Source organism: Pomacea canaliculata, linkage group LG1 (assembly GCF_003073045.1).
Source record: "Pomacea canaliculata isolate SZHN2017 linkage group LG1, ASM307304v1, whole genome shotgun sequence".
NCBI classification, from domain to species: domain Eukaryota; kingdom Metazoa; phylum Mollusca; class Gastropoda; order Architaenioglossa; family Ampullariidae; genus Pomacea; species Pomacea canaliculata.
This window is the reverse complement of record NC_037590.1, coordinates 32,985,500-33,273,857: the sequence shown is the minus strand read 5'-3', so window position 1 is coordinate 33,273,857 and position 288,358 is coordinate 32,985,500. Positions and strand designations below refer to the sequence as shown.

The following is a 288,358-nucleotide window of genomic DNA, read 5'->3' as shown; positions in this document are numbered from 1 at the left end:
TATACAAGAGCGGGATGGACATGCTCCCAACTGCAACACTATCAAACGTCAAAGCGACAGCGACGCTACTCGTGAGGGCAGCCAGCGTGAGTGTATATGCAGAACCATCGTATAATAACAATTCAGACATAACCCAGTCATCTCGGGTGCTAGCAAGCGCCCCCATATACCTAATAAAAACCAATTAGAAGTTCACCGAAAAAAACAATGCGAGATGCCCCCGAATAGAACCGGACGATAAACTTTTGGCGCGTGGTTAAAAAAGCGTTATTTCTGATCACTAGAAAAACGGGGAATCGCCAACATGATGCTCAGAGGAGAGAAATGACTGGAGGGTATTTTCGCGAGGTGTGTCTCAGCGTTTTTCTCATGATGCTTATTTCTTTTTTTTTGTTGTTTGTTTCAAAAACCCAGACACGGTGCAGTGTCTGCGTCTTGTGAGAAAGACAGCCGTAGGCGATTGTTGCCCCTGCTGTCTGCAAGGTTATTTAATCGACGGAGACCTTACGCGAGAGGGATTCGATGGTGATAGTGTAGGTGGAGGATGGTGGTGGTGGGTGATACAAAATGGGTACGGGGTGGCTGGATTAGAGAGAGAAATGATACGACTCAAGAGTATGTGGCAGCGCTGAGCGCACGTCCGTCGGTAAGTTTATGACAAGTCCAGCTCCGATGCCACAATATTGGTCGACAGGTGAATAAGGTGAACGGCTCAGTTGCGAAGTTTAGCGAAAGCAATTGCTGCTTGTCTGTCATGATGTATATATAATAAGTCAAGCAAAAGAGAGTCAAAGGAGGCCAATTGAAGCAGAGAGCAAACCCATGTTCTACAGTGATGGGAGACAGCGGTCTACCTCACCGACGAAGATAGTAACAGCAGCAGCATGAAGGGTCTTGCAGACAGCAATATTGCTATGACACATGTTAGCCCAGCCAGGGCGTCGTCAGTCAGACAATCATTGCTTGATTGAGGACACAGTAATGACAACCTCGCATATGACCAATTAATTATGAAATGAGCAGGAAGTTAGCGGGCGAAGTGATTGCACATATTCCATGGAAGGAACATAGCTTCATATAGATAAAACATTGAGATCTTAAACTAGACAGTGTAGCCCTCAATCCATTGTTGGGGAGAAAAGAGATCGAGTGACCGTGAAGGAGAATTTATTAATTATAATTTTTGCAGTCCCAGATAACGTTTGTCTGTCTGCTGTTAGGCGCAGTTAATGAAGAGAATTCAAGGCTGAGTGACAAGGGGAGACAGAAGCGATGAATGTCAGCCACGGTTATCAACCCGTTGAACGGGAAGAAATTGAAAATCCTTCTTCGCGGCCTTGTCTGTTATTTGCGTGTTGCTTTGTGTCCTGGGTTTATTCTTCGTTGCGTCCAGAGTGATGGTGTTGTGTGTGAGGGTGGGTTGGTGCTCCTGGGGATGGGCAAGCATTGTGTGATACGATATAAATCTCTTTGTGTGCGTAGTGGTCTGTTGTGGTGTGAGAGTGCGCGAGTGCGAATCTTCCTCTATTATATTTTCTTCGTGCCACTGAAGCTTTCGAATCAACAATATTAGTCTCTGATTTCTCGTGTAAGATGGATGACTTCAAAGCTAGGGTCTGTATTGCAAGTGTTGCCAGCTGGAAAGACGATTCCCAATCACTCTCATTTACTCTCCTGCCCTTACCGGCACTTCAACATTCCCCGAGGTTCTGCTTTTCCATCTCTGCTCTTTCAAGCAGGTTTCTCTGCCCTGCCGAAATCTGTCTCGACGAACTTTAACACATCCAACGAATCGAATATTTCCTTAAATCTCATCGTCTCTGTCACACAGTTTCTCGTCTATATTAGAAATATGGTTATTTCGTTTGACTCAGTCTTCCTCACATCCACAACAACAAGCTCAGAGCTTTTCTAGTTTTATGGAGAGGTTCTCTCTTGTTTTGTTTGCTGGATTTTTTGTAGTTGTTGGCAGCCCCCTTACTACCGTTTTATTCATAATTGTTTGGAATCATCGGCAATAAGAGGTAAAAAGATTTTGAATGTTTTTAAAGGCAATGGATATCAAACGATAAATTTGTCGTGTTACTTGTGTAATTTATATCACGCTCGAGGTCTGCATTTCCTTTCGTTTTTGCATAAAGTAAACAAAAAGCAAAAATCTAAGGCTGTAAAGTAACTATATATATTGATTTTAAAAAAAAATTATTTATTCAGTTATCATATCTGTTTTTTGACTGTTGCTTTGGTGATTCGCTCCTTCACTAAATACCTTCCCATTGCTTTACAGCATTATACGTTAATTAATAGGAACACATATATTTCCCTCGTTTTGTTAACCGATTCTTTCTATAAAAAAAGGGGTCTCGGGGACTCTTATACAATTGATTCTTGAGGTATCATCTGCGTTACAAGCCTGAAATAATTTTTTCTGTAAAGTAAAGGTAAACCCTAAAAGGGATTGGTGACTCGTTTTAAATATGAATATTCCCTTAAAGGTGATATCATTCTGGCGTGTTAACAGCTGAAATATTTTTTAAAGAGAGACAAAGGAATCATCTCCTCCTGACCTATTGTTTTTTTTTATTATCCTCCCATAACCCCTCTTGTGGAGAACTTTTAGGCCATTCCCAAGGCGAAAGTGAGATTGTTAGAGACCACACGGCCAAGTAGTTCCCCTCGCCTGCTTACCTGCTTCCTTTTCAAACCGTCTTGTCAGGGACTGATACCCATTCCCAGCAGACTAGGTCGACTGGAGGAAGTTCCCCTCCTATGGTCGTTTTACTAACGGGTATCGAACGAGGCACGTAGTCGGACCCCACGCAGCGCTGTAATCACGGATTTGCGCTTTCCCCCCTAAAATAACTACAATGGTGTTTTAAAAAAAAAAAAACTAACAAGGAAAACAAAATTCATCGAAAGAAGTGGACTACGGAGAAAATTTAAGAGAGAAAGGAAATGCAGCTCACAAGACTACTCCATCCAGCAAATGGCTGACGAGGCCTTCGAGTGCTCAAACTACGTACAAATCTGTCATCACGCATTGCCGCCTGACTGAACTGTTTTGGCTAAGGCAAATATCAGGCTGAAAACTATCCAGAACCAGGCAGACGCACCCCAACAACTGCTCAGAAGAAGAACACTCCCAGGTCTAAAAAAAACATCTTTTGCTCAGGACAAAGGAACGAAAGCTCCCCCGTGGCTCACCTAATCTCCCCACAAACAAAATGAAAAGGAAAAAGGTGGTGCTGAAACGGCACATCTCCAGTTCTTGGCCGGTGAGGTCTCAGATGTGACTACAAGGCAAAAGGCGAAAGGCTGGGATGGTACAAGCATCGACCAAGGGAGAGGGTCTCTCAGCCAAAGATATTGTTTTCATCTGCACGCAGGTTTGCCAGGCCTTGCTCGCGGAAACTCACCCTCCAGGCTTCGTCTTGAAAACTGTTTTACTTTCAGGGCAGGTGCCAGTTGCAAACAAACAGCAAACGTTTTGGTCTGAATCGAACAAAGCTAAGGCAATTGAGGCTGAAGACATTTATGGTGCCGAACGTTGTCGGGATATTTAGGTAAAAAAAAAAAAAAAACGCGACCTTTTTCTCATTGAGCCCTCCAACCCCTCCTCTCCCCCATCGTCCGTCTCCTTGTGGCTTATGCGGGGAAAAAATAAGCAAAATAGGTAACAAAAAATTGCTATGGTTTGACTTCTGGTGTAATGCCTCATCAAAAGCTCATCAGAGTGTGCGATCCTCGCAGATTTCTCCATCATACGCACCCGGTTGAACCGCGCATCTCTTGGCAGAGCTCGTTCTGAGGAACGAACACTGACGAGGGAGCTGACTGGCGTATTGTTCTTGACTCGCGTCCCATGGATGGGATCCTCTGAGATCCCGGCTCTCAGAGTGGCGATAATTAACGAGCGTATGCGGGGCCCATTTATCCAACCGTTTTACCCTCCCAAACCCCCCTTTTTTTCTTTTTTGGCGCGTGTGTGTGCGCGCGCGACGCTGATAGATGCTGTCAGCTGCTGGGGGACGTAACGAGGTAGATTGGCCACCAAAAGACACCGCTGTCAGTCAGCCAGCCACAGGCGTGAGCAGTGCGCACTGACTTGTCAGTTGAGGCAATGGCGTCAGGGTCGTGCGGGTCTGGGGCCTTCACCATGCACAGGTTTTGACTCTGTGTGTGTGTGTTGCGATCGCTGTTCGTACCTGTGGAATTCCGGAAATAATAGGGATATACCAAAACCCAAGCATCTGATGGAGGAGAGACGCCATTTTGCTCTTTGATGCCAAAGTGAACAGCTAAAGATTCTAGAACCGAACAGTCAGTCGTCCCTTGACCGGCACCTGTCATTGTGGGAAGCACTAACAGGACCCACCACTCTTGCCTATTATGGACGTCCATTACCTTCCAAGGTGCCTCGAAGGATAGTCTACGATACTGTGTCGTGTCGGGTCACATGACCAAAGAAGACCATCTTACGTCGCTTGACTGTTGAAAGTAGAAGTTCTTGGTGTCCTACGAGTGTGGCAATCTTGTTTCGTAAAAAAGTCATTGGTTCTATGTTCTCTGTAAGAGCATCTCCCAGGTATTTGTTCTCACACACACGCACACACAGAGAACGCGCTAGAATGCGTCTGTCGTTGCCTGTGCATGTGTGTGTGTACGTGTACACGGAGCGGCCAAAGGGGGACACGGCTTGGGAGCATACTCGCCATTCTGACGAGGGCAGACCGCATGCCACACCGCTCCCTGCGTTTACTTTCCTTTGCCCGAGCCTGCACCACAGGAACACCGCCACGCTTCAGGACTGAGGATGAGAGGGAGGGGGACGGGTTGGTGTGGGGGAGAGAGTTGGGAGGTGGAAAAGACGGTTGTAAGGGAAGCGGCTGGCTGCCTTTGGAGTCCTTTTCATGCACGTGCGTGCCTTTACGAGAGCGCTAGACTCACCCTGTTTGTTGGCCTGCTTTTCTTCTCCTCAAAAGCCCGTGCGTTTCAACGACGTCGGTGTAGAAGCCCCCTTAAAACCCCGAAAAAACCAATACCCAAAAGGTAGTACTTGAGACACACATGACTCGATCATCTCCTCTATCACCAGAGCACCAAACGAGATAGCCCTCAAAACACCCGAGACCCCAACAGCAGCTCTCGATATGCACCTGATACATTCAGACCATAACATTAACCCCCGGAGATACATGGGACACATCTGGACCCTAACATCAGCCCCTAATACATTCAGACCACAAAATCAGCCTCCGAGACATTCAAATCCCAGCATCAGCCCCAGAGATACACCTAATACGTTCAGACTCTAACATCAACCCCAATGCTACATCTGAGCCAAAAATTGCTTCTGGTTGAAGAATTTCTAGACTGTTCTTCGCTACATAAACTATGACCAGTCATAGAAATGCACACTGGCTGGCTGGTTGTCTGGCTGACTGGTCTGTCAACCACCAAATCGCTCACGTCAGGACATTGCTTTCCTTGCGATCGTGGCATCCACACAGACAGTCCCTACGGGTAGGGGGTCCTGGTGGTCACCCCCCAGCGCCAGCAGGTCGTGTCAAAGATAAAGGCCGGGTCGACTAAAGGCCGTCCAATCAGAGGGCGACTTTTAACAGTCCGTCAAATCTCTTTGTCTAAGGATGAAACACGAGCGGTTCCAAACATCCTGCTGCAAGACAAACGCGATGCGAAGAGTCGAGTCCGGACAGGACGCCATCTGGAGGCAATCATGCGCAAGTTGCAAGGTACACAGCCGGCCAGACGGCCATGTTATCTAGGGACTAGCCAAAGCCAGGCCTTGGAGAAGACCAGTAGAAGAATTGCTCCTGGCCGGACCAGCACTGCCGCGAAGTTCATTACAGAGGCACTAGCACTCAGAGTAGGTGGCTAGCACCTCGAGGGTATGGCGGAAGTGGCGGTGTAACTATTCACAAGTAATCGACTTCTCTGGTCAATACCAATGTAATTTACTGCGGTATGAGCTTCGTTCACCAAGTTCCAGCAGCCAGGACTCGAAACAATATACGTCTCGTTCTTACTCAGTTTAAACGTTATCACAAATCGTTTCTAACTATTCTGCATTTTTTGTAAAAAAAAAAAAAAAAGTTTCAACATAAATCCTCCCATTTGTAATTCTGATTGAAAGCTAGAAAATTATAGCGACATTTTGGAAGGCAGTTCCTTACAATTTTATTTATTTATTTTTTATTTTTGCGGAAACCACTAGTACAACACAGCCAAGTTCTTTTTCTGGAGTGGTTCAGTGGGTGATCATAGCTCCTTGTCCTTTGAACCTGTTCAAAATCTGGGCTACAATCGTCTTACTTCCGTTGTCCTCGATCCTGCTTACTGAAACTATCGTCCTCAGTGTCGTATCTCCATAACTTATTAGACTAATGCCAGTCTGCCTGTTAGAAGAGTCTGTAAGTGCCGATTAGTGTTGTATTTGGTTGGAGGGAGAAATCGCTCCTCGGTAAACTTTAGTGCCAGTGACACGATGCATTCTGTCTACACCAGCTCGGCTTTTCTGTCTACATTGATTTTGGGAAAAGAGATTATAAAGGTTCTCCAATTGTTCACGCCTACCACAGTCTCATTTGTAGCGGCCAGACTAAGTCTAACAGAATCCGTCATATGTCGTCTGGCGGCCAACGTCTCTATCAGCATCGATCCCATCGCCAAGAACGATCAGTCAGATCCCGCACCACCAGTGGTGCAGCTGGGTAGCTTCCCTTCGTGTCTCCTCCCATCCTCCCTCCCTCCCTCCCCACGGTTTTCCTCCCGAGTTGTGTGACGTTGACGTGTCAAGGTCGCGTCGCTGGAGAGAAGGGGAGAGAACTGCGTTGGCTGGAAGTCGGTCATGGCCCCTTGTGGGCGACAACGGCAGGATATGAAGTTTGTTCATTCCTAGACAAGACATCAATAATTTCTGAGACAATTTATGCACACATCAGTTTATCTTATCTACATGGTGTCAAGTTATCAACGATTTCCGCCTGAGAGAATTAAAAAAAAGACCAAGACAAGTTAAATCAACTCTTCTGACGAATAGATTAACTGACCTCCACACCATCAGTCACATCATACGACATACATTCACGCGACATCCGATGTGCGTTGGTTGATGATGCTGACCCGGAATGTTATCTCCTGATTATTTGTTACTTTGCAAACTTTTTTTTTCTTTTCTTCGACGATATCCAGTTAGTGTTGGACGACTACATTGTCGATGGCAGCTGTTTGTATTATCCGCCTGCTTCCCTTTATCCTCTTAATACCTCAGCTCTGCCCTGGTCAGACGGCTTGTGAAAGCCCGGCCCTGGACATGATGCCGATGCCCATCACGGCCTGCTAACGGCGTCCTGGCACGCACCTCGCTGTCCCAGACAATCTACAGCATCGCCTGCTGGACACACGTTATCTCCCTTTCACAGGGTGTAGCGCCTAATGGCTCTGTACAGCCTCGTGTCTGACTTCGTGTCGAGGGGCACACAACGCACTCTCAGACCTTTGGATACATTAGGTCCAAAGCTTGTGAAACGTGTAGTCTTTCTGTTGACTTTCCTTAATTTAGGTGATTTTTTATTTTTGGAAAGGGAAGGGTTTAGGTGTGATGATGATGATCCGGTGAGGTATGACTTTGGAAAGTTGAAAGGTCGTGAGGTGCATATATTACAAATGTGATCATGTACGAATGAGCGAGACAATACGAGAGGGAGATCGACAGACGGCAGCAGACAAGAAGAAAAATAAAACCCCAGAAGGTACACAGTGATGCAGCGGTATAAACGAGGCGACACGCTACACCAGAATAGCGGGCGCTAACGAAAGAAAGATCTCGAAACTAGCGTGAAGTAGTCACAAGCAAGAGAGAGAGAGAAAAAAAAACTCGCACTAAATGCGTTCCCCAAACTAGCAACAATGTTGCGCGAACAAGCTTGCTAATGTTGACACCGACGACAGCCCCCAGGCTCCTGTGAGCGCATGCGCGTTTGTCATGACACCTGGCGAGCGGATGCTGCAGTCCAGTTAGTGCCGACAGGGAGCCTGATTGTAATGTGGACTCTCTGGCGCCGGGTAACCTCCAGTACCGAGTAATCCCCGAGTCAGATGCTAGCCCTATAGTCACAGACTGGCAGTGTCGCGAATTTTCTTACGGACGCGAATATGAGAATATTTTTTGTGTTGCCATGTCTAAAACATTGCAGCACTGTGTAATTTGGGGAATTCTCATTTCCTCTGTCAGCTTGTGTTTGTTAAGGAGATATTTTTGTCCTGCTCGTTGCTGAGCTCCTGTCACCAATACAGTGAAGATTGGCTTTCCTGCGTTCAGATCTCGTCTCAGGCACGCTGCTCTTTTTTGCATGTCGCACTTGTTTACAGGGCTAGCTGCTATGCCGTGGTATAAGCCTTAGTTCCTGGCTCGGAATAAGACACCAGTATCTCCGCCTCCCAATTTTCACTTGTTCGTTGTTGCCTGGTGAATGCAAGTATATGGTGTATGAAGAGCCAGGAGACAAGTCAGTCGTCAAGACCAACGACGAGGACCCCGACCACTGACGTATCAGATGTAGTAGTATGCCCAATATTCCTAGACTCTGCAGACTACCAACCTCTTCGTCCATCTTGCTAATTAATGCTACCTCTCGCGACATACACAAATAACAAAAAAATCACGACAAAAAATGAAATGTTATGGACATTCCCTGGGCTACTCCATTTCGTCATTCCTTTAATTAGAAGCACAAACAAGTTTGTTTTAGCGGCGAGTTAATGATGAAAGCTGCGCCGTTTCTTTCTGTTTTCGGGATTTTTTTTTCAAATTTATTTGTGTAAGCTTTTTTCATCGCATCATCAACATGACGCACAGACATAGCTGCACGCTGGGACCTGGACCGAGGGCCTTGATGTGACGCATGTCTGCGAGTTACATGCCCCTGGCACCACCCAGCGGCCCGTTGGCGCGAGCTTCGTCATCCCTGTGGATGACATAGAGAAATGTCGCCTGTCCTAATCCCAGCTATTTGACGCTTTTAATTTTGACAGCAGCCGCAGTAGGGCGTCCAGACAACAGGACGCGCGTAATTGGCGACGCAAACAGGGGCATTGATTCGATGTAATTGGCGAGAGGAAGAGAGAGGAGGAAAAACTAATAACGAAATAGAAAATATTAAGAAAACAAGGGAAGGGGAGCAGAACACCACCATCACAAGAAGCCGAGTGCTCGGCATAACACCTGCCTGCTTACTCGTGCGTGGAATGCAGGTCACGGTTTGAATATAGCTCGAGAGGCGGGAGAAGGGGGGTAGGCAGAGCGGCGGAAGGGAGGCAATAAAAGCGGTGATGGTGATGTCGTTGGGAGGCGTCCTGTCTTGGCGCAGTCTGCCTGAGCCACTTGTGTTTGCTGCGACGGAGGGTTATTATGATAGTGGGGCGGAGGGATGTGACTGGAGGCAATTTTGCGGCCGATACAATCGGAGGTAATAGGTTACTGTACATAACCGTGTCCTGAGTAGTGTTTGTGTGTTTGTTTAGTCGCGGAATATGAGCATCTTTCGTACAAGCGTACTTAGTTCAAAATGAGAAAGTCATTCAGTAGCCAATTTTAGGAACATTTTTTTTTTAAATTATAATTATTCATTGTTTCAAGGTTCCTACTGGGGTAGGGGGAGCTCTCGACAAGCCTGGGAGAAGACTATGTTGCAGGCTTCGCCTCCACACCCAACATGTCAGTCATGTATCTCAGCCACCAGCTCGCTCTGGCGTACGTGTGTGTGTGTGCGCGCGCGTGTACACCTGACGGTCGTGCCGTACGCTTTACATCACAAATAAGGCGGTCCAGCACGCAGCAGGTAGTCGTGAGCTCGTGCGGCCCCTAGTCTAGCCCCAGATACTAATGCGATCTGCGTGTGGGCTCTGCACGCTACAGAGGTCAGAGGTCGAGGGATGGGTGGAGGGGGCGAGAGCGAAAGACGTGTGTGCTGGTGGGGTGGGACGTAGTAGGGACACGGAGGGACCTGGCAAGGGCGTGGGAGGGGGGAAGGGTGAAAGCCTTTGATCTTGAGTACCGCTTGCAGCCTCTTCGTCCTGCGAGGGGAGCCTGCCTTTGTCTCGCTGTCCGTGCCCTCCACGCGCGCAGTCCCAGGGAGCATCGGGGTCTGGAGTCTGGGGCGTTTGCTTTAAAGGTCCTCATTATCTCGCTCCTCAATCGCACAGCATCCCCCTCTCCCCCCTGTACACGTCTTAGACTAACGTTGAAGGAAGAAGCCGCCATCCATCCTCTGAAGAGGCTGCCATGACGTCACGAGGGTGACGAAGACGGGGACATGGTCCGCTTTCTTTCTCGTGAAACCAGAACGAGGACTATTGGTTACCATAGCATATTGGTATATCAAAATGTCCGTAATAATAAATTTGAAATTCGCTTATTTACGATTAAAATAATTCACGACTGAGTCTGGATTTTTGCTTGAGTTCTGTTCTTGATTGTATATTTTGTAATCGGCAACATTGCCAATGGAGCTTGTTTGCAATGTTTCAGACTATTTTTGATTAGCAGTGTGGATGGGTAAAACAACAGGTTATGAGAGAGACATAAGGGTTATTTTTATTTTCTATACACACATCGAGAACTTTGATTCTCATGCTGACTTGAATAATTCGCTTTGCCCGATATATTTTTCTTGTATTTGATGCATGCATTCCTATTTCTAGCATTTCATTGCCACCAACCTATCTTATTTGCTTTGCCTCATGAATAATTTGCAATCTGTCAACATACCTCTGGCATTTGTGTATCAGCAACCCATATAACATGTTTCGTCCAAACATAAATATTGCACAGTAGTATGTATCTCTTGCATTTGTGTCACTATGCTGTATAATTTGTCACAGCATCTACAATTTGCTTTGCCTCATATGAATATATTACATGGTGTTAACATTCATTCTTGTATGTTTATTGTTTTGAATGATCTTAAACATAATTTTTCTTTGTACTGAAATTAAGAAATTTCTGTTATGTCTGACTTCACAATTGCAATTTGTTGTCTACAGACATTTAACCAGAACACAGCCGTTGAAAAAAATTGACGTTTTATGTATGTACATTCGTTTAAAAAAAAAGGAAAAAAAATAATTTAATAATACAAAACGACAATTTGACTTTTTTTAGGAGCACTCTTTCTCAACCATAAAATCCATGAGGCCTCGCTTTGGAGAGCTGAAAGAGTCCCGCGTGAATAAGATCGTTTGACCTCTTGCAAAAACAAGGGACCTCAATCACCGAGCACGTTTTGTCCTCTCTCCCGCCCTCCCTAATCTATTCAAAGAAAAAAAAAATTCTTTAATCTAAGCTGTACACAAGGAAGTATAAGTCTCGTTGCCTGAAAAGCTGTAAACAACCTGCACTCTGTCTCGGTAGATAATTCACGCTTAATTCCCCTCCCCTTACAAAAGAACAACTCTCAACTTTACAAACCTCGGTTTGGACATGTTGCATTGACGTGGTCAGAGAGTGTGTGGAAAGATGCATGTATGATGTCTACTGCTCATTCATGCAGCTTGTGTGTGAAATTATTGCCCAAGAGTCAAGAGTGTGTGAGCATGTGCGTGAGAGAGAGAGAGAAAAGGGGAAGGTTTGTGGGGAAAATGTCAGACATTGTACTTATATTCCACGATTATCCTTTCGATGACAGTGTGGTCAGCAGTATGATCAGGTACAAAAGGGTTTATCATCACGTACTGAAACTAACCCATCTGCAAAGAACCCCAATGGTGCAATCAAGTTTATTTGCCCTTTGATTATCACCCTCTGTCGAGCAGGTTTCAAATTCTCCGATGAATGAAAATTTAGTTCGCTCATCGCACTGTGTGAAGCAGGATTTATATTCATTCATCATACTGTGTGAAACAGGCTTTACGCTCATTCATCATACTGTGTGAAGCAGGCTTTACGCTCATTCATCATACTGTGTGAAGCAGGCTTTACGTTCGTTCATCATACTGTGTGAAGCCGGCTTTACGTTTGCACGTCGAAAGCTCGACGCCGGTTTCGCCAGTCGTTCGCTACCTGCCGTGGTCCTTTGCACAGCAACGCCTGAAGAGGAGCCTTGCCAGACGAGATGAGGGCCCGGTGGCTGTTGCCAAGCGATCGCGTGCAGCGAGAAGTAAATTAGATTTGAAATTTAATCCGACTTCTGTCAGGCGCTTTGGCGAGGGCTCCGTGTGAAGTCTCGGGCCTGGGCGCGCAGCTTTGTGGCTCGGCGTCCATGTGTGTGCTTACGCGCTGAGCACAATTTCCGAGGACTGAGTTAAGAATCGAAAAACATTTTCACGCAAAACGATGGCATCGCTTTTCAACTGGTTATCTTTGGGATTCAGAGGCAGGAGCGGTGGGGATGCCCCGGGGGTGAGGGGAGGATGCCGGGGGGTTGATGGACGGGAGGAACACTGCGCACGTGGAGAGTGTTTAAATAATTTTTTGAGTGACTAGTGAACTGATGCAAATATGACCGGTCAGACAAGAGAGTGTGAACACTGAGTCTTCTTTCATCTCTTCTCATCAGACTTTATAACTGTTGCTGATCTTAATGTTTTTATGAGTTGTATATGAGTTATTTTCAGTTTAAATGATCTACAACCTGGGTGTTTAAATGATCAAAAGTAAACATATTTGAATGATATGGGGTAGCAGACATCAAAAGTCACAAATGAAAAAAGAACAGAAGTATTAAGTTGACAAGTTAGTTTTTACTCTCGCCTGTATGTGTCAGTTGAGTCGATTAGCTGCTGTAACTTTAAAAAACAAGAAAGATTCTTAAAGTCTGTTAAATAAGTAAACAGAGAGGCAGATGGATAACCGAGAGGACAACACACAAACACAAGGGGGGAAAATGAGCAAATGACCAAGCTTAGCCAAACATCCGCTCTCTCCCTCTTTCTCTCACTCACACATTTGATGAATATCGAGTAGCAAGCGACTATCTAGATTCTAGAACACTATGCTGACTATCCACTGCTGGTTATCCTCCATATTAAATACAAAATACCCTTTAGGACAGCGCGCTGTCGTCTATTACTATAGTCGTACAGAAGTAGCAGCAGCAGCCATATTTAACCCCTCGTATTTAACCCCGAGGCTGCGCGAAACACCGAACATGCATACCAGGAACACTAACGAGCTGTGATGTTGCAAGACTTCAGTCGATTCTCTACCTGTTGTAGTTGTAGTAGTAGAAGTGATAATAATAGTAATACAATAATCACCGGGATGAATTTTAAAGGCCAAATAAAATATGTAGAAGGTATTGCCGAAGGTACCTTCGGTTAAGTCTGTGGTGTGCTGTGTGACGTCAGCGAGGGAGAGGAAGTGTCGGCCATTGTTCGGATTTGAACTCAAGTTATCGGTGGTGTGTCGTTAGTCGGATCAGTGATATATATTAGTGATAACATTCAAGGTGGCTGTGAGCAATGTCCAACCATATTGCCTGGGGTCGAGTTGACGTCATCAGAGGGCGAGACTTCATTGAAGCAACCGAAAGAGTCCCGTGTAATTTCTCTTATTAAACACAACATCCCATAAAACATTCAACCTTTTCCACTTGAACAGACACGAAAATAGACGAGACTCAACCTGATCCTACTCTTTACGAGATTCTAAGCAGTTTTATTTTACCTTTACAATCCCTTTAAGCCCGTATTCAGATTTCAATGTACACACTGTTTATTGTAACATAATCGGCTAAAGCAAGTGTGTGTTGGGGTGCGCATGCGTATTACTCTGTAACATGTCATGACAAACTCACGCACGCATGCACGCACGCAAGGGGGCAAGTTCACCATGTGTTATGCATGGTAACAAGTACCCCCGTGTCATGTGTCTGACAAGCGTAATAACACAAGCATGGAATCGATCCCCCGCACTTATAAATTTAGCCGCCGGGACAAAAGTTCACACATTGGCACGTTCACATTTGCACTCATGCACGACGCCGCTAGTCACCGCAGTAAAGGCAAAGGTAAGCCCGTAACCTTTTCGGTCGTTGGGGAGTGAGGTGTTGTGACAGCATTTGTCTCGAGACTTTCTTTTTTTTTTTTACCCCATGGTTGAATGGTACCCATCTCCTCCGCCTTTTTCTACTGGGGCACAGTACTGCTAACCTCGAAGGTAACGACCGGTTGGGTGTATACGGGTGGGGATGGGGTTGGGAAATACCACACTACAATATTAGTCAGCCAGGAAAGCAGCTTACCTGTCCCTCCCTCCCAGGGGAGGAGGTCGTGGAGGGAATCGTAATACGAGTCACACAGTGCGAATCTCTCGATCTGACTGACTGCATACAGTTGCATGACCTCGACTACCTGGCGGACAATGGGAAAACTGTACACACGGAGGTTTACAATACTGTCTCTCGTGAAGTCTCGCGTAGTACGCGACCTCGTCTTTGTTTCCTTGCTGCGTGGACTCAAAGCTGTTCACACGGAAGAGTGGTTAGATGGGACGACAGTGAGAAGGATGGAAACAAATCTGTGTTTCTCGCTTCACAGCACCGACAATGCCACGGGAAAAGGAAGCCATCGAGAAATTCCACTTCTATGTCCATAAAATCACTGAACTGTACACAAATTAGAAAAACTGCATAACAACAAAGCGGTGTCATTAACAAAATGACTTTTGCTTAATTAAACACGTGTAGGTAAGGGATTAATATACACAATAATACACAATAATATACACAGGCAGTAAGGGATTAATATACACAATAAGTAAATTTTTTAAAATCCGGTTGCAGAAGTTGTCACTCAGTGTTCTCGAAACAAGTTTTGCAGTGATTCGTCAAGATTTACTCACCTGCAGCTTAAACTAAAGCGAGAAATTTGTATTTACTCGCATGAAGAGAAAAGGGTCTACGGAAACTTATGTGACAATACATATCGCGAAATATATAATAATGATGATAATTGCACACACCTTATTTCACACCATCATAATATGCTTACACTAGAAGCAAAACCTTATCCCTTAAACTCTTCTGCAGTGTCATCGTCACAACATGTCCTTGAGTCATCGTCGACACTTCATGTCCTTGAGTGAGGGTTGCCTTGTGCAAGGACAGGAACGTGCGAAGTCAAAACCTTCCTTGTATTGTCTTTCGGTGCAGCCGGTGCAGCCAGAAAACACTTGTAAGATGAAGCGACGGTTGCACCCTTGAAAAAACGTTTGTCATCGTCTCATTTGTCGATTCCGTACAGCTGTTCATTCCCACCTGACCTCACCAGAGTATCTTGAGCGTATTGCTCGTGCTTAAGACGAAATATTACACCACTGTAGCGAATTATATACGATTAATGGGAATGGACTCGTTGACACAAACCTTAGGACGAGAGAGAGAGAGGAACAATCTCTTGCACCTTGCTGTTCATCAAAATTCGACAAGTTGGTTTGAGAGTTTCATATACAAGCAAGTGTACACAGAGATGAAACGAGATAAACAACTTGGGGGCGAAGGGGAGGGACCAAGTTATCATATGAGGACCGAAGGGTGCAAATGTAAGAAGCAGCAAAGTCTGTAGGTTTGTGAATGACTATAAACGGCAATATCTGCAGAGATGTTGATGTGTTAGCAGAGACAGAGATGAACGCACACATATGGATGTTCAAAATCCTATTTATGAAAACACACACATATGACAAACATGCACGCGTGCAGAGAGAGAAAAATGTACCAAAAAAAAAAAAAAAAAAAAATCCTGCTGCAAACGTTGAATCTCTCTATTCCAAAGTGAGAGCAACCTCGCCTCGACTAGTCGAGGAGCCGAAAAAGTTCACTGGGGTTAGCCTACACAGATTAGATTAGTGAGCAGCTGTTATCTACTCGCAGTACGGGGAAGTTGGGTGTGATGATAAATAAAACGCACGTGACAATATGCATCGACATACACACCACACACAAAAAGGGATGAGAGCGCGCGTAAACAAACAGATTTCTTTATGCTTTCAGTCTGTCGCACCAAGATATCTTGACACTAGAAGCAGCTACTCTCCCATGAAATTACTGTTTCGGCGCCACTACCTGTCCTTCAATCATCTTAGCCAACTCATCTCCTTGAACTTTATCTGCTTTGTGCAAGGACAAGAACGTGCCATCTAAAATCCTTCCTCGTGCAGCCACCCCCAATAAAAAAAAGAGAGAAAACGCATGGGGAAGATGGTGCCCCGTGATACTCAAGTTGCACACCCGAAAAACGCTCGTCATGGTCTCGTCTGTCGATCAAGGGCATCTATTCGTTTTGCGCCCGACCTTAACTGAGTATCTCGGTGCAGTTTGCTTGTACCTGCGACGAAACGTTACACCTGTCTTTAATTAATGTGGACTCGCTGACAGAAACCTTAGTCTTCGAATTTATAGGGCGCGCGGAGCGTCATGAAAGGGAGACGGGTAGAGTGAAATAAAAATCACGTTGAAAAAAAAAAAAATTGCATCACTACTACCAAAAAAGAAAACAGTTTGCGATGACTTGCAAATGTGTTTTACTGAGCTGCAGTTTTGACGAGAAACTGTTACTTTTTCGAAGTTTGGAGAAATTGTATAAGAGTTTACACAGATAAAAAGTACAATACGTATCGACAGGCATATATATATATACCTTTATTTACAATGTGTGTCGACATACATGTGCACATACACTCGTCACACAGAAGGTCGGAGAAGGGGGGATATCTTCCAGATCTGCCCTCCACAAGTGACACAACACACCTTTACATGTAAAACCGTCGTTGGCGTTGTCTACACAGGTAAAACCATCAGTACACAGGTACAACCCGACAAGATGTCGCCCCTCGTGAGCGACTATTGCTGACCTCAAATGTGCCTGTCATCGGCTCGACTTCGGGTCGCCGACAGCTTTTTCATTCGCACCTGCCCTGACCTAAATATCTCGTGCATTTTATTAGCATCTTGTAAAGAAACGATACACCGCTGTCTTAATGGGAATGGACTCGTTGACAGAAACCTAAGTTCTCGGGTTTGTAGGGTGAGAAGAGGCAGACAGACTTCTTAGGCAAAACTTTGTATCGAAAGCCAAATAATTTAAAAAAAAAAATTAAGTACAAAAGTTCTTAACCGTACATAGATGAAACCAGGTCATTCAACCATGATGAGGTAAGTTATCATCTTTAGAGAATAAGCAAACAATGAATCTTTGGGAAAAGATTACAATCAGGACCACTCTAGCATCCTCCTATTCAATTAGTTGTCATTGGGAAGAAGATGAGCAATAAAACAAACATTACTAGAACATTTACTATCTATCGCACGTTCTCTCTCTCACACACACACGCACCGCCAAGCCAGAGGAGGAATTCACCGGGACAAGTGTTTTCTTTTCGTTAATAAAACTACGCAGGACGGGCCGAGCAAGGGACATCAAATATCAAGTATGTTGATTCGGCAAGGTGAAGAGTTTGAACGAGGCTAGCCGGCTGTTGTCGACGGCGATGTTTACACACGACACACTTTCTCCTCTGACATTTGTAGTGCAGGACCGAGCCTTCAACACAGTCCACATGGCTCCTCCACCCTCCGTCCTTCACCACACTCCCACCCCAAGTTGAAAGAGGACCCGGCCGGTCGTCTTTGATCTCGCCTAATTAATCATCGGTCTGATAAATCAAAGGTGTAGAGAGGGCGACGAGACGAGAGCATCTTAAGTGTCCTAGTGTGGTCTCTCATGTACATGACTGGAAGAGGAGAGGGGTACACAACGGACAAGTTCAGTACTCAAGCCCGCAAAAGAAAGCATATGGGTGTATGTGTGTGAGCACAAGAGAGAAGGGAATAAAATGAATTCAGACACACCATACTCATACCGCTGTTGCCAGGTACAAGGTGATGTAGTCTTCTAAAACATGTATCTATTTTAGTACAGGTTATCAAATGAGTTCACTCCTTTTTGTCAGGAACACACCAACATGGCTTCTCTTATCAGTGTTGTGAAAGTGTGCCCTCAAGTGAAAAGAAATCAACTGTGGCAGAATCACATGTGAAAGTCAAGCAAACACTGACCTCGGGTTTTGCTTCATGTTAAGTGATCCCTAACAACAATGTAGGTCAGCTATAGCAGTTTGAAATCAACTATTCTTTTATCCAGTGTAATTTTGTTTTTCATGTTCTACAAATCTGAATTCCACCTGTTATAAGCAAATGAATTCTAAAAGTAGACAACGAAAACAAAACATGCCTGTTTACACTCATGTATATGAACACAGCACCATTTTGTACTTTCCAACAGACAGAATTACAACCTACTTTTTTTTTTTAAAGCAAATGCTAGAGGTTCACCCATTTATACTTTACAGTGCTTGCAGAATACATTTTAACTTTTACCAAATGAATCGGTTATCAAATTCTGGAGTCAAGGACATCAAATGTACCATCAATAAACTGTTAGCGCAGAAAACAGAACTGCCTTGGCTTTACAATACTCTCATGAAATATGTATAAGGGACTTAAACAAAGCCCAAGGACATCCATTTCAACAGCTGTTTTTAATGAATAGAGGGGGGTGGGGATCAGATATCAAGATTTTTCCTATTTAAATCTGATAGGGGAAATTCATGGCAAAAGACTTTACATTTCTTTGTTGTGCTGTGATTACACTAGCTATAGAAACAGTGATTTAATTGCAAACAGACAATTACAACCTGTTTTTATGGGTGGCCACTAAAATCAACCTGTCAGTTTTCTCTTTGTCTAAGTTCCTTTATCTGCTAATCAATGTCTAGACTGGCAACTGACTAAATCGTAATATTATCTAGAGTTTGTAGTTTAGTAATCACCATACCAAACATTTGAAATGAGAATCAAGGCAACAGGAGGACAGCTTGGATGTCACTTAGCAATAGACCAATCTCCAGAGATAAAGGCCTTTGTTTATGCCTATTGATGTGCCAATGACACAATATGATGTATACACAGAAGTTGCAGTAGCCAATCTTCATTGTACCGAGGATGATGCAACCAAAGGCTGTTATGTGTCCTGTCATGTAACTGCAAAGATGACCTGGGCAAGAGTTCAAAGTAAAGGGATTCATGGAGACATTCTTAGTGGCCAATATCCAAACACCTGCCTGCTGTGTCATAAATTTAACAAACGGGAGTGTTGACCTGAATATGACAACAAGTCCATGGCACAAAGTAGGCCACACGCAGCGATCAAAGAATGTCCAAAGTTATGAAGCTTTGAAAAGCAGTGCAGGTTTGCATGAAGTAAAAAAATACACTTTCCAAAACAACTTTTTGTGCTGTTCATGTCAAGAATTCCTGCTGCTGTTTCATGATGCAGATGTTAACATTGTTTACTGACCCATGGAATATTTCCAGTGGTTAACAATCTAAAATCTGGTTTTTTTTAAACCAAGAAACTGAATTTCTGTTCTCATGTATAAAAGTTTAAAGGAAAGTTCTTTATGAAATCTATATGGTCAAACTATTACACTGCACCTACTACGTTATGTGATTTACACACTCTTTCGAAAACAGTTAAAAGGAGACGGATATTTGTGCCAAACCTCATTCAATTAGCATCTACAATCTTGAAGCAATGCTTGCAAAAGAAAAGGAGATCTTGTGTCAGAATGTACAAGACATTTTAATGAAGCCAATGTTACCAACTAAAAGAACATCATCATCTAGAATGCACATAATCACTTACAAGTAAATAGAACATGGACAAAAAGAATAATCAAATATTTCACAACACAAAAACAAAGCATAAAAACAGAATTTCTGCTTGTTCAACATACTGATGAGTCACGCAGTTCTACAGTCACAGAATTCGCTCTCGCAGTCGATGTTTTCTTATGACTGACACAATCTCACCTTTAAATTTACTTTTTGCTCTCTTAATTCTAAACACAGGCACTTTTGACATTCATCTGACAATCTTCCTGACAAACTTCTAGCATTCATTCCACAATCCTCTATCACAATCCTCACTGCCCAGATGAAAACCATATACTCTCACAAATCTAGGCATTCTGTCACCAACATACACCCCTCACAATGAACTGGTGGACTGTAATAACAAGCTCTTGTATTTTACATGAAACAAGAGCAGTTGCACAATTTAGTGTTAACTAGGCTCATGGGAAAAACTCCTACACCAACAGCAGGAAGTTATCAAGTTTTAAGAACATTCTTTTCCGTTTGGGAAAAGAAGAAAAAGAAACTCAGAATTACAGTCACATTAGTAATAAAGCAGTTTTTGGTCTTCCTTAGCTCATTAAAAAATGGCTGAAAATTATGTTGTAACAGAAAAAGCACAATTAAGCCTTAAAACAAACAAAAACTGTCAACCCTACTAAAATTTTACCACAGATGATGTCTTTGCTATGTCACTGAATTCAAGAAATTTAAAAATCAGATTGGGTATATGTGACTGTCTGTCCTAAGATTTCTTAAAAATATTTTTCATTATAAAACATTAGAAAACACATCTGCTTTAGTTTGGACCAAATCAGAAATTCTCATTTATCTAAAAACAGGACAATATGCAAAATATATTTACCAATTTGTTCCTTTGCACCAATTTGTACATCCTTATGATATAAATCTTGTACATGCATTACAATTTTATTTATTAATCACTTAGAGTTAAACTGTAAATGAATTATCCAAATCTGGCAAGAACAGTTGCTTTGTTTTATGATTTGTAAAATAGCTGAAATGCCAGGAATAACTTAAGTTTCAATGAACATTTAAACTCAACACTTATCAATCAGCCTTTACATCCGTGGCACACAAAATGAACACTCTTTTCACCCACTAAAGCTTTTTTAACAAATGGATTGTATTATTTCACAAATTTCTTTAGTTTCTTTTTTCCCAAGATACGGACAGCTGAACCAAACCTTCCCCTCTTCAAGTCTCTCTAGTTTGCCATTGTTGTCCTAAGTAGACATCGAGCCTTCTCCAAGGTTTGTGCTTTTGAATGTCACCCCCTCCCCTTAAAAAAAAATTCAAAGAAATCCAAGGGCCATTCTGCAGAAATGACTACCATCTTATTCAAGAGCACACATTTTCTTTTCTCCTCACTCTTCATGCTGGCCCTTTGTGACCTGTGTTCCAAAAGTCATGGAAATAAATACTGATGGTTTTGGAGAAATAAAATGACATTCCTGTAGCTGAAGACAGTTAAAGAATAATGCAATAAAATGAAGAACACATCATCATGGTGTTCAGGAGTGACGATTTAAATCTTAATCCACACAGTCTGTTGTCAGTTTGGTGGACAAATAAATGCGGTGGTAGTTTGTATAAAAAAAAAAAGTGGTCCAGAACTAAATGTTAATAGAATATATGCACAACTCAATGTCTGTAATTATTAAGAAGAGTGACACACAAGACTAAAACCAAAATCTGATTTTTTTCCCTAACCGGCCTATTTCATGCCGCTTTTTGCTGATTCTGCTCCAACTTGAAACAAGCTTGCAATTTGTGGTGCCACAAAAGTATCACACAAGCGAATTCCAAAGCATGTTCATTGCTCTCAGATAACCAAATCCCAGATCTTGTCGGCAAGAAGCATTGTCAGAATGCACTGACACTGGCAGCCCCCTTTCTATTATTAGCACACAAGTGATGACTGCAATGTTCATGCTACCCCACCACCCCCAATCAACTTGTCATCACAATGGCACAACCCAGCACTACACAGCACTGTGAAACAGCTCCTCATTCTTTGCTCAGATACTACACCATCACAGGCATATGCTCCCTGTCTGAAAACTTCCGTAGCTCTGACCCTGTGCGTGGGCACTGTGGATTAAAACATCTCTATCCTGCCTGGCCTTTCTGAGTCAGCCTGGACATGATCCTTCTCCCATAAAGCCAATATCTCTTTCCACGAGATAAAATGCCTTTCACCTTAGCCTTCCATCTGAATGTGAACACAAAACTGAACGGAGTGCTGGACAAAACTCGATCCACATCATGGTAGGCAAAAGCTTGATGATCATGATTAGATAGATGATGGTCAATTTTTACACGTTAAACAGTGACCACTTTTAGTTGCCCCACAGTGACCAACCAAGCCTGTAGACATGTGGTTTAAATTTTTTTTTTTGGTATGCAGGATAATAAAGAATGGCTCTGACTGGTCTTCATTTTTCATAATAGCTGACCATTCTTTGTCAATGAAGAAACTAGTCTGTCTTCTTGGATGGGATGTTCAACAGCCTTCACACAACAGACTCGTTATTCCTACGAGAGAAGATTCTGCGAGAGAAGGTCTTCCATGACAAGAAGGTCTTGCCAGTCCAGATCCATACCCCTGATGTGATCCCCACGATGACAGTCATGAGGTACTTGATCATGAACACGTTAAAGGCGGGCCAAGGTTTGGACTCCAACTTTTCTGAGGTTGGACAGGGCATGCCAAAGTTGTTGCAGTTTGTGTTCAGCCAAGTGACAGTCCACTTGGATCTGAAGGCCTGCTCATAGAAGTAGCAGGCTATGACAATGGTTGCTGGTACTGTGTACAGCACTGAAAAAATTCCAATGCGAACCATCAGCTTCTCTAGCTTGTCAGTCTTAGTGCCATCACTCTTCATGATGGTACGAATGCGGAACAAGGAGACAAATCCAGCCAGGAGGAAGGATGTGCCAATAATGAGGTAGACGACCAATGGTGCAAGGACAAATCCGCGCAGTGCATCCTCATCAAAGATGCCGGTGTAGCATACCCCTGAGAGGACATCACCATCAACCTGTCCCATGGCCAGGATGGCGATGGTCTTAATGGCCGGCACAGCCCAGGCGGCCAGGTGAAAGTACTGGGAGTTGGCTTCAATAGCCTCGTGGCCCCATTTCATGCCAGCTGCCAAGAACCAAGTGAGCGTGAGGATGACCCACCAGATGGATGAGGCCATGCTGAAGAAATACAACATCATGAACAAGATGGTGCAACCTTCCTTCTTGGTGCCTTGGGTCACGACTTGCAGCATCTGGTCCTTGGTCACTCCAGGAGTCTGTGGCTCGAAAGGGTCGTTACACGAAATCTTTTCCCGAAGAGCAAAGCCGACGACATAGGCCAAGGCTACCATGAAATAGCAGCCAGAGAGGAAGATGATAGGGCGCTCCGGGTATCGAAAACGTTGCATGTCGATCATAAAGGTGAGAACAGTGAACAAAGTCGATGCCAGGCAGATGCAGGACCAAATGCCTATCCACCAGCGAGCAAATTTTCGCTCCTTGTCATTGAAGAACATGTTGAAACACGGAGCGCCGCAATCACGCTCCACGTGATTACCGATCTTGAGGCGGTAGTCGAAACCTTTGGGCACCTCCAACCCCACGGGGCACTGGATGCTGAGGTCGTTGGTCACAGCTACGTCCGTGCTGCCAGAGTTCGAATCCGGTAAGATCACAGTGTTTCCTACCTCGCCACTGTCGCCGGTACTTCCTGTACCACCGCTTGATGTCGGCGGTTTCTTTGTCGGCTCCGTGTCTGTTGTGTTTTCCCCAACACACAGACCATTGACTGGGAAACGCTCGCAACGTAAACTCTCCGGCCACTGGAAACCAAACTTGTTCATCAACGACTCGCAACCTTCGCGAGCCTGGTTGCACAGCGAACGACAGGGTGGAATGGCCTCCTCCAAAACAGTACAAACTGGCACGTACATTGTACACAAAAAGAAACGCAGATGTGGGCTGCACTGTACTTTAACCAAGGGAAAAAACTGGTGTACCTCCAAGCCTGCGTCGTCCTGCTTTTGGTGGTTCAGCAAGTTCGGCATGATAGTTTCGTTGTACTGAATGTCTTTACACAAAGGAATGGTGATAGGTTCACACATACCATGGTGTTGATTGGGATTGATACTGCTCCGGACACTCTGCGTGTTGGCGTCGGCGTAGAAAGAAGAACCTCCCTTGGTGGTGAACAGTGCAGGTCCCAGCACAGCAACACACACCGTTAGCGCAACAAAGCGAGCGCTTGGTCCGCCGCCAGTCAACGCCGCCATTTCTCTCTCTCATTCAAGCCTCGACACAACCAAGTGATCAGCGCGTGCAGCTCATCTAACCGGCTCTAGTCCACAACCATAATATCAGTATAAACGTCACCTCTTCAACATGGTACTCCGACAACGAGGTAAAAGCACAGAATATTTTTTTTCTTTTTTTTTCCGCTTCACAATCGTCTGGTTTGTCTCTCTCTCCTGTGTCTCGTGGCACTCCAAACACGAAATGCGCGATCACCGCGCTGCCTTCCGCGCTACCCGAACGTGCGAGGGCGCTAAGCTTGTGACGTATCTGCCTAAACCAATCAGCAGCGAGGAAGCCGAAAAAGCTGGCTGTCAGTCACGGCAACTTTGCATAAAAGCTGTTCCCTTGTGCCTCCCGCGTTAGGGTCTGAGCGAGGTGTTCCAATGTATTTTCATGCCGGGTGTGCATGACGGGTAGCTAGCTAACTGTTCCTTTTGTGAGTGATGTTTATTATTGAAAACACTTCACAATTGTGTTTGTTTGTAAGGGGTGGCGGAGTGAAAGATGGCCGTTGAGAAGAAAGTAGAATTTGTCTTTCATTTGGTGAGGTGGTGTGGAATAAAGTTGATGAAGCAATCATACCTATATACAGGTGTAATGGAGGATCGTTGAGAACCTGTTTGAGGAATGCGCAGCAGTTTGTTGGTATGTCAGGATCTCCAAAGTGAATCAGTAATGCTGGGTAGAATGGCTGGGTAGTGGCAGGTTTCGCAGTCCTGAGTAGCTTGCGCAGACAGCCACACAACACAACCGACTGTTTCAAGTTGTCTGGGGATGGCTAAAAAGGAAAAAAAAAAAGGACAAAATCGAACAATCAATAATAATCACAGCCAACTCAAAAGGCACGGGCTATTAACTTCCTAGACACTGAAGTATCCAAGCACGTAAACACAGCACAAACACGACACTCCAGTATTTTAGCTCGGGTACTGTATAGCCTGTTGTTACAAAACATTTTTAAATGATGCTTGTTGTGAACATATAAGGCTTTCTCTTCCGCTCTCTGTGTGTGCTTTTCTTTCTCTCACAAAATGAAAGTTTGGTTAGAGACTGCAAGTTACACATATTTCAGGTAGCTAGCTCTCCTTCACCGCTCGGCACCGGCTCTAGTGTAGGTCGGACCAAGGCGAGCAGCCAGGTGAGGGGCAGGAAGCGGACGTGGGATGAGCCGGAAACCTTTCTCACCTGAAGACTTCAGACCCTCGCTGCAGTCTCGCTCACGCCGCTGGTTTTCAGCTGTTCTGGCGCAGTTTGTAAAAATATTCCCCCACCCCCTACTTCTCCTTCCACACACACACACCTGAAAAGACGACTTGCTTTTCTTTGTGTATGAATATAGCCGCATTATGAGCACTGAGCAGTTTTCAGGCGAAGGGTTCACCGGGTACGAGCATGCGGCGAACCCTTTATGTGGCCCCCAGCCCATCAATCTTTACCCTGACAGGGTTAAGGTTTGATAATAGTCTCCTCTGCGTTTGGTGCCCGCGCCGTCTTTTGATTTCGTATGCATGAGCTTGAGAGGAAAGGTGCCAGTGTGACGTAGCATGGTTGTCGGCAAACACGTCGAGGCTCAGAACAACCAACCGCCGAGTCGTCTGCTAAAACTCTGATACGTGCTGTGCACAGGCTGGTATGCGGACGCGCTTTTTCTGTTTCTCTATGTTTTGTGGGGGTTTAGGGAGGGGGTGTCTATTTTTTATTTTTCCTGTGTACGGCTTCTCTTTATTTCTCCTCCCTTCTCTCTCTCATTGTTCATTCAATATTTGTGTGTTGCTTCTACGTCTTTTGATGTCTGTGTATTTGCTTCTGTATATCGACAGTGACCCGAGGGGTGACCTACCCCACAAAGGTATCTACCTGAATTAAAACTGGGTGTGGTGGAAACAAGTCATTGCAGCGTGTGGGAGAGAGAGAGAAATAAAAATAAAAAAAAAACCCGACCTTGAACAGGCCTGACACAGCAAGACACGAGCTCTAGTCCCCCTTATCGTCCTGGTATGGAGGAGGACACTTGAGTCCTAGATAGTCCTCCTCCTGTTGTGGACACGTTGAAAATTTTGAGATTATTTCAATACCTCCGTGCGCGCGCTCGCGCGTGCAGGCTGTTGACAGTGTCTCGGCCTCTGGGTGGGAAAGTTGGGGAAGAAAGTGGGGGGATGGATGGAGGAAACCTGAAGGTGACTTGCGTTACAACGTTGAGACACGCGTATTCTCGTGAGTCGCGCGCGAATTAATGCGGAGTTAATGACGTAATTACTCCAGGGAACATGGCGCACTTGGTGACACAAGCGCGGGCGGCTAGCGCGAGATAACAAAGTGTCAGCTAAGGAAGTATTGATTTCTTAATAATTGAATCGACTTTCGTCGTCAGCGTGAAATCTTTCTGACCGCGGGTCCCTCCTGAAAACACGTCAAAACGCTAAGTGCTGGCTTATTTCAAGATGTGTCAAACTCGGCCTCGAATGAACATCGCAGCAAACAATTACCAAACTCCGGTCAAGGCAAACAAACTTGTCAAAAGATTCGACTAACACCCTCCTTCTCCCTTCGTCCCCTTTTTTGGGTTTTTCTTTTAACTTCCCAGCGAGAATCATATTGTATACAATAATGGTAAATACCTTTACAAACATTTTTTTTTAAGAACCTGATATTGAGAAGGCGTTTGACCAGAGGTTTTTTTTTTCGCATTTCCCGAAGAAGATTCAAAGAGATGAAGGGTAGTAAGAAAAGGAAGACAGAGTAGAAGAAATAAGAAAATGTGACAATGTAAAATAAAGTAGTGAAGTTTTGGCACAGGAATAGGCGCAGCATCCCTCAGGTCAAATCAAATCACAGTCATGTCCAGGCAATTAGTGCTTGTCTGCTGGTCGTCTCCCTTTTAATTCCCTTAGCGCGCGTGGAAGCAAATTTGATCTGGTTTCTCGAGCCCCAAAGTTCTTTTAAAAGTTTAATTGTTAATTTTTGCCATTTTTTAAGGGGGGGGGGGGCGATATAATCGAAACGTAGCACACGCGTAGCAAAGACGTGACGTAATTGACGTAGGGGAGACAATGAACCTCGCACGACCCGCCAATTAAAGAGGCCCAGTCAATTAAAACTGGTGAGAATGACGTGTCATGGAGGCACGGAGGCATGTCCAGGATGTGACACATCATTCACCTGCACCAGTGACCTATAACGCCATGGGGAAGCTGCTATCAACGAAGACGAGCCTTGCTGAGTTGTTCATGAAGTCCCCCCTCAAAAAAAGTCTCCTCATCCTCCATTGCCAGCCACTTACTGCTGCCTTCCCCACATATCTACAATCTTTTTCTAACATTGATTTCAAGGTCTTCTAGGGTGTGTGTGTTAGGGTGTGTGTGTGAGTGTTATTACTTAAGGGGAAATAACAGTTCTGTCTTGACCAAGATGACTGTACTGGGGTGGGACTATGCTAATTATCATTAAGATGCCTTTATGGGGAAAGGAACACTTACCAAGCAGTCCTATTCAAGTCACGGTTACTTCTTGTGAGGATGCTTGGCGTGATGTAGCCTAAGTTGTTGCCTAAAACACAATTTCTTCTTTTCTTTGCGGAAAAGTATCACCGCCTTTCTCTACAGCTCGTTCAGAGTAAACTGAAGATAAGACTGTAGCTCAAATCAGAACAGTGTCCCAAACTAAATTGTAAACAAGTTTGCTAGCAACGAATGAACGTCCAGGCATCTGCTAAGAAAGGTTTTAATTTATGTTCCTTCGGGCATGACACAACCGTGAATGAATGCACTCTGATTCCTTATTCGAGTGGAATGATTCGCCGGTAATACAAGTATCATGTTGCACACATTACAGTGTATGTAAGGTCCATTCAATGAGATTTTTTTTGTCTCGGAAATGTGAGAGCTGTGTTATGCATTGAAAGGTGGTGGTGGTGGTGGAGGTGGTGGCGCCTCATGCACCTTAAACATCCCGTAGAGTAGGCAAGACAGGATATGAAGACACGTTCTCAATTTTTTTTTTAAAATTGCTATCAGCAATGTGAGTTTGATGATCTCACCTTATTACCCCTACGAAAAGGTTTTAAGCGAAAGAAAAAAAAGACTGAAAAGACAATTCATGGCAAGGGAGAGATTCGAACTCTACATACCCATCATCTCTAGAGTTGAATGCAAAGCGACCTCGCGACAGGTCAGGGAAAGTAACCGAATACTCTCGAAGACTTATAACTTAGTCGCAGGTGTAATGGGTTTCCTGATATACTGAGTCCTCACATCAGTGGAGTTCAGAGCTCACAATCTCTCTCTCTGCCCCGTGTCAACTAAATACTTGCTACCGTCTGCTCACAAACAAAGTCACGACTGCCAAGTGCGCGCGGTCTTGAACGAGGCTGACGATGGGCGGAGTCTCGGCATTTTTTTTTTTTTTTCGCGCTCTTCCAGTCCGCGTTCCTCCGCCCTCCGGTTCGCCGTTTCCCGCGCGCAGTCACTAACGTCGGCAAGCTTCAACACTGACAACGATACAAATCGCTGCCAAGGTCTCATCACCCACGAAAATAATAGTCTCTCTATCTCACACACACATATATCAACCTCTCTGTGTCGATATTGTCCTATTTTTGTCTACGTCTCACCTGTATTGTCACCTGGGGGAAAGACAACTCAGCAGCATAATTAACAGCAGAGGATGGTGAAATTAGGAAGGAATAAACAGCGAGTGTAAATGAACAGTGAGACTGAAGTTCGAATTTCACAAGACGGACATTCCAGCTTTTTCACCGCCGAGGACTACAAAGGTATATGATTAGTTACCTTTCGCAGACAGCTTCGAGCTTCGCTGAGAGTAGAGACGGTCTTATCCTCCTCCGCCTCGGCCGGCAACGATGAAAGGGACTCATCTGAGAGGCGGCACCTGGGACGACAGCAACATTGACACCCGTACCCGACGGTTCTGGTTGGGAGAGCGGGGTGGATGGGATAGGTTCCCATTGTCAATTGTTTGGGCAGGAGGATTCGGTGGTGGTTTGTGGGGTGTACGGTTATCGCATCGTACTGACTGAATGGAAACTGATGCGTGGATCAGACTCTACACAAAAAGAGAGAGAGAAAAAAAAAAGGTATATGACATTTCCTTTGTGTCTATGTTTAGAAGGGAGGGAAGAAGATTTCCCCCAGTTGATGGCACAATGGCGGTGTTGATTGAAGGTGAGGGGGAATAGCTTAACCCCCTACTCTGTTCCTTTACATTATTCTCTCACCTAACTGGGTGGTTTTGTTAGATGATCAACCAGTGAACAGTTTGAAATGATAATTATACACATTAGGTACTAATCGGCGTGTTTGTGAGTGTGTGTGCGCGCGCGTGCATGCGTGTACTACTGAAGATTTTATCAACTATCTACACAAAGGACATGTATGGTCCTTCAGTTTTTCTTACTAGAAATGTGCACAACGGAAATGCCCTCAGTTTGAGCGAGCACAGCTAGGTTGCCTGGCAACCACTGTCTCTTCGCATGTCTCATTGTCCCTCGCGTCCAAAGCTTTGTCAACATGGGACCAGTGTATACCTTTCGGGCTCCGCTAGTCTCGAAGCGTTTTTTTTTTTTTAAATTTATTTCAATCTCTCCTTCCTTCCTGTTCCCGCTCCTCCTTGAAGGATGTCTAATTCTCTTTACTCACTAGAGGTCATGGACACACATCCATTGTCATTCATGCCTGTCTCGACAGTAAGAGAAATACTCGAGGAACTACGAGGTGTATTGTTCGAACACTGTTACATAACAATCTGATTCCTTCCTTAACCCTCGTGTTGGGAACTTTCCAGGGTGAGCATGGCAATGCCAGCGACTATGCTCAGTGAACGAAGAAAGCTAAAACAAAAACACAGAGGATGAAATTGAGTGACATCATCTGACGATAACAGAGTGAGGGGCTGTTTGTGACAGCGGGTGCGCCGACAAGGATTTGAACCTAAAACCAACGGAAGCACTGCCAGAAGGTTTGTTACTCTCTCTCCCGGTGCTAGGGTCCTGTCTCTCACTCCATCGTGCTTGCTTTCCTCTCTCTTCATGGCTGTCAGCGACGACTGTGGTCGTTCAGAGGGGGTTGGTAATGGAGTGTGTCGTTGTGGACCATTGTTGTCGACGCCGTAGGTAACCTGAGAAAGACAAGGGAACGTGAACGTAGCCGCCGGCATGAGCCGCGCTGCAGTGGAAGGGAGGACAGTGAGCGCCGTAGTGGAGGTGACAGGAGAACACAACGCATATGGGAGCTGGAAATGGCAGCCATTCTGTTGTTCGTACCTCCGGTGTATAACTACACCCCTCTGAGGGTGAACAGGGTTGACTTTCCAAATATCCCTTCCGATAAGTTGTGTGACGTAAACAAACTTTCTGATGCTACATAGGTTGTCACGAGCAAGCTTTGCCGAGACAAGTTTTGTCTGACGTAAGATAAAGGTCGTCCCCTAACCTTTTCAGGTCGTTAGGGTGTGAGGTGTTAAAACCTCACTTTTCTCGGGGACATTTAAAACGAGGCACGATACTACAAAGCTTCCGGTTTAGTCACATTCTTTGTTCAGGCTCGCCGAGACTGACAGCAGAGAACCTCGCAAGAGGCTAAGCGTTGGTCTTGGCAGACAGACAGCAGTCCACCGTGCTCTAACCACTCGGCTATCCTCCTCCCTCAGTGTTACACAGTAATGTGAACTACATTGATGATGTCACCTTGGCCTGAACCAGGATTGCGTGACGTTTACCTGTGTCGTGGGCAAGATGGGTGACGTTAACTGGGTTGTGTCCTGTACCACCTGCGGCATGTGACCTGGTGTGTCGTTGATGTGCGTTTCAGCATCACCTGACCAGTGGTGTGTCGCGATTATAACGAATCGTGCCTGACCATGCGATGGTGTGTTTGCTGGTCCTTACGAGTCTCAGATCTTGCCGCAAGCGTCTTTTATGCTGGATTTGAAAACAGTCCTGTCTGTTTAAAAAACACTGTTAATTGTTCACTCGACAGTTGTGGAGGAAAAGGCCAGAAGCTCAGTAAACGTAAATTTCTGTGCCGTAGTCTTCATTTCTGACAGGTATAGCGAGTTCGCAATCTGTGCAAGACAATTTTATGGGTTGGACAGGGATGTACATTTTTGTGTTTCCCCGAGACTGTCAAGAGGATGTAGCGCCCTTGACTTATAATGACATTTGATGACACTTAACTGACTGTTAATGACGTATAAGTGACCTATGTTGACGTGCAACCAATGAGATTTTTGCAGGTGACACCGACGTCCTCGAGAAGTAGACAGTTAGCTCATCGTCCTTCTGTGGGGCAGATACAAGACTAATAAAAACTTAACAAGACAGCGCACTCAGGGACCGAGTGTTTATAAAGTTTATTTTTCGCGCTCTTGCTCTCGCTAAAGTTTGTTTCTCATGACAAGACATGCTGATAAAAGGCATTCTAAACTGTGGGGGTCAAAGGTGCGATTCATACATGGTCTTTATGAGTCATGTGAAGTACGACTTACTGCAGGACGGATCCACTGTAATATTCACCTACATTGTCTTATAAATAAAATGTAGAAACTGAAGATGATGACTTAAAGCTAAAAATGAACTCAGGCTGTGCGAACACAACTAAAAAAAAAAGTGATAAGCACTGAAATCTGTTGGAGGCTGCAGGGTGAGGGTGCAGGTTGAGAAGCTCGACCCTCGTTTTGTTCCACCCGACAGTCAGCTCGGCTTGCTTGGCAGGCAGACGGATAGTAAACGACATTTCCCTCTGGGCACACGCGGAGAGACAGATAGAAGCACCGTCTGTACCTGCCCAGGGAAGAGAGCGGAAGCAGATGCACACTGACGACGCACGGAGCAGCCAATCGTTTGGCTCTTAGTCACGCGCTAGAGAAGCACACTCCCTGGTCCGCCGCATGGCTGTGGCTGTGGCAGGCTGCACGGAGGTATCGCACGTCAACATCACTGATGCTTCTGGGCCCTTTATGTGTCCTAGTTGTCAATTTGAGCATGGGAAGGTGCTCTAGTTACATAGTAAAAGTTAGAAACAAAAGTAAGAATAAAGTTCGTTGCAAGGTGCAGCGTTAAAAGATGTTACATTTTGTGTTCGTGTGTCCAAAATACAAAGATCTACGACAGCTGTACATTCATAAAAAATTCTATAAGTATCCCCAGTTTTATTTATTTATTTTATTTGCAAGTAAGTGTCTAAAATTAATATAAAATTTGCCTACTTTCTCTATAAAGCACTACAGTTCAGAGAGAACAAATTATTTGCAAATTACTGGTATAGTTAATAGCAAATTAATGTATTTGTAACTATATTTATGTATTATTTATGTGCACTTTATTTATGTATTTTGTACTTGATTCTCCCACACTCTCCCAACATCGGTCACGGGCCTACTGAATAAAAAAAAAAAAATTTCTCATTGTCATTGTCATAACTGTTAAAGAATTTCAAAATTTTCTGGAAGTTGGGTTAGGACCAAGAAGATATGGCCACAAAGCTACACAAAAGATCTAATCGCTCGAAGCGTTCATGTTGAGCTCGAAACATCAGATATAAAATGATTTCCCATCACTTTCCTCATCTGCATTTTGTCGTTTTAAAATAACGGAACATGAAATCATCTTCAACGAGTCACGTGCAAGATTTTCAGGGAAAACAAGATCGTTTTATAATGATCATAGCTTTTTTTTTTCCTTCGTATGGCAGCTATCATTTAACTTTTTTTCTTCAGTCGGAATCGCCACGGAGTGAAAAGATAAACGCTCACGCCTTGCGTCCGAGCCAATGGAACAAAAACGAACATGGCTGCGTGTTATGTTTTTGTGATGTTGGCTTTTATCGTTGCAGTAGCGAGAATCATGAATTGCAGACTTTACCCTTTTTTTTTCTTTCTTTCTTTCTTTCTTTCTTTCTTTCTTTTTCTTTCTTTTTTTTTCTTTTACAACGATAGCAGTTTTCTCACATCAGCCTCCTGAGTCTTTTCTTCCGGTAATGCGCGCGCATAGCAGCTTGGAAAGAGGTCCATCAGTGATGACGGATTAGAGCGTTAAGCCCACCGAGCCGAAGCGCAGTGGCCATCTTGTGACATCACATGTAATTACCTACCTTTGCTTAGCGGCAGTACACGTCACAATAGTTACCCGCGGCCTTTCTCTTCTGGCGGTCTCAGGGGTCGTGACCTGTTAGCACGAGAACCACGTCATCGGACAAAGCTATTAATACTGCAGAACTTGATAATGGACGGTTTAGAAAGAGATGGAGATGTTTCGTGTGACGATGTGGGTTTGCTGCACACCCTTGCCAACCTATCCAGCCTTCGTCTCTCTAATTTTCAGTGTAAAACAGAATGTGAAGAATGGTGACGAGCAGAAAGGTGAACCCGAACAGTGACCCCGGTATTATCAGACGGTCTCCGGAGAGTCGTAACATGTGGTAAGGGTCTTTGGTGGCTGACAACAAATGTCTTCCTACAGGGACTAGAAGTGTCCTGGAATTGTCTTGTCTGCCTCCTACCGTCTGCAGCATTGCAAATTGTTTGTCCTGGAGTTTGAGAAAGCAAGGACCACTCACCAGACTGGGACCAGCGGCTTAGTGGGACAAAGAAATAAAAAAAAAAATGCTCTCAGACTGGCGAACAACGAGCAGCTGAAAGAAGTTCATTACGTTGCTACGTCGGTCACCAAGTTGGCAAGGTTTCGCTCAGTACAGGGTAACCTTCTGTAACGGAATTGAATAGTCTAGTAGCCGGAGCAACAACATCCGAACCCGAAGATACACACACACCGGGCGGTTCGATTTCTGCGTCCCGCAACGAACTTTCTACACTTCCTGTTGACAAGATAAGGTAGCGAAGGAAAGGAGACGAGCACCACCCTCACAAAAACGAAATAGCCCCGAGGTACGCGAGGGCTCTAACACAGTACTCTCTTACAAGGGAATGGTCATGAGAACTATTCTTGACCTTTTACCTTTGCGGTGTTTAGTGAGATTGCATGTAATTCCAGACAATCATCTAATGCCTACAAACATGAAATCATTGTTACTTAAATATCCGTTCATCTATCAATCATTTCATCCAGCCATCCTATTCTGATTCATTTTTTGATTACCTTTGTCCACACATAGCACAGCAGCTTGAAGCAATTTTACCAAAATAAAAAAAAGTAACTGTCTTCCTTTCTTGTTTTTATTTATGCACACGAATTCATTTCTTTCTTTCATTCTTTGATTCATACTTTCTTTCCTTCTTTCTTTTTGCATCTCTTCCTTTTTAACCATTCCGCTCAGGTGACGATGGCCGAACTCCGCGATGAAGCAAGCGCCATCCAAGTGAAGGGCCCGATGGCAGGGAGAGACAAGCCACGTTGCCGGCGGGTACATCGATCATATTTATCAGCTATGCACATGATTAATCGCCGAACTGGCACATCCTGTCTGGGATGATTCTTATCGAGGTGTGAACACAGTCCCCCACCCGCTCTCCGGGCCGTTTCATAATAAATCGTCTCGCGTTTCCTGCTGTTTCTATTCAGCCTGTCTCTCTCCACGCGCCTGTGTTGATGACAGGTAATGAAAACTCATTTTGTAATGCTACAGCCGTCTGAATGTACGGTGAACTCCAACGACTGCACCCTCAACACATAATAGGGGCAATTTCCTGATATAAAATGTGTAGTTAATGAAGATGCTGAATGATTTCAGTTCCAGCAGCCATACTCTTCCTGCACTCATGCATAAACACACTCACACGTTCGCGCTCGCGCATACACGCACACCCGGAGTGAGAGACAGATGAGAACGTGTGAGCATCTCAACTAGAAACCAGCAGACTACTGCTTTGTCTCAACTACAGTGACCACCATTGCCATCCATCCATCAACTCAGTCATCCATCTACATGAACTTCCCTCGTCATATATAACATATCACTAACTAAATGCAACATGAGAAGCACGAACTTGTATTACTGGACTGCCGGCAGACGATTTTTTTTCCAGTTAATTACTGAAACAAAGCTTCCGGTTTATTCACATGTCAGATTAACTACTAAAACGAGGAATAATACCACAAAGCTTCCGGTTTAGTCCATTCTTTGTTAAAGCTTACCGAGACTAACAGTCGAGAACTTCGCAAGAGGCTTAGTGTTGGTTTTGGCAGACAGACAGCAATCCACCGATGCACATCCATGATGAGAAGTGCAATGGGTGGGTGGAGAGAAGACATAAACAACGGACGAAGGAAAGAAACGCTGCAGTGGCGTGCCCCTCTTATCTCCTCCTCATGCAACTCACCACCATTGAGGGATACTGTAAAGGCCTTTGTCTAACCCTAGGGCTGTAGCTGTGTAGTAGAAGTAAGGTTAGGTGAGGGTCAGCTATAGGCCGGAAGTGATGTCATGCCCTATAAGTGGAAATAATTATTTGAAGAGCGAAGAGATCCGCTGACGAGAGTTTCCCCGTCTTGAGTACGATCTGACTGAAGACAGCTCACCACAGCTCTCAGTACTGAGTGTTGCAATCAAACCCAAAGGTACGGATGTGTATTCTACTGCATAACTATAGTCTCTGACGATTTTCCTCCCCTTCCCCGGAGGGAGATGCTTAATCCCTGTCTGAGCCTGATGGCAGACAAAGGATTTCCTCACAATACGCTTGAGCATTTTTTTTGTTTATTTTACACTAAACCTCGATCCTGACGCCTACAAAGCTACATGACATCTTATGTTTGGTGTTTGTATTTGTTTGTCTTGCTTGCAACCGTCTGTCGGAGTTCTACAATCTCCAGGTGTTGTGAACAGATATCCCGCACACGGGATCGAAATATAATTGATTGTTTTCCTCGCCTCGTGGGGGACTTGGCATGGGGTCGTTGTCTTGCTGTCCCACCTGTAAGCCGAGCTTGCATCTGTCACAATTTCCAACCACACATACACAAACACGCAAGCACACATGCACACACATGTGAATGAGTACGATATATCTATTTATACTAAGCTCATAACATCATGAATGTTATTTGTTATGATTCACTTAATGTTCGTCATTTGTCATAGCGAACTGATTTTGTCACATTTGCATAGTCGCAAGAAATAGTTGGAGGATGGAGGAAGTGCAAGAGGATGCGATTCCAATCAACAGCTAGCTAATGGAAGGAACCTGAAGGTTTTTGTTTTCATTCTGACAAGATAAAAGCAGATCAAGTGTCGCTGCACTATAGATTTTACAAGTCAGCCATACCCAAAGATTGTCTTCCCGCCATGTTTTGTTGTCGAGTGACGTCATCGAATCCAAACCGGAAGTGCGGTAGACGAAAAGCGGGTATCATGGGTCTGAGATCGTGCCACACACGAAGAGTTGCGTGACATGTGCTTTTTTTTTTTTTTTTTTTTTTTTGTTTTTGTTTGTTTTTTGGTCAGATAATTCCTCGAACAACACTGAAAAGTCTGTTTCCTTTCTAGAGTTCGATTGATTATGAAAGATATTTCATGAAGAGGTTGGTCTTGAGGCTTCGAACGTAGACACGTCTCCACGAGCAAGGGACAGAGAACTCCAAACGGTGGTTCCAAAGAAGTAGAAGATCATCTGCCGAATTTCTCTCGTCTGATGTGAGAGATTCAGGAAGAAAGATGCCAGAAGCTGAGATAAGGTAGACTGGGGGTAATGACAACAGTAGCACAGTGTGTTCATCTTCTAATCAATGCGAGCACGTGCAGAAGGGGTTCATGGTCTGGTCAGCTCAAGCAACATTATTCCAAGTCCTCTGAGGTTTGTAGAGTTGGCGATTAGGAAGATGGACGAATAGAGAGCTGCAGTAATCCCACTGGGACAACACAAAAGCAGACATGAGCTTTTCGGGGCGCAAACTGACAGGAAGGGACAAACGCGACTGATCTTGTCAAGCTGAAGGAAGATGGACTTGCAGATTGCATTGGTGTGAGATTCATGAGACATGATGCATCGATGATAACACCGAGATTCCTGGGAAAGAAAGACGTTCACCTCCCTCCCTCTCTCCTCCCCATCCATTTCAGTTTACTTGAGGAGACTATAGGAATGACCTCAGTGTTGTCGTCATTCATGTTCAGATTGTTGACAGACGTACAGACTTACACAGAACATGTTTGTTGTGTGGTGGTGCCGACCTGCTGGAGCGGAACAGCGAGGTCAGAGGCCAGCAGTTCGTGTTATCACCATCCCGGTCCAGTGATTCTTGCGACAGGCGGACTGAAACGGTTCACGAGTTGCAGCCAGCACAGTCTTTTTGAGTATTTTGGACAGAAAAGGGAGAATGGAAACAGGAGGATAGTTTGTAGGGTCATAGGGCCATAGGCTGGGTTTTTCTTTCTGACGACAGTCATTTTCTTTTGGGTCAAGAGGTCAGGATTTTTTTCAGTGATGTTGTGATGATTTCCTTGACAGGGAACTTGGTGACATGTACCAACTTCAGAGACAATATCAGAAATAGAAGTCTGAGGTGGTTGCTCTAACACCGCTCTGATGTTATTGTTTGTTTGTTTGTTTGTTTTTGCCACAGAAAGTATTCTCTTCGTGTCTTCCTTTACTCAAAGTTCGGACGCTCGCAATGTCAGTGAACTCGGCTGTCGGTGTTCTTCGGGGACAAGAATTGGTCGGGACACTACTGACCCATGACATTATTGTTTTGGAGGTCTGATGAACACATCTGACCACAGTTTATAAATAACGTCTGGTGTCGTGACGTCAACGTTTATTCGCGTGGGACGTGTTGCCTCCCCTTCACTACCTGGCTTCTCGTTGTGGGGGTGGCCGCTGGTTTATTTGGCACCCGTGTCTTTAAAAATGACAAGGAAATGATATCGTCTGCGTTTAATGGGAGACCATCGCAAAGGCTATATCCGGGGTTGCTGCTGCTACTGATGGTCTTTGTCCTGGAGTGAAAAATAAGACGAGTTCATGGAAACTACTTAATACGTGCCAGGCGGTTGCGCAGTAATTGAACTAATTACGTGGACGCAGTCTTCCACGTGCTTGACACGATGAACCCGCCTTTCTCTCTGTAAGTTATGAGCACGGGCCCTAGTTTTGTGTTTTCGCGCTTAATTTATTAACAGGGTCACGCTGAGAGTCCAGAAAGACTGAATGTGTGTCTGTGTGTGTGTGCGCGCGCACGCAGGCTTGTGTTTGTGTGCGAGACTGGATGATGATCGTGGGGGCGGGCAAAAAAAAAAATGGATGGAATGAACGAAAGAAAAAATGTTAATTTGACTGACGCATGCGCGGACACACATAACATGGGATCACGTGCACGGACATGTGAGAGAGAGAGATGATAAGTAGCCCTGGAGGACTACCCATTCAATCCATCAGCGGAAGTGCTTTTGTACCCAACAAAAGACCTCATTCAAATTCCCCTTCCCATGGCCAATCTCCCATGAAGTGACGGCTGCGGCGTCTAATGTACGGTCTCAATTCCAATCCATCTTTCTGGCGTAGTGTCCTCGTCCCATTCTCTGTCAAAGCTCACATCGCCAAACGTCCAGCGCTGGGTTTTCTTTCTAAGTCACCATAGTCTACAAGGCTACAATAGTATATACTATATAGATGTTTGGTAGTATACAACTACGACAGGGACATAGCTCAGTTTTATTATCATAGGCTTCTGGCATCATAAGCTTGTTTAAACACAAAAAAGGACATCCCCCAACTCCACGAAGAAATACAGGTAGTCAGACAAACACAAAGATATAAGGAAAAATGGAAAGTACAAAATGCAATAAAGAAAAAATAAATAAATAAAATGATGACAAAAAAAAAAAAAAGTGAATTACGACTACCGCTATTCAATAACGCTCTTTCTGTGCACGGATAAAGAAAGTTATCTTCAAATTTTTTTATAAAGAAATCATTTGTGGGCAGAGTGTGTGATTCTGTTGTCTTGCAGTTTTCGTGTCACTCTGTTCCAGTCATTAAGATTAACGACTGTGACATGAATGCATGATTCCCAGTAAATGTAAAATATATTCAAACGAATGGCGTAAAATATATAATTGCAAGATCGTATCTTGCTGTGTACAAAGAAAATGCATCATAAAGTTTTTGGTAATGTCTGGTAAATTCGTCAGTAGAGTTTTGTTTTCTTTATATTGATAGACCACTTCTCTCAGAATATATCTTTATAGGACGTTTGTGAGAAACTACTTATGCCCGTGATTTCCAGGTTCTTACCAGCTTCCAAGATTGTTACTTTGTGTGTGTTTATGGCTTATGAAGTATAATTTAAAGAAAAATTGATTATCACGAAACGCAGGGCGTATCAATTGTCATGTAGGATACATTTGAATTGAAAATGGATCCGAGAACAATAGTTTTGACATTTGCTGTCACAATCTTGTCTCGGCCGAATGTTTCTGATGCATCTTTGCGATAAAGAATTAAAAAATTCATGTGCAGTTGAAAACGTTCAGGATTTAAAAAAAAATATGAATTCATTTCTCCAAAATTAAAAAAACAAACAAATAAATAAAAATTATGAATATTTAAAACGTAAAAGAATATAATTTTAAAACAACTTTGACTTCAGCAGAAGTCAGCACAAACAGGTTACGTCCTTGGCAATATTCTTTATTCATGCAGGTGGTTCTTTGAAAAGCCAAGGAGGTAGCCATCAAGGACCCATTGTATTTATTAGGTGTTTATTGAGTATGTCTGTAAGTCATGCTGACACCCTTAGATGTGCATGCTTGTATGTTAGTGTGTATTGCGTGGTGTGTATTGTGTACAGCATGTATACACGAAATCCTCGCATGTCACTAGAATGCTCGCGAAAGCTCGCCGCGCACCTTCAGAGGCTGAGCATCGCTGAGCATTCCTGGGTAGATCGTCAGAGAGGTAACACAGACCATCCCCTGCCAAGCCAGGGTAACCTGCGAACCATTATTTGAGAATTTCCATGTCTGTAATTTATGGTTTATGTCACTTGTATTCTGTGCATTTAGTCTATTTTTACCTGAAATTTTGGAAAAGTAACTTTGAAATAAATTGCATACGGCGAAACCGGCACAACGTTTATTAGTGTGAAAAAATGAAGAAAAAAAAAAAAAACCTCCACTTGTGCTACTCTTCACAAGTATATTATTTAAACGTTAACGAGTTTTACAGGAATTGCATTGGGAGGACTTGGCTTTTCTCAGTCCCATGCAAGATATTGTGAGCGCCGTGGGGAGGTAGCAAGTGCACTCTGTGTGAATGAGCAGAGTGCCTTCCTCATTGATGAGTGCACTCAGTGAGCTCTCTACCGTCGCCACAGGAGTACTTGCTGTGGGACTACTTGCAGCAGTCAAGCGACATCAACTGGTGTGGTTTGGTCATGTGACCTATCATTCAACATACCTTGGAGGGCTGTCGACACCGCGGTGACCATAGAGTAAAAAAAAAAAAAGGGGGGGGGTTGGTTTCGAATGTGAAGGAGTGGACTGGTCATCCATAGGCCTGAGTGGCTCCATTCTTCCCCAACAACTGGTACTAAGAGACGAATGAATGAATGCTTGTATGACTGGCTTTCTCCCATGGTATCCTGCTGGTAAATCTGTATCTGTGCGAGGACCATAGGTCTCCCTCCGTAGTATATTGTGTGGAGCTCTATACCAATCACCTTAACTCTATTCGTGGACACTGTAATGGTTGTTGTTAAACTCACTTTGTAAACCACCACATGGAGAGCCTGTATGTCGAGACTTGATATAATGCTATCAAGAACTGTTGATTCGTGAAAGTAGATGTTCCAAGGGAGATCACTTGCGTGCTGCGTAAGTTAAGAGTTGCCTATAGCCTATTAACGATCGTGTTTTGCATGCGTGTGTGTGTGTAAAAGGTATATATTTGTGCTAGGCGTGTCCCTGACAACACAGCAGCCCTCACACAGAGCACAAATGTATAAAGTAACATTTGGAAACAAAATCAGGGCCGGCTATCGGGGTGCAGGCAGTCCTGTCAGTGTTTTTCTCATTTTGTGGTGGAACGTTCCCCGGTTACTCATTCCTTCGCATGAGGTCATCTGTTTAGGGTGCAAGAATACCGTCTGGCCGAGGGTTACACATGACGTCATATCCTCCTCCTCCCCCCCCCACCTCGTGGCTCAGGTTGTCTCCCCTTGGCCACTAGTTTCCTTCGCTTCTATCAGAAAAATGACAATTCCCCGTTCCATAGTGAGCCCACACATACAGTTGTGGTCCCATGGCAATATTTATTTATAAATCCTAGGTAGTTCTTCAAAAAGCCAACAAAATCAAATACATATTACATTTATTACCTGTTTAGTTCAGGTTGTAATGGATGCAGACATCTCATAAGCTATAGGGATTTTTTTTTTTTCAATTTTAAAGTCAAATAGCAACCACTCCCCCCACACACCTACAGGACACCCAAACATTTAAAATACAAAAAGCAAACTGAAGTTTTTTCTTTTCGTCTTCAATAACTAACGTTGATTACCCAGCAGCTCTTCTCTAGTTTCAATCACATGACTCACAAAGTTTCTTACCTCTCCAGCACATTAGGCGTTGACCGGTTGTCACGCACTACGCACGGGCAGAAAATAATACGAAACTCGTCCATTAATGTGATTGGCAGACCTCCACTCAGTGCACTCAAGAAAGAACATGGTGGCGAGCGACAGAGAGTGCCAGCGCCGACGATCATCTTTGAAATCGGGTTTCTGTGTCGACAACAATGGCTGGCGTAAATTTTCTCGACAGTTTCATTGTCGTCGAGAAAGGGAGATGTCAACGTCTTTCCCTCCCCCCGCCACCTACGCTTCATCGCCTCTTTGACGTGGCATCGATGAAGCCGGCGATAAAAAAAACAAACAAAAACCACGCGAAAAACGACTCGAAAATGAAGAATACAGAAGAGGCGGAGATGATGGGCGGGGATGGCGAGGGAGGGTTCGAGTGAGGGGTCATGTGAGTGGAACAGAATAAAAGAACTCCCAGTGGAGACAAGCTGTAGGGGGACAACAAGAAAAAAAAAGTTAAATGAAATAAATTACTAAATATCTCCAAAGTGTCAGTGACCGAAGTTCATTAAGGACAAGATGTTGTCGCAGCCGTCGGTGTTATGCATTTAGGTCTCGAAGGTTTGATCACATGATGTCAGTAGTTAGCTTCTACAACAATTATTTTTTATGCCGGTGAGGACAACTTTTTATAGACATACGTTAAGAGTACACTTAATTATCGAGAAGTAATTAAGTGTGATAAATGACATTTAACAATTTTCATGCTTTTACTAATACTAATGCTAAATATTAATACTAGAAAATACTAATACTCAATATTCCGGTTTGGAGAATGGAAGAGAAAGCTGGTAAGGGGACGAGGGAAAGAAGGTAGAAAAATGGATAAAGTGAAGTACAACGAAAACGTTGACTAGTAACCAGAATGAACGAAAAAATAACAATTCAGATAAATTAGTATTTGTGATCACGTGTAAGAGTTGGCCAGATTTTCTAACAGAAGTCTGAATAAATTTTTTAAATCGTTTCATTTTATCATGTTGCCTGTAAATCACACAAGACCACACAGTTTCCCTGTAAATATTATTTTAGAGGAAACAGATGTATTTTACTGCCAACCTCCATCCCTTCGCCAAGACAAAATTATATGATTTTTGCAGAAAATCCCTCAATTTTAGGTCGGAGAGGTCTTCGCATGTGACTATTCTTTTAAAAGTTCCTGTGCAGTCAAAAACTTTCTTAACTCTGAAAGAAAGAGATAAAAGGCTTTATGGATTGCTGCATTAGCACGGTGACAAGAAGGCAGGAATGTTCCAGAAGAACTAAAGTCTGACATCGATCAGTATTGTCGGTGGAATACTTGTGGCCAAGGGAATGTTGGCGAGGAACTGCATCTCTCGTTGTGGTCCTCAAGTCTGATTTCTTCACTACAACAAAAGGGGAACTAAATCATAAATCCCTCCACTCCAACCTGTGCTCTTTGATGTTTGGTTGGGGCACCTCGAGGGGCACACGCGCCCGTCAGACTGTAGGTGGTGCTGTCTCCTTCTTCATGCCACAGTCGTCCTTCATGTGGGACAGGGGCTTTGGTGGGATTTAAACTACATCAATCATGACCTCCTGAAAGGCCACATCAAAACTCTGAACGGTCACCAGCTTATGTCCGATTGGTCAATTGGTTCTCAATTTATCGGTGTGTTATCCTATCCTATCCACTTCCACCCCCTTCGCTCTTTGCTCTTTTTTTTTTTTTTAGAGAAAGCTTGGCTTTCGGCTTCGTCCACTCACTGTCGGCGAGATCAAAGTGTTGCGAGCGCCAGGTGAGATTCAAGGCACAAGCGGCTTTTGCCGTGAGGTCAAGGTGGACGAAGGGACTCTGATGGCATCGCACCTGTAGCTTTCAATCTGGCAATTAAAATACGTAAATATACAATATGTATTTAAATATACAATATGTATTTTTAAAAATTGTCTGTTTGTCCTTTGAATGTATTATTTGTACCATGATTTGAGATTTTATTGATACCAACTCAAAATAAATGTCTCTCACTTTTCTAGACAGGGCGACGGCTGTCTCGTTCTGCATCTGTGCATAAGTGAGTGTTTGTTGTCGAACTTCCATACTACATGCTACTACTATGACCACAACTTGCAAACTCAGCACATCATGACTGACGGCGACGACACAGCCACGCCTGACCTACGGGGTCAGCGACAGGTCATGTCGCCGCCTAAACCGTTAAACAGGAAGCTCGACAGATGATGGCCATCAACGTCGCACAGCCGCCGGCTAATGTCCGGCCTATCTCTCGGCTATCTGGGGGCTATCTATCGGCTATCTCCGAGATGTCGCGGGTAGGGCACCTGATTGCTGTTGGCCACGACCCGTGACCGCGTGGCTGAGGGTGGCTGGGCACTTGCCTGCACTTTAATTGGTGTTTATGGTCTTTCCGGGCCTAAACTCTCCCAGCCAACCATTAAGCCGAGCGTAAACTACGTCATCATGTCTGCCTGGAGGAACGATTGAATGCACAATGTATAGAGAACTTGTAGAATGAAGACCACCATGTAGGAGTGAGAGAGAGAGTAAATACTGAAGAAATAACATGTTTTAACCACTTCCTCCTTTTCTGAAAACCCTTGACGAACTATGACCTTCTAACGGGCAACGAGTCACTTCTACATCACATGTCAATTGTTCTTTTCAGTTGTGCTGTCGTCTCTCCTGCATGTCCTTGTTAGATGAGCAGCAATGTCAGCCCCGCTTTCTGTAAGAATGTTTGAAATTTCTTTGTTTAGTAGTTCATGTAACCCTTTCACAATGTCACATGCATAGACGAGCCTAAAAGGTGTGTGCGCTGGACGACCTGAAATCTCTAAATAATGCAGAATCCTAGCACTACTCAATCAAATGGATACTGTATTTTTTTCCCACAACTCACTAAAGATTCCGAGTAGATAGTGAGCGATATGCTTTGTCTGTTCCTTCAGTTTCAGCAATGCGTTTATTGGCTATATAATTATTATGTAATTGCTAAACGATTTTTCCTCCAATCAAGACTTCGTAATGAACAAGTAATAGCCAGGGTCATCTCCTGCTTGACCGTCATGACCATTATCCTGCCCTTATCCTGAGAAAATTCTGCTTCTTTCCCCCTTCCCGTTCCCTTTCCAGCTCAAACCTCTCCTAACCATCAGGCAGGTCAAGGGTCGGAACTGAGCTGCTGCTGCTACTATATTTACAATAAATCAGAGAATGTGCCTTTACTAATCTAATAAGTACCAGCCCTTAAACTTTTTAGAATCGCATCAATACCACCAGGGAAAAACTGCTCGCTCGCAGAAGAAGCTGGTTTCAGACCAGGCAGGAGTACAGTTAAACAAATTTTCAAATGTTGCATCCCGATAGAAAGACATCTCCAGCACCAACGACATCTCTTCCGCGTCTTCATCGACTTAAAAAAAAAAAAGTCACATGACAGAGTCTGGCAGGAAGGAACTGTGGCACATGGGCGTTCGTCAAGGATGCCACCCACACCTCCCCATCACCTGTAATGTTCAACATCCTTTCAGAGCGCATCATGCGAGAAATCTTTCACGACCTTCACGCTCATTCATCTTCATCTGTAGGGAGACCCATGCACACCCGACACTTGGCAAACCTGACGGGTAGACTGATAGACAATGTCAATGCTCATAGTGGAGACCAGCACTGACAAGTGGTTGCTGAGAGGGTGGAGAGAGAGGAACAGGTAAGGAATGAATAAACCAATAAGATTTTGCCTGATCACGAATACATTTATTACTGAAATATCCTTTTATTTGAATTTTTTAAAATATAAATTAATGATTGTGGGTGGTTGAGTGCTTGCATGAATGTGTGTGAGAGAGAGAGAAATTGCAGCTTCTACTTGTAAATCAACAGAAGGATGAACTAAACTAAAAGTCGGGTCTTCAAAGTATGTCACGTGACCACGCCCAAATTAAAAAAAAAAATCAGTATGTTGACATCACCCACCCCAGTTCCCCGCCTACTAAGGTAGGGTGCGTGCGAGTCAGGTGTAGACTACAGAAACCACTGCACGCGCCGCCCCTCCTACTGCCACTCCTTCCTGGGGAGATAATTGGCCAATTCATTTTTCTCGCGCTAAAATTACGTCCCTCATTAGCTCGGCGTGAAGTAATTAGCAACTGCTCGTGCGCGGTTTGAAGGCTGTACTTTCGTCGGTCAGCCTGCCATGTTGGGGTGTCAGGCCTCCTTTATCGCCTGACCGCCTTTTAATCAAGTCGGAAACGCCTGGCAACTCTTGGCCAGCGCCGGGTGCTGCTGGGAAGACAGGCGCTGTCACATTTCTCTCCAGAAAGCCCCCAGTCACCGGAACCCAACACGTCTGCGCCTCCCCCGGCCCTTGCCGCGCGTCTCCCATCCTTCGAAAGACGAAAACACATGCACGCATGCACAGGGGCACGCACGCAGGTGCTGTGTGCGGCTGGGAGGGCGAGCAAAACCAATCACGATCACTTTGATCCCCCGGAAGTGACGTACAGAGAGATGCCGTGCACAGAGTGAACTCCCTTCATCCTTACAAAATTTGGCTTATTAGGAATTTACTTCGCTGAACGTTTCTTATATTACCAACGGAAGTTTACTTACAGTGTCTGGGGTTGTAATTTAGACTCCCATCACGAGGCTGAACCTGAAAGAAATTCCGGGATGCCAGGTTGGCAGTCGCTGGCGTGAAGAGCGCGAGCGAGATTAGTCGGAGATGGGTGGAAGGAAAGGTGGGGAGAATTGGGTGGTAGACTGAACGCAGTTCAGAAGACACAACGTTAATAAACAAGTTCATATTAAAAATTCTTATAGGCCAGTGTACATTTGATATCTTGAAAACAAATTTTAAATCGCCAGCCTCAAGTGCGTCGACTTTGCTAAGACATTGTCTGAATACCGTACTTACTGGCAGCTTTTCAAGACTTCTCGTGTATACCAGTTGAAGGCGGTTTTAAAATAGTTCTTCTTCTGTTATTATTTTTGTTATTATTATTGAAGCCAATAAACGAGGGCTTAACGTCAAGATCTGACATGCACACCAGCCGCTAACTCGCAACGAGAATAGTTCAGTTCCATGGCAACTAAAAGGTCGACACGAACATGAGGAAAGAATGAACACCATGGTTGTAAACAGAACATGACACGTGCACCACAACAACAACATCCTGCGTACGCAACAGCCCGACGTATTTCACCAGGACTACGACGTAAATGCGTGTACCCGTCACATCCACAAGAATGTATCGCGGTGTCGCCTTGGAAAGTCATGCGCGCGCAGGAACATGACGTCACCTAGCACCCGTTTATCCTCTACCATCCAGTCCTCGCTGCCTCCAGCGAAGAGTTCTTCCCACCAAGAACACGAATTTCCTCTTTGGGCGAAAGGAAATACGACGAAGTATTTGAAAGAATAAAAAAAAGGTTGGGGTGGAGGTGTCGTTATCGAGCAGATGGAATCAGAAATGACAGCCACATCCGCCTGCAGGATCCCCACCCTCTACCTCTCTTTCCTTCCCCGTCCTCAGAATGGCCCAGACGGCGATCGGTCACGTTCTGATGGAGGTCGTACCGGCCGGTGGTGGGGAGGATAGGTCACGCATCGCTGACGCCTATCCTGTCTGGTTAGCGCACCCTCCCGCCTCTCCTGAGAAATGGCGCCAGAGGTCAACGGTGACAGGTCATTTCAGTTTTCTTTTCTTGTCGCACCAAGTCGATGACCAGACGGTGGCAAAATTGAGTTTCTCAGCACCCTCGTTGGTCGACGATGATTAACCGTTTCTGATGCTAACCGTTTCTGATAAAGTCACGGTAGAACAGCTTTACGCTAATATTTACACAAAATACCTCAAATATTCAAGAAAAAGGTTTACATAAACTTACGATAGTCTGAAAGCCTGAACTCATCCTAGACTGTACAGGTGCCTTGGTACGACTGATAGGCAGGACGATTGCACTTTGGGTAGCGGAGGAATACTGTATCCAATCGAAATGACCTGAAATAGAAATCGGGAATTCCACTTCTTACTAACAGGACAAGTGGCAAACAGGAAAGACGATAGTCAGCTGCTGCTCAGCCACGCAAAAGAATTTTTTAGTGCGACTTTTTTGTTGAATGCTTTGTTGTTCGCTTTCCGAGAAAATCTATTTGTTTACACACGTTTGTTTAGATATCTTGATGCACTTCGGGGACTATAAGGAGTCGTCATCTTTTGACCTCATGCATTTGCAGTTCTTGTTACTTGATTCCTCTTTGCGTTTTATTTTAATCATCGTTAGTACTGTTGTTTATTCTTTTATAATTCATGTGTTATTTTGTTTGTTTTCCTGTCCCTGGTATGCTGTACATGCTTCGTTCTGCAATTGACTGCCAGTTTAATCTCAAAAGCTGACCTCTAATTGTAATAAAAATATGCAAACAACAACAACAACAACAACAGCAAAAACCAACAACAAAATGAAGGCTATGTCACGAAAAAAAGCAAACAAGCAGAAAAAACTTACAGTGTCCTCTCGAAAACTGAGAGTTAAACCGAGAAGTTGAAAATACCGGTGGCATGCAAGAGCTGACCAGAAAAGAAAGGAAAAGAATTTGGTTAGACCAGGGACGTATATAGGTTCATGCTGATACCGTTCTAAGCAAATAAAACTTTGTACAGTGATAGCAGTAAATGTATCCTGAGAGTAAGTAGCAAAGTAAAACATCGCTCCTGGTCCAGAATAAGATCAAATGAGTATTTTATATGCTTTTGTTATAATTAGCCTGCCATTTCATAAATTTAGTAGCGAGTTGCTTCCCATATACTAACACTACTGAAAATCTAGAGTTGTTTCCCTTTTACACTTCTCGCTATCGCAAGGCAAAATATCCTTGCAAAAAGTAATTCTCACATAAAGGTATAAAGAATAATGTAAATAAAACTACGAAAACAATATAAAGTAATAACAGCCGTAGTTAGGAAATAATTTGCTGTTAAAGATATGCAGAAATTTAAAAGTAGAAATTATTTAAATATTATGTTGTGTTACTAAACCTGAATATTATGTAAAGCTAAATGCAAGTCTTTCCGTGTTTCAATTGTTTTTTTGAAAGAGCGTCCGTGCATAAATGGACACCTATCGTGCACACTACAGTGTTACAATGAAACACTTGTATTCGACAATAAGCAGATCATCAGGACGGGGACAGAGGCGTCTTTGGATAACAACTCTCCAGGCGGTAAATGCGTTCAAGGAGATTTTCTCTGAACGCGGAATTTCGATTGCCACATTCTACTATCACATGACAAAGGGCGGTGTCAACAACTACTGCTTCCATCACATCCAATAGGCGCTGCACCGCCAGAGGTCAACGGTGACAGGTCATTTCAGTTTTTTTCTCTTTGCACCAAGTCGATGACCAGACGGTGGCAAAATTGAGTTTCTCAACACCCTCGTTGGTCGACGATGATTCCATCGCACTCTCTCCACCCAGTCCTTCCGCTCACTTCCCTCCCACACCTCCACCCCGTTAGACAAGCAGGCATTCAAGGTAAGCGGGGGGTCTGCTGCTGTGACACGTCAGCCGTTGTTACCCAGAGTGCATTCATATTACTCGTAATGTGTGTGCAATCGTGTAGTGAGATGCGTTCAAATGCATGTGGTTCATGTGGTTGAATCATGAGTGGCTTGTAACTCGAGCGGTTGGGTTGGATCCCCCTTTCCTGCAATAAGGTATCCGTAGCGGCCAGTGTAATATTTATGGACATTTTAATGTATGGAATGAAGACGTATGCGTTCATGCAGCTGGGTTCAGGAGGTCCAGACTCGTTTTGACTCTTTAGAATGGAAAAGAAGCGTCGAGGGTGGGATTTTCACAGGTAGAAACAGATCCACCAGTCTACACGACAACATAGAGGTCACAATTTCTCAATGTTTAAAAATAGCAGTGACACATTGTCTCATTAATAGTTCACAGGTTATGTTTCATCATGTCCATGTCGAGAGGCAGTAATCCATGGCGACACAATGCCCCATTATTTTTCTATTATGTCTTAGCACAAAGTACAACACTCCTCCGTTCTTGTCAGACGAGTGGGGCGTCTAAAAATAGCAGTTAGGGGGTAGAACCACTCGGTTTGCGCGCACCGTCTGCAAAACTGAATCCAATTTGTGAAGCGACATTGAAAATTAGTCAGCTAGGGGTTGCGGCAAGCACGAATGGGATTCATTTGTGTCTTGTTTCCACACCAGGCTCGCTTGTGGAGCTTCATCGGCGAGGCTGCCAGCGGAACACAAACTATCGAAATGGGGGAACGATGAGTTTTCTTCTCCACCGGCTCCGTCTGTGGCCATCTGGTCATGTGACATAACGTCAGGTGACATCATCATGTAACATCACGGGGTCTTTCTTCCCACGCGTTTGTCTCTCTCCCTCCTCTCACTCGTCCACCCATTCCTCCTCTGCGACGACAAGTTGCTGTCCACTCCATCACTCTGTCTCGAAGTGATCGGGCGGCCCTCGGGGTAGGTTTCCTGTTTGCCGCTGGGCTTGGCCAGCCGTGGGATCAAAACCGACACACACGTGACTGGGACTGAATGACGTCACGCGCCTGTCACGCGGTGGGGGAGGCTGGGTTCTGACCGAGTGAGAATTTTCATGACGAACTGTTTGCCGCAGAATCACGGGACACGCATTGGAGACGACCATCTTGTACCCAGGGAGTGCCACCCGCTGACAGCCTCAGCAACTTACTAGTAATGCTTTCTCCTCCTGTACCTCACTCACTCCCTTTCTTATTTTCTCTTTCTCATTAATGATAATACATTCTACAAATGTTGCCCTCCTGACAGACATGTCGAGAACCATCACTTGCCCAAGTGATCTGTACTTGAAGTATGTACTCCATTTGTTGAGAAACATTCGGTGTTTAGAATTAATACAGAGAAGCAACGGACTTTCATTGAAATCTGAGGGAGGAGGAAGGGAGGGAGAGTAAAACGTGGCCTGGGCCTTAATTGAGACGATTATTGGATTTAATGTCATGGCGTACTTAACAGCAGAATTATAAAGATGTGATTGGCAGCTCCGGACAGAAACAATGAGACTTTTTGCTCAATAATGCGATGTATTAATGACTCATGATAATGGAAAATAGAGGTTTTTCTTTAGAAGATGGTGAGTCATCGTTTTCTTTCTTTGTTTCTTTCTTTGTATGTGTGTGAGAGAGAGAGAGAGGGGAAAGAGGGGAATCTTGTAGCGCATTTCTCTAATAACGTGAGGATCCGGTGTCCTGGGTTCAGATCTCGTTTCGGGCACGCAATTCTTTCTCTAGATATGTACATGTGGTTTCTGTGTACATATTCGACTGTTTTACAACAGTAAAGCTTTAGTCCCTAGATCGACGAAGAACACTTACTCGTCATCCCTGTCTGTCTGTCTATTTCTCTCTCTTTCTCAGAGCTCTGTACTTTTCACAACTTCCATGCACGTTAGGTAAGATAAATTAACTCAGCAGGTCGTATCTCTGTACACCAACTCCCGCCAGCTTCCACCCCAAACCACACAACAGCTGGTACCCGCCATGTCTGACCGTCTGAGCTCGCCATCAGTTACAACTCGGAGGAATTGCGAGGCTTCGGGGTGAAAGGTGATCTCGGCTAAATGTTGGCACCACGCGCAGGAAGCCAGCGTAAAGCGACTTGCCATGTTTTCAAGTGGTGGGGGAGCAGGCCGCCACATCTCACCCCGAGCTATTGTGCTTCCAGCACTTCGGCCAAACGTCTGGCACTCAACGGCAGCCAAGGAAAGTTGGAAAGTGAGGTGAGAAGAAGTCGAGGAGAAGGAAGGAGAGAGGAAATTGAACAGGAAAGGTCTGCTTTGATGAAGACTACAACATGCTTACTATCATCTGAAGCTGCGACAGGGAGGGACCGTCTATAAGTCAGTTTGGTTAGCCTTGTAACAGCGCTAGGTTCTTTCAATATGCACAGATAAAAAAAAAAAAGCCAGAAATCAAAGTCATATTTTTAATTTATTATTATTGTTGTTGTTGGAGGAGGATGGACAATAATTTTGGTCCAGATTATCATATGACAATGGTAGTCAATACGAAGAACAGCCCAAAATATTGAAACAAACCAAGTTGCATTGGCTGTAATTTTATTTTAAATCGATGATCTAATTTCCTTGCTTATCTTTTACACCCGAGTTGAACATACCCCGCGGCTTTGTATCACACACACAGCCATCTACCGAAACAAATCCACCGCCGCGAGGTTTCATCGACTATCCTGTTACTGAAGATCGTCGGCTGAATTATCAAGAAGGACCGACGTCTGTCTGACCAGCGTGACGAAAGCATTTCTTGATGATGGATGCAGTCAGTGACTGATGAGAAGTCACTCAACCCTCGGTGACCTTTCACTTCGCATGGGCTTGAGCGGAGACTTCAAGATCAAAGTGCACGCTCGTTGTCATCCTCAATGGTGATGGGTGGGAGGGAGGGCATGTGCTACGCTAGTTTGCACCCAAGGCAAAGAACAAGTACAAATATAAGATATTCAACAATCAATTGATATGTTCTGGTCATCAAACAGAGTGTGAAGAACCTCACTTTCTTTTGCTTTTTGCTGTGCAAACGAAGTTGTTATTTCCGATCTAGTGAATTGGTGGTTAGCACTCGTCTTGCTCTACCCCGGCTTCCATTGGACCGCCGAGTGTATACAATTACTGCAGATGCGTTGAATACTCGACCAAACAGGCCCATGATAGTGCGCAGGTCGGCCCTGCAGGATTATGGGAATCAAGTTAGTGTCTAAACACTGGTCTCTGTGGTGGTCACTGTGTGTCTGAGCTGTTCATCAAGCTCCAACCATGCGACAGACTGTGTCGGCTGTTGCCAGACCAATGGCATTCGTGTCGGCTTGATTTTGTCTGTCCGGATATGCATATATGACATTGAATATCGGGAGGGCAGGCTGTTGAAGCATATTCCTGCCGACTGGATAACTGGGCAGTGCAGATGTGTCTCCCCCCGCCCACGAAGTTCTACTACACATGCGCAGAGTGTATTTTAGTCTATCTTTTTTATGGAAAGTAATCAAACTGCAGTACTTCAAATAGATTAAGTGTGGAGTGGTGTTGAAGGTGCTACAGTGGGTGAAATGAGTAGTTTTAAATGGAAAGGTTAAAGGTTCGACCTCCAATGAGCATCTTTTTCTGATCTTTGGTATACACGTTTTGATTTTTACTTTCTTCTTGTTATGGAGAGTCCCCGCTTCTCCAAAAACTCTCTCTCTCTAGTTGGGACTAGTTGCACAACATGTTTCTAAAACTTAACACTTGTTAAGAACAACACTTGTTCAGAAGCAAATTTAGAAACGTTTCAGATGAGTTGTACTCACAAAAAAATTGTCCCATCTGGCTTAAACAGTTTTATCTTATTTAAATTTTTTTAGTTTTTTTTTTTTAAAGTTATAAAATTGTGTTGTGCACTGTGTTTGATTATCTAATTAAATTTAGAACCTAAGAATGTTCAAAATTAGAAATGTGTTGTGCAGTTGGCCTCCAAGCATTGATTTCTTCGCGCATGCGCAGAGCTGGTCAAAGTCAGAGAGGGACAAGATAGTCGCGTGCAGGATACCGGAACTGGTCATCCCAGAATAGCTTTCACTTCCACCATTGCGTGCTTCTCTCGTGCTCGGAGAAAGCTGATCTGGCCGAAACTTACTGTTACTCTAAAGCACTCTCTCCACAGGAAACGTCGGTCGAAATAGCAGTGCAGACATTTGTTATTTTAGCCAAACTATTTTCTTGTCTTCCCCTCCTTGCCCCATCCCCCCTCAAGCAACACTTATTTTGGGAACTGGCAACTTTTGGGGAATGTACATACAACCCAAATTAAAGCCGCTATTTGGTGAAGAGCAACAAGTATTTATAGTTGCGACAATTGGTCTGAATGGCGGCATCTGTTTCAGGCCCTGACGTGTGGGCTTCATGGACGGACATGCAAACACTATCGTCGTGCACACACACACACCTTGACGGTACCGGGTGACGAGTGGCGATGATGGTCCTCTGGGACTGGTCATCACGAGGAAGAACTTGACAGACAAGGTTGGCCACTCAGGTCTGTCTTGAGCAAGGGTGACGCACACTCTCTCCATCTCACTGCAACTCTCTCAGGGTCAGAGGCATTTGGACCCCCGGGACGAGCTAAGTGGCCCCTCCCACTGCCGGTCACTAATACACATTGACTTCTATTCAATTACTAAAAAGTCAATGCTAATCCGATGCTCAAAGTAGCTAGGATAGCAGAACAACCCACCCGAATCAGTGAACTGAATTTGTGACCTCACGATGTCCTGACCTCTTTCTAAAGCACAGGTGGTTAATAACGGCTGTTTATTTCAGAAGATGTCAAGACCACACATAGTTACCTTAAATATGCGAGTAATCAATCACTAAAGAATAAATTTTGTTTTCATCAGCATGTAAAACAATAAAAACACGCCTATCATTGTTTCTTATTTCTTATTACAACAAAATGAAGAAAAAAAAAAATAATAATAAACAATCGCGCGCGCAAACACACACACACATGCTCGCATTCATGCATCCTGTTTCCATAGACACTTTCAAGATTGTCATGGACTCTGAGACAAAATAAGCAGCTATATCGAAGATTGTCACTGAACTTACAAAGCAATCTGTCCAGTAACTTGACAAGTTGAATGTTTCATCATAAAAAAAGATAATTCAGAATTTCCTTTTCTCCTTCGCATGTTCCTTTGCTGTTGGGGTTTTGCAGGACGAAGCACGAGGAGAATGAGTGTTTCCTTTACACTGTACACAAGCGACTGAAGCTAATAGCGATGCCAGCCGTCAGGGGGTCGGGGTTGGGGTGGTGGTGGTAGTGGTGGTGGTGGTAGTGGTGGTGGTGGTGGTGATGGTGGTGCTGTAATAGAAGAGGATGGAAGGGGAAGTTTCCAAAAGAAGACTGGCATGGCAGACGGCTACCAGGGCACCAGGGTGCAGAGCCTGGCGGATCATGACGGGAGGCGAGCGACACCAGGGGGCTAATGCACGGCGAAGGTTCCACCACGCTTTTACGTCATATCGCTGGCATGCGCAGTGAAGTAGCTAGGTGAAACGAGGGCCGACAGCCAGATAAACCGCTCGCTGATTGGCCAGCGTGAAGAGCTCATACTGCGCATGACACTAATTGGAAATTTGACACATTCCGCTTTTGAAACGAGTGATTTTGTGATTTTTCGGAGGAATTTTTTTGAAATGAGCGGTTTGTTTAACTGCCAGTAGCATGTTACGCTAGAATAGGCATATTGTAAACTACTTCTTAGTGCAAATATTTAACGAGTAGTATAAACTTAGTTACCTTAAGCTGTCTTGGAATTTTTCATGGAGGAAATATTTCTCTCACACAGAGCGGTAGAAAAAAAAGTCAGGAAAGAAAGAAAAATAATGAACGAAGAAAACTTTACAAAAGGTGAGAAACTACCCAGGAAAGATGAGACCTAATGCCAGATGAGAGTGAAACGATTACTGTCAGACACCACGTGTAGAGGGCAAACCAACTTGAAAATACAATAAACACGAGAAGAAAAACTTGTGTCTGTGTACATGCCGGCAGGGAGGATACGACCAGGGTGCAGAGACCCATCCCCGAGTAAAGGCGGAGCATCACACGGAGAAGATGTGCAGCGGCCTGCAGGACCAGGGAATGCCGAGAGCGCACTTTTTTGTTCTGAGCCTGTTTGCTTTAACTCGTCCGCTGCAGTTAATGGCAAATCAGCTCGGCACATGCTGGCAGTACGCTGGGATTGAGTGGGCAGGCGAGGCACCGTGCGATAACGATAGCCATCGGTGAGCTCCCCCCCTTCTCCCAGTCACCCACCATTAGAACTGTTCACATTAATTTCTGGCCAAAAAGGATGTTAAAACTTTAAGTAGCTGGACAGAGAAAGAAAGAGAGAAGGAGCGAACGAGAAAAAGAGGGAGAGAGAGAGAGGGACTTGGTCGGCCCTGATATCTCAATAAAAAGTAATGGATCCCCAAAAAGTGCGAGATCCCATTTGGGGGTTAGCCGTGATGCTCTTATCCAGTGCTGGTCTCCGGGGCAGGATGTGAGTTTTTTAATTGTCCAGATGAGATTTGTCTCTGATTCATTATGAGCTCAGCTCTTCAACGCCGGCTCTAAAATTCTGCTCTTGGCTTTAAAGGGGTTAAGCGAACCAGCCTAGTGTGAGTGAGAACAGTTTAGAAGAAAAGGTGGCGAGAGAAAGAGAGACAGAAAGGAGTTTCTTTGTGCAATCCTTGTCGAAATCCACGACGAAAGAATAAAGCCTGGTTGGGATCTCCGTGTTATCTTAGCCGTGTCTACAGTACCCGCGACAGGCTCTGGATGGAAAACTCATTAGCAGTCTTTTTTCCATTTCCCCCAACCTAACCTCTCCCTCGGTTCACAATGCTTTGTGTGCTTGGTCTGTTCAATTTTTTTTTATTTAATTTGTTTTTTTTTTTTTTTTACTTTTCTATGCTGTGTGTGGTTCTTTGTTCTTCTTTCACTGCTCGTGGGATTTCCTGTGCCCTTCAAATCATCACCATCATCGTTTTTATGGTCGTGAGGAGTGGTGACAATAATAACAGCAGTTAGTGGTAGAAGTGATTTTTCACGTTATTGTTATTGACTGTCCCTCAGTATTGTTATTGAACTATGGGATCAGATCAAAGTGACCTTCAGCTGTTGCACATCATAAAATGTATAAACCGTCCTTCAGAGTACCTGAAAATGCCGACGCCGAGGTGGACAAAAGAAGAAGAAAACTCGCCCACAAAGGTCTGTGTGTGTGAGGGAAATTGTTGTTTGAGGCCGAACCAGAAACTTAGGGTACATCACGGCAAGGCAGCCAGTACTGTAAACATGAAGAAAAAGAACAGCTTGCCCAACACGAGAGCCGAACCCGGGAGTCCCGGACAGCCAACCCTCGATGTATTGGTGACAGGCGCTAACCGTTACTCGCTGTGTTCCGGCAGTAAATTGTGACTTAAAAAAGGGGGAATAACGAAATGAATGAATAAATTATACATCATAATAGAAGGAATGAGTGAAGAAATAAGGGAGGGAACAATGTTAAGAAAAGGAAACAGAATCTTGTTCATTTACCTCCCTTGAATGTTAGTCCGCCACGCTTCGGCCTTTAATATACACATGTATTTTTTTTTTTACATCCCAGTTATGAGTAGGTTACTGTACAAGATACCCCCAAAACAGCATCACACATATAGAGAGTTAAAGATAGAATTATGATGGTATGACGATGACGACGATGAAAATGATGTAGATGTTGACGACAACAACTGTGGTAATAATAATTGCGGACTCCACTTTACATTCCTCTTAGCAAAGTCAGTGTGCAGAAATGTTTTTATTGCTATCCCATATTGATAAACACCATGGTCACATTGATCATACACTATGAATTATCTATGTTTATAATGGATAAAGTCTGGATATCTTTTTTTCTTTTTTTGCACAATAGCACCTATGATACTTCTCTTGAGACGATTCGCAGAATTGAAATCATAACAAAAATCATGTACATGTACCACAAAGAAATCTTCTGTATAGAACCACCAGCAGAAAGTTTGTAAATTTAAAGGCGAAATTACAAAACTGCACCTATAGACCAGAATTATGATACAACATATAGAGTGAAACTCATAAAATACACTTGTCAATAAAGCACAATTATATATATATATTCTCAATACACACATATTTACCACTTCAATACATATTAAAATTTACTTGATCCAGTTGCCCATTAAATTTAAGTATATAGTCGGTACATCACAAGAAAAATGTAATAATATACAGATGCAAAAAGAAAGCATAACTGCAACACTACTTCATGTATATCAGTATAATGTATTAAGATACTAGTATAGAACAACTCACAGTATAAGGCAGACCTGGGCAAACGCCGGCCCGCGGGCCGGATCCGGCCCGCCTCCTGTCTCTGACCGGCCCGCCCGCTGGCCCGGCCGCAAGTATATATACTACATAACATGTACATGTCACAAAGTCCTGAAAGCTGCATTCTCCAGCAGCATAAAGAATGAAAGTATTCAGGGTTATTCTGTCATTCCCCATTTCTCCTTCACACACACACACAGATAAAGCATCATCATCATGGAATTATATCCTGACACCAGGGACGTATATAGGTTCATGCTGATACCGTTCTAAGCAAATAAAACTTTGTACAGTGATAGCAGTAAATGTATCCTGAGAGTAAGTAGCAAAGTAAAACATCGCTCCTGGTCCAGAATAAGATCAAATGAGTATTTTTATATGCTTTTGTTATAATTAGCCTGCCATTTCATAAATTTAGTAGCGAGTTGCTTCCCATATACTACTACTGAAAATCTAGAGTTGTTTCCCTTTTACACTTTACGCTATCGCAAGGCAAAATATCCTTGCAAAAAGTAATTCTCACATAAAGGTATAAAAAAGAATAATGTAAATAAAACTAAGAAAAATAAAAAGAATAACAGCCGCAGTTATGAACTGAATTGCTGTTACAGATATGCAGAAATTTTAAAGTATAATGTATTTAAATATTATGTTGTGTTACTAAACCTGAATATTATGTAAAGCTAAATGCAACTGTTTCCGTGATTCACCAACTTTCTCTATAGCTCGTCCATGGACGCTATCATCTGCTGATCTTGTTGATGGGTTACCTGAGACTGTCATTTGACGGTCGAACGCGTCGGAACACTGTCAAGGTGCTCATGGATTAATTTAAAAGTTGTTCTTATCAGCTTAATATCTGATACGTCCCCCAATCGGGGACTTCGATATTACACTGATTTTGAGAACATGACGGAGGGTTATGGACTTGCTCCACCTCTGCCAAGGGTCGGCCTGGTGATGTCGTACCTCCAGGACTGACCCACTCCCCTGCAGGGGAGAAAAACTAATGAATGTCAGAGTTTAGAGTTAATTACGTTACTTCTGATTACCTAAGAAAATCATACGTTACTAGTCAATGGACGTCACCCAATCGAAAGCATTTAATTAGAGGTTTATGTTGGCGACCTGACATCCTCCAACTCATTCCATCGACTTTGCCTTAAATTAAGCATCAATAAAACACAGGTGAGGGCATATTTGGGCGTGCACATCAATAGTGACCACAGTTTGGTTATATCGGTTGACTTGGCATCCCACCAAAGAGTCCTGGGGTATGTGGAGGGAGGGCGTCAGCTGGGTAAGTAAAAGATATGGCGTGATAACATTAAAGAGGGGACAGGCTGTCAGAAGGGAGGATTTACTTTCAAACCAGTCTTAAACTACCAAGAAACACTTCTGTCTATATTTTTTACTTTCCTGGTGTTTTATATATTTGTTCACTTTATTTTTTCTTCTTTTGTTTTTTTCTGCGCAATGAGCATTCTTCGGAATGGATACCTGTGCATTACAAATCGACTTATTATTATTATTAAAGCAGACATAGGTCTCCCTATGCAGGCATGCTAGATGTTATCATGTTTAGCAGCTGTTAAATCTAGAAGCACATTTATTTCTGCATTTCAGCACTTATTTTTGTAGTCTTAAAACACTCATCCATGATGTTGAGCTGAAAAATCTGTGCCCAAGTGTAGAAAATATGTTTTCTACTTTTGTGGCATTTTGTGTAGTTAGGGGATTTAGTGTGTTAGTCGGGTGGGGGTAAGGTTGTTACAATGATGAAAGCAGTGAACTGGTCAAGCTGGCGGCATATCGGCCCGACTGGCGCGCCAAATGTCTGGCCGCCCTATTCAACACCAGTGGCCAGTCGAAGCTAACGACAACACCTGACGTAAGCGGCCGCGAGTCAACCATGGCCAGGGGGAGACCACCGGGTAACAGCCCGACCCCTCTTGTCCAGCTGAAGGTCGGGGACCGCCTGAGGCGAGCAACGCCCTTTACACCTGCGTCCAGACCCTTGCTACACCTCCAAGGCCAACGGGAGGAAGTTACGCCACCGGAAGAAGGAACCAAGTCTGGCGAGGGGCAGAGAACGTCACTTCTCCGGGTAGCGAGCTGGGATCCTAGAAGACGTTAAAGTCCACGTGGGGACCGAAACTGTGTAGTGTGAATTTTTGGTATTGATGAACTGTGAACCGTATCTAGTGACTTGTGAACAGTGAGCAGTGGAATTATTATCGTGAGAAAACTAACAAGAAGAAGCACCAGAGAGATAAGTTTGAAGATATACTTGTAGCCACTCTGCTATGTAGATATCTGTATATATGTACATCTTTTCTTTGATTATATTTTTATTCATGTTGAAATCTGTATTTTGAGGAGTGTTTTGGAGTGAGCGTGTGGACGCATGCGGGACGGGTGCATGCGAGTGGAAATTAATCCTTGCGCGCAGGACCCACACGTGGCAGTCCATTACACCAAGACATTTTTCAACATGGCAGCAATTGAGGAAAGAGAGATATGTAATGAGATACAATCACATCACAATTATGAAGAAACTTTACCACATTCCAGCATTTGACAGTCTTTATTGCTATGAAAAAGTAAAAAAAAAAGTGGACTTGAATAGACTAGATACAGGCCATGCATATTTGTATGTTATAATTGTAAAAAAAAGAAAAGGAGAAATATTCATTAAAAAAAGACAGACTACAAGTCTCAAAAACAATCATCAATCAAAATTTCCTTTTTTTAACCTCTCTTTCAGTAAATGCTTATGAAACAATTTATCAGTGTTAAAAAAAGGTTGTTTTAAAAAAATAACATCTCATGGACACTGAAATTTTGCAGCTTTAAACAGTATAAAATCCATGCACACTGAAATGGATGCCATAAGACTTGTCACCAGTCTTTTCTATCCTTCTAAAGTTAATGCCAAAAACAAATAAAATAAAATATGGACTACCACCAGGCTCAAATCAACTGAAAAATTTCACTTTCATTTTTTTTGTTTAAACAAAAACCCAAACAACAATCAACTCTATGATCAGAGGGGTGGGGTGAAATTGGTGTTTTATGCTGAGCCAGCAACTAAGGCGGTATAATGGCAAGGCAAGCCATGGCAATGGCAAGTCCTCTAAACAGATGCCACATACAGAGAAAGAACAGCATGCCCAAAATGAGAGCAAGGACAGCCAACCTAAGACAGCCAACCTTCTATCAATGTATTGGTAACAAGTGCTAACTGTTGTGCCACCATACTGCCCCCATGATCAGAGGGAGTTGTCCAATTTCAAACGCAAATTACCTTAATGTCAGCTACTTTTTTTCTGTAGCAAAATCTGCAATGGTCATCTGGGAAAGGAAAAATATTTCATAATAGGGTCAAAAGCGGGACTGTCCTGCCTAAAGCGGGATGTCTGGTCACCTTAACATATACAGTATTGGGTAACACTGAGTTAACTATGATAGTCCGGCCCTCTAGAACCATCCCAGTTTCTCATGCGGCCCCTTGGGAAAATTAATTGCCCACCCCTGGTATAAGGTGTCCAAATTGAAATAAGATCTTCATAATATGGTGTACTTAATATCTCAGTAAAATACAAGATCCAGCCATTGTAGCATTGGGTAGAACCACCGACGTGTACAAGTTTGTGAGTAGACAACACAAAGCATACCAAAGGGAGATAAGTAAAGTACTTAAAAGTATAAATTAGTAGGAAAAACAACACAGAAATGATGTTTTCTAAACACTCTAATTTGCAGCCACTGTAAAGTAGACAGTCTGGATAGTCTTACATTGCCTCTGCTTCTTCAAAACAATCAAGTTTGAAAGACATAAGCTATGCACAGAATACAATAAATAAAATCCAGGCTTACACATCATTTAATGTGAGGGTTTGTAGCTTATACATGAAATCATGCACAGCAGTTACTGAGTATTGTATAATCACAAATTCAAGATAATTAGCACGGTGTATAACATAACTTAAACGTGAAAAAAAGATAACAATACTGTTTATCTGTCTAAAGATAGCACTACAAATAAAAAAGTAGCACATTAACAGAGCAAATAGGCAATGGCCGTAAAAATGTTGATATTCTTGTAAAAACAAATTTTGTTTGCAATGTCTTTCAATTTAATTTGAAAATAGAAAGGCATAGTGAGTGTCAAGAGAGACTACTTTGACTGATGCCTTCTATGATTCTCGGACTTGAGAGCCCAGCACCGCTTCTCTCCTCCCTCCCACAAACCCCCATCGCCAGGTGTCAGACGCTATCTCTCACCTCCCCCCTTGCTCCGGTCAGCAGCAAGTATAACTTCAGCTCGGGTTTCTCAACATGAGCTCTGATGTAACATTGCCGATAATGACCGAGAGGATGCCTTCTGTCACTAGTGATTTCGTGGTGTGTGCTTCAATCATGTGACTCTTAGTTTGGGTGGTTGGGGGTATGCTGCTGTTCACTGTGTTGTTAGTAAAGATGATGTATGCTGCGGTATCTTTACTCTTAAGGTAGCTTAATGGATGTAGATGGTACAGCACGGTGAACCAGGGAAAATGTAAGCAAAAATGTAAAATAGAAAAGCAAATACAATTTAAGCAGATCGAAGCATTTCTCCATGAATAGCGAGTCACAGCTTTTTTTTTTTTTTTAAACAATGATTCTGTTTGTTTTTGGAGCTTATTAAATGATTGACATGCTCGCTAACTTTTTTTCCAGTCAGCAAAGCAACATTTAAAAGAAAGTTGCTTGAGGCAAGATTTACACAGAAAACTCTAGTTGAGTAGAGAAAGTATCTTGGAACATTTTTACGAGACGATAGTCTTGACGTCAGCAAGAATGGTGGTGGCGCAAGCTGGACACGAGGACAGCGTTGACCCGCAAGTCGCGCACAGCAGGAAGTGACCGCAGGGCAGCAGGGTCAACTCCACTGGCCGCTCCTTGCACACGCGGCATATTTGCCGCGCCTTCAGCCGCTCGTTTTCGCGTCGCGCCGCTTCCATTCTCTTCCTCAGCAACAGTGCCTCCGCCTTGCGGTCGCCGTGGTCAGTGAAATCCCTATTCTTGGTGTTCTGGCCCACCGGGTTCGTGCCCCTCGGTCCTATCTCCTCGCCGTCGACGCAAATGTCTGCGTTACCGCATTTACTTGCAACAGTCGACGATGAGGACGATGACACGGTGCTTGCGCTGTCCTCTGACACCACATCAGCCTGGGGATCTTTTCTTGCCGCAGAGGTTGATCCAGGACCAGAGAAAGTGTCTCCTGAGTCCCTTTTTGTTCCAGCATCGACAAAAGCAAAGCCTACAGTTTCGCTGTCTTCCTCTCCTAAAACCTCCAGCTCTTCCAGGATCGCCTTAGCACGAAGATTCTGAGCTGCCCAAGCGTTGACACCAGAAGTGATGAAGCATTCAGCTGCTGCTGCTGCTGGTGGAGCTGGTGGTCTGGAGTCCTGGTGGGTGGGTTGGGCCAGACTCTTAAGAACTTTAGCCACCGCGTTCAGTACGCGAGATTCTTGAAGAGTGGACTCCAGCTGTAGGACGGCCTGCACGGCTGGAAGGTTCAGGACGAACGAACGGTCGAGGGTTTCCATCAGGAGGCAAGCAGCGAGGGTTTGGGTCTCTGCCTAGATGCTGAGATAATTGCTGTGAAGAAAACAAATGCGATAGACAAAATGTGTAAAGCTCATACTCACACTCCTAAGGAGCATGCTCTTAGCGCTTAAGAACAAGAACAAGAACGAAACATAGACATCATACTAGGGACAGAAAAACAAACAAATAGCATATGAACTATAAAAAGAAAAAAAAATCAGCACTAAACGAAGAATAAAATCAAGTACAGAAAATACAAAGAGGAATTAAATAACAAGATCAAGAGCTGAGAGTAATATGATATTGCAAAGGGATAGATACACATGGTACAGGAGTTTTTACACTACAAACGAGACGGCAGACGCTTACACACGAGCGAGAGAGTGGATTTGACACAAGTGACATTCCAAGGTGATGTTAAAAGACTATACATCACTGTCACACCAACAGCCCAAACGAAAGAAAAGTGCAGCTGAGGAATTCGGAGCATTACCTGAATTGTTCCACAGTGCGCCAAGTCATGCATGCTCAGTCTTTGTACGTCTCCAGGGCACATGCTCCTTGATATAATGAAAAATACATTTGGACCTAATGACAGATTTGTGTTGCTTCAATAGAAGACACATCTTGTTAAAATGGAAGACACTATCACAGGTGAACATCGGCCAACAAGGGTGCAGCTGGACCTAGCATACTGGTGAAATACTGTGACCAACATGGCACAAACCCTCAATTAACTATCAAGCTTACAGGCGGCATTAAATCTCGCATAAACAGGAACTGTACTACTTCGCATTTGCACTAAACTGCAAGTTCAATTTGTAAAGAAATGTTTTAAATAACATGAATATATGTAAGTAAAGTGGCCGAAGAAATAAGCTATCCTCACCACAGCCAAAAGAACAGCGCATCTGGATCCATTACGTATGTTACTATTTTTAGACCTATGACCTCAAGCTCACGTGACTCTTATTTCGTTTTCTCTTTTGTGAGAGCCTTTAGCACTTGGCTTGGCGATGTGTGTATAATCAGCCAGCATGACAAACACTGCATGCGGTCCCAACATGCTTTATTAACAACAGATGTGTGTTCTGGAGTTTTCTGTGCACCGCAAGTTTGCGTATCGTTAATGGGAGACAAACAGAATGTTTTCTGATAGTCTTTTACAAGCGAAACTGGATTGTGGTTTAGTGTTAACGATAATTGCCATGTTATTACTAAACACCTTCTACACATCCCACTGGAACATATATCGATTGTTATTTTAAAATGTATTTTTATTCGCAATTTAACTTTGTTGCTATAAGATTAATAGGAGGTCTCATATAGAGAAATAATAAACTGGTAGATATCCGATACTGAGGAATAATCAGTCTCCAGATGTTGCAGGTACAGAAACGGAAAATCAAGAGATGACTCGTATGGAGACTAGGAAACCAGTCTCATACAAATGTCTTGCAGAGACATGAAAACCCTGACGTATGAAAGAAGAAGGGGATAGTTTATTACTTTCAATCTAATATTCAATTATTTTATTTTAAATAAGCATTTATGTAATATCAATGAATATGCCACGACACTGCTTGTATAATAGTATTTTTCTTATTTTATCGTTCTTTTAAATATTTACATTTAGAACGTCGATAAATATGGCATGACACTAGTTTAAAGTATTTTGCCTTATTTTCGGTGTTCTTTTAAATATTTACACTTCTATCATGCAATATTCTTTGGCACGACAGCTAAGTAATGCCCGTTAATAGGACATTATGTTTATGTAATGCCAGTGAATAGACGTGACTCAGATCCGTAAAGACAAGCTGTCAGAGGAGATGACCGAAAGGTAAGAAGTTCATGACTGCTGTAATGTCAGAACTACTCCCACCATCTCTCTTTCCAACGGGCGACGTTGAAGAACCGGAAGAATGACACATGACTGAATGACCGATCGTTAGTTTTTCCCTTAGAGTGAATCACTGACACCGATTCATAATCCCACACCAGCGGACTAATACATCAACTTCCCTTCTGAAACTGTTCTACGCACGTTTTGCTTCTCAATGTCGTCTGACAAACCGAAAAATACACAAATATCTGAGGTCACCGTGGTTGGAGCCAGCGCAAAGTTATTTTCAGATTACAACGAACAACAGACTGAAAGAAATTTCGTCAGGATTGCTAGAGCGTGTTACAGGATGAAGAAAATCGTAACTTTGAAATGCCTGAGTTTGGCTTAACTCACTTAAAACACACAAAAATAGCAAATGTTTGGAAGAAATGTTTAAACTGCGAAGTGAAAAGTAATGAATTCTTCGATTGGTATCTTAAATAGCGGAGATCTTTCTCTCTCTCACACACACACACAGATATTTCACTAAATATAAAAACACGTGTGTCAGATGATAGACGAGAAATTTATTTTTCTTGTCTTTCGTGTGTGTGTGCGCGCGCAAGTACATGTGTTTGTGTGTGTGTGAGAGAGAGGGAGAGATATAGTGAGATGAAACTTTTAAAGTCAAATGTGGACTTACTGTGAATTTGAAGCCTGTAACCTCGGTGACTGAAAATTGATAAAAGACAGGTGAGGTATTTTCGTTTCGTTTCTCGTTGTCTGTCGGTGTCCTAGACATCTTCTTCACGAAAAACGAGACAAAATAGTCTCATGTACAGCTTTCAAGTTGCCTACACCATTTCCAGCGCAGTAGTAGTGACCGTCATTATATAGATGCTTCAAAAGGTGCTGACACTATGACTCACGTGACCATTGCGAAATCTCCGTTATTAGCTTTTGAGATTTTCCCGATTTTACTCTCAATGAACTCATTCGTGGCTTAACAAAGTTATTTTGGTGAAAAGTTTGGATAAATGTGACTCAAAACTTTGATGGCGGTGAAAAAACTTTGTGAAAATTGCCTTAATTACGGTTGCAATTCACGAGAACACAACAGCAGTGAAAGAGATTTGACTCACAATGTCTATAAATATCGAAATATCAAATGGCATTGACCCGTGGTTCCTTTCTGCCATCATATCTAGATACCCGCGAGACCTACCCGGTATCCAATATCAGACGAACTCGTGACTGAACCTGTGTGACTCGGTCATTACTAACATTTCAAAAAAAGTATTTTGACAGTTGCGAAATAAAATACTAAAACGATATTTTTTAATGTTTCCTGGTGTAAGAGAGACAACCAATAGTTGTCTTATCAGACGAATGCACATTTCTCTCCCCTGTTAGTGAAGAAACCATCAGCTATGCTGTGAACATTGAATTGCCTCGAGAAAGTTTTGTTGAGTGCTTAAATTTTTTCTAATGCTGAGAAATTTCTGAAGTAAAACCATTTACTAGAGCTAAGAAGCTGTTAGAAGCAAAACATAACAGAAATAAGCGCAAAAATGTTGAGTTTTACACTTAGATAAAATAGATCATAGTGTCCCCATGAGTTCAATATCGACACATAAAAATACCAGTATACTGGAGGCTTGCTTTTTTTGGTGGGAAAGAGTTTCGACCCTGGGTTGACTTTTTTCCCATGTCTAAGGGTAGGGATAATAAAAGGGAGGAAATGGGTGCACCCGGAGAAGCTCCCGACTATCAACCATATGGATAGGAATCACGTTCAGGAACATACTATATTTCAATGTATCGTAGTGGGTTTATAAAATCCATCCATCTTTTTCTCATTCACCAAAAGGTCACTAGTCTAAAATTATCTTTTATACAGGTTTTATGACAAACTAATTATGTGTGGACTAACTTTTCCGAAGAGTATATGTATCAGCAGTGGTGTAACGAATGATGTGGATCGGGAATGTGGCAAAATGATAGTCGCCCCCATACATCCTAGACCACAATTCCAGTTTGTACCCTCTCAGTATTTTATTTATATGCTCATTGCATCTAGCGTTGTATGAAATCTCCACACCAGTTAGTGCTAACACCGTTTCATTGTGAGCTGTAAAGGAAGCATGCAGTGCTAAAATATTCTAGGTAATAAAAAATGACCGACATGGCAGAGCACTTGTTTTGCTGAGCAGAATCCATGCCGCCGTAATCTCTGTCTACTAAAAACAAAACAGGGTAAACAGAATTCAAGTGCTTCAATATGTCACGTCCAATTCAAGTCTGGAGATACCAAAGATACAGAACATTCTGAAAAGCCTACTCTACCCCCTCCTCCCCACACACTCACGCGCAAAAGCCCAGGGCACACCCTCACATATTCAGTCTGTACAAAATTCACAATCATCCCCACCCTGCTCCTAGGAAAAATTGAGGATATGTATGGTGCAATAGTACAGCCTATGAGCAGTAGCAAAAGTACAATAATTTATTCATGAGCGTGAAGATATTTGCTCATTTCGTTCTCGCCGGTTGAACTGAAAAAAAAAATTTCGTATAATCAGTAGTAAGGTCAACCGTAACACTACTAATCGCCCTTCGTTAGTGCGAGTTCTAACGATTGAGGGGCTCATAAACCATTAACAACTTACAAGTTTGGCAGTTGGAGATCCATAACAAAACTTTTTCATCAGGTTTAGATGGTTCCCCACGATGCAATAGGGTGGTGTTACTAGTTTTAATTTCAGACTCTTCGTCTATTACATGTTTACTGCAATAATGTATTGCAAAATACTTTTTACCCGATGATCAATGAAGTTCTTTTATCTTCTGTCACAGCATGGACGATTTTATCGCGATGTTGAACACCAAGGGGGATAAGCGTCATGCGAAAAGTGATTAGCCAGTCACGGTTCTTTCTCTTTGATCAGCATGTCGATGACCTACTAACCATTACTACTTGTACCCAAAGTTTAAGTACTTCATAATGACTTTTTAAAATAGAAATACATACCCTCGTATATTCTTTACCAATTTAGGATGATTAAAAGAAAAAATTCTTAGAATTAAGAAAAATTTACAGAATTACAATATCTTTCTTTTGCGTTCCAGAGATCATGCATTAGACTTTCTCTGATTATGAATATTGGTTGTTTATTTTAATTTTCCAGTTTCTCTTCAGTGTGGCTACCTGAGGCTACAGCTCTATCAGTATAGTGGGCAGACCTGCAGAACATGCTGAGGGGTCCGTGGACCCGTCTCGCATGCGCTTACACTGTGTGACAGTCCAAGGCAGTACATGTTTGTTAGAGTCCACGGTTTCACACCAAAACCTGCACATTTCTCCGTTACTTCCACCAAGCACCTTATGTTGCCATTTGTATTCTCCAGGCTCGACTATTGCATTTGTATTCGTTGATCTCCCTCACCGCTTGCTCAACAAGCTCCAGAGAACTCAAAATCGTGTGGTTTGCACTGTATTCCGCAAGCAGAGGGCTTTTCTGGCTTGGGTTCATCCTGGGACACATCAGGCCTGGCCGTGGGATTCATCAGAGAAGACTTTTGCCAAGTGATGCTGTGTCAGCATCACACCCTCACTGCGTTAATTCTGTCAGCTAAGACAGAGTTCCAGGCTATGGCGGTGGAGCAAGCAGGAGAGCTGAGTTTTGGCTGTAGGCCAGTTTGCCCGGCCATCCCATAGAGATGAAGCATAATTAGCCATCCAACTCAATGCCTACAAAGAATACTGAATTTCGCATAACTTCCTCTAAAATCTAACACAGTAAGCACACAGACAATTGTTAATAATGTTTTAAAGTTTTATTTAGCTTACCAAGATCTTTTAAAAGTAAATATTAAAAAAAAAACAATTTCAGTCAGCTTTCTTAGAACGCCATATTTTAGGAAATCTTATTTGACAACTACTCAAAGAAAGAAACAAGACTAACTTTCATAATACTGACCAAAAAAAAAATCATGGTGGTGACAATGATAATAATAATATTCAAATAGTCATACATATATTAAATGCTGTCTGCACTACATCCTCAGCACAAATGAGCAGAAGCTGCAGGAATATAGACCGTTAGAACTGATGATGGCCAAGAAGAATTACTGCACCTAAAATACACATTTTTAGTTTTATAATTCGGTAAATGACATGACAAGCAAAAGTACTTAAAGAGCAGTTTCTCAAAATATATTTATTTGCTTGTGTAAGTTAAAACATCTTAAACAAAAATATATGATACAGCTTTGCAACAGAACTGGAGAGAGGCATGACAGGAATCAATGAGAAGAAATATTAGTCGTGCATCTGTCTTACACTGTCAACTCCATATCCACACCTATGGGTAGTGAAGAAAATGACACTGGCTGGCAAAGGAAATAACAGCTGACAGAGCAGCCGCCTGTCACAGCAAAACTAGAATCTCTACAGTAGTAGAACAAAACAGATATCTCATATAGTTTTGTGATGTCTTTAGCTGCTACATAGACCTTTAATAAAAGTAGTAAATGTCTATTTCTGTTCTTTTTTTAATAACAGTTGTCTGACTTTGCAATCAATAAAAGAACCATTATCTCATCACTGAGTAACAGGACTAACATGACCACAATTTACATCTGACCATGTCTGGTTGCAGTTTTAGTCTCACGAGTAATAATAATAATCCAAGTGATTATTTCACAAAGCTGACTAAATTAAAAAATGCAGTCTTATGAACTAGTACTAGATCGCTAGAAATGGCACCAGTACAGGAACTGCACTTTATCACTAGCAGACCAAAGCAACTGCATTCTTATTATATTTCAAAACGTTTCTTGATATTATTGCTGATTCTCATTGTAAAACCTCAACCTCAATGAAAATAGAACATTTACTGGGCTATATTCTAAGAGGGAGTTTCCTGACTAGGGCTGAATATTTCCACTAGCGTTATTGTCATGCTATGCAGATCATGTATTCTCTTTCCATTACCTATAATTTGACAGAATTAGTAATGCAACTGATAAGGATACAGAAAAATAACATCATCTAAGCAAACTGTTTGTACATAAAATATATCAAGCAGCATATGTCTGTTTCTATGACGAAATTGAAGAGCAAAGCCATTTTAGTTAAATTCTTCTGTGATTTTATAATCGTAGAACAAGGAAGTGGTGATATCTGATAAAATCATATGCCCCTGGCTTCTATTTTTTCAGAAAAATACCCCCATTTGAATGCCATTTTTGTATGCTTCCCGTGTAAAGGCGTCTCCGCAAGAAAGCAAACATAAGCACCAAATGGTGAACTTCTCTCAAATAGCATTGGCTGCTCTCACCGAAAATGATGCGATTAAAGTTGCCAGACTGGCTGAATGAGTCAAGCAGCAAGCTCTTTCGAAACAAAGGCTTATTAGCAGTGCTAATGCAAGTATAAGTAACTGAGTACATTTTAAAGTATCGCAATAAACCAAACATAATTTTCTCATATATTTTAAGTAAAACGGTCAAATGATGCAAATCCTATGCTCTGATCAACCCAGCCAGACAGCAATAGATTTGTAAAAATTGCTGCACAAATGGCAGAAAAGTCTTGCAGACAACAGCATGTCCATCGCCAGATAATCATGTTGAAAATAACTATTTCCTAAACATGTTTCATAAGTGATAAACAATTTTAAACAACAACAAAAAATTTAGTGACAATTTATAAAACCCACCAAACATTAACATCAACGAAAACACACAATCCAAACTGAACAAACAAATCAAGGGCAAAAAACATTAACGTAACACTGTTTTTCAGCTTGATATGCTAGTTAAGCTTGCATAGAAAGTAAAAAAATTCACAGCAAACACTTATAAACACTTATAAAGCAATATTGGCATCTCTTTTCGTGTCATAATGTAAAGAGACGAAAACCAAAAAAAGATGTATCCTCTCCAGATTTACACATCAAGAAATAATAATGAGCTTAACTTTTCATTTGAATTAGTGTTTCACCCACCGAGTAAGAAATCTGCCTTGCAATGTACTAACCAACCTACTGTAAGTTATGCAACTTGCAAGCATTACGGAACCAACTGCAAGTGATATATTCACTGCAACACACACAAACTTAAGGGCTTGTGATACCTGGATGCTTTCTTTAAAACATAAAGAACAATGTGCATCTCTGCTCAAGTTAAAATATATTTTACAGAAAGCTCTCAGGATCCACAGAACCTATGCAATTATTTAATGCAATGAGTGTGTAGGAGAAGTCAGTGTGGTAATTGTGTTTCTTTTTTTCTGTTAATCAACTTTATGTTGTGTTGAAACAGATATTGGAAGGCTTACACTAAATGAGAAGTAAATATGGGCAGATAATCAGGCAATTAAAGTTCAGGCTAAGTAGGTCTTGACATCAGCAAGGATGGTCTTCTTGCAAACTGGGCACGCAGAAAATGTCTGGCCACAATCATAGCAGTGTGAGTAGTGGCCACAGGGCAAAAATGTGACAGAGACTGGCCGCATCTGACATTTTCTGCATGTGTTCTTCTCTTTCAGGTATTTATTTTCATTTTTCAAGGCCCTGTATTTCAGCTTAAGGTCCCCAACAGTCTTTTTGTCTGTATTTCCAACACTATACTCCTTTACCTTTTGTTCGTCTAGCTGTCTTACAGACGAGGACGGTGCAGATTGAATTTCTCCGTCAGTCTCTAAATCACTGTCACCTCTACAACCGTCACCTGAAAACTCTGCTTCTAATGAATGGTACTCAGAATCAGATTCTCCATCACTCCCATAGTTTTTTGAAACAGAAAGGAAAGTTGGTGTTTGCTTTGGTAAATTCTGCAACGGAAATTGTTTCTGCTCAAGAATTTCCAAAATTTCTGATGCAGTAACAGGGTGATTTGCAGCTTTTGATCTTGCTACCTTGTATGCTTCAAACAAGATAGCCTCTGGATAATCGCCAAAATTACGAACTGCTTCCACCCATGGTTGATTCAACCAGTTTTTGTCACTGTTCCCTGGAGTCTGAAAAAGATGAGATGTATACTGCATGATATGTATACTAGGTTTACTCCTGCATGTTGCTGTATCACTGTGTTATTTTAAATGACAAGAAGTAATGATTTGCAACCTTCCTATAGCAAAACTCTTCAACTGGTACACACTCAGCTTGGTGATTTTGCATGCACAATCAACATCTATCGAACTGTATCCCCGGGAATAACGTACTCTCGAAAGAGGTCTCGTTTTATTATTAACTTCGACAGATGGTTTTTTTGAGGGTGGTGGTGGTGGATGGGGAGGGGGGAGTTTTTCCGTCACAGGCTTCGGAGAACAAGGAACTGACTTGTGACATTCTGCTCCGAATTTGAGCGTGGTAACCAACATCCTTTGGTATCTTCATAAAAAATTACACTCTAGCAAAACTATGCGCCGTATGTTTCAATAAAGTGCGAATTTTTTTTTTTTATTTTTGGCGCTGATGTAGGCACAGGTAGCATGCACTGACTGAATCGCTATAGATTTAACCAAGAGCCCTGCAGAGATTCAGAAATGAAAAAAAAAATGTTACAAAAGTGTTGTTCTATCAAATACTACAGGCTGTATGATATTCGTAAGATAACCGTTTGAGTCTGATAAAGAAGTATCTTGTTAACATATTCTCGCTTTCTGTAATTCAAAATGGCGTTGGTCGACTTCTGCTAACCGTTTCTGATAAAGTCACGGTAGAACAGCTTTACGCTAATATTTACACAAAATACCTCAAATTAGTCAAGAAAAAGGTTTACATAAACTTACGATAGTCTGAAAACCTGAACTCATCCTAGACTGTACAGCTGCCTTGGTACGACTGATAGGCAGGACGAGTGCACTTTGGGTAGCGGAGGAATACTTTGAACTGTCGACACGACTTGTCCACATATAGAATCGGGGATTCCGCTTGTTACTAACAGGACAAGAGGTCAAGATAAGATAAGACTTTTTTTGTCCCAGAGGGCAATTCTGATGCAGGTCGATTACAATTAAAATTTATACACAATCAGTCATCAGGAAAGACGATAGTCAGCTGCTGCGTTTTCTATATTTTAATCATCGTTAGTACTGTTGTTTATTCTTTTATAATTCATGTGTTATTTGTTTGTTTTCCTGTCCCTAGTATGATGTATACATGCTTCGTTCTGCAATTGATTGCCAGTTTAATCTCAAAAGCTGACCTCTAATTGTAATAAAAATATGCGAACAACAACAACAAAAAGAAAAAGACAAAACACAACAACCAAAACAAAATGAAGGCCATGTCACGAAAAAAAGCAAACAAGCAGAAAAAACTTACAGTGTCCTCTCGAAAACTGAGAGTTAAACCGAGAAGTCGAAAATACCGGTGGCATGCAAGAGCTGACCAGAAAAGAAAGGAGAAAGTTGACTTTGGTTAGACGATGGTAAGAAATTATCTCACATTGCTTATTTGTCTCATTTATCTGATCACCAATCGATTCCTTTAGCTGACGAAAAGGAAAGAATGCTATTTTTGAGAGCAGCAGAATACTAGAGCTGGACTAATTTTTCAACAGCGATGTGAACCTACGTCTTCTGTTGCTGTCATTCGACGAAATTAACCGCGTGATCTTTAAAAAAAAAAAGTGTCTCACTGGAACATTAGCGAATTTTCTAAATTATCTTCTAACTAGAATCATACGTAATAATGGTCAACAGATATTGTACATGTGGATCTTTTTTTATTTGAAGATCGACCTCTGCTGGTGTTTGTCATATATTTTGCTGCCATCACATTCTAACAAACAGCGATTCAAAGTCCATTCAAAATATCAAAAAAAAAAAAAAAAAAGAAAAAAAAAAAAAAAGAAATATCCAAGGAGAGAAACTTCCAGTTTTCCATTTACGTGTCATTTTAAATAAAAAGAGGTAATTCCACGGAAACTGTGTAACTGCACATATGAAGGAAGTAAAGTCTCCGTGTTACAGAATGGTGAAACTGATAGTTGTTGCCGGTGTTTTTCGTCCTGCGTCATAATTAGATAATAGGAAGGCCCTTTTCTTTTTTGGAACTGTTCTTTATTTATAGAGGAAATAATTTTAAATGTACCCGCTTCATATTTATACAAATTAAAGTGTCACAAATTCTCTGCAGACCGTTCTCAAATTTACACTTTTGACCAGAAAAACATAATTTCGACTTTCAGAGGATACATTCATTTTAATAAAGAAATATTGGTTAATAGGCTGGTTGACTTAGAAAAGTGCTGTCACTTAGCGATGATAAATTGTGGGAGTGCCGTTTGGAATGTGGATGTTAGAGGTGCGGGAATGTTACAGGTCATTAACGATGAAAGCAAAATGCGTATCGCTTTTATCACACGACAGCGTCACTACCTTCTCTACCGCTCTAAAATAAAGTGCGTCCAATTTAGCTCTTCCTGGCTCCTGCACGCACAAGTGTTTACTTCTCTGCTATGTCAACACTTACGTTACGGATAATTTAGTTTTGGCTGTTATCTAGGTGTTGACGACCTCCTGAGAAATACAAAGAGTGGTAGCAATAATACTGGGTGCCCCGTTGAGACTACACGTCAAGATGGACGAGAAATGTTGAGCAGCATGAGATGTTTCTAAATAAAGCTGAATGGACCAGCCTAAGCCTTCCCTGTTCCCATGAGAAGGCGTGTATTGGTTTACGACAGCCTGTCTAGTGCAGTGTGAGATCAGAGTTAAAAATACAAGCTGTTAACCGACAAAATCGAACAGAAGTATGTCGCCATGACGCTGCTGTCCAATCATCGGATATTTTTTTGTTTTTTGGGGGTTGGGGGGTTGGATTGGAGGTGGAGGAGTCATGGATCGGTGAGCAGGACTGGGGTAGCTTAGAAACCAGTGTCGTGATTTGTTTTGGTTGTTTTTAATAGAGATTGAAGGATGTACCAAAGCTTCCTGTAGCCGATCTAAACATCACTCGGCACTACCCGTTTTTCGTCGGGTATCGGCTCCCATTTCTACATTCTATAACCAGGAAAAAAAAAACTGTTCGATATTCCATACGATCACAGATAACCCCGCTGCTAATTTTAAGGGAATATAAAATGTAAAAGAATCAGCAGTATGGGGTGATTTTTGTTCTGTTCTATTTCTTATAAAGTATTTTGATACCATAGACTGTTTAGTCACAGAATTTATAACACTTAATTTTATTTTAAGTGATACCTTACAATTTCCTATGATGACGATTCCGGACAACGCCAACGCAAGTACTACTACTACTGATGATGAATTTTGTAAAGCGCATTTCTATTTGTGTACACGAGCTGAGTGCGCTGCACACAAAAGACAATAAGCACAATAAACCATACAACAAATATTAGAGTAAGCACACAGATGACAACATGACACACACACACAAAAAAAAACCATAGATGAGAATTGAGGCGCAGGCGGAACAGCACACTTGATTATGCAAGATATATCTAAATAAATTTCTTATGGAGATGTATTGAGGCTATATTTGAAGGAACATTTGAAGAAACATGGGAAGAGAATTGCAAATAGTGAGGCCTGAGAAGGAAAAGGAGCGACTGCCGAATTTCTCTCGTCTGGTGTGTGACACAGAAAGGAGACACAAGCAGACGGAAGAGACCCACTCAAGTGGTAAAAGGCGGTAGCTCAACAAGCATCCTGGGTGAAGGCCGTGAAAAAAGTGATGGCACTGTAAGGCAATCTCTGTCATCAATTCAAGCTTGGACTGGCAGTCGCGGAGGAGGTGGACCTCAATTTTTTCATTCACCCAGGCTTTCCAGAGTGTACCACATGATTTCTCCTGCTGCTGACATTTGGAGAAGGGAAGCCCGAGGCCAGAAAATATGTATCAACAGGACACACCTGATAGTACAGGCCCAAGTGGTGGATGGTAAAACCGAGTGGTTGGATGTACACAGTGAATAAAAGAGACCCAAGAACATAAAACATAAGCACAATGTTTTCAAGAACATTGGATAAAAAGCTTGTTTGGGGGTTTCAGGTTCGAGGCTGGGTTGCTTTAGAAGTGGAGTGACGACAGCATGCTTAAACAACGAGTGTACAGCACCACTTGACAAAAACTGCAATGAGTGATAATGAGAATGCGAATGAGCAGGCAAAGATGTGCCTAAAACTACCAGACTAGGTGTGATCAGTCAGGTAGGATCAGTTCAAATCTGGGCCAGAGAGACAGAAAGTAACAATAATGCGCTGGAGAAGGATGTCATGGTCGAGTGCATCAAACGCATCCGCCACACCCAGCATTGACAGCAAGGAGATGTATCACGGACCAGCCAATGACAGTGATTTTCCTGGTCACATGACCCCCTTTCTACACAAGAGTTAAATGAATGGGGTAAATGAATGTGAGAATGTACCAGGAAGTCAGAGATTGAAAGGGTTAACGGATACACCCCAAAAATATGTAGAGCAGTTAGTTTAGTCAACTTTGTTTAGCCCTTGTTACTCCTAGAGGAGCATAGGGCCGCAACAACATCCGGGCATGATGATTTGTCACTTTTCATGCTTTGATGATTTCTGTCTTAGTGGGAGGGCTGTTCTTGACGTGAAGTTGTTCAGTTGCTGGTGGTATGCCAAGTATAGATGGTTGAAGAGGTCAATTCAGGATCACTTCGAAGTGTTCCATCCAGTGGATGAAACGGTGGAATATTCATAGACTGATAGAAAGTGAATGGGAGCGCTATCCTTTTACTTATAGTGTGACGTGTATATCTAGACTGATTTTTGAGAAAGCAGCATATTAAGAGGTTATAGAGCATTTTAAGTATATGTCATAGGTATAAAACAGCTTTTGACATGTTTGATCTACTAGTTATTCGTGCGGTCTTGACTGTGCAATCACGGACCCACACAAAAGAAAAAATATGATTTGAGCGGGTCGCGCCATACGGGGATGGCCGGCTGATCTGTGTTTAATTAAGTTTGGTGTTGATAGGTTGTTTTGTTGGAAGAACAAAGGAAAGAGTGTAGTATTGTTTTGGATGTGTGTTTGTGTGACTGGTTTTTTTTTTTTCTTGACGGGAGAGGACGGACGGGTTTTCTATTGCAAACAAGTCTTGAACGACTTGTGGTGTAGTCCTGAATTTGCTACTTATCTAAAGATTGGTTTTGCTTTTCTCTCCAGGTTTTCTTTGTGTTTTTATTTCACTTTTGGTTAATTGTTCTTCGTCTACTTGCCTTATCCGCCTGGGTTCCTGACCAGCGCTGAGTTGAAAATAATTTCAAGAAGATTCCTCGTCTGAAAGGCACTGTAGAGTGCAGGTGACATACTAGAGGCCCGAAAGGTGTTGAGGGTCAATTTTGTGCAGTTTGACTTTTCTTTAAAAATGGATTCCTTGGTTATTGAACTAACAGGAAAATACACTGCTATGTTAAACTAAAAGTTAGAAATTGTCTTAAAATACATTTTAATCGAGGTACCCTAAGGCGATCCGTCCTGATTTCCACAGGAAAATGACGAAATTCAAACGCTGTTTTGGTATTGTTTCCCTGTAAGAACCCCACTGTTTTATACCTTGCTAGAAAGCCCGGAGTCTGTATTTTCAATCTGTTTAACGACTGATTCAAATATTAACCAATCAAAAGACCACTAATCCCCTGTGGAATGCGGCGTCCCTCGTTCTCAAACACTGGTTTCCTCCAAAGACGAAAATCAAGAATGAAATCTATCAAAAGATTGAGAGACGCCACTACGTAGGGATAAATACTTCTTCTTCCCTTTTTTTCGTTTTTTTTGGGTTTTTTTTTTTTTTTCTCATTATTATTACTAACATGCCGATTTCCTGTACTGTGGGCAGAAGCTTCGCGGGCCGGACGGCACTGCTTCGCGGGCCGTATGTTGTGCATCCCTGATGTATATCAATACCAAGATTCTCATTTGACATTGAGTTGCTAATTCCCCCATGTGGGGGATGGGATCGAACCTGGAGCTGCTTTCTGCCAGGCCGACCCGTGAGAGACTTGGGGTCTTGCCACGAATACTACAGGAGGTCTACCTTCAGTTTAAGTCCAAAGTCCTCCGGAGTAGGAAGTATCAGACTTAACCTGAGGACGACTACAACCAGAATGGAATCAAGATTACTTGCAGCGATCAGGCAACCCCAACGACCCTAACGTCCACAACATTTTAGTCTGGCTTTCCGTGATATTCGGGTTGAGCAGTTTTTGGTTTTGTTCTTTTCTGGGATTTTGTTGTTTTTTTTTTTTTTGTTTTGTTTTTTTGTTTTTTTGTTTTTGTTTTTTTTCATATTCTTGCAGGAGACCTTAACTGCATCACTAACTCTAAACTAGACAAAATTGGATGAAACCCACACAAAGGAAAAGCCGGTCAGGCCGAACTATCGAACTATCCTATGCGGGGCCGAGAGCCGTAAGAACACTTACTTTTTAATCGTCAGGCTGTTTGCCTCAGAGTGGTCCGAAGTGGTGATGTGCTATTCTTGTCATAGAAAGGGCTTATCAAACAAGCAAAATTGATATCAAATCACTAAAAAGTGTCATGATCATGATTTTTTGGAGTTGTTTGTATAAAAACAAAAAAATGAAGCAAATGGCAATCAAAAGAAGAGAAGCACTAACGATATCTTTCTTGGGACTGGTTTTTTGTTTTATAAAAGCACTGTCAGAAGCATCTGCTTCTCATTTCAATGTATCTTCTGTATGTATCTGAGGATGCAGACACTTCTCCGGCATGAGATGCTGCCACAAAAAAAAAATAAAAAAAAATAGAGACATGTCATTACACCATACATAGGCAGCCTTGGCAGTACGCGGGTCCCTGCGGGGCAGAGAGCCACAAGTGTAGACTATATACTGTACAGGGACATGTGTTTCAAAATAATAATAGATGTTCATGTATAAAGTAATAATGTATATAATAATGTTCATGCATACAGTGAAACCGTACTAGTGTGCTAGCAGTTCAGAGATAAAAGAGAGCGATCGAGCAGACGACACTGCAATGACGAAATGGTCATCAAGAGTAACATCATGTTTATTATTACCAAGTTTTATTACTTGACATTGAATTGTTATTTCCCCTTCTGGGGAGTGAGTCGAAGGTCCACCCGTGAGAAAGGTGCACTGCCACAACGAGACGGTCAGTTTAATTCCAATGTCCTCTGAGGGTGAGGACATATCGGATCTCAAACTGATATCCTCAAGCCGGACCATTAGTTGCTACAGATTGTTGGAAACAATCCTATGAACCTTATGTCACTAACGTTGACAACAGTATAGTCTGACTTTCCGTGATATTCGGGTTGAGCAGAATAGCATGCAAATTAAATAGCTTTTAATGTAGACAACAACAAGTTTTGTAAGACTTTTTGTAAAAATATTACACATATTTTTTAGAAAATGTTTTACCATATTTTTTACATTTATTTGTCACTAAGAAAACAGAAGAAACATCGTAATTAAAACGGTAGTTATCTTTTCTAAGCATAAACAAGGGAAACAACCCTGCCCTCAGTAGCTTTAGTACTTCTTAACTAGACACAAACGAGAACTTTTAGGAAAGCTAGGCTGTCACCTAGGGCGCAGTCTATAGCTGTACTAAGCTGGTTGTCTTTGGCATGGCGCTCCTTGATCGTGGGTCGTGCAGATGGTGGGACTTGAGGGTTCAGAGGAGCTCGGGTTGTCTCCATGGAACGTATGTGGTCATGTGGGTCAGGGTGGCGCGGTCGTTGTCTGCATTGGACTTACCGGTCACCTGATTTGTTTCTTTGCTCTAGGCCAGTCTAGGGCAGTGATGCCCAACCTTTTTCGGCCTGCGGGCCATATCCATTTCGGACAGCCGTGTCGCGGGCCATATCCATTTCGGACAGCCGTGTCGCTGGCCACTTAACCGCAAAAATACAAAAAGGAAAAAAAAAATAGAGCAGATACCATTTTTTATTAGAAACAAGTTGTACTTACCATTAATTATATATTAATTAGTGGGATATTTGAAGTTGTTTTCCCGAAACCAACTTCTGAATGTCCGGCCTCATCGTAGAGACACCAAGTCGGAGCACTGAATCGAAATATTCGTCCATCGCCAAAAAAAACAAAAAAAAAAAAAAAAAAAGATTGGGAAACGCCCCTACGTGAGGATAAATACTTCTTCCTTTTTTTTTTTTTTTTTTAGGTCTTCTTTTATTACTAACATGCCGATTTCCTGCACTGTGGGCAGAAGTTTCGCGGGCCGGATATGGCCCGCGGGCCGTGGGATGTGCATCCCTGGTACACACCATTCGAATGAGGACAAACTCTCTGAGCATAGCATGTAAACCAAGTAATGCCAAACATTTTTTATTACCTTTTGAAACAGAAAATGGTATAAAAAAACTTCCTTACTCAGCCTGTTGACTAACACAGATCAACTGAAATTGTATAAGTATTAGTGTTTTACAATAAAAAATAAAATTTTAACCTTTTTTTAAACTGTCTTCGTCAAAAAACTAGCATTTGAGTGAGTTTCTGTTCTTCTGTTCATTTCTTTTTATGCTCTAAAAGTTTTCACATCAGCAAGAATAGTTTTATGGCAAATCGGGCAGGTGCTAAAAGTTTTCCCACAATCGTAGCAGTAGGAATAGTGGCCGCAGGGTAGAAATGTTATTGAAACTGGTTGAGAACGGCATTGCCTGCAGGTCTGCCTCTCCTTCAACAACTCATTTGCACGCTTAAGTGCCTTATATTTTATCATCAAGCATTGCTGGTCGTCCTGTTGTTTATGTTTACTGGCAGCCTCTTTCTCAGGAGCCTTTGGTGCATCAGGAGGTTGTTGGATCTGGTTGAATTCAGAGGACAGACAGTCACCGTCAGTTTCCAATGACATCGACTCCTCGTTGAGAAAGTATTTTTCGTTATGTCCTTTCGTTTGAGCATCATGGCTGCGTTTAGTGTCAGGTGCCTGGGAGGGGTCGATCTTTTCTTCTTTATGTCTTTCTAGTTCAGAGTTTGTGGTGGAAGTACATGAGGAGGGTGAGCTAAGGGCAGATGTGGGGCTGCTTTCACTGACCTGGGACTGCAGTTCATCCAAAGCATTTAAAAGTGTGGAGGCTTGTGGCTGCAGGCCTTTTTCGAGAACTTTCTTCACAGCTTCGATCAAAATACTGATTTCGTAAGGTCCAAAGGTTTGTACTGCTTGAATGGCAGGTTGTTGCAGGAAAGTCTCATTGTTGTTGATATCAAGGCCATGACAGACGGTGGACTGAAAAAAAAAAGAAACACAATCTTTGCACACTGTCACTGAATAAGAGTTTTTTGGTCGTCTCCAAGATTATCAATCCCTCGATCTGATGATACCTGCTTCTCAAGCACACTGTGGATCTTTTCGTAATTAGGTTCTCCAAAGATATGTATAGAAATTTATCCTGTTTGGCACTTGTGGTTCAGACATTGCTAGTATGATTGAGTTACGAACGTCTCCTCCGCTGACTGATAGAAGTCCACAGTCTGTCCTGAATATTTCGTTAGGGGAGCCATCTTGTTCTCAAATTGCGGCAAACGCAAATGTGAATCCTTGTATAAGTATTTAAATACAATTTAAAAATAAAATTAAAACAGACACCATTTTTGTGTGTTTTATATATAGAGGTGTGTGCTGTGAAGGATTCGAAACACTAAGTGAGGACTTAGGTTTAACCCCCAACATCTCCGAATCGTGAACAGACTTCTCTGTTCCATTTTACCCGATTCTCTTTAACCTACTTTTGACTACCTGGCTGAGATTATTTCTGACAACAATCCTTTCCAGAGAAAACTATTATTTTCATGACATGAAGGTTTAGGAACGTGTAACATTTTCTGACATTGTTGAATAACTCACCTGCAGCAATCCACTGCCCGCCATTGGACAGCGAGCCTCCACACAGACAGACAGACCGGCCGTCAGACAGCAGTTAGCGGGACCCGGGTATGTGCAGACTTAATATTGCAGACACAGATCATTCGGGAAAACCCAGCCTCACGTCATCTTACACAAGCCGCTTGTGACTTGTTATCAGTTCTTACAATTAAAGGAGTGTTATCGAGCAATGCTGAGGGGAGCAAAGTGCGTAAATCAGTGTTATCTATGTAGTCAGGGTTAACGAGGGCATTAAACTACAAGTCACCATTGAAACCTCACTTGATAGCCAGTCTTGTAAATTTTGAGTTACCTCGTGCTGTGTAAGTGGCCTCGATTGTGGAGAAGTCTTCCCAAGGAAGAGCTCTCCTGTACCCTGTGTATGTGTGTCTATTCCTTTCTTTCATTGTGGACATGTGGGGTTGGTGAGAGAGAGAGAGTGGGTGGGTGCATGGATCATTTATATTTTGTAAAATTATAGGTAGGTTTTGAAAATCGCCATCATTCATACAAGTTCTTCCCCTCCTTCTCCTCCTCCTCCTCCTCCTCCTCCTCATCATCATCATCATCATCATCATATACTTTCAATGGATTGATGTAAAGGCAGAATAAAACTGCTTAGAGCAGGATCAAGTTGAATCTCGTATATTTTCGTTTCTGTTCATGTGGGAAAAGAATGTTTTATATGATGTGTTTTAATAAGAGAAATGTCACGGGTCTCTTTCGTTTGCTTTAACGAAGTCGCGACCTCAGATGATGTCAACTCAATCGCAGGGTGAGCTGATGCAAGGTTGGACATTGCTCATAGTCATCTTGATTGTTATCACTAATATATATCACTAATCCAAACTAACAACACACCAACGATCACTTGCTTGGCGACGTCACACACATAAAGGGAGGAAAGAATAATGTATCTCTCCTATATTGCTCTCATTAGCTGAAATAGTAACTAAATATAATTTTCAAACGTTTCGGACCGTCGCCAAAGCCTTATCACCGTCTTCACAACCTTATCACCGTCGTCACAACCTTTACTATACCTTTAAGAAAAAAATACTTCGAAGGTTCAAAAAGGTGGCACACAAATACCCGACACTGGCCGACTTTTCATTTCCCATCAGGGAATATGAAAATGTGAGGAGCACTCTTGGAACCTAACAGTTCTATTACAGAAAATCCCGAGACTTAAGAAAACAATTATTTTACCCTTTTTAGTCCATTTCAAACAAAAGTGTTTTAACTATTTTGAATTTTTACTTATTTTATTTGTTGTTTGCAAGTCAGCAAATAGGGTCAGCAAATATTTTTTCCCTTCCAGAATCTGTGTTGTGTGTCTATAGATATTAAAGTAGACAGAAAATTTACAGGGCCTACAGGAGGCAGTTGTATCTTGTTTTTGAAACATGAGAACGTGCAATGGTCTCGGTGAGTGTCTGGCGCGCACGTGAGCATCCTTGACAAATATCAAGCCTCTCATCTTTCGAATACGAAACCCTTATTATAATATATTACTTCAACAAACTTTTATGTGAATTTCATTCCATTATTATTTGCCCTCGAAAGCCTCATAATTTGCGTTTCTAAATTTTTATTTGTGTACTGCTTCTGTTTCTGTCCAAGAACCACTTATTTATCCACACATCGTGACACAGCATGCTGAACAGTTGCGTATGAATGTTTGCAAATGTCAACGAGTAACTGTCAGTCATGTTTTCAGTATGCTTCTCCTGCCTTTTGTAGAAAGATAATGTGAAGAGTAAATAGCCCAGTAAGAGAATGTACGAAACGATAGTTTCCGATTTCTTTATTTCCTGTGACATGAAAAAAACAAACGAGTAGGATAAAGAACTAAGAAAAAGTAAGAAGAAGGAAGGAAGCAAGGAAGAAAAAATGAAAAATCATAAAAGGGATTAAAAGAAAGAAGAAGGTAAGTAATAAATAAAGTGAAAAGCAGATAAGTATTTTAAACTACAGAAGGCATTCAGGACTTAGTCGCAGGTTTGAATCATGTTCTTACTTATCTTCCTGAACGAAACCATAAACTAAAAGGAGAAATAAATAGCTAAAATAACTGGTTCACAAACATTGAAATTTGAGCAAAATGGGTACAAATGAACAAGAGAGGGGTTACAGCAACATTCTCGCGCTAATTTTCTCAACCAGTTGAAAATACGTCAATCACGTGATCGAAGCACACGAATCACTGACGAGCAGGACAAAATCAGCCTTCTAATTTAACTATTTAACTAGACTTTGTACTAGGACAAAATATTTGCATCTTTGAAAAATGCACGTCGTATTAAAAAACACACAAACACAAACAAGTAAACAAAACCACCAACAACAAAGGCTTTGACAGGTAGAGGCCCCGCAAGAAACAAATGTCGAAAGAAAATATTAAAGGAATGTTAAGTGAACTAACAAGTCAATCCTACTTATTAATTACTGATTTTCTGATACATTTCTACTCACAATTTTGCGGTGAAAAGAATCGCTTATTTTTTACAATTGTTTCCGACAAAAATTTCTAAAACACAGCCTCGGGATGTTTTGTGAAGGCCATCATTTTGGAGCACTTTTTGGGAAACAAAACAAACTGAACCTAATTCATGAAACAGCAGCAGCCATTTATTTAACAAAAATAAAGGAACTGTTCGCATTATACCCTTATTTATATTTTGTAATAAAAGAGAAGGTATGCGTTCTGAACTCCGCACTTAAACGACCGACAGTGGACACAGGCATCGGAATTATGTACATGTCGTCACTCAGCAACGAAACTCGTCTGACCAGTAAACAACACATTGCATATACAATCCCTCTACCAACATGTCTTGTCTATCCCGCCACGTCTCACAAACAATGGGAACTTCAAGAGATATTTGGGTGAACAAGTCTGACAATCAAAAACACACCACTCCAGCACTTCTACCATTTCACACACGATCTCTACTAACATCCATGCCTCTCCTCCTCAAAAACAGTACGAAACGAATATTACAAATGAAAGTCATTGATTTACATTCACAACATTGTACCTGGCATAGCTGCTGATGTTGACTTTCTTTGAAAAAATATCAAAGTGGAGTTATAAAAACAAACAATCCACACTTAAGAAAAAAAATGGTTAGTAGTGTATAAAATAATGATGTTTCGTTTTGAAAGTCAACCGTGCAATAACATAACAGCTGTCTGTCGAAAACACTTGATGAAGGATGGACAGTTTTATGTCATTGTGATGCAGATCTTCTTGTGGCCTCTCTTCCACGCTTTCTTCTGGCAAGGCGGAGGAACAGTACCAAGCATGCTTGCAGCGGCCACACTGAGGGAAACGGTTTGTCGGGGGACTTCTTGCCACACTCACAACATTCTCCAGGCCCGTCCCCCTCAAACTGACAGCGGGGACAGCAACACCAGAAGTTGTAGGCCCAGTACAGCATCAACCGTCTCTCCTTGCGGCCTAGAGTTGTGTCAATATATTGGTTACATACCTGTTGATGATGAATAACAAAAGTTACTGTTTGTGTGTATGTAAGAAAGAAAGTTCGGAGGACAGAGCTAAAAGGGATGCAAATGAAATATAGAAGCAAGAAACGCGTAAACCGAAAAAAAGATATGAAAGAAAGGAAAAAAAAATCCCTAAATTAAGAAATAACCATGAAGAGATCAAAAGAAAGATATATACTCACAAAGAATGAACTCCTTCCTCAATCACATAAAATATATACACACAAGCACATACTAGTCCTTTCTGTTTCCAGCACTCGTCAGCTTACTTCGTCGTCGACAAGGATGTCTCTGACAGCTTTGACGACACAGCCGATTCTTCCATCCGGGGTCTTGCCGTCGCTGACAACGACGTTGTTAGAGCACGAGTGGTTCATGGAGGCATGGAGAGGAAAGAGACCTGCAAAATCGCCCTCGTGTTCCTTCCGGCGTGCCAGGCTCAGAAGATGGGCAAACTGGGGGTCCTTGTTGATCCCCTTGGTGAAGTGTGCCATCGGGTTGTCGGAGTCAGAGAACGATTGGACATTGCAGGACAACTATATAAATAAATAAATAAATAAAAGCTACATTGATGGCACCACCATCACCATTATGGACACCACTATGATGCAAAGTGCTGCTAAAAGAGTTGTTTTCACTTACGTTTAAGGGTGTGACGTAGTCATGTAAAAGAAAATTATTCGGAGATTTTACCTGAAAATACCTGTAATCAAATTCTTCTTTGGTAATATCGAAGCCGAGCCCATCTTCCAGATTCTTGAAGATTTCCTTCATCAGCTGATACATCTTAGAAATGGCGTCGGCGTTGCTGCCTGGTCCACTTGATACAAATCTGAGATGAAGCATAAACTTTCTTGTGAAGCACATCGTGAACTCACTGATGGGTCACTTACCTGCACGCCACACACACACGCACCCGTACTCAAAAGGAATAACCACAATCACAAATAGGTTCAAGGTGGAGACAAGGTTCTCACAACGATGGCCACGCGCTAGTCGATCCTTGATTGACTGAGCTCTCTCCCCAAGAAGAAAAGTTATTCAAAGAACTAGTGGAGGTGCAGTTTTTTTATGACTGGGTAAGGCTCAATACATAACACTATTTTCACAAATCTGGGTGAATACCCCATTTCCATTTCTATTTTTGAGATACACTCATGCCAAAATCACCATGCACAGGTTAAGGTCAACAAAACAGACGTCATAATTGTACATGGATACGGTCACGTTGGGAAGACATCCACCAATGGGAGAGCTGGAGGTGTATGTTAATTAAGCGTGTATGTACAAACATTACACGATCTAGACCTCTTACTCCAAGCATGGCGATGTTCTGGGCATGCATCTCAAGAACGGAAGGCAAGGGTGATATTCATCGAGATGTGTGAAAATAGTACATGTATCTCCTCTCTGATTTTACTCAGTCATTAGAAAGAAAATTTGCCCACCACTAGAGTTACAGCAATAGTAGTACCATTGTACGGTTGATGTACGGAGCATGCACGAGTATGCACGAAAATGCAAAAATGATAAGCATTTGGGTTAAAATATGTCAATCTGAAGTAATATAAATGTTACAAAAAAATCTACATAATTTGTGAATAATAATTAATAATGCAAAACAAGTGACATGTAGGAGATTTGCGATACAGTGCAAAGCCTCGAATGAGCCCTTGACCATGTCTACACAAAATCGCTAAAATTAAAGGTAAAGGTCGCCAATTTTTTTTTTTTTTTTTTTTTTTTTTAGGTCTTTGGGAAATGAGAATGTTATTATTTTTCCCAACCTCATGCAACTTCAGGTACCTACTTCCAACAGCTGGGTCGAATTGGGGATGGTTGGAAGTTTGCTGAGCCACACGGGTATTGAACCAGGCTTCTCGGTTCTAACTCTAGTGCTCCAACCATTCGGCTATCCGCTTATTAAATGTGCACTAATGCTTTGGGCTGCAGTTTCTTTTTCGCTTGCAAGTAAATAAGATGAAATGCTAGTAATTCACGCACGTGAGTGTGTAACCACGTGACAACACAACATCTTCATTGCGTCAGTTTTAAGTTTGGGCAACTTAAGAAACGGACAAGTGAAAATGAAAATCGTTTGTGACAATACCATTACTTATGTTCACTTCCGGCTGCTCGAGACCTAAATTGTTCTCGTGTTGCTGTCACTTGGTCAAATGAGATTGTATCAGCAGGAAGTGCTGTTGTACCGAAGTGATTAAGGTCATGGTATAAAAGTCATTTCAAAACTTTACTAAAAACAGCATTGAGCCAGTTAGGTTTCTAAAACGAAAATTAAATAAATGTCAGATAGCAACGGAGACAAACACAAAACGTTTTTTTTTTCTGGTTAGTGCATCACTGTGGTAAACCAGCCAACCAAAGAAAAATTAAAAAGAAACGGTTACACGATTAGATAACCATTGAATGAAGTTTGGTAAAGATCTGCAAGGCACTAATGTATTTCTTCTTTTCATCATTTTTTTGGTTTGTTTCTATGTCTAGTGACCACTGTAAGCTCAGTTAATAAGACTACAACAATAGGCAACTGCCACTTACGCATGCAGCTGTGGACAAATGGCAGTAAAACGAGGTCAGGTGTAGGCGGAGGCAAGAAAGAGGCGCAAGAAGAAAACAGACGGGGGGAATTCACCGGCTGAAAGGTGCTCCAGCCAGGGCCCGGTCTTCTTCTGAAGGCACGGCACGGCCGGCCTCGTGGGCCATGCTCTGGGCCCGACAGGTGATGAGGGCCCACACCTTGGCCAGGAGCACCGGGCTGAAGGAGGCGTTCCACCACCCGTGGAAGAGTCTGACGTCATCACGGGTGAGGTGGTGGTAGGTGTCGCACACATCGTACAGGCGCGCCACATCCGCATTTTTGTGCGGACACAGCAGGCGGTGGTAGGCGTCCCACGACTCGTCACGGCATTTCTCGCTGCAGTACACCTCGCGAGAGCAGCCTGCTTTGCAGGCGACCTTTGACCTGACAGGCCAGTGCTTCTTCACGGCCTTCTGCAGGAGGTCCTGCTGCAGCTCTGGGCGCCGAAGACGTCCGCCGGCCCGATCAGGCTGGTGACGCAAGCGGCGCAGCACGGGAACTGCAGGGAAGACAGCGTCTGGGCGTGAAGGACCGGTGCATCCGTGAAAACGACCTCGCCCTTTGAGATGGCCTTTACGGCCTTGACGCCTCGACCTATAGGGGTAAAGGTCACCTCTACCGCCGTGTCTTTCGTCAGGGGTTCGTACAGACGCCTGGCACGAACGTTCTGGAAAAGGATGTTGGTGCTGTTGTCGTCGTGTGCGGAACGCCAGACAGCCTGGCGTAGCCAGTCTTCTGAGCAGACAGGTAGCCCTAATTTGTCGAGGATTGAACCTGGAAATAATTGCACGTGTACATGGATCCATCAGTCCAATGAGATCGTTTTCTGTTCGTCACAGAGCTATCTAATGATCTTAATTATTTTAAAAAAGAGGAGTATTGATCATTTTTCATTGTCTGCAAAAGACAATGACAATTCTTTACTTACGAGGGTGTAAGTAAAAATATGTTTATTTATCTTATCCCCTCTTTACATGTAGCCCTCATCGCTCTCATCAGAGGAGGGAGTATCCTAAAGTGCTAGACGATATGAAAGGAAGAAAGAGAGAAAAGGGTGTTCCTTTCAGGTACACAGCAACAGCTCGACCGTGAGGCAGGTGAGTAATGTTTTCTTTGTACGTTTTTTTTATTTATCTCATTATTTATTCTAAGTCCAGACATTTAAGTAAGGTGATATGGAAAGAACGTTGTTTATTTAGGTCCTGACAGCATGTAGGCGTCTTAGTCAATAAAAACACTGTGTTATGAACGTTTAAGTCAATAACAGGCAATACCTGACTCATCGTCTGCTTTATGAAAACACTGATCAACTGTGTTGACAATCGATCGATTGCACACACATATGTTTATATGCACATAAATAAAATGACATCAGGACAATTTTAGGCCACTAGAAAGCCAGAAGCATTTTTATTATGTTCGAGCAAGTCCAGGCGATAACAGGCTATAAATAGAGCTGTCGAGAGATGACGTAATGAATTGACTTCCTTGACCTGCTGTGAACCTGACACGTCTCGTGACGCACTGTCATACCCTACATTGAAGTCTCAAGGTACAAAGTCTACAGGAAGCCGTCAAGTCAGAAGGTAAGACGGGAACGATTTTTATGAACAAAGGTTACAATGTGTTTGGCGATTGACAAATAGATGCCTAGTGTCATTCTTAGTCAGCCACACCACGTGCAGTCTGTGACAAGTTTTCAACAATATGTCTGGTTAAGAAGACTCTTAAATGACTAAAGGGTGCAAAGTTTCCTTGTAATGACTGGGCAAAATTCAGTGCAAGATATTTCTTTCACAAATTTTCGTTCTCTTTATTCAGACCTACGAGATATCACTACTCCAGCGCAGGGTTAGAAGTATATGTAGGCAGACCCTGGCAAGGGAAGTAACTACTCCACAAGCCTAGACTAAAATCTGAAAGGTTATGTCCCTTGTTTTCGTTGGTAAACTGCAGATAATTGTCAATTAATTCCAATGCAGCGAATGAATCTTTCTTCCTCCAGCTATCAGGTTACGACGATGTGTTGACGACGATGTCAATGATGAAGACACTAAAGGTGAAGACTAGGTTTATGGATTACATGTATGCCGCATGTTCATGCACGTGAAGCCTCAACGGCACAGAAAGTTGACACTCACCTCCCATTTTCCAAATGTCCAATGTGCGATCCGCTTCATCGACAGCCACGCAGCATCTGAACGCATCTCGCAGGTCACCCTTGGCGGAGAGGACAGCAGCCCTCTGCATCCACCCCTCCACCTTTCCTCCACCCGCGTGTATTTTGCTACGATCCTGTGACACTCCCTCAGCCGCGTCTTGGTCACAACCGACACGCTTTGTGATGTCTGGCTGGTCCAGCTCCCAACTGGTCATCAGCTCCTGTTCTGCAAGCTTCAGGGACCGGTCTCCAGGCAAGGGAGTTATGGGATGGAGGCTGGTGACATCAGTCAATCCGGAGGTGTTGTCTTCCCGCTGGGAAGAATGATTCTCGACTTCTATCTCCTTCCTCATCTGTTGTAATCCTTTGGCGATGAGCTGGTTGTTAGGTTCCAGGTCCAGGGCCTGCCTGAAGACGCCGTAAGCTTCATGAAAGCGCTTGCAGGCCACCAGACCCTGGGCCTTCAGAACCAAAGTGGGGACGCTGCTTTTTTCCCGAGCGAGAGAGAGGGCAGTGTCTCGTAGTGAGGCCTTGTAGTCGTGTAGTTGATAGTAGCACTGAGCTCGCTTTCTGTAAGTGTCTGCGAGCCCGTCAGCTTTATTGCCATTGCTCCAGTCCGCCAGCTCTTGGGTGTACAGAGCGATGGCAGTGTGAGGATCTCCAGCAGCGAAGGCTGCGTCCCCGGCTGACATTCCAGCTAAATAAGCCATGGTGACACCTGCAAGATACGACCGTAGGACATGAATAGTATGTAACAAGCAAAATCCCCTTTCCTTCCCACACACACTCACATATCTACAGATAAATACACACAGATGGAAAAAATATTTTACATTCACATTTGCATTATTGCATGCATCTTTGTATGCGTGTATTTGCAAAAAACAAACAAAGAAAAAACAAAGCAAAAAAAGCAAACCCAAAATAAATGAAGTTGTAGATTAATAATGCACTATTGAAATAAAAAAATGGCTATAAATAATCCAGTATCTTATGAGAATAATTCAGGCAACTGAAAAGTTAATGTATTGGCACTACTTGTACTTTTCATAAATCACGTGCTGTTAGAAACATAGGTAACAGATAGGAATAACATGATTTATTTGGCTTATACCTCGAAATATGTGAGATTGCCTTTTATCATTTCCTCAGACGAATGTTTACGTGTACTAACCGTTTCTACATCTTGCCTAACACTCTCACCTAGTGTTCCCAATAGAATCTCAGTCAACATAATCGCAAACAGTATAATTTCCCAATAAATTTTTCAGTATATTCTCAATCAAAATAATCACTAATCCACAAATTCCCCATGTAATCTCCCAATCGATGTTCGCACGTATGTTCAGTATATCGCGCTAGTTGTTCTGACCTGATTCAGACGCAGCTGATCTTTCAGACCAACTTTTCTAACGCCGAGCCTTTCATCGGAATATTTTATTCGAATTTGCTTCTTCTTCCAGCTGAACTAAACATCAAAAGAAGACGAAGTACTAACAGCAAAAAGAAGAGGACAAAAATAAGTTCAGTGATTTTACAGACCAGGACGGGCGGTGATGTGTACTTCTTACTATTCCACTGCACGCATTCTGTTCCAGACATTAATCACAACTTTCTTCTACTGCATCTTCAAATGCCATTGTCATTTCTCCATCCCTCCTCCCTTTCTTCGACAATTTTCTCTAACCCCCACTACAATCTACACATCACGTACTCACGCCCCTTGTGCTGAATTTAAGTTTGTTTTTGGTTAAAGAAAAACCAGTACAAACTTAACTGGTTTGTCGATGTCTTCCAGTAGACTCACGGGGGAAGACAGTCCCGCTGCTGACGCTCCAGGTGTTGCGCCTTACACAGGCCAGGGACGGTGTACTGACTGTACACGTGTACAGCGCGTGGCAGAGCGTCTGGAAACAACCGGCGAGAAACCCTCGCAATAACGAGATGATGAAGGAAAAAAAAAAATAAAAAAAACTTTTATCCCTTCCCCCTGCCAGAGCTCAGCGGGATGAGGAAGGCGAAGAAACGACCCAGAATGTCTGGGGTGAGGCACAGCAGGAAAAGAGAACAAAAAATAAGACTTACTCTCGAGGGCTACCTAACTAAAAACAAAACAAAACAAAAAAAAACAAAAACAAAACAACAACAACAACAACAACAAAATTTAGAAACTTATAAGTTAAATCCCAACGAAAAATAAAATTTATAAGTATGTTTGTGAGTGAGAGAGTGTGTGTGCGCGCTCTTGCTTTCAAATATGATTCACCTGCTATACGCTGCTTGTGCGCGGAGAGGATGAATTTGCCACTGAACGCACCCTGTTCTCTACCGTGGTGTGAGATTTAGTAGGATATCGAAGAAAGATACCCGGTCTGACACACACCCACGTGTGCACACACACACATATCAGTTTCCCCATTTTCTCCTCCTCCGCCGTCGTGCGAGCAGCAGACGTGCAAGTTTTTACCGTTTAACGAGATAGTGCTTTCCCCCAGCGCACGCGCTACCCAATACGGCAAAACATTTTTTTTTCTGGTATCCATGACGACAAGCTCAAATGCAGATTGAGAATTCGTTGGCTTTTACTGGCGATTCAAGGAGACTGGCTTGATTCAAATGTGAGGATATGACGTCATGTGATAGCAGTTGGAACTTCATCTTCTGTTGCTAGCATTTGAAATGCTTGAGAGGAGATAAGCACGCACGCGCACGCACACAAGTACAATCGTTGCTTCTTTTCTTTAATCTCTCCTGTCATCTACTGACATTTTTTTTTTCACTACACACGCAAAGTTTCAGAAAACGCAAAGGTTGGCGTTGGTTTGTGAATGTTCAGTAGTGGATTTCTTTCTTTGCTCGTCCATCCCTTCCTCCTTCCTTTCCTTTCCCCTTTTCTCCATTCTTCTTTTCTCTCTGCTGTCTTCTAGAGACATTTTGTATAAGCTTAAAAAAAGAGGGCGAAGTTTTGGAGTAGGATGCCAACAATGTCTGCAATCAGTTTCCTTCTCTCTGGCGAGGGGAACGCCCGACTTCCATTGTACGTGGCAGACGTGCTTTTAGATGAAGCATTTTCATTATTCTAGTTGAGCGTAGGAAGAAATTGTACGGAGAAAAGCATGTTTTTTTTTTTCTCCGACAGGACAGTGAGGGAAATGTGGGGAAAGAAGCTTTTTCTGTAAAATGTTTGTATTAGTTGCACGACAGTAATGCTATAAACATCTCAGCGCTCAGTGTTGATTTTATTTATGTTGGGGCGCGGGGAGGAGGAGTGTGGAAGTATTGTGTATAAACATGTCCATGTACATCTTTCTAGCCTTCAACGTCGTTTGTATGTGTTAACATATTGTTTATTTGAGTTTACTGATGTCACAGTGAAGTGTCAGTCACACCAAACATGTTGCTAGAGTTGTGTGTTTTTGCTCAGCTGCAGCAAGTTTGGAGACTTGGGTCTCCATTTTAATGATAGTATCGAATCCCCACAACCCAGATCTTTAACTAGTATGCTTAGTTGTAAACTTGTGAAATCATACAAGAAAAAAAGCTTTAAATTTTTATAAATTCACATAAAAGGTATAAGATTGTATGAAATATCATCTGAAATGATTCGAATAATGGAAACAAAGTTTTTTCTTGTTTGGAACTTTGAACAAATTTTCTGAAAACGAATCGTCATTTAAATGTTAAAATAAATACGCATTACAACTTTTCAGTAAGAAATAAAAGAAAAATTGGGGAAAGAAAAAGAAGGAAAAAAAGATAAAGAAAGAAAGAAGGTAAAAGGAAAGATATAAAAAAAAAAAAGGAGATAATGGTATAAATACTTTCTCGCATACTTCTCCCCTTTCCCATCCTCACCCCTCAAATTCTGCTGCTGTTGGGTTCTCGTGCACCTGCTGAACATGGCAGACATCCTCGACAGCCGGATGAAGGACTAAAAATAGATTTGTATTCTGGTGCCAGCAAGCGGTCGAGCTCGCAAGGAGACAAAATTCCACATTTCAAAAGTGAAGCCAACTGACTTAAGTGGTTTAATTCATGGCTTGTCTTCAGTGCAGCCTCACTTAGATTGGAAATGCGTATGAAAAGGTCAGAGCCTCGTTCTGGTTTGGCAGAAGGTGCAAGATTCTCTGGCGAATCAGATGATGAACCCTGAAGACGATGACAGCGAAGGATGGTCTAGAGGAATGTGCTGTGTAGCTTTTGACACTCTTGTTCCTCTCTCTTTCTTTCTTCCTTTCCTGTAGCTATTATGCTCTAAGCAGTAAATAATCAAATAAAATCTCTTTCATTCTGGCCATCATTTCGTCACTTTCATGTTCATTTTTCATGCTTTCAATCTTTTATTTCCTCCGCTATAATTTTATCTTGCTCACTATTTTGATGTTGAATGTGTTTACCGCAGTAACGAGAAATCTTATTTTTATATTTCGATTTACTGTCATTTAGTTCAGCAGCTTTTTCTTTCTCTTGTCTGTATAACTCTGTGTGTGTGTGTGTCCAATGTCTTTTAGACTAAGGTTCAGTACAATTTTCTTATATGCTGTTGATCAAGTAAACTTCAAGAATATCCGCACGCAGGCAGAATGTCAGCTTAAAGGACAACACGAGCGCTCACCTAACATCGTTAGAAAGAGATCATAAACATATTCTGGTTGTATTTCATGACGAAGAGGCACGACAAATATATTACTGGAGGTTATTTTTTTTTCCTTCATCAAAATTGGATTTGTCGAAAAAAAGGAAGGGACGCAGGGTAGTATTTCTAAAAATAATTTCGTTCGCGTGAGCTGAATTCGAATACACAAAAGGCGATCCTCGGTAAACGAAAAATTACCAGGACTCAGTATGCTGTTGCTGAGTATTCTCTTCAACACTCTTATAGAATTAATTTGTACTCATTTAGGAAATCTTAAAGATAATGGCAACAAACGCCAGTGGATTGACTTTGTTTAGAGATCAGTATATAGAGATGCCGTGTGGACTTAGTCCTCACTCCGTATTCAATAATTTGCTCAACACATTTCAAATCGAATGCTATCCAGTCACTAATATAGTGCAAGCAAGTCTTAAACTTTTAGTAAAACAAAGCTGTGCCAACTATACAAAAGCACGAGCTGTTAAAACCAACTACGATAGCTGGTGAAAAGCTTAAACATCACGTGACAGTCACAAACATCACCAGTCATCTCCTTATCCAGCTCAATGCTAAAAAACAACTGACAGTGTGAGGACCCTATTGATGTACGTGCTAGAAACAGACGAAACAAGAATTGAGGGTGACAAAAGTATGATGAGCTTAAACGGGAGCACGTGCGAGTAAGTAAACAGCAAATTTGCATGCAGCTGAATGAGGAAGAAATAAGTTTTTATATCGATATATACATATACATCAAATTTTTATAATGTTGTATTGTTAATGGTAAAAAGTCCCTGTCAGCAGTCAGTTGTAATTATAAAATAAAACGAAATGCTGGAAATTAACCATCTATCAAATAAAAAATATTATAAGAGTTTATCTTAAACAAACTCACATGTTAAATGTGTTGATATTTTATTAACTTTGCTGAACTAAGTCACACTCACTGTTACAAATACTACTTGCGGGGCAAAAGAACTCTTCAGTATCGGAGAGTATTTTTCTTCTGCTTTCCTAGTGGTAGGTGAGAATGCCAATGTTTGAAAACATATTTTGAAAATTAAACAATTATGTACTCATATTTTAGGAATTATTATTTTAAAATGAACTTAATCCGATCATAAAGGAAAAAAAATGTTGCACTCGTGTTGTCCTTTAAAGCTTTTCTGGAATTGTTCATTCCTTGGAGGTTGACATTCGGTGATAAAAGGTAAGAGGTATGGTACGTATGTATGAAGTTGTTTTGCGTCGCTTGTAAGCAGGTAGACCAAACTTAAAGCTAGCAAACATAAAGTAAACAAACAGTTAATGATAGATTATAGAAAGTTCCAAGAAATTCACTCAAATTTTACAGTTTTCAGAGGAATCACAGAGGGGGACACGCAAGCACACATGAATACCTTCACAAATTACACGCGATAAATAACCAACCATTCGCAGAGTCAAGCTTCCATTAACCAGGACCAGGAATCTGGCAACTGGCAGCCAAACAAATCTGAACATCGAGGGAATAATTCTTTTTGTGTACTTTCTGACAATACATCGTTGAATGAATAGTTCCAAAAGTACTTTAAACAAAACATATGCAAACCAGGAGTTTAAATGGTGCGGTGGGAAACCCCCATTTTCAGTGGACTGAAGTTTTGTTCAAGCTATCCATTCATGTGCATACCTGTTATGTTTATATATACCTGTTTATATAGGTTTATATCTTTAAAAAGATTTCTTTACTGGTGATTGACGTGCTGATCAAAAATTGCTTTTGTTTCTCGATTGTGCACAGAATGGTTGAGAAATGCTTTAAGTAGATACCTGTCAGTGTAGATATTTTCCCCTGTACCCTCCACCGCCCCATTTCTCATTTCAAAACCTATAATGTAAATATAATACACAGCTCAAGTTGCACAAAACATTTGATAGTTACAATTTGAACTTCTTTCTTGTTCGGCAGTAGCCAAACACTGCATAATGTCCATAGAGAAAACATGAGTAAAATAGATTTTAGAAAGTAATCAGTTATCACAATGATATGCAGTTCTTTCAATCGACAAAATTAGGAAAAAAGAAAGAAAAATTTAAATACAACAAATGCACTAATTACATCAAATACACGAAGGGTTTAACAAGTGAAATCTACCATTTTTCATTGATTGCATGAAAACACAGTAAAGAAGTCTTAAAAAGTGGCTTAGGATGAATTAAACACGAGAATTAAACAAAATGAACCAAGACAATCCGAAATAAAATCAATCGATAAAACAAATAAACAACAACAAAAAGAAAAAAAAAAACCTTCAAGCTTTGATATGTAAAAATAAACAAACGAACACATTTTTCATGAGAAATGAAATTTTGGGTAATAAGGCAGTCTGGGAATGAATAATATTGCATTCATAGCTTCTGCAGTATTAATCAAACTGTACACATGAAACGCATCATAACAAAGTTGTTAGTCATTATTTGCTTATTTGAATGAATGAGAAAAGTGTTCGCCTGTTGAAGACTTTGTAGACTTTGATGTGCTTTCACACCGTGCTTCTCTTCCAGAAATGGTCCTGTGATCAAGGCTTCTTGTTGCCAAGGTTTTAGGTCAGTGCACACAGTGAAGAAAGTGTCGAGCAGTGGCGATAATTATTTTATTTCAGTCGAGTCTACAAAGGGAGACAATCCCAAAAAACAGGATGCGGAGTTGCGTCCCCTGGTAAAATTTTCTTCCACGGTCTGTCGCTCGTAGCTCTTGACGAGAGTAGTCACGGGGAGATATCCTCACCAAGTTTCACACGCCGACTGTGAAAATAAAAGTTATTAATAAGAGAAGTGACTGAATGCGTTCCGAGCACGATGGTCTTCAGTTTCTTCGGAGACGAGTCTGTGCATCAAGAAGCTCACCTCCCTCATCATCATCGAGTTCTTCGTGCCGCCGAAATTAAAAAGAAAAAAAGTCAACAAAGAACCGCATTTTTGGGGGCAGGGAACTGAACGACAGTTAGTACATCTTCTGCTTATCAGCATCATTATCGTTTCCACTGCAGTACATTTGAGTCACCAGGTTTTTTTCTAAGAGTATACACTCTTACACCGGTTTCACACAAGTTTGTTATCACGAAGTGCGGAAGAAATAGTCAAATTTCTGACGGCATCAGCCTACTGTTCAGACCGAGAAACATCAGGAAGTCCCTTGACAGGGATCGCAACTTGTCAAAATATTTTAACGCTTTTTTTCTCAGCTGGCACAGATCACAGTCCGTAAGCATTACTGCACCATTATTCATCCATGTTTCATCCATCCATTTTCCAAACATCGCACAAGCGGCACATTTTTCTTTGGAAAAACTGACTGTTCCTCTTACTTCTCTTGGTTGTTTTTCATCACAGGCAAGATTCACTGTTATTTGCAACAAAAGTGTGTGTGTTATGTTTGCATCCTCGTGCTAATGCCACTCAATTTCCCAGGAGTTTAGAAAATGTGACAATTGTAAGTAAAGTATGCTCCAAGTCCATTTCTGCTGTACTCCACATTTGGACATTTCTTTACAGGTCTATATTGAGAGAAAGGACATTATTTCGTCTGTTAACCTAAATGTTCTTTCGAAACAGAAAAACATGTTTGTCTTGTGATTGAAAATCCTGTAAGTGTGAAAAATAACTGGTTATTTAGATAAATAATTATGCAAATCCAGTAAGCTTTCTTTGGGACATATAATATATACGACCTGACGAGATATCTTTAAAATGGGAAACTTCAAGAAGGACTTTCTTGCATTGGGCGTCCAAAGGCCACGATCTGAAAGTCAGTGACATTGAAGCTCGTTTACACAAGAACCCCCTGTTTCCACTCAATCACACTGATTTTTAAAAGACCTTTAAGTTGTAGGAACATACTTTATCCCTTTTGTGATGCTAGAGAATGAAGTTGTCACTGTATAGCTAATACAGAAAGCTGATCTGTCACAGTTGCCTTCATCAGATGCTCCTTCCTCTTATTCAGTTTGGAAACATGACTTTGAGCTGTTGGCGTAGAATAAGCATTCTATTGTAATGTATTTCTGAGAATTCAGTTTGAATATAATACCAAATATTCTACAGACAGCAGAGCGTTCGTTCATATTTTTTTTATAGAATTAATTGGTTACGCTTAGTCAGACTAACACAGTGACAGAAAGTTGAGGTCCACGACTGATGGTTGATGATACATACTGACTACATACTGACTAAAACACGACCACATTCGCAAAACTGCAGCTCGAGACACAGTTCTTGAGATCGACACCTGACATCAAGGTAAGCTCAGCAAAATAAACCTTCGGGATAACTTTACTCCTAGTAAGTGAACTTTGTGGCTAGTCGAACCTTAAACATGTCGCTTGCTTTGACTTCAAAACGAATGTTTATTTACTTCATCATGTTTTGCAACAAATTCTCTAGATAAACATCGGTCTTATGAAGCTGTCCTTCCAGGTTTATTCTGAGAAAAAAACGTAGAGTTTCTTTGTTTGTGTTGGTGTGTAGAGGACGCAATTGGTGATCGTGGGGTGGCTTGGCTCTTAGAAGAGGCGGGACCTTCTGGAGACAGCATCGGACGATCAGATGTAGTCATCAGAAGAAAAGAAAGAGACTGTTTATGCGTTTAGTTTCTTCAGTACTTGGATTTCGCGACACTTTTTGACTTCCCGATTTTTGAAGGCGATTCCAGGAGCTTTCTGGCTTGTTCCTGAAATAGAAATATATATTTCTTAAGTCTCAATAGCGAACATGAAAAAATAAATCATACCCTCTTAGTGGTTAAGTAAAATAGTCTTTAATAATTGGGAATTAGTAGTAATATTTACTTATACAGCAAATTTCAAGTAATATTGCGGCAAACAAAGGACTAACTAGAGGGATATTATGGTGTGTGTGTGTGATTGTGTGTGTGGTAATCTTGGGTAAACTTGTGCTACTTTTATTTTAACTTAGTGTAACTAGAGCACCTTCCCATGTCTAAATTGTCCACTGGGACAAATAAAGTAGATCATTGTCATTGCCATTAAACTATTAAATGATCACAGATAATATATTAGGAACAACATAAATTACTCTACCTTGTGTTCTCTATCTCTCACGGCCATCGTCCTTCTTTTCTTGCATGGCTAGAAACAGATGAGTTTTAGAGGTTATTAAAGCTTTTCAATAAAATCTCACCTAATTAAAAACGCACGATCAGTTTAAAGAATTTGTTTCACAGATTTAGTTGGTAGGTAAAAATAGGATTTTGAATAGGCTAGACAAGACGACAATCATTTTTGTACTGACATTGACTCAAATTACTGAATCAGAAAGAAGAAAGGAGGAAAATGGGTAAAAAGAAAGAAAGAAATTATACAAGGAAAAAAAAAAGAAACAAGAAACAACGGAACCGAAGAAGGAAACAAAGTAGGAGAAAAAAAAGATGACGAGAAATAAGGTAGAATGAAAGAAGGCCAAAGAAAAAAAGAAGGATAAAGAAAAAATAAAAGAAAGAGAGACAAGAGAAGAAAACAAAAAAAGCAAGAGAGAGCGAAAAAAAATAAAGAAAAATGAACACGCATTTTCATCATAAAAAAAAGAGAGATGTCTCACAAAAAGGTAGATGATTATGATGAAGCCCACGTTGAACAGGACATAGACAATGCCGAGGACGATAAGGACAATGCTCTCCACGTGGTCGGCGAAACCGCGGTCGTTGAGGATGGTTATGACGACGGCGTGCCACGCGCACACTCCTGACATCATAATCATGGAGGCCAGCAAGTACTTGTCCTGCAACAACAGCAACACTACATGGAATCTGCTAGAAACGTTTTGCTAGCAGAAAGGAAAGGTCATCACCTAGATCTTCGTAAACAGCATTAATATTAATTTTATTATCTATTATTTTACAGCTATTAATATTTTATATATTAGCAGTTTATGCTAGTTAGCTATAATGTCGTTGTGTATGTGTAATAATTGTTGTATGACAGAGAGAGGTTGTAATATAATCTCTGTGTGACACCTACATGCGCAAGATGATATCAGGTTTGTTGTACGTTTATGTACAGATGTCAAAACAAGCAGGTCGATAACTCTTCCCAAGGTTGTGGAAATTTTGTCTCCCTTGATCCTTTCGATTCGAATGCAAGGAGAAAGTGCCTAATGCATTAAGAGGGCGACTGGTGATCGAGTTGTTAAAACACTCGCTTCTTACCACTGCAGTCAGAAACTTTGGGGTCAGATCTCGTCTCGGGACACTCTCTGTATGTGACACCTGTCTGCACTGATGGGCGTCGGAGGTTTTCTCTGAGTACTCCGGTTTCCTCCCCATCCCCTCACACTATAGTGCGAAATCGCCTCAAGATGGAAGCACTTTCCCACTAACTAAACCAACAAATAAACCAACCTAATGCCTCAAGCTCAACAATCACTAACGTCTGGAACTATGCCTTGTTGATGAACTGATGAAAAACACTATCGGGTTTTATGTTACATTTTGCGTCGATGACACGGCACTATTTTGTCTAGTCATAGACCTCTGCTTTTGTCCTGTTTCATATGTTACTGTCACGTGACAAGGTACGAGATACTGACCATGTAGGTGAGGTAGGAGATGCGAGGCAAACTCTGGTTGACCACCGACTTAAAGGCCACTGAGGTCAGCATCAAGGTGAAGGCCAGCTGCAGGCGATTCTGGGGCAGACTTTTGTCCACGGAGAAGGTCGCGAACGATAGGCTGCATATGAGAAACTGCGACAGATGGACACCATACAGGTGTGTTAGTAGCTGACTAGTTAGTCAGGTAGTGCAAGTAGTGGCTAGTAGCAACAACGACAATAATAACTGATTATGATGGGGATGATAATGGCTTGCGTAGCGCGGTATTACACTTATTATACAATGTTCACACGTCTTGTAATAATACCTGAATATACCTGACAATAGTCAAATAATACACGCCAACAGTAAAATCAATGCTTAAGTAACAGACTCTTAATTTATGAACACATACTGTGACAATAAATATGTTCCACACAAAGTAGCCTGGTCGCCTCGCTGCCCGACACTTCACGGAAATTGCCGAACGCTTGGCAGCGTCGTCGACGGGGTCTATTTTTAGCTCCCACTTCGTACATTGTGTATGGCAGTACAAATACCATTCTTGCTCGTCAACAAAGCTTTGCTTATTGACCATGTGTCTGTTGTCCGAGTCCTCAATCAGCTCCACTTCTGTGGACGGAAACTCGCTGGCCACGGTCACTGTGAGGTCCTGCAGGTCAAGAAAAATGCATTTCAACTGAAAAGTTTCACCAGAACCAAAATATCACGTATGACCAAGAGCTCATGAAACTGCTGGCCAAAGAACTGTAGAGGAATTCAATTACAATTTACCCCCAAAAGTCAAGTTGCCGTATCAAGAAAGTAATATACTCACCTGGACATCGAAGGGGAAATCATCCAGCTCCAGGTTCTCCATAAAAGTCCCTTTGATGGTTCGCTTCTCGGAGATGAAAGCTTCGCCCTTCTCGTTGAACATGACCCGGTACCGGAAGTTCTCTTTGGGGTCTCCGTACGCATTTTCTATGTATAGCTTCGGATTCCAGTATTTCCCAGGTTCCAGCATATCTCCTTGCTGTATTTGAAAGCAGAATGCTTAACAGAAACCTTCCTAATTCTCCTTCTGCCAACACTGCTTCTCTTTGCAACTTTCAAGGACCCATTAGGGTTAACCACTTTGCTTATAACTTTTGACTAATCATTTTAGTGTCTTAGGCCAGATAATCACATTCAAATCGACAAAACAAAATAAGGAGGACTAAAAGGTATACCTCTCAATTCATATAGGTACCCGACCAGTCATATGCATAATTATTAAAGAAAGCGATTATTTCATCAAGAAATACAACAAAGCAAAGTGCTTGGTGCTTTAAGAGACTAGTAAATAGAAAGTAATTATTGAAAGCATGCATGAGTTTTGAACGACTGTGTGAAAGAGGTGCAGGCGCCAAGACCATGGCCATCTCAACCACATTCATCATGCAAGCAATGACTAGAGGCATGGCGAAAGGAATCGAAAAAGCCACAAATGAACGAAGGTACTAGTTATTACTGAAACATTTATGGGAAGAAATCGAGACTCTGTTAATTGAATTGTTCTTTACCAGTATTCTATATTTACTCAGTAGTAAAATTGTAAATAAATCTTTAAACAGTTTTTAATATACCTATGAACAGTTTTTGGTTTATGTGCCTTTGAGCTCTAGATACTGGACATAATCTTCTTTTCATTTGACAAGTTCTTTCTGCATATAAATATTTCTACTCAGTGTTAGACGTTCTATTTAAATACTAACCAGCTGTTATGTTTTAAATATTAACCACATGCTGCTTTGAATATTATCCAGACGTTTTATTTTTCACATCAGCTAGATGCTATGATATTTTTTAAAATTTTGAGAAACATGAAGAAATTGGTAGTCTTATTTCATTATATAACTCATTCTTACAAAAGGCACTGGAAGTGTTTAGAAAGATGTATTCGCTATACAAAGTATGTTTCACCATATTATTTTTGCTAGGTAAACGCTTTCCGTTGATGTATAATTTTAAATATAAATGAAATTAAAATACTTGCTTTGATGCTCCTGCTCTAAATATTTTGGCATCTTATCACATTTATTATTAGATTTTTAAAAAGGAATCTTTCTATTTATTTGTCTTTTTTTCGTCAATCGCTGTTTTAGTTGCTTGGTCTGTTTAAATCCCTCTATCCATATATCGATGAATGTGAATCGTTTTATATTATTTTAATACTGAAACATTATTATTATTATTATTATTATTATTATTATTGAGATTCCGGGCTGAAGATGGCACGTTGCTCATCTAAAATAAGTGATTAAAACAAAATGTTGAAAATTTCGTGATTCACTTTTAGACTGTCAAACATCTCTCCATTTACTAAATATTCCCTAGAAGCCTACATACAGCCCAGAACCTCTCGCCATTGTGTAGTGCAAGGAACTAACTACCTTTATGCTGCCCATGGATTCAGCTAATTTCGGATTTCTGTATAATTCCGCTTCTCCTTTGTCCAAAGTCTGGGAAGGAACCGGAAATACAGAAGACAGAATGACATGTGCATTCTCATGCGGTCAGTGTGTCTGCAAGAGAACTTGTTTGTCCACAGGACATGTGCAGATGATGCATGTACGTGTGTCACACCCAACGACCGCTTGAAAAAAAAACTAGTGAACTTCTTCAGAAATAGTTCGATTTTGCTTCGAATTTAAGTCCAAAGCAAGTCATTTCGTGATGCTAAAAGAAATTGTTTTTAAGACCTCAAACACTCGATAATAATAATAGTAACAATAATATTTTTTTTTCTTTCAAACGGTCGTGTGGGCACATTTTCTTCAAGAATTGCTGTATATGCTAAGCTCACAGGATGCTCACTGCCAGCTGAAAGTTTGATATGAACGAGTTAAAGATCTCAACTTTGTTAAAGAAACTAAGAAAATCTGGTGGATTGTGCACTTTCTTTGCAGAGAAGAACAGAATACTACACCAAAACCTACTAACGAGAGGAGGATAACAATCGTTGTATGACAATGAGAAAAGCTTCGCAACCTGGTGGTGAGCATGCTGTATATGTGAACAAGAAAAGTCTGCTTTATCACATTCTATGGAAACTACTATTAGTAAGAATAGAAATCCCATACATCGTTATCAGAGAGATGCACATTCCAGCTCAATAGTTTTCTTCGTCTAAAGCCAGACATTAGTGAGCCTGATCCCAGAGTCTGACGACCCAAGGTCTAAATGCAGAAATATTAACAGCTTGGGTAACTTGAAAACACATCAAAGCCATAATCAGAATACAGTTCGAGATTAACCTACGCTTGCAAGTATTTTTTCAACTATAGAATACTTGCAAACGAAGGATTATGCATGGACTGTACTAAGAGAAGGTAATTCTAGTAGCAACATGAACACTTGAAACACCATACAGGAGAGAATTTGATAGGAAAGTCAGTGCAGTGCAGGTGAGATGTGACAGCTAGTGTCAGAAATAATTGTTAATAGTTATTTATGCATCTTTAAAACGGGTAGAATAAAAGGCAAATAAACTACCAGAAAATGACACTTTTATTTAAAGTTTGGGTATAGCTACACACATATCTACATACTAGATAAAACAGATTCTTTTGGTTTAAGCAAAATCTCTCACCATGTGGAGCTCAAAGTTTATAATTTTTTATTATTTTCTACTAACCTCCGACAGCTGTCCGTCGAGAGAAGGTTCCCGCCATCTTGCCCGAACTATGACGTCAGCTGTGTACTGCTCCTTGAGTGTGTCGATTTCACCAACCTTGAAGAACTGAACGCACACGAGCACCTTAATCTGCAACACATCACAAGACATGATGTAAGTGAAAACACAATCAATAAACACATACTGGGTCTGAACATTCCACTGAGCTCGATTTTGTTTTAAATCGCGATGCTACACGTGTTTTCTAGAACACGATCGTGTCTAAACACAAAGAAGAGGAAGAAAGATGTGCTTTACATACATCTGTTACTACTGATGTTGACCGTCGCCTATACATCAAGACCCTGAAGTCATTGAATCTAATCCCCTTCTCCACCTCTTCTTCCTCCTGTCTTCTTTGCTTTTCTCTTTTTGCAAAGGAGTAACTGACATGAAGTTTCAGCATCCTGTCATCTATTATCGCTCGGAGGAGTGATGGGCATCGACGTGCGGTGTCGCCAAGATGCAATACAATAATATTGGTCGCCCTTCGCGACTGATACCTGATCCCACCCCACGCCTAGTTTACGTCAGATCCCAGCTGAGTAGGTTCTCTCAGGCTTTGTCTACTGCGCGCCAACAAACCCTCCACCCAACAAAAAAGGGCAATGTTGCCACTTTGCCTGAGCGCCGTTTGCCTGACAAAGGCGCCTAGAGTCAGTCGTCGCAGGAACTCGGCACACGACTGGGCGCGGACCCACCTGTCAGTCGCATTAGTGGCGGTTAACGCCTAAGACACTGTTACCATGGTGACAGTCAGGCCTGTCTACTTATATTAGGCGGAATTGGTCAGCTGCCAATCCGTTTACCTGTTGGACAAGCAGGTGAGGACTTTGTCCTACCGTTTAAACTTGACCACGTGATCTATTTATTATGATAGAATATTAAACACTGTCAACACACCACTATCATCAACAATAACAATAAAGACCACAATGATAATAATAATCACGCACGTTCACAAGCTTAATATTATTTATTTTATACATTTTTATATTTCTCTCTCCTATTTTCGGTCTCGAATTAAGAAATTGCGGATGGATGGAAATAGCGAGACCAGATGCGTGATGGAGACATACGATTGGCAAGGTTCAAAGGCCATATCGAAGACAGATAAAAAAGTGAGGGAGATTGCTTTTCTGGAAAAATGTTCGGTCTGCTCGCGTGCTTCTGTCCGCAAAGATGCAGTCGGGCAGATCACGTGGTCGTGCATGCATGGTTAAGCTTGTGCGCAAGCGCGATTGGAAGCGTTCCGGTGCAATCCGGTTCCACGCAGCCCCGGGTTCCAATATCGTCTTGGACCTTGACGTGTGGGGTTGACACCCAGCGCAACATGAAACGTGCGAGTAATTATGTGAGGGGCGAGCTAGAGAGAGAGTACAGAATAAACGGATGTGGTTAATGTTCGTACATTAAATCACACGCGAAGCTTTGAGAAATTGGGTGCAAAAACTGTACGCTGGGTGCCGATGATCATTGGCAAGAGAAAAAGCTCCAATCTTTTTTTAAAAAAACATTTTCTTTTAGAAAAGAGACTCAGAGGTATTAGCCAGGAGATTGTTCAGGGACGTCAGCCACAAGCTGTGAAACGAAGCAAGAAGACATATTGTTTTAACTTCAAAGAAACGCAGATACAGCGAGGTTTCTTTGCTGTTGTTGTCATGACAGCAGAAGGAAGAGAAGCAGCAGAGAGGTCAAGAGGTAGGACAAGAGGAGATAACTCTTCGCGCTTTGTTATGGATCTTTTTTCAATAAGTAAACCAATGCAGCGTGTTGTGCCGTAAAACACTCGACTGGCACTGCACTAATTAACTTGCTCAGAGTATTATCTCCGCCAGATAATAGGTAGAAAAATGCTCTAGACGGGGATCCGAGGGTGCACACCACACGCAAGTACCCCTTCACCCACTCAGCCCCCTACCCCGTGCCTTGAAAGCATCACAACTGTTTTGTTTGTACACTTATAATTACATTTTAGCAATCTGCTTTTCTCCATTATGCAGATGTGAATCCCTGACTGTACTGATTACAGAAGGACGAGACCTACTATCTCCCACATTTAACAAGGTTCCCAAGGCAAATTTAAAAAAATTTCGCCTTCCTACGCTGACTTATTGTATGCTTTACCAAGAAAGATTAATTTTTCTATTAATTCTTGCGAGACTAAAATTTCTTGTTTTTGTCAAACTGCGAGTCATTACTAAGAACACTGACTATCGGGGCCACAAGAGATTTAAAATTTATGTTTCGAATGCTACGAGTGAAGTCAGAAAAGCATGGTTTGATGAGTAAATGATTAACAGCTGGTGGTCTGAATGATTGAAAAATGGGTTTGATAGACAGGAGAAAGATAGAGAGAACACCGTGTGCTAAGCTTTTCGTGTGATAAGTGATTTCAGAACTCACATACTGCACGCGCGATGATGGGACACTTACAAATGCCGTGCATCATTCAAGCCTTTATTGAAGACTGACAACCGGAAGTTACCTTTACATAAGATAAAAAATAGGAAGTTTTGTAGCATTGTGAAATATTTTAATTTTACAGATGTCCAACAATTTGTCAACATACCCGGAGTGTTCAACACAGAACACCAAAAAATAAGAGTTAACTGTGGGAATGAAATGAAGCTATACCAACATCCGGGGCTCTACATCATCATAACAACTAAGACAAGATACATGGCCTTGATGCTCCCATGTTGCCCTGCGGCCAAGATCTTCCTTCGTTTCATTAACTACTGAACCAGGTAAAAGAAAACGAAGAAAGAAGTATTAGAAGAAGAAATTGGAGAAAAATAATTCTCTTTAATAAAAAGCAAGTCAAAATCCTTCCATTTTTCTGAAGAATTTCAGGGTTAGGTGTGCAAAGCAGCCTGTGGCTTTTCCCGCCAGTGTCTCTTCAGCACACATCATTACACTTTGCCCACAAAGGCGGGGAAGGGGCTGTTGATCTTTGTACTCAAACTCACCCTCCGACATTCCAGAGCAAAGAGAAGCTTGGGCTCAAAAGCCAAACACATGCTCGGCGATGTTTTGACTTGTCTAATCGTCTTTCGCTTCGGTGTGTCGACAACAACGGTGCAATGTTCGAGGTTAAAAGAAAAAAAGAGGGGTGAACCTCCGAGGAGTTTTCTGAAGTTAGTATGTGACCCGTGATTTCTGTTTCCTTTGTCCTTAAACAGCTTGATGTATGGTATGGGAAGGGGGATAAATGGGAAGAAGTGCTTGGCCGGAACATCCATCCACATCGTCACGCACAGAATCCATTCCTCCAGGCTTTGTAAATTACTAGCTACACACGTGATCTGTCTGCGGTAAACTTTTCTAATCGTCCCTACTTTCTATCTTTCATTTAATTATGTTGTTGATTATATATCATTTAATTATAGATATACGAGCTTTGTATTTCAACAATCTGTGCTAGCAGTCAGAAAACTTGTATTAGAACTTTTTGTATAAACCCTGGAGGCACGCGAGATGCTGGAATGGACAATACCGTCAAGAAAGGTTTGGCCCGCACACACACACACAAAGCATACATGTGCAGTAAACAAACGCCTTCTTTTGGAGTTTTCTAGAAATAAACCAGACAACCGCAAAAAGAACCCCCAGGTGAGTGTATCAGCGATAACTAGAAGCACACGGCATTGAGATGCTGGGAGAAATTGATGCACGCGCTCTGCCCAGCCTCCGAGGCTCTGACACTGTGTTCCTTCTGATTTAGGAAGGAGGTAGTCCACGACATACGCGCCCACGGAGGATGCTTCCCATTCCTCATATACCCCTCGCCTCAGATTATCGCCTTCTCACATTCATCCCCACCCCTACCTTTGTGACATTCCCACATCTTATTGCTATCATTAAACTTCCCACTTCTAATCCCTGAACAATCCACTTCAAACAACCTCACACATCTCCGATCCCCACTTGCCACAGACGCAACCCACTCTCACATCAAACCCACTTCTCAACCCTTTCTCACCATATACATATGGTCTGATTTTCCCCCAACGAAAACCCTGCTTCTCCCCTCATATATACGAGTCTCTTCACAACCCTGAAGCACACTGGCCACTGTTCAAACACCTTTAAGTACATTTGCTCCTCATCCTTCCCACATAGTTCTCAAGTGCTGTCCACCCCACTCGGTTGTGTTACTTTACCTCAGGACACATCGGAAGCTACTGAAAAAGTTGCAGGACTTGGTGTTAGGTGACGTGCACTTTAAGTTGGGGATGTGCACCTGTCAGGTATTTTTTGTTGTTTTGCTTATCACCAGAGGAAGAGAAGAAGGAAAGGGGGAATAGTAAAAGATGATAACGATTAATATCACACACACACACACAAAAACACACACACATATACTCAACTTCACACAAACCAACAAACACGCGCATACTCCAGGTTTATTGACCACAAGACACCTGTAGTGCACCAGGGGCCAGGTGTAGGAGCACAGTAACCCTGTTATCACTCAATGTTTAATGCATCGTTAAACTTTCAACCACATCAAACTCGCTTTTACCTGTCTTGGCTTACTTTCTACGACCAGCTGTCGTGCTTAATATCCGACGGATATCTATATTTTCTTATATTGCCCGATTAAAGGGTGCATTATTCGCTTAAAAGTCAGAAAATCTTTTGAAGGTGTATCTCACTTTAGAGATTTGTTGCAATTTTTCTTATGCGAATGTACTTGTTAATGGCGGGCACTGAACCTTTGCTATTAATGAAACTGCAAGAGTACAGGAAATACAATTGTTCTCTGCATATGTTTTCTGCATCTGTCTTCTACAGTCTCTCTCTCTCACAAACACGCGCTCTCTCTTTCTCGCTTATTCAGACACACCTCTGAAACTCTTCTCTCACACTCACTTAACACACACATACACACACAAAAAAGCATATAAGTATACATAAAACAAACAATTCTTTAGAAATTCTAAACAGGACAGACCAGGCTGTGCACCCATAATTTCTGGTTCGTCAAGCAGGAGTTGTCGGTCCGATGCTCCGTCTGTACACACGTGACCGTTAACTCTCGTCTGCACGAGCAGACCACCAACAAGTCACATAAACATTGGCTGAGTAACATTTCTGAAATAGCACCGGCAAAGCCAAAATTAATTTCTAGGTGGAGTGCGAAACCACCTCCGCGTGACGTCAGACCCTCGACAGCCAATCCAAAGTCAGCAGCAGTTGGATGCGCCAGTGGAAGAGAAAACTGGGTGGACCATTTTTGAGATAGCATCATATATGTGTGTGTGTTTGAGAGAGAGAGAGACTGAGAGAAAGAATAGGTGGGTTGAGAGAAGAATAAGTGGGTGCATACTCCGCTCTCTTCTGTTGTCAAACCATCCTACACTCCCACCCCCTTCACTCGCTCCTAACACCATTGCATTTTTAACGATACACGCACGTGTGCACGCATAAATGTTTCCGTTACGCAAAAATTCTCTCTCCTTCTGTTTTCTCACGGATATCCAAAAATAGAATGAAAGAATAAAGACCGCACTGCTAATTAACTGTGATGCGATAACCTATCTGCATGGCATCCTACTTTGGGGTTTACTCACAAATTCTTTGCAGATGCTTTTTGAGAGGTTTAGCGCCGTCCGCCACTCAAATTGATCCAACAGCCCTTCATAATGTTGCACAATTTGCTCACACTTCCTCCTCCACAGTTAACCACAGCCAACAGCTATTTCGGTTCTACAGGAATACGACTTCCAAAAATAAATGGCAGAAGATAGTGCTGGTTTAGACATCTTAATCACACGATAAGCGAAAAAAAAAGAGAGAACAGTACACGAGAATAAAATGAATGACTAAAGTGTTGATGGAGGTAAGAAACAATTGCTCTATAGTTATATATGGAAAAGAACGCGTGCAAGAGTGAAATCCTAATACACCCGAGATATAAGAAGCCTGCTCACGCACGGACATATATGTATATGACACAAACGGAAGAATCACTGGCGCTCGCACGCATGCGTAAACGGAAATGCACAGCCAGTCTGGCGTCGTCTCGCAAATGATGGAATGCCTGATGTTTTTCAGACGATAGTCTGCATAATAACCTTTTTACTAATCTCTCAGGACCCAGTCTCGTCGTGGCCAGCTTAGAAAAGAAGTCTTGATTGCAGGAGAAGGATTGTAGATTGCCCAGCGGAATAAGGAGTTATCACCCATCAGTGATCAAAGAATCTCAGAACTCTGAGGTGCCGGGGTCCATAGAGACAAACGTCTGGCCTGACTGCCGTGCCAAAAGGGACAAGATCCACTGACATATTTACTTCAGGTCTTTTTCCATCATCATGATCAGAAGCCACTATTCATCCACCACAGAACCGTTTTTTTTAAAGACACTGATTGACCATATCTTTACGATATACGCCGTGGCACAACAGCACTTATCGCAATACCAAAAAAAAAATACCTAGCTTTTATAGATTTTCAGAAGGCCAACACCTACTTTTTCCAATGCACTCAACTCAAAGACTTAAGACGTAGATTCCTGCCTTCAAAATATTCAACTCACCAATCTGTCTTTACCTTCTCAGCTTCGATCAATGCACACCCTATATTACTTGCCTACCCGGGTATCTTTACCTACTTACGACGGAAAATCATATCAGAAGCTAGACCAAGAAATTCAACATAAAATGCATGTACCATGAGCCTGGCAAGATGCCATTTTGTGTGAGGCGTTGTCTGTCTGAGTGTATACTGTATTAGTGTATACTGAGTGTAGACTCATATACTCCTCATATACTCCATGTATACTCCTCACTGGTTTGCACAGAATATTTAGAAAGACCGCTTCACCATCAATCCACTGTCTTTGCTTTGCTCTTTAAATCTCTTTTACAAAAATTCGCAGTCCGCTGAAAGCAAAGGTGTATGGTCTGTTACTACGAAGTGCAAATAATGGAAGTAGTGGATCGTGAGGACACAATCAATAGAGTCGTCTGTTCTTGCATTGTCATCACGTGAACCCTGCGTGCACCTGCACTCGTGATGTGGCCACTCCCTTAATCAGCATAAGCACCTGACGCTGTAGCAGTTGATGTCGCAAGCAGCCATTTTATACACGGTTTTTCGTGGAATTGTTTAAAAAAATTATTATTCTTATATGTGGTTTCTGTTGTCGTCTACCTCAAAGAAGGTGGGACGGGGAGAAGAGAACTGTTACCTAAATAATAAAAGATATAAGTTTAGATATCTGCAAGAACCCGTGTTATGTTTCCTGTTTTTTTGAAGACTCAACAAGAGCTGCTTATGAGTCAGCAAGGGTACAGAAATAAAGAAAGAAACAATGGTCGGCCTGAAACTTGCATGAAGATTATTAAAAGTTGTTATGGCGTAAGTCTTGTTTACCATCTCGATTGACTTAGGCTTCTCTCTTCTTTGTCATTCATCCCGTCTCTCTCTCACACACACACTCACTCACGCACGCAAGCACACGCACACACATACAACAAACTCTTTCTTTCTGGCTTTTCCCATCACGGCCACATTTCCATCAAACACTATACCTTCCCCTGCTGGAAAAACCTTGCCGTAAGGCCTTGTCAATTAATATTGCACCTGTGGTGAATAATAAAATGTGTACCTGAGTTATGGCACCTGAGTTATGGCATCTGTGTTATTTCGATATCTGCTAAAATAATATGGAGACAAATTTCCTCGAGGGCAATAATAGATATTAACGCTTTCACAAAGCAGAACTCGTGTAGCTGGCGCCATGTGTGAGCCGCGCTTGTGGTCACGCGCCAGTGATTTCCCAGATGAACACGTCTGTTTGTTCCCAGGATGCCCTTCGCAATCCCCGAAATTATGAAATATAAACGAAGCTTTGCAAATGACTTTTTGTGCAGTTCCTGTTACAGTTAGGCACCGTACTATAATGGTAGTTCTTGATTGCAGAGTTGAAGGTAACCGATTCAACGCTAGCTAGAGCAGGGAGACCAATAATAATAATAATAATAAAAATGTGTGATTAATAAAGCGCATAATCACGCTTACGAAGGAGCATGCACTTAGCGCTTTAGTAGGAAACGTGGACAGAATAGGAAGGACGGAAGAAAAAACATATATACAGACAATTAACAAAAGACAAACATAGAAAACACAAAAGGGAGCCAGGGATCAAACAGTAAGGATGAAGAGTATTATACATCTGCAGAGTGAGCAGGCGGAGTAGTCAACCGACTCCAATCACAAATATTGACAATTATGTTGATTGGTGTAAGAAGTAAAGCTCGTGGAAATGATGTGTTTTTAGTGCTCGTTTAGAGGATTGTATGGTGGATATGGAAGGGAGGAGAGTTCCACTGTTTTGCAGCACGTGAACTAAAACTCCAGTAATATGTTGTACTGGTGACAAGAATAGGGTCATCAGACAGAAAAGTCTGGCATGGATGTAGGTGAAAAGAAGTTCAGAGGTAGACAGAGCAGGAGCCTGCAAAAAAAATAAAACACGGCATGATTTGTGTGTGGGATAGGTACCTATCTTCTCTCACTTAATGTCCTACCTTCCCCAAAATCTTTGGAATCATGTAACTAATCCGTACTAATTAACCTACGGGAAGTTCACTGCACGACACCGGTAACGAACCACTGCGTCGTTGCTTTGATGTCAGTGCTATAACCGCTCGGCTATCCCAAAGGCTACAAAATATTTTATGGGTAGGGACTGAGTGGAGGTAAAGCAAACACCAGGGCACTCACATACCTCTGGTTCATAATTACGGTCATTAATTTTCCTGTTGTTTTCGAAAAGAACAAACTTCTAAAGCAGATTTCTTTCCAAACAATCTGAAATGTTCTGTTAAAAACTGCAAAATACCCGTTGCGCACTTTCTCCATCCCCACCCCTCATCCCACTTCATCAGTTCGCCCACCCCTTGACAGTCGCACAGGAAGCAGCTCCGACCACGGATAACGAGTGTTTCGTGGCAATTTCTCCCTCCTCATCACCACCACCACCCGAGTCAGACTCACACGTACATTGATTTTGTTCATCAGACAAATGAGCTTCATCTTCCCCGCCTTCTGAAGTTCGCAAGCGGCTCAGACAATCAGGAAAAATGTTCATGTACGTGTGATTGATTCAAACGCCTTCCAAGCTTGTGCAACAGTTGCGGCATGCATGATGGCGGTTCTCTTCATGGCCGCTCGATCCTTGCTGAATACCCGAGCTAAATTGCACCTTTTATACAGGGAAGAGAGTGGAAGAGAACAATGTGAGAAGAAGGAACATTGAAGTCTCAAGTACGTATTTTCTCGTATGTCTGGAACCGAGCCTTGTGTGCAAAAGAACCGTTCACAACCAAGTCCAGAAAGGTCAAGCAGACTGGGAGGGACGCCGTTCTCCAAAATTAGTAAAATTCATTTACAAGTCATTTTGTATGGTCAAGTGCCAGACGACTAGACGACGGGCGAAAAATGAGAATTTCATAAACTTGTTTGCAACAGAATGACGATTTAATTAGAGGAGAAGAAGAAGAAGGAAAAGAAAAAATACTTTAATCCTGTAGCTGCACAATAACACAAACCTTTGAACGCTACTGTAAAGTCTGATGGTGCAGAAGGAACAGATCTTGTCCCCGTATAATGATAAAGTATTTGACAGACTCTTGGTCACAAGATGTCTTCTTTACCCACTGGCGTTAATAGTGTCGCATACTAAGATATATACAGCGGATTGGTAGGACAACATGAAGAACTGGTCTAGGCTCTGACCTGGATGGTTAACACCAAGCAGTCTGCTAAGAGGACCATCAAGTATCATCAGCTGACTGCTTGGCATCACCATCCCAGCTAGCGCTTGGGGGAATATCTGTACCTTGAGCTGTGGAGGCTCCCGGAGTTACACACTTAAAAAAACAACAGGCTGAGGGAAGATGTTTTTAAGAACTACTTTTTTCGAAGGAGTGAGAATTAACCTCGTCATTGTGACCCTGATGTCACTTTAGCCTGCCGCAGTTTGTCTTTCCTCGCACTGGTGGTGCAAATGTTCTTCTCTCAGGAAAAAAGCAGCACAGACATTTGGATCCTGATGTTCGGCCGTGAAAAATGACAGAGCTTTTTTATTTCTAGGAAAAAAAAAAAGAAAATGGGTTACAGCCTGAGAGTTACAACAGGCGAGATTGACATTTCTGCTTTTAACCCCGACACACTCTCCACCCCCATTGCAGAAAGCCGAACACAGAGAAAGGCGTACATGACTCTCATGATGACTTGCAAGGAGGAGGTTTTATACGAAACGGGGAATGGAAGAAAAAGATATACAGACTTGAAAGCCACGAGTGTAACGATGTAACAGCATTGGCTTCCGCTCCCGTTGTTAATGGATTCTGGTGCAGAGATTTTATTTCTGGAATGCACGACAGACATTTTCCTTTTATTGTGGATTCATTGGCCAGCTCCATCATTTCTTTTGGTGGGGAACATAGCACGACTGTGTGTAGCTTATTTCTGTCATGTGCTTTCATTACACGAGACCGTTGGATGATGATGAAGAAGAAGAGGATAATGTTGATTAAGTAATCTCATCAATAATAATAATAATAATAATAATAATAATAATAATAATAATAATAATAATAATAATAATAATAACAATAATAACTTAGTGCTTGTATGGGACAGTATCACACAAATATAGAAACATAACAGCGTTTTTGTTCCACTTACAATGAGAGTTCGGTTTGATTAAAAAGAACCGTAAGATTAGAAGACAGCGACTTCCTGCAAGTACATTGTTCACCATCTTAATGGAGGATCAGGGTTAGAGGAAGATGGGGACAAAGGTCATCTTTGGACATAGCCACTATCCAAACAAATCTTGCAGATATGAGAGAATGAAAAACTTCGGCTGCACAAACAATTGTGGGATTGAGGGCCTCTCCTAGCTCTGAACAGTAGGGTATTTGTGTTTTCATTTTACGGAAGCCTAGAGATCAGAAAGTTAAGAGAATTTCAAGTACATGTGGTAGGGAAATCACACAAACTCCATTTTTGTGTGCGTGCCTTGTATTCTTCGTGAATCCATGATGTGAAGTTGAAAATGACAGTTAGCCAGGAAGAAAACGGCAGAACAGACAGAAGGTCTGTGGGGAGATGTGGAATGGAATAAGACATGCAGGCAAAATGTTGGAGGGGGAAGGAATGGAGGAGGGTAACAGAAGTGCATGGAAAAGGCTAAGACAGAAGAAAAAGAGAGATAGCACGAACAACAAAGAGTTAGGAAGAGTGTGAAAGGACAGAAAGCCATGAGTAAAATCAGGACAGTTCATGAGGGAACAGGAAGCTTGGAGAAGAAGTCAAAGATGAGAGTCAAGAGAACACTGAAATAAAGAGTAGGCCAGGGTGGCAAGTGGGCAAACATGCGCGCGCACACACACACTCTCACACACACACATCCTCACCCAGTGTCTTGAAATGGCAGAGGGTATGTAAACCTTACTAGCAGACTGCACACAACAAATCTGAGGTGTTCAGGGTCAGCCAGTGAGACAGGCTTAACATCTGGATAGGCAACAGCCCGCAAGATGTTCCCCAGTGGATGCCAGGGTACACGTCAGTACAACTGCCGATCGGAGGATTAAAAGCTTCAGTTGAAGTCACTTGGTTGAGTCTTGAGACAGAAGTAGAAAGGGTAGGGAAGGGAAGTTGAGTACAGACGGCAACCCAGAAATACAGTGTCAGTGAGTACAGACGATAGGTGACAGTATGTCAGTGCAGATGACATGTCACAAGACATGAGCATCAGTACGTGTATGTTTGGAACTGCAGCCTCAGAACAAAGAGTGCAAAAAGTAATTTTCCAGATTCAAGGGGGAAGTTCAAAAGCAGTCGCCGGTGGATAGCGCCGAGTAGTGCCGAGCGAAACCGAGAGAGACCGAACGATCCCGAGGGATGCCGAGATAAACCGAGAGAGGCTAGAGAAGCCAAAAAGAGTGAACTATAATCCGAAGAGGGGCTGAGAGAAGACCCCCGAAAAGATGAGAGAAGTCGAGACAGGCCAGGAGATAAGGTCTTTGATTAAATCAGTTCTCCTTCGAGGAAAGGGTGGAAAAGAAACCAAAGCCGCAAGCTCTGAGCCAGCATGTCGGACCCAGCGAACACCGCGGTATAAGAATAAAAAATGTTTTTATTGCAATCTTCTGCTTTGGCCACTAACATTTCAAATTTTAAGATAAAACAACACACTAATTTATTTTCATAAATGTAACAGATGTTCATGTAAAGAAAATTTTCATTAACATTAACATTTCACTCTCCAATATTGGAGTGAATATTGAATCGAACATACGACTAAACGGGATTAAAAAAAAGGTACACCAAATGTCTACATCACACATCATATAAGCTTTAAGAATCAACACATTAACAGCCCATATTATCAAAAACATTTCAAGTTCCAACCATAACAAAAGACATACCACAAACCCCAACCCACCCACTGACACACACACACACATACATACACACAAGTTATTAAGACAATAAGGTTTTCAGAGACAATTAATTCTGATCAAAGACTTGCTGAAAGAAGCAAAGTTGTCAGGGCATAACAAGAGAGTTCGATTGTCGAAATATTTTTAAGACTTACTATAGAGAATGAACGCTCCCCAAGAATTTGCAGAAGATTGAACTGTTCTTATTTATCTTTTCTTCGTTCTTACTGTTCGTGTTTGTTTGCTTCCTGTGCTATCATGCGCTTGATTCTGTGTGTATATATATACTTGCGTGCATGTGTGAAAGAAAACTTGCGAAAGGTCTCAAGGACTCTAAGGACAAGATGTCAACTAAACAACATCTCCGGAAGTCACTGTGCAGCTCAGGCTGTTGGCATCAACGTACCAAAGTTTGTAGTCAGACCTCGAGTGTGTATGTGTGTGTGTTCGGTATTCGTTATCTTATGGTTGTAAATTACACATACACTCAAGGGTCACACATATACAAACCCGCGCACGAACACACAAACACATAAACAAACACGCACATACGCATAATTACTTGCATAAGTGCAAACGCGTGCGCAGACATACGGACACACACACACACACGTAGACACGCTCTCACGCAAAAATAGTGAGCAAAGTTTATGCGTGCGCGAGCGTGTCATAATTTTCTGAGGTGGAGAGAACTCATTGCACGCAGGTGTGAAACACATCAGTTGTATCAACAGCAACTCGTGACGTCAGAGCGAGGGGAGGAAAAAAAACACCTCATGAACTCGGGCAGCGAGTAACGCTCTCTGCCGAGCCTCTGCGTCACGAGGGTGCAGCTGTATCAGAGCCAGAAAATATATCCTTAATATACCCTTAATAATTTCGGGAAGCTGGTACAGCTGTACCACAACACCCGAACAGGGGCTGGCTTGGCAGCTCACAGGTAAAGCAGACCGGTGAGAATCTCAAAACTCGACTCAAAGCAAAAACGTTTTGTTTCCCAATGAAATATGCATTTACACGGTTAGCAGTAGTTTTTTTTTCCCCTTTCAGGTTCTCTGGTTTCTTTTCGCATCACACTCCCAGCCTACTGGAGTTGTGGTTTCATCACTAGGTCTAGCAAAACTTAACTGTAGAAGCAGCAAACAACTTTTAGTTTAGGTACCCGTTGTTGAACGGTTACTTCAGCACCCGGTTAATGTCTGTTCCAGTTCCACAGAGGTTTATCAGCAGTGGACGTCAGCTCTCTAGCAAATGCCCGTCTACCCACACATCTCCACTCAGGCGGACCGGTGCGCTTCAGTTCCTCTCATCCTCGTGCATTCTGGGAATTCGGAGAGCAGGCGGCGAGCTGCAGGTATACCCGACTGGAGGTCACGCTCCGAGTTGCGTCATACCTGGAATCTTAACCCGATCATCCGAGGAATCCATCCTCACGTGCTTGAACTGATGTTGCAGGTCAGCCGAGGTTACGAGTGCCGTACGTTAAATGTGTCTTAAAATTAGTTCACGTCGTTTCTTGGTTTTTTAATTTTTACTTTTTTAATTCTCCACAAAGTTTATCCTTAAAGTGAACATCGTTTTGCTGTTACCTTAATTTATTTGTTTGTTTCTTTTTAACGTTCATCAGGCAACTTTTCACATAAATGGATTTTTAATGTACTATTAGGTGAAGAAAGAAGGGAAGAAAGAAAAAAGAAAAATTGCACTAGCGTTTGAGCCAAGATCATTGAAACGTTCATGTTGTACGGAAGTGATTCCATATTACAGAAACTCATTACCAGAGGACACAGCTAAGGGCAGGCATATATGATGCGAGTGGTTGGAATAGTCAGACCACGCGACTTTTTATGAATGATTTTTCTTTCATGCAAATGTTTAAGAAAAAGAAATTAAAAAATTCAGGTTGTATTGTGCTTATTAAACCCCGAAAACCCGACTATTGTTTGTTTTGCAAAGTGGTCAGTGCCAGAAAGGACTAAAAGTGACAGCCTCCACAGATTGTTTGTTTCACCTGTATGTTTAGGATGCCGTATGTACACATCACGATGCAAGATCAATGCCGGGTAGGTGAGAGCCGAGGGCATCGATTGTACACTGGGATGTTTTCTTAACTAAAACGTTTGAATTTAGAAATGGTGGCGGAGGTTTCGCACAGGACAAAACTCTACACAGTGCCATTAGTCGATTAAAGAGGTACTTCAGTTTTTGATGACTTGGTGTCTTGATACCACCTTCCATGTTACTGGCACTGCGTGAAACAAACAACCATTGATGATCACAAGTCACTGTGTCGAGATGGAAACTGTGCATCAGATACATGATAACTGCTCACACGATGATGGATGCCGATCAGTGTAATAATATTAAAAACAAAAGCCTACAGCCTTTTTCCATGCCGGATGGTTCAAGTGCATTCCAGATATGCAACATGACAACAATTCTGAAGAATTCTTTGTCTGAATAATTGCGATAATTATTGCAAACACCTTCCTCTTAGATTCTAGAAGCGATGGTTCGTGCAATCTTTCAATCGTCACTTGCCAAAAATTTGTCAGAGTAAACCTTACTGACCACCTTCTCCACTCCGTCCCCCCTTTTTTCATTTTCTCTCTGGCACCATCCCCCTTTTGTAGCCTCTATCTTTGGCATCCTACACCATCCTAAAAATAAGCCGCAGTGAAATAAAAGGTAAACCAAAACATCTGCTCAGTAGATGAGTTGGACAAAAGCAGGAGCACAAAGACTGCCGCACGCTGATGAGATCGGCGGAGGAGAGCTGCGTGGAGCATCACCATCAGCAACTCGCGGCCGCCTTCCCACGACATTCGGGACGCGGTAGTCGTGGCTGCGCACAGGAGATGCGCGCTGGACACCGCTCCAGGGAATGTTTTTCTTGGCGGAGCTCTGCTGTTACCATCGGCAAGAAAAGAAACCGGCGTTATTCTGGCGCCAAAACGAAAGCTTCAGGGGATATTGTGTGTGTGTGCGTGCGTGAGTGCACGTGTGTGTTTGTGTGTGTGTACGTGGGAGTGTTTCTGTTATCATTTGTCACCGCCCGTTCGTGAGCTAAATTGCAGGCAGGTACTTTGCAACTGGCAGGTTCTGATGAGTATGATATTTCTCTGCACCGTTTCCATGTTAGCGATTTATCCGATAACAAGAGATGAGTAGTTGCTGTTACTGGCAAGACCAGTCTACTTCGATTAGAAACATCAACAAACTGTTTATGGAATTAAAAACATTGGCAACTATGGAAAACCGAGGAATTAGGAGTTCGGACAAGCTCATGTCGCGGCGATACTGCAGGCGTTTGAGAAAAACTCGATGGACGGAGGAATAATGTATTCGAGGTGTATTCCATTCTGTCTGTACTAGTCGCCCCACCAACCCAAATCATAGGCTGCATGACCAGCCCCCCTCTCCTCTCTCCCTCCAGTCCTCAGTCACCCCATGTTAAATGTATCTGGGCCAACAAGACGATCACGCATGCGCAGAGTTGCGACATCGTTCCGTCATCGAGAAGAAACGACTAATTCCGTGGTTTCTTATGAATCGGGACGCTGTCTTTTAACGGCTGTATCCCGCAGGCTTTCTGTTTCCCGGAAAATGCTCTCCCCTGCTAGCTGTCTCTCTCATTTTCGTCTCCGCCTTCTCTCCCCTTTGTGGCCTCTACATTTTTCTCAGCCAGCACCGAGGAGAAGATAGACAGATAAATCATTTTGACGATGCCAAGATACAAGATACTTTATTCTTTTACCCTCTCAAGGGCCAAAACGCATTCTGTGAAACAATAACAGACTGAAAATTTCTGGGCACTCCGCATGAAATGAAAAAAAAACCGCACTAATTATGGAAGGAGTGAATGACGATATATTCACAAAACAAAAAGAGGAACCCCCAAAAAAGAAAGGAATGTAAGAAGAAATAAAGGAAGGGATGAATAAAACTAAGAAAAGAACAGAACAAAATGGCAAACTAACAGACAGATAATTAGGCATCCATACGGGAATTATTGGGTGGATATGATAACGAAGGAACGTAAAGGTATGTACTAAATACGTCGATTGGACAGATTTTACTCTGGGTAGCATTCATCGAAGGACCGTGTGCAAATAGGAATAGTCCTCGAGAGATCACGTCCAGACGCGAGCGCTCGTAGTGGGGCCGTGCGCAGATGTAACTTCTGCTTTTCAGTGGTGATGACTATACATTGGCCAAGATGAAATAGTTCCCGCGTAAATTGTTCGTTATGGTAGTGTGCACTTTCTGACAAGACTGCTGGCTCCAGCTTCGAGAGTGTCATCGTGTGGACATAAACATCTCCTGTCTTTCCAACTTCCCTTCCTCCGCTTTATCTACGCTCTTTATCTTCAGCAACATCCTTTCTCATGACAACTTCAATCGAAGTCAAGACAGAAAAGAATCTGCTTTTTTGTTTTGTTAAATTTTTCCTCCAATAAAGCATTCTTTCTAGTAACCCATGACCATGACGGATGCCAAACGACCGCCACGACCGTCAGCAACATTCCGAGCTCAGCCCCCCTGTCTACAAATGATGGTCGTGTTGGAACCTTAGGTGAGTAGTAAGTGAGTTAATTGGAGTTAAATCCCTCGTTTACAAATAGTCCCATTGCACTCCCATTGGAAGCCATGCAAATAATGGGAACACAAGTAGAAAATGATTGGAGGTCACATTTTACATCATCCTTAACACAGCCCACATTACACATCATCCTGCAACCCTGTCTCTTGGACGCCAGACAGACTCACACATCCCGATGGTATTATTAACGGGAAAGGGAACGACATACTCAGACAAAAACCTTTCCTCGGTACCCGGCAAGTAAATCAGGTTCTTGCCATCAGACAAGTGGAGCCATTCGCACGAAGAAGGCTGCCGATGACCATCTTGCCGATTGTCAGCGTCCTATGGTAATTGCAGTCTGAACAAGGCTCATCCTCAAGGCTTTCGATCGTGGTCGTGGGTGAGATGGAAAACAAAGCCTTCTTTAAATGACAGAACAAGAGCACGCCTGCGACAGAGTGGTGGCGGTCGTCGTGGAGAGGTTTTAATGAGAAATCCGACGATGCCCAACTGTCAATAAAAAATATTTTTGACGCGATCGGTAAAACCGTGGCAGACTGCTAAAATCTTCAGGTTTGCAGAAACAAAATCACAACAGCACGAAAAAAAAACTACAGGCAAATAAGAGGGAAGCAGAAAATCTAGTTGAGCAGCTGTTGTCATTCACTTTCAAAAGATAAATACAAACCCGAAGATTTATTATTATTATTATTATTATTTATTATTATTATTAATAAACATTTTGTGTTGACGTTTTGTCTTTTAGTAATGGCTAAGTCAGATGCTCTACTAATTTATTAAAAATTATTTAGAAACCATTTCCGCAGCTATGATCATTCCCTAAGACAGTGATGCACAACCTTTTTCGGCCTGCGGGCCATATTCCCTTCCGACACGCGTGTCGCGGGCCTCTTCACCGCAAAAATTACAAAAATAAAAAATAAAAAAAAATAGAACATACCATTTTTATTAGAAAAAAGTTGTACTTAGTAGGATATTTGAAGCTGCTTTTCCGAAACCAGCTTCTGAATGTCTGGCTGCATCGAAGAAACACCAAGTCTGAGCACTGAATCGAAATGTTCGTCCGCGAGGCGATTACGTAAGATGGGTTTCGCCCGTTTCATCACTGAAAACGTTTGTTCACACACATAAGTACTTGTAAACATCGTGATCATCTTTAACGCTTGTTTTCGGAGATTTGGAAAAGTTTTGCGTAGAAAGCAATTGTCTGCATCGCTCGAAATTTGTCAAGTAGGGATGTCTGGCTTTGCAAGTCAATCAGTTCCAGTTGCAGGTCTGTCGGGGCACTTGACACATCTGCCGCAAATGGATTTTCGAAGAGACGTATTTCATCCTTCAAATCATGAAAATCCTTAAATCTTTCACTGAAATTATCCTTCAAGAGCCCCAAAAGTTCTATCATTCTTTCTTTGGGGAAAGACATTTGTTGCTGCTGATCCTGACGTAGAGATGTACACGTTGGAAAGTGGACAAGCTCCATCCTTCCCGCCTGCTGAATGAAGAGTAGTAATTTCGCTTGGAATGTTGTTATGTCGGCATACACATGCGAAATCAACTTGTCTTTCCCTTGTAGTTTGGTGTTGAGTTCATTCAGATGTGACGTGATGTCGCATAAAATCGCCAAATCCCACAGCCACGAGGGGTCGTTCAGCTGAGGCACTTGCTTTGATTTCTCCGTCATCAAAATTTCAACCTCATGTCTCAAATCAAAAAACCGTTTAAGTACCTTTCCTCGGCTTAACCAGCGGACTTCACTGTGAAAGAGAACGTCTTCATATTCGCATTCTATTTCTGTCAAAAATTCCTTGAAAGTTCTGTGGTTCAACGCCTGTGATGCGATGAAGTTTACAGTGCTGACCACAATCTTCATCACATGGTCCAGATTCAACACCTTGCCACAGAGATTTTGTTGGTGAATAAGCCGGTCAGGCCGAACTATCGAACTATCCTATGCGGGGCCGACAGCCGTAAGAACACTTACTTTTTAATCGTGAGGCTGTTTGCCTCAGAGTGGTCCGAACCGGTGATGTGCTATTCTTGTCATAGAAAGGGCTTATCAAACAAGCAAAATTGATATCAAATCACAAAAAAGTGTCATGATCATGACTTTTTGGAGTTGTTTGTATAAAAACAAAAAAATAAAGCAAATGGCAATCAAAAGAAGAGAAGCACTAACGATATCTTTCTTGGGACTGGTTTTCGTTTTATAAAAGCTCTGTCAGAAGCATCTGCTTCTCATTTCAATGTATCTTCTGTATGTATCTGAGGATGCAGACACTTCTCCGGTATGAGATGCTGTCACAAATAAAAAAAAAAAAATAAAAAAAAAAAAAAAAAAAAATAGAGAGACATGTCATTACACCATACAGAGGCAGCCTTGGCAGACGCGGGTCCCTGCGGGGCAGAGAGCCACAAGTGTAGACTATATACTGTACAGGGACATGTGTTTCAAAATAATAATAGATGTTCATGTATAAAGTAATAATGTATATAATAATGTTCATGCATACAGTGAAACCGTACTAGTGTGCTAGCAGTTCAGAGATAAAAGAGAGCGATCGAGCAGACGACACTGCAATGACCAAATGGTCATCAAGAGTAACATCATGTTGATTATTACCAAGTTTTCTTGCTTGACATTGAATTGTTATTTCCCCTTCTGGGGAGTGGGTGGCAGGTCCACCGTGAGAGAAGTGGGACATACACCTGCCACGACGAGACGGTCGACAGTCAGTTTAATTCCGAAATCCTCTGGGGGAGGACGTATCGGATCTCTAACTGTCAGCGTTACAACGAGGAGTTGCCAGATTGTTGACAGCAAACCTGTAATCCTAATGTCACTGACGTTGACAACAGTATAGTCTGGTTTTCCGTGATATTCCGGTTGAGCAGAATAGCATGCAAATTAAATAGCTGTTAATCTAGATAACTGCAAGTTTTGTAAGACTTTTTGTAAAAATATTACACATATTTTTTAAAAAATGTTTTACCATATTTTTTACATTTATTTGTCACTAAGAAAACAGAAGAAACATCGTCATTAAAACGGTACTTATCTTTTCTAAGCATAAACAAGGGAGACAACCCTGCCCTCAGTAGCTTTAGTACTTCTTAACTAGACACAAACGAGAACTTTTAGGAAAGCTAGGCTGTCACCTAGGGCGCAGTCTATAGCTGTACTAAGCTGGTTGTCTTTGGCATGGCGCTCCTTGATCGTCGTGCAGATGGTGGGACTTGAGGGTTCAGAGGAGCTCGGGTTGTCTCCATGGAACGTATGGGGTCATGTGGGTCAGGGTGGCGCGGTTGTTGTCTGCATTGGACTTACCGGTCACCTGATTTGTTTCTTTGCTCTAGGCCAGTCTAGGGCAGTGATGCCCAACCTTTTTCGGCCTGCGGGCCATATCCATTTCGGACAGCCGTGTCGCGGGCCACTTCACCGCAAAAATACAAAAAGGAAAAAAAAATAGAGCAGATACCATTTTTTATTAGAAACAAGTTGTACTTATTAATTATATATTAATTAGTGGGATATTTGAAGTTGTTTTCCCGAAACCAACTTCTGAATGTCCGGCCTCATCGTAGAGACACCAAGTCGGAGCACTGAATCGAAATATTCGTCCATCGCAAAATAAAAAAAAAAAAAAGATTGGGAAACGCCCCTACGTGGGGATAAATACTTCTTCCTTTTTTTTCGTTTTTTTTAAGGTCTTCTTTTATTACTAACATGCCGATTTCCTGCACTGTGGGCAGAAGTTTCGCGGGCCGGATGGCAACGCGTCGCGGGCCGGATATGGCCCGCGGGCCGTAGGTTGTGCATCCCTGCCCTAAGAGAACCAGTCAGTGTTCAAAGCACACATACTTTTACAAATACCAGAAAAAGCTGAGCAAAAGAATACAGCCTTCAGACAACGAAGGTGTGAAAGACAGACGTGCATGGGTGTGGCAATGAAAGCGAAGTTTGGAAAAAAACTGTGGAATGTCTGCCAATAGATAAGGTGTCCTTTCCCCTGGATTTCTGTCGCTTCCTCTTTCTTGAATAGGTGTGTTTCAGCACCACTTGCGAGCACACAGTGGGGGCATTATGCATTTATCAAAAAAACATTACCTATTCCAGACTCTGACGTGTCAGAATTGCTAACCTAATCAGATGTTTTCGTGATATGTCGGACAATATTTTTCCAGGATGAGATGAAAGAGGGTTTCTTTTTTTTATTATTTATTTTTTTATTTATTTTTTTTTTTTTTTGCTTGCCTCAGGATGTCTCAAAAGAATGCTTCTTTTATGATATTTTATGAAAGAGCTCTTTCTGGATTGTTTTCTCGAATTTTCTATGTGTGTGTGTGTCCGCGGGCGCGCTTGCTCGCTGGTTTGTGCGTGTTTCACGCTGGTCAACAAAGGAGAAAATAATGCACGCGCGCGCATACACACAAAGAGGACAAATGAGAAGTGGGAGAGATGGAACAAGAGTGAAAGCGCAACACAATAAAAGTAGTGAATGCTTTACAGGTTCGAGAACTCGATCTACAGGTCTTGCAGGTGTGCACATGGATGTGTGTCAAGCAGCAGAACTACCTGACTATGGTTAACGAGCGCGTAAGGGACATTGACCTTCGTAATTCTATTTTTAATCTACGCTCAGGTAGGCAAGGAGCTAAGTATTCTGAGGAAAACGAATAAAAGAAAAAGAAAAAGAAAACAAAAACAAAAACAAAAACAAAAACAAAAAGAAAAAGAAAATAAACATCAAATAAAACTTTAATCGCGAAGATTGTTCGTGTTTACCAGAAGAGAGTTCCCTCCCATCCCCAGAAAGAAACTTTGAAAAGTTGTTTTAAGTTTAGGAATTCTTTTGTAGATGTTTGCTGCGCAGCGAACTCTTTGATGAAGTGTAGAAGGCAGCGAGAACGAAGTGCCAAGTAATGAAAGTGACTAACGAAGCATAACATTGTCAGATCTTCATCATTTCCCTATGTTTTCCTTTTCCTTTTTCTATCTTATTTTCCTTCTTTCTATTTTCTCTGAGTTCAGGAACGGTTCAGTGTGTTATTCTGTGTGCTCACAGTTTATTCCTATGTGAGCGGGGTACCGTGAGAAACTCATTAGTGCAAATTTTCTCTTTTGCTTTACTAAAAATGCTGTTTTGGGGCTACTCACAAGAAATCTCTCCTGCTTCGTAAATGACAGCTGTTAACATCAGTTTCTGCTCTTATTTCCATAAAGATCACGAGGTAAGTACACGGCGAAGGAAGCTCATCGTGGCAGGTTTGAAAGATCTTCCAGAAACGAATCATGGATTTTTCGCTCACAGGTATATTGTTATTTTTTTTTTTTTTTTTTTTTTACCTCTCCTTATGTCTTATCCAAAACAAAAACTCCCGATGAAGAAATACTCGGGCCAATACTCGTAGCTAGGAGACAAACTTTCCTAAGATAACTTCCGAGAAACTAAATGATTTTTAAGCTCCGCTGACATAATAGGACGTAAAATGGGAGATAAAAACACATTGATATAAAAATTATCAATACAGACTTTGAAACAACTTTGTCATGTTGTATATCTTGTACTCTTTCGCTCTAACTCACTTTCGTACATTGCCTTCTAGTTTTAAGTTAGCTATGTTGCTAAACTTCTCTTCAACCTATTGCTATTTGTTTTTAAAGCATTTCAAATTCGTATGGATGTTTCTTGAATGTCAGTACTGCTTCACTGCAATGTAAGACAGAGCAATTAATGTAATTGTGTGTATATAATATAAAACTTCTTAGCTATGACTTAAGAATTAATCTCTGATAATAATTATAAGCCATTCACCTCATGAAATGGTCCGAAAGCCGACTCAATAAAGTCTGCTCTGTTCCCACTTACGCACTCAATGTAATCAAGGCAATCAATGCAATCAATCAATAAATCAATCGATCTGTGGAGTTAGAACACTTATTATTGTCTGAGGTTTTTAAACACCGCGGTCGGCGCTATCTGTGACTGTAATTACTGCTTTGTAATCACCACCCTACCTCCCGGGAGGTATTACGACGCCACAGTAGTAGCAGCATCCGCCCCACGAGATGGTCAGTGGAGGGCGGCTAATTAGACTTCGCGCTCCGCAACAGCGGCTTCCCTTGCACAATTACGTCATCATATTTCGTCCGTTATTCCGCCTCCAGCCGCCGGTGACGTCACACGCGTCCCCTCGATGATCGATCTGGAAAGCGGCCATGTTCGTCGTAAGGACTATTTCTGTCATCTGGAACCCGCCAGATTGGAGACGCAAGTCGCAGACGTCCGCCTCAGGTATCGAGTGAACCTGTTGATTATTTCTCCCAGAGGTGTACGCTGACCTGCCTTGACACAGATTACCGCACGACAGGTGTTGCACAACATTTCACATTTAGAGAGAGTCTGAAAATGGAGGGGGGATGATCTGCGCAACTTTCCAAGATCTGGAAGACTGGGTAAACTTGAGTTCACGATGGATTATAAGTTTCAGAAAGAAACCAGACGCGTTAACGTCGTCTACGTTGGGCGTAGATTCACGTTTAATGACGCGCGTGCGAGCCGTGTGTCGCTGGCTCTGCTTCTTCTCTTCCTCCCGCGGTTCAGAGCCTGGAACACCTCCTCCCGGTCCAGCCCTCCATAATTCCTATAACTATCACAGTTTGGAAGGAAGGAGTGAGTGAATGAATTTAATCGTAGGTACGACTCGCTCCGGAACTGCCAGAGAGTGTAACGATTTGTCTCGAGGAAAACTTCTTTCACGAGGGCGAAATATAGGTATGGGTGGAAAAGTGCGGGGTGGAAGGAGCTTATTAGTTCTTCCTCGCGCTCCATGTCACGCTCTTCACTCACGCACCGAATTCCAGTCCAGAGAAAGAGATAGAGAGCTGCTCCATGATTCCTCGCACGTGCTACTAAGAAGAAATTCCAGCATGTGCGTGCGGCGTGGATGTACACCATCCTGTATGTGCGTTTGTGTGCGTGTATGTGTTATGTGTGCGTGTATGCTTTGTGTGAGTGCGTGTGCGAGCATGATTGACTTGCATCTAAAGTATACCCGTGGGCATTGGAAAGAGAAGGGGAGGAACTAGTCAGCAGCACGAACAAGAGTAAGACTCATATTCACTCAAAGGATCATTGCGTTAATAATGTATTTAGCTTTTTTTTTCCACAAAGTTTTCTTTCACGGTTTCCTAGGAAACCAAACCCCGTTTGCAATCACGCGTTCATGCACATGCATAAAAGAAGATGGAAAACATTGGGAGAATCCCTCAACATTTAAATTAACCGTTAGTCAATCCAACTGATCCCATGTTTATCTGTCGGCATGTCTGTCTATTTAACCGACTGTATATCTATCATTTTACTTTCTATGCCCATCGCTTTGTGGCTCTCTTAGATAACAGATTAGATGATATGACACTGAAAGGGACTTGAAAAACCAGTTAATGTTTACGTTAATAAGACAAACAGCTTGTGTGTGTGTATATATATATGCATTTCTTCTGTCAAACACGAAGAAACGGATAAAGACCGGAGGATGCTTGACACAAGTGACAGCCTCCAATCTACCTATAAAATTCTCACTCAACGAAATACGAAAAGAAGCAAAATGAAGAACCCACAAAGCGAGGTGTAGCTGATGCACAACCTCTGAATCTGAAAGTAACAGATGCCATGGCTGCCTCTGCGATCTTGTCATTCGTAAATCCATATTGTCTTAATGTTAAAGATGCACTGCCCCTGTATTTTCGTATTTTTCATAGTCACCCTAACATGTTTTTTTCTGTCCTTGAACTTCTTTAGTCCTTTCATTTCAAAACAAGCAATAGGTGACAGTCTTTTCGTGTTCCACGAGTGATAAGATGGCGGCGCCGTGGCTTCAACAACCTCGACTTCCGCGTGAGAGTGGTTTCAGTCTTCACGACCTCGGCAACCACAATGCGACCTGTATAATGGAATCATGCTTACCCAAAATCTTATTAAAATGTTAACTATTATTAACTTCAGAGAAAGCTTTGCCAACTTTCGTTCATTTGCACCATACAGGATTATCGCCGATCACGTATTGTAAAAAAGGAAAAACAAAATTCAACAAGCGGACAAGACTGGAATTTAAGACCACACCTTTTGCACATGACAATCATGGCGACTTTTTAAAATGGTAAATCGTCTTGGGTACTGCAGAAATACAAGTCACAGCCTATTTTGGGTCGAGCTTCGACCAGCGCCACGCAGCTTGGAGGCAGCGGTGTGTAAATGTCTGTGTGGCCTGCAGCAAGGGCGAGGCCCGTTACAGCGACACGCACGGCACGCACCGACTCTACATACTGACTTTACATACATTATCTCCACACCTCGCTGCCGTACGCACGCTCTCCATCCTTCCTTGCTTTCTGCGCACGCAACTTCTTCCACAGACATCCACCATCTGAGGAGCATGACGCATCACATTCGTCGTTCAGGGGGCAGGGCCACCTTTCGAAAACGAGGGGAGATAATAAGCATTCGCAGGGTCAAGGAGGTCATGTCGGGGGAGTGGGGACGTGGAGAGGAGTTAAGAGAAGATTTTTGGTCATTTTTTTTTTTTTTTTACAAAGTCATAAGCACAGGTGTTGCGGAGGTAGGAATGTTTTAGTTTGTGCCGAGAGCTGCACAAGACCACAACCATCATTTTTTCAACCTATTGTTTATGTTCTCCTTTCTCTATTTTTTTTAAAGATAATCTTTTATTTATATTTTAGCTGGAAATGTAAAGCGTGTTCAGATACATTTATCTGTGAAATGCATGGATTTCATGTGTGGGTGTACTCGTGTTGTTACTGTATACTTTAGCTATGACAGTGTTGTTATGATTGTGGCTGTTGGTGTTTTCTCAACAGTTTTACTGTTCTTTATAAGATGGGTGAGCACGCGGCATGCATCTCTCTCTCTCTTACACACACACACAGCCTTAACTTCTACCTCTCGTGTGAATCCTATGGTCCGAGCACTAACCGTCGATTAATAGGAGACACATGGAATAACAAGAAAACAACAATGAGTGTGTCTGTGTGCTTTAAGGCGTGTACAAAGGTCACGTGGTTTGTCTTTCAGATTACCGTGAATGCTTTGTTTACATGTATGCATACAAAAAAACTTACGGTATGAAGGTGGATGTGTATGAGTGTAAGCAGGTGCGTGTACCTGTCATTGTTAATATCATTGGAACAAATAAGATTGTTTTGTTTTCGGGGTGAGGACAGCGTCGAGGCGCCATGCATCCAATGTGTGGAAACAAACTAGACGGAACCTGAAATTTAACTTCTCAATTTTACAAGACCTGCGTCTAAATTTAAACAAGGCAAAAATAAATATACCCGTAAAATATCCCTATCACCCAGCTCATTAACGGCTTCTTCACACCTATTCACACTCAACTTTCCTCTGTTCATTATGTTCATCTCCACTACCTTCTTTTTAATAGGATCCTACCAGAGACCTCTGGTCAAACCCCTAATTTATGTAACTCAATATTTCTTCAATGCCATCTTTCTATCACACAAATCGCACACATGACTGCTCATTAAAACCAGTAGCAAAGGAGATAGAAAAATACTCCACAACGCTCGATAACGGCAAAACTAAACTGTTTCTTCTCATTTTCACCTAAAAGGAATCAGTCAGGAGGTAACACACCAATCAAGGAACCTCCTTTTCCTAGCAGTGTACTGCAACAGCTTCATCTCCGATGCTAGAAGACGACTTTGTAGAAATATCTGCACCCCAAATAAATGAAATAAAATAAATGTAAGTACTAAAATGTCATCGCTGGACATGTAAGATGATGACAATTGTTTAGTACGAACATCATCGCAGTTATCTTCTTAACCACGCCCGTCGTTGCTCCCGCGGTGTAGGCCAACCGCACCTTCCGTGGCTCCCCACCCAACATTCCATCCACCCCGATATCAAATGTAAGCTGTACAGTTATTTGATACCTCGATAAATAAAACAGCAAAGTCATTACACGAGCACACACAGCTATTAATTGTGGGAGGAGGCGACTATAACGTTTTGAACTCCTCTGAGAAGAAAAAGCTCGATAGGCCGGCCATCATGGTGACCTCCCATGACATAGCAACCCTTTAGCGACACGTAATCATGTGTCTCTGTCACACCCTAGCAACGGTAGACATAATCTCGCTTGTATCAGTCATGACATTCGCAAATCACATTCGTTTCCACTCGAATCCGATCTTACAAAACAAGCTGGATAAAGCAGAAACTCTATACTTTGAAGATATTTTTCTTATCATATGTGTGTGTATGTGTGTGTGCATGCGTCCCATACTTACAATGGATGCTTTTTAGATTTTACGGGATCAAATAACTGCATTGTTCACATTTGAACAGTCACCTATGGTTTCTAAACAGTAGATTTTACTGTAATCGTGATTGAATGACTCGACATTAACTGTAAACGGTAAACCGTTCAACCAGATTTCTGAGGAAGAGTCAGAGTTTATCCGCTAAGTGTTTTCATTTTCAAACATGCTGTGGACGATTAGCGATGGCTAATATCAAACTGATAGGCAAATTTTGTTTAAATGACTATATAAAAGTAATTGTCCAAATGTGGGCGAACAATTTTTTTTTACAGAAAATGCATCATTTTAATTTGTTTTTATTTGTTTGAGGAATCATACTTTTCAAGAAGAGAGATCACTCTACCTTTTCTGAAACGAAATTAATGAATGAAAGTAGGAATAAATATTTCAAAAGGTCAGGCTAGATGTTAAGCTTACATACGGAATTCATTTACAAAAATGATGTTTATTTGCAAGTGTCTAAGTGAAAGTTTTTTTGCCCGTCGTGTCTGTCTACTCACTGGCTTAGCCGTGGGGAAGTCCAAGATGGCAATGATGGACGGTCTCGGCCAGCCAGAGTAGGTGGTCGCCATGCTGACCCGACGCCAGGAAAACATGCGTCTTGCTCCTGGAGATGCCGTTGGCTACAAGAAGAGAAACCCAAGTGCTCTTTGCATGTCCCTCCCTCGCCAAACAGCTTTTTTTCTTCTCTCTAGCGCCTAGTGCCTGGATGCGTCTCACCTTCTGCTTCTGAACCACTAGCGACGGCGACCATCCATTGCCTGCTTGCTGGAGGTGGTTGTTGCTGCTGCTGCTGCTGCGGACAGCCGTGTGGACAGTGTTCTGGCCACGCGCGTGCGGCCTGCAACGGCTGCAGCCAAACGTCGGCCCGTCACACAATTGTCGCGTGCTGCTCTTCCGGCACACACCGTCCCACGACTGTAAATTTTCACAGCCCTTTGAAGTTATCTTCTCATTGCTTCGTCTTCTCAGTAATCGTTACCAATGTTGTCACTTCTTATTTATTTATTTGTCTTCTTTGCTCCTTTTCTTCTTTCTTTCGTACATTTGTCTGTTTATACAACAAAGATTCCGGTTTGTCATTAAGTCTTGAAAGAAGGCACTTTACTTGTGTGCTCTTTGTCTCTCTCTCTCTCTCCTGTAGCTTTATCCAATCATAAGAAAAAGATGTACCCACCAGACCTTGAAAACTAAATCGAATAATGCAATGAATCCAGAATTTACTGAAAACTAAGTAAAACACAGTGGCGCTTTTAGACAAATCTGAAATGAATAATGAAATTTGAACTCTGACCACGAAGACTGGCGTTACAGAAGGCCGCAGCAAATGACATTACAGAAGCATTACAGGAATCAGCAAACCTGCATTTGTGACTCCGTGGGAAATCCTGTCTCGACCTCTGTCTCAACACCATCTTGCAACAAAGCTTTTCTGCAACGAGCCACGAACCAGCATTTTCTGATTATTGAAACCTACTTATTTGACAATAATTTTGTCCTAGGGTTCTGCTCTAACAGAAGTTTAGTATATACGTGTGATTGTTATTATTTGAGATGAATGAAAGAACATATTTTGGTCTGTATTTTGAAAAACCTTTGCCTGTTTATATATATATAACGGTTTATTTTCATATAACACAGCTGGGTCGCTTGTTACTCCTGATGAAAGATGTCTTCAGACTGGAAAATCAGATGCAACAAGTTTGCATATCCCCGTCGTGGAACCGAACAGGGTTTCCATCCTGCATGTCCACAGATGTTTGTACAACTATTTGATGGCAAGTCACTGAGACCTGCAATGTCATGAAGCACCCCACAGTGTCAATGCATCTGCGACATGACAATCGATGATGTAAACACGGTCAGGTCAATTGGGGCAGATTGTGCGATGCTCCGAAAACATCTCCGGGCTGACTCTTGTTGTTATCGAACGGCAGTCGAGATCGATGTTCAGAAAGTTACATGACAGACAGCCTCATTGTCAACATTGTCATCACAAGCATCGTTAGTCAGTCAATACCATTTAAATTGTTTGTTATTACAAGTTTTGTTACATTTAGGTTTTGTACCCCGTTTTGACATTACTTTTGTTATTATGTTTCCTGATACTTTGTACAACATTGGAATTAAATATTTTGCGATATGTTGACACTGTCTCTTGACCTGTTCTGTAATTTGTGGCCACTCAATACTCTGTTTCTCATTACACGCTCTGTAGTTTGTGGACAGTCAACACTCCGTTTGTAATTAAATGTTTTGTGATGCTGTTTGTCTGTTCGATACTTTCTCTGTCGTGACAGGTTTTGTTTGGACATTCTGTGATTCCGTTTGGAGAGTAAGTCTTGCTCTTATCACAAGTCAGATGTAAGCAACTCTTGTTAATGATGTCATAATGGTAGATAAAGGTAAGTGTAGAGGGACGTGGACAAGGGATAAAGATTTCCTGGGGGACAGACAGGGACAGACAGAAGAGCTGCGGCTGCTGGATGAAATCAGGTGCAGCTTGTAACACACCAACCCATGTCTTATTTTTTGGTGCAGTGCCACAAGTACGGAGTATTCCCTGTGCTGTTGCAAAACAGCATCCTTCAGGGTGGCCAGACACACCTGGTTCACAGGTGCAGCTCCTGCTGAGTAGTTAAAGTGAACACGCAAAACGAGAAAAAAAACCTACTAACGTCAAAGATAGACTTTACTTGCAGGTAAGGGTAGAGATACTTGTTGAAAAGTGCAGTAGATGAAAAGGCATAGATGAAAATAAAAAAGAAAACCCCAAAAGATGAAAATGCCAGCAGGTGCAACGAATTAGTTCTTCTATGAGCAACATAGTTAAAGATCAAGGGCAAAAAGTGTGAGGAAAAGCTAGTTTTGTGTTTCATTACTGTTCTATATTTTTCACTTATGCTCTGCACTGTAGCACTATGAGCATATTTTTCGGGTTACTGATTCACTCTCTAGACCAGACCTGGGCAAGGGGCGGCCCGCGGGCCGAATCCGGCCCGCATCCTGTCTCTGACCGGCCCGCCCGCTGGTATATATATATACGATATATATATATAGTATTGGGTAAAACTGAGTTAACTATTCCTCTAAAACCATCCCAATTTTTCATACGCCCCTTAGGAAAATTAATTGCCCGCCCCTGCTCTAGACGATGTACTAGAGACCTGATTGACAGAGGAAGATCCAGTTGTTATTTGTTATATTTTCCGAAGTCTATATACTTATTCTACAGTAATAACGGTTATATCCTCTATTGCAGCAGGAACCGACTAACGGCTGTACGATGATATGCAATAAAGTTTCTCTGACGTCACCCAAACGATCTTCCGAAAACACGCGCAGCAACAGTAATCAATGGGCAGGTAAATCATTCCTCTTTATCGCTTCTTCGTTTGCCCTCTGAGCTTGACCCAGCTTTCTGACAGCTTCTGCTGGATGCAGGCGGCGCTGTCGCATGGCGCCCTTGTCACGTGGTGATGTGACGTCACTCACCCAGGACCGCGCTCTGCACAACTGCGTTAATGTCAGATGTGTATGGAGGTCCGAAGTCCAGCAACGGTCCTGGTCTTTCATATCATTCAAACAGGTTACTGCAGGTAAAAGTGGGAGAGGTCACGATGAGAAACGGACCTTTTGCCTGCGAGGAAGGATTCAACCCTTGGCTGCTGTTCACGTTTTTATTGAATCACGTGTTTCGTGCGACAAACAGTATTTCGCAATGCTACCTGCTTGTGCCAGAAAAAATTCTCGGTATCACGGATCTGTATGCACATACATTAATCACTCTTTATTTTGTTTGTCTGGGTTTTTTTTTCTTTTCTCTTTTGTCGATGTTTACAAGTTTCCGGTAGATACTGAACGTCATCAAGTTTTATCATCGTTCCTTCATTTTCCTTTTAAAATATAACGTATGCGGGACTACCTAAAATATCAACAACAACAACAACAACAACGGTTTCTGGGTTTTTTGATTGACATTGATGATGATGTCGCAGATGATGGTGACTAAAAAGTGTTCACTGTCTACTAATCCTGTCATTGTCACCCTCCTTTTTCGACGTTTAGTGAAATACATTACGTCACCACTGTCACCACCGTCACCTGCCTCATTTCCGAACCGAAGAGTCGCGAGGGGGTCGCATGGGGCTTTGTGTAGTTGGACGGTTTCTGCATTAGGTCATTGCAAAACCATCTACCAAGGTGAAGGGTTACAGTAATAAATTTTACCATAAGAATCTCTCTCTCCCTATCTCTCTTATTCTCTTTTTTTCGTTGACAACTACACGAAGGATGAGGAGACTATAAACAAACAAAAGATTCTGACAAAATGTCCCTAAAGTCTGTCCAATATTTTCAGGCGTGGACAGCACGATAAGGCAAACTATAATAAACGCTTCCTGATTTATGTCACGAGAGTCACGCGGAGGAATAATAAAACGCTGCTGCCGGCAGTCGTCGGTTGTTTAATGAGAGAAAAAAGTACGGCAAAGGTCATATCCCCAGGCTCATCAGCTTCAGCCCACCATTAGCTTCAACTCCATCGCAGTTTGTGCAGGCCGCCCAATGAGAACAGCAAACATCCGATATTGGTTTGATGACCACCTTGATGTTTTTAAACATTTTCACAGCGTTTGTTCTGATAACACCAAAAAAAATCAAGCCGGCTCCCGGTCTCACGAATTAAGCCGTCACTTCGATGAAAGGAGAATGTGCTGATTTATTTGTTATTCATGACTTTGTTCACCTTCTGTGACACACGCACACTCTCTAGGGATTTTTGAGGGACAGAGGGAATAGTAGCGAATCATTAAGTTTGTTTCGAACATGTTTGAATTTATATTTTCATTTAACCCATTTATTTTCCCTTTATATTCTTCATGAGATGTAACAAAGGTAAAAAGTTATTAAAATGGATGTAGTATTGTGAAATGATTTTACTTGATTTAAATAGATAATTTATTATCTTATTTCCTTGTATTTTCTCCCATCTTATTCATTAACCACCAATGCAGTACAATGTATTGACAATGTGATCTGTCAAAGTTACAAGGCACATCAAGGGATTAATTAAAAAAAATTATTCAAACTCAATGGTCAACACTTTACTTTCAAGTAGCAGACATGTCAGGACGCAGCAATGCACCTACAAACAACCGACATTTTAACACAAAACATGATAAAACATAATATACTAACTAGCAGTTATACTCATAAATTGACAATTAGTTTGTTTGTCGACGGATTAGCTGTCGGTTGGTGATTGCAGATTATTGTAGAGTGCATTTTATCTCAGTGTATAGCTTGTCATAACCGTTGCCTACCCGCCACCCACTTCTCAGGAGCTTGTGGAGGACAATCCCCTATTTGGCAGGCCCCCAACAACACCTGGCAGAAGTAAAACGGTGCAAGCCTCTAGTCTCACCACGTGACCTGGCACAGCACTCTTAGACCACTCTACAGGGTAGGCTTGAGGCAGAGGTCGACAAGAAAAGAATATTCTGGTGAGTATACGCGAGTGGAAGGCAAAGATGTCTTCATTATTTACAGTCTTATGATGCGTTTACTAAGTCCAGTTTACTAATTTCCTGCTAAGCAGATTATATTCAACAAGATAAAAATCAACCACTACCTACCGAATTTTACGGTTTTTTCTTTCCTTGTTTTCTTTTTTTTTTTTTAAAGAGCGATGAAAGACAATCAATGATGAGGATGATGATGAGGAGGAGGAGAAGGAGGAGGAGATACAAAGCACATTTCTCTGCTTGGAAGCGAACTGTGCACCTACAAACAACCATTATTTTAACATAAAACATAAAATATGATAAAACATAGTATACTAACTAACATTCGATGTAAAAAGTTCAATATGCAATAACAGGAATTATCCAGCGACAAAAATAAACAGCAGATCATAAATTGACATTTAGTTTGTTTGTGGACGGATTAGCTGTCGGTCGGTGATCGCAGATTATTATCTTACATTGTAAGAGGAGGCCGTGATGAAAGTGGTGTCCAACTGTGTTTAACACTCGAGTTTCATTAGAGGGAAATAACATTGATTGCAACTCTACACCCATCAGCAGAGGAAGGAAACAAAAATTTATTTGCTCGATTATGCAGTGGGATTAATACCTGCGGGTGTGACACTAAATATTCACACCGACAGAGAGCTCTGGGGATAAAAAGAAGCGGACATTGGTTTTGTGACTGGTTTTACGACTCCCAGCTACACCATCAACAATGAAAGACTTTTAGACAGGTTTGTTAATTAGTGTAGCGACAAGGTCTGTTTCGGTGGACTACAATAACAGAAAAAATATAAAAAGGGGGGCTGATAGATTCAAGGACTCTCACTCACCATGATGGTGCAAAAATGAAGGTTTTTTTTTTAAATTTTCCTTTCCTTTATGTCCAGATGCCTTGTCTCAGAGAGGAAGAAGGGCAGGCAGCGTGGGCCCCTCGTCGTCCCAGGAGATGGCGGACATCTTTCCACTTCATGCAAACCCAGCTCCGTCGGCTGTCCCCTTGTATCCGTTTTCAGCGAAGGAGAACACTCAAGTGACAACCGCAACACCACCCCAGTCTTATCTGATGCATGCATATGTATTTATGGAAATGGGAGGTAGCTACCCCCACCCCACACACACACTTTCTCTCTCCCCCCTCTTACACGGAGGTGGCAGGAATGCCAGTCTCTGGCTAGGGACTGCTCCAGTCAGTCTTTCTTTCTGTCTTTGGCTTCGTCTCCCTGGTGCCGAGAAATAATGAGTACAGGTCGTCGGTTTGCATCAGAATCAGACAGACAGACAGACAGGCAGACGAGTGGGCGAACAGATAATGATAGCCTGATAGGGGTGAGCTGTTCGCGTGGATGGTATTTTCATTGTGTTTGTCGTCAACAGCTCTGTAATAAATGCAGTGAAAAGTGAGAAGCGAGATGCACCAAGGTGCTGACTGCTGGTCAGAAAAATGACAAACGCTCATTAACCGTCCTGAATCTCTTTCGGATTGACAGACGAAGAGATTAATGAAAGGAGAGGCAAGCAAAGAAAAGTAGTCAGAGACGGAGTGCGTGACCTGACACGTACAGATAATTGATACATGAACCAAATGGCTCTTCCTCAGTTACCTTCCATATTGTTTACTTCTCTTGTGACATTAAGCAGAACACTTCTCGTTAGAAACTACGCACTTCGTCTTTACCAGCTTTATTTACCAAGGACTGCACACGTTTTTAGAGAAAAATGGAAAGGAAGGAGATGAACTATCATCAATCATCACCATCATCATCATCAGCAGCAGCAGCAGCATAATCATCATCAATCATCAATCATCATGTCCTTGTCTGTTTTCCTAATTTTGACATTTATTAATAATAAATATATTTTTATCTTTTTCATAAATTCCTACATTTCCTAAAAGTCACTAAAATGTTCATGCATCACATTTTTTAAAAAGTTACTCTAGTTACGAGAAAATCTTGTTTACCGAAGCTGGCAGTGGCCCTCGAGACCTCTCTGAAATCACACATTTATTTACTCCGGCACGACTATTCGCTCTTCTTGACATCAAGCTTCTTCAAGTCCCATTAATGAGGACAAGGCGTGTAGACGAAACATCTTTTACCTACCAAGTCCTATCAGCTTGCACCACGTTACCCGTCAGCACACGTCACCCTCACTCCTTGACCTCCCTCCAATCCAATCAATGGTCTCCCCCAACATTGTTTGTACTGTGTGCGTGTGTATGTTTGTTTATAAGTTCTCTCTCTGTAGTTGTGTGTGCGTGCGTGCAGTAGAAAGCGAAACTTTCACAAATCTATATTGGTAGTTGTTGCTTTCTTCTTTATGTAAACAGCTCTAACCATATATTTCGGAAAATGAATTATTATTTTTTTATAAATAAATATGCTTTAAAGAAGATATTCACGAACAGCGAATTAATCTACTAGTTGCTATAGAATACAGTTTTTTTTATTACATAAGCAGGTTAGGAAACAATTTGGAAACTGAACTCATTTTTTAAAAGTTTTCTTTTAAAATGTTCTGTTCCATATTAAATAATTAGTAATAATAATGTATTAAAATATATCCAAATCGAGTAATGTATCAATAGGTCGATTGCACGTATCAAATCGTATGAAGAAAACAAAAACACATATAGAATGCTCATTTCTTCAAGATAAATAATCAATATGAAGGCACACATTCAAAGTGGACTTTGTAAATATGTGTACGGAATGTCAGAGATAGGATAAAATGTATTCATAAAGGAGGAGGACAGTGGGTCCCTCGCGAAGCCAAACACGCAAAGGACAGATCGTTGGATAAGGTTTGTCCATGGCGATCAGATATAGTTTAGCTTGAAGCAAAGATCGATACAAAGCAATAAAGCGAAGATTTTAACTAACAACGAAATCACGCGAGGTCCGACAACAAATATTTATCTGGATGAGATGCACCTTGCACATTTCAAACATTCCTCCACTCGCCACACACACCTTCCTTCCTGTCTTCCAGTTACAAAGAAAAATGCGACGGGACGATAAATCGTTGGACGCGTTATTTTCCCTTGTTTCATCTTACTTTCTTTTAAAGAAAAAAAAATGATAAGTGAACGGCGAAACACAAGATTTAGAGAGCTCTTAAGAGAAATGATCGTGTACAGCCAGTGAACGTGGTTATCATGGTTAATATAAAGTCAGCTACGAGATAATAATTTGTATGTAAAAACTATTCTTATTCCGCTAAACACTTAGATCAAGAACAAAGTAAAAAAAAAATATTAAAGACCCCAAAAAAATCGCAGATTATTGTTATCTAAGAAATATTCGTAGTAATAGACGCTCAGAAGGAATTTGAGTGAAAGTTTGGACCATGATTGCTGGTTTCTCTGAATGTTTGTGTGAAATGGTAAGGTAAACAAAGCTTAATCGGTGAACCCTTCTAAGATTAGAATAAGTCATAAGTATGTCACGTAAAATTATCATATCTCTGAGTACCGCGAGTAATTGTGATAATTTAGCGAACGCTGTTAGTTATCAAGAACCAGGGGGAACCCTACAAGTTTTTGTATGGTAGTAAACAGTATGGTAATTTCTAACCAACAGTCTGACGTTGATGAACAGCAGAAACTTCTAGAGATTCAGTCATCAATAGGGTAAAAAAGCTGCTGTGCATTAGAAACCATTACCCCTATTGCCTGTAGTCACACACACACCCGACCCACTCCAAGAAAAAGCGCGTGGTGAAAGTTCCCCTTCCCCACGAACCGATGACCAGAAAAAAATTCCGCTCCCCATCCTCGACCCTACAACAATGCATCGACTTCTTTTGTAATAAATAATAAAATCTCGCCCAGGGGTTATCTAAAGAATCTTAGGCCTGTTTTTCGGGTGGATTTTCTCTTTCAGCACAATGTTGATAAAAAAAAAATCCCCTGGCCATCAATCGTCAAATTTGTCGTCACAACCCTACTACCCCACAACCCCTACTCCTGATCCCCGAGGCTTTCCTCGTGTTACCTGTAACGCCGTGAGTCTGAGGGTCTGAAAATCAACAAGACCTGTGTTGTAGTGATGGGTGCCGGGTGTGCGGTGTGTGCGTCGATTGATCGTAGAGCGCAACGGGACTGGTTCTGCACCTGAGCTGGTGAGAAAATTCCGGCTTGAACCCGATATGTTGCGCGGTATAAACACAACGACAGCTTATTTACGTCGGCAACACCGGCCCCGCCTTGCACACGTTACAAGATTGTTCCCCGCCCCTCACTGTGCCAGACCTTGCCACAGGGGCTCCACTGATACGTTCTGAACCCAACCTGATACCTTCCTCCTAGACATCACCTTCGTCATGTAGGTCATTCATTGGCAAATCATGATTTCTGAGTCTGTTAGTTCCTTCACACAAGATATGAGGTGTGGGGGTACTGGGGGATAATTGGTGTTTTACCCTGTCAGCAACTATTTTGTAAACAGATGCCACATGCAAAGAAAAAACAGAATGTCCGAGACGAGATCTGAACCCACGACACCCAATCCTCGCTGTATTAGTGACAGGCCATCAGACCACGCACACAAAATAATTGATTCAACATGACAAACATAAAACATTGTAAACTCTAGTGTGAATGCAAAATTACTTTCCAGTGAGCTGGTTAATTAAATAAACACAGTCGGCGGTACAAGTCTTTAAATATTGCCGTTCTCACCAAAGCTTTGCAAAGCTGTCGAGACCTGATTACCTTTACTTCACAAGTGTCTTATCACTCTTTGGGTAACAGATCATTAACGTGTTCTCTTGGCTACAAACTTTATTGATGCTAGAAGTACGATTTAAAATCAGTTCACGTGTACTATTCTAAGGAGCAAAATCATTAAAAATTCCATACGTATTTTTGTATCGAACTATTACTTTGAACTTAAAGGTCGCACATTTTTCTAATGACTACTTAAGGCTCAGTGTAAACATCACCACCAACAGAAAACGCGGTCAATACAATCGATACGTTTACACGATAAAAGCCTCAGCCAATGGGAGAGGTGAGACCGTCTGTTAATTAAAACTATCACACGTGACGTCACGAGTTTGCCTTCTTTCTGTGGAGGATAGGTTTTTAAGTGTGCACCTCGGTAAACAGCATTTTGCACAAAACTGTATCCAGTCATTAGAACATTTCTCTTCTTTTCTGAACCGAAGCCAGCTAGACCTGTGAATGTTTAGCTCGGGTTAGCCTTTAACAGCTTAGTAGCGATTTGACCGTTTTCTGCAAGCCAGTCTCACCTATTTTTTTTTTAAGACCCGTGCCAACAATCACTGCCCTAAAACTCCATCCTGCTCCGTAATGCGTCCAGAGTCCGCTTCAACGATTTTTGTATGGAAAAGAAGTATATTTATATAAATTTTAACAACACAAAATTTGGAATAGGAAGAACCACGAACTGTTGAGTCCAAAAACTCTTGAGGAGCATAAAACCGTTTGATTTTAGGTTTTACAGTTTGTCTACATTTATTTCTTCAGCTGTTGATTTTTTTTTTTTTTACTGCTTGTTAACAACAGGTGTGAATATTTATCACGAGACAACAACTACGAATATATCACGGGAAGGCAGCCAGCCCTGTAAACAGATGTCACATGCAGAGAAAGAGTAGCGTACCCGAGACGAAATCTGCACCCAGGTCAGCCTACCTCCTCACTGTTTTTGGTGACAGGCGATAACTGCTGTGCCACCAAACCGTCCTATGACCTAGAGAGGATTTTAATATTTCAGCAAGTATTCAACCAAGACCAGAAACCTTATTTGATTTCAGTCTATTTATAGCTCAAACCATTCCTCCTGGAGTGGTCAAGACTGTCAAGCCCTGTTGGGGATTCTATATCTGCAGAGTCCTGATCACCCCAACCTCCCTCCTATATTTTTCACAGTTTCGTTCATCCAACTTTTCACAGTTATGTTCATGTTTAAACTATGTGCAGATTGCTTGGGTCTCCCAATATGTTTCTGGATTTAGTATGTTCATGAAAGACGGCTTTCAACAAATCCCTTCTGTACTGTTTTCGTTTATTTCAAGTTTCGTCCACTTCTGTGTATTGTTTCTGTCCTTGGCACGGGCTGTTCGTCTTACTAGTTTCATTCACTTTCGCGTTTAACGTTTTTCTTGACCGACCTTTTCTTTGTCCTTCGAGAAATCTTAGTGTCACCAAATGAGCTGCATACACAAGACCAGAATTTAAAAATTCACTGAAAATATTGGAAATAAAAGACTTCTTTGGCTGTTGTCCCAGGTAAATTTGTTTCGGTAATGACTGATTTGGTCTTTAATATCCTAGAGGAGAGATAGAGAGAAAGAAAGATAGAACTGTGCACGTGTTTCGACGAACAGTGCCGACATAAGCAAGCAAGAAAAACAAAGTCAAAGTACAAGAAGGTCAGACCAGTAATAATAGTAATGCAAGGAGACATTATTTTTCTGCTACTACATCTGTAATTCACTAACATGGCACAGCCTGATGTAAAATACTTTCATCTACTCAGGCCTAAGTGCTTATATCATTGGAAACAGCACTGGACCTTTGACTTTTACTTAAAGAACTTTGTGCAAGTAAAAGAAAGCTAGGAGTTATAAATAGATGTATAATATTATAATAAAATATAATATTACTCATGAAATTATGTGTGTGTGTGTGTGAGAAGTACATCGACCATGAATGTTGCGTTACGGGTGGTCCTCTGTGGCCCTCTGCAGATTGATGGCAGGTAACAAAAGGCCACTTAAACAGAATGAGTTTTTTTTTTTTTTTTTTGTGGCTCGTGGCTATTTTTCAACTAAGGTGAGTGTTTTTACAGACTATAGTGACCTGTAAATATGTCGCCACCTTCCACAGACCTCTGTCACATTCTAACTAAAATCACCAGCAACACCTGCCTACCACCTGCGGGTGTTTGCCGACTCTCATGGGCGTTGGTTTTGACTTTTAGATATCATATTTCTCCTTTTTCTTTCTTCCTCCTCGTCCCCAGGAATCGCCGATTCTGCCCTTTCGTGTCTGTCACCTAAGTGCATGACGTCATGGTGTTACGCCCTTAAATAGCAACTGACTGCACGACTAATACTAATATTAGTCACCTAGCCTTGTCACGTGATCGCGTTCTTGTTCTCTGCCCCACACACGCACATCTCCACCTCCTGTCCTTAATTCTAGGGGTCAGCTAGTACTGCTTGGGAAGTCAAGTGCTGGACGAATATTACGTGATCACCAATGAAAATCACGGTTTAACACAGAACTCGGAACAACCGACCGGGATGAAGATACAATGGCTTCAGAGAGATAAAACTCAGATTCCAATGCAGCTTGACAACCAATACAGTTATTAAATATTAAGCGCCGGACATGCCTAGATTTTTTAAAAATCGTTTTTAAGATCTTTAGCAACGGTCTGATGACTCCAATCCGATCAGGTTTTTTTTTTTTTTTAATTTGGCCTACATCGTTTAAAGACCAGTCATCCGTACAGCAAGATTTTCCAAATTTTTTCATCAGGTAAATGTCAAGCTCCGCCTTCCAGCATGCCGCTGCCTTTTTTTCGATGCCGTATTTAAAGGGAACACACAAATGAAAATAAAAGAAAAATGATTTAGAACAATGGCCTTAACAATAACGCTTACCTAATAGTGACATTTAGCAACAACTAAGACAAGCACACGATAGAAAGAAGGGAAAAGCATGAACACAATGAGTTTACACCTGGACACCTACCTCCGCAGCGCTGTCCTTCTCCTCCTCGATTTGGTGATCTTTGTCGTATTTAAAAGATAGTATAAATGACCGTTTAGGTTTCCCATTGGCGGCAGCCATGACTTCTTCCTCACTCATGTTTTGTGCGTCGTTTATTCCTCGCTTCTCAACAGACCCGTAGCTCCACCTTCATCCGGGTAGATGGCAAGGAAGCCATAATGATTTCTGACACTGCTAATGTTTGCTAATGCTAAAGCTTTCCAAGTACTAATGGAGCCCCGGGAAGAAAAGATAAGCGGTGGCCGCTTGCAGCGCCTGTCTCCACCCTCTTTCACCTGTCTCGCGATTTCTCGTGAAATCTCGTGAGGGCGCTCTTCAGGCCCCCTTTCGAACAAAGACTCGTCGACGAGAAGTTTTGTTAATTCCCAATTAAATCCGTCCCACCGACGTCTGCGAACAGTGTTGTCAGTTATGTGGAACAGCAGTCAATACCCGGCCAGTACCGCGTGGACTGCTTGTCGGGTGGCTAGGAAGCGAGCGTGCCAGTCCTGTTCGCGTTACTTCGATTCACTCCGTGACTGAAGTGTTCAGGTCGAAGTTGAAGGGTGGATGTTCGAAAACGAGGTAGACGGGTAGAAGAGAGGCATAGAACAGTCGGTGATCGAATATTTAGACAGGCTGCTTACACCATCCCATTATGCACCCTGAAGCTTTCCCGTAGTTTAAAAAGTCCACCCGTAATATATGTCACCTTTCCACCCAGTAACAAATGGTTGCTCTCCACCATCGACTTTTCCCAGGTACCTCAGCGGCGTGTCGAATCAGGCGTGAGAAATAGAAGGTGGGAGCTGAGGTGCAGGTGAAGAATCTCCACTGGAGCACGCAAACTTCCAATAATTCAGCGAGGCACCGAAATTATAATATACTGCAGTTTTTTCTGGCATGAGGCATAGATAGTCATCACCTATTGTCTGCAGATGGCTCTAAATCCCAAACGAGCTTTTGGATGCCCAACTGAAAAGAAAACTCATTTGCCATTTTTTTCTCTTAATCAGGCAAGTGAGTCATAGGTTAGGTTAGAAACCTTAAGGACACACCGATCCATATGTCTGCACGCATGGTTTGATACTTTCATGCGTGCCAAGCTTGTGTGAGCACGTGTGTGCTTGAATGAGTGTGCATTTATCTTAGTGGACTTCCGATGATCTGCTATCTTGACATATACTGTCTTTCAGAGATATTATAAGCTTTTATACGAACAGTATTAAAAGCCTTTACGTCAGAGATACTGAAGCCTTATGAAGTTATCTGGGCAAACTTTTGTGTTCGGCCTCGTAGTGACCCTACCAGTTTGTATCCAAGGCTGTGAACTTCATGGACGACCGTTTGAAGAGATAGACCAACGACTTCCGGTTTCCTGAATTTCTTCTCTAAGACTTAATTTTCTGAAGATGCCATCGAAAGGTAGTACAACAGGTACCGTTTCTTTTCTTTTAGTTCTTCTTGTTGTTCTCTCGATACCTCTTGCAAATATATTTGATTTCAAAGGATGGTAAAATATATTTCAACGAAAAGCATCTCTGGAGGGAGGAAGGAAGGTGGAGTATAGACGCAAGTTCGGTGTGGCGACGATCGACAGACCACAGACTGCGCGCGCAGTCGACTGAGAAAAAGTGAGGTGGCAATAGATGGGTGGAAGGAAAGGGGCGGAAAACTGTGAAGAGTTTTTTTAAAAAATAAGTGATGTGAAGGGCAACTGTCAAGAAAAAAAATAGATGCCAAGATCACGATCTGACCTTCTTTCACAAGTTCTCGCTACCAGTGATGCTACTCTGAAGAGCAGGTAAGTTTTCGCTGGAAGAAAATCGTGGCTTAAAATACCTGTGCGGTTTTCATATCTCCAACCCTTTACAAAAAAACTTGGTTGTTCTTTTCAAATCTAAATCATTTCCTTAGTCCTTCTGCCACTCCTCCCCCCCCCTCCCAACAATGCTTATTTAAATTATTTAATTTGTACGATAGTAGCAAACAGTGGGCTATTGGTCAACAGAAGGGGGAGGGGATTGGGTTCAAGGGAAAGTCTGTGCCATGACGTGGTAAGAATGTATTTGCCTCTCGCTTGGATATGAAACAGTAAGAATACTCCTATCTTGCAGAGGGTGATACGAAAGTGTTTGCATTGAGGATGCGGCAGAAAATCCGCTGCTTTCTTGGGTGGAAAAATTGGGAGTTGTAGAAAAGTAAGATGCCTGTACCTTGGACATAAAAGGCTGAGCTACCTGAGATAGTTTAAAATAAATATAACTGAGACAGAGGTAAGGCTGTTGTACCTGGGAGAATTCCAGGTGATGCGACTGTACCTTTGTGGGAATTACAGAGAACACACATAGCAGAAGAGGTAAAGTGCCAGACGGTTGGGGACTAGAACGGTGGGTGGGGCTGTTTATCGAGCACAGTTAAGGAACACACTGAGACAAAGAGAAGTGGCGTGCAGTTGCAGCTGATCGACTAGTACACCACACTGTGAGTTTATGGCATGACAGTGTAGTCATAGTGGAGATGTATGGTAGCACAATGCTGTCATAACGCTCATTTTAGCTGAACAGTGCACTTACACTGTGGCTTCATGCTGGAACAAAGTCAAACTGTGAATTTATGGAAAACAGTTCGCCACATTGTGACTTTACAGTACACTAGTGCAGTCATACTGTGACTATCGTAGAGTAGTGCATCTGTAATGTGATGTTCTAACACAATACTGTAATCACAGGTTAGTTTTATTGCAGGACAATGTCTTCGTCCTATGACCATCTGAAAGTAAGTGCTATCATAAAACAGAACAACAGAGACACTCTGTAACTGAATAATAAAGCAATGTAGTCATGATATGTTTTATGGTAGAACAGTGCAGCTTAAATATGTTATATGGTAGACCAAAGCAATCATATTATGACTATAGCAAAACTGTTCAGTCAGCCTGTGGTTTTATGGTGGAACAGTGTAGCCATAGACTGGATTTCAGTGTAGTTTAGTGTAGTCATACTGCGGCCTTATAATGAAACAATAGCCTTTAGTGTAGTTAAAAGTTGTCAAACTGTGGTTTAAGGAGAAAAATAATAATGTGATCATCAAGCACTACAGTGTAATCATAGTAAGGATCCACAACAGTACAGTGCTGTCATATTGCTTTTCAAAATCACCGAACAACGTTATTGTTTAACAAAAATAAAAAAAAATCAACACTAATAAAAACAGTAACATAAAACAAAACTAAAAAACAAAACAAAACAAAACAAAACCGTAGAACATAACCAAACTAAAACAGAATGAAAACAATAACAAAGCAAAGCAAAATCAAAAGTAAACAAATCCATGCGATATAACAATCATAAATAACCGACAATAGCTTGGTCTGGGCATGTGCGTGCGTGTGAGTGTGCGTGGGTGTATTATGTTTTGCATCCACACCCAGAGTCTCGGTTCCATGATAAGTGTGGAGGGGAAGGGAGTGGTGCCAGGCTCTATCGCAGCCAACCAGCCAGTTCTGTAATCAGATGTCACATGCAGAGAAAGAACAGGATGCCAGAGACGAGATCTGACCCAGGACAGCCAATCCTGTATTGGTGTCTCCATGATCACCACGCGAAACAAACAAATCAACCGAGAACTGCGGGAAAATAACTTTAAGCTGCGAGCAAACACACAACACACCAAAACAAAAAAAAAGCTCAAAAAACAAAAACAAACAAAATGCTGCACCCGTCGTATCAGCCCACCTCCAGCAGCAACACCGAAACTGATGCCGATGCTCCTCATCTCCCTAGCAGCTGAAGTGTTTGTATTCTTTAGTCGCCATGATGCCATGGAGCGGCTTGAGGCAGAGTTAAACACACAAAATCAGCTCCAGGCACGTGTACCCCGGGTATAAACTGTCATGCTCGGCCTGTAAAGGTTGCCAATATTCTCCGCCTCTAAACGCAGCCATGACTGTTTAGTTCTGTATTATTATTTATTTACTTGTTTCGATTTTTTTCTTTTTTTTTTTTTTTGGTCTTACATTTCCTCTCAGCCAGTCGCTGAAATGTTATGTCACGTGACAGCTTTCTTGACAAGCGCACAGTCTCTACAGAACATTAAGTTTTAATGTTTCCACGCTGAACCCTAATGTTCGTTGGGATAAAAGAAAGACGGGGTCAAAGAAAGATCAAAGTGCAAAGTAGCTTACGTGACATTTTCGTTAGCAAACACAATGAAAGAGATTGTAAACAAATACAGAGCAAGCGAAAACTTTGTAACAGTTTACAATGTATTCATTGTCAGCAATGGTATGTAAGACTTTATTACAGAATGAATGGTTTTACACAAAGGGCTGGTATGGAGAAACAAAACAGTCAACAAATTTTACGATGGGCTGATGAATGCCATAAAATGTTTTACTTTCGGTCATGCGGGACACTGCAATTTGCTTCTCCGCCAAGCATCCTATTTAGATAAGAAATGAAATGAAGAACATGTAAACTGTCTGAAGGCCCGTTGAAAGGGTGCTTTGTAACCGATAGAGATAAGGAACACAAAAATAATTTATTTTCAACAGAAAATTAACCACTAAATTCTAGCCAATTTGCAAGATTTTTCTTGTTAATCTCTAGTTTTTAGCGGGTTTAAAATTGTAGACGTTTGAATGATCAAAAAATATTCTTAAAGAATTTATTTTCGGATTTGAAATTATCCTGGAACATAGTTGGTTTTAAGATCAGGCTTTCTGCGAGTGTTTTCAACTCAATCTTCATAGCATGTTGTGGAGCCATGGCAGCAGCAAGGTGGGCAGGTGTTTGGCAGAAGCGTTTGATCACGCCGCGAGTAGGCAGCGTAGACAATTGCGATAAGACAAGCTTCAGTTGAGGGTGGTATCTGATGTCTCCAGGGATCATTAAGTGCCTGATAATACTCTGCCCCGATAACACGCAGGTGGCCAATCGCCTCCCTCCATGTCGATTACCTGTCTCATTCGATGCCACGCTCAGACGAAACGTATGATTTTACAATCAAGGTGTTGGGGTTCAATGACCAAAGCTTCCTTATCTTTACTGCTTTTTCCCTTCATCCATTTTATTTCTCTCTCTCTCTCATTCTCTTCTGCCTTCTTACTCTTTCAGTTGTCCCATGTCTTGGTATGTATTATGTATGTGTGTATTACGAAGATAAAAGCTTTCCAAAATAAACTTTTCTTTATTACCTTCCCTCTTCACCCTCTCTGTATCTCCAAGTCACTCTTCCATCCACACAAGCACCACCGTTCTATTTATAGCTACACTCTGCTAATGACTTACTCATGTTCTTAGCACTTAGTAATGAATGTCTGCTGTACCTGCAATTGATTAACTGTGAACGAGTCAGCCTTTGATGTCAGTACAAACCTCCACGTGCGTTTTCTGTTACGTGTATATATCGACAATCTCGGACTCATAATACGGATCAGATGCTCAGCAAAATTGTGTTTTGTTTAGGTAGTAAATACTAGACATTAAGGCAGTAAATACAACATATTATAATATATAAACGCATATTGCTACGATATCAAGCCTTTTTCTAGTTTATGTAGACAAGTCTAGGTTTCCTTTCATAAAATTGGTTCAAAGTAAAATCAGTTGCGAGTTTAAATGAATAAATGTGAGTTAAAGGAAAGTGCTCCTCAGTTCTGTAAGAGGTTAAAGGCGTAGCAGAGTAAAAACTTATTTTTTCTTATGTTTGTGTGCACAAAGTAGTCAGGATTGTACGTGGAAATGCTTACGTTGTCAAGGCCTCAGCCTATGGGAGAGCTGGGACCATATGTTAATTCGGTGCCTGTGTACAAACGTGACGTCACGATGTGGACATTTTTTTCAGCATGATGATGATGTTTGTAGGCGCCTGTTTCGAAATCGAAAGAGAGTATTCACCCATCTATGGGTAATAATCTCTGTCGCTGAGATTTATCCAGCCCCCAGTGGAAAATGCACGTCACTACACGGTTTAAGTGCAACACTAACGACCTCGGTGTTCTGTAAAGAGTTGTTCTTGACTATTTTTTTTAGTGAAATGTCTAACAACTCGGAGAACCAATCTCAGGACTAATTTTGTCAGAACAGTGGAAGCATTCTTCATTTGTGGTTTTTTTCCCCAGCACACAGACCTTCACGAAACTTTTTCTAAACCCACCGCATAACCTGACTGTTAAAAACTGGTGAAAAGATTTAATCATCGTATTTCTATCATAGAAGCTAAATTACTCCTTTCAGCAAACTGCAACACTGAGATTGCGGGCTCCTCTAGGAAGAAGCCAATTCCTTATCTCGTAGATTTTGCTGCCAGAGAAATTGCAAAAATCATTCTGATCACAGCACCTGCTGAGGAGCGTAGGGTTTTTGTTTCCTAGACGAAAGTTTTACAGTAGCCGAGACTGGGCGTGACGTAATCTTGTGCGCGCACATTTGCACCTCACATACTCTCAATTTAACTTCTTATCGTGATCTTCAATGAATTTATAGAGTACCACACTTTAAAAAAGCTAAAATAGAATGATTGCATAACTGAGTGCTGGTCTGTCGACACGGCATGCAATGTTGTCAGGATGGTGTAAACAAAAATAATGTGGACGACAATCCCAGCAACACAAACCTTTAGGCACGCATGCTTTACTTTTCTCGAGCCTGCACATACAAGGAATGCACACACGGATGGATGACCACCAACAATCCTCTCGAATCCGCACACAAACATTATCGCACGCTTGACCAAGTTCCCGAAGCTGTGAGGTGTAAGGTCACAGGAAACAAAGGTTTTGACGCATGCGTTTGGGACATTGGAACTTTAGTCACGTGCTGAGCTGTTTGTGAACTTGTTTGCCAACGATCTGCCCATACCATAGGATTTTTTTTTAAGTTTGATGCTTCGGCACTTTGACCAATGAGAATGGCCGTTATGTATGCATAAAATGTTTATAAATGTTTTTGTATCATTGAGTTTGCGAGGTTCTCTTTGGAAGGAATCAATTTCTTTTATCTCAGAATTTGTGCCAAAAGAACTTACAAAAATCTTCTGATAACAGCTGGTTTCTGCTGCGTCATTACTGGTCACGGCTGGTTTCAGAGACATCCCATTTTCCAGCTGTACACGAAATCTCGGCTTCTTCATGGATTCTACACTGTCGATGAAACAACATCTCACCAACGGCTGCCAGTTGTTCTACCTTGAAGAGGATTAGTTCCATAAGAAAAAGTCTAACTAAAGATGCCACTAAAACCCTCGACATCTTTTATGTGCGGTCTAAAGGACTGCAAACCGCTCTAAGCTGATTATCATGATGCCACTCTCCATCCTTGTCAGAAAGTTCCATGCTGCTGCCCCATTATTTTCATAGTATCATACCATCAGTCTTGCACTTCTTTTTTGATAAAGCTCATTGGCATCTAATCGCATCAGAACCACTAACATTATGAGTGGCACAGCTCCTTCATTTCTAGTCTAGTCCGTTTCTACTCTCCGCCTCCTTCGTTCCTTCCTTTCCATAGTCGTCTTCTGTCTTTAAGCCGCTGCTAGGCCTCGTTTTGTTTGAATATTTAATGACTGTCATGACTGAAAGGTAATATACTTATTGCCTTTTATGAACAGTACGCATGACTGAGTGAGTGCTCCTAATATCTGTTGAATAGAAGCTTATCAACGCTGATTGTTGTTATTTTTATTATTGTTATTTTCTGCGTGTATTTATGAGACATCATGCACTTATATCTCTTTAAAGAAACCGACCGATACAGATGTGTGATCGATTATGTGTACGTACACATTATACTCATGAATATGTGTATGAAAGCTTGCACCCCTGCATATATGTCTGCCATATTGTTCGCCTGTATGTATTTATTATGAAAGATCTTACAATGTACATTATGTATATCTCGCACACAGGTCACGACTCATTCATGGGTGTGACGACTGGCTGGTTGGCGGTGGACGGATGGTTGGACATACATATCGACTGAATGTTCTTGATGCAGCCCTGGTGACGTCTTACTGACACCTGAAGTCGGTAGTACGTGACGTCACAATGCCTGATTCAGCAAAAGGCCGCAGTTCGAGCAGTGACGTAACAATGGATCCAGCGTGACCCGATGGAAAACTGCCGGTGTGCTCGGTGGTGTGGTCTTGACGACGCCGTTTGTCTCCCACATCGCGAGACGAGGTAAGGTACAGCGAACAAGGCGCACACAGCAGTGGCCATGACAACGCTGTCTTCAAAAGTTCACGTCAATCACCATCCAGCACTACTTCAAGCATCTGTCTTTAAAGGGCAGAAGCATTCAGGGGGCTTGGTAGTAACAATGAACTATTCTGCTACCCCACCCAGTAAACAATATTTTTACAAACTAAAATGTTAATATCGGATCCGAAAACGTTTTATAAATATTAGACAGATAGTCAGACAGACAGACAGTAATCAGACATTTTATGGGTTCGTGGTTTTTTATGGACTGCAGCCAACCTAAAGTACTGGCGCGTAGTGCTGCATCATAGGTCTTGCCTTCTTTGGGGGCAGAACCAACGATCACTAGACTGCTGCAAGAGTTAGACGTCTGTTAGAAGTTCAGAAAGGTCTCTTTGCTCACCTTTTAGTCAGCACAGGGCAGAGAAGAACAGTGTGTGTGTTTGTTTGTTTGTTTGTTTGTTTGTTTGTTTGTTTGTGTTTGTTTGTGTTTGTTTGTTTGTTTGTTTGTTTGTTTGTTTGTTTGTGTTTGTTTGTTTGTTTGTTTGTTTGTTTGTTTCTCAACGTCAGAAAAGATACAGGAATAAATTAAATGTTCAGTAGGGAGAATTTTCTTCTAACGTCTGGTGAAAACCCCTCTTCTATTTTCCAGATACACACCTAAAATCACCATCATTCAGGTAAGGTCTACACCACAGAGACGTCACGTTTGTACTGAGATAAAAGCCTATGGTCTCAGTTCTCTCATCCGCCGAAACAGTGTAAACGTATTCATGTACAAACCTTGCATGTTGACCTCTTTCTATGCATGAAGATCTTTGAAAGCGTGTATGTCTTGAACAGAATGGAGGTATTCAAGCAGACTTGAGGAAACAATACCTTGCCCTTACCTTTAGGAAATAAAAACTACACCCACTAGTCATTTAAAGTGCAACACAAGCGATCTTTGCGTAATAATCAGCAGGCGAAGAGGATGGCCATAGAAGAACGGCCGACAAGCTGACCATAAATTCTAGTAGAGTCACAAGGACACATTCTCGTCTTATGATGGCCAACAAGAAAACCAGTTAACTACAAAGAACAATAAACCTCAACTAGCTAAGAACATTAAGCATCTACCTCGCCTTTTGCTTCGACATTAAAACCCGTTATCCTCCATTGTCCTTTTTATAGGACAGCTATATACAGGTTCTTTTATTTCAAGTCCTCCCAGTGTCGCATTGACAGGATAGGCTGTATCTACAATCGCAAGAATAAAAATAATACTAACACTTTCTTTTACAACTGAAACAAGCTTAACCGCCACAAAATTTAAGAGATAATGGGTCTACACACACACACACGTTTGTTTACCATGATAGATCATAATGCAGAATATAAATTTAGCAGATAGTCGGGAAATGCAACAAACAACAAATCCAAAGAATAATAACCATTTTCGGAGTGCAGTGACGTCCGAAACACAAAGGTTGTGTGCAAACTTCGATGTTAAAGACAAGAAATATATGTATATATGTATAGGTGTATAACAACTAATAAACACAACTTTTAAAACAGGTTTTGTCGTCGTCAAGGAAGACTATATAGCGAAGTATGAAACTAATCAGTCTCTGTGTATATCAGGCTACAGTTTCCCAAAGGGAAAATCAGAGAGTATTAAGGTTAGGGTTAGTTCGGTTTTGTAGAAAAGGTTGACAAGTACGGAACAAGAACATAGACACAGTCTTTGAGGTAGAACTATAAACAAGTATCGAGATACTCACCCGTTCTTTCACAACTACGATGGCGGTGGACTTTTTCCGGCTTTTTCTCCGTTTAACGACGTGAGTTCCGGTTCCTGTGTCACTGACCAGGTCAATGGTCACGCTGCTCGAGCGGCGGGGGTCGTGACCACAGTTGTGCTCGTTGTATCGCCGCGAATGCGAGTTGGGATCCGCTACCATGAAGTTGTAAGCCACGCTGGCCATTAATGAAGAGGACAGTACTCCTTATACCCGAGAAACGATCAACGCGACTGTCAGACGCAATGTCCACGGGATGGTGGCTGAAGGTCCTGGTGGTCTATATGTGCCTGATACATAGTTTGTTTGGGTTGGCTTTACACTGATTGATGTTCTCCTTCCAGAAAATGTAGCCACTATTTCCGGTTTTTCTGTTTACAGTCGAGCTGGATAAATATTTTCACGAGAACTTCAAGCACGAGACTTTGTCAAGGAGACGAACTTCACTGACTTCTGACTTCTGAAGTAACCATCTCCATGGCTCATGCGCGCAACTGAGTCACGCACGCCTTTGCCGTGTGTCCTGATGATGATCAACGCCCGTTTCGCAGCTCACATGACGACATGACGATGCCGTAGATGAATGGACGTAAGCGAATTGGTTTCCCGTGACGTCATCACTGAACTAGACCCTGAAGAACTGGCGATTGTATTTTTACAGTAAAGTTTGTTACAAGATAGAGGTCCTTTGAATTGTATTCCCACGCTTCTGATGTGATCCCACGAAGGACAAAGGGCAAAGGGCAAGTAATCTTCAGACAGGTTGTGGAACTTGGCTCTTTCCGAGTCCTTGCTGGTCAGCAGCCCCTGCGGCTGTCACGTGACCCACACTTGCAGGTAAGTGAGCACTTGCAGATGGAAGGCGAAGTGGCTGCGGGTGGAGGCAGGAACACAGAGGCGGCTACAGGACTCTGCAACACAATACCAAGCTTGTTTAATTTGGCTAAACGTTATCTGGTCTTTATCTTTGTTTTTATTATTGTAAAAAAAAATAGATGTTTTGTCTCACAACCAGTACAACATTATTTTTACATCCGCAGTTTCTCATCTTCGAACTACTGTTGCTATTAACAATTAGTATCGCTGTCTACTTCCACCAGCACACTACCGTGTATTTTTTATTTGTTGCTTTCTCTGTTTTCTCTCTTCTTTCTTTTCTCTCTTTTCTATTTATTTATTCTTTCTTAGTCTATCTTTCTTCCTCTTCCTTTTCCTCTCTCCTTTTTCTTTCTCTCCCTTACAGCCAGCTTTATCCACATACTTTACAAGAAAAGAACAATGCTATAATTGTTTAAGGAGTGAATACATTTTAAAAAAACAGCAAAGATGAAGATTTCGGATCGTCAAACAGAAACATAAATTGTGTGCCTGTTGTTGCCTTGGTGTTTGCACCTCTTCAAATTTGTACCTCTACAATTAAGTCAATGTTCCACAAAAAAAAGTATCACACAAAGACATATTTTCAAAGGGGCGCAACAAAATTTTGTAAGTCACACGAAAAAGTCATGAAGATCTTTAGACACTGATTTATAAACAGGAACCTTGCAAAGCAAGCATAAGGTGCGTTAACTCACCTGGCAGCTTACTCAGCTTTCCCCCAGCAAACACCACTGAGAAAATTATCATCTTTTTTTAGAGATTTCATTTTTTTGTATTCATTAAGGTCGAGATTAGAGAATCCGCCATGTTGTTTCGACAACAGTGTTCCTTGTAACATGGCAACAAACTTGACACTGATGGTGAGCTAAGACTGCTGACCATCCGCCCTTAACATACCTGACAAGCAGCACACGCGCTGAGGGAACAATTAGCTACTTGGAAGTAATTAGTAAAACGACCCACGGTCAGGATTGTGTACTGGAGCGTAACGACAACACAGAGGTGTCTTCGCAAAGATGATATGCCAGCAATTAATTTTCTGTGACGTGGGCAAGAACATTTTAGAAGACTTTTTTAATTCTTATTTTTGTACTGACCGGACACAAAACATCATATCATCACTCAGACCAGCCTACAAGTAAGGCTACCTATAAATAATACAAACCTGACGTCATAATCTCTATATCTCCTGTCCTCGAAAGTAAAAAGAATTATAAACAGCCTTTGTGACTTCCACATTTTTAAAAGTTTTATATATAAAGAGACCTAACGGTGAGCTGTGTTCACCATTTCTTCACCAAAACTTTCATTCTTAAAAACCCACATATATATATGTAATGTAAAGTTAATATTAAATATTGCATGAAATATTGGAGAAATGTTAAAGATGAAGGGATCGCCAGGATCAAAACAAAGTTGCTCATAAAACTGACAGCAAAGACAAACTCAGCGTGATCTTCTGACTCCAAAGAGCAAAAACAAAAGCAGACTATAGAACTCAAGCCGGGCTGATGGCATCGTAATGCAGCAAGCAGACGACCTCTAGGCATTCCAGCTTGCCAGCTGCTGAATTCAAAAATAGCATGAGCAGGTTTTGAGGGGGAGCTGCCAACGACAGGAGCAAAGGGGGTCATCTCCGGACACCTGCTCGAACAGACCTCGCAGGTTCCCTTTTGGGAAGTGCGTGAGTTCGAATTTCCCAAAACAGACTTTGTTAAGCAGCTGCCAGCCAACGGATTTTACGGCGAAAAAGCTTCTTTTTCGCTTTTTTTTTTTAATTTGGAAAACAATCCATCTAAGCAGAGTGAGTTTGGCGAAGCTGGTTCTGGCCTTATAGTCTAAATGTTCTAGGTGGTCCTGCCGTTAAAATCGTCTTCTTTCTCTTTGGGAACTGTTGCATTGCCTGTTGTGGATTTTTGAATACAGTACACCCTGAAAATCCCTTAAGTGTTGGTAATCATAGGGCCACAAGCAAAAATGCATCTCATTTCGAATTCTCGGGCTTCAACTCTTTTCAAGCACCTGATCAGTTTACTAGGCGCCTCCTTGCATCCGGTCCAAATCTTTTTTTTTTTTAAAGCTTACACTACTTTAGAGCAACCCTAAGTAAGTTTTTTCAAAAGAATGAGTTTAGTTCTTTACAAATTATTGATTCCAAAAATCTGATTAAATTCCTTCCTTCTGCGCAAAACTCGACTTCGAAATCGGATTACAGAAAGCTGTGAAACCTGTGATATCAGGTAAGGACATGGACAGGTTTCTAAAGTCAAGGCTGCAGACTGGGAAAGTTGAAATCCTGTGTTGACATTGTTAAGATGACAATATTAATTTTAACTCTTTTATTCGAGAAGGTCAATATTTGGAGGTTCCTCTATTCTGTACAGGAAGGAGTTGCTTGTTCAAATGTTGATGGAGTGGTATCGTGTAGCTAAGTAATCACAACAATTTAAAAATGATCTCACCCAGGTGGGTCTGTAAAGATTTTCCTGCAAAGGTGGGAGGTGATGTGCGTTAACATTTTTTATCGTTACTGTGTCAGATCAGTTCTCATCCTACCGTGGGCGTTTCTATTAAGTATTCGACTAAGTTAACCACAAGACGTGATTAGAGAGTAGTCTGGCCGTCTGCTATACCGACAGTTTTCAACTTTGTTCGAAAGATTTATTTTCCTCTTAACAGGACAACTTTCACTGAAAAAGCTTTTGATCAGCTGTCAATGTTGTCCCTTGCAGACGGTCAGACGATTGGAAAATTCTTCACGGCAAGATCCATTCAAATGCGTCTTACTGTACGAAGCTGGTTTTCAGACCTCGAGCATGTACCACGTCCACCAGCTCTCACAACGTGCACGTGACCACACACACACGTGATTCTTACGTGAGAGAGGTTTTTACGTGAGGTTTAAGCATGACAACTCACTTCCTCCCTTATATATTGTTAGTGTCTTTAGGATATTCGTGTTTTTATCTTTAGATAAACTAACCTGTCTACATCTCTACCTACCTACCTATCTCTGTCCATCTTTACACGAATTCATTCATCCAATTCACTGTACACCAATGCCTTCAATTTACAGTTTTTCTACATGGTTGATTGAGCAACCCATCTTAGTCCTTACAATGCACTCGTTTGTTTAAAACACGTAAGACCAAAGAAATCTGAAAACACAATTTTTAGGTTAGCAAGAAAGCATCCCTCAATCTGATGATATCGGAACTTACTTTGATTCACTTGGCTTTAGTAAGCAAACAAATTTAGCTAATCATTGTGATGAGTATGTAAGGCTCTGAAAATAAGAAAGGCAACAAGCTGTTTAGTAACCAAACTGCTTCTGTATATCCTTTTCTTGCCTTAATTGTGTTTCTTGGCATCGGTGCCTACGGGTAAATCTTTCTCCGGAACTGAAAATACTGATGGGGTTTGAAAGACCGACACCGGAGTCTAGCAATGAAGTTTTCCCACCTTAAGATCCAGCAGCTGTTCCTGTTTGTTCGTATTACTGGCAAAAGGTTTTTTACCTTCTTCTTCTTCTTTAAAAAGGAAGGGTGTAAAAATACTACCTGAAGACGAGTGCTCTACAGGCTATATATAACAATGTGTGCAAGAGAGGTCACTGGGGACAGGCCAGATTTAGCTGTATCCTGGGTGGACTGTCGGGTGCCAAGTATGTGGCTTTTCACCGTTGTGCTTATTGTGTCAGGCAAGAGAGAAAGAGAGAAGGTGGGAGGATCATTTTGAGTTTTTCTCTCCTTTTTTTTTTCTCTATCCTCTTTCTGGGACACTCACAGACCCACGCGCAGACATTACACATGTAAGCAATTTTACACAACATGGCTACGTGCAACAACAGGGTCTTACCTGTAAATTACATACAAAGACATCGTAAACACCAATATCAACAAGTACAAACAGTTGCACACTCACGCATGAACTTTCACATATGCACACACGCACTGATCCACTCACTCACATGCGATAGAGAGAAAGGTGGAGGGTTCAGCAGCAAATATGTTAGAAGATAAGGAACCTATTTATAAGGGTAAAATCTGATTTGAAAAGGGGAAGAAAAACGTTTCTGGAGAAACAATTACGAAGGGGAAGCAGTCAGAAGGGAAGAATAGCAGTTCTTTTCGTCTCATTAAAATAAACAAAATATTTACAAAAAGTAGCTAAATCTAAAAAATCAAACGAAGCATCAATTACTAGTAAGGTAAATTACCGTTATTATCATTCTGATGAGCTGTGTGAAAGAAATACTTGCCTGAAACCTAAGGCTTCCAGCACTCCTCGATCACAACAGTTTGAACACCAACATCTTTGCACGACAAGCATTTAAAATGAGTTTTCACTGAACATGAAAAAACAAAACCCCGACAGGTGACTGCGGTGCATTCAGTTCTGATCGGAAGAAACAATTTACCTTTCCCTCTTTTTTCTTCGTAGTGATGACCAGCGAGGAATTTACTCCGAGCACAGCATTCGTCATAACATTAGTGCAACCTCAAGAGGCGCCATGGACGTGGCAAGAAATGTTTAGTAAACCTCTAATCCTCGTCTGGAATCCTCATTGTCCCTTTTTCTGCTTTGTTTGCGTCTTCTGTCACCTTTTCAATAAGCACCAGGGGTACACACAGTAATCGGCATCCATTCGTCTCAGGGAAAAAAGTCTGTTGCCCGACTCCGTCAAAGAGCGCACACACACCACACTGCAACATCCAGGTGAAAGCCACTAAGCACACACGTAGGCCCCTCCCTGCATAAGCCTAAACAGCAAAAGAAGCTGGTTTATTCCGAAGCGAAAAGAATTCACAGGAAAAGGTGTAAACAGTAAACACGAATACACACACAGGCCCACGAAGCTGTTGCAGGCGTCCTGTCCCTACTGAAGCTGATGGTGGTGTGCAGCCACTTCCTGTGAAGCAGAGCGAGGCAAGCGCGAGAGTGGATGAGGCTGAAGATGTGTAGGTTGCTGCCACAATGCGCTGACTGCACGGCGAGCTTGAAGAAGCAGGAGGCCCTAGGGTAACATGGAGTGTCAAAAAGGAAAGCTCCCTACTACAGCTGCAGGTAGTAAGGACCGCCGTCACTGCCGAACACCACAAGCACAACATTACCACTCAGTGAGTGCGTGCCAGCGCAAAACAGCATGAAGAGAGAAAGAGGGGGAGGGGATTCAGGAAAGGGGGAGAGAAGGATTATGAATACAGCTATTCAGGTCCCTTTGTCTTGTTATAGCAAGACAGGGACTTGGGAGTTGTTTAGATTACGATGATGAGGTTGGGGGGTGAGATAGAGGGGGGATGGAAATTGGAGTTGAAGAAGCGTTCGAGTTTTATGGATGGGATGACAAATACCTTCTCCACCTCCTTCCTCTTCACTTCCATCATTTGTCAGTGCACACACTATGCACGCGCATGTCGTACAGCAGCTTCGACATGGACTAGTCATACACGCTGACCCATACCTACCTGATATTCATTTAATTACATTCATCTTATGTTTATTCAAAATTTATAGACATAAACCGCACTGCATTACATACACAGACACATACATAAATGTTGTGTACGTACTCACACACACACATGCAAACACTCCCATGCGCAAGCTGTTCCTGGCAAGACCGCTAGCTCGCGCGTCCGCACGCGCACTCTTTGCTTCCCGGCATGCATCAGCAGCGTATTTACGAGGCTCTAAGAGGGAACCGGATAGTAAGAAGCGAGCGGATGATACACACATGCCAAGAAGCATGTCGAAAGATAACGCTTGTTTTGTAGGCCGCTGCGGGCTCTGGTATCACTCTGGGTGACGTAACATCCTGCGAAACGTCCCTGCAAGCCAGCACAGGCGAGCCGTTAACCGAAATTGATGAGGAGTGTTTTCTACCTGGCTTTCTGTACAAATCTGACACCTGATGGCTGGGTTGTGGGAGAACAAGGCGGAACAGTGGTGGTGGTGGTGATAGTGGGAAAGAGGGGTTGGAGTAGCCGGGGAAAGGAGAAATAAAAGAAGAAAACTATTCGTAAACATGCAAGAACGCACGCTCATTCATCTGCACACAACTACCTCAACTCAAACACACAAACATTAAACCATTTTGAGTAACTATTGCCTCAGACGCCTCTCTTCCATATGTTCTGCCTAAAGATTTCCCAATACGAAAGGCTTCCAGTTATAGGAGAGAAAAAGAAAAAAAAAAAGAATAAAGACCGAAGTGTGCCACGTTTTCTGCAGGAGTAACTCGGTCAAACGCACATCTCGGTGTGGTGGATGTCTTGTTTATTTTCTTGGAGGGGGCCGGGAGGGTTTTTTTCGCAATATCTTGCAGACCTTTTCGCGCGAAGCTTGAGCGTGAGCCCCTCCGACAGGGGCTTAACAAGCAAGATCTCTTTGATTGCACTTCGTGGTGTGACTTTTGTGTTAGATGATCCTGATAATCAGACGACTCGGCCTTCCTTCCCCTTGCTGGGAAGACAACTAAGGCCTCATCAGAGTGAGTTATATGCGTCGTTGTGTGAAGTGAACGCGATAAGAGTTGTGCTGGCTCGGCCCTGCTGCTGCTGCTGAAAGATTGTTGTCTCCCTTACTTGAACCATTGTTTCAGTGTGTAGTGTCCTGTCTTTTTTCTTGTCTTTCTCTCTCCTACCTTCCTCTTTCTGTTTGTGCTGGAGGAGAGTTGGAGGCGGGGGAGAGGCAAAAGAACAAGAAGATAAGACACGATGAGGTGAAATTAAATATACTGGCTGGAGATGTAATAAGTCCTTAGTCTGACTTCTTTCGTACATATATCAAGCCTGCGTTCGAATTCGCATTACCTCGGCTGAATATTCAGTTGTTTTACGATCAGTAAGGTGTGCACAAGAGGATACTACTACATTTACAAGCGAAGGTGATCGCCACTTTGGTGGACATCCTTGCAGGTGTGCGATTCTATCCATTACCTGATACAATTAGTTCATGTGTTTGAGAAACAAGCGATGGACAGATGGATGGGCGGATGGATAGTTTAAACCTGATGTTTCAGCATCAGCTACTTAGTCTGAAAAGAGGACTTACCTGTTTGCAATTGGATATCGTCCTACTGACAAAACTGTTCATTTAGGGTCACCCTCGTTTCTTAATTTTCCTTGGATGTGATGAGGTTGTCGGAGCTAAATTTGTCATTATTTATCCTCTTGTCAGTGAATGCCTCACTGATGTAGCAATTAACTCGGCTACATGTCTGAAAGTTGGCGGTAGATCACATTGCCTTTCTCCCTCAGCGAATATTGAATTAAACGAGTCTACGTCACACACTGCATAATGTTTGGGCCTGCAACTGGTGCCGAGGCTGAAATAAACCGTCTGGATAAACAGCTGTCGTGATTCCGTCGACAGGACGTCATCAAGTCCTCCCATTAATTTATTTCTTTAATGTCGTGCACAAGAAGGATGCAGGTGAGTTGGGTTTTTTTTTTAAATTCGCCACGAATTCTTGGCAACATGCATACTAATTAAAATGAAAATTAACTCTAAACTGACAAACGAGTTCTGGCCCCTGCTGCTGCTTATCTCCCCTTTAAGCTTTGCGCTGTATACAGGACATCGCAGGTAGTTAATCTAAGGGGGCAGCGGAACGAAGTGGGAGGCTCAATGCAACAGAGCCGATGCGCAGAAAGCATCTGGTTCACGTTCTTGTGTTGAAGTGGCAGAAAGTTTAATTATTGGGAGTAAGATCCTTCACAGATCCTCGACAACGCCAGACATTCCCTGGCGCGCTAGCTTATAGCCCTTGTTAAAGATCTTAAGCTCTCGGATCGCAACAAGATGGCGCCTGCGCATCATCTCCAGTAGCCGACGTGTCCTCCTCGGCTGTCTATAAATATAAACTAAAATCTAATGTTGTTAACTGTGAGCTAGGGGGCTAGGCAGGAGAAATAACGCCATCTGGCTATGGAAAGAGAGTTTGAAAGTTGGATTGTTATTAGTGATTAACGTTGCCTCAAAGAAGGCTGTATATCAGGGAAAATGGAACTGAAGAAGGAGACTGAATGCAAGACAAGAAATCGGCGAAAGCAAGATGAACAGTCCATGGAACTAAAGACAGCAGTCACACAAGATGGACAATCAATGGAAGTAAAGTCAGTGAAATCAGGATGGGTGGGTGGTTGATGGCGAGTGGCTATAGCGTCTGTCACAACGAAAGTGAGAATGGGTGGGTCCTATATCGACTTCGACATACCTGCCTCTCAATGTGACACCTGTTTTCAGGGTTGACCGTCAGTGGGTTTTTTTGTTTGTTTGTTTTTTATTTTGTTTCTGTTTTTGTTTTGTTTTTGTTTTGTTTTTTTTATCATGTAGACTGGTTTGCTCCACTGTGTGTGTGTGTGTGAGAGAGAGAGAGAGAACGAGTGCTAAGTTTTCATTTGAATTATGGCGAATGAATTAAATAATAAGTGTGTGCTCGTGTGACTCCATGCCTTGACTCCACCTTGGTCGGACGTCAGGCATTCTGGCAAGCCAGCAAATATGTGGCAAGTCAGTAAATGTAAGACAATCAACGATTCTTTTCATTTTTGCATATTCTGTCAAACTTGTCAAGTTGAGTGTTGTTGTTGTTGTTGTTGTTGTTGTTGTTGTTGTTGTTTGTTGTTGTTTTTTTGTTTTTTTGTTTTTTTTGTTTGTTTTTTTGTTGGTTTTTTTTTAGGAAGAGGTCTTTTGGGCTTTTACTTTTACACCTGATACCAGTACGGTGCTCAAATCATCATTTCTGAACACAATGAAAGTGGCTTGTGGCTCCTCGTCACCAGGGAAGAAAAAGGCGTCGAAGATCGTCAGCAGAACACTTCTATAGACGAGGCCTGCCCGCGCAAATAGGATGCCTAGCTGTATATAGGCGTTAACATAGCTTGGCACACACACAGAGATAGAACACCCTCCAGCATGCCTGCTACTCTCTCTGCCGTGGGACCGATTTCATTATTCCCCTCGTTTAACCCCAACCCACTTCGTCTGTGTTTATGAAAGATAAACAGATAACAAACGCCCCAAGGAATGTTTTCCTTCGCGATTTCTGGCCACAGAGAAGATCTTACAGTGATTCATAAGTGGTAACTCCAGGCGCCTTCCAGACAAGCCTTGCAACAGAGTACGCTCCCTTTACAGCATTCCAACGTCTGCAGAAGCCGTGTCCTATCACCGCACGACGTCATGCACGTGCTGCAACCTGGCCGACACGCGCGACCTCTCTCTCCCTCTGTCTTTCCTCATGAAGATTATGTTTGAGTAGCAAAGATAGGCGCTGTCTGCGTCAGGAAACTGCAGCAAAATCTAGCAAACTAATTTCTAACCTGCATCACTAAATTTAAAAAAAAATATTTTTAAAAATAAAAAAAAAACGGTTCTTCAGGTAGTAAGTAGTTTCTGGATAAGAAATCGTGATTATTATCAGTGGTGGTAGTAGTCGTTAACTCTTTTTTTGGACTTGACTGGTCGCCACAAAGTGCAGACTACTTTCTGTTGCCCTGAATGTTTTGCAAGCACCTGCAAAGAAGATTGTGGAATATACACATATTTCTGTGTAAATATATGTTTATATTGCCAGGGGTAGCCTGGGGAGACTGGGAACAAATTGTTTGTCCCGGGATTGATTTCTCACGCGAACCCTAACAGATATGATTCTAACGTCAACTCTGCATCGTTTACTTCAGGGGCGGGGACCAAGGTAGGCGAAGGAGGGACCCGAAGAAAGGTTCTCCAAGCTCTTTGTTTCAGTTATGGACATGAAGGGTTGAAGTAGTCAAGTGCAGTTAAACATTTGTTCCAAGAAGGGCATCTGTAATCACGTTTTGCTGCTGGTTCAAACTGACTGTCTGTTTGTCCTGTCCGTCGGTCCGTCCGTCACTCTCTCTTTTAGGATACATTATAAAATGAATTTAATGTCAGTGATTTGTCAACATGTCGTCATCGCTTGCTCCTGCACCCCCTCCCGTGAACTGTTTGAACTCTCCTTGCGCTTATGTTTACAGAGACTAACATAATGGTAAGACACCCCTCACCAACCCACCTTCCTCACTGCAATACCTTTGCCGTCCCCAGGTAAGAAATCGTTATCCACCTTTTACAATATTTATGAAGTAAACCGAACTACTGCGCCTCGAAGTGAATGTAGCGTGCCGGGGTCAACACTCAACCATTCTTGCGGTAATCCTGCGTGTTCATGAACACTGTTAAACAATTCTTGTGAGCCTGCACACGTGCTGTTTGACGGATTTATCATTAATCATGTTATTTAACAGGTTTGTTATGCCTTGAGAGATGCTGACCTAGAAACGGTTATATAAGAACCTGCCATTCCAGCAATCTCTTACCCTGACGACCTAAAGAAAAGAATTTTAATATCGCATCATCACTTATCGCATTCTTGCTGGCAATGAACAGATAACCCTTGTTGTACAAGTCACGCTGTTTAATTTTTTTTCTTAACCATGCGAGACATAAAATTTCTTTAAAGTCAAACCAACTTTATAGTATTTCTATAGGATTTCTCGCTTATGTTTTGTTTCTGTACGACCCACCTCACGGTTATTTTGTGTATGTCAAGGACAATGCAACAATCAGTACGCAGTCTGATTAAGACAACGGCTTTCCTCAGTTTGAAATAATTCAAAATTTTTTGCCTACGAGGTGTCTTATGGGAGAAAAATTTATAGATGATCAGGAAAGAGAAATTCTAGACCACAGCATTTTCAAGTGACATTGTTGGAGTGTGTCGACATGATCTGATATTTTGTCAGACCTCGTGAGTCTGACATAGGCTGACAAGCTATCGGATCACGTGACACAAAAGTCAACTTAAAGTGTTTGGGGCGTTTCCTGTCCTTGGTAGATTGCGCGATAAAAATCCCGACACGGTCGCCAAGGTCCTTGTGAACTCAATATCGTCCAGTCTAACATGTTCGACATTTTCAAGGTTGTTAGATACCCGAAGCAAAAATCCCTTGAAAGTACCCGGATAAAAAGATCGATAACATGACCTAGTTTTTCAACACACCCGGCTTCATTTGCGGTACACCCGTCCTCGGCCAGCGCAGCCGCATGCAACCGAACCGTTAATCTTCCACACAAACAACATAGACCGTGTGTTTTAAATCAATGATTAGCCCAGAATGCTCTCTGGCTCGGTCTGAATAATATTACACAATAATAAAAAAATCTTTTTGTTTACTCGTTATCTGCACAGCGGATGCTGATCGAATCGAATCCTCAGTGGCGTTCTAGCAGGCTGCGGGGTCAAACCCTGAGAATGGCCAACCTCTAAAGCCTAATGGGAAAAGTTTGTTAGCAAGCAGCGAGGCAAGCTGGACCCAGTAAACCACAGCCAACAGAGAAATCCCATAAGGTGAGCGGCGCCTCCAACTGCGTGGACGGTAAGTGAAGGTGGGAGGCAGGCAGCCATCAGCGGTTGGCGACTGTGGTACACAGGTGTTAGCAGTTCCTGTACACGTGCAGTGTTTATACTGCTACGTTCCCATTAACTGAATTTACATATTGTAAACAAGTAATAAATACTACAACGTTGCAGCAGTTTTTATTTTAACTTTCTTTTTCGAGTCAGAAGCCAGATAATTACTGAGCGGATTGGCAATCTCTCTCTCTCTTCTTCATCTTTGCTTCCTCTCTCCAGGGCGTGTGTGCGTGAGTGCGTGAGTGCGTGCGCGTGAGTAGTCTGGTAAGTTCTTCTTGTTTTCAGCCTCTGCCATCCTTCCACGTCCTCTCTCTTTTTTTTCTCTTTATTTCTCTTCCTCCCCCTTCTTTTCTGCACCCTCAGAACCATCCGCGGTTGTTTGAAAAAAAAGTTATAAATGTTCATTTGCAAAACTATTTCCAAGGCATCCGTGCCCATTCACCTTTTTAATTGCCAACAGTGTCCATCTCGAAAGATTCATTGAAATAGCCTTCACGTTTTTCATACACTCCCCTTTATGTTGCACGGTGTGGGGTTTTCCGTATCCGGCCGCGACGCTATGCCATCCGGCCCGCGAAAACTTCTGCCACAGTGCAGGAAATCGCATGTTAGTAAACTAAAAGAAAACCTTAAAAAAAAAAAAAAAAAAGGAAGAAGTATTTATCCCCACGTAGGGGCGTTTCCCAATCTTTTTTTTTTTTTTTTTTTTTTTGCGATGGACGAATATTTCGATTCAGTGCTCCGACTTGGTGTCTCTACGATGAGGCCGGACATTCAGAAGTTGGTTTCGGGAAAACAACTTCAAATATCCCACTAATTAATATATAATTAATGGTAAGTACAACTTGTTTCTAATAAAAAATGGTATCTGCTCTATTTTTTTTTTCCTTTTTGTATTTTTGCGGTGAAGTGGCCCGCGACACGGCTGTCCGAAATGGATATGGCCCGCAGGCCGAAAAAGGTTGGGCATCACTGCCCTAGACTGGCCTAGAGCAAAGAAACAAATCAGAAGGTGTCCGGTAAGTCCAATGCAGACAACAACCGCGCCACCCTGACCCACATGACCACATACGTTCCATGGAGACAACCCGAGCTCCTCTGAACCCTCAAGTCCCACCATCTGCACGACCCACGATCAAGGAGCGCCATGCCAAAGACAACCAGCTTAGTACAGCCTAGGTGACAGCCTAGCTTTCCTAAAAGTTATCGTTTGTGTCTAGTTAAGAAGTACTAAAGCTACTGAGGGCAGGGTTGTTTCCCTTGTTTATGCTCAGAAAAGATAAATACCGTTTTAATTACGATGTTTCTTCTGTTTTCTTAGTGGCAAATAATGTAAAAAATATGGTAAAACATTTTCTAAAAAATATGTGTAATATTTTTACAAAAAGTCTTACAAAACTTGCAGTTATCTATATTAAAAGCTATTTAATTTGCATGCTATGCTGCTCAACCCGAATATCACGGAAAGCCAGACTATACTGTTGTCAACGTTAGCGGCATTAGATTTACAGGTTTGCTGTCAACAATTCAAAAGGCGATGTATTCTAGTGTCGACAGTTTGAGATCCGATATTTCCTCCCCCAGAGGATGTCGGATTTAAACTGCATGTCGACCGTCTCGTTATGGCAGGTGCATGTCCCACTTTTCTCACGGGTCGACCTGCCACCCACTCCCCAGAAGGGGAAATAACAATTCAATGTCAAATAATAGAACTTGCTAATAATAAACATGATGTTACTCTTGATGACCATTTGGTCATTGCAGTGTCGTCTGCTCGATCGCTCTCTTTTATCTCTGAACTGCTAGCACACTAGTACGGTTTCACTGTATACATGAACATTATTATATACATTATTACTTTATACATGAACATCTATTATTATTTTGAAACACATGTCCCTGTACAGTATATAGTCTACACTTGTGGCTCTCTGCCCCGCAGGGACCCGCGTACTGCCAAGGCTGCCTCTGTATGGTGTAATGACATGTCTCTCTATTTTTTTTTTTTTTTTTTTTTTTTTTGTGGCAGCATCTCATACCGGAGAAGTGTCTGCATCCTCCAAAAGGCAGAAGATACATTGAAATGAGAAGCAGATGTTTCTGACAGTGCTTTTATAAAACGAAAACCAGTCCCAAGAAAGATATCGTTAGTGCTTCTCTTCTTTTGATTGCCATTTGCTTCATTTTTTTTTTTGTTTTTATACAAACAACTCCAAAAAATCATGATCATGACACTTTTTGTGATTTGATATCAATTTTGCTTGTTTGATAAGCCATTTCTATGACAAGAATAGCACATCACCGGTTCGGACCACTCTGAGGCAAACAGCCTCACGATTAAAAAGTAAGTGTTCTTACGGCTCTCGGCCCCGCATAGGATAGTTCGATAGTTCGATAGTTCGGCGTGACCGGCTTTTCCTTTGTGTGGGTTTCCTCCAATTTTGTCTAGTTTAGAGTTAATGATGCAGTTAAGGTCTCCTGCAAGAATATGAAAAAAAAAAAAATCCCAGAAAAGAACAAAACCAAAACCAACAAAAAAATTAAAATTAAAAATAAATGGTATGTTCTATTTTTTTAATTTTTTTTTTTTTTTTTTTTTTGTAATTTTTGCGGTGAGTCGGCCCGCGACACGCATGTCGGAAGGGAATATGGCCCCCAGGCCGAAAAAGGTTGTGCATCACTGCCTTAGACAGTATAAGTGATAAGGACATTTTTGTAGAAATGATTGTCTCGAATAAAATCTCTGAAAACGATTACATGTAAGTACAGGTAGTCCTCGACTTACGACGGGGATCCGTTCTTACGCTGCGTCGTAAACCGAATTTCGACGTAAGTCGGATCATCCATTCATACAGTGCTGTACCATAATAACAGTACAGTACTGCAAACACTTAGCCTATCCAAACACCTATCCTAACACAGTACCCTACATAATTATCAATAAACATAAGTACAGTAAAATATTGTAGTACAGTACGTTTAATAATGAAATACTGTACTGTAAGAGCTGTAACAGTAATAAACAGTGTACAGTACTGTAATAAACAAAGATAACAATTCCAAAAGGAGAACAGGCTTGCTTATTGGGAGGAAGCCGCAGAAGGCGCTGGAGATACTGGGGCAGCTGAGTCAAGAGGTAGCTGAGGTAGAGGATACAGGTACAGGATCTGTTGCAGGCCTCTCTACCTTCTTGAAGTACTGCTGCAGTTTAGTTTTGAAGGAGAACATCTTCTTCTCCTCCAAGATCTCCTTGTAACACCTAAGGGAATCCATGACTCCTCTGCCAACCCTAGTGTACCTTTCCATGTTGTGATCCTCAGCCTCAAACCTTGACAACCCTTCCTGTATCAGGGCAAAACCTGCTGCCAAGCCTTGCCTTGTAAATCTCTTAGGTTCTGGGGTTGGTATGTCTTCCTCTTCCTCAATCATCTGCTTCTCCAGTTGAATAAGGTCCTCAGCAGATAACTCCTCTCCATGAGATGCCAGTAGCTCTGTGACATCATCCTCCTCCACCTCCAGATTCATTGTCTTACTCATATCAACAACGTTCTTTTTGACGCTAGTCACTGTCTCTTGGACCTTTGTGACATCATTCACAAACTGAGGACAGTTTTTTCCACACACCATTCATACTGGTCTGCTTAACCTCATCCAAGGAATCAGCAATGTTATTCACAGCATCAAGGATGTATGTTTTCCAAAAGTCCTTTAGAGTCAAGTCCTTATTCTTTTCAGTTGCTGCTAAAGCATTACCAATGACCCTTCGGAGGTAGTAGGCCTTGAATGTAGCAATGACTCCTTGGTCCATAGGCTGTATTAGGGCAGTGGTATTAGGTGGAAGGTAAACCACCTTGACATTAGGGTTAAAGTCATCCAGATGGGCAGGGTGTCCAGGGACATTGTCCAGAATTAGCGACACCTTAAAGGGAGGTACCTTGGAGGTACAATACCGCTTCACGTCTGGCACAAAATGGTTGGTGAACCAGTAATCAAACACTGCAAGTGTCACCCATGCCTTCCTATAAGACTTCCAGATGATTGGTAGTTGACCATTTGAAATGCCATTGAGTGCCCTTGGATTCTCAGCCTGATACACCAGCATGGGCTTCAAGTCCCCAGCATTGCATTGCCCCCAAAAAGCAAAGTCAGTCACTCCTTGCCAACTTTATGACCTGGTGCTGATTTCTATCATGAGTGTCGTAACCGCGAAACGACGTAACTCGAGACCGTCGTAACCCGAGGACTACCTGTAGTTATTTTGTTGGCTGTGTTACAAATCCAAATTTGCTATCATACAGTTTTGTTCACAAGGAGCTTTTGTGTAGTTATGTTTGGCAATAGAGAAGTTGGTGGAAAGAAGTCTTACGAACAGAAAAAACATTTTTGACTACTCTCCTTACAGGCAACAGTGCCAGGGGCAGGCCCCCAACTCCTCTATTCTCAGAGTTGCCCACAGGTCGTTAACACACCTTCCTTGGCTGCAGGCCCCATTAGCGGCTGCTAACCTCTGCTAGCTTTATGCCTCAATGCACATTCTTCTAGACCAAGAGTGGTATATCATTATTTGGTATGATCCTACCGAAGCATGAAGGACTCAAAATTAAATAAATTTAGGAGCTAGAGCATAGAGTATGTCACAGGATAGACACGTATGCCTCTTGCTGGCTGCTTGAGGGCCATCTACCTGTGTTGAGGTACATTAGTCACACTCACTCAGTACCAGGCAGACTAAGATGTTGCAAAACTGTTCACACATTGAAGAAACACTACGCTTCACCAAATATAGCAGTTAGAACTTTCAAGCTGATAATTTTCTTTGTTCCTCAAATGATGTTACCAATATTCAACACTACTCCACTAGTCCTATATCGCATATTTGAAACTACACTTCTCCACGTGCAAATGCTATGGTATTCTTTCATCAGAGATTTTCTTGAAAGAAAAAGAAAATAAATACACTGACCAATGCCGGAACCACTTGACAGCCCGCCTGCCCCTCTCGACAGGCCTGATACTAGATACCCGGGGTTGGGGGGGGGAGCTGAGGCACAGGACTTATCTTTCGCCCGAGACACACACACAAAAAAAAGTCTAGCACCGGCCCTGCTAAGAATATAAGGAAACAAAATATACTATACCTTCAAAAGGGTAGAGAGGCCAACATCTGTATATGTGATACCCGAGGAACAATTACAGACCAAGTTTTGTGGTCGCTGCAGCAAAAGTCCTCCTTGGGCCAACGGCTCAGTGTCTGGAGCAAGAGGGCGCCATCTGCTATCGGGCCTGTGTTCGATCGCGTGCCCACACCTTAACACGAACCCATCACGTGCAGCATAACTACTCTGAAGCCATTCGTCTCTAAGGGCAAGGGAGAGAGGGGGGAGGTAGACTGGGCGGAGGTGGAGGGAGGCATCTAGATTTGATCCCCTTCCTCTTCATCGTTCTCGAGGTCTCTATGATTTACCTTGAGATTTACCTTTCCTTCAGAGGGTGATCATTGCAGTAAAGCAGTTAAAATAATTTTTTAAGAAAGAAAGAAGATTTATGCTCTTTCCTTGCTTCAATAAATAATAAATGAGAAGGCGTGCATCGTCATCGTGTCCCCTGAAGCAACCAAACTGCTGCTGAAGTCAAGACCTGGACGACATGAAAACTCTCTCTGTTCTGTCCACGCATGCGTGAAACTAGCTGCTGCACTTCCGATGCGGCCTTGTCGACGGGGTGACAAACAATGCGTGTGTCTGGTCATTCCCGTGCGCTACACGGTCCGAAGAGAGTCAGGGTTAGTGGAAACTTTGTCAGCATCGAGGCGAAAGAGGGAGGTCTCCTTGTTCCTTTTGTCCTCGATCTCGTTTTGTGTAAACAAAGAAATTTTATGCTGTCACAAGACGAGGCAAGCTATGTTAAATATTGTAGTTCTATAATGTTGGATTTTAACGGATGATTGGGTAAAACTCGGTGCAAAATGTTGTTGTCCTTAAAATGGGTGAATACCACCACCAACCACCCATCCCTCCACACACACACACAATGCTCTCCAGACCGACAGAGATCACCATGCACACAAAGAGGTCAAGATCGTGACATCACGTTTGTGCAGGGATGCACCCGATTAACATAAGCTCTCCTTAAAGCCTCTACAAAGCAAACGTATCCATGAACAATCTCGACATTTTCCTCCGCATGGTAATATTTGTAGACGTGAATCGGGAAAGTGAAAATGATGTATTCACCCAGATGTCGGGAAATAGCATTTCGCATTACACTTTACCAAATTATTAAGATGCAAAACTGTGCCCCCTCTAGTTCTTTACCGCAGTTATACTTTTCATCGTTTGTTTGAGTAGTCTGCTCTTGATTTCGGTACATCCACATTCCATGGTCTGTCGTTAATTGATTAACTGATTGATTGATTGATTGATTGATTGATTGATTGATTGAGTGACAAGCTAATGTTAAGTGAGCTGATCGATCTGTCTAGACGTACTTCTTTCGTGGGTAAGACTATGCTGCTGCAACATCTTTTGCTAATGGTTATTAACACGGTTATGTGGATATATTGGTGATATAGATGCTGATATTTAATTTAATTTGAATTTGTGTTGAGACTTTTTATACTGTGTCATATTATGTCGTACTACATACATATGCTACATACGTATTTAAGTTGCTAATTTTCTTTTTTATCTATAAAGGTTTAATGCATATAAATATATATCTTTGATTGCCTGTAGCCTTTGTATAAGCACGGTAGACTTGGATAGTGAGCTAAAAAATCGGCCATAGTCTTTACATTAAGATTTTTCATTAAAAAGAGCATTTAAATATCGAAGAGATGGATAGAGATAAGTTTTTTTTTGACAGTGAGACTTTTAAAACTAGGCATTATATTTGTACACCTGATTATGAGTTTAATAGATGACGAAGATGAACTTTGTATTCTGTTTTCGTTATCTATTAATAGGCATGATAATGATAAAAGGCATTAACAAAGACGACGACGGAATTGTTGTTGTTGGCGTTGTTGATGTTGGTGTCTGGAGTTAAAGACAATTTTGAGTTCAAGCAGTCGAAAATGCAACGGTCAATCAAAGTAATAATTAATTTTATGGATTTCTCCAAACTGTCATCAGAATGTCTCACATATAAAGCCCCTGCTTTGTCAGATGTTGCTGTTTTGCTTAAAAAAATTTATTTCAAAACACAATTTCGATTATTTAATGAAAATGGTGGGAGGAGGTGTGGTTGGATTCTTCGAAGAAGGACAAAAGGGAAATAACTGAAACTTTTCTTTCAAGCATCTGCAGATTGTCCTCCCTTGGTTGCTGTCAACTCTCACTTTTCATTTATTTATTTCATTCTTTGTTTTATTTTTTATTGCCTAGGATGCATTTTAGCCATAAAAGGTAGAATAAACAATGCAGGATATAATATACAATAACAATCTTATATAATCATTACATTTTGCAACTTGATATGGTGGCAGAATATGGCAAACGATTAAGATATCCCCTACATTCAGACCCCTACACCAATGTGTAAAATATTTGTTTCTAATCTTTTTATAAGTTTTATACCATAGAGTGTTAAAATACCATATTTGTAGCACATGGAAAATGTTATTGGGTACCTAACAATGAGAAATTTTGATTTTAATCAACGTTTTTCATTCAAAACGTACAAGTATTTCAAAAATGCATACACACAATACAATATGTTATATACCAAAACGTTTTGTGGTTTTATAAACTAGAGACAGTAATCTAAAGGATGTCATAAGATCTTTTTGTTATCTTAAGAGGTCTAGGAGATATGACCAGTCAAACATGGTACCCATCCGTAAACTCGGCAAATGATTGTTTTTGTCTGTATAAATGCCAATTTCAGCGAAATTAATGTTCCTACCAGGATATCCTTACGTCATCCTTTAGTTTATGCAATTCTAAATAAAACTACAAAATTTTAATATTGTAGCACAAGTATATCTTGAGATATGGTGTTTTGTTTTTAAGACCTTGCATCAAAAACGGAAATCAGAAAAATTAAAGTTTAAAGATTGAAAATGAAGATATCTTTATCAGAAAACCACATGATATTAAAGCACGAAAGAAGCAGATGACATTTTAATGTAATTCTCTAAGTCAAAAATATTTAAGCAGACGGTAAGTCACGCAGGTATTATTTGCATTATATATTTATATATTTGTTGTCATTCTTCTATACACTGATATTTTAAACGTTGCTTTACAATTATTATAAACTGACGGATAGAAAACTAGAAGTAAAGCAAGCTGAATAAAAGACCCAGGGCATCTAACAATGAAAGTACATAGACAGACCAGAGTTGAGTTATCAAATAAAATTTTACGCAAGTAGAACGGAAGGACATAATTCTTGTGCTCATCCACCCTACACACACACATACATCGACACTGTCACCACCTACAGCCTTGTCGCTCGTCAGAAGCCACAATTTGTTTTACTTTTTTTTTTTCTTTCGTGTCGCAAAATTTTATCTGCTAGCGCAGTTCCTTGAAACTGTTTTCACCTACTTGAGAGAGAGATAAAAGGAGTGTATTTATAGACAACGCACTCTATGTATATCTATTTGAATTTTTTTTTAAAAGATGTAGCTGCTTTGTGTTTGATAGCGGGACTGAGGATGCTTGACGAGATAGGCCAGAGACAATGTTCAACCGATGTTCAAGCAATCTCCAAGCGATTATATTTTATCGTCTGCGATGTACATGTATTATTAAACGATAACAACCTCTTCGGTGTTTAGGAGATTGTTTGGTCCCTCTTCCACCAGTCCATCCACCCTTCTACTCTCTCAATAACTCTTTCTCTTCTCTCTCTCTCACCACAAATGCACATGTTTGCCCATCCGTAACAAGCGGGTACCTATTTCAAACTGACTTTTCCATATCTTAAAACAAAAACCCTGCTGAAGAATTCTAGACTAAGTTCTTTAGTCACCTGACACTTGGAACTCACGCACGTGTTGTGTACAGCCAGTCGGGTGGTCTCCCTCTAGTTTATTTTCTCGTGTCCTCTTAAGGTCTTCCCGTGTCGTGCATTCAAACACATTCAGGCTACAGTGCACTTTTCAACTTTTGTAGTTTCAACATATCCTGAACACCCACGTCTTCCTACCCACAAAAATTGTCTAGCTGTTTTTCTCCAACCATGGAATCACTTGATACTTATGGTAGTGTACAGAAATTTGTGCCTGTTCAACTTGTGGCTACAAAAACGATGACGGACCGTAAAATCTGTGTGTGTATGTTTAAAGCTTAAAATTCTGTAATCGTTAACAACTTCTATTTGTAGACATGACATCGATAGATCAGGATTAGTAAACAGGATATTAAATAAAAACAGGAGCGTCCTTCTTCAGGAAAGGAAGGTAACTGCTGGGTAAAAAGTCACACCCTTTTCGAAATCTGCCTTGTATGGAGGTGAGGCTACATTCCTGTGTACAACAACATGACTATTCCAGGTCACCAACCAAGCAATACTAATTCATGCAGAAACCCTATACTTGCATTCTCCCTCCAGCTTCTTTTTGAAGAACAGTCGGCCCCCAACTTGTGGCTTAACGATGGATTGAAAACAATACTTTTTTTAGAAACCCTGCTTCAAATGTTTCATTTTTACAGCACCGTATTTTATAATATATATAAAAAAGATTTCAACACTTCATTAAAAAAATAGTGTTTGCGTTAAATGATTTCACCCAACTGATTTTTTTACGTGTTCTAAGCACGCTTAAGGTAGGCTATCATGTTTGGTAGGTTAGATGCTTCTCGACTAACTACATTTCCAACTTACAATGGGTTTATCAGACCATGATGAACATCTGTACTAAGTGTCAGAAGCTTGCAAAACGACTTGCACGAAAAGCGAATTTCTGCAGGAGCGGCCGCCCTCTCCATCTATCCCTCGCCGGTGTCAGAATGAGACCTGGAAGTGTATAGAAATGTATACTGGTAACCCATCCTACACTTCTTAAGTAGAAACGATAAAAGAGATGTATAATTGTTTCGGTATTTGTGTGTGCGCTGCCCTGTGTAGCAAGTGTTTGGTGCGCCTATACACGTGTCGTGCTGACGCCATCATTGATCACATGACTGCGCTTTCCCCACCACACCCCGACACACACACACGCACATGCAAAACACACACACATGCACGTACGTGCACGCACATACACACACATAGCCGCCTTTCTTTGCTCTAAGCAGGTCGACCTTGTGCTTACAATGCATTTCTTTCCATCTTGCTATCACCTCATGACCTCTGACCTACTAGTAAGTGCGAACCGTGTGTCACGTAAATCGATGGAGGCCGCGCGAGGCGCTGGAACGCAGAAGTCAGTGATGCTTGTGCAGCCGCACGTGAGCATAAACACATTTGACCCAATATTTCTCCAAACCAATGGTAAAGGAACTCAGGATACCTCAGCCAAGAATTCCATAACATCATCTTTACAGCTGTCTGTAGCCAGTGTAGCGGAATTTTCTGCAGAACAAATTTTGCATATTTAAAAACAAGAATAAAATGAGTAACACATTTTTGTGTTGTGTCTAAGTCTTCGTACTCCCCTTTAAACGACAGGTATGCAGTCTCGAAAACAAAGGAATTTTTAACAAACCGGTTCAAATCCATCAGCTTTGGTGATGCAGCACACCATGTCGTCAGGTGACGAATCCCGAAAATTTGTTTTTAAGGTTAGTATCCCTTTATGTAAGGATATGCCTTCGACATCCTTTTCTGTTGTTGTTTAAAGTACGAAAGTAGAAAAATACATAAGTGGAAGAGGAACCAGGGGAACAACGAGAGCATCAACTCCATCAAAAAAGATACCGAGGGAGCAAGAATATCTCCCCCTCTCCTCCCCCTACCCTCTCAATGTGAGAGATGTGATTCTTCACAAAGTGCAAAAAAAGGTAAAGAAAGAGAGAGACGCAAAGAGAAGGAAAAGCAACACACAAAAAAAAGCGAGAGAGAGCAAAGAAACACAGAGAGAGACACATAATCAAAAATATCTAAAGGAGACTTCATCAAGAAAGTTTTAACGTGTCGAGACAGATGGAAAAGTCACTTTTTAAAGGAAGCACCATGCATCCCTAAATAAGGATAAAATTGTAGTGAAGCTCATTAACAGAAATAAAAAAGGGCGTTTTCATGCGTGTGTCTTTTTTTTCTTTTGCATACTTCCTGGCAAACCTTGAATGTAATTAATATGATTATAAAGTGTATCCTATTTTAAATACTGCATCATGTGATTGCGACAGCCCAGTGAGTCATTTTTTAATGAGTTTTGTTTGTTGGTTAGTGTTACTTTGTCTGTTAACACTGAAGGCAGTATGTGTGATTCTACCAGTGTTAGTGCGTTAGTGTGTGTGTGTGTGTTCATTCTACCAGTGTTAGTACGTGTGTGTGTGTAGTAATTCTACAAGTGTTAGTACGCGTGTGTGTATGTGTGGTGATTCTACCAGTGTTAGTTCGTGTATGTGTGTTGATCCTACCAGTGTATGTCTGTGTGTGTGTGGTGATTCTACCACAGTATTACTAAGTACGTGTGTGGTGCGATTCTACCTGCGAGGCTACACACGCATTCCTTTTCCCTCTTTCCGCAATGTGCGAGTGCGAAAGTCGTTCACCGTTACCATGGAGTTTGCCTTCCCCCCCCCCCCCTCCCCTGCCCGCAACATCCGTCCCAAGCGGAATATTTCCCTACTCCACTGTACAGAAGGAGCTACCGGCATATTTATTCAGCTCATAGGGGGGCCAATAAAAAATATGATCGTTTTCCCCATGGTTGTGGTAGAGGTTCTTTGCTAACAAGCAGTGAGAAAGGAGAAACGAGGAAAATGGAAGTGGAGGTAGCGAGGTGGGAGGAGAAGGAAGCAGAGTTTAACTTCCAAAATATTTAATGGCGCTAGTAACCTAAATGCGCCATCAGTGAATTCTTTCAAGGTGAGGACTGTCGATAAAACAGATAATCAGAATAATGTGTCAGGAGTAGATAACACTGACCATCATATACCCTATTTCCCACTACCCAGAAAAAGAAAGGAAAAGAATAATTTGGTTGATACGAGCATGGAAATGATATATATTTTTTCAAAACATATTGCTTCACAACGAGACCAGTAGTGAGAAATGACATTTTAAGTCTTTATTTTACCGGATTTTCTCTGATATTTTTTTTCTCCCTTCCTATCATCTGTGTTATCTCTCTTTCTGTTTTCTTTCCCTCTCTCTCCTCTCTAATACATGCAGGCACGCACGCACGACAGAGAAAGCAGTAAATTATCACTTGCAGCCTTGTAATCTCCAGGTGACTCAGCCTCATCGACTGTTGTAAAGTGATGTAGATACTGCCGTGAGTATATGTCACAATGTACCAGTATGCAAACTACACGCAAATTCACTCGCGGTGTAGTGATCACGTGAACTGTACAACAGCTGTCAGCTACACCTCGCTGAGCAAGAACAAGAAGAGAAAAACTCGATAATGTATCACCACCTGGCCCTAAGGCCGTGTATGCAGGTATGCCAGGACATTCCCTCATCCGTGAACTTGTGGCGCAGCCTGTGTTCACACATCAACAGTTACAGCCCCTTACACACCCACTAACATGCAATCGCCACCATGGACACTTCCACAACCTCACACAGACACAGAAACTATAGACACACAGAAAAACAGCAAAATCAAATCACGGCAGAAACAAGACTCAAGCTGAGCACTACCTACAAAGACTATACACATATATTTATTCTGACGGATCTCTGCCCAGAGACACAAACAGCTGGACTGGGTGTCTACTCCCCTGACAACATGACCATCTCCATCAGACTTGCAACACATACTTCAATACTTCAATATTCACAGCTGAGTTGGCTGACATTACACCCGAAAGTGAAGGACAAGACGTACCCAAGCACTAAAAATATAACATCCAACATAATAGACATGGTATAAGACATATTGTCTGCCGTAAACAAGATTAACCTAGAAAACGGAGACATCAAGTTCCTTTGGGTTTCCTCTCATATAGAAATAAAAAGAAATGAAGAGGATGATACACTAGCCAGACTGGGATTAAGACAAAGCCCTCACCAACCCTACCCCATATAAGAGAGAGCTCCAACACCTCACTTCCGTAAAGTCACAGGATATCTATATTTACATGCTGGAAAATGAAGATGTGGACGTACGATATATTTTCTGGACAAGAAACTACTCTATAATTCAACCTTATAATTAAAAAAATGTGCAAATTCTTATTTTTCTCTTATTTTTTTCGGGATATTTTAGAGAACATACAGAAAAAGGTATCGTCAGGCGAAACAATCAGAAACCTTTCTGAAAGTGGCGGTAGATTAAGTACCTTTGGCATTACCTTGTGCTTTGGTGTTTGAACATACAATTTTCTACCTTCTCCAGAAACGGAGATGGTGGATTTTTGTAGTTGTTTGTGGGAGAGGAGATGAATTCTCTAACACTCCATTCCCTCACGATCTGAAAAATGCATGGGACTACCTTTACCTTTATCTTTATGGTCGCACGAGTGATATATTGGGGGGGGTGGGACAACCGGCTACAACAAACCTCCATTAAAAAGCAGCACGAGTTGACATCGTGACGAACTCCAGTTCTCATGTGCATGTTTCCACTCACTTTTTGACATTATTTTCTCCAGAACAATATTAGTGTACACCGCCATCTCTACCGATAAACTCTTCATAATCTCTGTTCGGGTGGTGGCAGAGAAGTGTTGTTCCTCCATCTACCCTATCAGTGTTGTGTTCCTCTGTTACTTGACTCATGCTGCCATCAAGCACTTGACAGATCTCAGGATACCCACAAGTTATAGGCTTCGGCTGGTGTGTATGAGGGAACCTGAATAGGGACTTAAGCTTGCTGACTGAACTTTACGCATCCTGTGTTTCTTTGGTTTTGTTTGTTTGGCTGTTTTTTGTGGGGTTTTTTCCCATCTCTCCTTGCTACTCACGTTCGTCCTTGGTGCGATCACTAGTAGTGTTTTATCATAGTTCATAATTGTTTATCGTCATTGTGAAAGGCTGATCTTAACAGGGCAAAGTACTGAAGCCTCAAAGTTTCGAAGTACTTTGAACCCTGCAGTCTAAGCCATAGGTTGGTTAATGTTTTGCGTTAGTTTGTGTGTGTGGACGTACATGTAATGTCTAGAATAATGAGCGACACTACTGTAAAAACAAACACTGGTGGTGTTAAATTTCAGCACGGATAAATAATGCCATGTCTTTGCACACCAACACCTAATTAAAATAGGGTACAAGCTCTCCCATTGGCTTTGACAATATCAGGACAACATACAATACCCTGGTGTGTCTAATGTTAGTCTCCTACCTTATCACTACAGCACAGGTTTGCCGCCCACTAGTCCTAAGTGTTATTTCCAAGGTGAGGTCAGGCAATATAGAAAGGAGATACAAGGATATATTAATCGCAAACAGTCGCAAGCGAGGAAAAGGTTAAGGACGAGAAATAGAAAGAATGTATCTGCATGTTTACCACAGCTTGTATTCAGTGACTAATCAAGGAACTCGAACCCCGGGGGAAAAAAAACATTAAAAACTTGCACCTATCAGTTTTGTTTGGAGGGAGGGACTGATGATCCAACAAACAACCCTCTTATGTTTCAAGAAAAAAGAAGACAAACAGCGACCTCTTTGCTATCTTCTTCACCCCACTCCTTCACCTCACTCCCATACCAAGTCCAAAGCCACAGTGTGTCCGGGGGGTCAACATTCTAGGAACTGGCCGCCCTTGGGGATGAGGCTGGCTTGAGGTCTTGCAATGTGCCAAACCCTGTTTCCGTTTAAAGTCGACATGTCCAGACCTGTGCCGACCTATTTGTAATATATAATCCTTGAGTATAAATTGGTTTACTCCGCTTTTTTTTTTTATTCCGGAAATGTTTTATGTACTGTCCTTTACTGAAAGCCGAAAAAGAAAAAAACAGTTTGTCTCTATTATTGCTTGCATCTTTGTGTATGTAAAAATAATTGGATGGTGTCGAAAGGTTTGATGCACATTTATGTCTGTACCTACAAGGAGACAAGATCGTCTGGTGACTATTGGCTTGATAAATATCTTTATATCTGGGCATATACATGATTGTATAGTGACTAATGGTTTTATGTATACTCGTATTCATTCATACGTTAAGAATATATCCATAAGTTAAAGTTTAATGTGCGTGTGTGTGTGTGTGTGTGTGTGTGTGTGTGTGTGTGTGTGTGTGTGTGTGTGTGTGTGTGTGTGTGTGTGTGTGTGCTAGTTATATGCATTATACAGTGTGTATTATCATGTGTACTTCCTCTGAAATAGGTTAAAATACTGATTCTTTAAAGAATAACATATCACACCCTATCACATCATATCATTTCCATTTATCCAATTGTTACTTCTTATGTTCCGCTCATTGATTTTGAATTTCCTTGGATTGAATTTTTTTTTTAATTTGTATTTCGGTTTCGACATTTGTAATCCCCACCCTATCCTCCCTTCCTTTTGGTTTTTTCTTTCATCATAGGTGCTTGTAGGTTTCATATTTTCTGAAATGTAGTACTACGTGCTTTATACATCCATTTTACTTCGCACACTTTCGCTCTCTCGTATAATAATTGCCCTCCCCCACCCCTACATGGCGAGAGAGAAAGAGAGAGTGTGGTTATAGAAAGATAATAAATTTCACAAAGTTTTGCAAGCGCTTGAGGCCATGAGTCTAGTAGTTCGACAGGTGGGGCTGTCACTGATGTTGCTAGGCTGACAAGACATTCGTCGGCGGACGCGATAACTGCAGGACAAGGATGGGCCCGACAGGCGGTGGGAGGGGCTGAAGGGAGGATTGCGAAATATCCTGTCATAACGCCACACGAGATTAAAATAGAAATGTAGTAGAAATGCACCATTGAGAAGTGTTTTGTTCTTAGGAGATATGCTCAAGAATACTTGTGCTTGGGGTTGTTTTTAAACATCGTCAGAGCAGGATACTATCTGGGGGCTTGCATTCATCGTGACAACCACAAGTCATCGTCATCGTCATCGTCAAGACCAGGCACCATGGCGCACTGTGTCACGCTTCCCGACTTGAAATGCATGTAAAGACATTGCCAATAACAAACTTTATTAATCACAGTGACCACTTTTAGTTGGGAAGTGTGCTCAGATACGAAAATAAACAAAACAAGTGCTAGTTACAAGATAACGATGAGGATAAGAAAAGGTTAAAGTTGTGCATGATAGGTTTATGCATGAATGTATGTCCACATGTCTGTTTGTATGTCTGTGAATTTGTGTGTAAGCATATATGCTTTTTATGATCTTCAACTGGACTGAGCAAGCTGGGAACAAAAATAAACTTCATATCTTTCATCCTGCCATATGGCATTCTATAGACATAAAGTTTACATGCTCTACTGCGAGCGTTTATGTGTGTGTTATTATTATTGAGCGAACCTTTGATGATAAGATAAATTCAAATGAATTGTATTATTATTATTGCTGTTTTTTCCTTCTTGTTGTTGTTGATGATGTTGTTGTTATACGTATGGATGTTTGCGTGCGTGGACACCTGTGTGCATCTTTAAACTCCTGCGTAGGTCTTTCTGACACATGTGATTTCACCACCCCATCATTCTAAGTATCGGGTACATTATTTGGTCGAAGAGACTTCATGCAAAACCACGTTTTTATTCAGTTCACGGGTACCTAAGTGTCTTGGATTTGCGCATGCCTCTCTACCTCTCCATCCCTACACATTCACACATGACTTCACAATCAGGTCATGTCACAAACTGTGCCATTGCATCCAAGCGTGTCATCTGATCCTCTCTCTTTCCCGTTGAAAGCCAATCCTCAAGACTTGCGCTGTCTCTCTTTTAAACAAATCTGTGTCCATCTTTTGAATGATCAAGTATCACGAGGGGCTCCTCCTCACTAAGCTATGGCCTGACAGTGTGGGTAGAAAGGGCAATATATGTAAGCTCGACACGAAACAGCAACAGACTGTAATTATATATGCGTTCATTATCTAAAGCGTGTCGTCACTCTATCCAGGCAGCCTACAACGCAAGTGGAACGAAAACATTCCACTTGTCAGGAAAAATAAATTGCCCTACATGTTTCCCACTCTGCTGGGAAAAACAAAGGCTGTCGTTATACTTAACTACTGTGTAGCTTTCCCCTTTCGACGTTTGTAGAAAAATAGAATTAAGAATATACTTTTTAATAGAAACACATATTATACATATATAAGCAAGACATAGCAGCTTTCTTAATTAATCTCGTTCAAAGTAAAAACCCACATCATCAAACACCACAGATCATTGTTCTTCACACACAATGAGAAAATTTAAAGAAGGAAAGAGACAAAAGAGGTCAAAACCGTGAAGACATGATATCCTACATCAACTTATGTTCCCGTCTTCCCCAGTGGCTGAGGCCGCCATTAGGTGTCCATGCACCATCCTGAGGTGTTGTTGACCTCTTTCTGTTCATGATGATTCTAGGCGTGTATATCGAAAACAGAAGTACGGTATTCTCCTAGATTTGAGGAAATAGTATCCTGCACTGAACTAATTACTATAATTGCTAGAAATACCTAATTATTCGAAAAATGTGCAACCCATCGAATATTTTCATTACTTGAAGAAGTGACAAACCAATAACAGCATTAATCTGATATTCTACCCAGCCCATTACAGTGACCACAGCCTCTGTTCGTGTTACATGAATAATTTTGTATTGTCACCAAATTAAGCTGATTTGATGGCATGTTGCGTGAAAGTTAGTGAAAGAACTAACAGAGGTACAACTCGTCCCTTACTACTTGGCAAGAAAGCGGACATTAGAGTTCGCCTTCATGGTCTGGGAGCACACCGGAAGGAATTCGAACTTATTACGGATGTCGTGAAGTAAGCGATTAAAATATTGTGGACTTGCAAGACTACTTGCTTCATCTAAAAGGACACGAAATTTTATGTATATGACACTACATGCATTAAAGTATCACTACCCATTAATGTAAAATACTGATACACGCCTATTTTTATTTACCTTTTCTAAAACAAAAATATCAGATTAAAGAAAATATTGTGTCAATAACAAACAAACAAAACCTACCCAATCAAACTGCTTTCATCACTGTCTAGAACACTGATGTCAAACATATCTTTTAAATTGCTTGCGCGATAAAAGGAAAGACAACGATGACAACGAGGATGCAGCGTATCTAAGCAACAAATCTTACAGCCTCACGTGCACTCATCTCGCGATGAACTGTAGGCTCACAGTCCTGCGTAGACCGTGTAAGTCGGGGGAAACCTTTCTGCCTATCAAGTAAGTCACAGATAAAATTGCTTGGGACAGTTACAACAGCCTTAACGGCGACAAGATCTGAGGATTCAGTTATTTCATTAGTCGATAAACTTCACAAAAAAGTTCAACTGACTCAGCTTTTCACCATTCGTGTGGAGTATTACCATTATTATTATTATTATTATTATTATTATTATTATTATTATTATTATTATTATTATTATTATTATTATTATTATTATACTGACATGACTTTGGCAACGAGCAGACTTATCCTTCTTCCTCTTGAGCTGGTTATTTTGTTTTTTTCTAACCCCCTTTTTTTTGTTTTGTTTTTGTTTTTATCGCTGAAGCAATTCATGCAAACATCCTAGAAGTGCAAGTGCTTCTCGCTCTACCGTCTTTCCATGACAAGGGCGTGTCACTCCACATTTTCCTCAAGACCTGCATTCAAACCAACACACGACATTCAGTATTCCTGTCATTCTGGGTACACGAGGACACTCAAAGCTCACTTTGAAGAAACATAGGCTTGTAATGCTAGAAACTCTAAGTTCTTGTTCACTTAACCAAAAATGCGCAAGCAGCTGCAGACACACACACACGCCCTCAGAACACGACACACGCGCGCCATCGACCTTTTCCACTCCATGAAGCGCGTGCTCTCTATGTTGCAGGGGACTGGAAGATGGGTATTGAGCGTCAAGAGAATACTGTACCTTTGAAGACTAACTAGACTAGTAACAGTTAGCTGGTTGTCTAGTCTTCATAGTAGATAGTAAATATAGACAGTTTGAAAACCCGTATATTCTGTCTTTAAACAGGACGGACTGCCTCGTGTGAGAACTCGAGGGCGTGCAGATAGAGGCTCTTGCGCAAGAAGCACGAGCAAGACCCCAACCATTAGTACCACGAACTTGTATTCATAGACTGCTAGTACGAGGCTTGTGTGCACAAAACTTCCGGTTTAGCCGCGTTTCGATTTAACTACTAGAACGAGGCTTGCGCTCTTCTGGTTTAGTGACATTCGTGGATAAAGCTCTTCGTGGAGAACTTTTCAAGAGGCTATAGTTGATGTCGGCAGACAGTCATCAGTCCACCTACACACGTCTATGTTAGTGAGGCCCTCTAGTGCGCATGCTCGTAGCCCCGCCCCCAGTGTGGTGCGGCAGCCTGCGCGAGCAGCACGGGAACATCCCCTTCTGAAGAGGCAAAGTTTACTGGCCAAGGACCGGACCTGAGCGGTTGCTGAAAGCTGGGTCTCACAACACTCATCTGTGCGTGTGTCGTTGTCCTTGTACCACTTCTTTCTTCCTCTACGGGACGGGAGCAAAAAAAGGAGAAGGAAAGAAAAAAAAGAAGAGTGCTGCTAAACTCTTAAGATGGCTAGCGATTGGCAACATGGACTGTTTGGCTGCTTCGACAATCTGGGTCTGTGCATCATCTCCTACTTCATACCCTGTTACCAGTTCGGCAAGAATGCCGAAGCAGTGGGAGAGAGCTGCTTTGGTTGCGGCCTGGCCTACATCTGCCCCATCGCCAACATCATCGCGGCCATAAAAATTCGCGGCAAGATTCGGGAGCAGAAAGGAATAGCGGGCTCGACGATTGGGGACCTGGTGCTCTTCTGTTTCTGCCCTCTCTGCACCCTCGTACAAGAAGCCCAGGAGGTGCAAGGCATGCCAGGCGGGGTGTCAATGGCGCGGGAGTAAAATCCCTTTGGTTTTCTACCAGTTTCTGATTGTTTTGAAGACACCAGCAGCTTCAGCAGCAGCAACCAACAACAGTAACAACAACTGATGCTGTTGCTTATTTTTCGGTCAAGTTCGGTGTGTGGCCTTTCGCTTCTCCATTTTCTTTCGTTTATTCTGGAGTCTGTCCACCGGACGTTCCACAGTTGACTGGAAGATGTATCGTCTCGAATCCGAACATACCCGTGAGAGCATTCACACTTGTGTACTTGCAGAGCTTCCATACCATCCATGTGCCTCGCCACAAAACACCTGTGGCCATGTTCTTCCTGGCAGCCGTGAAGCGGGACCCACTTCTGACAAACGAAAAATTGATCTACCGTTGAAGAACTTTTGCTAACGACCAACAAATACGGAGAATCATTATCATGAGAACTGTGAACACTTATAGTATAGAATGTTCACATACCATCGTCGTCACCGGCCTGTCGTTCATCTGTCTCTGCCACAACGGTCATCTGGGTAATGTTAACTGTTTACAAAACTTTTTTGATAACTCGTATTGTGCCTGTTTAATATGTTCAAACCGCATGTCAGCGTCACAGCTTGTTATGTTAATGGTGTGCATGTGAGTTAGATACTGAGCACTGGACAGCTAGTGGCTTTCTGGCTGACTTCTGTCATCACTTCCTTTCTGAAGAAGACGAGACGAGTGAAGGATGTAACAGTGTAACACCGAACATCTCTTAAAACTGTTACACGGCGCATCTTCTTGGGATTATACAGTTTGGAGTTCTAGGCATGCATTTACTGATCCACGATTGTGCTGCACGAGAAGCGAAGGAAAGAGTACACAAAGGATTATTTGATCGTGAAGTCCAGGAACCAAGAGAGTCAGCAGTTGAAAAGACTTTGAACAGAGAGGTACACAACATCATTGAACCAGCAATGTGACTTTTTGGTACACTTAAAATAGAACTGAATGTTATGATTATTAACTGTATGCTTTATTAAACCAATTAACTTTATTGTCTAGTTAAGTAGATATACTACCCTGAGATAGGGATCCGCCTTAGAATATCTTTCACCTCTTCCTTTTAGAACCATTATATAGAACGCAATTTTTACACGACTGAATGAAGACCCCATTTATTTTGTATATTTTATTTTTCATTGACATATTTTTCTGCTTTGCACATATATTTAATTTTTTCCCCAAGACCCCATTATTTGTACGTCTTTTATTTTGATTGAACTCAATCGCAGTTTGTGAAGCCATCCAGTCTTGAACGTTTTTGTCTATTTTCAGTATCCTGCTCAAAATTAATGTCCTTGCTTACCAATGAATATATTCTTTCAAGCAAATACAGTACTTCTTTTAATTAGATCAGCTTTTTCTTGTGTATCATAGTAACAAGAACGACTGTTCCACAAGGTGCTTGTATTTCAAAATGAACCGTTATTGCGTAAGTGCTCCCAACTTCTTGGTTTTGACCAACAGGCACATGGCAGTAGTTCCATTTGCACAAAGAAAGGGAAATTTCGTCACTCCTATGTTCCATGCCTAGAAATGGCTGTTTGACTCGAGGTAAACGCTTTTTTCTTATTTGCATAGACCCACAAAACACATTGATATTTTTAAAGGTCTCCGATGGGCAATATTTTCCAGCTGCCTGACTTCATAAAGTTTCCCAGAAACTGAGTAATTCACTTCTTCACGTCCTGCGTTTTCAAAAATCCTCCCTACAGAAATAGGAGTTGTCATGGTTAGGGTTAATATAAGAGCTGGAACGAGATGTTAAGTGCTCGTATCCATGGACATCAGTGACTTGAATGTTTTGACCTCGTTCTGTATCTGACTGTACCTATCGCGGCTTGAATCTTGAGTACATAAGGGCGGGGACTTTACTTGAGCCGAGTTCAACATAGCAATTAGTCTACCACCTTCCCCAACCCTTACCCGACAGACCTTTGAAAAAAATATGTTTGGCACACTTGTAGATCTTCAACCCTTGACTGATGTATGGGAACCATTTCGAAGGAGACCACTCTGGGAAAAAGAAGATAACACAGGCTTAGCCGCTTATCACTCGTGAAATTTCGTTTCTGTCATCTCCCCACGGATTAAGACTGCGAGAGGTAGAGGATAACACCGCAAGATTGTTGAACACCTTCCCGGGAAGAGATGTGCTTACCTGTAAAAATCTCACCTCATGCCTGGCGAATAGAAAAGTTAGATTCTCTCCCCCTTCCCCCTTCTCCCCTTGCGAAACCGCAGTAGGCAAGAGGTCACGAGGTCAAGCTTCGCGGGACTGCAGACGTAGCAGCTCAGCCGCTGGCTCAGGGCAAACCATCGTCATGTGCAAACAGCCAAACACTTTAGTCGTTTCTTTCACGCTGTTATTTTGCCAGATGAAGATCAGGTCATTGACCTGACGAGATATCAGGACGCTCTTTGGTCAATCTGATAGTTTAAATTCGTAAAACTAGTGTGTATGTACGCGTGATAAAAAAAAGGAGTGTTTGTAAGTGCATTTCCCAGGAAAGGATGTTGCTTAGGAAACTCTACAACTTTCTAAGAATTTTTTCTAGTTTAAATAAAGATGCCAAGTTCAGTCAATTGCAAGGCTGTGATGTCAATAAACTCTGTATTTTTCAAATGGACTAGCGGTCACTTCCAAGTCCTAACCACACTACCAACAACCAGCTAGGTGGTAACGACAAAACTAGAAGCACAAGATCAGTCTACACACTTGGCTAATATTTCCCTCCTTGTCGTTGCGCAATGTTTCCACAGGGTTGTGCCTTGGCAATGGCTGGCTGGCTGTAAGATAAGAGTCTCCACCTGATGGTGACTTGCCAATGGGAGATTAGAAAAAGCTGAAACAAAGAGCCACGACGTCCAGTCCGGTACATTTAAGGAGAAAACATGATGTGAATTTGAGAGATGAACAAAAACCGCCACTGTAATATAGTGATTGTGTCCCTTTACCACCGTTGTTTGAACGCACTGCCCTCCCCCGAGATTTCGTAGGATGACAGAAGATGGAATTTTAAAGCAAGGTCAGTATAAAAATACTGGATTCATGCTAATGAAAATGTTCAATTATTAATTAATTTTTTTATTATCTCGTGCACCCTAAATATTTGTTACATTACATACGATTAATTAATCCAGATTTTTTTCGAAACAGGGGAAGTAGTCCTAACGGGGTAAAAAGGAGACATATTTTGCTGCTGGCATTTCATAAAATATTGTGGTGATAGGAAAGGGATAAATGTCGGAAGGAAATGATATGCTGAAAGCATTTAAAATGGTACTAAGAATCAAATCCACAGTGAAAACTTGCCAGCACTCACTCACATTGCTGCTGTGTGCGTGGGATGTAGGTGTGTTCCTAAATAGCAGCCTGCTCGCCAACAGGGTGTGTGTACATTTGCAGACTGCATCTTCCTCCCAGCAACTACGAATGTGCATAATAGGCACAAGCGTTTTTATTACATGTAAACCGTTGGTGACGACAGTGAACCACTCTGACCCCGCAGTCGAGCAACTGTGCATCCGTCTTTATGTAGACTCAACGAGATGTAAACACAGATGAGAGGCAGAACAAGCAACTCCTCGTCATTATCCAAAAATGAAACCAATGTCGTGAAGACATTTGAATCTGATTTTGTTAACTTGCCGTGATGATCCAAAGCATTAGTTATTTTTTTTAATCTCCTAGAATTTACAGCTTTTGAATATTATTTATTTTCAACAATTTTTATGAAGAAAAATTGTGGCATATACGAGAACAGTTTTAGTGAAAGTTGAAGATGATCTTTAAAGAGGTGAGCAAGAACCTGCGAGGGGCGATGATCGATGAAATGAAGATAACCTAAGGTGTGTCAAAGGCATGTGGTTGTGGAGAACAAGCAATGTGTGAAGCTTAGACGTCGAGAAAAGGTGTGTATATGTGGATGGGGGAAGTTCAGATAAGGAGGTGAACTCAGCAAGCAATATTTTACTGATGGACTTCACGCTGACAATACAGATCGTGGATGAGACAACATGTGGCACTGTATCGTTTTACCCATTCACTGCATTCATTTCCACCTCACACAGACACAAACCTGACATGACTGAGACTACCCCCACCCATAAAAATAAAGAAAGAAGCACACACAGAAACACAATGGAATGGACACACACACACTGATACGCTAAAAAAAAAGAGATAATAAGTACGGTCGATGCGGTGGAAAAACCGCCTCTCCAGGGATAAGTGGGAAGTGGTCTGCCAATATAAGCAGGCACAGATGGTCATGTTTTATTAATTGAGCGTGCCCCACTAACAGATTAGTCATCAGACAGATTTTTGATTGTCCATAACGGCCTTTGCACCATCCTGAATCAGCTGTCCGGCTGTGTCTCTTCAAACCCCCATCGCACTCTCCCCCTCGTCCCCCTCCTTCTCTCCTCCCTTTTTTTCTTTTTCCCCATTTTCTTCTCATCTTTGTTTCGCTATCTGGCGTAGCTGCTTACATGATTACTCTCTCCAAAGTGACTCCATGAAAGTGGAACACTGTGTAGCCGGTACTGTTGCCCCTCTTTCGCCCTCCCCGACGGGGATTGGACCATCGCCACCCACACGGCCGCAGTATCTTCCACAGCGATGGCGCCGACCTACTTCTACGTGTAAGCAGCAGCGTCAGCTGAAAGTGGGTCAAGAAAAGATAAAACAGCCAAAGGGAGCAACGTTCGCAACCATCGACAGACTGTTGGAGCAGAGTTCCGTTTTGGGATTGCTGCCGATTTTTTAATTAACAGCATCTGTGGGTTTCGCTAAAAAAAATGAAAGAAATAAAAAGATGCTTCCTAGACGTATGCAAGCACATTAGTTTTAGGTGTATGTATAGGGATCAGGGTCTAGGGTACTGCTACTAGTAAGCCCTGAAAGCTGTTATCATGATTCTGTGCATTAAGATTTCGAGAGTGTTAAGTACTAAGGCGGCATTTATTTAAGATGTTTCCCTACTTTTTGTGAAAGATGAAATCATGACCCACACACATATGTTGTGGTTTGCTCAAGTTTCAAGAAAACGACACTACTACACATTACATTAGTATATTATATATTCATTACATGATGATTTATGCTGGTTTATGTGGCATTATGAATGATAAAATTGCTGCATGTTGGCTTCGGCACATTCTGAGACAACTACTTCATGGCGACGCAGGTCCACTTTCATTTACACGTAGTAAGAGCAGTGTGCCGAAGAAACGAATTCATGTCTTCGGAGGCAAGTCCAGTTACTCTCACATCCCTTGACCCAGACTTACAAGACAACTCAAGTGCTGATCATTTTCTTATGCCAAACCCCTGTCATCACAATACTGGGTATCTACGCCACGCCTATCACCTTCAGCGTGGAAGTAATTACTAAAAGATACTAGATTGTTCAGGGATATTAGATTGTTCCAAAAATAAAAAGCGGAACGAAACTACTCAGTGATTGGCTGCCAGGAGATTCACTTTCATTACCTTGAAGTTCGAAAGAGGGGAAGAGAGATATTAAAGATCAATCTGTACTCAAATTTGTTTTTTCAGATTACAGGACTGCAAGGCAAAAATTAGAAGACTTGATTTTTATTTTATTTATTTAATTTTTTTGCAATCTCAGCAAGAATCCCAATTCCGAAACATTAAAACAATCATTCTTTCAGATAGGAGATTTTGCAAGGTAGGGAAATGAGAACGTGCGACTTACTGGGGAAAAAAGATGAAAGGACTTTGGAGGGAATGGATTGTGGTGCTCTGTCAAGTCGTACATTCTGTGCCTGATGTGTTGTGTACAGTTTTCAAGGGTTTAAATTACGTGAAGTTTAATTTTAAAACTAGTAATTCCCAAGAAAATTGCAAATTTACTCAGCTGTCACGAGGTGAGTCCTTAAACCTCTTCAGCTCTTACTGCCCTTTGACCTGTTAAGAGCTACAGGATAGACGTTACTAAATGACTAAAGTTCGTTCTGCTCATGGTGGCATGACAATACATTCATTTCCTGCAAATACTTTATTATTAATAATAATAATAACAATCATCATCATCGTGTGATTTTATAGCGCATAATCACGCCCACGGAGGAGCATGCTTGTCAACGCTTAAGACAAGACAGAAACATGGAAAGAATACGAAGGACGGAAGAAAAAACAACTAAGCAGACAAGTAATAAAATACAAAGATACAAGATCTAAATAAAAATCAGGAAACAAACAATAAGGATGGAGAGTGCCATAAACCTGGAAAGAAAGACGACCATGCGGACCAGTGAACTGACTATAATCACAACTATTGACAACTATGTTGCTTGGTGAAGTAGTGCTCAAGGAACAGGTGTGCGTTTAGTGACAGTTTAAAGGATTTCAGTTCTTTCTTATACATATTGCACATATATACACACTTCTCCTCGTCCTCGCTTGCTCTTTCTTTAACACTTCCTTTCTATCACACACAGACACTGCCTCACAGACTGCAAAAGGACATATTCATGTAGTATTGGTCCGGACACGAGCTACAGCGGAGTTCAGAAAGGGTATCGCTTTAGCCAAGATGCTATATCTCAACCGGGAAGTTCTGGCTCGGGAGAAACTATACCTGACCCCAGAGGGCATGAGGCAGAACAGGTAATTGGCCGGGTGGGAGGCATCCGCCAAAATCTTGCGCACCCTGCACAGACTGAAGTGGGCGGAGGGCGTGTCCACAGGGGTAGGTCACAGCCATCGGTTGGCTGCATGCACCACACGGTCGAGTAGGACTTCCTGTTTTTGGGTGGTACTGCCGTACCAGACGGTGACAGAGACTGTCATAAACTCTCGATCACCGCGCGATAAAACTGGACCAGAATGTCCCGACTTGTGTAAAATTTATTTAGCTAGTGCAGAAAGTTGAGGTGTTCATGGGCTTTCTTGAGGGTGGAAACCACATTGACCTCTCAGCTCAGATCGTTGGAGACTTGCTCAATTACTTGGCCGTTGAGACTGAGAGGCTCAGGAGGACCTCTGTTCCTGAGTAAATCAGCTAGCATCTCGTTGGTTTTAGAAACATTGAGTAGCAGAGCATTATCACTGCACCAAGCCACCAGGTGATCGACTTCTTAACAGGACGCAGATTTGTCATTATTTGCGATGAGACCTGCCACCGTGGTGTTATCGGCAAATTGCACCATCTGTATTGACCCGTGAGCTGAGACACAGTCGTTGGTGAACAAATATTTCTTTGTGTTCATTGAAGTGTACCATCTTCTTCAGTCTAATCCTTAAGGAACATAATATTCGTATAAACTCTGCCTTTGAAGCTCCGAATTTTTTTCTGTCTTATGACTAATAAAAAATAATAATAAAGCTTAATAAAAGATCGACAGCACCATTGCAGCCTTTTACACATAACAGGTATTATTATGAAAATAATAAAGGAAGTTTAAAGGGTTGTTGTCTGGTAATGAGTGAACTTTAGGGGATTGTTGTCTGGTAAAGCGATGTACGAGCTTTAGAGGGCTGCTCATTGCATTCGTTCAAACATATTTCTTTCTTAGATAGTAAGATGAGTGTGAATGGTAGTGGTCTTATTCTGCGTCTGCTACTGCAAGCGAGTCCACCGCAGTGAACAAACTTTCGATAAAGACCACAAAAACCTTGTATACGCCTACAGAACAAACAGCACCATAATCACTTTGCCACACGATGAAACCCCAAAACTGAGGTGGAGTGGCAGATTGTCACCGAATTAGGCACAAAGAACAGATAACACAGGAAGAGAAAATGTCAGAGAGATTTTCCCATTTATGCAAGCGACAGACACCCATCATGGCAGGCGAGTGGACTCATCAGGTACGCAAGATAACATTTTAAGGGTAATAATAACAGTTGATCTTTTATGCTTACTGTTAGTTAAGTGAGTAATTCAATGTACAAATAATCTTTTAAGTCGATTCTGAAATATGCTATTAAGATAACTGCGCGAATGTAATTACCTGATGTAATTCTGGGGTGACCTACCAGGTCAAATATCACTGTTTGCTTTTACCATAAGATAAATTCATCAGACATTTTGCTAACATTTTGAAATTCTTTCTTTTTTCACGAGTTTGTAGATTGTCACGATGACATCTATTAAATAAAAGATAAATGTTTGTAGCTTTATAGAGAACTTATTCTGATTTTGTAATAGCTCACCCTAACAATAGAACAGTTGAATGTTCTTGACTTTGATATTTTCAAAATATTTTATAATATGACAGGCCCTGTTAAAAACTGGAAATTTCAGTGTGTCAGAACTGAACCCGTTCTTGGCCTTGACCTGTCCCTTGTTCCTAGGTACTTATCTGTCCTGAAGGGTGTGCAACGGTACTCAGTATATATAAGTGGTTCAGCCTGACTCCCGAGCCTGATGGGGCTTGGGCACTCACACAATAGTCTGGTGTCTACATTTGCCTCAACGGCTGAGACAGCATTTAACCTTTGTTATTTTGAAGTAAACGTTTAAACGCTCATTAAGCAGTCATGGTATTTTTAAAATTGTTAAGGACCCATTTTCTGAATTCAAACCATTCAAAAAACTACTAATCTGAGAGCACTGGTATGGACAGTACTAACACTTGTAAAAGTGCAAATTGTGTGTGTGCGTGCGTGTGCTTGTTTCTTATGGTGAGTAAAGAGGTGGGCACTCATTCATCCCGGATTCTCTGCCACCTTTAATATTTGAAAGATTTTCCGGAAACCAACTTTAGCTGTCACGACGTTTTCAACCGGTCTCCTGCCGAGAAGGCGTCCAACGGAAGTAACGTCATTCGTTGTCCGGTTCTGGGCGGTTTCACTCCTAACGTTCGTCTTCGCACACAAGGGCACTCGTTCATGATTGTGATGTCGCCTCGGACTTCCTTTTAAGCCAGACATTCAGTCCCAGTCCAGGTGGTCAAATCTCAGCCCTGAAGCTAGTTGCCATGCATGTTCTTACGAAAGAACCACCCATGAACACATTCGAGGTCCGAACCCACAACTCTCAAGCTCTTTACAGCTGCATTGTGTGATGTTACAGTTAATTATTGACTGAATAATTGTGATTCATTTCATATTTACTATATATTTATTATTTAACATATTATGCTCTACTTGTACAACAGTTGCTTCCTATCTCACCAGCAGTCTGTCTCTGTGACATCAGTGACATTTAGCAGCTGACAGCGGTGACAGGTGCTGATAAATGCTCAGGTTCACCTATGCTCGTCAGATGCTGACGTTCCATCCGTATATATGGATATGAAATAAGAGACAAACTGATCAACAACATTCACAGTTAACTAAAGACAATCTGCTGTGGCTTTCTGGCTGCTCGAAAGAGATAACCGAAAACAAAAACAAGATGATCACTGATGAAAGGGTTGGAAAATTATGGAAACAGAGTCGTGGAAAGGTGTTTGATGAACAAATGTTTTGCTCAATAAAAACAAAATCTACTTATGTATGCATACGTCGAGTTTTTTTTTTTTTTTTTTTTTTTTGCTAATTAAGTAATTTTTTGTGTGAGCGAAAGAGAGTGTGATAGAGAGATAACAGATGGCATCATACAGTGCACACGTTTCTTCATTTGTCATGCACATGTGCACAAAGACTGGCACTAGATGCAGGATTGTATTCCAAACACGTATTTCAAGTTGAAGCTTGTTATGTGATAGTATTCCTTACAGCAGGGTCTTCATGACTAAGACTACTGGAAAATCTCGATTACACGGCAAATACGGAAACCGCGTTTTAGGCAGAATTCCGTGCTGGCGAATGCCGTGAAATGGCTGTGTACTGTGCATTTTCCGTGTATATGCCGTGTTCCTACAAAACTCCTATTAAATTCTATATGAAAGTTCGTAAGACATACATCTTTACTTTTTGGATCCGATAGTGTCATGTTTATAAATACGAATATAAGTCTACAATCTTATTTACAAGATCACGCTTTTACTTACTGGCCCATAATTCCAGCTCTTTGGCTTCATTTTCAGACGACACATCCAGTATTACTTTGGTAAATAATTGAAACTAACGTTAGCGAAAAATGACAAAAAAATATCGGTTAACATGAGCTGTACTGAGCGTGCTAAACAATATTCAACGGGAAGGTTATATGCAGATGACGGTCGTTTGTTTTGTACCAGTTAATGTCTCATGAGACCAGACACGTGAAGCAACAATAGACAGACATCTAGACACCCCGTCACAGAGCCAAAAGTCAGATTTACGACTTGTATTAATGGCCTGCTAGCAGACGATTTTTTCCAGTTAACTGCTAAAACGAGGCATTAGACGACAAAGCTTCCGGTTTATTCACATTCTTTGTTTAGGCTCGCCGAGACTAACAGCGGATCACTTCGCAAGAGGCTAAGCGTTGGTCTTGGCAGACAGACAGCAGTCCACCTATACACGTCCATTTTACGATGAAGCAGTTGAGAATGATAGAGACAGGCGACAATTTCTGGTTCCTTCAAGCGAGTTACTGAGGCACGAGATGCTCGTAATGTTTTACATTTTGAGCTCGTTGAAACATTTACAGTTGCAAACATTCCTTTGTATAAGCTAAATCATCCGAGGTTGTGTGAATACTAGAAACCAAATGTGCGACATCTTGGAGGTCTGCCAGTCACATCAACTACGCCTACGGGATCTTTATCAGCCAAAGGTTTTCGACCTTCTAGAAGACGACTTGAAACAGCCACAGTCAGTAATTTACCGACGCAAACCTAGCAATGCATGTTAAGAATGATTTAATGCGGAATAGTAGTGAACAATTGGTGGAAAGGGAGCTGAAAGGAAAGGGCTGGACATGGGGTCACCTAGAGCGGGTTTCAGCCGATCGACATCGGTGGCGGACTCTGGTTGAGGCCTTATGTGCAACCTGATCCACGAAGAGTTTGATGATGATGATGAGTAGTGAAATTCCATCAGACTTTGTAGTCTTAAAGTCAGGTTATGTTCTTAATGGAGCACATGCACATCTCCGTTTATTTATTTTATGTCAAATAAATTGACTTTGTTAGTATCCGGTTTTATTTTTACCGTGGTTTTCCGGTTGCCCTACTCATGATCTCATGACCCGACGTCTTGTGTCATATTAGCTAAGCCGCGATCGTGGCCCATCGCGCTAAGAGGGTTAAAGTTCACCTCTTCGCACTAATTTGTCACCCTCTTCTATGTCATGTGGTAGTGATGACGAAGAACTCCTAACATCAACAAAGGCTTTTGTTCCACTGGAATGAACTGAGTCCTTGTTTCCCTGGAATGACATGAGCCCATAGTGAACTCCACAACCTTGACCTGTAAATACTTATGTCAGACTTCTGCGCCTTGGACGATGAGAGGAGAATAAGTAGGGGCAGGCATGATATAATAAGCTATTGTTTACATGTATTACTTCCCATCCTCTTTAAAATGATGTTCAGATACTTCAATAGTCTGGACAAAAGCGTAATACGTACAGATGCACACAGAATCAATTTGGAGCTTTAACCCTAGTCAATCACTGCCGAGTGACTGAAGTTTCCACCAAAACCTATCAACAAACGCCGGCCTACCAGCCCTCTACAATTAGTTTTCTAGTCTTTCGTCTCTTTTGTAATTTTTTTCCTTTTTGTTGCTAGATCGCATCCTCTCCATGAAGCGGTCCGGTGGCGCAACGGTTAGCACTGTTAGCGCCTGTCACCAATACAGTGAAGGTTGGCTGCCCTGAGTTCATTTCTCGTCTCGGGCACGCTGATCTTTCTCACGTGGCATCTGTTTACAGGGCTGGCTGCTTGCCGTAATATAGCCGTAGTTGCTGACACGGCGTAAAACACCAATTTCCCCCCCCCCCCACATCCTCTCCATCTACAGCATCACAAAGAAGATTTTCTACTGGGTTAGAATATTTGGAAGGCTACTGACAGAGGAGTCTCAGTAAGAAATGCCCTTTACCTTTTCATTATAGTTTCTTAGATCCGCCCACCCTCCCACCTACCTGTTTCTTTTTTTCTAACGTGCTTAAAACAATGGCTCACCCTCAGATTCATGTACATACCTTTGATGTTTGTCTTCTGTTTATTTATCTCGTTCCGTTTCGGTTTTACCTGCAAACTGTGCATTCAAAAGTTGAAGTTTTTTTCTGGTTCGTTTCAGATAAACCTTTCATTACCCACTGTTTGGGACAAACTTCATTGTTTCTTGCCACAGCATGGTTGACATGACAAACTTGATTTTTTTTTATCGACCTTGTGAGCTGATATTCGAAGGACACTTTGCAAACAGTGTCCGCGACCATATGGCATCAAGGCATCCACTCAGTCAATGGAGTCTATAGATGACTATAGGCAACATACTCCAACGCCAGCTACATCTACATTGACAGTGTCGCCCTCACCAAACCACCTAGGCAGTCCCTGCGAGACCATAATTATAATGGATCATTCTGTCACGCCGGTCACGCTGCAAATGATGTCCTAGTAGCACAGCTTATGCGATGATACCATTAATACCACGATACCCAGCTACTGATACCAAAACGGTCATGTCTACAAGGACCGTGTCTGTAATTGGTTAAGTGATACCACTGACAACACTAAGATCACACGAATGATAACGCTAATAAAAATACTAGTACAGTGATGATCAGAGAGCTGATGTTGGCACCATGGACATGTTAGAATAAACTTCCGTGGCTGATACCAACACACCCATAGCACCCATGAATACTGTAGTCATGCATGCTCCTTATACCCACAATACAATACCTCCTGAATCACTACGACTGTAGTTCCAGGTCCACGCTTGGAATAAAATAATCTTTCGATGGAAATATACTCTTATATATTCAAGGCTACAGCCAGTGGGAGAGCATTGGTAATAAGGTGTATCCATGAATTCAAAAATTTTTTAACTTTCAAATCAGTTGTAATCGGATTTCTTCGGTATATCATTGATCTCTGGGTATCAGCTGATACTAGACTTACCATCTGTTGTACTTGCCCCTTTTAACCCTCGCCAACACATAGAAAGGGCGGGGAGGAGACTAATACAATTGTTTGCTTTGCTGTTCTCCGGCGTCTGCAATCCTACGTTGCGCGAACACATGCAAAAATATTCAGCAAAGTCACAACAGATATAGGAACAGTGAATGGAAGAATTTAAAGGCTAACACAAGTGCAATGTTTGTTTCTTTATGATCGGGTTAAGTTTATTTCAAAATAATAATTCCCCAAATATAAGTATATAATTATGCTTATTTTTTAAAATATAGGTTTTCAAACATCGACATTCTAACCTGCCACCAGGAAAGCAGATGCTAGGAAGGAGAGTTCTGTTGCTGGTAATATTTGTAACAGTGAGTAGTGCTCAGTTCAGCAAATCTGTACATGTCTTCGAGTCAGAGGAAGAAAAATCACTCAGGTTGTGTTCAAGAAGCTATTTATTAGCAATCGTAGGTGATTTTAACAGCTCTTGATTTTGTATAGTTGGCGCTAAAGATTGCAGTCTTTTATATTATGGTGTACGTTTGAGCGATGAAACTAGCATACCCAAAGATGGAGCCCATATAGTCATTGTTAACTGCAGAAGTAACGAAAACAAACTACTTTATCGGAAAAGTATATGTACATTCATAATTTAGTTTAAAAAAAAGGCTGCAAAAAATGATCAGATATGTGACTCCGTCCCATTCATCAGATCGTGTGCTTTCTAGACAAAATTATGTGTCTACATGTATGATTAGGTGTTTAATAATCCTTCCTATTTCTGTCTGTGATTTCTTCCCTATCTCCAAACCCCCAGTCCATGCATATCCTCCTCGTCTGAGTTTTTGCATTACAACTGCAGAGCTTCCTAGGTAGGGGTGATAACTGCTGTCAAATGTACCATCTCTACACAGTCGAAGAAAACTCATCATCTGGTCACTGTATGCATTAACCTTTTCCCCAGAGTGCCATCGATTCACGTAGACGACATTGCAGCTCACTGCAACCCAGAAAAATATCCGTTGCTCCTAGCAATACATGCAGTATCTGGCGCTTTTTTTTGTTTTGTTTTTTTTTTTGTTTTTGTTTTTTTGTTTGTTTTTTTGTTGTTGTTGTTGTTGTTGTTGTTTTTTTTTTGTCATGAAAATATTGATCTGAAACGACTGTACAGACCCTGAACATATTTTATCACTATCAATGTCATCTACATCAGATCGAACATATAAACCTACCTCCTTAGTTCTACAATTAATGCTGTTCAAGAAAACCCAAAGCACATAACGGTAACAGTTTATCAAAATATACGAACATACGGTGGCATGAAATTAGTGTTCGTCAATGGCATTCTCGGTTCTGTGTGTGTGTGTGAGAGAGAATGCATGAAGTTCAAGTAAGGGAACGAGCCGATTGCAAGACCCTTATCGGCATGATGTCAGTGGAAACTGATCACTTGGTCAACAGTCGATACAACTATTCCGGCTGAGCTGCTTGAGCAGGGTAGGGAGGAAGCAGCAAAGGCCTTTATGTGCTAAAGAATCTGGGAACGAAAAAACTGGCCCAAGGAATGGATACAACCACTAGTCATACCCCTTACACAGAAAGGAAACAGTAAACAGTGCCAAAACTACAGAAAAAAGTCTAATAAGCCAGCCAACCAAAGTGATGCTGAAAGTAATCCAGAAGCGCATCAACAACACCGCTGAGGAGCCGCTAGCAGAAGAACGGGCTGACTTCAGACCAGGATGGAGCACAGCTGAACAGAGACACTAGCTGAGCAAAACCACAGAGATCTCTTCGACAACTTTATCGATTGAAGGAAAAAAAGGTATTTTCTAGAGTCTGATACGTGGGATTTTGAAGCGTGATGCGTAAGTTCAACATTGAAGAAGGCTCGTGCAGGTCATCAAAGCTTTGTACATCAGCTCAGAGTTCAGACTACTACCAATTGGACATTTCCTTCATCAGACCAGCCACTGCATATATTAACCTTTTTACCGGATTGCCACCGATCGAAGCAGACGATAATGCAGACTACATGTATTGGGAACGCAGATGACACATTGTTGCTAAGTCACACGATCGTCCATATAAGGATGCTACAAACAGACATCACTCCTGTTATAAACAGTAAATTCTGTTTGTAAAACCAGCAATAGGTGTCGCCTAGGGTGATCCATATCGCCTGTACTGTTTTAACACCTTTTTGGAGAACATCATGCGAGAAACCATTCACTGCCATCACATCCCCATTTCGGTAGGAGGCCCCTAAACAGCCCGTGCTTTGATCTCATGGCAAAAACATATAGCAAACTGCAAGACCTTGCTAATGGACAATGCCAACGCATATGGAATAGAGACCAAAACCGATAAGAGCAAGTCATGGTAGGCATCAGCGGAAACATCAACAAACAAGAGATGTACGTAAACAGAGTACAGCTCGGCGATATGAACAGATTTAAGTACTTGGGAGCAACCTTTTTTCAAAAATGGGTGCTGCAGTTGAGACGTCTGCATCAGGACCGCAACGACCAGGATAAGCAGGTTTGCTACCATTCCTATCCTACTCTACGGATGTGAGGCATAAACCCTACCGATAAAGTGAGAATTCAGGCATTCGAGAACAAGTGCCTGAGAAAACTGCTCCAAATACCTTACATGGAACGCAAAACCCACGACATTGTACGGAACACGGTTGCCATCCTCGTGGGACACCAGAAACAGATGAATGACTGAACAACTGATGAACGGTTTGTTTGTTAATTTAGTAGGAAAGTGCTTCCATTTTGAGGTGATTTCACATTACGGGGGAGTGGGACAGGGGAGGAAACAAGAGTATCCGGGGAAAAAACCCAACGCCCAGTCCTGCGGACAAGTGTCATACAAAGAAATTCCGGAGATGAGATCTGAACTCTTGAGTTTCTCACTGCAGTAAAGACAAGCGAGTGTTTTAACCACTACACAACTAGGCGCCCCGTTTCAAATGGTAAACGCCCAAAGTGTTCACATATGTCGAAGGGTCGGCTGAAAGTAGAGCCAGCCAGGGTCTTAGTTTCGGATCAGAAATAACAACAAGAACAAAAATGTTACGTAAATTTAGCTTTCTATCCTTTATTTCTGAAACATTTGTAATTATTTTGGCAGAGATAAATGAAAAAGACAAATTTTATCATAACCCCAAAATATTAAAAGCACTATATAATCTCCTTGTATAAGTCCCTTCAATATTTTACATTTAAGGTCGAAAATGTAAAACACAACAAAACTAAAGAAAATCTGCCGCGTCATTTAAATTTTAGAAACAAATATAACCAGGAGACTCATATAGGTATGCAAGATCCTAGCTGCGGACTCAATTTTTGTCAACGTAAAAATATCGTCTGCTTTATCATAGAGGTAATTCTTGCGAGGCTAAGAGAGTTACGTGGTTCGTGGATGGGAGCTTAAGTTTGCGAGTATTTATCATATTTGCTTAAAGTTAGTACAGGACATATTCCTTTGCATTTCTAACTTTAAAAATAGCTGCTTAGTCTATATTTAATTTTTGATTGCATTATAATCCCTAAATTGATATCGTGAGTCAAACAGTCCACCACTGTCATCAATATTTATTGTAATGTGTTTAATGTTTTGCTGTAATGTTGTACAATTTCAATGTGATTATAACAGTAAGAAAGAAGCGTTATTATTGATTTTCTGTGTTCGTTATCTAATTTCCAGACGTTCTGTTAGAAAAGCCAAGTACAGCAGATAGGACTATGGCATCAACAACATTCCAGAGACTGCCCAAAAACATGATTCCAGTGAACTATGTGATAAAGCTGAAGCCAGATCTTCAGGCACTTACATTTGACGGCGAAGAAGAAGTAGAACTTGAGGTATAATTAAAACATTAATTGAATTTTTTTACTAGGGTGTAGCTTTGATTCTGAACTAGTCCTCGGAAATGACTCTTAAATAGGGAAAAGCCCTGCCTTTTGGATTTTGCATTTTTCCTCTGGAAACAAGCTGGTTTCAATCGCCACAGTCTTCCTCTTTTGTTTGTGGATCTTTTTGTTCAGCTCAGAGAGTTATTTTTTGTCTTTACAAACGGTCAGAAAATGTCTTTTCCTGTTACCATTGTTTTTCGAACTATGGAAAACAGTGCAAAACATATTAATATAATAATTTCATAAAAAGCATTGCTTCATTAAACAATAAATGTTAAATTTCTTATCATTGATAACTTCAGTTCTGATTGCTCTGCATTTTCATTTGCACAACCAATACTAGTAGGAGAAATAGCTGTGTTTAAAATTGCTAGTCTGTCAGTAATTCATCCCTTGACTGGCACCTGCCATTGGGAGCAGCACATGGACTGATGCAGCAGCTGACAGGGTATGCCACTCTTGCCGACTGTGAGCAATAGTGAGCAGGTCCTGTACAGGATGTTCAGTTCAGTCTTTAATGTTTGTAAGTCAGTTCTCCTCTGGCCACCACGGCATTGATTACTCTCCACGGTGCCTTGAAGGGTAGTCTTCGACAAATTAGAACTGCTAGCTCCATGCTTAGAGTATGCTGAACACCTTTTAACGAGTATGAATCAAGAAGCATATCCCAGCAGTATATGCTTGTTTATTTTCTGATTATGAATATAATAACATCCAACAGACATTTTAAACTATTTCTGAAATCTGTTATTCAAGTGATTCACCAATGGACTTAAAATCTGCTAAAAAGTTCATGCTATATACCAGCAGTTGTAGAAGCAAAGAAGAAGCATCACTGTGGATAGTAGTAAAAGCGCTTTAGCACAATGAAAATAAATAGAATTGAGGAAAAACACAAGATCTGCTGCCATGTTTATACTATATACTAACAATTATAGAAGCACTATAGATAGAAGTTTTATACAATTTACTGAACACATTCTTGCTGTCTCTCTTCTTTGATAAAGAACATGTTTTTAGTAGCACTCTTCTAGATTTTGTAAGCAAATTTGATAACATATTGATTGTTTATGGTACTTTTAGGATTTTCTTGAAAGATTACATTTACATTGAAAGAATAGTGTCAGCAAGAACACTACTGCTATGATGATGATGACCATGACAGTTATCACTGCAATCTTTTTTTCAGAATATTTTCCTATATTAAACTAATTTATAGTGCTTTCGCATTAAAAATGTACACATAGATATGGTCAGATTTTCACATGCATAATAATAACTTAGTCAAAAACAAAGATATTAGCATTTCACAAGTGATATAAGTAGAGGCTTTTTGTCATAAACTAGTTAAACACATTTATTTGATTTCAACCTGTATTCAATATTATTGTTGACACTGATTATGCATTTACTCAGACCAAATCAGGTGAATGCAATCTGAATACTTCAGATTTGGTAGTCAAAAAGAAAATCAGACAGATTTAAATGAAGCATTCTGAAGATAAGGAATGCCTTTGATAATTACAATGATATATATACATTGCAGAATCAGATAATTACACTTATAGTTTACTGTAAAAATTATAGCATTATATGAAAGTGATTATGTTTGTGCGTATGTGTGTCTGAATGTATGTGTATATGTATCTATATCTGTGTTTATTGTGAATAAACATTAGGTAAAAGAAGCAACAAGTTACATCATCATTAATGCAAAGGATATAAGAATACAGGAAGCCTTCATCATAGGTGAGTTATTTTGAGTGTCTACAGTTTGTACCTAAAACAAAGCACACATTTTAAGAATCTTGTTCTATATACCTGCATAAGTTTGTAAATGAAAATGTAAAATGAATATAACGCAAAGTAATGTCGTAATACACTGTACTTGTAAGGTGTGAAGGTAATTTTTTTATCTTATTGTTACATTTTTAAATAATAATCCTTTTGATTCTAGAGGATGGAAATAAATCTCCACTGAAGATTAGTTACAGAGAGAAAGAGGAGCAAGTATCATTCATTTTGGATAGACCTTTGAAGGTTAGAGGTTTGCTATAGTTTTGCTGTAAATGAAAAGAAATGGTAACGGCCTTCACTGTCTTCCTAATTTTCATTTTAATATTCATTACTATATTGAGTCTTGATTCTTTTTTTATGAAAAAAAATTGTATAATATTATTAAATATAAGTAGAAATATTTCTGATGCTTGTGAAATGTAAAGGTCAGAGGTGAGGGAAGCACATAGGGTTGGTTGGTTGATTGAGTTTTACACCCTTCCAGCAACTAAGGCTATAAAGCACATATGGACTAGGTATTCTGAGAGTTGTGTAGGTACTTGTTACATCATTTGACTATTTAATGTCTTTCAGTTTCATTTCTTTCTGTCTTGTCCTTTTTTTTTTGTCATTCTTTCAATTTTTTTTTTTTAAGCTTGCCTTATGATCACAATGCTAGTAATTGTAGGTCTATACAGTCATAAAGGGATTCATGTAGTCCTTGTTTCCTTATTCAGGAAATTATATATTTCATGATACCTGCAAGAGTCCATGCAAACTGAATGACACTATTGAAATATTATGTTACACTCATTTTACCCTATTTCTTTGGAGTGCAATATTGCATTAGTATAACTCTTTTTTTTCAAAGGCAGGTATTTGCAAGCTAAGTCTGAAATATACTGGAAATCTGAATGATGAGCTAAGAGGATTTTACAGAAGCAGTTACAAAACAACATCAGGGGAGCAGCGTTATGCAGCAGTTACTCACTTTGAAGTAAGTTTTTGTTTCAGTTGTTTTCTATATTTAGGCATTATAAACAGCAAAGTTAAATTTTTTTTAGGTATTTTTATTACTGATCTTTTGGATCCTAAGTCCTTAGCATTCATTTCAAGGATGAAGAGATCATACATTATGACAAGCATTGATCATTATGAACTTTTAGGGGAGATAAGAAGCCTGGCACCATTGATGATATCCATGCATAAAATATATGCATTTTCCACTTTAAAAACTATAGTTTGTCAATTACCTTTATCTGGTCACCTGATGAGACTGAACAAGCATTGAATGTTATTACTACAGATAAATTTTTGTCTTGATCAAGAATTCTTAGATAGGTATTAAGTTTCAGTCCATATTTCACTATAAATTATAGACTTGATTCTTCTGAAAGGATTTTTAAAGAGCAAATTTAAAATCCATATACAAGCAATGATAATTTCTTAATTTCACCGTCTGACAGCTTATACTGTCATACCACGGACATGTATAGGTGGATTGCTGTCTGTCTGCTGAGACCAACTCTTAGCCTCTTGCAAAGTTCTCTGCTGTTAGTCTCGGTGAGCATAAACAATGAATGTGACTAAACAAGAAGCTTTGTACACACCAGCCTCGTTTTAGTAATTAACTGGAAAAATCTTCTGCAAGCAGTCCAGTAATACAAGTTCGTGGTCACAGTGAGTTTTTTAAAAAATAAATCACTATATCAGTGATTATTATCAGTGTTGTAACAGTGTTGAGTTGATTAGCTAAACTGTGTTGTTAATTTATTTACACTTGTTTCTTATAATCTGTAGGCGACAGGAGCTCGACGAGCTTTTCCCTGCTGGGATGAACCTGCAATCCGGGCTACCTTTGATATCATTTTGATTGTTCCCAAAGAAAGGGTGGCACTATCTAACATGGTAACATTTCTCATTTAATTTTTTTGTGGTAGTGTGATAACTGATGACAGAGTTTGTGCAATTTCTAACTTCATTTCTTTTAAACTTTGCTTTTCACTGGTTAAAACATTTCCACAAAAATATCCACAATTAAAAAAAACATAATAATATATCAAAAAGTAAAATTTAAGGTATGCTAACTCTAAACTAACAGCAGTACGCATTTTAAAACAGTCTCAGTTGAAGATCCTCGGTTTATACTTTATATTGAGAGAGGGCAGGCCCATTTCTAGCCCTTGTGGTGCCTGAGGCATAGGGGTGTGCAGGGCCCTTGACGCCATAATCACCACAGTTTTAATTAAAGGCACGGGGACCCTGACGACTATCAAAAGCGCAGGGCCCTAGGCAGATGCCTTGCCTGCCTGCGCCTAAGCACAGCCCAGAGAGAGGACTAGGTGGAATATCAATGTGATCAGCTTCCTATGGGCTGTCTGGCCCCTTCACATCATTAAATTTTGGCCACTTAAAAAAATAACTATTTTCCTTAAAACATGTATTTTATCAATCAAAAGAAGAAAAGGCAAACTGCTTTTATATTTAGGCCAGAAGTTCTTTCATTTTAATACCCCACATATAGCAGACCATGCATTGTTTTTCTGAAAATTATTTCTGAAGTATTGTCACTGTGGATAGTAGTAAAGCCACTTTAAAAACTGAAAATTATCTGAAAATGAATTGAGAGAGATCACAAGATCTGCTGCATTGTTCATACTATATGCTAACAGTTGTAGAAGCACTATGGATAGACGCTTTATAAAATTTGCTAACAACACTGCCTTGCTGTCGCTCTTCTTTTTTTTTTTTAAATTTTTTGCAGCTACACTAGAAAAGATTATGGTAGTAAATTCTCAGATAAAGGAAGTAACTTGTAAAAGGAATGATTCTACTTTTAAATTCAGAATTACATTCCTTGTAATAATTACCATTTACAAATTTGAATCTTCCCCCCCCCCCCCCACCCGAAAAAAAAAGAAAAAGAAAACATAATAAATTTGCATAGGGTGTTGGTTGAATCAATGAATAACGATGTTTTGATTCTATTACAGCCAGTAAAGCAGGAGAAACCCTGGGAGGGAGATTCATCTCTCAAGGAAGTGATTTTTGAAAGGACACCAGTCATGTCAACTTACCTTGTTGCATTTGTTGTTGGTGAATATGACTTTGTTGAAGCCGTTGATGCCAATGGCGTGAAAGTGCGAGTCTACACACCACCTCAGAAACAAGAGCAAGGCTTGTTTGCTCTGGAGGTAAGTGATAATAGATTCTTCCAGAATCCAGACTGTAAACTATTTTTTTTATGGATGTTTTGTGAAATTCAAGGTTCTTTAAATCTGTAATTTCTATTCATCCACATTTATTGGTGTTGCTTTTTACTAGTAGTACTTTTATTTACTGCTCATCTTTTAACATGTTGTAAGAGGCTTGTGGTGAAAAAGACAAAGCAGTTAGCCAGACTTATTAAACCATATAAATACATCTTTCACTTTAAAACTTACGTGAATCTGTACAGGTAGCAGTAAAGACCCTTCCGTTCTATGGCAACTATTTCCAGTTGGCCTATGATTTGCCCAAACTAGACCTAATTGCTGTTGCAGATTTTCCCATTGGTGAGTATTAACATCTAGATAATTAATGACATTAGTTTAGATCAGAATTACTTCTAAGCATGTAGAAATGCTCACCTTTCCTTTTCCATCAGTGAAGTTATTCTACAGCTGTTTTACTTAATGATTCTTTTTTACGTATCTATGGAGCATACATTACAACCATGAGAACATCATTCAAACGATAAGAAAGAAAGTAGTAAGCTAGTAATTACTGTGGATTTTTTTTTTGCAGGTGCCATGGAGAACTGGGGATTAATCATTTACAGAGAGACAGCATTATTAGTTGATCCTGTGGAGTCTTCAGCAGGCATGAAACAATGGGTGTCACTTGTCGTGGGACATGAACTTGCTCATAACTGGTTTGGAAACCTTGTCACTATGGTAAGTCATTAAAAGCCATCCCATTTATCTGGAGTAGAAATATTGCCGAGTCTTCTGATTGTTTTGTGTTAACTTGTTAAAAGTTAAACTGAGTACAAAATTGTTTTCAAATAAGGGTTTAATTTTCCTAGTTTTTCAATCTGAACAAACAACTTATTTCTGTCCATGAGATACAAATCTTTGAACATTAGTACTTTCACCTGGGTTTTTATGTCCTGCAGCATTACAAATGTGGGCTCACTGATTTGTCGTTACCTTAGTAGCATATGCTTATTGTATTGGCTGCAACCTTATAATGTCAGAACTTGAAAGTTATCCAAGTATGCATTTTTTAATTCATAAAATATTGATTGTGCATTTTTATAATCAGTTGATGAAAGTGTTAAGTTGGGAGCTTAATTAATTTCATGTTTGATTCAAGTAGCTTTTAATATCATACTTGAGATATCATGTAATGTATGATTTATTATGTAACATTAGCAGACTAACAATTTTCTGAAAAGGATGAATAATGTATTTGTATTTTAAATTATCCTTACATTATGATTTCTCCTAAAATAATACTCTGCCCTGTAATGATGCTTTTGGTGCATCTAACTTTAGAAAATTTCATTTTAAACCTTGTGCAAGATGTCATGCATTTCTGTAATATAAATTTGTTTTTGACTTTATTGTGTTAAATGAGCGTATGGGAACTTCAGGGTTACCTGTTACCATCATGTAGTTTATTACAGGAGTGGTGGACACACCTCTGGCTAAAGGAAGGATTTGCTTCCTGGATCGAATATCTCTGCGTGGACCACTGTTTCCCAGAGTTTGATGTGTGGACACAGTTTGTCACAGCAGATCTTGGGAAAGCTCTGACTCTAGATGCCATGAGGAACAGTCATCCTATCGAGGTAAAATAGTATCATTAAATCATTTTAGATGTCTTCCTTAGAACAACATTGAATGATTTGAAGGAGAGATGTTGGTATTTATTGGAAATGCATGAGGATGCACTTTGTTATGTTTATGTATGTAGGTTTGTGTGGTGTTACTGTTCATTTGTTTGAGACACTATCATTTCCTTTCAGATTGAAGTGAGACATCCTTCAGAAGTAGATGAGATTTTTGATGCCATTTCATATTCAAAAGGGGCCTCAGTGATTAGGATGCTTCACAGTTATTTAGGGGACCAGGTAAATTTTAGTTTAGACAATGCATACATTTGAAGCTTATTTTTTTGTAAATTTTAATTTTGTTGGAATATTAGGCATTTTTCATTTTATTACAATTACCTGTCTTCCTCCTTCCTCTGTTCATATGTAGCCCATAACAAGTAGTTTACCAGTAATTTGCAGTCTTAAGATGTACAAAGAACCATTGTGAGAGATGATGCTAACTGGCTTGTATACCATTCTTTGTGCAGGATTTTTGTAAAGGAATGAACCTCTACCTAATTAGACATCAGTATAAGAGTGCTTGCACGGCAGATCTTTGGGCAGCTCTTGAAGAAGTTAGTGGAAAGCCTGTCGCCAGTATAATGAGTACCTGGACATCACAGGCGGGCTTCCCTGTGCTGAAAGTAATAAATTCATCAGTTAATTGTTTGGTTAATTTTTGTGAAATGTTTACTTTTCAGGTATGTTTACAATTTAAGTATATTTTAATAATACTACTAATAAAAATAATACAGCACATTTATATAGCCCCTTTTCCTGGCACTGAATCTGGGCTAAAAGCACTTTACATACAAAAGCAAATGAACACACATCCTTTTAGGGTATGTATTAAATGCTACTTCATACTTGAACAAACATGCACACAACATCCACACACCTATGCATATACATAGACATGCATGCGCACAACACACACAGGGAGGAGTAAACCAGAACACCTTAAGACAACTACTGACAGCAAGCACTTAGGGATCTGAGATTTGAACTCATAACACCCAATTCTCACATTCATGGTGAAAGGCATGGAAGCCACTGCAATGCCAGCTTCCCCATATTTCATATTCAGGTTTATCCAAAATTTATGGAATTAACCCTCTGGTAATAGGGGACTTCAATCTCAAGCATTCTGTTGTAATTGCATAAAAATTTACACATTTTTGTAACATACTTTGAAAAAGCTATGTATTCATTTTCTTAGATTGGTGTTATCTATCCAATCATTGCTTTCCTAGTCTTTAGTTTTCATGCTAGCCAGTTTGGTTGAGGTAATAACACTTAAACTTTGCTCTTGCATTTGTCTAGTATAAGTGATATGATCAAGTCCTCTGTTTGTCTTCTTTGCTCTGCAGATGAAATGTATGAGGCATTTCCTATTGTTTTATCAATGGGTAAAATATCTGAAGAAAACCTTGTAATTAATTATACTATTTACAGGTCACCCAGAAATGGGAAGAAGACAAATGTGTTTTGGAAATCACACAAAGAAAATTTTCTGCTGAACCACTTCCTGATGGGTCATCTAAAGGTAATACTGTGATAGAGCCTTGCTTAGACATCAGCTGACAGCGAGTTGGTTAGCAGTGCTGATAGGCACACAAATTTGTTTTGCTTCAGAAGGGAGGGGCCTGATGGAGAAGGAGGGTGCTGCACCCGACCTCCCACTAGGCAGACTAAAGCAGCACAATCAGCACTGTCTTCCAATACAGATGGTCACCTTTGGCACAAAATAAAAGGGGGAGGGGGAAGGGTAGTAAGTAAGGGCACCAAGTGGTCACCATAATAAAGGTATCAGGAACTTATGACTATGCCTTGAGCATGATATGATTGCAAAGTGTGAGCAAGCATGTGTTATGTGGTAGGTTACCTACTTACAATGCATGTATTTCAAACTTATTTAACCGCAGGTTTTTTGATTTCAAATTATCTTTTAGAGATCAAAAGAGTACAAACAAATAGATGCAATAAAATTTAATATCTCAGTTTTAGGTACATATATATATATATATTTCTTTTGTAAATCTAACAAATTTGTTTTAAGTCAATATATTTGTGATTTACCTTAATGCAGATGACAAAAATTTGTGGATGGTACCTATCACTGTCATCACAAAGTCCAGTCCAAAAGAGCCAGTGAGTACAGCCCTAATGGAAGCTGATACAATCACTATCCCCCTTCAGGCAAAGGATGGAGAGTGGATCAAGGTGAGCAGGCAACACATTTTCATCCTTTAGGCCAGTATTAGAAAACAAAACAAAACTAGCTGAAAATCAAACTGAATATGTACTGTGCAAGGAGCAATAGTGAAAAGAAGTATAAAATGTATGCATCCTATAAATTCAACAAAGCACCACTAAAGCACATATTAAAGATAACTTTTTTCTCTGTCTTTTTGTGTATTTTGATGCTAAAACTGAGCTTTTTTTTAAAGATAAATGCAGGCACTGTGAGTGTTTACAGAGTCCAGTACAGCTCTGAGATGCTGAACGCTTTGGTAAATGGAATACAGACTGGTACCCTGTTACCAACAGACAGATTTGGAATTCAGAGTGATCTTTATGCACTGGTCAGTAATTGTCTAAGGTTTACTAAGATCCAAAAGACAGTAAGCCCACTTCTTAGTAGTCAGATAAACTGAACACTGGTGATTTAGTGCATAATTCTGACCAATACTGTGATAAAATGTAGCAACCAAAGTCAGTATGTTAAAAGTTATTTTTAGGCAATTAAATATGATATATTGTAATATTATATATTAAAAAATTTTAGCAAATCAAAACTTTGCCCTAACAAAGTAACTAAACACACTAAAAGTAGAAAATAGATTTTCTACAGCATCTTGTCCAAGTAGCACAGTTAGGAAACATTTTAAGATTAAGTGTTGTCCCAATAATTAGAATGTTTGTTGATGTGAAAATGTAATGGACATAAAAGGGTGTAGAGTGCTTAAAGGTGGTTTTTAGAAGCTGAAAATGAACTTCAGTAAATAATAAAAAAAACCATGTCAATGTTAACAGTGCAGATCTGGATTGGTGAATAGTGTGGAGTTTCTTCAAGTTGTTGAAACCTTTACAGCTGAAGACAACTACACAGTATGGAAAGATCTTCTTTCCAACCTGCATGAATTGGGAAAACTCTTGCAGTATACTAAAGCATACAGTCATTTTAACAACTTTGTGATACGTCTGCTACAACCCACTTTTATGCGTCTTGGATGGGACTCTAAAGCAGGAGAAGGTATGTGTCAGGAACGCAGGCAAACATCTACACCATACAGACAAACACGGAGTTACAGACTCTTTCAACGAACAGCTCAACACATAAAACAGATTAAAAGTTGAACTAATTCTGTTATGTAATATGGTTAACATTGTTTAAGAAATTGTTTTGAAGTTTGAAAATGAATCTAAGGTCTGACATTGATGAACTATTCAATTAATAAATGACAACTTTGGTTACACAAACTGTAGACAGAAGCAATAAAATATGTCCGACAATGTCTTGATCTCACAAAGAAATTTAAAAGTTCACTATTTTAATGCAGGGCATTTAACAGCCATCTTGCGGGAACTAGTCCTTAGCAAAATGGGAGCAGCTGGGGCAAACTCCATCATAGCTGAAGCCAGAAAACGGTTTCAAGCCCATTGCAGTGAAACTGAGATAATTCCAGGTGATCTAAGAAGTCCTGTAAGTCCATCTTCTTGTCAGGATCCACTTTGTCATTGATGACAAAGTTTTGTTTTAGGTTACTTAGAAAAAAATACTTATCTTTAATCTGACATATTTCTTGCAGTTACTTTTCTTTTTCATTTTATTGTTTTACAAACTTCAAGAAATTTTCTTGTAACAGGTATACATAACTGTGCTGAGCCATGGAAACAAAGAAACTCTTGAAAGTATGTTGAAGGTAAATACAGCTCTCAAACTCACAGAAAGATTTCTAGCCTTAAATTTTCTTTAGCTAAAATAAGATTTTGGTGGTCCACTTTTAGCCTGTCATGATTTTAAAAAGTTATAATTAAGAGCAATAGAAGACAGTATTATATGCCAGGAGCAAAACTTAATATATGAATTTTAATTTGGACGATCATGGCTATGGTAGTGATTATGATGATGACAGTGATGAGCAATGTTATTAATGACTAAAATGATGTTGATAATGATTCTTGCATGTTGATAATGATTCTTGCATATTTAGCTCTACAGAACTGCAGATTCTTCAGAAGAGAAAACTCGTATCATCCATTCCCTGGGATGCCTCAAAGATGAGACACTTATTGCTCAAGTGCTGAGATTTTCTATCTCTGTGGGTAATCTAATAATAATAAAGTTAATTTATAATGTGCTTCACTGTATGTGCATACATATATGCATACATATGTGCACACCCACGCACACACATATGAGCATTTACATTTTGGACAGCATATCTGTGAAGATGGAAATATTTACATTCATTAAAACTGAATTAATTAAGGCATTAACATTGCAATTTCTATTGCAAATACTAGTAATGAATAGTGACTTCGCAGGATGAGGTGAAGTCTCAGGACTGCCCATTTGTGATTGGAGCAACAGCTCAAACTGCACAGGGGAGAGAACTTGCATGGCAGTTTGTGAAGGACAACTTTTGTGAACTCCACAGGAGGTATTCCTCAACCACACTATTTGCAAGACTTATCAAGGTTTGTGTCAATCTTTATCTGAAATCGAGGACAGTGCATTAATTTTTTTTCAATTTAAAAGAATCTATTTTTATTGTATTTTTAAATAGCTAATTCCCTTTCAATACCAAACTTTAACCTAAAATAATTTACAAAATACAGTAGTTTGCCAGTATTTTTAACTCCCCTCTCAAAAAAAATAAATAAATAAAAAGTAAACAACCACATACCTCTTTTGTATGGGTTTAGTAGATCAGAGCTGAAGGGAAAGAGCTTTGCAACATTTAAAATTACTTTGTTATTTTTGCTATCTGCCCAGAAAACATGAAAGGAAATTTAAAAATATTGTGAAATATTTTTCCTTTCCCAGATGACCATTGCAGATTTTGCAACAGAAAAAAAAGCAGCTGACATTAAGGTAATTTGCGTTTGAAATTGGACAACTCCTTCTGATCATGGGGGCAGTATGGTGGCACAACATTTAGCACTTGTTACCAATACATTGATAGAAGGTTGGCTGTCCTAGCTCTCATTTTGGGCATGCTGTTCTTTCTCTGTATGTGGCATCTGTTTAGAGGGCTGGCTGCCTTGCCATTATACCACCTTAGTTGCTGGCTCAGCATAAAACACCAATTTCACCCCACCCCTCTGATCATAGAGTTGATTGTTGTTTGGGTTTTTGTTACAAAAAAAAAAATGAAAGTGAAATTTTTCAGTTGATTTGAGCCTGGTGGTAGTCCATGTTTTATTTTATTTCTTTTTGGCATTAACTTTAGAAGAATAGAAAAGACTTTTTAATTGGTGTTTTTTTAAATATTTCATCCTGTTGAAAATCACAAGCCTGCCTTTAACAATATTTTATAGTTCTTAGTCATAATTATTTTCTTTGAATAAATATCTCTTTAAAGGAGGTACAAAGATAAATTTATTGACTTCAGTTTTTGACAATAAACTGCAGTAATCTGTTCCAGGTACTTTATTTTTATAGGTTAATGTGCTTTCTTTAACAGTCTTTCTTCAAACAAAATCCAGCTACGTCAGCAGCCAGAACAGTGCAACAGTGTTGTGAAAATATTCATGTCAATGCTTTGTGGCTGGAGAGGGATGCAGAGCTGGTGAAAGAATTTCTCCAAGGCAGATATCAGGCTGTCTGTACATCAAATTAATCAGCTGATAAATAGTATTCACTTATGACAGAAGCTTGGGATGTATTTCCTTCAGGAGCGGTGACAAGTCTTATGGCATCCATTTCAGTGTGCATGGATTTTATACTGTTTAAAGCTGCAAAATTTCAGTGTCCATGAGATGTTATTTTTTTAAAACAACCTTTTTTTAACACTGATAAATTGTTTCATAAGCATTTACTGAAAGAGAGGTTAAAAAAGGAAATTTTGATTGATGATTGTTTTTGAGACTTCTAGTGTGTCTTTTTTTAATGAATATTTCTCCTTTTCTTTTTCTTACAATTATAACATACAAATATGCATGGCCTGTATCTAGTCTATTCAAGTGCACTTTTTTTTTTACATTTTCATATCAATAAAGACTGTCAAATGCTGGAATGTGGTGAAGTTTCTTCATAATTGTGATGTAAGTGATTGTATCTCATTACATATCTCTATTTCCTCAATTGCTGCCATGTTGAAAAATGTCTTGGGCACAAATTTTTCAGCTCAACATCATGGATGAGTGTTTTAAGACTACAAAAATAAGTGCTGAAATACAGAAATAAATGTGCTTCTAGATTTAACAGCTGCTAAACATGATAACATCTAGCATGCCTGCATAGGGAGACCTATGTCTGCTTTAATAATAATAATAAGTTGATTTCTAATGCGCAGGTATCCATTCCGAAGAATGCTCATTGCGCAGAAAAAAACAAGAAGAAAAAATAGAGTGAACAAATATATAAAACACCAGGAAAGTAAAAAATATAGACAGAAGTGTTTCTTGGTAGTTTAAGACTGGTTTGAAAGTAAATCCTCCCTTCTGACAGCCTGTCCCCTCTTTAATGTTATCACGCCATATCTTTTACTTACCCAGCTGACGCCCTCCCTCCACATACCCCAGGCAGGCCTGACGAGAGGGGGGGGGGCAGGGTGTTGTGTTATTGGTTTGTGGGTATTAGAGGTGGCACTCATTAAACTGTCCAGTTAGAAAACACACAAGAGACAGCTTCATGTCGGCTCCCGCCCAAGTATATTTAAATCTCTTCACCGGAACTAAACCTTTTACGGATTGTTCATTTTGGGAATAAGGCCAACACTTGGCTTATGTCACATCTCCCTTTCTTTAAAATGGACATTGTTTCAATATAACTTAATTAACATTAATTTTAATATTCTTGAATTTCCTATTCAAGTCTATGTGCGTTAGCTTCGAGTCAATCATTTACAAGTCAAGTCTCTGTGGGATCTTGATGGTGCGACCACTCTTGGTAGTCTTGACAGGCTGGTCTGGAGGAGCGATGACTTTGGACGCTGGCACCTTCCTGGCTGCGGCTCCTGGACATGGCTCTGGATTGGTAACAGGAATGTCTGGATCATCTGAGTGTGTATCAGACAAGGGGTCGAGATCCTCTTCGGACTTTGGGTTTGTTGGAATAAGGGACGACAGAGTCTTTGGGATAGGTCTGGGATTCTCGGGATTGAGATCTCTGGGAATCAAGAGACGGCGGTTGCGTCGTTGGCGACCGTAGGGAGTCTCTACCTCATATGATCTGTTGGGCAGAGACTTGATGATTGTCCCTGGTGTCTGGTTGGCTTCACCCAAACTGGCTGACCTGGTTCCAACTCAGCGGCTGGTCTGGCACGGTGTGCTCTGTCGAAGTTCTGTTTATTTTTCATCTTCTGCATCTCGTCTTTCTTCTGAAAGTCCTTCCTTTCTTTTTCCTTTTTCTCGGAAAACTGAGATGGTATTGTGGGGACCATGGTGCGTAGTCTTCTCGCCGAACAACAGTTCTGCTGGACTGAGACCTTGCTGAAGTGGCGTAGCGCGATATGTGAGAATCGCTAAATAGGATCATCTGCCTTCTTCAGGATTGATTTCACGGTTTGAACGGCGCGTTCGGCTTCGCCATTCGCTTGTGGATAGTACGGGCTGCTTGTTGTGTGAGTGAACTCGTACTGTTGAGCGAACGTTTGGAACTGCTTGCTGGAGAACTGCGGGCCGTTGTCTGAGATGACAATTTGTGGAATTCCATGGCGGGAAAATATGCTCTTAACATGGTTGATGACTGTTTCCGCCGAAGTATTCTTTAGGTGTGCCAACTCAATATAACGTGAATAATAGTCCACCACCAGTAAGTACTGTTTTTTTTTTCAGTTCAAAGATGTCCATGCCAACTTTCTGCCAAGGGAATGCTGGTGTGACAGAGGGAATGAGTGGCTCAGGGGGAATTGGCCTCTCCTTGATGCAAATTGTGCACTTCTGTACCATGGGACTCTATCTGCTTAGAAAGCTTTGGCCACCAAACGCTCTCTCTGGCCAAGGCACGACATTTTACGATGCCTTGATGTCCAATGTGAAGTCTGTGGAGAATGTCTGTTCTCAGTACTTCAGGGATGATCAGTCTTGATCTGTAGAGAAGAAGTCCATCATGTTCTGTGACTTCTGAACGTACTGTCCAAAACGTTTTCAGTTCTTCATGTTCTGGACTAGAACGTGGCCATCCATTGTGGAGATAATACAGCACTGTCTTACAAACAGTATCTCTTGCAGTCTCATTCTTGATTTCTTCGATGCGTTTTTCACTGGCTGGCAAGCTCTGAATCACTTGCTTGATGAAGATCTCTTCTTCTTCACTTCCTCTCATCTTTCTGAGTGTTTCTTACTGGGGCTCGTGAGAGTGTGTCAGCAGTCACGAGATTCTTGCCTTTTGTGTAGACAATGTTGTACTTGAACCTCATCAGGCGCATCCGGAATCTCTGAATTCTCGGAGGTAGATCTTCAAGGTTCTTTGTTTTCAGTAGAGCCAATAATGGCTTGTGGTCAGTTTCGATTGTCAGATCACGAAGTCCTGTGATGTAGTCACAGAACTTTTCACACGCCCAAGTCACTGCGAGTGCTTCACGCTCAACTTGTGCGTACCTGCGCTCAGTTTCCGTCATACTTCTTGATGCGTAGAAAACTGGCTTGAGGTGACCATCTGACTGTTTCTGAAGTAATACTGCACCGAGACCGAAAGATGAAGCATCTGTTGAGACGACGGTCGTTTTGTCAGTACCATAGTGTGCCAACACTGGAGCTTCAGTCAGCTGTTTCTTAATCTTCTCAAACGAGGTTTCTTGAGCAGTGTCCCAACACCACTCTATGTTTTTCTTGAGCAGGTCACGTAGCGGTTTGCTGTCGTTTGCGAGGTTAGGGCCTGCAAACTTCGCAACGTGGTTAACCATTCCTAACAATCTTCTGAGATCAGAAATGTTGTCTGGCTTGGGAAAATTCTTCACAGCAGACAGTTTCTCTGGGTCGATGGCGATCCCATCTTTCGAGATGATGTGCCCGAGAAAGGATATCTTCTCTTTGGCAAACTGGCACTTCTCATCGTTCAGGGTAATGCCCGCTTCTTGAAGCGTCGACATCACTTTCTTCAAGTAACGATCATGTTCTTGCTTGTTCTTACCGAAAATGAGCAGGTCGTCAATGTCACAAATGACATTTTCATGGTTCGCCAGAAGTTGAGACATTCGTCGTTGAAATACTTCTGGCCCTGAACTTATCCCGAAGGGTAAGCGTGTATAACAGTACCTTCCAAAAGGTGTGATGAAGGTTGTTAACTCCTGACTTCCTTCATCCAGTGGAAGTTGATGGAAACCCTTTTTGCAATCAAGCTTTGTGAACATTTTTGCTCCTGACAGCTGGGCTAACAGTTCATCTGTTGACGGTAACGGGTAGTTCTCTCTGCGAACTGCTTCATTTAGTTTGCTCAGATCGACGCAGATTCTGACTCTCTCGTCGCTCTTGGGCACCACTACTATTGGGGCGCACCAATCACTGGGCTTAGTGACTGTGCGAATCACTCCCCTGTTCTTCAAGTTGATCCAATTCTGCCTTGACTTTCTGTTTCAAGGGCAAAGGTAAGCGTCTTGGAGCTGCTACTGCATATGGAACAGCTTGTTCTTTCAGACGAATCTTGTAAGGATCTTGTAGACTTCCTAGTCCTCTGAAGAGTTTTGGGAATTCTTCCTTGTACTGTTTTCGTGGTCTTCTATAACTGTGTTGATTCTCTCAATCAACTTCAACGCTGTAATGGCTGGTCGACCTAGCAATGGTTCTTCAAGTGTTTTTACGACATACACATCTTGCAGTGTAGAGACATTCTTGTATGTCAGTTTTGCCTTGAACATGCCTTCCACAGCTATCTCAACACGACCTGGACCATACAGTTTCTTGCGCACTTTCTGCAATGGTCGCTTGGCTGCTGGAACTGCGGTCTGAGGTACGACGGTAACATCAGCTCCGGTGTCAAGCTTAAATACATTCTCTGTGTCTTCCATCAGGAGACTGACTTTCCAAGGATCTGTTGTCACACTGCCCACAATCATACCCATGTAAGCTTCTTCGTCTTCTTCTTCCTCTTCCACTGTGTGAATCGTAGGAGAACCTGAAGAGCAACAGACTGCAGCGTAGTGACCAATCTTGGAACATTTTCTGCATTTAGCGTTCTTTGCAGGACAACCATCTCTGTTGTGGGAACCTTTTCCGCATCGAGAGCATGGCTTAGTCTCTGGTTTTCCCCGAAGGCCTGGCTTCGTACCGCAACGAACTTTTCGCTGACCTTTCTGAATCTTGTTGATGGTTTTCTCAACTGTACTCTCGCTGTTGCTTGCCAACATCGAGTGTGCTTGAGTCTTGGAAGTCTCATGAGCTCTGCAAATTTCTATTGCTTCTGTAAGCTTGAGTGTTTTCTTCTGCAACAATTTTTCACGCATAGTGTCATCTTGAACACCGATCACAAGCCTGTCACGAATCATGCGGTCAACATCCTTGAAATCACATGATTTTGCTAACTTGCGTAAAGCTGCGACGTAAGTATCAACTGACTCATCCTTGTTTTGGTTTCGGCTATGAAACTTGTAGCTCTCATACACTTCATGTGTGCTACCCAAACAAAAGTCGCTGAACTTGTCGATGACAGTCTGAATATCTTTGTCGTTCTCCCCTTCTGCAAAGGATAATCCTTCATAGATTTCTTGTGCGTCCTCACCAATGCAAGCTAATAGAACTGCACAACGATAAGCTGAATCTTCTTTATCAAGGCGCGTAGCTACCTCATAGTTCTGCCACTGACGAATAAATTTTTTCCAATTTACTTCAATGTTAGAAGACAAATCCAGCTTTGAGGGAACCGGAACGTTTGCAGTGAAGTGTTGTCTCTGATGTGTCTCTGCCATCTTGCGAGAAATTTCACTTTGCGAACGTACGACGCAATATTTCAAAATGAGAAAAAACGTGCCCACCTGAAAGTTTCTGGAGAAATCACACAGCTAGCACTTTGCTGCTCACTTCTGACACCATGTTGTGTTATTGGTTTGTGGGTATTAGAGGTGGCACTCATTAAACTGTCCAGTTAGAAAACACACAAGAGACAGCTTCATGTCGGCTCCCGCCCAAGTATATTTAAATCTCTTCACCGGAACTAAACCTTTTACGGATTGTTCATTTTGGGAATAAGGCCAACACTTGGCTTATGTCACACAGGGGGTCTAGTGTACCCGGGCCCGCGGCTGTCAAGGGGGGCCCGGCCTTGGTCAGTGGATTTTTTTTTTTTCTTCTTCTCCTTTTCTTTTTCTTTTAAAGAAAGGTCTAAGGACAGAAGACCCAAGCATTACACATGCAGAAGTTGAGTTTCAAGTCTGTAGAATACAATTTCGGGGTACCGGGGCCTGTCGTGAGAAGTGTAGTCAGCGGTTATCATATTCTCGCTGGACAAGCCAAGAGGCGACGGCCGCTGGACACCAAAGATTTTATCGCGTGTGAACAGCCCAGAAGAACGTTCGTGCCATGAGATTGCTGGCTACAGGTGCCACTAGGTGGGTGGGTGGGTGGTGGAGGGGGCGGGCCCTGCAAGCAGATCGGAATTAACAATGGAGATCAGGCAGGTATGTTACTGATGTGTGGCCACTCCGTGAACCGAGACGGTGGGGGCCCGCCCCTGGCGCTGCAACCTGTAAGCGAGAGACATCAAGGCTGCTTTTTTTCGTAGTTACTTAGCAACACTGAGACTTTCTTTAACCGTATCTCCATCACCAAACAAACAACTACATTAGTCTACACAGTAGATCCTTGATACACTGAGACTATATTATCCTGTAATACTATCGCAGCCAGCAAAATAGAACACATTATTGCAAAACATTTTAAAAACTGCTGTCCCGCAAATATTAGGTTTATAAATGATCACGGTGGTGTCGCGGGAAGTTTGGAGCTGGAGGAGGATGATAAAGAGGAGTCTAGCATGAAAAAGGTAATTTAAGTGTAGAGACAGGGTTCGCACGGTGAGTGGATGGCCCGGATAGAGGTAGGGAGGAGAGTTATGTCACCGGAAAGGGGAGGACTCGGACTGCTGTAACTAAAGGTGTGGGACGATCGCACGACCTCCGGCGATGTACCAGCATCGCCCTGTAATAACACATCGGCCTCCGACCTTCTTTTGCTCTTTGCCGACAAAGCTCCCGGTGAAAACGAGATACTATCTACCCACCATCAGTCCCCCAAAGCCACCTCGGAATCTTTCTTATTGTTCGCTAGTTGTCTTCAAGGAAGCTGTCATATATGGTGCTGTATATTGAGTTTTGCGGTGGCTGCGACATTTGCTTTTCGAATTATCACATATATTTGAATGTGTTTTTAAAGGAGCTTCGTGTAACGTATATTTGTTTCACGATGAAGAAGGGAAGAAAAGAAAAGTTTACAGATGTGTTATGAGTTATGACATAAGTGTTAGTTTGTCCACGTTTTCATTAAATTTCTCCATGTCTTGAACCACAATCAAGGCAGAGGCAAATTATGTTGGCCCTGTTTTAGTTTAGAGGCCAGTGACTAAGATGACAGCAACTTCCACCCATGACGGCCATCGGCCGTGGGCCGTAATGCATTGTTGCTGACAACACGACAAAAGGGAAAGGGGGCGTGGGTGCGATAGTATCTGGAAGACTCGACGGAATGGACTGGGAATTAAATGGTCGGGGTTTGGAGCAACTGGAGGTGTAGACTGACATTTTTATGAGACAGACGAGTCAGCGGTAAAGTCGCCGTGTGTTTGACCAGACACTTAATTTTCCCATCCCTTCCCATCGGAGTCATTGGACCAAAGAAAGTTTGGACAGTTGGACAGTTGGACCTTAGAGATAGCGATAGTCACTTCATTTCACACCGCACTCTCCTGCCTGTCGCACGCTGTCTTCTAGACTCGAAAAGCCGAGATACGCTGCACTTTGTTATTATGGTAAGTACACTAGTTTTTTATTTATGCTTCTATGATTTTCTGTTTATTGGCAAATAGCATTTGACAAGGCAGGAACATCAATGTCAATGAGAGTGACTAGCGTCTCAAATTGACTGACAATAATGAAGTTTGTGAGAAAAGCTCATAAAGTTTTTAGTCAGCAGGTAAAATGACAATATTAGTACTGTATAACTTTGTATTATGAACTATTACGATTCAGCTAAAATATGCTAAACATTTCTATTTTTATGTCATTGTCACAAAACCTTCTAATCTCCTTAAATATTAAAAGTATTAACACTTACTAGCTAACTAGTCTTTAAAACAGTTGCTTTGTCTTCTAAAACTCAACACGTATTTTACGGCTAGTGACTGATGGGGGTTGAAGTCGACCGAGTTTATGCTTCGTAAAAAGTTGGATGAATTCAAAATTTCTGCTTTAAAGAGTCTGAAGGCGACAGCTCAGTTAAGATATTTGTTTACGTGTAACAGCATGCGTGTGTGTTGTTATTGTGTGTATGTGTGTGTGCGCGCGAGCGGTTTTGCTAAAGGAATAATATAGGAAGGGACTTTCGATAGGTGCTGCGTGTTTGTTATGTAAGTTGATAAAAATGATAACTGATGTGCTCTGCTGTTGGTAGCAGCAAACACTTTTTTAATGAGGTTATTAACGACACTCGATGAAGACTTGTTTAGGCATTTACTTCTTCGCTTCTTCCTCTTTACACGTAGAAGTATAAATCACTTACATAGAGAACATTTCCTTGCACGTCAGTGAGCTTAGTACAAAAGCGCAGCACTTAGAACAAAAAGGCTATTTGATACCACAGTGTTGGGATAGACAGAAGACAATTAGAAGAGGTACTAACGAGATTACGAGAGAAATACGTCTTAGCCTTAGGCAGTTTTAAAAAGGTTATGATTGTATGACACTATTTTACTATTTTTTACTAAATAGAATAGTGTGCGAGATCTTGCAGGCCTTATAAGCAATCTTTTTCAAAGTTTACGCCTTTGCAACGAAGAGGTCTACTTACCCACGGTAGAGTAAAATGTAACGGGTACAATTTCATTCACTTTCTTGCATTCATTACTAGCATGGGTACTGCATTTTGTCCAGGTGATGCCCGTTTGTTTGATAATCTTCCTGTCAAATTTAGTTGAGTTTGGCAAAATGTGTGGATTTCTATCGATGCCAGTGCCATGCGCACCACGCACGTATGCACATACCCCGCACATGCTCTCTGATTTAAATCATGTAGTTGCCGTCAAGGACAAGCACAAATCAGTTATATCTGGTATAAATTATGATATATACATATATAAAAATATTTAAATTGTGTTCGTTCCAGTTACTTGCTAATTCTTACAACGCCTGAGTTGTCATGTATCATCACAAGTCTGGAGCGCAAAAGAGAAAAGAAAGGGCAGCACGAGAAAAAAGCACAGTTACACGTCAAAGAACGCTACAGAGTGTGGGCTTCACCTCTAGAGTTACCGCTACATCTAGTAACTGTAATCAGCCCTCTGATGACTGTGACCAAGCAGGCGAAGCAGCAGCTAAATCCACTGATGTTTATCAGGAAGCTGGAAACAGCGACTGTCTACCAGAGCTCGCTTGTTCAGCAATTGTAAATGACTTATTGACTTGTCCTACTGCTTCAGAGGGGCACAAAGACGAGGGACCAGAAGAGGAATCTCTCCTAACGGAGACGACATCGACTCGTCCTTGTAATGACTTTAATGTCGGACTACTAGAGACAAAAACGACTTCTGCCTATCACATTGAAGAAGCTATTCGACGAGGTCCCGCAAATTTACCAGCATGTTTTCCGGATGATTCTTCGGGACGCTCATTTCCAGTTTCGCTGCTTCAAATTAAATTGAAAAACGGCGAAACTGTACGACGCGACTGGCTAGTTTGGAGTAAAGGTAAACAAGCATTGTTTTGTTTTCCCTGCCGTTTGTTGAGCAGCCAACTAACTGCAAGTCGTTCATCTCTGGCTTCCCCCTACGGATATACTACTGCTCAGAAATGGAAAAAACTACATGAAAAAGTTCCCGAGCACGAAAACAGTATCAGCCATAAAAACTGCTATATTCAGTGGCGTCAACTGGAAAAAAATTTACGGTGTGACACGGGGGTGGACAATCTGTTAATACAGAGCATCAAAAGTAAAACAGAGCAGTGGAAACTAATTCTACAAAGAATTATTGATGTTGTTCTGTTCCTTGGAGAGAGAGGATTGGCCTTCAGAGGAACAGGCCAGCTTATCGGAGATCCATCGAATGGTAATTTCCTTGGTCTATTAGAACTGATTGGTCATTATGACCCTGTGCTTGCAGATCACTTAAACAAAGTGAGGAACTCACAAATAGATCATGAGAGGTTGCAAGTTCACTACCTTTCTTCTGACAACCAGAACGAATTTATTAAATGTTGTGCCAGCAAGGTAACTAGAGCTATTTTAAAGGAATTGGAGGCAGCCAAATACTATTCCATCATTGTTGACGCAACTCCTGACTCGGCACACGTTGAGCAAACTGTCTTCATTCTGCGCTATGTACACTTGAAAGCGTGTACTAATAAATATGAGGTGCAGGAGGCCAGGAGAGATTCATTGAATTTGTTAACTGCAACAAGAAAACTGGAGAAGCAATAGCAGAGCTTATTCGCCATACTCTCCGTAAGCACCACATATCACTGTCAGACTGTCGCGGGCAAGGCTTTGACAACGGCAGCAATATGGCCGGGGCATATAAGGGCGTACAAGCTCTTATACTGAAAGACAATCCTTTAGCGATGTACTCTCCGTGTGCGTGTCACAGTTTAAATTTGTGTGGGGTTCATGCTGCTGAATGTTGTCAGGAAGTGATAACGTTCTTCGGAGCTGTGCAGAAACTGTATACTTTATTTAGCAGCAGCCCTCAAAGATGGGAAATTCTGACAGAAACTATTGGCTGCTCTCTGCACAACTTAGCAAATACACGTTGGTCAGCAAGGTTAGACAGCGTAAAACCATTTGTGGCACACCTTTCAAGATTAAAAAAAGCTCTAGAACTGGTAGAGGAGTTAAATCTTACGGCTGAGACGCGTGCTGATGTGCATGGCATCCACACCTACTTGAATTCTTTCGAATGCATTTTGATGTCATCGATTTGGTTGAAAGTCCTTACGCTAATAAATTTTAGAAGCACTGTGCCTCAAGCCAGAGAGGCCACACTTGATGCCGAGGTTGAAAACATAAAAGGTCTCATTGAAGATTTAACCTGCTTACGAAACAAGTGGGAGTCTATCTTGGTTGAGAGCAAAAATGTTGCTGTCAGCTGTGACGTGGCCGCCTCGTTCTATACGGACGAACGAAGAAAAAAAAGAAAGAAACTATGTCCAGATGGCAAGAGAGTTGATACAGAAGACACTTGCACTCCAGAAGATCATTTCAAGCGCAACGTTTTTTACCGTGTTCTGGACTGTGTCATTGGAAACATGACCTCTCGTTATGACGCTGCCAAGAACCTGGAGACGATGTTTGGGGTGATATGGAAGTACCCAAAAATGAGTGACGAAGAAATATGTAAAAGTGCTAGCATCCTTGCTAAGAAGTATAGCGTTGATGTATCGGGGGAGAACTTGATTAGTGAACTTGAACACTTAAAAGCAATTCATAATGCTAACCTCGGAGATTTATCACTGACACCCTTAGAACTGTTAAATAAATGACACTATCTAAAGATCGACACCCTGTTCACAAATATAACAGTGATTCTTAGAATCTTTTGCACATTGCCAGTTACCGTCGCTCAAGCAGAACGTTCTTTCAGCATTCTGGCCAGAGTAAAGAACGTGTTGCGGTCAACAATGTGCCAAGATCGGTTAAGCAGCTTAGGAGTCCTGGCAGTGGAGTCTCGGCTCGCAAGAACAATCGATTTCGATTGTATTATCGAACTTTTTGCGAGTCGTAAAGCCCGCAAAGCACCACTCGTGTAATTTTAAGGCAATGGGTGCACCCGGTATTGTATGGACCTCTATTACTCGAGCGGACACTGTTGTATTTGTGTAATGCCAGACACCGTTCCTTGTATAGACGGCGAATAGCTATCTTTATCACACCTGCAATAGGCTGTTGGAAACGATTGTTGTACTGTCTTTAGGCTCTAGCCGTTTTTCTAATCTGTCGAGGTTTGGACATCGCTGCTGACGTAACAGTCCTTACTCGGGGGGGGGGGGGGGAGGTCTGTGAAGCGGGGTGCTACAAGTCTGATCCTTTAACACCATTTTTCCTCATTTACTAACCACTCGCATGTAAACAACTTTATGTTCAAGTAGTGATGTAGATCCTAGTGCAGTCTATATTTCGTTACTGAAGGAAGTGTAGACATTGAGATTCGAAATGTAAACATACATTATATACTGAGAAAATAATTTACGATTACAAATACAAGGGGCCCGGAGAGGTCGTCTGTCCCGGGGCCCGGGCTGGCTCTCGGCGGCCCTGACCCCAGGACTCTCTGGTGGGATACCAAGTCAACCGATATAACCCAACTGTGGTCACTATTAATATGCCCTCTCCTGTGTTTTATTGGCGCTTAATTTAAAGCAAAGTCGATGGAATGAGTTGGAGGATGTCAGGTCGTCAACTTCAACCTCTAATTAAATGCTTTCGATTGGGTGACGTCTATTGACTAGGAAGGAATGTGTTTCTTAGACAATCAGAAGTAATAACGTGATTAACTCTCAAATCTGACATTCATTAGTTTTTCTCCCCTGGAGGGGAGTGGGTCAGTCCTGGAGGTACTTCATCACCAGGCTGACCCTTGGTAGAGGTGGAGCAAGTCCCTAACCCTCCGTCATGTTCTCTAAATCAGTGTAATATCGAAGTCCCTAATTGGGGGACGTATCAGATATTACGCTGATAAGAACAATTGTTAATTTTGATCATGATTGTTTTGTACTACGCGGAAAGTTCTCAAAGGAAACGATCGAATCATCACATGCATTTATTCATGGACGAGTTTCTGAATTTAACAACTGATATACGGAAACAGTTGCATTTAGCTTTACATAATATTCAGGTTTAGTAACACAACATAATATTTAAATACTTTTTACTTTAAAATTTCTGCATATCTTTAACATCAAATTATTTCCTTACTGCGGCGGTTATTCTTTATACGTTTTTCGTAGTTTTATTTACATTATTCTTAATACCTTTATTTGAGAATTTCTTTTTGCAAGGATATTTTGCCTTGCGATAGCGTAAAGTGTAAAAGGGAAACAACTCTAGATTTTCAGTAGTGTTAGTATATGGGAAGCTACTCGCTACTAAATTTATCAAATGGCAGGCTAATTATAACAAAAGCATATAAAAATACTCATTTGACCTTATTCATCTTTTTCATTTTATTGTTTTACAAACATTAAGAAATTTTCTTGTAACAGGTATACATAACTGTGCTGAGCCATGGAAATAAAGAAACGCTTGAAAGTACATGTATGTTGAAGGTAAATACAGCTCTCAAACTCACAGAAAGATTTCTAGCCTTAAATTTTCTTTAGCTAAAATAAGATTTTGGTGGTCCACTTTTAGTCTGTCATGATTTTCAACAGTTATAATTAAGAGCAATAGAAGACAGTATTATATGCCAGGAGCAAAACTTAATATATGAATTTTAATTTGGACGATCATTGCTGTGGTAGTGATTATGATGATGACAGTGATGAGCAATATTATTAATGACTAAAACGATGTTGATAATGATTCTTGCATGTTGATAATGATTCTTGCATATTTAGCTCTACAGAACTGCAGATTCTTCAGAAGAGAAAACTCGTATCATCCATTCCCTGGGATTTTTTTTTCCATGTTTGTTTATTCAAACATTAAAAACAAGGGTAAACAAAATATTTACAAGTATGTATAAGTGTCAATAACAAAAAAGTTCCTTTCACATATTCAGAAACTGGGAGACGAAAAGTCTTTGTTCATTCGTTGCTTTCACATATTCTTCTTTCGAGTTGCGTGGGAGGGGGGGGGGTGCGGAGAGGAGGATTTCCCCCTCTCGCACTGTTGCTTTCACATTAGCTTACCCCACAGATCGAGGTAGTGCTCTTCTGGCAAAGTGTCTTTGTCCTTCTTCAATCTTGCGTTGACTCTCGAGGTGAAGGCGTCTGCTATCTGGGGTGGTGATACAATGAGTCTGTGGAGGCGTGCTTTGTTTCTTAGTGTCCATATTGCTTGTTTGTACTCTGTGAGAACGATGGTTGCTGCTGTTTGGGATGCTGTTGATAGGGCGGGTGGGAGGGTGTTGAAGCGTATGCAGGCTAGTGTGGGTGCTGTGTTTGCGAGTTTGTTCAACAGTGTGGCTAGTTGCTTGCGTGTTTGCTGTAGGTGCGTGCAGTGGAAGAGGATGTGTTCTGTTGTTTCGCTTTTGTTCTGGCAGAAGGCGCACATCTTTTGTTTTGTTATGCCTCTGCGGTGTAGGGTGTCTGCGACTGGGAGGATGTCGTGTGCAATTTTGAAAGACGTGTCTACGGTGCATGGGTCTACGTGTTTGTTGCTGAGGTGTTTGAATGTGTTTGCGAAATTTATTCGTGGGAAGGCTTGGAGTACTCTTGGGCGTATAATGCGTTTGGTTAGAAGTGCTTGATATAGAGTTTTCGTTTTCGTGTCTGAGTTCAGACTGAAGTAGGAGTCTGCCGCGAGAAGGTTGTTGAGAGCTGTGCGGCAAGCCTGGTAGAAAGGGGGTATGTCTTCGGTGCTGTGTGGATGCTTGTTGGTGAAGGGGTAGTTGCTGAACCTCCTCCTCAAGTCTAGCCCCAACCATAGGTGGCCGTAATGTGTCCAGTCCTGTTCGTCATTGCCGAACAGTCCTGTCACCCGGGCCAGGATGTGGCTTTCCGTCTTGGAGGGTATGTTCAGCAGGCCTATCCCTCCTTCTTTGGGGTGCAGGTAGAGGGTCTTCCGTTTAATTGGTTCGTGACCATCGTTCCATAGAAAACGGAAGATGGCCCTTTCTATTTGTGTGGTGTAGTGTGGTGGTATTGGTAATACTGAGGATAGGTACCACAGTTTTGACAAGACTGTGGTGTTTATGATGTTGGCTTTTTCATATAGTGAGATGCGGCGGAGTCTGGAGAGATTCAGTGTTGCAGTTATCTTTGTCAGGACTGGGTGCCAAATGTCGTCTTGTGTGACGTCACCGAAAGGCACCCCGTATATTGTCAGTTTGTCCGTCCATGTATTGTCTGGGGGCTTGTCGATGTCTCTCCTCCATTTTCCTATGAGCATGCCTTTTGTTTTTGTTATGTTTAGTTTGGCGCCTGAAGCCTTACTGTACTGGTGGAAGTGTGTTATCACCCTCCTGACTGACTGGTGGTTATTGAGAAAGAAGTTGCTGTCGTCTGCGTATGCAGACACTTTGCACTCCTCCGGTTTGCCCGGTATGGAGATCCCTTTAATGTGTTTGTCTTGTCTTATTTTGATGAGGACAGGTTCAAGGCATAGAATGTACAGCAAGGGAGAAAGGCTGCAGCCTTGTCTGACAGACCTGGTTATTGTGAAAGAGTCGGAGACGTGTTGGTTTACGATGACACTGCTGTGTATGTCTGTGTATATTGTGGATATCCAATGTAAGAAGTGTGTGTTGAAGCCGAAGGCTTGGAGGGTTTGCAGAAGGTATTGGTGTGAGACTCTGTCGAATGCTTTCTCCTGGTCTACTGATAAGATGAGATTTGAGTAGCCTCTATTGTTGCAGTATTCTATTATGTCTCTTATTAGGTGGCAGTTGTTTGTTATAGACCTACCCGGGATTCCGCATGTTTGGTTGCTGTGTATGACTGGGTGGAGGTGTGGTTTGATGCGATTGCAGAGTGTTTTGGTGAGTATTTTGTAGTCTGTGTTGAGGAGTGATATGGGTCTGTAGTTTGTCATGTGTTGGGGGTTGTTGGGGTCTTTGCAGATTAAAGTGATGTAAGATTCTTTTTGCGTTTTTGTCAGGTGACCAGCCTCGTATGTTGCGGTGTATATTTTGATTAGTATGGGTCCAAGGTGTTTGAGGAAGGCTGAGTAGAATTCTTTTGGTAGGCCGTCAGAGCCTGGCGTTTTATTTGGTTTCATGTCCTTGAGGGCCTTTTCTATTTCTGATAAAGTTATTGGTGTGCCTATGTTCTCTGTCGCCTCCCCGTCTATTTGTGGGAGGTCTTGTAAGAGGTGTTTTGGGGTTTCGGGGTCTGTGGTCTCTGCTGTGTATAGTTGTGAATAGAAGGCCTTGAAAGAGAAGTATGTCGCTCGGGTTTGTTCGAAGCTGTCCGTCTTGACCTATGATGTTGGCTATAGTTTTGCGTTAACCTCGTTGGAGTTCCTTTTGGCAGAAGAAGTTACTTGGTGTTTCTGGTGTGGATCCTAGCGGTGTTCTAGCTCGGATTTGAGCGCCTGTTGTTTTCTCCGCTTGTAGTTGTTGCAGTCTGTTTTTGATGGTGTTCATTCCAGCAAAGTTTTTGTGTTGTTCTAGTATTCGATATTGTGCACTGAGGGCTCTAATTTCCTTGTTTCTGGCTTTTGCTTTGCGTTTGCTGTGTTGGATTGTTATGTCTTTGATTCTTTCTTTTAGTCGGTCCCACCAGTCTAGGAGGGAGGGGCCTTGTAGCTTGGTTAGTGAGGCGAAGTGTAGCAGGATGTTGATTTTATTGATATAGTCTGTGTCTTGCAAGAGTGATGTATTAAATTTCCGGAAGCTCTTACCTACGTTGGTTTGTGTCGTTTGTGAGAGTTCTATTTGTACATAGTCGTGGTCGGAAAAAGGGCGCACTATGTGTTCGGCCGTTAGTGCGTGTTGGGCTAGGCTGTGAGAGATGAAGATTTTGTCAAGTCTACAGCCTACCTGGGAGCTATGCCATGTAACGCTCGTCGTGTTGGGGTGCAGGAGTCTGTATGCGTCTACAAGTCTATGGTCCCTTACCGCTGCCGATAGTTCGGCGTGACCGACCTTGCTTGTCTCTGGGTTCCCCCCCTATTTTGTCTAATGTGGAGTTAGCGATGCAGTTGAAATCTCCAGCGAGGATTTGCGGGTGAGATGTGGCTAAAAGTGGGTATAAATCTTTGAAGAAATGTTTACGCTCGCGCAGGTCGTTGGGGGCGTAAATGTTGGTGATTTGCATCGTGCATGCGTTGATCGTTACTGTGACTGTTATGTACCTACCGAGGAAATCTGTCTGAAAGTGGTGTATTTCTGTATTTAGTTTGTTGTTTATGAACAGGGCTGCCCCCTTACCTCTTGGAGTGGTGAGCGACCATATTATTTTGCCGTCGAGTTTCTGGGCGATCTCGTTTCCTATCTGCAGGGAATCTATGTGTGTTTCCTGAAGTAAGAGGATGTCTATGTTGTGTTTCTGTATGTGTTGGTGAAGTGCGTTGATTTTGTGGTCGTGTCGGAGTCCTCTGCAGTTGAGGGTTGATATGCGCATGGTCGCCGTTTGTGTTACGAGGTGGAGTGTGATGATGGTGTACAGTGTGGCGAAGTGCATGGTGTTCTAGTGCTGGGCGATTTGTGTTGTGTTGTGTGGAAGGTACTCACTGCGAGGTTGGAGGTTGTCGCGCCAGTCATTGAAAGCAGGGGCCGTTGTTGGCGTCTAGACCAAGTAGAGTTATTGTCCACATAGGTGCGGTGACGACAGTTATCCAAAAGGAAGTAAAACACAGGAACACACAGGTGCGATAGTCTTCCTCTGAAATCTCTTCCACTGTTGTAGCGTTGAATGAGGGGCACTTTTGAAACAGGTAACACATGTTATTGCCACATAGTGTCGTCATCGTCGATCATTGTGGCGTCCTCGTCCGGGCGGTGGCGCGTCTCCTTGCTGCGTTTGCTGGGTTCTGTGTCTGTCGTTACGTTGTCGATGTAAGTCCTTTTAGGCACAGAACCCCTCGGGGGCCGCGTTGATGGCGTTTCTTGGGGGGTTGTAGTGGAGCCTTCCTGGCGGGGATTTGTCGTGGTAGGGGTAAGCGGTGAGGGTGCAGGTGGTGGAGGGGGAGGTGGTGGTGGGGGTGGGGGTGCTGGCTTTCTTGGCTGGCTGGGTCGGAGGTCTAGAGTAGATTCGTCTGGCTGGTTCGAAGGGTTTTGAGCCCTCGAGGCAGGCTTAGCTTGGACTTTGCCGAGGACCGTGAGAGTCGGCGTGGTGTTTGGCCCTTTGTCGTCTTGCCCGGGGGTGGTTTTGCTCTCATTTTGGGCATGCTGTTCTTTCTCTGTATGTGGCATCTGTTTTGAGGGCTGGCTGTCTTGCCATTATACCGCCTTAGTTGCTGGCTCAGCATAAAACACCAATTTCACCCCACCCCTCTGATCATAGAGTTGATTGTTGTTTGGGTTTTTGTTAAAAAAAAAAATGAAAGTGAAATTTTTCAGTTGATTTGAGCCTGGTGGTAGTCCATGTTTGATTTTATTTGTTTTTGTTCACTTCTAGATTTAACAGCTGCTGAACATGATAACATCTAGCATGCCTGCATAGGGAAACCTATGTCTGCTTTAATAATAATAATAAGTCGATTTGTAATGCGCAGGTATCCATTCCGAAGAATGCTCATTGCGCAGAAAAAAACAAAAGAAGAAAAAATAAATTGAACAAATATATAAAACACCAGGAAAGTTAAAAATATAGACAGAAGTGTTTCTTGGTAGTTTAAGACTGGTTTGAAAGTAAATCCTCCCTTCTGACAGCCTGTCCCCTCTTTAATGTTATCACGCCATATCTTTTACTTACCCAGCTGACGCCCTCCCTCCACATACCCCAGGACTCTTTGGTGGGATGCCAAGTCAACCGATATAACCCAACTGTGGTCACTATTGATGTGCACGCCCAAATATGCCCTCACATCACTGTGTTTTATTGGTGCTTAAATTAAAGCAAAGTCGATGGAATCAGTTGGAGGATGTCAGGTCGCCCACTTCAACCTCTAATTAAATGCTTTCGATTGGGTGACGTCCATTGACTAGGAATGAATGTGTTAGGTAATCAGAAGTAATAACGTGATTAACTCTCAAATCTCACATTCATTAGTTTTTCTCCCCTGAAGGGGAGTGGGTCAGTCCTGGAGGCGTATCTTTTATTCCTGAACGATGAAGCAACTTCGGAAGCCTTCGGAAGCGTGACGTCAGCGACCTTGCACACTTCCCTTCTAAGCCAACCTCCGCTTCACTCTTTGAAAGCTATGAAACTTGTTCTGGGGGACTAATTCTACAATTTTTAAATACTGTGAAGTAATAAATAAAGTGAATTGCGACAGGCAAAATAGCTCAAGGCCTTAAACTGATGACAGGTCAAAGTAAAATCAATGAGGACCCATGCAACACAAGCGAGACGATGTTTCTACAAGTACGTTAGATTGCAAAGCTTCGTAAGCTTCGCCTGTGTAGTCTAGTGGTTAAGTGTGAGGCCTGATGTTTGAAAGTAGGTGTGTTCGAAACTTGGGGTGGCGATCGTTTTCATTTTGCTTTGGAATGTTTTTCGTTCTCTAATATGATCAATTTTCTATCAAGCCTTTCATTAAAACCTGTTGATTGCCCAGAGAAGTCGTGTAATCAAGCTGCGTATAGTCTTAAAAGTGATTTAATGTTCTCAAATGTTCTTTACTCAATTTTGTAGAAGATTCAACAGCATTAAATAATTGCTGATAAACCACTATGGTATTCCGCCTAAATTCATAAATAAATAAATTTTACTTTCATAAGTTTTAGATTCAAAAATATAAGTATCACATCAAACGAAAAACATTCCAAAGCGAAATAAAAAACGATCGCCACCCCAAGTTTCGAACACACCTACTCTCAAACATCAGGCCTCACACTTAACCACTAGACTACACAGGCGAAGCTTACGAAGCTTTGCAATCTAACGTACTTGTAGAAACATCGTCTCGCTTGTGTTGCATGGGTCCTCATTGATTTTACTTTGACCTGTCATCAGTTTAAGGCCTTGAGCTATTTTGCCTGTCGCAATTCACTTTATTTATTACTTCACAGTATTTAAAAATTGTAGAATTAGTCCCCCAGAACAAGTTTCATAGCTTTCAAAGAGTGAAGCGGAGGTTGGCTTAGAAGGGAAGTGTGCAAGGTCGCTGACGTCACGCTTCCGAAGGCTTCCGAAGTTGCTTCATCGTTCAGGAATAAAAGATACGCGTCCTGGAGGTACTTCATCACCAGGCTGACCCTTGGCAGAGGTGGAGCAAGTCCCTAACCCTCCGTCATGTTCTCTAAATCAGTGTAATATCGAAGTCCCCAAGTGGGGGACGTATCAGATATTAGACTGATAAGAACAATTTTTACATTTATTGCACTACGCGGTGAAATTTTATAATACAAAACCAGATCACAAAATCAATTTAATCCTGGACGAGCTTCTTACTACAACAACTGAAACACGGAAACAGTTGCATTTAGCTTTACATAATATTCAGGTTTAGTAACACAACATAATATTTAAATACTTTTTACTTTTAAATTTCTGCATATCTGTAACAGCAATTTATTTCCTAACTGCGGCTGTTATTCTTTATATTTTTTCGTAGTTTTATTTACATTATTCTTAATACCTTTATGTGAGAATTACTTTTTGCAAGGATATTTTGCCTTGCGATAGCGTAAAGTGTAGAAGGGAAACAACTCTAGATTTTCAGTAGTGTTAGTATATGGGAAGCAGCTCGCTACTAAATTTATGAAATGGCAGGCTAATTATAACAAAAGCATATAAAAATACTCATTTGATCTTATTCTGGACCAGGAGCGATGTTTTACTTTGCTACTTACTCTCAGGATACATTTACTGCTATCACTGTACAAAGTTTTATTTGCTTAGAACGGTATCAGCATGAACCTATATACGTCCCTGGTGTCAGGAAATAATTCCATGATGATGATGCTTAATCTGTGTATGTGAAGGAGAAATGGGGAATGACAGAATAACCCTGAATACTTTCATTCTTTATATTGCTGGAGAATGCAGCTTTCAGGACTTTGTGAAATAAAGTACATTGTGTCACCCTATACCATAATGCAACAGATCTCAGAAAATATCGGCAGGGATGTAAATGGTGGCAGCTTTTTAATTTGTTAGCATGGACATATATATAAAGTATATAAAGTATATAATGTCGTGTGTGAGAGTTCTATTTGTACATAGTCGTGGTCGGAAAAAGGGCACACTATGTTAGGGGTGAGCGGTGAGGGTGGAGGTGTTGGAGGGGGAGGTGGGGTGGTGGTGGGGGTGGGGGTGCTGGCTTTCTTGGCTGGCTGGGTCGGAGGTCTAGAGTAGAGTCGTCTGGCTGGTTCGAAGGGGTTTGAGCCCTCGAGGCAGGCTTAGCTTGGACTGTGCCGAGGACCGTGAGAGTCGGCGTGGTGCTTGGCCCTTTGTCGTCTCGCCCGGGGGTGGTTTTGCTGTGGCCAGTGGGTCCGGTCGCTGGTCTGTATTGTTTTCTGACATCGGGACAGTCTCGTCTGGTGTGTCCCGGCCGTCCGCATACCAGACAGGTTGACGCTCTGCCTTTAACTGTCACTAGCATGTTGGGAGTATGTCCTGGTACGGCGATCATGGTGGGGATTTTCCCCATGTTCTTTCTCTGCATCTCGACCTTCAGGTATCTTGTCCCCTTGTCGCTGCCGTCCTCGTCTCTCTCCGTCTGAATTTCTTTGACTCTCCCTATTTGCTCGAAGCCCATAGTGAGGAAAGTGTTTTGGATATACGGTGGGACCCAGTGGATCCTTATCTCCACCACTGCGCAGTCCGCGTGTTCTACATGTGCCGTGACGCCTTGTGGAAGTGTCATGGGGCTGGCCTCAAGGACTGTCGGTACGAACTCTGGTCTTGAAAGAGTGACATTGACTAGGCGAGGGTTTTCACCCTTCCACAAGCCGACTATCTCGGCTTTTGGTACTCCGGACGCTATCAAGACGGCGACGATGGCTTCCCTTCTAGTGAGGAGGGCGTGTCGGCCTGACAGATGCAGCTGGATCGTTGATCTTTTCAGGAGATCATCGATATGTTCATCGTTGAGGGTGAAGGAAACTTCTCCCACCTCCGAGAGAGGGATGAAGCCGCCTGGTGGTCTTGTTGCTGAGGTGGTGTCGTTGCCGCCGGTGACAATCTGCGAGTACAAGGAAGGCATGTCTGGAAGATATCAGTGCTGAGACAAAGAGCCCTGACTGGGACGCTGCTGTGTGGCTGACTCCTCTTGCTGTCGTGGAGTCGCCTCTCTACCACCTACTCAAGTGTATCCGGCCTTAAAAGGCCACGATATCGCAAAAAAACTTACTGAAAATTCGAAGAACAGATATACTACACTTTGATCTTAGCCAAAAGGCCGAGAATCCCTGGGATGCCTCAAAGATGAGACACTTATTGCTCAAGTGCTGAGATTTTCTATCTCTGTAGGTAATCTAATAATAATAAAGTTAATTTATAATGTGCTTCACTGTATGTGCATACATCTATGCATACATATGTGCACACCCACGCACACACATATGAGCATTTACATTTTGGACAGCATATCTGTGAAGATGGAAATATTTACATTCATTAAAACTGAATTGATTAAGGCATTAACATTGCAATTTCTATTGCAAATACCAGTAATGAATAGTGACTTCGCAGGATGAGGTGAAGTCTCAGGACTGCCCATTTGTGATTGGAGCAACAGCTCAAACTGCACAGGGGAGAGAACTTGCATGGCAGTTTGTGAAGGACAACTTTTGTGAACTTCACAGGAGGTATTCCTCAACCACACTCTTTGCAAGACTTATCAAAAGTAATAACGTGATTAACTCTCAAATCTGACATTCATTAGTTTTTTCCCCTTGAGGGAAGTGGGTCAGTCCTGGAGGTACTTCATCACCAGTCCGACCCTTGGCAGAGGTGGAGCAAGTCCCTAACCCTCCGTCATGTTCTCTCAATCAGTGTAATTACGAAGTCCCCAAGTGGGGGACGTATCGGATATTACGCTGATGAGAACAAGTTTTTAAATTTATTAATGATCGCTCGCGATGGCGCATACGTACATCGATGTACCTACTGCAGAAATTTACGAACTGTCAAATTGAATAATTGAAACACGGAAACATTTGCATTTAGCTTTACATAATATTCAGGTTTAGTAAGACAACATAATATTTAAATACTTTTTACTTTAAAATTTCTGCATATCTGTAACAGCAAATTATTTCCTTACTGCGGCTGTTATTCTTTATACTTTTTTCGTAGTTTTATTTACATTAATCTTTATACCTTTATGTGAGAATTACTTTTTGCAAGGATCTTTTGCTTTGCGATAGCGTAAAGTGTAAAAGGGAAACAACTCTAGATTTTCAGTAGTGTTAGTACATGGGAAGCAGCTCGCTACTAAATTTATGAAATGGCAGGCTAATTATAACAAAAGCATATAAAAATACTCATTTGACCTTATTCATCTTTTTCATTTTATTGTTTTACAAACTTCAAGAAATTTTCTTGTAACAGGTATACATAACTGTGCTGAACCATTGAAATAAAGAAACGCTTGAAAGTACATGTATGTTGAAGGTAAATACAGCTCTCAAACTCACAGAAAGATTTCTAGCCTTAAATTTTCTTTAGCTAAAATAAGATTTTGGTGTCTACTTTTAGTCTGTAATGATTTTAAAAAGTTATAATTAAGAGCAATAGAAGACAGTATTATATGCCAGGAGCAAAACTTAATATATGAATTTTAATTTGGACGATCATTGCTGTGGTAGTGATTATGATGATGACAGTGATGAGCAATGTTATTAATGACTAAAATGATGTTCATAATGATTCTTGCATATTTAGCTCTACAGAACTGCAGATTCTTCAGAAGAGAAAACTCGTATCATCCATTCCCTGGGATTTTTTTTTTTCCATGTTTGTTTATTCAAACATTAAAAACAAGGGTAAACAAAATATTTACAAGTATGTATAAGTGTCAATAACAAAGTTCCTTTCACATATTCAGAAACTGGGAGACGAAAAGTCTTTGTTCATTCGTTGCTTTCACATATTCTTCTTTCGAGTTGCGTGGGGGGTGGGGGGGGGTGCGGAGAGGAGGATTTCCCCCTCTCGCACTGTTGCTTTCACATTAGCTTACCCCACAGATCGAGGTAGTGCTCTTCTTGCAAAGTGTCTTTGTCCTTCTTCAATCTTGCGTTGACTCTCGAGGTGAAGGCGTCTGCTATCTGGGGTGGTGATACAATGAGTCTGTGGAGGCGTGCTTTCTCCTTTTCTTTTTTTTTACAATTATAACATACAAATATTCATGGCCTTTATCTAGTCTATTCAAGTCCACTTTTGTTTTACATTTTCATATCAATAAAGACTGTGATATGCTGGAATGTGGTGAAGTTTCTTCATAATTGTGATGTAAGTGATTGTATCTCATTACATATCTCTCTTTCCTCAATTGCTGCCATGTTGAAAAATGTCTTGGGCACAGATTTTTCTGCTCAACATCATGGATGAGTGTTTTAAGACTACAAAAATAAGGGCTGAAATGCAGAAATAAATGTGCTTCTAGATTTAACAGCTGCAAAACATGATAACATCTAGCATGCCTGCATAGGGAGACCTATGTCTGCTTTAATAATAATAATAAGTCGATTTGTAATGCGCAGGTATCCATTCCGAAGAATGCTCATTGCGCAGAAAAAAACAAAAGAAGAAAAAATAAAGTGAACAAATATATAAAACACCAGGAAAGTAAAAAATATAGACAGAAGTGTGTCTTGATAGTTTAAGACTGGTTTGAAAGTAAATCCTCCCTTCTGACAGCCTGTCCCCTCTTTAATGTTATCACGCCATATCTTTTACTTACCCAGCTGACGCCCTCCCTCCACATACCCCAGGACTCTTTGGTGGGATGCCAAGTCAACCGATATAACCCAACTGTGGTCACTATTGATGTGCACGCCCAAATATGCCCTCACCTGTGTTTTATTGGCGCTTAAATTAAAGCAAAGTCGATGGAGTCAGTTGGAGGATGTCAGGTCGCCCACTTCAACCTCTAAATGCTTTCGATTGGGTGACGTCTATTGACTAGGAAGGAATGTGTTTCTTAGGTAATCAGAAGTAATAACGTGATTAACTCTCAACTCTGACATTCATTAGTTTTTCTCCCCTGGAGGGGAGTGGGTCAGTCATGGAGGTACTACATCACCAGGCCGACCCTTGGCAGAGGTGGAGCAAGTCCCTAACCCTCCGTCATGTTCTCTAAATCAGTGTAATATCGAAGTCCCTAATTGGGGGACGTATCAGATATTACGCTGATAAGAACAAGTTTTAAATTTCTCACTAGTGTGACTACGCGTTGGCGACGTGTCTAAGAGAGCTGCCAAAACAGGACTGGTGCAGAGTTATCGCCATCCATTTCTACATGGACCAGCTACAAAAGTTAACCAATTGAAACACGGAAACAGTTGCATTTAGCTTTACATAATATTCAGGTTTAGTAACACAACATAACATTTAAATACTATTTACTTTAAAATTTCTGCATATCTGTAACAGCATTTTATTTCCTAACTGCGGCTGTTATTCTTTGTACTTTTTTCGTAGTTTTATTTACATTAATCTTTATACCTTTATGTGAGAATTACTTTTTGCAAGGATATTTTGCCTTGCGATGGCGTAAAGTGTAAAAGGGAAACAACTCTAGATTTTCAGTAGTGTTAGTATATGGGAAGCAGCTCGCTACTAAATTTATGAAATGGCAGGCTAATTATAACAAAAGCATATAAAAATACTCATTTGATCTTATTCTGGACCAGGAGCGATGTTTTACTTTGCTACTTACTCTCAGGATACATTTACTGCTATCACTGTACAAAGTTTTATTTGCTTAGAACGGTATCAGCATGAACCTATATAGGTCCTTGGTGTCAGGATATAATTCCATGATGATGATGCTTTATCTCTGTGTGTGAAGGAGAAATGGGGAATGACAGAATAACCCTGAATACTTTCATTCTTTATGCTGCTGGAGAATGCAGCTTTCAGGACTTTGTGAAATAAAGTAGCTTGTGTCACCCTATACCATAATGCAACAGATCTCAGAAAATATCGGCAGGGATGTAAATGGTGGCAGCTTTTTAATATGTTAGCATGGACATAAAGAATTTTTATTGTACATACTCAAAGTATATAACTTATTCAAACTTTACTTTTAAAGAAAACACTTAACAATTTTCAGGACATAGATTTTCGGTTGGTTTGCATCGACAAACGGGAGGCTAACAGAGCGTTCGATTTGCTTAGCTCCCTTCCTTAACCCTAGACGTTAGGAAAGACACGCGGCTTCATGCAATCTACGGCTGTCATTGGCTGAAAAGCACTACAACGATCGCCAAGAGTTTATTTTAGGCCAAAAGAATTAAGTTACTTCCTATGTCTATTATTTCAGCAGCTGTTAGGCAGATCGTGACGCATAAGCTGAAACACCGCGGATTACTAGAAAGTAAATTGAGATCCCACCTCACGAGACCAACAAGCTGTCTGCTTTGTCATTCCTCAGGGATCACTAGCAGAGCGCTCAAACGTTGCCGAGGACCTAGTTTTCAGTTCGTGCGTTGCATACAAGTTGTTGTAAACTCTTACGAAATGCCTGAAAAGAAATTTGAACGTCTACCGAAGGATGTTGTTCCCAAAAATTACAACATTCGACTTCAACCCGATATCGAAAAGTTCACTTTTGTGGGATCGGAAGAAGTAGAAGTCGAGGTAATTATTTCCCCTGTTTGTAATGTTGGTCATGTGCTTCAAATTGTTTATTGTTTTCCATTTGTTCGAGTCATTTTTGAGAAAACTCACAGAGTTCTTCCACACTTCTTTTGCTTTGGGACTACGGACTATGGACTTAATAAAAGTTTTGTGCTTATTTTCAGCACTTTTTTGGGGGGTAAGGGGGGACCCATGGGTATCGCAGGCTCAAGCCCCAAGAAATTGCAGCCAGCAACAAATTTAAACAAATAAATTGAAATAAATTTCATTTCATTTTTAAAACCACCTAGTTCAAAATGTGGTACACTTTGTCTTCTACATAAAGTTCTTCATACAGTTTTTCATACAGTTGGTTTTAAAATTGGAAACTAAATTAAAAGCTAAGACGGGCAGAGTAATAATAACGGGTTAGGAGTGGGAATTTCAATTTGGTAGTCATTGAAGCGATTGATTGTGACAGATCAAGTGCAGCTATATACACATGTACACAAATCAGTTTTTTACATTTTTAAACAAAATTACCAATGGCACAATCTCAATTCAAACAATTTGTAAGGATATGTTACTGCAATATTTACAGAAATGGTATAGTTTTCTCCTCTATGTGTGGAACATTAATGATTAACATAACAATGTTACACAAGCAATCCAATCCGATAGGCATTTGAGATTTGGAGGAATTATTTAGGGTAAGGTTAATATGTTGTGGGAACACTTTACAGCGATTGTACAAAGCAAGCCTCATGATGCCATGGTTTACTCCTGCTCTACCATTTTTGTAAATAGTAATGACTGGCAGTACCTCATTTGTGCTCAAAGCCATTTTGCATGGTGTATAGTTGTATCTTATTTTCAGGTCAAAAGTTCTGTGAAATTTATTCGACTGAATTGTGTGGACATAGACATCAAAGAGGCAACTTTTCAAGGTAAATATAGTTAAAATTGGAGTTGTGGCTTTTGCTTATTATACAACTAAATTATGAATATACAAATATTTCTAGACTTATGGTTTCTTAAATTGTTTGTCCATTTTTTTCTGTTATATGGCATACATTAATTACATTCAAGTTACACATTTATTATATATATTATATAATCCACATATATTAATGATGACTCATAATATTTTTTTTATGCTTGCCATATTATAGTCTTTCCTCTGACACATATTAAACAGCAACATCTAATCATTTTTGTTCAAACAGGCACATCCAAAGTGAAGGGTGAACTATCCTATGACAAAGATGAAGAAAATGTTACTATTACATTCCCATCAGATTTGGAGGTAAGAAACAGGAGATATGGTTCTAATTATTTTCTTCTTAGCATGAATGTTACACAATGTTTAATGCAATGTAGATGCTCTAAAACACTTGTTTAAGTAGCAATGCTTGTTGAAAATGACATAGAGATTTTCTACAGGAAGAGTCAAACATTTTTTATTGGATGTCTTTGCTTGAGAAGCGGATCTTTCTTGCATTAATGTTTAGCTTTCCACTTTGCATACTTTAGTAAAATAGTAATGAGAAAAGATGTCTGAGTATTTTACGCTAAGAATTTCTGTCTTTGTGTAATCCAATGGTTATGTCATTTGGTAAGTCTTGAAGAAAGAGAATTTACTTCAAAGTTCATATTTCCTTTTCTTTTCTAAACAAAAGGTGATCTAGGGTGAGACAAAAACTAAATCTATCAAGATAATAAATGCCTTAGTGACATCTCTTTTCGTGTATCTCAGCTATTAATTCCACTATAAGAGAGGGTTCCTTTGAGTAAAGGGAGAAAACCATAAATTTTAGCTTGTCTCAAGCCCATATTTTAATTTTGACCGGTCAGTATTATTAACACTTCCTCAACCAATATGTTCAGGTAGGAACTGGTGTGCTTCGACTGAGCTTCACTGGTGAGCTTAATGACAAGATGAAGGGCTTCTACCGAAGCAAGTACACCACACCTAGTGGAGAGGAGCGCTATGCAGCTGTTACACAGTTTGAGGTGCAGTTTTTAATGTTTCTACTTTTATGTATTAATTAGCTGTGCCCTTCGGGCCTTTGCCCAACCTAGGGCCAATTTTATCCTATCTGTTTATCTGGCCATTTTGCAAGGGTCTTTGTTATTACAAACTTGAAGTAAAAATATTTTTTATAAATTTTGATTAATTCCTTGATGTGTTATGATTTATTGATTTGTCCCTTCACTTTTTTAATTAAAAAAGCAAATTTTGGCCCTGATTTTGCAGCCAACAGATGCCCGGCGAGCATTTCCATGCTGGGATGAACCAGCTGTCAAAGCAACATTTGATGTCACAATGGTTGCTCCCCAAGACAGAGTCGTACTTTCTAACATGGCAAGTATGAATATGGCTGACATTGGAAAAAGCATAAGTAAACAAAGAAGCAAATGGGATTAAAAGAGAGAAAGTGGAAGTGCACTGTCTGCTCATAGCAAGGGGTGTGAAGTGGTTTTAAATAGCTGATAAACTGGAATACACTTTACAAAATATACACATGTACGTAGTATTTAATCATGTAAAGATTTTAACTCTAGATCATCTTTACTCATTTTGTGCTTTCAGCCTGTGAAATCAGAAAGTCCTCTTGAGTCCAACAATACAATGAAGGTTGTTAGTTTTGAACGTACTCCTATCATGTCAACATATCTTCTAGCTTTTGTGGTGGGTGAGTTTGACTATGTGGAAGACAGGGATTCTGACAATGTGCTTATCCGTGTTTACACTCCTAAAGGCAAGAAAGAACAAGGACAGTTTGCTCTTGAGGTAAAGTTTGTTTATAGCCACTTAACCCATGTAGTACACTTCCAATCTGTGTAAAATAAAAATATTTTGTACATATTTTTTTATGCAATGTGCAAAGTGTTTTCCAAAGGGATGAGTGTGCAAAAACAAAATTTATATGTTTTAAATAGAAACCAAATAAAACACTAAAAATTCCAATATATTTATTTTGAGTCAACTGATCATGGACCAAAACTCGTTTATCTGCTTGAATAATACCCTTGAAGGTTACAGAAGCTGGCTTACACAGAATTTGTGAAATCATTGTAGGTAGATTTTGAGACTTGGTTTTTAAGATAAGGCAGCTCTTTCCGCTTTTGGAGGTATAATCTGCAAATTTTGGGGTATTGTTGAGATTCACCACCTATGTGCTTGATAGTTGTGAGCATGTTTCTCTTCATTGAGTTCTCAGGAAACAGACCTTGATATATATATATCTGAAATATCTATTTTAAAAAGTAGTGGGCGGTATTTTTGTCTCTGACTACGTTCAGTGTTTTTCCCCCTTTTTTGTTTCAGGTCGCACAGAAAACTCTTCCTTTCTACAAAGACTACTTTGGCATAGCCTATCCCTTGCCAAAGATTGATCTCATTGCTGTAGCAGACTTTTCTGCAGGCATGTTTTTTGTAATATTTTCATAAACAAATCTGTTCAAAGCTTGAGTCTTCTTAAAGCTGATTTACCTGTTATGTTTTATACAAAAAGGTTTTTGCTTTCATTCGCATGGCCTAGTTTTATAAACTTGCTTTAAAATGTATGGTGCAATACCTGGGGCAACATTTAGAAGAGGTGATCTTTTTTATGGTGCTGTCAGAAACACTTATTTTTAAATATGTTTCATATATATTTCTACATTACAAACAGAAGAAATCATTAAATAGTTTTGCTTTATCACTGTTCTTGAGAAAATACTTTATATTGAACAGAACTATTGGTCACTGCTTTAAATTGTACACAAAAGAATTATGTTTCTTTGCTATTGATTTTTAAATTTACAAATATCTTCTTTGAAATTAAAAATTTCTTCACAAGCTATAAATTATACTATGATCTAAAGGTGCAATGGAAAACTGGGGTCTGGTAACCTACCGAGAAACAGCCCTTCTTGTGGACCCGCAGAATACTTCAGCTCGTGTTAGGCAGTGGGTAGCTTTAGTGGTTGGCCACGAGTTGGCACATCAGTGGTTTGGAAACCTTGTAACCATGGTGAGTAGACCATCTGGCGCAGTGATTTATGTGCTGCATCAGTGTTTGATAACATATTCAGATGTAGGCCAAAAAAATTAGTACAAGAGACCAGAGTAATAGATCTGATATAAATTAATTTTTCAGTGCTTAGTGAATTGGGAGGGCGATATCATATACCTTGGCTGCGAGAAACCATAGCCAAAAACCTTTCTTATGAGTGTGAGGTAGTATTTATTTATAGTTGCTTTGTGAAAGACATGCTAGTTGGAAAATCTCTTTTGGAACCGCAGTTTTACTGACACCATTTCAGTTTACCTTGACTGTAAGGAACAATTTTCAGCAATGGTTTATTGAATTTGACTTATACTTCTCAAGACCTCTGGGATAAACATGTAAGCTTCATTCTTGTATAGAATTGTATGAAAGTTTGTCTTAACAGGAGTGGTGGACTCACTTGTGGCTCAATGAGGGCTTTGCCTCCTGGATTGAGTACCTCTGTGTGGATCACTGCTTTCCAGAATATGACGTGTGGACACAGTTCATCAACACTGACATGGGCAGAGCTCTAGAGTTGGATGCACTGGACAATAGCCACCCTATTGAGGTGAGAACAATGAAAATTAGCTGGCGTGGGATAACTCTGAGCAGAAAATTTCCAGTTTTCAGTCAGAACTGTATAATCAAGAATTTTAGTTTTGAAAGAAGACTTTTCTCCCTCTCTCCATTTAAATAGTGACTACTCTGTACTCCCATTGTACCCTCTGTACAATAATGCTTGATCACCTTTTGATGTTCCCTTCATCTCTTGTGCTATCCATTATTGTGTACTGTTCACTCTGAATTTGCAACATCTGATTTTATCATGAACACTGTAACTCTAATTATTGCTATGCAGTTTAGTTTATGCCATTAAGTATGTGTTTTGGATTTATCATGGTATTATTATTATCCTGTAACATAGGTGGAGGTTAACAGACCCTCAGAGGTAGATGAAATCTTTGATGCCATCTCCTACAGCAAGGGTGCTTCAGTCATCCGCATGTTGCACAGCTACATTGGAGATGGTGTGAGTATGAAACTAGGTTAAACTGAGCCTTCAACTATCTTCGTATCCTTAGCAATGATATATTTTGTGGATTTTATATATTATTTCTGTTGCATCAGAAGTGTCATTTACCGTATTAAGTGTGACTTTCACTCTTGTTACCTATTTGGTTAACCAAAAAATGACAAGGTTTAAAAAATCAATTTAGTGTATGAAATTTGTCAGTTTTTGTGCAATTTTGGTTTGTTTTAAACTTAGAAGTGTTAAATTTTAAGACTTATAAACTGTAAATATTTTCTGTTCAAAAACCTTTTGCCAAAATAAATGTCTAAAATGGGGAATAGAAGATAAAATTATCATGTTGGCTCTGTCTGTATATAAACATATCAGCTGTTTCTGTGTATACACATGCCAGTTCTGTCTTTATCAAGCATGTAGGTTTTATTGGTTTTTTTCCCATTTAAAAATGTTCCTCTTCATGACAGAGTTTCCGCAAAGGTATGAATCTTTACCTCAACCGCCATAAGTTTGGTAACACACAGACAGAGGATCTCTGGGCAGCTCTTGAGGAGGCGAGTGGAAAACCTGTGGGCAGCATGATGAGTACGTGGACATCACAGATGGGCTTCCCTGTCCTCAAGGCAAGATGCTTACAACAATATGTGCAGCCCGCAGGGAGCTGAGAAAGGAAGAGAGAGAGAGATTTTGCGATTTTGAAGATTGATATTTAGGATGATTCAATATTTCAACTTTCTCCTTTCCTGTCTTCTGAGAACATTTATTTTACACAGATTCAAACTATATATATATCTTTCATCATGCCATTCTATAGACATAACGTTTGCATGTTCTGTTTTGTATGTCCATGTGTTGTTACTATTCTCTCAGTGTCTTTATATATTTTGGTCAAGCGCTTTGAGCTAACCTTTGATGGTGGGGTAAAGCGCTCTATAAATTAAATCATTATCATCATTCTGTCCCTCTTTCTACTTTCCTTATTCTTGTAACAACTGTTAGAAAATCAGCTGATCATTTTTTATGTAGTTTTTGTTGCTGTTGTTTTTACTTGGTACATGGATTTTGACTTTTTGGTTACTTTATTTTTGTTGTTGTTTAACAGGTCAGCCAGAAACAGGAAGGCAGATCACGAACGTTGACAGTAGAACAAGAAAAATTCTGTGCTGATGGCAAACAGGCAGGTATGTCTGATTATTTGTACCTTCAAACAAGCAGGTATGAATACACATATGTGCACTTTTTTTTTTATAGAATCTCCTTGGAATCGTCATTGAGTATCTTGTCACTATGTGCAGGTGAAGGCTACCTCTGGCTGTTACCTGTCACTGTGTCCACTGCCTCCAAGCCCGATGTTCCAGTTAAAACCATTCTTTTGGACTGCTCTTCTTCCACAATTACACTTGATGACATAAGTCCAGATGAGTGGATTAAGGTAAATGTTGAAACAAATCTTAGACCGAGTTATAAATTCCAATAAGGATGATTGTCATGAGCATTTCACACCTGTAAGAAAAATGGAAAACCTTGCAAAGCTAGTATCACCCTATTTAGAGCATATGTCAGGTACTTCGTCATTACCATGTCTTTTTGTGCTTGTTTTAGAATAGAAAACTGGTTCCCCACAGTCTCTGTTGATAGATGAATCTTTAAGTTGTTTTTTTTTTTTTTTTAATATTATCGTTTACAGATCAATAGTGGTGATCTGTTGAGATATTTTCTTGTACTTATGTCTAGGGTGCATCATAGATGGTTTATAACTCAACTAAAATAAGTCCTATAAACATTTCTGTATCCCATTAGGCCCATCAACTCTAGCAGCAGTAATAGCAAAACCTTCCTAAACAGCATTTCCTTTGCACACTCCACGAATGCTTAATCATTTGACAGGAATGCCTCCTAGGATATAATCTTCATATAAATCAGTGAATAAAATAATTAGTTATAAAAGGCAAATGTTTAAAGGTGTATCCAAATAAAGGATGATTATCATTATGAAAGTTTGAAGGATAGCATTTTAAAAAATAGTGTTAGGTATATTGAATGTATTAGCTTAAAATGTTGTTTCGTTGACTTATTATTAATGACTCTAGACTAGAGCCTAGAGCATGACTGAGGTGTTTGAACAGCAGCTGTTGTACCTTACTGGTAGTAGTATGTGCGAGATCAGGATGAACTGGGAATGTACGCTAATTTTTGGATTTTAGTGTGAAAAAGACTTTTTTGAAAGAATGTGAGAGAAGGGGTAAGCAGTGATGTGTATAAACTGTTTGCCTCTTCCTGCACAAAAGGAAAGCTTTTGTAAGATATTCAACTTTCAGAAGCAGAAGTCAGAAAATTCCTGGTGTCCTTAGTTTATTTCACATGTGTCCCCAGTTTCTTGGAAATATGTGTGTGTGTGTGCAGGTGAATGCAGGTACTGTTGGAGTGTACAGAGTGCAGTATTCTGCTGAGATGCTGGAGCAGTTGATTCCTGCGATTAGAGACAAATCTCTGCCCCCTAAGGATCGCCTGGGTCTACAGAATGATTTATATGCTTTGGTATGCTGTGTTGTTAGGGTTATAGTTGAACATCCCTCAGATTTTTTTCTCCCTTATTGTTTATATGTTTTTGATGAAAATATCAGTCTGAAATCTGACACAAAAAGCAAGCTCTTAAAATAGTTGTGGAAAAGAACAGTTATGACACCATGCTTGTAGCAATGCCAAGACAATGTGGCATAGTTATATGCTTAAAGTGAAAAACCACAGAACAGCTTAAAGTTCCAGGAAAAAAAGTTATTATTAGTAATAATGTCTTTAATACTTTCAGATACAGGAATTAATGTGTGTGCAAAACTGTTTGCAATCTTGTAAGCTTATTTAGATGACAGTAAAGATGTATTAGAAGGTGTGCATAAATGATGGTGGGGGGGGGGGCGTCATTTGTAGACAAATGGATCACAGGCTTCTGAATATACTATTTTTCATGACATAAAAGCTTTAAAATACATTACTGTGGCATTCTATGCATATTCTTAAAACAGCTGTTCATAAAACTTAATAATGACAAGATTGGATGTGGTAGAAAAAAACATTACCAATATTTTTCCAAGATGGTTTTTGCTTAACAGGTGCAGGCTGTGAAACTTTGCAGATTACTGATAATTGTTTGCACAGAAACATTTTACCCCTTTGATGTGTAATGAAAAGACTTGTGTTGTCATGTTCCTAGGCTCGAGCAGGTAGAGCATCAGCAGTTGATGTTTTGAAAGTGACGGAGGCCTTTGTCAATGAAGACAACTACACTGTGTGGAGTGATCTCTCCATGAATCTGTCTTCGGTAGCACAGCTCTTGCAATACACAGACGTATATCCGCAGTTCAAAGCTTATGTAATTAAGCTATTCTCATCTGTGGCAGCTTCTGTAGGATGGGATTCCCAGCCGGGTGAAGGCAAGCACCTTGTTTTCTCAGACATTTTTACCATCAAAAATGGTATTTTATTGAAATGAAGTTTATGGTTGTATTATGAATAATTAATGACTCATCATCATATCAGCATTGGTGTGTTTGTTAATTCCTTTATGATGATCAGGGTTCTGTCTTTTTACAGGTCATCTCGTTTCCATGCTTCGAGATATAGTATTGACTCGAATGGGCCGCTATGGTGATAAGGCAACAGTTGCAGAGGCAGAGAAGCGATTTCTAGCACATGCCAGTGGAGAGCAGGTTCTTCCAGCAGATCTGAGAGGGCCTGTGTGTATAGCTATTAGTTTTGAATTTTGCATTTACAGTGTTACTGTGCTCTTATTTTGACTTTTTAACCATCAGAGAACTCTAAGGAATGCATTGAGATTATAAGATTTTTTTATTGAATATGTTGGGGATGTAAACACTGTACTAGTCATTTATTTTCAGGTGTACATCACTGTCCTGACAAATGGTGGCGAGGCTGTCTTTGACAAAATGCTTGAGGTTTGTATTAAAACTGAAAGACAATTGGAAATTGTATATCCCCCATTATAATTATAACAGATTATTAGACTAGCATGGAGTAATGTTTACAGTTTATTCTTACACATTTATTTCTTGGAGTTAAATACATTTAATTCCCAGTGCCTCGTTGTAGCCTTGACTATATCTTATTTGCTGTTCCTTATTGTAGAATTGGAGAATGTGATCATAGTTTCTATTTTGTATTGACAAAATTGCCTTAAGTTAAAGGTAAGCTACATCTGACCGACCTTTTAAGGTTTTCTGTTCTGTTTTCTCCATAAAGATTGCTAGAAAAAGGTGGTCTTTTGAAGTTGGGGTGAATCATATTGTCAAGCTTTGTAGTTATAAAGAAGCATTTTTAGCACATAGGACTGCACCCATTATTCTAAACAAGCTGGATACTCAGGTCAGTCAGGGAAGAAAATCAAATGGCCTCCACCGAGGTATTAGCAGAACAGTTCTGAGAGGTAGATATATTTGCATTAAGTCGCTGTCAGAAAGTGTGTGTGTGTGTGCATGCTCAAGTAAAGATGGCTTTGTTCTTCCTATCTAGCTGTATGATAAAGCAGACATGCAGGAGGAAAAAGCGCGCATTAATCGTGCATTAGGATCCACTCAGGATGAAGGCCTCATCCGCAGAACTCTACAGTTCGCTATGTCGGTAGGTTGCAAGAAGGTGCTTTCATAATGTGGACTAGCATTTTGTGGATTTATGTCTTTTTAAAAATAACATATTATTGGTAGTTATGTTGAGAAGAGTGGAAGATTATTTGGCACATTCATGGCCTTAATCTAATGTGGAAAATATTCTTGTAACAGTAATGGTTTCTCTTCATTGTCCTTTTCCATTTCAATAAAAACCAAAGCTGATTTATGGGTATCTTCTTTTTTTCCACTTCCCTGCTTATGTTTCTTCTTTGATTTTCACAGATGACATAATCATAGTAGTTTCACTACCTTTTACACTGTCTGCCATGGAATTCAGTCTTGAACTGCGAGACTAGAACTCGAGAGCATTTCGTCTCTCATTAGTTACTTCCCTTGAATTATTTCCTCAAGCATCTTTAGCTGTAGAACTCCATCTCTAACAGTGGAGTAAAATTAGAAAGTATAGTCAACTTTGTTAGCTACTTCCCTTGAATTACATCTATATAAATGACTATAACATTAATGGCCCACCATTTTTCTTCTGAGGCTGCTTTTTGCAATACTGTGATAATGTGTTTGGTTCTGTGTGTTCACCCTTGGACATGCTATTCTCGGGATTTTTTTTGTTTTTCCACAAGCAACTTCAATTTATACTTGATGTTTGCTGGGCACTGCCAGAATTTTTAAATGTGTACCATAGGCATGTTAACTGTGCCTTTTGATCGTTAAACTGATGGTTACATGTCCAAAAGAATACACCTAGAGGGACATCAAAACAAAGTATAACCTTAACCACTTGCAAGAGGTAAGGTGTCGTTTCTTGCATTTCCATGAATAGCTTATGCGTGATGATGCAACATGGTCTACTGCCCCGTCTTCATCATAAAGAAACTTGACTGTTATCTCAGTTGTCAAAAAAAAAGTCAGTAAAGTTGTAAGTCATCCAGGAGAAACAAAAAACCTAAAGAGGTTGCTCGAAAAAAGCCGCTTTTCAGTGAAAGTTTCTACAGGCTAGGCATGGTACCAGGACCCAGCGCACACACTCAGATGTCAGTCTTACCTTTTTCTCCCACTGTTTCGATCATGCAAGAGAAAACTGGTGGTCAACTGGTAGGCCAGCCTTTTATAGGGAGGGGGTAGTTCAAGGGAAGTAATTAGCAGGTAAAGGAGGGCGATCCATGGCGACTAAAAAAAAAATAGGGAACTCCTGTGGTCATGTCATTTGGTAGGTCATGAAAAAAGTTTACTTAAAATGTTATTTTCAATGGACAAAATGTGTATTTTTGTTTTGTTTTTTTTTTGTTTTTGTTTTTTGTCAACAGGACAAGGTTAGGTCACAAGACAGTGTCTTTGTTATTGGTGGAGTGACGGGATCTGTGAAGGGGAGAGAACTGGCTTGGCAGTTTGTCAAGGACAACTGGAAGGAACTTCACAATCGCTATGAAGGAGGTTTCCTACTCTCTCGTCTTGTCAAGGTGGTCATTCGTTTATTTTGTGCTTCACTTATGTGCTGTGTGATGGAGAAATTTATTTTCCCTGATGAGGAATTAATATTGAGGTAGCATTGGCATAAAGGTTCCTGCCTATTGATAATGATGTAGCCTTGAGATGGATAAAAAAAACTACCTAACCACTTTCGTTTTTATTGTTAGGTGTGTCTGTCATATAATAAGTAATATATATATATCTCATGTCCTTAGACATCTCAAATCTAACTTCTTGTGGAAAAGTTAACTTAAGTTTACAAACAGCATTTTTTTTACACATGCTTAAATAAAACAAACTTTTGGTCTTTTTTTCTTAAAACACGTTTCCTTGAACCGGTATACATGTGTGCATTCATATAAATGCAAACATGTATTTGTTTGCTCACATGTATGCATATAAATATTATATTCACTAAATAGAACTTAATAAGAAATCTGAATATATAGCAAATGGCAACCCCCTATAGTTAGAGCATAATTTTTGGTAGCATGAAATTTCTGAAACACTTTGGTTTTTTTGGTTTTTTTTTTTTCCCCAGTCAACAACTGAAAACTTTGTGACAGAAGAGAAGGCAAAGGAAGTTGAGGTATGTTGTCTTTTGGTACCTTTTAGTTTTGGCTAAGATGGCTGTGCATGCAATTGGATGAGGACTTATTAGGAAAGCAACTGGGTCTGGATATGTGTCTTGTAAATGTGTCCCTTTTGGTGGATCTTTATAACAACATTCAAGTCAAAGCTAATTTGTCTTTCTCTTTTATAATAGGAATTTTTCACAGTCAACCCAGCCCCTGCTGCTGAGAGAACAGTGCAGCAGTCATGTGAAAATATACGTCTCAACGCTCGCTGGATGTCGCGTGAGGCTGAAGCTGTTTCTGCTTATCTGAAAAGCAAGGCATGATTAGTTCAGCTAAACTCCATTTACATGCAGTAACTTTCTGGCCATGGAAATATTGCTGCTAGGCTGGTACCAGCATCATTTCAAGTCGTTTAACCACTTCTGAAAGTGACTGCCATTTAATAAGTGTACCTGACTGTGTATCGGGTGAGAACATGTTATGCCAAATGCATTGATTGTGCACCACATTCTGAAGTCAAATTTTTATGCCTCAGGTAATTAGCTTAGATTGTTATTTTAATTTTTTGTTAATTATTTGGGTTGGCTATTTTATGGATACTAAAACAATTTCTAACTCTTATTATCTCTCGATGTTGGTGAAATTCAATAGCCAGAAGGTAACTTTTATACAGATTAGTGTGCTTAACCATTAAATACAAAAATGAAAAATGTTAGACTGTTTAAATTAAGATCACTCACTGCTTACTACTTTAGGAAACACGCGAATGGTTTCCTTTTTGTCATTTTGTTCAAGTTATGCAGCTTTGATGTCTATATTGGTTGGAAATGTCTAATAAACATTCACTCATGTTAACCATAATCGGATATTTGTGTTGCATTTTCATGTCTTCTGTTGGTTTTTTATTTTCTCTTAAAGCACGTCTGATATTGATAAAACAAATCATCAGATATTAAACAATTTCCTTTTTCCCTAAAATGTACAAATGGCAGATGAGACTTGCGTTAATGTAGACGCAAATATACATGAGGGAATACAACTCGGCGAATACTTTGGTAAGAACTGTATTACTTCCCCTTTGTCGTTCAGCAGCTCGTTTGTGTTCGTATCGGAAAGGTGCTGGAAAATGTTGAATCTGCTCAGCTTGCATTATTTTGTAGTTCTGTTCTTTTGTTTCTTTATCAAACTCTGTAAATGTTGTTTTACTTGGGTAGTAATCTGGATGCGTTTTTAAACCTTTAAAAAACATTAATATCTTATTCTAATTAAAAGATCGGAATAGCTGTAATAAAATGGTGTTCTACGTCATGCATTCTGATAGGTTACCTTCTATTCTACCCTGTTCACACACGCAAAACTATGACAAAATTTTGACTGCATCAGCTACTCTGCATTAGTGTCTTGCTAGTCTATGAACATTGAGACTGGTCTTGCACGGACAATGAAAGCACACACCTAAACAGCGAGGAGGGTAAGCCCTTGCAAGGGTACATGAAAGGTGGTCGCCCCCAGGGCAAGCAAAACGAAACTTGCGTATGTGAAGGAATGGACTGGACGTCCACCAGGAGACCTCAGGGTTGCTCAAGACCGATCCCGATGGCGAATGTTCGCCGCTGCTACGTCTCACCTTGCCTCCCCACCACCACCACCACCACCATCACCGGATGGGCCGGCTTGCTCCGGATTCACCCGGTACCAGTGAAGGTAAGAAGTCTATTATATTTCTATTTCCCCTTCTTTGGTATGAAAGTGTATGAAGATATCAACTTTTGCGCAAATACTTAAGATTGTACAAGAACATTCTTTAAAATAAATGTCTAATGATTATTCATGATTAATTAATTAATAATATGACGCGATAGCATATACTTTCTTGAAAGGCATCACCTGTCACACATGACAATATATTTATCACCAAGCCCTTTGTGTCGTCAAGAGTTTTGGACACATAAACCCAGCTACTGAGATGACTGATTCGAGCCTGAAGCACAGAAGCTGCTGAAAGCAGGTTGCAGAGACGTTCTTTTTCGAAACTCAGGAAGATGGAGGCGTGTTGTCGTGCAGCTAGGCGCGTGCAGAGATGAAGGCTTATTTGTTCTAGATGACCCGCAGAGATGGGAGGCAGCCCTGGCCAAAACAAGGGGGAAACGCTAGACTTGTTATTGACAGCTCGTGCAACTCGATATCTTCCCATCCAGGCTAGAATAAGTCACGGGTCCGCGTGCAAGGCTGTTTTCACGCTCCACCCTTAGCGCCCTCGGGTCCCGGGAATCGCTGAACGTGAAGGTGTTGAAGGAACGACAACACTGGAGCGCCAACCCCTCTTTTCGCGTTGCAGAGTTATCGTCCGTAGCTCTCGCTACATGGCATCTCACTCACACACCCATGCACGCACTAACACACAGCACAATTATTGGTGACATTCTCTAAAGAGACTAATGTTTCGACCCCTAGGTTCAGTTTCTATAAAACTCTCTTTAATTTAGACTGCAGTTCATAATGCTTGGGCACCTAAACCAAGCATTCCGATCACTGTCTTGTCAAAGAAAATAAAATACTTGGGTGAGTATATTTTCCATCTTTTTATTTTTAGTTTTGGTGACGTATTTGAGAAATTTTATTTATTTTTTAAAGTGTTTACAGCATTTCGGTTCTGCTCTTGCTTATCTGTCCAACATTCCTTTTTCTATGTCCATCCATCTGCCACTGCTTATCTACGCCGTTCTTCTCTGTTTGCCGCCACGGCACAAGATAGCAAGCTCCTCCTTCCACGTACAGCTAATTGTGATTCACAGTATCCTGTTGGCTCTGATGCCCTAGTAACGCCAGGATCTTTTCCACAGCCTCTACTTGAGACCGCAGTCGCGCACGCGTTTGTCGTAGGTGCATGCGTGTGTTCATGCGTCCACACGTGTGTTGCTATGTAGAAAGCAATGCGCATGTGTGTAAGCTATGCATACGAAGGCTCCGACACTTTTGTACTTTCTTTTTTGTTTGTTTTGGTTTTGGTGTGTTGTCATGTTTATAAACTTGCTATAAAAATTCTTAACATTATTTGTAGGTTGATGACTCCATGTGGTGTATGTAATCAGAAAATAAAAAAATATATTAGTCAGATTGCTGCTGTTGGTTTTTTGGTGTGTGTGTGTGTTCCTTAAAAAATCTGATTGATGATTTTCCTTGTAATCACTACTGCCACAGTTTGCAAGACACACCTTGTATCCTACAGCTTTCGCTATCCCAACCCTGCTGTTACTGTCAAACACACTAAAGGTTAAGTAAATGTGATCAGAAAGTCGCAGACAACTTTTCTGCTTTTCATTATTTGTCTTTTTGGTCCTGTCTGGCAGTTTCGCAACAAACACACGACATGTGTTTCAGCCGCGAACTCCAAGCCAACGACCCAAGCAAAATATAGCAGCAGAGACAAAACATCAGAGATTGAGGCGACTGGGAGGTTAGGTACAGACTGTCAACGCTCTGATTGTTATAACGGGGAGGTGGACATAACAGGTGATGTACTTGTCGTCCAGTATTAAATTCCATTGCGATAACAATCTGGCAGCATAACTGTGAATGCCAGTGTCGAGGAATAAATTACAGAACATTATATATAAGGAGAGAGAGAGAGAGAACAGGAAGGTAAACAATTCCCACTTTAAGTCACTTCAGTGGTCAGCTTTGTGTCACTTTTGAGAGTTTGTTCATTGTACTGTAGAGGGTTTTCAGTGAAGCGTGCAAGTCTTATTGTCTGCGGTTGACTAGGGGAGGGGGGCTGGAGCAATAAGAGTAAGTGCGACACAAAGTGCGAAATTGACAGAAAAAAGTGCACTGCATTGATTGGCACCAACATTTGAAATACTAGGCAACAATCTTGTTATGAATGTAACGCAAGGGAAACAGGGAAGTGCCAGAATATCAGGATCGACAGAGAGGACAAAAGAATCAAAGAGTACGGCATCAAAGTCTCCTGCCCTCTGAGTCTTGTAAAGTGCATTGAGCTCTCCTCTGTGTCGGGAAATGTGCTATATAAATCCTGTTATTACCATAACAAGCAAAACCACAAAAACCACTCTTTGACCTGTATCTCCGTGCGATCACAAAGATGACAAATATCAGTACAAACCTTACACACCCTCTCCACCCAGACTGTTAGCTACTGCCTTCTGGAAGGCGATGAAAAGTGCTTTACCCGAAAAATCACAAACGAGATGTCCCTCGTGGCCATCACCATCACCATCACCATCACCATCACCATCGTCAATAGTAGGCACAAGAACAAACTGCTGTATTGTATTATCTTAGCATTACATGTATTTTTAAGGGGGAAAGTGCATGCTTATGTGGGGAGGTTTATGCTTGTATATGTGGATGATCAAGGTCTGATATGTTGTTTGTAAGTGTTCTTGTGTGAGCCAAAGGCAAAGTTCCTAATAATTATAGATAATAAACGTGAACTGAACTACTGTACATTGTTCAGATACTGCACACAGCGTAGGGGAGGACGAGGGGAAAGGGGTCAAACCCATGAATCGGGATGAATGTCACACACTTAACTCGTGATCATCGCTATGATGCTATGCGTGGGAACGAACCTCTCTGTTCTGCATTCAATTTTGGAAACAAGATTGCCACTAGCTTCAGACAGCGTTCATTTCTTTCATGCGGTCAGCTAGTAAGACAATGTCCAAACTGCTGCGATGAAGATGATGAGAATGAGGATGATGGAGGATGGATGATGATGATGATGTCATAGCGAAGGATGAAAACACCCGTCGTCAATGCAGACGACTCGGCGCGGGGCCACGCAGGCCATCCAGATGTCGCAGACGACTCTCCAGACGAAGATGGAGGCAGCGGCGGAAGCGGACACGAGTTCGGAGCCGTGACGTCGTAGCAACAGACAGAGAAGAAGGTGCAGCTGTTGGTGCCGAAGGTGTGGAAACAGAAGAAAAAAAGAGAAGAACTGAAAAAAAGAAGAAGCCGTCAAAGGTCATCCCCACCCACCTGAAGCGCCGTCTCCTGAACCCCCATCTGGCTAAAACCACAATCAGCTCTCTCTCACCGTCTACATTCAAAATGACAATGCTGAGGTTCATTGTTTTGCTTTTTGTCCACTTCATTCTATTTATAGTAAAAAATTTTGAAAACAAACTAAATCAATAGAAACAGTACACCAGGGCTTCTGCTAAGGCTAAATTCTTTGGGGTCTCAGGGACCCCTTCTTCAGATTTTTAAGGGGGTCCCTGTTCTTTGCTTAAATTTGAAGGGGACCCCATTGACGAAAATTGAAGGGGTCCTCCGAAATTTTAATGCGTACCGTACACAATTTTTTGCGTAAGCAGAAGCCCTGTTACACTAATCACTTAACTGCGACACTTTACACACAAGCAACACTTAACAATACATAACGCATGTAACACCTTATATTCTAGACATCATATGTAAAGGAAATTATTTCTACATGTTAGCGTAAGACATACATGTTTGCCAAGTCATTTTCCTCCACGCGTTTTTCCGAACTTGCGATTCCATCAAAAAAACAACGGAATGTCCAGGTTTTCTCGAAACTCTCGTCTTTTGTCAAGAAAACAGCCAAAAATCTCTGCTCCTACCCGCTTGTACACGCGCGCACACACACACAAGCCTCAAGCTCAGCTCACAAAAACTAGCGAGCCATGGGGGAAAGACAATGTACTAAGTAAGCTAAAATAAGGAGCCGAGCTGTTGCCAGGTGGGCTTTGTTACCAACAACTGCGCCTCACCTGTCTGAGTGTAGAGGGAGACCACCCAGGCAAGGCGCCATCACTCTACAGTCCACACGCTGACAGAGGCACGTTTCTATTTTTCATGCTTTTTAAAAAAAAATGTGCTGCGAAAACAGGATTTAGAGTTGTAACAGAAAGTAAGTTATGACGCTGTCGCGTGACAAGCTCAAGCTATGGGTGTGATAAAAGAGATGATGATGGATACCTTTCACAGTAAAGGTGACGGAAGAGAAGTTACAGGATAAACTTCTTTGGGATTTGGTTGATCTGTGACTAGGACACAGGCAGCTAGTGACATAATGTGCTCCCATATCCCTTGGGTTAATTTTTGAAGCCTTACGGTAATGTGATGTAAAAGTTATACCAATAAAAGATTTAATTTCAAATTTGTTTCGGCGCGAGGGAAAATACTTCACTTGTACCAGGTCGGTGACAAGAATAATACGAAGACCTGATCTTCTCGTGGTTATTGCCTTCATCTAGTTCTTTCAAAACACTATTTTTACACTAAAGGTTTGCTAGGACAGGAATCAGCATCTAAAGTATAAATACATAAATGTTCCCATGTCATGGGAGGCTCTTTTCATGCTTGTTTCACACTGTGGAAATTTGAAACAACCGAGGATTTTTTTTAAAGGGAAGAAAGCGCAGTTGATCTTATGAACTTATGAACAAATTAAGAATGATGGGTATCTAGTGACTGAAAACTAAATTTACGCAGAAACACAAAGCCACCATCTTACCCACCCAACCCACTTGCCTCTCTACCTCATCAAGCTCGTCCCCTGCCTGTCTCTCTACGGGGCCTGGCAGGCTGGGTCAGATCTCCTGCGCCGGAGGCTTTGATCTCGCTGTGAACAGTAAGAACTAGTTTACGGTGAGCCGGCAGAAGGTAGATAAGATGCCAAGCTGTCCGCACGCGGCCTTGTCAACCGTTTGATATCGAAAAGTTCTTCAAAGCGGGACTTTGGCCGACAAGCGTGGGTGGGGTGGGAAAGGGATGACAGGGGGGTTATCTCCGCTTGGAGGAGCAAGCAACACCGTACCTGACGGCACGTGCACATCAATTACGGCAGATTGGGCCAATCAGGCCGGGCTGGGCCGGTGCACGGTGTGGCCCAGCAGCTTCCACACCCAGCAAGATGCCTCCTGTTGCGCGCGGCGAGAACCAGGACTTTATTGGCACCCGAGGTGGAGTTCGAACAGACCGGCGCCTCGCCTACTACAGGGACTCCTGCAAGTGTATCTCCTTTGAGGCTGAAGCATGCTGGGTCATCAGCTTCTAAACCACGGTCTGCTACAAGGTTTTCAGACACTTGTGATAAAATTGCACATCTGAAGAATACCTGCAAGTTCCCATCTGGAGTTTGTTTCTGTTATTTTATCGCTAGATTGATGACTCAGTGTCTTTGATATGCAATCATTGTTCTGCAAAATTCTGACCACTGCTGAGTTAGGAGGCTGTGACCAAAGGTTACTCCTGAAAGGTGTGAATTCCCTAGACTATATATCACCTGTTCTCTAAAAGAAAGAAGATTATAATTTTCTGTAACTAAATAACCGGAGAATGTTAAGACCTTTGAAATACATATACATCAATGAAGTACCTATATATCCTTGAAGTCCAGGCATACCCTTGAAATACTTACATAACCCAAAACAGGTGAGAGGAATCTCTTTTTATAATACAATTTTTCACTGCCAGGCTTTAAGAAAATTCATGAGACTGTACACGCTTCCTCTAGACTTTATCTCAGTCCAACTTGAAGCAGAAAACATCTTCGTTGTTGTCTGACGACGCTGGCCTGTGGCAATGAGTCCATTTCCAACAAGTACAGGTATGTGCTCCTGTAAACTTGAGTGAGTGAAGGCTGTACACTCGACAAGCCGACCAACGCATACAAAGTCGCATGTGTCACCACGCGACACGAAATCCTCAATCTTTGGGACGGAAGGGTGTGCTAAATAATTTCTTTTGTCACTACTTCGACCTGACACTTTCCATTTTCGAGAAAATAGGTTGCATTAAATCACATACTTATATAGGTCCGTGTTTAAATACTCGTTTCTCGTCTCGGGCAAACTATTCTTTCTCTGCATGTGGCATTTATTTACAGACCTGGCTGCCTTGCTGTGATGTACCCAGAGTTGCTGGATTGGCATCAACCTCACCCACCCACCTCCTGTGTTTAATTAGTTAATATAAACTTGTTTACCCTTGATATTTTTTGTTCCATTGTCACAGTTTGGACGCGAGTCTCCCATTGCCTTATTAAGTTAAAATAGTTTTGGATTTTTTACTTCCCCGTTTAAGGTATCCTGTATCTGGAGAGAGATGTTTGTGCAGGTGTATGTAAGAGTGAGAGATGTGAAAAATGGTGTATCGGTTTTCACTACCTTTGCTTTTTGTTTGTTTTTTTTTTCTGTTGTTGTTTTTAGATGTTTAAGTTCTGTGTACAACCTTCCATGGGCTGGTTTTTGTTTTTGTTTTGTTTTGTTTTTGTTTTTTGTTTTTTTTTTTTGGGGGGGGGTTTGGCTTGAAGTAAGAAAGGTAACTTGAGAAGCCCAGGTCGTGTGTGACCCAACCTGTGGTCCTTATTAACGCCGAGGACAATTATCCAGACACTGTGTGCTCAGTCACAATGTGCGAGAAACATATCACTGTCCCTTCCAAAAGCTCCCTCGCTTGCTCCGGCACTTTATCTCCAAGCCATGAACCAGCAACAGAGAATTAGCAGCGCAAGGGAGACAAATGGCGGCAGAAACAAAGGGAGACGACAAGGTCGTGTGAAAATTGGCGCCATGCCTGGCATCCGCATCTACGACTAGGATTATGTGCGCTTTATCCCACCTCCACCATCAGCCCCATCCCTACCCCCACCACACACACACACACGAGGCCCTTGTTCTGACTCTTGGTATGTCATCGTCAGAGGCGCTGCTGTTTCTGATTTTCACCTGTAGAGCGTTTAGATGCGTGACGCATGCGGTTTACTGGTTTACACGGCACGGTCTACTAATTTACAGGCCACAGTTTACTGGTTTAAGAAATTTCCAGCTTATATCACCTCCTAGCTACTTGATCAGTCGAACTCATTTCAAATTGCTCATTGACTGTTTGACTAGTTTCTTGTGCGACTGCTTGGGTGGGTTGGTTTCTAAGTTGGTAACAGGGTTGGTCGAAGGGTTGGTCGAAGGGTTGGTACAGTTCTTTCCCGCTCATTAATTAATGCATTTAGCTGAGCGTCCACATTACTTTTCGCGAGGTCTTGCTTGTGACTATTTTGCGTCTCATAACGCCTCATAAAAGCCTTTTCACAAAATTGCTAAAAAAAAAAAAAAACTCTTGTAAAAAAAATCACATAAAAATTCTGTAAAAATCACTTGCAGAGATCACATCTGAGATAATTCCAGTTCTTAATAAACTACAATTTGCCATATCTCTAACGAAAATATTCTAACCGTGAGTAGTGGCTAATGACCTCGGCAACGCTCATTCAAGAGACCAATGTTACAACCTGTTAACAAGACAGAATGCGAGATATTTTTAGTAAGCGATAATAAAATTAAAAAATTATATCAGGCTAACATCTCTTCCATCACTGCTTCTTTTCCCTCCCCCTCCATCTTTCTCCTTCTCTATCTAACTCTGTTCCTCCCTGCTTCGCTGTCTTTTTTTTAACTCTGGTTATCTCCCCTCACACACTCTTCTCGCTTTTCCTCACACCACCTCCCTCCCTCATCGAAGTCTTCCCATGACTTTGTTTTATTTTGAAAGCCTCCAGTTTCTTCCCAGGATTTAGCAATTCATGCGCGTCACTTTTAAGAACTCCTCCGACTGCCAGGCAGCAAATTCGTCATTTAATTATGCCTATCCTTCAGGCGAATTTCTCTTCTTTCTGTGATGCGGCGCCATTTTCTGCCTAAACAACGCTGATTGATCGCTTTCGCATGGACGAATAAATTTCACCGTTATTTCCATACAGGAGCTTGGGAGGGAAGGGATTCGGGGGCTGCTGCATTCCTTGTCCAGGTCAAGGACAGGGTCAGTATTAACTGTGGTGTTCAACTCCGAATCCGATGATTCCACTATTATCAGAAGACAAAAAGACAGAGAATTCAGATGTCCAGAGACTCGTAACACAAGGAATATATTTTCTTTCAGACAGGTGTCGCTGTTAACATTGCCCTGCTCTTAAGGGACGTCACCAGACGAGAGTTTTCTTTCCAAATCTTTTCCCCTCAAAAAATATAACTGCACTCTTAATAACATTCTTGTTGTTCATTAAGTAAAATTGCTGCAGGAGACATGCTCAAGTGCCTGAAGGTAAAACTCGCATCTAAGCTAAGACCATACCTCTTCATTTTGTTATTATTTTTAACTTCCCGGGGTTGTAAAATGCAGCCATTAATCCTTGTCTTATTTTGTAACGTGAAAGATAAGCGTGGCTTACTGTATGACAAAGGTGCCTGCTTGGAAAATATTTCATTCGCTGCTACAGTCATTTCGGAATTAACCCTCTTTGCATCCTTTTTCTTGTGGAGTAAACCTGTATGGAAGTAAGACACGAATGGCTTTCGGTGATGTCTAGTTAATGATGGACTTGCACAAAATATTCACAGGATGCTGTTATCTTCAGAACAATGGTCACACTAGAGATGCTGTTTTCACGGATCGTTTACAAACAGATGATAACGTCTGCAAGGAAAGGGTTAAGTTTCAGGGGTCTAGCTTGAGCCCCTATTATAACAGTGTTGCATGACTTTTTTGTCACTAAATCTGAACGGTTATCAGGAAATGTTAACTGAGTTATTCTGTAAGGTTTTCTCCGATTTGATAGTCCCGAAATAACACTGTAAAATATTTAAAATGCATTTTCAGAACGCAAACCAACTTTGAATCTGGGCAACTTGTTGCCAGACAGTATTTTGGGACACGGGAACAAGTCAAGAACAGGTTCTCTTTTTTTCATGCAGACGACATAAACATGTTTTTATCTGTATTTGGCGACAGGTGTACCGATAATACCTTGTCTACTGGATTGCCCTGACTTGATGTGCAAAATTAACACCAAACCACCGCAAGGAGATAAGGCAAAGTTAACGATCCTAAACTGCTTTAAACGTCAGTTGGTGCTGATTAGAGGCACATAAGAAAGAAAAAATTACTTTAGTAACCAGCAAGGGTCTCTATCTTATTCTATTTTTGTCTGAGTGAGTGAGTGTGTGTGCGTGTATGTGTTTGTAAGAGCTTGTTGGTATGTGTGTGTTGGAAGAGGGTTGGGGCTACGTATCCAAATTTCTGAAAGACCTGTAGGATCCATATACTGTATTCCATCGCACAAGCTTCATCATGGCAGCAAAATTATCAGTATAAAGTAAATATCATTCAATGACACAAACCGAAGCACCTTTGTGAGGCGAAACACATCCAGCGGTACACAATCCATTATCCAATGGTACACATCACATGATACATCGGCATCGAGGTCATTGTCGGTCGTGGGTTGCAAAGTAACGTGTGAACATGCACTTTTTGCAGCTGTCTGTGAGCTTGTGTACCTCTGTTTATCTCATGTTAGTGCTTCCGACTGCTTCTTCACTCACTTCTTTGATTATTGTCCATCGCATTGTTTGCTTTGGCAGGCGTGTCTGACAACTCGTTTCCTGGAACTCCGCAATGTGCAGATATGAACTGGGACGTAATCCTGTCGTGGCTGCGCTGAAACCAAGACTGAAGCCAGTATTTTTTGAGCACACAAACATGAACTCCAATAACATTCTCGTAGACTTGCCCTTCACACTGAGGATCATCTACAAAAGTCTTTACCTGGAACGCTGACCTTAACTCACTTCAGTTCTTTTTAATCTAGCTGAAACATTTATCAATTAAATGGTGTGTGTGTATATATATATACACACAATCAAAATTCTGTTAACAATACTAGAGATTGTTTCTAACTCAAATTCTGCTCTTGATATCAAATTAGAGTCTGTCTTGGAATTCTGTGGCAGCTAAACCTGTACCTCGTTCTCAGAATCTAGATAAGGGTAGTACTACTTCTGTTAAGGTTTTAATGCTGATGCTTGACTATCGCATATAGTGACTGTATAGGAAAGGTTATAACAGACTTACTTTATGAAATGAGAGCCAGTGAATTGAGCTCACGCATATCCAATGAGGATACCACGTTGTGTAATGTTGTTTACAAAATCTCTAGTCCACTGGGGTTAGCAAGCACTCTGTGCAAATAGCAAAGACTTGTTTAGTGAGTATAGAGACGACCTTTTATGGCTCTACCCCTGGCATAGTCACGTGAGGATAGCACATCTCGTGCCCTGACGGCTCAGGCCCACTGCCCCAGCAGGGCACTAGCGACCACCACCACGCCACAGGCTCCACTCGTGGCGGCGTCGGAGGCAGGGCCATCTGCCGGTGAGCAAATCCACTTGATCCGGGAGCAGTCACTATCAGCGCAATCGAGAGCAAGTATCTGCTGGACGCCAGACATTTGGGGGCCTGAGCCCGAGGATTCAGATATAACTAACCTGACCTGATGGGATGAGGAGAGAGTGTTCCACAAACAGATGGACAGTGAAGATGTGTATGCATATATACGAATGTGTATGTTGTGTGCGCGTATATATATATGAATAAATGAGAAAAAGTTCAACTTTTTAAATCAAATAAAATGTGATAAAACCCCAACGATTTTTGTGTATATTTATGTGTTTAACTACTGTACATATATTTTTAAATATGGAAATGCTCTAAACGCAATGCGATTCCATCTGCCTACACAGGACATCGTGATTTAATTGCCATCCAGTTATTATTAACTAGCCCTTTTATTAGGTGTTAACCAGATAATTTGTCCTAATAGCTCTTCCATTTGTGATTTTATTGTCAATTTTCGATGAGTTACTTCATTTGACTGAAACATTCGTGTAACGAAATCATCGATGTCTCTTTCCTAACTTGACAGGTTGACGGTTCATCTTTAGCAAACATGGCAGGACGTCTAATGAAACACCAGTCAAACACAGTCTATAAGCAAACCTCAGATGAAAAGACTATTCCTTCCAAAATGTAGTGAAGACCAAACAAACTGTGTATAATCTGTAAAAGTGTTAACCCCCGCCACTCTGACACACAGCCCCCCACTCTGGTCTACTTATAAGATTACTGACACTAATGGACCCAGTGGAATGTAACTAGAGAAAGCATGACCAGTTTGCTGGCTTGATCCGCTATTTGTTTTAAATGCCCCTAAGGGTTCAAAATAAACTTTTTCGACTTGAACGTTCGACTTGTAACCGTCATGGACAGAAGGACTAGAAGCAGCGACCTTTCTCTTAAACATTGGTAAGGAGACACTCTCAGACCATCGTCTGGCGGCATCGTTTGTTCCTCGTTTTTCTATACCCTTTCCCCTCTCCTCCCCCCATCACCACCTCCAACCTCTGTAATTCTGTACTCCTCCACCACTTTTTTTTTTCTTTTTCTAGAGAGGGTTCTTTCAGGGAAGTCGAATCCCGGGCACTCTGCTCCAAGCTCCCGCAGTCCAACATCCTGCTTTGGAAGCGAACGTTTGCTCTCCCCCTAGGTACACCAGAACGCTTTCTTCTCGCTAATCCCCCGTCCTTCCCCATTCCCCATCTCCTCCCCTTACCCCCGCCAGCGAGAATGAGGCACATGGGCGTCTTTCGGGTATTTCCTCCTGATCACAACCTCCTCTCAGCGTCAGTTGCAGCCCCAGACTCGACACAAACAAGCCCCACTAGAGATAAGGTAGAGGGAAGATTTGTGCACTTTTGCCAGCGTGCCGATAACGCCGACCCATTCCCCTGTTTTATTCGCCAATTATTTTGCCGGCGCATCGCCGGGATTAGCACACGGGGAGAGAGAGAAAGAACAAAAAAAAAAAAAGGAGAGAGACAGCGCGTGCTGACCTCATTCACCAAGGCCTGCAGGTCAGAGGGCAGGAACCTCAACAAGACTCCGCTGTAAATACTGCCTCCAAACAATTGGAGGTTCTTTTGACTTGGGTTGCTGGAGGACGAAGCGGTGGGATTCGTTGGACGATAAGATGGTGGCCCGGTGTGCTGGTGACGTCACTTGCGCCATCTTGGCTCACCTGCACGTGGACCCCGTCAGCTGCAGCAGGACGCCGATGCCATCGTTTGTCTGACTCCTGGTCCGCCTGCAAGGAGAGGCCGCGATCTGGCGATAGCGTGCGCCCAACCTTATGGGTTGACACCGAATTTTATTGTCAGTCGGGCCCTCGTAAACAAGCAAACTTGGATGACATAAAAAAATAAATAAAGTAAGAAGGAAGTGCGGGGGTAGGGGGACTGGGGTTCTATGCCCAACCAGCAACATCATGACCACGCAGCCAGCCTTGTAAACCTTCCCTACTCCCCCATCTCCTACCTCATGCTGGGAAAGAACAGTATGCTCGAGAGGTATAAAACTACGGAACCCAGTCTTCACTTCATTGGTTCTCTTCACTAATTCGTCAGAGAAGAATAGAAGACAGAACGAAGACTACAAGATTTTTGTCACCTTTGCTTGAGAAAAATAATCTTTAGTTTCCACCTTCATTTTTTTCCCACCAGCTGGTCAACGTTCTCGAACAAGGAGCATAACATTCTGCAGCTTCCCTCTTGGTAGATGATGGTCAGGGGAAAAAAATCCTAAAAGAATAAGTTCATGATTTGTTGTGGCGGGTGGATGAGGGATAAAGCACGTAGGAGACAGTCCAACATGGTGTAGTCGCTGCGATTTCCGCGTGTTGAGAAGTGTGCAGAGGGCGCTAGCTGCATGCAGAAGGAGAGAAAACAGATGGCCGCTGTTATTTCACAGAACTGTTCTACTCCATCTTTCTAGGCTGGGCGCTGGTGTACATTCCTCGCTCAGATGAACCCACGAAACACTCAGCGACAATACATCCTGCTTGCAACTCTCCTCTTTAACGGCAATAAGTGGACGGGAGGAGTGGAGGTTGAGGAGAGAGTGAGTGGGGAGAGGCAGGTGGGTGGATGAAGAAAATAAAGGACGCATTTGTGAATAATTTGGATAATTTAAGTCTGAATAATTTGGCAACTCTGGGTTTCATGTCGATTGTCCAGATAAGGTAGGTGCCAGGCTGGCTTATCAAGAGATAACGTCCATTCTGTGATAGGAGATGGATTTCGCAGTCTAAAACTTGTAAAAGAAAAATAAATCTGCTTTTTCCTCAATCGTTAGCGTGCGAATTAATCTCCTCGTTAGTGGGAAATGAATTGAAAAAGGCGTTTTTTGTGGAGTTTTCTTTTTAGTTAAAAATATGGAAAACTATGGATGCTTGTTCCCTGTTTTGTTGCTAGGCAATATTTTTTATGATATTCTGTGTCATGCTGCAGGCCAACATATAAATTTTCACAGATTTGCGTTACAGGAACGAAAGGAGAGACACACAGAAGGAGAGTTTCTGAAGTAGTGGAATAACGTGGGGAAGGGGAGAAGAGAGAGAAAAAAAGAAGAAATCAAGGTATCCAGAGGTAGCCTTCTCCTTTATCCTTTTAATTCTCCTCATCCGTCAGGCAGTTTCGGCCGAGACGCTGCGATGCTGCAAGAGACAGCCCACATCATTTACCGGAGATGGGGTGACGTACGCACACGTCACCATTTTTCTGCCACTTCCATCCTGTGCCTTTTCTTCTCCGTGTGTTTAGCTTCCTCTGTGTCGCTCTCTTCCACATTCACTTCTCGTTAGCTCTTTGCCTTTCTTTCTCTCTTTCTCTGTATGTAGTGGGTGCGTGCGTTTTAACTTACCTCAATAAGGGGAACAACTGTCAGAAAAGAGAATATTAAACTGGAATGTTACAAAACACGTTCATTTTGTTCAAAAGTGAAGTGAACGAGAAATGAGTTGGGGATCAGGGTGAGTGGGGTTGTGAGAGTACAAAAACATATGACTACGCAACTTATTAAAAAATTTGGTCATGAGACAATATACCTTTAACCTCTCTCTCACTCCCCCTTCCTAATAGGATCTCAAAGTTTACCTCACATGTAACTACTCACACTCACACTCATGTATCCCCTTATTACTCACACTTCCACACTCCTGTACCCCATAAAACCAACTCATCCTTATTCATGTTTCAGACAATCCAAGGATAAGCGAAGACAGGGATGAGCACGATTTTATCACACACACACCACATCCACCCCATAATGCTCGGCATAACGGCGTCTTTGGCGGCTGGCACGTGATCTCTGTGTGAGGATCGTGGCCGCCTTGCTTACGGCAGTCGAAGGTTAAATTGATTAGGGTCAAAGGGCGTGTTTGATCGTAGCGGCGTTGCGTGACCTGTGCAAGGTCAGCCGCTGAGGTCCTCCTCCACGTCCTTAGTTTGCAAAAAAAAAAAAAAAGAACAAAAACAAAACTGGGGAGACGTGGACGGGAGGGTAGTGGTGAGGGTTGGGGGTGAAGAGAGAAACTTTGGGGCGCACGTGTTTTGTTCATTCGCGAAGCAATCAGTCCCTGACTGAGAGAAACTGCAGCATTGAGTGCAGCACGCAGCTTCAGTGTCGCAGGTGCGTGACTAGTTCCGGTTGGAGCGTCACCGTGGGACGTGACGTACAACTACTGCGAAGGAAAATGATCGCCTTGTTTAGAACAGTTTAGATGCTCTTATCTTATTCCATACACGCGTCCATTCGCCCATCTCTCACTTCTATTTCTCCTCTCAGCTCCCTCTCATGTTTGTTTACATGTCTGTTAATGACTTATAGGAACTGTCTTGTGAATGATGTTAATCACGTGACTTTACTGTAATTAGTCCTTGTCTTTGTTAGTGTCTTTGTATCTTACGTCTTGTCTCTAAAAATGTGTCGAGCGCTTACACACAGTACTGTCGGTGTGCGATGGAAGCAAATGTCCAGACCATACCCATATTCTAAACGGTGTGTAATTTTCAACCAAAGACACTGTGAAAGAAAGACGAAAATAATGATAAAAAAAACAGACAGCAGGATTGCAAGAAAGAAAAAATAACAACAAAAAAGATCAGAGGCAAAGAAGGAAGACAAAGGAAAATACAGAAAAAAATGAAAAAGGTAAAAAAGAGAAAAACGGGGAAAAGAATGAAAAAAATAGGAAGGAAAGAAAAAGATATAAAGAAAGAAAGCAAAGAAGACGATATAAATAAAGAAAGAAATGAAGGAAAAGATATAGAGAAAGAAAGGAAATATAACTAGAGAAAGAAACGAAAGAATAAATAAATAGGGAAAGGAAAGAAAAAGATATAAAGATAGGAAGGAAGACGAAAGTTAAACAAAAAATAAAAGAGGGGAAATACAAAGAAAAAACAAAATAAAAAAATAGAAGGAACAAAAAGGAAAGAAAATAAAAGACAGAATAAAAAATCAAACTAAAGAAGGACAAAGGATATGAAAAAATTAAAAGACAAAGAAAAAAATAAAAGAGAAAAAGAATAAAAGAAAAGAAAGAAAAGACAAAGTAAAAAACAGAGGCAAAAAGCAAAATGAAATAAAATAGCAAACCAAAAAAAGTAAAAAGAAACAAGAAGGAAAAAAATAATAGAAAGGTGGATGGTAAAAAGAAGGAAAGAAGGAAAGGCAGAACTATAGAAAGAAAGAAGGAAGTAAAAGCAAAAGAAAGGAAGAAAGAAGGAGAAACAGACGAGGTGCCATCAGCCTAATGCCGACTGTGCTTTGTGTTCGTAGCCCGCCGAAAGAGAGAATCGATGGCGGATGCAAACAGATTGGTTTGCCACTCAATGTCACAGTCTCTGGCACTTTCTAACAACCACTGGATGTGATCTGAATGTGAGATGCAGCAAGGGGCACTGAAGACTATCCCAGAAACCTCTTGCGGACTCCTTGGCTAGCCCACAGCAGCAGCAGGTCGAGCTGCAGGACCTGATGACGAGGGATGCAATGTGTGAAACGGCCGAGATATGGAACTCTTAGTAACTCCTGTGAAAACATCCGCAGATATGAATATGTTTTGTAAAGTGAGTGTCGATCACTTCTCCTAGCTATCGTCCTCCTGTCTAGCTTCTCTTTCACGCACACACCACCACCAACCGCCTCACCCCCGATATTAATATTTTTTTACGAGTTCAAGACAACAAGACTGAGCGAGGTCATATAAAAATGTGAACCCTTGTTTAAAAAGTGAAAACAAACAAACAAAACATGATGTATGTGTAAATGGACAGGAACTGTCGTCAAGAGACTGGAGCCTGGGACCCTGGAGTCGACGGCAGATAAAATATGGCGACGAAAGGCGGGGCAGACCGCTGTCTCCACATGGCTGTGCCATGTGTGAAAACACTGTCGCCATCTTCTACCCACTCCCAACCCCACCACCCCAATGACGCAATCACAGCCCCCAAAAACACGAACACGATTACGAAAGCAATAGCCAGGCCCTCGGTGGACGCTCGTCCCTTCTCTCGCCACCATTGCGGTGGCCAATGGCGACCCATTGCTTCAACCCGTCCGTCACAAATTGCGGCGCTTCCCTTGTGAAATGGTCGCGCGTTTGGAGAAAAAACACGGACAGGAGATTGCAACTGTACGGAGAGATTGCCTCCCGCACTTCTTTGGCGGGAGCCAGGGTGGATTCCCTGCCGGCCTGTTTCTCACTCCCCCTGGTGTTGATACATCAGAATTTCATTAGGGCAACTAAAAATATTTGCCACTAACGCCAATTTTCTGAGGGGATGGCGTCGACGCACTGTCGGGTCGGCTGCTCGGCCGACCGACCGACCGGCCGGACCGGACAGACAGACAAACGTAGTCTTTCTGCTCCATTGGCCAGTCCTCTCTCTCTATTTTCAGAGAGATGGAAGGTGTTAGGGGGTGTAATCTAATCTGGACAGCAAGACGCAGTTGTCGTGTCCTCCACACGCTCTTTACGCCACGTGGACGTCCCCCTTCCCCTCGAATGTTGGAGGTTCATGGTGGGGGGGGGGAGTGGGGTGGGAGGCACGACCTCTTCGGCACCAGTTCCTCCATGGCGAAGCCTAGACTATCTCCATCTCTCTCTCTCACAGAAGGACGGCAGGGGATGGGGAAGGAGTAGGGATGAGGCCAAGGAACCGCGATGCTTGATCTTTGCTGGTGGTGGTGGTGATGCTGGTGGCGGTAAAAGCCTTATTGACTGTCGCCCTGATCTCCTGGCTGCGCTGGCTCACTTCTCGTCGCCACAACACGTAATCGGCTCAAAAGCCCGGCTGACAGGTCAAGCAGAAGGCTGGGTGCCGGGGGTTAAGTGTTATGTAGGAAGGAGGAGAGTCGCTGTACCTGCACTGCCCACCAGCCTGGTCATAAATAAATCCGGGAAACACCAGTCACACAGCACCGTGCCAAAATTAAGTAGAAAAGAATAAATAATGTGAAACTGTTGGAGCTGTTCATTGTGTGGATAAGAGTATTGTACACGACGGCATCGCTCGATGTGTTTCGTGTTAATGCACATTAAGCTGTTGGCTTGTCTGTCTTCATGAAAGTCATTCGTGTTGCCTTCTATAATCGTGGGTGTGGGTGCAGATGTCTGTGTGTGTTCGTGCGTTACTCACCTTCATTTCCGGTGAGCCTGAATCTCTCCGCCAATCAGAATCTTTAATATTGCGAGCACTGACATCGAAGCCTTTCCTCTGTTTTCAAGATTGTTGCAATGTTCAACAGCTTTTGCAAGAAATGGATAGGTTAAAAAAAATTCTCGGTCCCACTTCAAGTTCTAATTGTGTCTTCCTGAAACCCACCTTTATCATGTTCACAGTCTGATATCGGCCATGTTGCCGAGCAAATCCCCGGTTTAGCCTCTAATGCATTCTTGGTGTATCTCAAAAATTTGTTTTAAAGCGAAAGTAAATCAGTGGAACAGATACGACAAAGGTTATCTCATGCAACGTTTGACACCCAGGAAAGAAACCTCATTCCTCAGTAAAAATTAAAAAACGCAAACGTGAGTAAGGTTACAATCAGTTCACGCTGTAGCTGCTGCTGGTGGTGGTAGTAGTAGCAGCAGTGGTAGATGTAGACTGCTGTATAGAAACCTGCCTTTCACTTTTGTAACCCTTTCCGTCAAAGTCGTGCCTAGATACTATATACCCTCTTGATGCCGCCACCCTCGCCAACCAGCATTTTCCGACAACAAAAGTTTGCAGAAAAGTTTTCCACAGTCCCCTACAACGACGACATCGGATTTTAAAGTAAGGAGGACAAAGTGTGGGGGAGGAGGAACTATTTTCATGGCAAGAACTGCATTGAACCGAAAAACGCGAGAAACTCTTCTGTCGTAAAGAGGAATAAAATATTTACGGGTTTATTTTTTAACCATCGTTACTCTTTTTGAAAAATTGTATTTGTTTGGGGGTAAAAAGAAACTATTTTCTTCAGCGGAACTGGAATACTGCTGCAGGCAAAAGCCTTAATCGGGCGGGAATCCGACAACAGCAACGTTGACATCATCGATTGACATTTTCTCTTCTTACCGAGCGTGTCCAGAACAAGAGGAGCATCGCTTTTTTCTGTTCGTGGAGCGAGGTGTTGATGTAGTTTCGCCATCACTTGCGCCTTTAGCCTTTATTACTATTTTTAATCTTCCGCCAGAGCTTCAGTGTATCGACTGACACTAACCAAACTCGAGAGTGTTTGGTGAGGCCAAACGCAATAAGGGATTTCATCTTTGTTTAGGGTATGCTGCCAACTACAGCCACGGCGGAGAAAATCCATGGGCATATTTCCTATTGTTTCCTAAAAGAAGCTGGAATTTTGAGGAGGTCATGTTGACTCTGTCTTCGGGATGCCTGCGCAAACACACGCAACGTTGCTCTTCGGGAGTGTTGAAACAGCGGCGGGAGCAGCATCGCTCCCTGTCGCGGCCATTGTTCTGTCAGGATCTGAAACAACATGGCGGCTAGTTGTACAGTCTCAACATTACTTACTGTCTTTCCTCGCTTCCTTTTCTTCCACAACCAAAGATTTGTTCTGATCTTTGCTATCTCCCTGTCTTCAATTTATGTTGGTAGATCTTAATTTCCATTTAGCTGAGTTTTTTTTATTTTTTATTTATTTTTTTTAATTTTTCCTCACGTTCCATCTGTGTAACGCGCATGACAACACAGCGCATCTAAGGCTATAAAGAAGAGGGGGATAGTGGAGGAACGAGGATGTGGGGGAGAGAACCGTAAATGATAGTAAGGAGGAAGAGAGAGTATTTCTACCATCGAAAATTTTAAAGAATGCCTTCATTATGATTGGATGGACACGCATACCGAAACGCTAGTTTTGCTTGTATGAATGTTTGTTTATGTTTATATACTATATGAGTTCATGTTTACACTTGGGTCATTTATGTGTGCACGTGTCTGTTTTCCATTTTATTTGTTCACTCCTGTCTATTACTAACCGTGCGCATCCCCATTGTAGTCTACCCTACACCCTCCACACAAACACAACTCCTACTCACAATCCACCACCACCACCACCATCTCCCACACTCTCTCTGCTCCTCCCTCTCTCCTCCCCGTGCCGTGCCAGCACTTTGTCCCCCATCTCCTCGCATCGATGAGCACGCGGCTTTGGCACCTTGTCGCGCGCGACTCCCGTGAAACACTCTCAAAGAAAATAGAGACCACGGAGCTGTGACCATAAACTGCGAGTCTCGAGCGCCTCCGAGAAGAAACGACACTTAGTTTTAATCAGCCCGGCTTCTCGCAGACCCCTCGGGCCAAAAGGCAGGCAGCACTGTACCCGCCATTGTTGCGCTGACGTGCTTATTAGATCTGCGATCGACAAGCCATCGGGCCGGCCGCGCGGGCAAGTGGCAAATAGCCTCGGGACACGAGCGGCAGGCGGCCAATCACAAACAAATTTCGTGTTTACCTTTCGGTCTCCTGCGGCAAGGGCCACTGCAGCGGCGCGAAGAGTTCAATTTGGGACTGGCTCTGCCAGTGGAAACCCCAAGGTGGACAGGGAAGCTGCTGCTTGCTGGGCGGACCGTTGGGGGTTCTTTGTTCTTAAAAGATAAGGGAGGGTTCGGGTGGTGGGTGGATGTGGGAGGGGAGGACCGTGACCTGTAACGCGCGTGTGTCGCTTTTTCACGGTTGGATGGAATCAGTCCAAGGCGTGCGTGCGTGTTTGGCGTGTGTGTGAGAGTGAGTGAGAGACATAGTAAAAGAAAAAAAAAAGAATAATTTATTCCTATCGTTCATCCTTTAGTTTTTCTTTCTTTCTCTTAAAACTTAATTTCTCTCTCTATCTCTTTTTCAATCACACTTATTAGCGCTCGTTCATATTCACGAATAAACGACGACTCAAAATAGACACACAAAATTTTATATATATGTATAAACAAACAATCAACTTATATCTCAGTAACTAAGAGAAATCATTACAAAAAAATGTCCGAATTAAAAGAAGTTCTCACCTCTTGCGTGCCATGCTGTTTATTGATGTCCTACACGATAATCGAGGCACAGTCATGCCTGCACGATACGGAGGAGAGCTGTCATCAGCAGCTGCAGCCCCCCTCACTTCTCCCTTGTCCCTCCACCTTCCACCTTTCGAACCCTTCCCCCTTTCCCCCTTTCCTTTTCATCTCACCCATTACCCCCTTCGTTTAGTTAGACCGAGATCCGACAGTAGGATCATCTTGTGAGAGCAGGTCCAAGTGGCGCATGCTTAATTGTCCCCCCGCCCCTCCCTTGGAAACCATTAGCACGGTGTGCGCCAGGGAGCGCGAGCTGCCCAAGATGCGGGACTGGAAAGTATGAGAATCGGTCTCCTCCACCATCGTCTTGCCTGCGACTATCCTTCCTTGGTGTCACAACAGGATCATGGACCCTGGCAGGTCTTTTCTTGGTGCAAGCGGCAAGGAGTCTGGCATTGGTAAGTACAATTATGATCTTTGTCTTGGTGGTGGTGGTGTTGGTGGTGGTGGTGGTGGTGGTGGTGGTGGTGGTGGTGGTGGTGGTGGTGAGCTGTTAGTCTTAACCGACCTCCCCACCATAGTCTCCGCCTTTAGTTCTTCACACGCTTGAGACCGGGGTTTCCCCATCAGTCCTTTTTTTGATGAACTCGTGGGCATCGGGGTCTGAGAACTGTTCCGGAGGGTCAATAAATCAGGGCTTCATTCACAGAAGCTGGGGTGCATGGGGTGGGGTGGAGGGTTGGGATGGGTGGATGCTGGCGATGGAGTCTCTTGGCAAGGAACTCGTGCTTGTGTGTCGCTGCCTGTGACAGCAGACGAGAGGTGGTCGATACTTTATTACATTACTGACTGAAGATGGAGCTGCCATCTGTCGGTTTGGTTGTACACTGAGTACTCGGTTCCGCTCGAACCAAAGCTCGAGACTATTGCAAGTGCCAAGTGTCTTTGAGCAACGTGACCAGTATCAGGGTTGGTACGCAGTGTGCAGTTTGTTTGCGTACTTGCACGCGTGTATGTGAGTGAGGTCATGTGTTTGTGTGTGTGTGTGTGGCTTACATGGGGAGCAGACTGAACAATTATTGCTGGCACTAAGCCACAGTTCCTGACAAAGCTGTCTGGGAAGAACTCGCGGTATCTGGTACGAAAAGTGTGTCAGAATGAAACATGGACACCATACTGGCGAGTATGCGAACCTTCTGATTCGGAGTCTGTTGCTGGAACCAGTAGGCTGTCCACTTTCTCTTTGTATGAAAGCCATGCTACACTTTTTTTTTCTTTGGGCAAGATTCCGGTATACCAGTCACACTAGAGCTGTAGTAGTATAAGCACTATTGGTGGTGGGATAGAAAAGAACAGGGTTGTTGTACTCTAGACGATCGTAGAGGAATCAGAGCTCGTGACGATTCCTCGAAACAGTTTTCGTTCCTAAATATCGTTTCCAAGCAACGTGTCATACACCTTCCATGAATCAAGAGCTCCTTCTGTCTTGTGCTCCTCTCAGTTTCTGAGAAAAAAAATCTGTTCCCACAGCACGGTCTGTCAATAAGCCCCACGACGCCGCTGTCTTGGACTGCTCTGCAGGATACATCAGTCATCTGCCTCGCCTGATGTGTGATGACACATGTTAATCCTGGATATCCCCCAGCTCACTCCACAAAATCGAACCGTGAGTAAACAAGCCGTAAACAAGCCTTATCCAACAATTTGAGGCTTGCAGCGCTGAGTAGAAAAAATTTCTAGAATATTTTCAATATTTGAATTTTTTCCCTTTTCTGTAATTTTCCCCCTTGGCGTCTTTCATACCCGTTATCTGTTTTTGTTTTTGTTGCTCTTCTTCCCTCCATTCCCCAACCCCACCATCTCATTTCATGTTTTACACACTGAACCATTTCCATCTCCCTTTTGCCTATCAGTGACACTTGACAGCCCCAGCGCCCTCTATCAATTTATTACCTGCGGCCAAGGTGGTCGCCAACCTGACACGTGCGCGCGCGCGGTAAAACGTGCATTTACAAATTCAGCACCTCCTGCTCTGACGGATTTCTAAACACTCGGCCGGAAAAAGCCATAAATTTTCCACATACACGCAACTCCGCAGTGAGTGGTGCACAGCAGCATCCTTCTGATTCCGATGCTGCCAGAGGAGGTTGGGTAACGCATGCGTGCGGCCAACGTTCACGAACCGTGGAGGACCATTCAAGAACCTGTGGACCTCATCGCCCCATCATTTTCTTTTTCTTCTGTTAGTCTTGTTCCGCTTTCTTCTTCATTTTCTTTGTTTTCTTTTTTCTTTGATACCAGGAGAGCTCCATTGACGACACTTTCGACGTCCAGGCTTGCTTTCTAAGTGCAAAGATGCTTAAGTTTTCCAAAACTGACTTTGACAAATACCGGATACAAATGAAACATGGCTATAACAATTGCTAACAGCTTTGAAACTCACAAACTTTACAACAAAATACAAATCACTTACAGTATATACACAAAGAGAAATGGTAAACAACCAAGACCAAGAAATATGGAGAAAAAAAACCTACTCTCAGTGGAGATAAATACTCTCGGTGAATACCTACGGCAAATAAAGACAGGACATCCCTGGCAGGAAACATTTTGTCTGGAACTCTCAGCACAACATGCAAACGACTGCAACCGAAGATTCCAGCTGGGGGACGTCGTGGCAAGAGCCCGCGGCAATCACGAGTGTAAGAGACAGATCTGAAGACTAACAACCTCCGGCGTCTGGACCAGAGGTCAGGGGGCAAGTAGGTCTAGTGCTGCTGAGGGTTGTGCAGCGCGGAGTGAAAAATGACTGAGTTACACCCACGGACTTTTTGATGGAATGCGTTAATGATACAAGCTGCTCACGTTTGACCAATGACAAAAGTAATCTGTTTTAGATGATGAATGAAGGGTTGGAATATTGCTTTTAGGTTTGTAGCAACCTCCTTTTTCCCTCTTCCGTTCTTCTCTTTTTTTATTTAATTTTTTTATGGTTTTTTTTTTTTTTCTGCCATACACTAAAGGCAGAAACTCCAGAAACGAAAGTCGTTCGGTGGACTAACATTAATCTTCAAGTGTCAGCAACACTCTGGACTTTACCTTCGCCGTGTGCTAAGGTTTTTATTTATCTCAATTATTTGTATTTTAATTTGCTTCTAATAATTCACTTGGCATTAACTTGCCCTTTCGTTTCTTTTGCTTCGTAATGGTGTCAAAAGTGGTCTCAGACTCCACGAAATTTGCGAAGGGAAAGCAAAAGACAAGAAGAAAAGAAATGGAGGAAAATAAAAAGAGAAAAAAGAAGAAAACGACAGAGCAAAGAAAGCAAATAAAAAGAAAATTAAGGAGACCTCAAGGAAAAGTGAAGGTGCACTCAAAATAGTAAATTTTATGTGTGCGGTGTGACCATGTATCTTACTGGCGGCAAACGTGGAACTTAATTAATAGCAGAGCTGATAAAGAACAGTTTATATAAGGCCAGAAGTCTTCCAACATCTTCATACAAATATGCTGGTTGTTAAAAAAAAGTTGGAAAGTGCTTTGTTAAATCAGTTTAATGTTTTGGATGGTATGTTGCCTCGTACCTCTCTCACAAGCTCAGAGAGAGAGAGACAACGAAGACATCACCACCAGTGTATTGTTTGTGAAGTTAGTTCAAGCCTCCACAGAAGGGGGCAGAAGTCTGCTGCAGGTGCCAGGCTCTGTGGGCGACTACCGAACGGTTACTTGGGGCTTCACCCAACTTTCACCTCCAACAAAATCGTCAAACGAACTACTGGGAGGGGAGACAACCTTGCTACAGAACAGGGGAGACAATCGTGCTTGACGCTGACTGTATCTGTCTGGCTGTTTGTCTGTCTGGGTGGCTGCTTTCTTTCTTGCTTGCCAACCATATATATTTTTCTTTCTACCGATTGGCTAGTTGCTGCCTGTCAGTGTAGTTCTCTCTCTCTCCATCCTTCCTTCCTTCTCTCGTCTTGCCCCTGAAGTGCTCAGCGGAAACCTGTTGGCTGCACGTCTTTACAAACCGTGACACCCGTTTGCTTGCGAGGCTTGGCAATCGAAGTTTAATTTACTCCTCTTGGTCCATTCCCCTGCAACAGCTGCAGTCGCTGATCGCAGTTTTATCCGCAACCCGCAACGAATTATTCGCAACTCGCCGTCCGCCGAGCAAACAAATGAGCCTCGGTCTCCCCTACACTAGTGTGTCACTCACCTTCCTCTGGCACTTAGTTGTCAAGCTGTCAATGGTCTTATAAGCAAACGGGGGATGCTGGCTGCGATCGCCAGTCAAAAGGCGGGGGGAGCACGCCTACAGACCCAAACAGACCAGGCGAGGCCGATCCGGGTATTTATGCCTGGGTGTCAGACCTACCTGAGTTATGCCCCAGGTCACACCCGCTGCCATGCATCACCAGGGGCTGGGGCAGCCCCGAGACTTCTTCCTTGCAGGAGGTGCTAAAGACCCGCAAAGCAGGGCAGCTAATTTTAACCAGAAGGTTTAGAGGTGTGTGTGTCTGTAGGGTGGTGGAGGAGGAGTGGAGGATGTGCCCGACCTCCACAGGGTCGGAGGGGTGGAGTGGTGTATTAGCTGTCATTGCAGGGTGGAGAGGGGAACACAGGCGGGTGGGTTTTTAACCGTGTAGATCGTCGAGGGGCTCGGCCGAGCATCAATCTGCCAGCGCCGAGAAAAACCGTGCTCGACAGACATCTGAAGTGGTTGGCTCCTAATGAGGGTCCTAAAAAGGTGGGTGGCATGGCACAAGACCCTAGAGTTGTTGTATGAGGTGCCAGGGTGTGGGGGTCAGGTGAGGTGACTTATCTTCGTTTGACTTCTTCTCACGAACGACTGTCTGCCCGATCCTCTAAGCCTCGGGTCCTCTCAGTAACACGTAGACATACTTATCTAAATGATGGCCACACCATCGCAGGAAATCCCACTTTCAAGAATTTCATTACACAGTGCACGGGTACTATTGTGGGAAGTACATTATAACTGACCGTTACAGCATCCACAAGAAAGCCAAAGTCATAATTTATTTTTTAAATACTTTTAAACATACATCCTAGATGAGGCCTACTGTGAATGAGGGAATGTAGGTAAGCCATAACATCTCAAGTGAGAGTATTAGTCTAATGAGTCCCACAATCTCAGGCACAGACAGGTATCACAATAATCTTCTGACCAAAAAAAAAAAAGTAAAATCGAGATAATCTTATTTTGTCATCATTGTCCTGTAGTAGGCTTCCATGAAGGGGGAGCCTAATTTTACAAAATACAAACCTACATCGAGCAGTCAATGTTTTTTTCCCACCCACCCCACCTCAGCATCGCATCTGTCTCCTCCTATATCTTGTGCTTGTCAAGTCAAGTATGTGGGAGGTTTTCTTTACGGCCAAGCAGACGACATTCTACCAATGAGTGACACTTCCAACCAGGCACTTTTCTTACGCGATATTTTTTAATACCTTCCAGCAGGGTGGGGTTTCCTTTTTTTTCTTTCTATTTGCCTTCTACTTCTTCCCTGATACGCTCGGGTACTGCCCCACCCTACCCACCCCACTCCCAGCGCCCACCTCCTCTCCAGATGTTCATTATGCTCTTTGGAGTGTTCGCGTGACTTTAACCCAGTTTATTTGGCACGTTTGAGGCTTCCCCTGGAAGCACCTGCAAGAATTAAGGAGGACATGTGCAGTCAATCGCAGCAATTTTACCATTTCCATCGGGGCATGTGTCAAGAGATGCCAAACACCATTAAACTGCCTGCCGGCTTCCACTTTTTCCTAATTCCACTCTTTTTTTTTTTCTCCCCCTCAAACAACTCGCAGCCTCTGTTGGCAAGTGCCTGCCATGGTGATAAAGGTCCTTTATCGCTCTCTCGCACGTTCGTAACGGTCCTGTCGCCAGCGCGTCAGATGCCGCAAGCAGGTCGTCAGATGAAGATGCAGTAGACACGTGACGTGCAGCACCTGTCGCAAGTAGAGGCCGAGACTTGCACGAGAGACCCGCACGTGGACTCGGCAGACATTTTATCATTGAATCTGGCAGCGCTGTCCCCACCATCCATTACTGGGCAGCTGTTTGTTTATTTTATTTGGGGAGTGGCGAATGTTTTGCGAAAGATTTAGTAAAACTGACCACTGCTACGTCAGTGGGGGGCAATGAAGTACGCAGGATTATAGTCGATAGGCAGAATCAGTTTTATTTCTTTATTTGTAAATGAATTGTAAAAATATCATTCCTTATTTGCCTGCCTGTTCCCTGACTTTTGTCTATTTTTTCTGACTGTCCGGCTATGCAGGTTATTGATATTTTTTTTGTGACCAATATTTAACTACTGTTTCCATCTTTCACATTCTTTCTTTGTTTATATTTATCATTCAGCGGGCCAATGAATTAAGCAGTTGATTAAATATTGGTCAGTTAGCTAATCGTCTGTCATGATCAGTCAATCAGCGTCAAAGCATCGCATCCCATTTGTATTGTATTATTAGAATACTTATGTTTATTTTGTATCGCATTGTTGCACCTTTCTTTCTTACCTATCAACAAATTTTACTCTTTTATCCACCCACTCTCCCACCCCTCAACCCTTGCGACATACCTGATACAGACATAAACATTTTTGTACACCAGGTATTCCCTATAAGAGATAAAAGAACACCTGCCGTCAGAGTCACATCCCCACCCCAGACCCCATCTCAGATTAGTTTTCCCCAGGTCCTCAAAACCGTTTCTTTGGATGCGAAACGGTAATCAGACCTTTGTCTGTCTTAGTTGCGGCGATTTATCACCGAGACAGAGCAGAAACCGAAACTTAGAGACCCCGACACACAAAGGCCGCCTAACGGAGAGGCGAGGGGAGGCAAACATATTGACGTTTAAATCAGGACGTCAGATGACCCCAGCCGCCGTCAGCTCTGACTCCCCATCCGGTCCCAACAAGGCTGTAATCACTGCTGCTGGAGTCCTACTGTTGTCCCCCTCTCCCACCCCGATCTCGCCACAAATACCAGTGGTGATGTATTAAGTCATTTAACCCTCAGTTTGTCACCTGTCGGGGCCGTAACTGGGGTTATTTACAGGTGACGCAGACGGCGGGGGACTTGCAGAAACGGATCTACCTATCGCATGTCAACCCACGACACGGTGTCATGTTACGTCACTGCAAACTCGGGTACCTGGCTTTGAGAGTCTTGTGTGAACACAGGTGGGAAAGATTGAAGTCGGGGATGACCTCAAGGTGTGAGGACTGTGACTGCAAAGTGAAACTCTAGCCTCACCTTTGTCCTCAGAAATTCCTTAACTCTCTCTTGAACATAATTGAAATACCTTTAATTTTTTTTTCAACGTTGGGAACTAATTGCTTCCTGATGCTGTGCCATGAAATAACATAGTAATTAGTCTGTACATTTTAACAAGTGCCCACGTGGTCGTAAGTTTGAGACGAGACAGTTTCGTTCGGTGTCTTCTCTTCATTTGAAATACCTGTTCCTTCCCCTCGTTAGAAAACGGTATACGAAGCTAATAAAGCCATCAAGTTTAATCAACCGCCATTTTTCATTAATTTAATTCCTTCCTTTTAAACGGGGGGATGTTCTGTGTAATTCTGGTCTGTTAGGGCTTTAAATTAATTTTAAAGTAAACGAAATGCTCAGACTTCGTTCGTTACCCACGCAACGCCAAAGCACTAATTCTTCCTGCTGGTAACGGCAACGGGGTACCTACCCTCTCCCCACCCCGCCTACAACTACCATCGAAATGCCAAGCCAGTGAAATTCCTTCCAGTGATGTTCACAAAAATGCCACCGCACTCCCAGGCCTGCTAGGAGCTGTGTTCTCTCTTTCTTTCTCTCTTTCTTTCTCTCTTTCTTTCTCTCTTTCTTTCTCTCACTCTCCCATCCGTTAGTGGAGGCGAAGAGAGAGGCTGAGGCTCCGGCACCTTCATGCGCCTGGCAGCCAACGCGCGTGTTGTCCAAACATGACGCAGGGTCGAGGGTTTGTTTGACACCTCTGAGCTGCGCTCACTGGAGGGAGATGGCAATCTGCTAGTGGGGAAAGTAGAGATAGAAATAACTAACATATCACAGCACTGGCCCTCAGTCCCTCCCTCAAGCACTTCAGTAACATCGGACCATTCTGGGAACTCCATAATATTACTGTCTTTTTTTTAAGAGCTAGGGTTGGGGTGGATGTTGCTGTATTTGTTTGTGTGTGGTGCTGGAATAAGTGCGTTCACTTATGTGTTTGTGAGTGTGTCCGAGCGTGTTCACATTGCCCAGTCTATAGTCAGACTGTTGTTGCACTCAGTAAGCGGGTGCTGATGGCGGCAAGACTGGGTTCATATATCTATATGGCCGCTAATAACAGGTTAGGCACAACGCATCTGTGAAAGGTCAGATGTCAAGCAGGCAGTTTTATAGACGTAATGTGGTCTGGTCGTTAAACGGGGGCAATCTCTCCCGTCTCACTCAGTCCTTCCTCTTCCTCTCTCTCTCTCCCTTCACTACCCCTTTCACCATCTTTCCCAGTTTATTTTTATTTCACTTTCCCGGAGGTTCACATTTTTTTTTCTTCCTAAAGTGATTGATCAACGCTTTTGTGGATTTTGTACATGCGCTTTAAACAAAAAGTCCCTGGTTACAAAACATTTCTTCGCCAAAAACTGGTTTCGTTAACAGTATGCAAACAAAACAACAAAAACATGTTTGTCACTATTTGCCAATTTTACTGGCGTGACTGTATGAAGAATTTCTTTATCCAACACGAAATCATTGAGAGTTTATGCTTTCCCTTGCAAATTATTCAAACGGATGTATGTATAAAGGGTAGTCACTCGAGTAGTTACTGCTTGGTCTTTGGACATTCAAATATAATCTCCCTTTTCATTTGGAATCGTCTTTGTTTCATCAATCTTCAGACCACATTCCGAAAATCTTTTCTCCTTCTCTCTCTCTCACAGGCGCAACCAGAGAAAAAAAGAAAGACATTACTGTAACAGGTGTGATGTTATTTCGTAATTGTCGGTATGCTACACACACAATACAAGGACTACACGTGCATATAAATTTATAAGCTAAAGAAATTAAAAAGAACATGTTCGTCTAACTTTTTGCGAGTGGTCAGATGTTACTGACGATGAGTTTTAATTGATGATGATTATAATATGATATTGTCTTATCTGCAATACCTTTCACGTTTTTTTTATACCCTTGACGATATTAATTATTAATGTCAGAGGTCAAGGGATGATGATGAATATGAGGATGAGGAGGAGGAAGAAGGAGAAGAAGAAGAAGAAGAAGAGGAGGAGGAGGAGGAGGAGGAGGAGGAGGAATGTTTCTACACTCGCTTCGATACTGAAACCTTATTTCGAAAAGAATGGAGTAAGAAAAAGATCGAGACCAAACAATCTCTCTTCAGTCTCAGATCACGTGAAATCTCTCTCTCTTCTCTAACAAACGATATCACACACAGAATCTGTCGTAACACGTTCTCTCCCCCTCCCTATCGGCCCACCCCGCCCTCTACTCGGGCTGGTGTCAAGATCAGCGTGAAAGACCCAAAGGAAGTTGTGCCTCACCGCAGCAAAGGCGCGATGGCTTTGGAGGCCAAGATGAAAGCGGCTGCCAAAGGAGTGTTCCAAGAAGCAAATATTTATGTAGCCAATTGTAAACTGTTTGATACGGACTCCTAATCTTGCCCTTTCAGCCGCAGAGGCAGTCTGGCAGAAAGCAAAATGATTATGGCCTTTGCATAATCTGGAATAATTCTTTGAGACGTTTTTAACGATCACAATGATGCGATTGTCGAGTGTCCACAAGTGAAATGGAATCCCTAGATACGCGCTTCCAGTCGCATTTGAACTTGAGAGGGAAAAACCGTGGCACTGACATGGAGTGTTCTACCAGGATTTTTTTTTGACTACTTGTTTTTTGGTTAGAATTTGGGGAAGATAATGGTCTGATGAAGGATAGCCAGCCATAGCCGACACTTACAGCAGACAGCGGTCTAATTGGAGGATACCAGCGGAGTCCACCCTCATTGTTTACACGCCACCAATCAAGGCCAGCAGATTTCGCCAGCAGTTTGTGTGAGAAATTATTTCGTGGCAATTCACAGACAAGATTAGTAGTTGTGTCTGGTACACATGCCTTACATATTTTCTCGACATTAAATGTAATCTCTCCTTCTTTCCCTGCCCACCCTCACATCTTCCTTCTCTCCTTCTCTCATTCCTAGGCTTCGATTTCTTCTTCATTTTTCCTTTGCATGTTATTTTGTCCGTTTCTTCTTTTTCTGAGCATTCGTCATCACAATACGATCGGGTTTCTTTTCTCGTCTAGTGGACAGTAGAGCTGTATAAGACATACTGCTTGACTGCGACTGCATCATCATTATCATCATCATCATCATCATCAGCAGCAGCAGCGTCATCATCATCTTAGTGTGCCTTGTATTCGTCTTTCTTTTGATATAATTCTCTACCTTGTCTATGATTAGAAAAAGTTTGTCACCTAACACCATAAGACTGTTATTCAATTATCAGGGATATATTCAGGTTTCTCTTTCCATCTCCACCCCATCCCAGTCACAAAATAAGAATAAAAAGGCCACCGATTATTTCAGCAAATGACATCGATAAGTCTCAAGTTAATGTAAGTAAAACACTGCCTGAGCTGCAATACTCAGTGAAGCGCGTCACCAACACAGAATTAAATGTCCTGGGTTCAAATCTCGTCTTGCGTACACTCGTTCTTAC

At 41.7% G+C, this 288,358-nt stretch overlaps 10 protein-coding genes, 1 long non-coding RNA gene, 2 other non-coding genes and 3 pseudogenes across 27 annotated transcripts; 5 read left to right on the top strand and 11 right to left on the bottom strand.

Annotated features, from left to right (window-relative positions):
• Positions 1–19,640: 19,640 nt before the first annotated feature.
• Positions 19,641–24,800, bottom strand: LOC112563499 (frizzled-2-like). The gene has a single exon (XM_025237424.1). It carries the CDS (start codon positions 24,032–24,034, stop codon positions 22,250–22,252), a length of 1,785 nt encoding a protein of 594 aa, XP_025093209.1. The 5' UTR covers positions 24,035–24,800; the 3' UTR covers positions 19,641–22,249.
• Positions 24,801–58,373: 33,573 nt separating this feature from the next.
• LOC112553765 lies at positions 58,374–58,561 on the top strand. Its single transcript, XR_003097105.1, has one exon. It is a non-coding gene; the product is annotated as a U2 spliceosomal RNA (small nuclear RNA).
• A 1,580-nt stretch (positions 58,562–60,141) lies between these two features.
• Positions 60,142–65,982, bottom strand: LOC112569987 (death-associated inhibitor of apoptosis 2-like). 2 transcript variants are annotated; one of them, XM_025248121.1, is made up of 3 exons: positions 65,697–65,980; positions 63,659–63,725; positions 60,142–63,216 (listed from the first exon to the last, which is right to left on the bottom strand). In XM_025248121.1, exon 3 carries the CDS (start codon positions 63,162–63,164, stop codon positions 62,382–62,384), a length of 783 nt encoding a protein of 260 aa, XP_025103906.1. In that variant the 5' UTR covers positions 63,165–63,216; positions 63,659–63,725; positions 65,697–65,980; the 3' UTR covers positions 60,142–62,381. The 2 variants fall into 2 exon arrangements, with proteins under 2 accessions (XP_025103906.1, XP_025103916.1); XM_025248131.1 differs by lacking the exon at positions 63,659–63,725 and having other exon boundaries at positions 65,697–65,982.
• A 2,833-nt stretch (positions 65,983–68,815) lies between these two features.
• Positions 68,816–72,931, bottom strand: LOC112563516 (RING finger protein B-like). The gene is made up of 2 exons (XM_025237500.1): positions 72,792–72,931; positions 68,816–72,017 (listed from the first exon to the last, which is right to left on the bottom strand). Exons 1-2 carry the CDS (start codon positions 72,912–72,914, stop codon positions 71,382–71,384), a joined length of 759 nt encoding a protein of 252 aa, XP_025093285.1. The 5' UTR covers positions 72,915–72,931; the 3' UTR covers positions 68,816–71,381.
• A 7,370-nt stretch (positions 72,932–80,301) lies between these two features.
• On the bottom strand, positions 80,302–82,007 carry LOC112563449 (E3 ubiquitin-protein ligase rififylin-like). The gene is made up of 2 exons (XM_025237365.1): positions 81,853–82,007; positions 80,302–81,234 (listed from the first exon to the last, which is right to left on the bottom strand). The coding sequence occupies exons 1-2, from the start codon at positions 81,874–81,876 to the stop codon at positions 80,524–80,526; spliced, it is 735 nt and encodes a 244-aa protein (XP_025093150.1). The 5' UTR covers positions 81,877–82,007; the 3' UTR covers positions 80,302–80,523.
• A 1,681-nt stretch (positions 82,008–83,688) lies between these two features.
• On the bottom strand, positions 83,689–88,785 carry LOC112561066 (SET and MYND domain-containing protein 5-like). Its single transcript, XM_025233266.1, is given in 6 exon segments — positions 83,689–85,155; positions 85,157–85,205; positions 85,207–85,364; positions 85,650–85,916; positions 86,074–86,212; positions 88,034–88,785. Coding segments are annotated over 6 exon segments (1,422 nt in total). The 3' UTR covers positions 83,689–85,098.
• Positions 88,786–88,957: 172 nt separating this feature from the next.
• On the top strand, positions 88,958–90,093 carry LOC112563367. The gene is made up of 3 exons (XR_003099032.1): positions 88,958–89,076; positions 89,413–89,565; positions 89,985–90,093. It is a non-coding gene; the product is annotated as an uncharacterized LOC112563367 (long non-coding RNA).
• Positions 89,562–92,274, bottom strand: LOC112563304. The gene is made up of 2 exons (XM_025237211.1): positions 91,917–92,274; positions 89,562–90,858 (listed from the first exon to the last, which is right to left on the bottom strand). The coding sequence occupies exon 2, from the start codon at positions 90,848–90,850 to the stop codon at positions 90,059–90,061; it is 792 nt and encodes a 263-aa protein (XP_025092996.1). The 5' UTR covers positions 90,851–90,858; positions 91,917–92,274; the 3' UTR covers positions 89,562–90,058.
• A 4,004-nt stretch (positions 92,275–96,278) lies between these two features.
• Positions 96,279–173,337, bottom strand: LOC112562932 (cys-loop ligand-gated ion channel-like). Of its 7 annotated transcripts, none has more exons than XM_025236680.1 (10): positions 173,250–173,337; positions 155,769–156,697; positions 105,044–105,172; positions 103,800–103,868; positions 102,203–102,400; positions 101,780–102,037; positions 101,362–101,517; positions 100,375–100,554; positions 99,858–99,905; positions 96,279–99,487 (listed from the first exon to the last, which is right to left on the bottom strand). In XM_025236680.1, the coding sequence occupies exons 2-10, from the start codon at positions 155,970–155,972 to the stop codon at positions 99,413–99,415; spliced, it is 1,317 nt and encodes a 438-aa protein (XP_025092465.1). In that variant the 5' UTR covers positions 155,973–156,697; positions 173,250–173,337; the 3' UTR covers positions 96,279–99,412. The 7 variants fall into 7 exon arrangements, with proteins under 7 accessions (XP_025092465.1, XP_025092377.1, XP_025092632.1 ...); XM_025236592.1 differs by lacking the exon at positions 173,250–173,337 and adding an exon at positions 161,086–161,719; XM_025236847.1 differs by lacking the exons at positions 103,800–103,868; positions 173,250–173,337 and adding an exon at positions 161,086–161,711.
• Positions 173,338–187,660: 14,323 nt separating this feature from the next.
• On the top strand, positions 187,661–189,569 carry LOC112562858 (cornifelin homolog). The gene has a single exon (XM_025236469.1). It carries the CDS (start codon positions 187,876–187,878, stop codon positions 188,203–188,205), a length of 330 nt encoding a protein of 109 aa, XP_025092254.1. The 5' UTR covers positions 187,661–187,875; the 3' UTR covers positions 188,206–189,569.
• Positions 189,570–189,714: 145 nt separating this feature from the next.
• LOC112562481 (puromycin-sensitive aminopeptidase-like) lies at positions 189,715–218,022 on the top strand. Of its 8 annotated transcripts, none has more exons than XM_025235798.1 (22): positions 189,715–191,247; positions 204,917–205,074; positions 206,805–206,874; positions 207,083–207,165; positions 207,773–207,898; positions 208,702–208,809; positions 209,895–210,095; positions 210,359–210,455; positions 210,688–210,836; positions 211,571–211,735; positions 211,913–212,017; positions 212,248–212,403; positions 213,215–213,305; positions 213,849–213,982; positions 214,210–214,344; positions 214,796–215,015; positions 215,323–215,465; positions 215,629–215,685; positions 215,977–216,084; positions 216,311–216,463; positions 216,813–216,860; positions 217,453–218,022. In XM_025235798.1, exons 1-22 carry the CDS (start codon positions 191,220–191,222, stop codon positions 217,606–217,608), a joined length of 2,691 nt encoding a protein of 896 aa, XP_025091583.1. In that variant the 5' UTR covers positions 189,715–191,219; the 3' UTR covers positions 217,609–218,022. The 8 variants fall into 8 exon arrangements, 7 of the variants coding, with proteins under 7 accessions (XP_025091583.1, XP_025091998.1, XP_025091662.1 ...); XM_025236213.1 differs by lacking the exon at positions 189,715–191,247 and adding an exon at positions 202,456–203,024; XM_025235877.1 differs by lacking the exon at positions 189,715–191,247 and adding an exon at positions 203,084–203,946.
• Positions 218,023–229,658: 11,636 nt separating this feature from the next.
• On the bottom strand, positions 229,659–229,869 carry LOC112553762 (annotated as a pseudogene).
• A 7,179-nt stretch (positions 229,870–237,048) lies between these two features.
• LOC112553778 lies at positions 237,049–237,233 on the bottom strand. Its single transcript, XR_003097107.1, has one exon. It is a non-coding gene; the product is annotated as a U2 spliceosomal RNA (small nuclear RNA).
• Positions 237,234–239,736: 2,503 nt separating this feature from the next.
• Positions 239,737–239,910, bottom strand: LOC112553783 (annotated as a pseudogene).
• Positions 239,911–242,049: 2,139 nt separating this feature from the next.
• LOC112553771 lies at positions 242,050–242,258 on the bottom strand (annotated as a pseudogene).
• Positions 242,259–243,182: 924 nt separating this feature from the next.
• LOC112562400 (puromycin-sensitive aminopeptidase-like) lies at positions 243,183–256,231 on the top strand. Its single transcript, XM_025235686.1, has 21 exons — positions 243,183–243,642; positions 244,499–244,568; positions 244,848–244,927; positions 245,509–245,634; positions 245,879–245,986; positions 246,215–246,415; positions 246,953–247,049; positions 247,492–247,640; positions 248,062–248,226; positions 248,584–248,688; positions 249,153–249,308; positions 249,788–249,866; positions 249,981–250,117; positions 251,089–251,223; positions 251,897–252,116; positions 252,277–252,419; positions 252,582–252,638; positions 253,213–253,320; positions 254,630–254,782; positions 255,334–255,381; positions 255,559–256,231. Exons 1-21 carry the CDS (start codon positions 243,310–243,312, stop codon positions 255,691–255,693), a joined length of 2,805 nt encoding a protein of 934 aa, XP_025091471.1. The 5' UTR covers positions 243,183–243,309; the 3' UTR covers positions 255,694–256,231.
• The last annotated feature ends 32,127 nt before the right edge of the window (positions 256,232–288,358 follow it).

Excerpts from the sequence above, each read along its gene's own strand:
- LOC112562400 (XM_025235686.1), top strand. The coding sequence starts at position 243,310 with ATGTCTATTATTTCAGCAGCTGTTAGGCAGATCGTGACGCATAAGCTG. Across the intron at positions 252,420-252,581 it reads CAGCAGATCTGAGAGGGCCT|GTGTACATCACTGTCCTGAC; the intron begins GTGTGTATAGCT and ends ATTTATTTTCAG. Across the intron at positions 252,639-253,212 it reads TCTTTGACAAAATGCTTGAG|CTGTATGATAAAGCAGACAT; the intron begins GTTTGTATTAAA and ends CTTCCTATCTAG.
- LOC112562858 (XM_025236469.1), top strand. The coding sequence starts at position 187,876 with ATGGCTAGCGATTGGCAACATGGACTGTTTGGCTGCTTCGACAATCTG.
- LOC112563304 (XM_025237211.1), bottom strand. The coding sequence starts at position 90,850 with ATGGCTTATTTAGCTGGAATGTCAGCCGGGGACGCAGCCTTCGCTGCT.
- LOC112562932 (XM_025236680.1), bottom strand. The coding sequence starts at position 155,972 with ATGGCCAGCGTGGCTTACAACTTCATGGTAGCGGATCCCAACTCGCAT. Across the intron at positions 99,906-100,374 it reads TCATAATCATCTACCTTTTT|CCATGCAAGAAAAGAAGGAC; the intron begins GTGAGACATCTC and ends ATCTGTTTCTAG. Across the intron at positions 99,488-99,857 it reads TGAGAGATAGAGAACACAAG|GAACAAGCCAGAAAGCTCCT; the intron begins GTAGAGTAATTT and ends TTTCTATTTCAG.
- LOC112563449 (XM_025237365.1), bottom strand. The coding sequence starts at position 81,876 with ATGGCGGGCAGTGGATTGCTGCAG. Across the intron at positions 81,235-81,852 it reads CGGGCAGTGGATTGCTGCAG|TCCACCGTCTGTCATGGCCT; the intron begins GTGAGTTATTCA and ends TTTTTTTTTCAG.
- LOC112569987 (XM_025248131.1), bottom strand. The coding sequence starts at position 63,164 with ATGGAAACCCTCGACCGTTCGTTCGTCCTGAACCTTCCAGCCGTGCAG.
- LOC112563516 (XM_025237500.1), bottom strand. The coding sequence starts at position 72,914 with ATGTGGACAAGTCGTGTCGACAGTTCAAAGTATTCCTCCGCTACCCAA. Across the intron at positions 72,018-72,791 it reads GTTCAGGTTTTCAGACTATC|ACTCCAGGGAACAGTGACAA; the intron begins GTAAGTTTATGT and ends CATCTTTTTCAG.
- LOC112562481 (XM_025235798.1), top strand. The coding sequence starts at position 191,220 with ATGACAGAAGATGGAATTTTAAAGCAAG. Across the intron at positions 208,810-209,894 it reads GGGTGGCACTATCTAACATG|CCAGTAAAGCAGGAGAAACC; the intron begins GTAACATTTCTC and ends ATTCTATTACAG. Across the intron at positions 212,018-212,247 it reads ACAGTTATTTAGGGGACCAG|GATTTTTGTAAAGGAATGAA; the intron begins GTAAATTTTAGT and ends TTCTTTGTGCAG.
- LOC112563499 (XM_025237424.1), bottom strand. The coding sequence starts at position 24,034 with ATGGCGGCGTTGACTGGCGGCGGACCAAGCGCTCGCTTTGTTGCGCTA.